Source organism: Coturnix japonica, chromosome 4 (genome assembly GCF_054131305.1).
Source record: "Coturnix japonica strain WE chromosome 4, WE-NBRP24, whole genome shotgun sequence".
NCBI lineage: Eukaryota > Metazoa > Chordata > Aves > Galliformes > Phasianidae > Coturnix > Coturnix japonica.
In genome coordinates, this window is record NC_140666.1 from 71,468,981 (window position 1) to 71,757,338 (window position 288,358).

General features: G+C 38.0%; 3 protein-coding genes and 1 long non-coding RNA gene across 15 annotated transcripts; 2 read left to right on the top strand and 2 right to left on the bottom strand.

The window, feature by feature from the left end:
* The first annotated feature begins 1,894 nt into the window (after positions 1-1,894).
* RELL1 (RELT like 1) lies at positions 1,895-20,470 on the top strand. 2 transcript variants are annotated; one of them, XM_015862507.2, is made up of 7 exons: positions 1,895-2,033; positions 9,691-9,918; positions 11,248-11,319; positions 11,995-12,052; positions 14,492-14,731; positions 15,409-15,596; positions 17,851-20,470. In XM_015862507.2, the coding sequence occupies exons 1-6, from the start codon at positions 1,946-1,948 to the stop codon at positions 15,587-15,589; spliced, it is 867 nt and encodes a 288-aa protein (XP_015717993.2). In that variant the 5' UTR covers positions 1,895-1,945; the 3' UTR covers positions 15,590-15,596; positions 17,851-20,470. The 2 variants fall into 2 exon arrangements, 1 of the variants encoding a protein (XP_015717993.2); XR_014945467.1 differs by lacking the exons at positions 11,248-11,319; positions 11,995-12,052.
* Positions 20,471-27,508: 7,038 nt separating this feature from the next.
* On the bottom strand, positions 27,509-70,646 carry PGCKA1 (PDCD10 and GCKIII kinases associated 1). Of its 5 annotated transcripts, none has more exons than XM_085545588.1 (6): positions 70,534-70,646; positions 69,948-70,018; positions 50,016-50,106; positions 47,277-47,331; positions 31,645-31,692; positions 27,509-31,003 (listed from the first exon to the last, which is right to left on the bottom strand). In XM_085545588.1, the coding sequence occupies exons 3-6, from the start codon at positions 50,050-50,052 to the stop codon at positions 30,046-30,048; spliced, it is 1,098 nt and encodes a 365-aa protein (XP_085401714.1). In that variant the 5' UTR covers positions 50,053-50,106; positions 69,948-70,018; positions 70,534-70,646; the 3' UTR covers positions 27,509-30,045. The 5 variants fall into 5 exon arrangements, with proteins under 5 accessions (XP_085401714.1, XP_085401715.1, XP_085401713.1 ...); XM_085545589.1 differs by lacking the exon at positions 70,534-70,646 and adding an exon at positions 70,195-70,297; XM_085545587.1 differs by lacking the exon at positions 70,534-70,646 and having other exon boundaries at positions 69,948-70,174.
* A 4,842-nt stretch (positions 70,647-75,488) lies between these two features.
* On the bottom strand, positions 75,489-126,643 carry NWD2 (NACHT and WD repeat domain containing 2). 7 transcript variants are annotated; one of them, XM_085545592.1, is made up of 8 exons: positions 121,818-122,392; positions 103,877-103,965; positions 99,004-99,120; positions 85,013-85,216; positions 83,670-83,814; positions 82,766-83,355; positions 77,374-81,207; positions 75,489-76,177 (listed from the first exon to the last, which is right to left on the bottom strand). In XM_085545592.1, exons 1-8 carry the CDS (start codon positions 122,254-122,256, stop codon positions 76,169-76,171), a joined length of 5,427 nt encoding a protein of 1,808 aa, XP_085401718.1. In that variant the 5' UTR covers positions 122,257-122,392; the 3' UTR covers positions 75,489-76,168. The 7 variants fall into 7 exon arrangements, with proteins under 7 accessions (XP_085401718.1, XP_015717994.2, XP_015717995.2 ...); XM_015862508.3 differs by lacking the exon at positions 121,818-122,392 and adding an exon at positions 122,533-126,643 and having other exon boundaries at positions 75,489-81,207; XM_015862509.3 differs by having other exon boundaries at positions 75,489-81,207; positions 121,818-122,391.
* A 13,917-nt stretch (positions 126,644-140,560) lies between these two features.
* LOC107313812 (uncharacterized) lies at positions 140,561-147,947 on the top strand. The gene is made up of 3 exons (XR_001555202.3): positions 140,561-145,842; positions 147,048-147,174; positions 147,739-147,947. It is a non-coding gene; the product is annotated as an uncharacterized LOC107313812 (long non-coding RNA).
* Positions 147,948-288,358: the final 140,411 nt, after the last annotated feature.

The following is a 288,358-nucleotide window of genomic DNA, read 5'->3' on the forward strand; positions in this document are numbered from 1 at the left end:
AGAAAGTGAGAGAGGGAGAACCTGAAAGAACGCTTTCCTTTGGATTATCTGCTTGACCCACAAGAGGCATTTTCAATTACAGACATCATGCCATTAAATTATTGAACTTCTTCAGGCTGAACTTTGGATTTGGTACACGAGTCAAACCTGCAAAATATAATGAGCAATGTCTGTTTATGCTGCTTAGGTGCTGTGTTCCACAGTTGTCGGCTTTTTTGGTTGTAGGTTTTTGTTTTGTTTTGTTTTTTAATTAGGCTTTAATATTTTATTAGATTTGTCATAAATGCCTCTGCTGAGTCCTCAGGGCTGCTTATTGCCTTTCCCAGTGCTGATGACGAACAAACAGCAGTCAAATTCAGCTGCAGTTAGAAGCACATATAGCATTCAACCTTGAATTGTGGAAGGAATTGTAAAATCCCTTGAATAGATGCTAAAAATGGGTATCTAAACAATCGATAGTGCTCTGTTCCTAGGCTCAGAAAATGCTTATCTCTGGAAAGGTACTTTTCCCTTGTTACCAAAGAAGGAAAAGAGACAACTATTTTTATTTTTGCTTGTCAACATGTTCATCTCGGATTTTAAATCATCCTGATCTTTTCTTAGGTCTGAAAAAGACTTTTAGACAAATAGTGGCTACAATTCATACCAGGGGTAGAGCTGAATCAAGCGCACAGCAAAAAGGTTACAACTGGTTATTTTCAGAGTTGCAGCTTCCAGTGCAACTCTATCAAGTACACAAAAGGAACCAACCTACTAGTTTTTAAGAACATATTTTTCTGTGTATTTTCTTTACTATAAAAGAAGACTTTGAAGGGAAACTATGAGGTGGGCTGATGGGCCATGAACAAGGAGGGTATGCTGGGTCTAGCTGAGAATAGCTCTAGTCAGTGGCTAATAATGATATTTCTGAACAAACTGCTGGTACCAAATGAACAAATCATTCAAGAATGTGTATGGCTTTATAATAATCCCAACGTTGTATCTTTAAAATGAGTAAGAGCAAGTAAATAAATAATTTAGATCAGAATCATTTACAGTAATGTATCTGGAACTAATGGGAAGATGTAATTGCCCCTGCCTTGATACAAAAAAAACCCAAACAAACAACAAAACACCACTATATGATTCTATAATTCTACTTGTGCTTCTGCCATGGCAGTGGAAAAGTCCATTTACAGATGGCACGGTCGAAACTATTGAGCTGGCTTACCAGGATATAAACCTATGCCCCCACAGACGTGGCCTCTGTGCTGTGCTGTGGCAGTGAGGGTCCTCAGCCAGCCCTTGTGAGAGGCTCTGGGCAGCCCTGGGATCATGGTGCAGCACACGGTGTTTGGGAGCCACTGCAGTGCCACCCCATGTGAAGCAAGTTGAGTGAGAGCAGTCCACCAGTCTCAAGGGCTGCTAAGCCCAATGCTGTGCTCAGAATCATCCCTGTCTTCATCTTGCCTCCCACTGGCTCCTGGCACTGGGCTTCCAGGGGTAAGGCAGTGGGGAGCACTACAGTTGTCAGCTGGGCTTACAAAACCACCCTTTTATTGGCTTGCAACATCATCAGAGCACGGCTGAGGTTGGAAGGGACATACAGCTCTCTCTGGCTCAACCCCAGCTCCAGCCAGGACACCAGGCCAGGTGTATGTTCAAGGGGGAGATTGCACAGCCTCTGGGCACACTGTACCAGCGCTCCATCACCCCCACTAACGCTTCTGCATTGGATGCTAATGCTGGCCAACTTCACTAACATGCCACAGCAGCACCCAAGAACCGCCTCCCACGTTCTCTAACATCAAGCCGACAGCGCCAAGCGGGGCTGAGCGCCGCCTCCCCAGCACCGCCCCGGGCCGCCTCCACGCAGTCTCCGTACGGTCAGGGCGCGTCCCGCCGCCGGTGGGCTGGGCCGGGCTGTGCCGGCGGCAGCGCGGCTGCCAGCGAGGAGGCGGCGGGGATGGCTCCGCCGGCGACCAGCGGGATCCCGCCGGTTGGTCTGTCGCTGGGCCCGACGGCCGCATGGCTGGGGAACCGCTCCGATCTCGGTGGGTGAAACGTCGAGCCGGGGCGCCTCCGCCGACCGCGCCGCTTCTCCCCGGGGGTCGGTCCGCTCTTCGCCACGGGAGCCGGCGGGGCAGGGGCCGGACCGGGCCTGCGACGGGCTGCCGAGGCGAGGGTAGGATAGAGGGGCAGCCTCCTCCTCGCTCTGCCCCAGTTCGACTCCTGCGCTGCCCGGGGCCGAGCAGCGTGGGAGGCAGCGGGGGCTCCGCCAGTCCCCGGCTCGGAGCTCGCTGTGCCGCCCGGAGCGCGGAGCTCCGGCTCCTGTACCGTGCGGCTGTTCGGTGCGGGGTGGGTTAAAAACAAAGCTATGCAGCGAGCAGTACAGGTTCCTGTAACCGTTCTGTAGTTACCTTCACTTTGAGCCCGAGTGGGGGAATGACTCACAGAATATAAATGATTCGAGGAACTGCTTCTGCTTGGCTGTCCGCTGTGAGGTTAAACTTGGCTTTGTGTTTGGGTTTTGGAAACTCGGTTTGCTGTAACCCTTAAGTGCTCCCAGTGCAGCTGACGGACGGAGGAAGTTACTCCTCAGTGACATTTGCTGCATTTATACATAACCCCAGACACTGCAATGCTGGTAACCTGAAAGCTGAATGCCTCCCACTGCCTGCCTTGTCTGAAGTGAGAACTGTCAAACATAAACTCACTGGTAGGCACAGCTCGGCTGCTGCTGTGTCTGTGGGTGCCTCATACCAGCAGCACATTACAGCTGTGCAGCAGGGCATGGCTGAGGGCGTATGGCTCGTGTGAGAGCGAAGCAGTTAGCGCTGCTGTGATTGCTAGCATGAAATTAGGCACAGAATGAATCTTTCTAATACGCCCTTTGTCAATCTGTAATTAGTGCTTAGCATGTGTCAGCTTGGTCCAAAAGGGTTTGAGGTGTCCACCGCCGGCTGCTCTGCTCTGAAAACAAGAGGCGTGGAAGCCTTGTCATCTAACTAATTCCTTCTCTTCAGGAGAGCAGAAAGAAGTAAATATCAGTAGGCACAGCTGAGACCTGTAGAACAGTGATAAATACGTCAGCATTATCAGACTTTTTCTTCTCAAATTCAACCAGTTTCAGTGAAAGAACAGCCAGCCCGGAGTTCAGATCTGTGGTGACCACTAGTGGGCTTTGCAAGGCCTGAATGCATGTGTTTGGTGGCATTGCTTTGATGCTGCTGGCTCTTGTAAATTTCCTAATGGTAAGGATTAGCCTTAAACATCTGGTGTGTCCTACAGGCATCTTTTATTTTTCAGACTAACTTAACCCATAAACAGACTAATGGGTTAAGTGTACTTTGTTAATAGCACAGAATGCATACTTTATTTGAAAGCTGAAATTTGGTGATAGGTGTTCTAGCAGAAATGCAAGCATTGTAATGCTGATTAGCAGCAAAGCACGAGATTCTGATCTGTTCTCTTGGTCTTGTCAGCAGCATCTTCTTGATGGATCCGGTCTTATTGCTCTACATAGTGCAGTTTTTTATACGGGGCTGAGCTGCTGTTGGTATTTGTGTCTTTGTCTTTGAAGTCTTAATAATGCCAGGTGCCTTCGTGATGTGATTGCCCAGACAGACAAGGCAACTTACAAGATTAAGTTTAGTCTTCATCTGGGATTGCATAAACCACAGTGATTTTGAATTACATGCATGCATTATACTCTACTGTTTTTATCTATAGCTTGCTGTTAATAGCACCTGCCTATGCTTAGGAGGTATCTCCTCTCTGAGCCCCTCTTGCCAGCTTTCAGAGATGCCTGTGTATGGCCATTTTTTGTGGGCAGCTTGTTGAAACTGTGTTGATGTAGCATGCGATTGGGAGGGAACTCATCATGGCAGAGACCTGACTCCCAGAGTTTAGAGGAGAAGGCTCACTTTCCAGACCTACTGCAGAATGTACCCTTGGGTATCATTGTAAGTTTTGTGATAACTTCAGTAAGCCAAAGCCTCAGTTTCTGATGTAAGGACTCTATCAGGCTCCAATCTGAGGTACTATGAAAGACTTGAGGGTTTATGGGTTTGAATGGGATGTTGGGTAGTAAGGATGCAGGTGGGTGTTTTAAGACAGGTTATCTCTGGGACTGGCTATGTACATCTTACTATTAGTGACAAGAAAGTAAAGCTAGTTAAAAGTATTTAGAGCTAGTGCTGGGTGGCAGCACTGGCACAGGCTGCCCAGGGGCTGTGGGGTCTCCTCCTTGGAGCTCTTCAGAAGCCACCTGACCACGGGCCTGGGTACCTGCTCTGGTGTCCCTGCTGGAGCTACAGCTGGGCTAGAGGAACCCTGTGAGCCATGTGGCTGATTCTTCCATGTGCTTGTTTGAGGCTCAACTGCTGACAAACCTACTGAACATTTAGAAGTTTGTTCCTAGCAGCTGACCTTAAACAACCGTTAGGGCAATTGGCAGCACTGCTACTAGTCGTCATCTTCTTTTACCACGTGGCTTCCTCTATCTCGTCAGACTTCCTGCTTATTTCACTTCTGTTTGTAGGTTCTGTTTACTACATGAGAGCTAGAAGAGAAGCAGAATTGAGCATGTTGAATGTTTCTCTTAAATGATAGCTTTTTTTTCCCGTTATTCAGTTCGTGGTTATTCCCCAAAGTACCATTCCCTTTAACAATAGATGAAACAGATGTTAGGCAACGGGTTGCCTTCACTTACTCTTTCCTCTGAAAGCACCCTGTTTAACCTGTTCCTTGTCATTGTTTCTATGGTTTCCTCTGGTCTCCTTTATAGATTCCACCTTAGTAGTAAGACAGGGATGTAAACTGTGATTTAAAGCTCTTGTAACTGTTACTCAGAGTGAAACATAGAGACACAGTTTGGGCTTCTCCTGGAGGTAGGAGGTGTCATAGTTTGATGCAGTGTGAGCAAACTTCTGTCAGGGTCAGGAGAAGATGAAACACTGGCTGTGGTTGCAGCTGCTGTTCCCTTGAAAGGTGAGCTGAAGTGGGAACTGCCTGCTCATTTCTCTTCGTGGCATTGCCAGCTTATGTCTTTCATTACACCTGTGAACTGAATGAGAAGTGGTCCAGGCTTTAAAGAAAGAAAAACTAGCAGGAAACACCCAAGCAAGTCACATTTTTGTTTAAGTTATTCTGAAACTTGTGTGATTCCTACTCTACCATGTATAAGCACATGTATGAACAGGGAGAGAACTGCTGAAGATAAGGCTGCTGCTGAGACATTTACAGATGTGCTTAGCTGAGGTGTCTGAGCAAATCCTATGTCTTAACTGAATGCTTCATTTGTCTTATACTGCAGTTGTGTGGGTTGTGCAGAGATCATACTTGATTTCTCTAACCACTCAGTTAACATCAAGGCCAACAGTAGTTTGTGTATATTTAGATAGAAAGCTGTATGTCATCTTCATGCCTGAAAGCAGGAAGTATGATCATGCAACTTTTTGAACTCCAAGGATAAGATAGTAAATATGTATGTAGTTATTTATAGCAGACTGATTACTAGAACAATCAAATTCGTGAAATATAAACAAAGCTCTTTAAAAGGCAAGCCACCAGAAATAAATGGCATAGGCTTAATAGGCAAAATCTGGCATAACAAAATAGGATTCTTTATCAGCAGGGCTGAGAGATTACATAATTGTTTATGGGCTTCTTGCCATAGATTAAACAATACAATAACTGGAATGTGCTTAAAACAATCCATTAGATGTGCATTATACTTTAGTATAATAGATTTAGAAAAATGAAGACAATGCATTATTTTAAAGATGATTTTTATGTTGCCTCTGTAACAACTAAACAGATATAATCTTTATTGCAGAAAAGATTTCCTTTTCAACCATCTGAGTTGTTCTTTAAGCAGTATTAAATCTTTCAGGGGATTTTGCTTTGCTCTTTGAAAAGTTTGAGAACTGCCTTTTTAGATCATTGCTAAAGGCAAAGCTTTGAGCTGACTGGAGCTTCATCAGGGGTGTTGTAACGATCATACTAAGTGAGATCTTCTCGTGCTGCTAAAACCAAGGAGCAAGTAATTCTGAAGCTTGGTATGAGCTGAGTCTTTTAATGTGGCAAATAGATATCAACGAAATAATTGTTCTGACCTTCCATCTGCAAAGAAAGAAAACGGTGTATGAGGGGGACGGGCTGTTGCCTTTGCAGGATCTTTAGCTCTGTGTGGCAAATAGTTGTCTGGGAACAGCTAATCCTGCTCCAGGACAGCAGCATGAAGTGGGATGACCTTGCTGACGTGCTCCAATCTCTGCTTTCTGTGAAACTAGGGCGGAAGAGGTTTGCTACAGAGCAGTTGCTTTGTGTATATGGTCCACTCCAGCCTTGTTATTAGTACAGCCTTCAAGATATCAGTCTTAGATTTTTTTTAATTTTATTTTTTATTTTTTTACTAAACATTATCTTGCTAACATGGAGAGAAGACAGTGTTTAACTTGAATATTAATAGATCGAGCTCAGCCATATAAAAATTGTAATTAAAAAAAGGATGATTTTCTTTTTTTCCTTCATCAGCCAACTCTTTTTTTCCTCATATATTCTATTTCTTAAGGGTTTTGTAATATATTCTTTAGCCATTGCTGAGATGGGAAGATAGAAGAACGCTGTGTCTAAGTAGTGGGGATTAGAACCAGTATAAAAGGAAAGTTCTTGACTGAGGCAGACTGACTTTATATTTTACTTTTTAGTTAAGGCTTCGTTAAGGGCAGAGAAAAGTTTAATGACTGAAGTGTACTTAAGCAAACAAGGTTACATGGGATCTGAATTAGTATCACGGGTATGATCTGTGATTTGTCGTTTAAGCAGCATTTTAAATATACCAAGTGCTGCTCCTAAATGTCTGTATTTGGAGTGCATTTTCGGTTAGTTTTGATACATAGACTGGTAGTGTGCACAGGTGTATGAAAACATCAGGACAGGAGAAAGACCGCAGCAAACTGCTTTCATAAGCTTTGGCTTGAGTCAAGGAAGGCCTGAATTTTCAGTAAAATCTTTGTGAGGCAACACAGTACTTCATGAGAATGGGGTAACTGTTACTATTCTGTTAATAAGCATAACATGCCTCAGGGGAAGAAGAACAGGGATCATAAAATAAGTGATGCAGCTCTGACTAATACATGACATATATTGCTCGTACCCAGGCAAGTCGTTGTCTTGTATTACATTCTAACTGCTGAAGTCTCTGAAGCAGAGCTCTTGACACATGGATGGTGTTTGGTAATGAGTGCTGAGTGCTTATAAGTTGAATACAGCAGCAAGTATTTGATCCAGGCAATCAGTTCCTTTTGGAAAATTTTTGTTTTGCTTCTTGTGAATTTTTATATCTCTGGTCATTTAATGACGCCACCAAGAGCAGTTTCTGTTCTGTGTGAATTACCTATTTACACAAAAAATACCGATTTAATTTTTTACTGCTAAGGAAGATACTTTGACAGCAGACTGTAGCTAAAGGGTTTTCTCACTGGTGTATCAGGCAGCAGCCTGTGAGCAGAAGTGCTCATTGAAATCAAAGAGCAGATTGTAGGTTTGAAAATAAGCAAAAAAGGAAAGAAAGAAACCAAGCAAGCGGTTCCTGCCAGAACAGGATCAGATTTATTTCAGAACTGTACTCAAGCGCTACCGACACAAGAGGAAACGCGTAAAGATGAGTTACTTGACTTCCTTGATATAGCAGTCTGTAAAACCACCGGTAGTGCTGCTTCACTGAAGTGACTGCTTTAAAAAGTAAAGGCTTTCTAGGCCTTGTTTTTCTTCAGTGAGCTCAGTATCTTGTTTAAAGTTTTAAACTGTTTTCAGGGTTTTGGCCTGTCAGGTGCAAAGTCAGTGGGGTAGCAGAGAACTGAGCAGGGAGGTACTCTGAAGAGGCTTTGCATCTGGAGAAGCTGTGAGGAACCACAGCTTGGAGGGCTGGAAGCACTTGCTCTATAAGTTTGAAGCAGGGGTTACCTGCCATGGTTGTGGAGGAAAGTCAGGAGGAAATTTCTTAGGGTGATGCTGCTTTTCTCACAGAGATGTAGAAAACATGAAGAGTCAGATTCATCTTGTGGCCTTTCTAATCTGTCCTCTGACCCATTAGTTATCTTGAGTAGTAATTTGCTGTTGATGTCTTGGAAGTAGCGTGTTGTGGATTTCCTGTTCATTCTTAAAACAAGCCGTATGCATCAAAATGCAAAGCACCTGCCACTTTTCCTTAAATGAGCACTCTTTGTGTTCTGATCTGTTAATACACCTGAGGTTGTGATGTATGTTATTTCAGTTGGATTTCTTAGATTCTGAAACAGCGCAGCCATCAGAATAGTATTTGTAATGGCTTTTCTCCTTCCTGGTAAGTAAATTGGCTGATGAAGTGGGGAACTTTGGATATGTTGAAAGCCAACAAGACCAAACCTGTTTCATTTCAATATATTAAAATGTGAATTAAAAATTCTTGCCAAACAAACATTGAGTTCTGTGATTCTGTTTATCCTTTCTTGGCTTTTACTTCTCTGTCATGTAAAACAATTGCAGTTTTTAAGTGTTAACTTGTTCAGCTCCTCTGTTGCTCAGTTGTCCTGCCCAAGTACAAGTTAAAGCTACTGAAGATTACATCCCTAGGAAGTTTTACATACAGTTATCTGTAGCGTTGATGGCCTTTCTTGAAAAAAAATGGATAGCTTTCTTTTTTGGGTTTGTATGCAAGCCAGGCCATCTGGCTCTGTCCCAAGCAAACATCCTGAGGTTTAATTTTAACATTAGAGTTCATTCAGCCTCCAGAACTATTCAGATGTTTGTTTGCGTTTCCTCTTGCTTTCTGCATTCCCACTGTTTTGTAGCGGATTGACACAGATGGATACTTAATGCTTGTTAAAAATTGTATTACTTATACAGCTGGCACAGTAGAGGTGATTTGGAAGTAATGGTCTGGAGAAGCTGTGAAGAACCACAGTGGTATTCCTGGAGAATCTTAAGTGTGTTTTCCAAAGGGAGGACTCAGATGGCTTTGGGTATTTCTGTTGTGAAAGCTTCAGTATCATGTAATTGATTTTCTGACGATTCTTCAGCCCATTTAACAGCAACATTATGATGACTATATCTGTTTTAATACAAGTAGGTAGAAAATATGCTAAAATACGTTAGAATTTTACTCTACTCATTTTGTTACCATTCTTTCCTACTCTTAAAAAAAAAAAAGAGTAGAATATTTTTGCATGTTTGGAGGTTATTTAAATCTTTATTATGTATAGTGTGTATACATAAACTTCGGAGACTTTGAAGGAATTCTGAGTATGCAAACACGTATTTAGATTTAGCTGAGCGGTTGAACTTAGTTGGAATCTGTTGTATTCTTCTAATCCCATTGCCAAGAAAATTTCAAGGTTTTTTTTTAAGTCTGATCCTTTTGTCAGTGCTAAATCCTGTGCTTTCATACTAGGAAACAATCCATGCTTTTTATCTATTTTGCATGAAGTTATGACTTCAGGAATAGCATGGAGTTCCCCTCACTGGTGAGAAGGAGCATTTGTGGTATTTAGCTTTTCTCGCCCTCACCTCATGCTGAGATTGGCTAGAATACCATTTGTTCTACCCCATCATACTGAAGAAATATCATGTGGTTGTTCTTTGTACGTGACTGAATATTTGTAATCGTTTTATGGAGAGAAGATACTGACCGTTACAGGCATAAACTCTGTTTGTTCCATTATGTAGGTGATGTACAGGCCTTGGCAAGCCATGATTTACCGACAACTACTGTGACAACTGGCAATAATAACAAGCCTGAGCACCTAGAGTATGTTGCCTTTGTATTGGTGCCTGTGTTCTTCATCATGGGTCTCTTGGGGATCCTCATCTGTCACATCCTTAAGAAAAAAGGGTATCGTTGTACAACAGAGGCTGAAGAGGTAGAGGAAGAGGAAAAGCCTGATGAAAAAATAGGTAATCAACATGTCTAAAAAACTATTTCTACTTATTTCTAAGCATTGCAGCCAATATGGAGCTGACTTTTTGTGAGAATTCTGTCGTTCTTCTGTCTAGATTAGATATCATATAATATTAAGAGAAGTAGTTTTATTACCATTGTGTCTGTTGGTTTTTAGTCTTTGTTAGTCAAATCTTCACCAATTTTCCAACTTCCCACATGAGTCCTTTAAAACAGACTAAGAGCTCATGGAGGGATCAAAGTATCCAGCATATTTTTTTGTGGCTGTGTACTGAAGTCACCAGATCCCTTTTGTGCATTCTGTCTGCTGCTGAGAGCAAGTACTGAACATCAGGGGGTGGTGAAAAGCTGCTGCTTAAAGCCTTAAGTCTAAGGTTTGTGTTCAGCAACTTTGTTTTTATTCTTGTTGCACTGTCTTTTTTCATCTCCCTTCTCATTTATAAAACTGAGCCTTTGGGTGGACTGTCTATGTTCTCTTTTATGTAATGCGTGCTGCTTATATATATATATTTTTTCTTAAAGATACCTTTGTTCTGTTTTTTATGTTTGTACTCCTGTTTTGCGATTCCTTATTCCCATCTTCCCCCGCTCTCTTTTTCACCCCAGTGAAGAATGTTATATGCAGCGTTTGGCTGGGTAAATAGAAAGGTTGGGTCCCTTGTAAATACTTCGGGCCTCTTCCTTTCTCTACATAGATTGATAGCACCTAAGTATGTTCATAATAAGTGCAAATTACAGTGCCTCTGTGGTAACCTGGAGTCATGTGCTGCAGTTATGATCTGTCATTGTGTTCTTAAGCAATCAAAGCCCAGGGCATGTACTCAAACAGTGTATCTGTTCAATCTGATGGTTCGAGGGAGGAGTAACAGCAAGGTGAATGGCAGTGAGAGGGGGCAGCTTCCAGGTCTTCTGGGGAGGCAGGTGTTTAAGTTGCTTTCCAGAGCTGTAGGCGTTGGGGTGAAGAAGATGAAAGGTGGGGTAAAGAGCGAACTTACTGCTTAGAGGCAATTTTGAGGCCTAACCTGTGAAACTTGCCTCCATCCTCTGAAGATGAGTATTTTTCTTTTGAAAGATAGCCCTAATGTCTACTAAGTAATCTAAGTTTTCTCTCCAAAGTGACAGTAGATCCTGCCAGTTTCTTTCTGTATTGTCTTCAGATGTTCTTTCTTTTTTTTCTTTTTTTCTTTCATTCTCTTTTTTTGTTTTAATTGGAGGTGGGGTGGTGTAGTGTAGTGTAGTTTATTTTTTAAAATAACATTTCTTTTTTTTTGTTTGTTTGTTGTGAAAGGCCAAAATATTGACAAAATATTTATTTCATTGCACAGAACTGAATGAAACTGCGCATGAGAATAGTGACACTGTAGGACAAATTATTAACTACATTATGAAAAACGAAGGTATAGTATGGTGAAATTGAAGTTATGAGCCTTTGTGGTGGTGTCTGATGAGTATGTGTATATTTGTACGTATTCAGAAGTATGGCATGTCTGTATGTTTTTGTTGAATAGCCTTTTTGTACCTGTATTCTTTGAGACTGCCTCCAGGAGGCAATAATTCCAAGCAAAGTGGAGTCATTTTTTTATTACTTCTGAATGAAGCCTAAAACTCAGGAGGGGTTTCCTTTCATTGCTGGTTTCTTCTTTTCCTGTAATGACTGCTAGGGCTTAGTGCTAATGTGTCTTTCATCATGGCTGGGTTTTGTTCTTTTTGGTGCTTTTTCTCTTAAATGACTCTGAGGTGATGATAGTCCTGTGACCAAATGAATATTTTTAAATGTTTCAGTGATCTGGTGTAGGAGGACTATGCAGGTGGCTGCTATATTGCTTGTACTGGGGGAAAGCTTGTTGTGCAATATGAGCAGTAATGTTAGTAGCTTATATTAAGAAAATCCCATAGAATTGTATAAACGTTTTTGCATGATTCTCTCTTGTGCCTTTTTACTGATACAGGTAATGCAGCCATCTTTCTTCTAGTAGGAAGTTGTAGTTCTAAGCAAACCTTTAGATTTGTTGTTTGTTTTTCTAAAGTTAGAGCTGTGCATTTTTGAAGAATTCTATTTATTCTCATTACAGCAAATGCTGATGTGTTAAAGGCCATGGTAGCAGATAGCAGTGTCTTTGAACCCGAAAGGTAATTGCTCAACTTTTTAATGTGTGTTTCCTGAGGCAACTAAAAATGTACCCTTTCAAAGGGTTTTATTTCCTGTGCACTTTGAAGACTACATCACTTCCTTGAGTTGTCAGCCAAGAGGATAATAGCTTGATTTCTTTGTTGTGCCTTTGAGTTCGCTACATTTTAGCGTAAGCCTCATGATAATATCTTGCTCTTCTGGTTATATGTTCTGGGCCTGTCAAAATGATTTATTGCTTTCTTGAGCTAAAGATTTACAGAGGCTTCAAATAGCTTGTTTACTTTAGGATGCAATTACTTATAAGTTGGTTTAATCCAAACTTGGTGTTCTGAAAGACCAAAGGCAGTGCTTGTTTCATTTGTATGGTTGCTAACTTGCAACAGTGTCTCTTTCAATGTCTTCTTCTGTTTCACTCTTTTTGTATTGTAATTTTGGTAACATACATTGTCTGGCCTCCCTCTTGGGCTTTCTTCCCCTGTACACCTGTTTGAAACTTCACATAGGGAAAGTTGTTTGCTCCTTGAATGGCAAACATACCATTTAATTAAACATGCTTATACCTGTATCTGAGTACCTTTAAACTGTATCTATATTACCACACTCTCCTTATGTTGCTGTTCAAGGAAGAGGAAATGGATATTGAAGTAGTGAAGCAGGAGTGTATAGTTTTAGTGGAACATATAATTTAACATGCAACCATTTATCTCCTATTTTAATGATGAGAGGCTTGGTTATTGAAGAAACTCATTTCAAGTTTAACAAAATGAACTCTTGAACATAGAGATTATTTTGGAGCTATTTTTAGTTACCAGGGTACATCAGAAGTATTCGGTAGGATTTTAACTCAGACATCTTGTGTCGTTATGTGCACTTTGAGAGTTTGACTGCTGTTTCAGTGAATTAATATATAAAAATGGGAAGGGACTATGGTCTTTTGAGGCTACCAAAAGATATGGTGGATTGTTCTTGCATTACTTCTGACAGATGCTTCTAAAGCTTTAGTAGCTTGAGTGCAAATCCCCTGCACTCGTTTGTATGATCAGTGCACTGTGAAACACATCCCAGTGACAGAAATAAACACGGTGAAGTTAAATCTGCACTTCTGCTATTTAAAGCCATTACTTCTTGTCTTTACTTCAAACACGTTAAATGGATTTTATTTCCTTTTTAAGTTTCTGTTATTTGTTTGAAGACAACTAAACGCCTCCTGACAATATATTTGTTCTGAAAATAAACATCTAAATAGCTCCAGACTTTCCATAACAAATTTTGTTTCTTTGTTCTCCATTGGAGTTTTTCTGGTTTGTTAGATTTTTTTCTAGAAATAACCTTCCTAAAACTGGACGAAACATTCTGACTAAGGCATGATTAAAGCTTAATAATGCAACTTTATTAGGTGAAAAAAAATATATATTTTAAAGTACCTACATCCTAATGATTCATGTTCAGCTTGTGTTTTTTACCTTCTGAGTAATGTGTGGCTGCCTCTGTATTTTTAATATTTACTTCTGCTAAAGTGCTGAAATTTATGTTGTCTCTATTGTGATACATCCAGTATTTTTCATAAGATTTCTGTGTGTGTGTGTTTCTCACACACAGCTTCTCACTATCATCCTCATTTCTTGGCTTGTCCTCTACAGACACTATAGGTAACCTAAAATTTCACAGATACTTTAGATAGTCTTCTCTTCCATTATTTAAAGAACTGTTTAAAACACAGAATATGATCTGGACCAGAATGACTGCCTTGAAAGTGTCCTTTCAGTTTTACAGTAATCTGATTAAAAACTTTCTGGTATGTCCTTTTTCAGGAGTGTTCTGCCTTAAGTTGTAGTCACTTTACCTGTAACGCACTGAGCTCTGTCTTGCTTTATGAGAATATGTTGCTTGACAGTGGAGTAACACTGAAGTCCAAAAAAGTCTTTGCTTTTTGTCTGTCCTGCCTGTTTTCCTGTTTTAGAAGAAATGAAGGTTAATTTCATGGGTTACTCTCAATATGCTTTTTCTTTTTTTTTTTTTTTAAGGGTCCTTTAAAAAGCAGCTTTCTGAAGCTCAGGCTGAATGATATGTTAATCCTGTTTCATGACAGACATTTAGTTTTGCCTCAACACAATGTCGTTGATTTCTTAAAAATAATGGAACAAGTCCACTTTAACTATTTTTCTCAATTTTAACCTGATTTTTTTCCCCCCCATTTCCTTGTACTTTCTGTCAGTTACATTAACTACATGATTGCAGGTCCATTCATTCATAGAAGTGATTTTTGAACTGTGAAAATGTGGTATTAGAGGGAGCATTAATTCACGTATTCTCACAAATAAACCATCCTTCTGAAAAGTAGTTATTCATTAGATGCAACTGAAGGCTTTACTGTTTATTTTCCTTTTAAGAAACAGGATTTAACAGTATACTCTGCATTTCCTTTATACTTCCTCCAGCCCCATGTCTCCTAACAGTCCTGGAAGTCCAACAAGTCCAGGGTCTCCTTTGTCACCTGGCGCTGCTCCACTTAAACACAACTGCAAAGGCCATCACTTACATACTGTTGGAGGAGTAATAGAGAAGGATGTTTGTTCTCGCTGTAGCCACAAACGATGGCATCATATAAAACCAGCTCACAAATCCAAGGAGCACAGGAGAAGTCGCCTTGGGGAGGTTACAGTACTTTCTGTGGGAAGGTAAGATTTAATGTCACCTCATTTTATTCATTTCTTAGAGACTCTATAGTGGCTCACATGGGATCAGCTACCCGTTAATTTTACTCTATTTCTAGAACTACTGATTGATTTTTTCTTTTTTTAATATTATTATTTTTAAATCCCACTATTAGTAAACTAAATTTATTTCTAGATGAAGTGAACAGGACTTTCTAGAACCCTGTGAGTGAGTAGGCATCCACTGTGGCTGTAAACTCAAAGCTATAGTTCAGCTGACACAGCCTAAATGTAATATGGATTGCATATGAATAAATTCCCTTTTTTCTTAATTTGTTAATTCTGGATTCAGCTTGAGGTACAGAAATAACTTCATTACGTTTCCAGTTATTTTTAATTCCCATCTTACACAGTAGCTGTCTTAGAAAAATTACAGGTCTGGTACAATAGAATCTGTGGGTTGTTTTGAAAACCAAGTCCCTGAGAAAGTGTGATTCAGCATCAGCGAACGTTTAAGGTCTGCATGGGTAATAAAAAGGAAGATTGCTCTGAAGTGAACTTGAGTCTGTGTGGGTGTGTGCTCCTACTTCATGGTCTTGGGATTCTCTTGTCTAAAAGTGCATGTGTATCCGTGTTGGCTACACAATGATCTTGCTAATGTCTGGGGACATGCAACTGAATCTCACTTCTGGTCACCTCAGGTTTAGAGTCACAAAAGTGGAGCACAAATCTAATTCCAAAGAACGGAAAAGCTTGATGTCTGTTACTGGGGTGGAGGGCCTCAATGGTGACATGCCTGCCACGCCTGTGAAACAGGAAGCAAAAGAAGCACCTGCCACACCTGTGAAAGAGGGGAAGCAAGAAAGGAGAAGCTCGGAGTGAACTGCAGGTATGGCACTAGGAACTAGTGAAAGTGAAACAGACTGGGGCAACCAGTAAGGAGGAAAAAAAGTGGTGAATGTGTCTGTTCTGTGTGAAAACTTATCAGGCAGTTTTGAAAGTTTCTGTAAAAAAAAAAAAAAAGAATTTTGCAAAAAATTGTATTTGATCATTCAGTTAATGATAAATTGGTAAAGCCTGAAATATATTCTGAGTTTTTTTTATCTAATTTTTTTATTTAGACCTTAAAATTTGGGCAGCTGCAGGAATAAAAGCTACTCCATGAAGGCATGTCCAAGATCTGCACATAATTTTTCACAGTAAATGAACAATTCAGTTCTTAGTGGCAATGTGCTGGTTTCCCAAAAGAAACAAATACTGTTGACTGCTATTCACTGGAATAATTGCAGTGCTTCTTCTCTGATCCTGCGTGTCAGCTGGCTGCTTATTAGGTATTTCTCTGATAGATCAGGGAGGCTTTGGCTAATAAGAATGGAGATGCATAAAAATGCTCATATCACAGTGACCTGTGGTAGGCTGTTAATCCAAGAGGATGGGGATTCTATTGAGGCTTTACAATTTATAACCTCTTCTCTTGCTGACTGTATCAGTATTTTCATGTCCAGCTGGATGGAGTTCTGTGGTCTTTCTAGTATTTCCAATGGGAGTTCAAACTGTTACTAATGCATTCTTTGACTTATGAGAAGAGAATATGTCTTTTGACATGGAAAAATAGCAGGAAAAGGGCAAATGTGAAAATAGTTCATTCCAGTGTGTTTGTGATTTGAAGTTTTCATCATCTAGAAAAGCTTTGTAATTGTTTTGTAATTTATCCTATCCCAAATTAATGAAAGCTGTTCCCCAAGTTTGAACTATTACTACTTTAATCTAAAAATAAGCTGTTCTTTAGAGAGAGAATAGTATAGTTATTAAAAAAAAGTGTCCATCTATGGCATATTTTTATTGTAGAACATCTCTTAGGAATTAAGATGCTGCCCTTTATGAAAACAAATATTCTGATGGCAGAGGAATGACTCAGAAATGACACTTGTAATGGCCTCTGCAGTCCAACAAATCTATTTTTTAAACTTGGGAAACTATCCAGGTCTGTTTGCTCTGTACTGTGAGGGGGGGAAAAAGCAAAACATAACCAAAAAACCTCAGCTTTGGCCTGAAAGCTTAATATTTCTGTTCTCTAGATGAGTTTTTGTCCACTGCCATGATAGCCTGTTCTCAAGTAAGCAGATGCTAGTTAGACTTTTCTTTCAATTTCTTGTTTCAGGCTTCTAATAAAGTATTATAGCATATAATATATAATATAGTATTATAGTATATATAGTATTAATATATATTATAGTATTAATTTATTGACATTGAATGGACAAGCAATGTTTAGGACTTCCGTTCCTGTAGCTAATAAACGTATGATTAAAAAGCACATTGTTTTAGAGGACACAACTCAGATCTTCAGATGTAGAAGAAGAAGGGAGGCACAAATGTGCATGTAAGTGCTGCTGGAAGAAGGTTTGTTCCAGCTTTTTGGAGGCACTAGATTAGTCCTTGGTGCTTTAAACAGCTATAGCAGCGTTCTGTGTAGGATGAAATCTCTGAGTTGAGCAATACTTTCATGCTGCTGGGTGCTTATGTTCATTGCTACTCTTGAGTTCTTGCTTCCCCTAAGCTGACATGTTCTTAGTATTTTCTTGAAATGACCTCTTCAGTGTTTCAGCTTATCCTTCCACCTTGCTGCCTGCATCTTTTATACTTATAATGTCTTCTGTCTATCTCTGAGGTCCATGGTCTTGAGCAGATTCCATTTCATCATTTCAGTTTACTTAAAATGTTTTTAGTGGCACATGAAAAAGGAGTAAATATGGAACAGATACTTGAAGTCAAGTTATTCGAGTTAAGCTGTTGGAGTTCCTTGGCAAGCTACTAAGAAAACAAGACCTTATGTTACTGCTGTGCTGCGGCTTTGTGATGTTTGTTATTTCTGGTATTCCTTTCTACCTTTTGTGCACTTTACGCTGATGTGATTTATTGGTTTGATGGTGGTTTTGTCCATCCTTTTTGTGATTACCGGCTGAATTTTTAGCTCTTCTCATTTCTTATTCTAAAGCTTGTAACGCAAAACCACCACACTAAGTAATTCAAGCTTTATTTATTTTTTTCTACTTCAGAACATCTGTTTTTAATTGATGAGCCCGTTCTGTAACTAATTTTTTTCCTGGACTTATCTGTGAAATTACTTTCTTGTTTTGCAGGTGGAACTTCTAAAAGAAGTTTGTCAAGTAGCACTTTGGAGAAAACAGAGAACTCCCAAGAAATGCGTTCTTATTTAAGGAAATGTGTTTATGGCACTGTAGCATTTTACAAGTTTTGTGATGGCATCCGTGCAAGGTTAAATACTTACTGATTTTTATTGGTCACAAAATACTATGATTTACACATACGTACTGTTTCTCAGTGTGGACCTCGTACCAAAAATTGAGCATCTTCAAAAGAAAAGACATGTTTAAGGTTTTGGACAGGGAAGGTATAAAACCTTACCAGAAAATTTTTTTCTTCATACTTAGACAAGTATTTTCTTTTAATGAGTTCATTATTACATGTAGTCTGATTGCTCTGTGGATAAACTGTGTTCATCCCTCCGGTCCATCTGGATTTTTTCTCTCTGTTCTTCCCTTCCGGGGCTCACAAGTACTCTCTGAAGATGAAAATCAGGCTGCAGAAGATGAGAATACTCTTTCAATCTAAATTCTAGTAGCGAAGCAAAACACACAAGGAAATAAACGTTTCCAGTCAGATCTGCATGTGTGCAGACATGTAGAAGTATGTAAGCCTTCTGATGCTTTCACAGTACAAAGTGGCTTAGCTATACACAAATGTTAAAGGATACTGTTGTCCTTATTCCCATTACCTTAATAACTATTTATCATTAGGCTAAAGAGTGTCTTCTATGCACTTGAATGAGCTTTGGAAAAGTCACTTTAAGACCATTTGTTCTCCAGTTTTCTTGTAACTACTTAGTCGTATTTGCAGATGGCCTAACAGCTTTGCCTTTCTCTTTTGTTTTTACCCACAGGTTCCTTATTAAGCTAAGGCAACATATTTGAACCGCTAGATAAAAGATATGGAATATTTGTCATTAAAAATTAATGGAGTATGTACTGAAGTACTTCAGAGTGGCTTCAGAGGGTAGCAGTTCTCACTGGCATCGAAAGCCATTGTTTCACTGCCTTAATATTTCGAGTGTGATCTACTGCTTAAAACTACCAGAGACGGTTTTGCGATGTTATTTTTATGTCTACTTATTATGACCTTTGCAATAGCATCATTTTATTTTGGTGAGGCAGGGAAAAGGGACCTTTGCAATACTTCAGCAAATTTTGCTATGTGAAAGAAACTGAAAAATAACATTTTCTCCAAGTGCCTAAGAATATAAGCTGTAGGGTAAGACAGCGTAGTAGAGATTATGCATGTTCTGAGAACTATACATTAATTTAATCTAATTTATGAACTCTGAAGATCAGTGCTTCTTTTGAAATTGATTTGTTTTAAATTGCTTTCAGTCCTTTTTGTCCAAGAGTTCTGAACTGTGTTTCTCTTTCAAATCTGAGAATCTTCATCAACTTATGTGATGTTAACAATCAATGTGTACAGATATTAAAAATAAGTGTTCATTTTTTTAACCATATTAGCTACTCCCACATGTTCTCGTGTCAGAGAACTTTGAGTTTATTTGATGGTTGCTGGGAAGTATGTGTTGTGACTGCTTTCCTTTGTCTTCTATCAATTAGATGTCGATAAACCCAAATAGAGAACAGCTTGGGTTGGAGGGGGTCTTAAAGATAATCTAGTTCTGCCTCCCCCTGCCCCCCCTGCCCTTGGGTGGGTTTACTGCTTGCTTGGTCTGAATGTTTCTCACAGACACCATATTTGGTAGGGGGGAGGAACAAACAAACAAACCAACAAACAAACCCAACCAAGTTCCTGAAAAGAAATGATGGTTTATTGTGCCTTTTAAAATTAATATTTTTTAGAGAGAACTGCTCATTCTTGAGTACCTCAAATAACTCTGACCAGGACTGGTACTTGAGTGTTTAGCATCCTTGCTGTCATTAATAAAGTATGGTTTATGAAATCTCTTTGCTATTTAACAAACTATGACACTCGCCTTATAGGCATATACTTGATTCTTTTTTTTCCTTCTTCAAACTTGATTTCAATAAAAAGCTATTTATTCTAGAAGAGTTTAATTAGTGTCGGTTATAGTAGTTAACTTTCAATTTCCAAGAGATTGTAGAGCTACGAATATGAAATGTTATTGGAAAAAGGGAGTACTGGGCAAAGCAGAGCGGTTTTAAACAGTTCTCAAAAAGAAGATGCACAGTTACAGACTGTCTCAAAAGCTTTAAAAAAAAAAAGCTTTTAATGTTCTGGTATTGTGTTTCAATACACGGTGGGCAAGTATTGCGAGGTAACACGCTGAAAGAATTCAAAAGAAGCTTAAACAAAAATATCCTATTTTTTTACTTAATTTAAAAGTACTTCCTATTTTGATTCCATTTGAATTATGTAGAATACAATTGAAATGTGTTGGGTATGTAAAGCATTGTTTGCCTGCATACATACTTACATAAGGTATTGTAAGACCTCGTATGTGCAAGAACTGAATTTGTACATTGCTTCTCCAGTAGGAAGATTTAGAAGTGGTGCCTGTTTTTATTGCCTTTAACACTACACTTTGCAGTTTTGTAGTGATATGGACATTGCCATATTAGTCAGCCTTTCTTAAATTTGCATATCAGATGTATTTTTAACAAAGTAGTTTATATACAACTTTTGTACTACCAAGCAGATAATAAAACATTGATTCTTAAACTCACTTGTGATTTCTTTAAGCCTGCATCGTTGTGTGGAACTTAACTGTTACACATTCTGAGCTTCTAATGTGTGATGCTAAACTCTTTGCACTGTGAGCTTTTGTTCCTGGAGGTAATGAGGTCAGGCTGCTCTGTGATGTTCTTCCTTACTATTTTCTTGGCAAACAATATACTTGTTCTGTATTTTATCTTGGAAAGAAGACAATATAAGCTTTACTCTGAGCAGGTATCTGACTGAAGACCTTTTGCCTTTAATGCATCAGGACCATTAACTTTTTATTCTATGTGACGTTGAGCTTTTAGAAAATATGCAACATTCTCATTATTCTCAATTGTTTTTTGTGAGGTATGGAAAGAAAAAAATACAAATGACAGGAAGCTCTTTGTGGTTGCTTCCTCTGTGTCTCTCAGTGATATTACAATGCTTAATTTGTTACATTATGTTCTCACAGATGACTGCAATCTGCAAATGGCATTACAGTGAGTTTTGCTGTATGAATAGGTGAAGGAAGCTCAAAGCAAGATGTTGTGGCTAGGGAGATGTAATTATCAGCGTACCATCCTGTTTGCATTTTTTCTGTTCTTTATTTCAGTGTTTCCGAGCTGCATCACACAAGGTCTGTTTTGAGATCTGGGCTCGCTGAGTTTTAGAAGTTTACGTGCAGCTGTGGTTTACAATCAGAACTAGGAAAAATAAGAAAGAGAAACATTCTTCCAGGCCTCTATTTTCTCAGAGAATTTAGACAGTGCTACTAGAAAAGTAATGGAATTTGAGCACACATTTAGATTCTCATTTCCAGGTATTTACATAACAAAATAACCATAGCGTAATATTCTATGTCCTGTTTTTTTTCCATTGCGTGGTTTTCCACACTCAGCTCCTTGACATTTTTACTGCTTTGCCGTAACAATTTCAGGTTATCTTTCATTGAAAACTGAATACAAATCCAACTGTCATAACAATTGTGCAATACATATGCTTCTATGAGCCGTATGCATATGTTGAATAAATAAGGGTTTCTGTTTTGAGACGTTAAAATTGAACTGGCATCAATCAGTCCTCAAAAGAAATGTGATTTTTTTTTTCTTCACTGAAGGAAACTCTTATTTCCCCCCAACACATTGCTTTGTTTTATTATGTGAGTTGTTATGCTAAAACTCCTCAGTCTACCTCATGTTGCTCTAGAAAACAGATGAGGGAACTACTTACATTTAATAATACCTGATTTTATTGGTAAAGAGCACACCTGCAATGTATCTTTGAAACAGGGTAAGCACAAAAGAGGTTTTCTCCTTTCTGATTCTTTGTCACCAGCACTCAGTTTAGAAGCATGCTGTAGTGTACCTGGCGGCTCTTTGCTCTTTTCTTTCTGATTTTTTTCTTTCTGAATTCTTTCCTTGTTATTCACAAGTACAGAAACCCTGACCAAATTGGAACTTCATATGATTCTTGTACTGCCTGTTTGTGTCACATGCGGAAAGACAACGATGCTTCATGCAGATGGTATAATTTAAAGAAGAAAAAACAGCACCAGTGCCTTCCTGCTTGCTTGAAGTCTATGGGTAGTTGTTTCATCTGGGCAGTTTCTGTACAAGTTAACCCAGGCTGTTCCCACTGTGCTGGTGAATGTGTGGGCTCCCCTATGTCTGCTGGGGAGATGGGGTGAGCTGCCTGCTGAAATCATGCTGGCAGACAGAAGGGAGAGGTTGAAGGGGAAGCCAAGTTGTATGATAAGAAAAGTCTGTCAGAAAGTGTTCTTTTCCCTCCTCCTCCAGTAAATTGAGCTTGTACTTACTGTGTGCTGATACAAAACAATGTGGGAAACAGCTTATTCTAGTGTGGTACTGCTAGTGTCTCCTAGGATGGAACGTGAGCATCTGCTGCTTCTAAGGAGTTAAATTTCCTGGATGTTTAATGGATGTCGAATGCTCCCAGCTGTGCCCTGCAGGTGGCTCCCAGTGCTAATGAGCCTGTACCCATCTAAACCACTGTTCTGTGCGCTTTGGAGCAGCTCAATCCTTCTCCTTGCTGGGCATATGATACTACTGCTAATGAACAAACAAGAAAACAGAAGTGCAGATCGTTTTGTTTTGTTTTTGTTTTTTTCCCTTTACTTTTGGGGCACATATTATAAGGTACCACTGCTCTGTTTCCTACTGCAGTCTGACCTCACCTCTTGCTCTGGACAAACTGTTTTTTCCCCCATTGCCTACGAGCACCACCTGTAACAAAGCACACTTGATTTCTGAACAACCATTTACAGAGCTACAAAGCTCCCAGGTGGCCTAAGGACTGCATTAAGGCATCTGGTTAAGGAAATTAATTAAAGAATGTGTCAGGCTGGAGCAAGGAGGGAAAACTGAGTAATATGAGATGGGAGTAGCTCCTTCTGGTTGTCAGAGAAAGAAAGAGGGGAGAGAGCCCAGGCCTGCAGCACTGGAAGATGGCGGGAGCATGCTAGGAGGCATAATGGTAAGGCGTGAGCAACTTGTGGGTTGTTTTGGAGCTCAGGGCATGGTCTGCTGTGTTTTGCTGTGAATTTGGGTTTGAAATGCCAAGTTACTTGTGCTGGGGATGGACCTTAGTCTGGGGTCAACAGGTGCTTGTTTGTGGGCAGTGCTGGGCTGCCAGTCCCTGGGAACGCAGCTGGGCCTGTTTTGCTCGTCTCTGCATCTGCAGAGTATGACTGTCATATCTTAACACAAATGGCTCTTTTAAAATTGAAATTCATCTCTCTGCTCAGTGTGGATAAGTTGCTCTATACTCGGGTAAGGTGGCATATAATACTTTGAAATTGTCTTTAAAGCCTAGTGTGGATATTTAACTACCGACCTTTTCGTATCCCATCTTACAGTCGTAGTAATGAGCCTTGGAAAGCAGCAATTGTAGGAGGATGTTTAAATATCCATCCCGTGCTGCACTTTCTACTTTTACTACGCGTGTGGGTGTACGGAGGTGTACGGTGCTCCCTGCGTTTGGTGTAGAGCAGCTGGAATGTATTCGTGGCAGCAGAGGGAGCTGTTGACGCTTTTATGGGTTATTCAAGAAAACTTAGAGCGCGCCCCAAAGTGTTTTAAAAACACCGAAAAGCCCCAGTTTAACCAGAGGTACCTCGCTCATTGCATTTCTCTACCCGGGGGCTGGGCGGCGGGGTCTCCTGTGCCCCACAGCCGGCAGGGCGCTGTGCTGGGGTTGGGGCTGCCCCTTTCCTGCCTTGTCCCCATCCCGTCCTCGCAGGGGGGGGGGGGGGGGGGGGGGCACGGCAGAACCCAGCCCCACCTCTGTGCCCTTCCCGGAGCCGGGAAGTGGCTGCTGCAATTACTGAGAGGAACAACGCAAACCTCTCCTCAAGCCAAATTTTTAATCAAAGCAATGAGAGGGAACAGGACATGTGCGGCTCGCGTCAAAACAATAGCTGTGCGCATCAGCTCCTAATTAACACACAGGCATGACTCTGGAAAAGCAATTCGCAATTAGGGTGGAATATGTGTATTTATTTTTATTTTGATTAACGTTGGGTTTTTTTCTTTTCTTCTTTTTGAAGCTGCTTTTACTAGTCGGGTTTCATACGCAAGTTTCAATAAACAGGAGATTAATAGGTAGGAATTAACAATAACTGAAATGAGATGGCGTCATTGTTCTGGGAAAATGCACTGAATGCTTCATGCATTAACCTTTGTGTTACTTGTACCCAGCAAACTGAAATTCATTGGGTTAATAGTGTACAGTACTTCCTTCATTCTGGTGATGGGTACTGGGGGAGGGATGGAGAAACCTGTGCTGGTTTTGGCCACAGCAAAGCCTTTTCGTATAGCAGACCTTGTGCTGGAAATGCCAACAATTGCTTAGATCTGAAGATTATTCTGAAGAAAGTAAAGCTTTACTTAAGTATCAGCTGCTAGACAAGAGATGGAAACAACCTATAGAGATAATTCCAGGAGACTATCACCCTAATCTCTGCAGTTTGTTATCAAACGCTTACATTATATTTTCATCTTGCTGATACATTCATGTTTGTCCTATTGCTCATAGTCATACTGTGTCTGTTGTGTACATTCATCTCCTTTAGAGTAAGCCTCCTTAACCTACTGGCTACCACATGGTGCAGCTTGGATTGTTAAGTGTTAAGGGATGCAGTGTGTGTGATCACAGATCACTGCAAATCTGTCCAGCCTTGAGGCTGAGGGCGTTGCCTTGCTTGTGCTTCTGCACCCTCATGGAATGAAGCTAATCTCTGGCTCAGAGTAAATAGCAGCGAGCACAATGAGCAAACAAGTTAAACCACAGCCTTCGTGTGACATGGTTTCATTGTGGGGTTGGTTCAGTGCTTTTTCTTAAGTTATCTGTCACCTGACGTAATAACGGGATTCTGTATTTCCTGAAAGACTTGTTTGGTTGGTTGTTTTTCTCCCTGTTGGTAGTGTACAGAACTGAACTGTGAAGTATATAAAAAAGCAGGCATGTTGTTTGGTCTGCAGCCATTTCAGTTGAAATTCAGGGCCAGAAACTGTTTAGCTTCCACACGGTTTTGTTTGTGAGGATGGTTGTGAGATGACTGCTTATGGACGTCAGCAACTGGGTTAAAAACAAAGTCAAGATAATCTTCATCTGTCTTGATTCACTGAAAGAATCTTGTAGGCTGAGTAAAGTTGTCCATGGGGATATTGCTCATCTCTGACTGGAAGGTGATAGGAGGATGAGGGAGGGGGGAAAGGGGCTCAGGCAGTGAGTTGGTCACAGCCTAAGAGAAGGGGTGGGCAGGTTACTGAATAATGATCTGCTCTGAAGCTGCAATAAACCATTCTAACAAACAAAATCTTTAGTAAAAATGTGACTGTTTATGATGAGAAGAAGCTCAAAGCAACTGGAACAGTGCTCAGTCAGTAGCGGCTGACACAAGTAGTATTATCTATAGGTGTTGGCTGAATATTTCTGTTTATCTTACTGGTTCAATTCTAGTTCTCTTCTAAAGTTTGGGGAGTCACTGTGAAGGTTCAAAGTGAATGAAGATTTTAAAATGAATTTCCCTGAGATCCCAAATGAAATCCTTAGTGGAGACAGAGTCCTTAAGGCTGAGCTGCCTGACTTTGGATGTGTGTGTGAAATTTGGGAAGCCTGTCCAGGGGAGGGGCTGGGGACTTTCTACTTTGTTTTCATGATGGCAAGGAAGCGAAAAATAGAATAAAATTATTTTCCAAGGGCAGTTCTAGTTGGAAAGGCCAGTGAGAATTCTTTATCTGCGACCAACAGTCTTAAACACTGTATGAGATATAGATGTACAAAAACCTGGTACACTGTCTGAAGCAACTCTGTTGATAATGCTTTCTTTAAGAATAAATTGGTTCCCATGTAGACTGACTTTGATAAACTTACTTTCTTGTGTTCTTAGCATGCTAAGTTCTACTGCGTTTAATTTTGGAGGGATGTCACAATTCAAGATAAATAATCCATTGAGAGAAATCATTTCAGTGTAATTAAAATGCTCAACTTAAGCATTTGAATAAATGTATGAAATACCATAGAAATAGGCTGTTATAAATGTTCATATATTCTATTCTTGTTTAGCCCAATGTGATTTATTGGCAAGAATTAATCTTGTGGAAAATTAAATCACATTTAGAAAATTAAAACTGTGAATGCAACATGAGGGAAATATTAATTTTCATTTTTTTTAAAAGTCTGTGTTTCATGAATTTACATGATAAAAATTATATTTTTAGATTACTTTAAAGCATCTTTTAGCAAATAATGACTTTCTATTTCTGGATTTTAATTTTTAATGGAGAGTCTCCATAGCAACACTTGCCCAGTCAATTGCTTTTGTTCTTTAAAAGAAAAAAAAAAGTGTGGAATTTATCTATTTCCAGGTTCCTACTTTCTTGTTACGATTTTGTTTGCTGAACTGAAGAATTCTGCATTGACGTATCTTGGTTTTTATTGTTGCTTTGTAAATAAATGTGCCCTTTAATATTTAGCTGGGGATAAAATCAGTTAATTTCCTTGAGTTAGGTGGACTGGGACATCTTCCTTCCCTGTTGTTCATATTTGGGATCCATTGGGTCTGAATTTTTTCTTTGGGTAATTACCCAATGCTGACCCACTGCTAAAAGAGAACATTCTAAGCTTACTCATATTCTACATCTCTTTGCTTATATACAGAAAAACTATGATTTCCCTTTAAGCTGCGTTACTATCTTTAGTGAATAACCAGTAAAATATGAGCTTCCAAGATGAAATATTTTTCATAGAATTTCCAGCTTTTGCAATAGTTTTCCATATTGTTGTCTGTTCTTCATTTCTACACAAATGTCTTCACACTTACTTGTATAGAAATGCATCAAATATAGAAACGTTACCAACAGGTGTTGGCCGACTTGCTCTCATTCTTTTTGCTACAAGAGAAAACAGACACACTTAGGTTCTACTTCATAAATGAATCTACAAAACATTGGTTTGGATATGGTGTCTTGGACCACACCAATATGTGATGTAACTGATGGTCGGCGCATGTACATGCATAGAATCATAGAATGGTGTGGGTTGGGAGGGACTTCAAAGTTCATCCAGTTTCAACCGACCCACTCGATCAGGCTGCCCAATGCCCTATCCTGCCTCCATGGTTTTAGATAGGAGGTAAGGGAAATCTGAATGGTGATGATACCTCATTCTTGTTTCAGAAAAGTTTTTGCATGCTGCAGGTTTGAGGTTATGCAGGTACCTGACTTGAGAAAGATAAGAACTGACTTTGATTTGTGCTGGAAGTCCTAAGCTTAGAGAAATGGAAAACTTGTTTTTATCTTGCAGTATTTGGATAAAAGGAGGAAATCTGCATTTAAACAAATTCTTTAAGTATTTGTACTTTGCTTGAAGCTCACCTCTTGTTTTGGTCCTCACATGTGTGTTAATGGCATTCAGTGTATATTGCTGGCAAATACATAGTTGATGTTTATTATGTATCTAATGAAGGATTTACCTTTTTATTTTAAGTAACTGTTGTATAGTCGAATTCTATGAAGTACAAAATCCACCAGATAATTTTTCATAAGTTTAAAAAATTTATTGAGCACTTAACAGGCTCAGAAACCACAACATTTCAGTACAAAATTCAAGTGTTTCCTATTACAGCTGTTAATATCTGCCTTTTGATGAAATGACAGCACTGAGTGGGTCTCTAACTCCTTTGCTTTCCACAAGGAATCCAACAAAAGTAACTCAGTTGTCTGAAGATCAGAGAGATAGTAAAAGTACCAGGAATGCAGGTCTGATATTCTGAGGTCTTATGCTTAATTCAACTTGTAAGCTCAATCTTTCCTCCTGTAAGCTTAGGGACTGCACTCAAGTCAGAGATGTGACCTAACTGGCTCTCACTGGTCATGTATAAGCAACACATCTTGCTGGGGAGCTTGAAGACACAACCTCTTTGCAAACTGTCTTGTTAAGGGAAATGATGTAGGCTTGGAGAATTTATTAGAGTTCAGAGATCTCAGTCTGTGGTTTCAAGATGGTTTTAATCTATCTGGTAGGAATTAATTTTGATCCCTCTTCAGCATTTCTGTTACTGTGAGCATGGTTCTTGTGCTCATCAAACCACCTGACTTTCCCACTCTTGACTTTGCCTCGGCTTCTGCTGCTTTAATGATCTAAACTGACTGATTAGACCTATCAGTCTCACCTCAGTGCCAGGGAATGTTATGGAATGGATAATATCAGGAGTCATCATGGATAAATTAAAGCTCAACTGTGGGATCAGGCCCAATCAGCATGGATTCATGAATGGTAGATCCTGTTTGACAAACCTGGCTTTGTGCTAAGATGAGGTGACCCACTTAGTGGATGAAGGTAAGGCTGTCAGTGTGGTCTGCCTGGACTTCAGTAAAACCTTTGACCCTGTCACCCACAACATTCTCATGGAGAAGCTGGCTGCCCACTGTTTGGATGGGCATGTACTCCTGCTGGGTGAAACACTGGCTGGATGGCCAAGCCCAGAGTTATGGTAATAGAGTTAAATCTAGTTGGCAGCCAGTCACGAGTGGTGTCCCCTGGGGTTTGGTACTGGGGCCACTTCTATTTAACACCTTTACTAATGATTTGATGAGGGGATTGACTGTACCCTCAGTGAGTTTGAAGATGGTACCAAGTTGGGAGGTAGTGTTGATCTGCCAGAGGGTGGAAAGGCACTACAGAGGGACTTGGATAGGCTGGATCGATGGACAAAGGCAAACTATATCAGTTTCAGTAGAGCCAAGTGTTGGGTCCTGTATTTTGGTCACAACAACCCTGGGTCAACCCTACAGGCTTTGGGAGGAGTGACTGGAAAGCTGCTTGACAGAAAGACACCCTGGTGTACTGATGGACAGTCAGCTGAATATGAGCCAGCAGTTTGCCCAGCTGGCCAAGAGGGCCAATGGCATCCTGGCTTGTATCAGGAATGGTGTGGTGAGCAGGAATAGGGAAGTTATCCTGCCCCTGTACTTGGCATTGGTGAGGCCTCACCTCGAGTACTGTGTTCAGTTTTGGACACCTCAGTCCAGGAAGGGTATGGAGGTGCTGGAGCAGGCCCAAAAAAGGGCAACAAGGCTTGTGAAGGGCTTGGAAATATGCTCTATGAGGAGACACTGAAGGAACTGGGGCTATTTAGTCTGAGGAAAAGGAGGCTGAGGGGAGACCTTATTGCTCTCTTCCAATATCTGAAAGGTGATTGCAGTGAGAGCCAGTTTGGTCTGTTCTCAGTGGTGATAAGATGAGGGGAAATGGCCTTAAGTTGTGCCAGGGTAGGATTTAGGTTGGATATCAGGAAAAGCTACTTTACAGAAAGGGATGTGAAGCACAGGAATAGGCTCTCCAGGGAGGTGGTTGAGTCATCATCCCTGGATGTGTTTAAAAACCATTTGGATGTGGTGCTCAGGGACATGATTTAGTGGTGGGTCTAGTGTTAGGGTAGTGTGATTAGGTTGTGGTTGGACTTATCTTGAAGGTCTTTTCCAGCCTGAGCAATTCTATGATTCTATGAAAGCAGGTCACTGGGGTATCAGATCAAGTCCAGGCAAGGTGTAACAGAAAAGGTGTAATTATCCTCAACCCACCTGCACACGAACTAAAGCATGAGCCAAGCTGCTTTCCTCCTCTCATACTGTGTTATAGAGCTGTGCATCAGTTTTATTGTATGTCCTAACGTGAAAATCTGTGATTTCTAACTCCATGTCTTCTATAGTTCAGTTTTAAATAATGGAATTTTTCTGAACCTGGAACATGCAGTGTGTGCAGACCCTCCTGAGAGTCAAAACTGAGGGAAATGTCTGTGTGAGACCAGGTGAGAGGTGGATATACAACAGAATATCCTGTGTGTAAAGAATGATGCTTTGCCCTCCTGGTTGGTCCTGTACAGAAAAACATACGTGCTTCAGGCAGTGGAAATTAGAAGGCTGTATAAAACAGTTGAAGGGACAGAGATTTAGTCCCAATCTTTTCATATATGTGATTTGTAACAGCTGTCCACGTGAACATCGCATGCATTCATACAGATCCAGAAAATGATCTGGATCCCACCCAGTGTATCAGAAAGAGACCTTTGTCTAGTATGCATCATCCTCTTCTAGGTCTTCACCTGCAGTTGCAGCTTCCAGTGCAGCCAGAGCTGCTGCTACTTCTGCATCTTCCTCCTCAGTTTCTCCACTGATGTCTGTGTGGCTCTGATGTGTGGGTGCCTGTGATGCTGTGGGTGCAGCTGTAGAAGCAATGCCATTGGGAATGTCCTCACTCAAGCCTGCAGAGTCAGTGTTAAAAGGCTCGATACTGCTTTCCTCTGCATGCAAAGATGGGGTTACATGAAGGTCTTGACCCTGCATTGCTGAATGCTTAGTCATTTGGTCTGGATGTGCATAGTTGACTGAAATGCTATCTTTCTCAACATAGTTCCTGATTTGGTTGCCATTTTGGCAATAATCTATATCTGGCAGTTTTATGGCATCGTTATTTTGTGTGTCCAATACTGCACTTCCTTTGAGAAAGTTACTATCTTCTATAGACCAGGGTTTCACACCTTGAATACTGTTCATCTGACTGCAGTCTGCCTTCCTGTGACTGCCTGCTCCTAGGTCAAGCTCTTGGCCACACTCATTCGGTTTGGATTGGAAGTCTTTAGTATTGACTGAAGAAGGCTCTGCAGGCTGGCTGGAGGTGCTCTGTTCACTGGCTTCTTTCACTGAGTTTGTGCTGGGGCTGAGAATGGGGTGTACACCAGCATGAGAGCTGCTGCCATTGACTGCAACATCAAGCTTTGCAACACACTTCACAAGGCTGTCATCTTGAAAAGCATCGTCTCTGTGGTTCCAGAGGGTCTCCCCTGTGCTATTTACCTGATTTTTAGTTCCTGTTCCTTTTAGCTCATCCTTCTGCGGTTCTTTTTTCTGTTCTTTAATTTCACAGTTCTTTTTGATTTTGAATTTATTGCTTCTTTGCTCTTCTTGTTTGTAGCTGTTTCCTTCATGAGTGCATCCAGGTGATTGTAACTCTTCTGGATCAAAAATGTAGCTGGAATAAAAGAAGTTTGTAGAAGAAATGTTAAGCTATTAATAGTAGTACTTAAAAAATGACTATGCTTCGTTTTTAAGCTTGAGTTTTTAAGAAACTGGTGTCACTGAGGTTTACCTGAGGTCCTGAGAATGACCTAAACTGAGTGGGAATGTTGGATTATGCTGTAGTCTCCTTAGAGTGGCGAAGAACTAACCCCTATAGTGAGGTTCACCTGAAGCCCAGGAAGATATCAGAGGACCTTCTGCTTGTTGCATGTTTCTAGCTTTGCTTATTTTCTTCCTTTGGATGGGTGGGTTAAGCAATAGGTAGTCATCAGACTGTTAATTGCTGTGCGCTCATGTAGTTGCCAAAATGGGGTAGCTTATGGTACCTATGTAAGGGAAATCTTTTTGGTTAAGATGAGTTTTCAGTCCAACACAGTATTTCTGTGGCTTGGGAATTATAGAAATGGACCTCAAATGCAATAAACCAAAAGGACATTCGTGAGAAGGCAGAGTATCTGTGCTCTGGTGTGACTTTAAAGATGCCCAAACTCTGGGAAAGCTCCAGTCTCCAACTAATCTTATCAGTAGGTGTGGAGGAGCACAGAAATATTTTAATGTTTTTCTTTTATTCAGTTTAAACATCTTTTATTGTACCTTTGTATCATTTTGCAGCACCTGCACCCCATCTGGATTTTCTTTAATCTGAAAAGAGAGAAAAGGAAAGAAAGGGGGAAGGAAAATGAGTGAAGTGTTTTGAAACTAATGCATGAGTAATTATATGGAAAATTACACTAGTTTAGGAGGGTTTTATTACTCCAAAAGAAATACACCTACACAAGGATGGATGCAGTACAGTTCAAGCTCCTTGTAGTTTTCTATATTGCACTGATAGTGGACTGCAGTTGGAGAATAATCTGAGGAAGAATTTAAGAGCTCTTAAGCAGAAATTGTGTTCTTCCAGAATGTTTTTCTAGTCTGCAGCCGTTTTATGATTTGGAGATTCCTAAGACAAACTATTAATGTTTTGTATTGGCAGCTGGCATCTGTGGCATCCTTTAGTTAGCAGCTCCACAGATTAGCCTTGTCTGTGTGATGGATCCCCTGCTTTTGTGTCATTCAGTCATGTCTCTTACTAGCAGGGCTCAGTGCTCTCTGGTCTGTGCTGGAGCAGACAGGAGCAATGTGCTCTGGGGTGGCTGCAGTACAGGTAGTACAGGTCCTGCACTGCCACCTTCAGGTCCTGTGCTCCGTCTGACCAATCTTCGTCTGTTGGCATATGATGCGTACTGACACTACTTCGTGCCTTAGGTCGTCCTTGTCATTGTTCGCTGGAGATTAGTGTTTTGACATCCTTTGTGAATTAAGGGTGGGAACCACGGTGCCGAGTTCTCACAATGTGGGGAGCTGCTGAGTTGGCTCCATGAGAGCTACTGGGCACTGAGATAACCGTGTTGAACTCTATTAATCCCCTGGTTAGATGCAGAGATGTTGCTGGGATTGGCACTTAGTTATGTGCAGTGTTGTGTGCCTGTATTTTATGACAATACATTCCTCAGGCTTTGACTGGAGCTACCAAACTGCTTGAATCTTGCTACATCTCAGTATAACACCAACTTTCTGTGGATGTGTGTCATTGCCTGATCTGGTGAGATGCTGAGAGCCACCTGCTTTGTGTTCATGTATCAGTCTATGGGAAGTCCATGGGAAGAAACATTTTGTTAATTTGGACACTCAAGAATTTTTGTGTTCTAAACCTAAATGAAGGAACAGACATGAACTACCCCAAATCGGTAGGGAAGTTATTCTTGATTTTACAGGTTTGGGCTACCTTAATTTGAGTTAATCGAGTCAGGACACTTGTTAGTTGTTGTTGTCTGTTGTCATTCAAACTTTTATCTCTTCATGACCTACAATTTTGCATGCTTTTGCCGCAGCCTAAGGACAGCAGCTTGCTTCCCATGAGACAGATTGATAACACAAGGTCAGGGTATTTTTTAGAGTCAGCTATTCACAGAACAGCTAAGGAAAATATTATTGATTTATTCATACCAGGCATGGTCTGTACTGCCCACCAGTGATCATGCTGGCAAGAATTATAATGCACTCTATGCTGTTAGCTTATTGTTCTCCATTTTCCCCTTCTAAATATGACTTCCTTTGCTGCTAGCACTGTGCGCAGTGCCTCACATCCATCCCCATGTTTCTGAAGCCTCTAAGAGCTTGCAGTCATTCAGCAGCTGGCTCCGACCTGCTCCTGCCTCTGCCTTCACTCTTTGTGCCTCATCTGTCTTAGAGCAGAAGTTGCTGTAAGGGTGAGGCAGATTGCTGCAGCTCAGTGCCTGTCAGGGCAGCCTGTGCTGAGCTGCTCTGCTGCCTCTGAGTGGTGCTGCTCCTCCCTCTTCCTTAAATGCATTCTCCCTTCTTACACCTCTGCTGGTTTCTTGCTGTGTGCCATTGTCCTCCACAATAATATCATAGCAGGAATCCCAATGCAGTATTTTGTGCCCAGAGAGCCTGCAAGAACTGGCTGATGTGGCCATGAATACTGACCCTCTTTGCGCGCAGATCTTCTACAATATGAAGGAATTTGGGCAAGTTTGATGTGGTATGAGGCTTGTTTGAGCCAGCTCATGTAGCCTTTTCTGGACAAAACAGAATTCTTCATTTGCTTTGATGGTTCTGAATGATGAACTAGTTAGCCCAGGCATGTCTGGCCTGCCCTGTACCCTGTGCTATTACGGAAGCAGCTTTGCAACTGTCACTCAGCAGCAACCAGACAGTGGGTGGACCATGAACTCCATCTGAGCTGAAGTTTGGGCACGGGGTGCAGTGCAGTGCCAGCTCAAATTATAGCAAGTAAATTCACGGACTGTGATATAGTGGCTGAATGCAGTGCTGTGAACAGTGAAAAATATGCAGCCTCACTTTCTGTCTTGAAGAAGGATTGATTCATTGATTGATACATTGATTGATCATTCATTGATACATGTTGAACATTGATGCATGTGAGCACAGTAAGGCAGTGGGAGGTGCATTTCAGCAGTGGTGATAACAACTGTGGGTCACCTCCACTGGTACAGGTTTTTACAAGTTTGCCATGCTGGCTTTTGTTCCTCACTGGTGAGAATAGATAGTTAAGGGTGGTGACTGTGTTGAATAACAGTGTTCTGTAGCTGAGGATTTGCTCTATCAGACAGTGTTCTTGTGCTCACTCTGTGTTGTAGTTCCCATGGAAATAAAAAGGAGGCATTACTTCTGGAGCGACCTACATATATGTGATCCAAGACAATTCCTCTTTATTCCTTCCGGCCCAGGCAAGCCAAAACATCGAATACCTATGAGTTATCCCTTCTTTAGATTAAGAATGATTTGAAGTTAATTCAATTGAGCTAATCTATGTGTTGACACTTGTTTTGGTTTGAACTGCCTATTTAGTTTTAGCTTAAACATTCTTCTAAAAAAAAAGAACAAAAATTGCTTAAAATTGACCAACCCTTGCGAATCTTGGCCTTCAAGTCTGAGTGGCTGCCATGCGTTAGGTAAGTCACAGTGACTGTGTGATTAGTCCATGGGAAAGGCAACGTCTGTTAAGCCTCTTTCTATAGAGGCTAAGCTGCTGCTATCCTTCGTGCTTGCCACTGGCTTTGGGTATGCAAATATTATTTCAGCTCTGGTAAATTGTGATGACTTCAGTTGCTGTCAGTTGGCAGGTGAAACCATTGGAACGCTCATGCAGGCCTGAGTGCTTGGCTTTAAAGTGTCTGGGTTTGGTGAAACCAGTCCAAGTCTGCCCATAGCCTGGTTCTGAGGGCAGATCCTGCTTCGAGCTGGCTGGGTCACTGCACATCAGGCTGCTTCTGCTTAATCTGCTCTGACAAGTTTCCTACTGTGTGCCCATATTTATAACACTGTGTGATTTTTAAAAGGAACTTGCTTGTATAGGTTTTAACTACTGGGAAGTGCTAATTGATGTCCTTCATTTGGTTGTGAAGACGTTTGTTATCTTCACAGAAAGCAATTACGATTGGAAATGACCATTGTTATTTTCATAAGAAGCACTTTACTGTTTGTGTTTTTTAATTACAGATACTGTTTGCATGATCTCCACAGCTATTGCATTTATGCTTTTCAGCTGATTAGTTACAACTAAATTCATTCACTGGCATGCATAAGATATGACACATCAAAATATTTTACACAGTATTGTCTTAAGAATTATTTGACATCCCTGTAGTAGGAATATATTTTTTACACTGTTACTGTCTGAGTAATGTTGGTTTTTTCTCCTCCTCGTCCTTTCCTTCTGTGTATACATAGGTTGCTCTGAAAGTAATGCCTCCTATGTATTTTCATGGAAGCTACAACATGCAAAGAGAAGAGTAACACTCTTTGATAGGACAAATTCTGAGTTATAAAACACTATTTTTAATATTTCTGTGAACTGCAAATGATCCAGGAGAATCCTGGATTTCATTGATGATAACTTTCAGGTTCAGCTATTAGACAGACTGACCAGAGGTGAAGCATTGCCGGACCTGGAACTCACCAGTGTGGAGGAGATCACTAAAGATACTAAGACCAGAGGCAGCCTGGGCTGCAGCGACCAGGCTCTGGTTGAGTTTGTGATCCTGAGTTACATAGGCCTGGCAAAGTGTGAAGTCAGGAGCCTGAACTTCTGGTTGTTTAAGGAACTGTTGGATGAGATCTCCCGGGAAGATGTTAGGGTTAGTAGGTTGGAGCCTGATGATCTTTGAGTTCCATTCCAACTCAAGCCATTCTATGAACACGGTCATTACTATTAGCTATACATCCTTACTAGTGGAGAACAACAGTCTGCATGCTGCACTTGTAAGAATCTGTACCAGTGGACATGACCCATGTATATTAATATTTAAAGCCAAACCTGGGAAAGAATTCTGAGGAACAAATTGGTTTCATAGCATGAAAAGATGTGCTTTAGTCCTACTTATTTTGTTTTGTGTAACTTGTTCTAAAGACTTCCATACTGTGTTCATAGTTCCACTAACAAGTAATAATATTAAGAGGCTCCTGTCTGGAGCAGTTTAAATCAAGGAGATGATATGCAGATTGGCAACAAAAACCCAAAAGGGTTAGAGAGAGCTCAGACAACAGATAATTCTAAGTTATCTCTGTCCGAGTTTGGAAAGACATCTAGAATAAGTCATTGCATTCTTTTATGTTGTTCAAATTGTTCAGATTATTGTAGCGTGAAGGAGTACTCTAGCCTCATGGTTTGCAGATTTAGTGCCAGTACTTGCTTCTGTTAATGTAAAAATATTTTTTCCCCTTTTTCTTCAGTGGAAGAGATGGAAGAGGCTCAGCCTTTTCCCCAGCCACACCTGCTGACCTTGAACTGACCATACAAAAGATACTGTAGTTGTATTTTCTTGGCAGTGCCTTAAATCAATGTTCACAGAGACCAGGAAGACCTGATGTTGAGAGTGACTTTTTTGCTTTGAGGTACAATGATATGGGAATACAACTTCTTTAAATCAGTTGGGAAAAATGCTTCTCTGGCTATTAAGGAGGCTGTAACTGAGTTTAATTAGGGGAGAGCAGATTGCCAATTGTCAGACAAGTACGTGCTGAGAAATAGGAGGATATTAAATGTTTTGCTGGTGGCAACTCCTCTGAGAGTGAAAAGGGGCTTTTCTTCATGTGAGACCTTGCTGTGGATGACAAGAATGTATGATGTCTGACTCCACAAATGCGACTTGTAATGCAAGCTTACAGTGTGCTTTAAGAGAAGTATGATTTGCTTTATCAGATTTGAGAAACACAACGTATCTGATTTTAAATTATGTAGTAACACAGCTTCTATTGTCTGTTCAAACTGTACCTGTGCTATGAATAAACTAAAGACAAATGATAATGTCATGTAAAGGGAAGGGCAAACATTTCAGAGAGATAAAAACTGGTTGACAGCCTGTCTCGGTATTCCTAGAAGTTTACATGGAAACAGAAAAATGGCCAATCTCAATTTCGGTTTATGGAGTGTTATATTTTGATTCTGTCTTTATGTATACACCCATACACATGTATGATCTCTTCAGGACGGAGGCAGAAAGGTGAGGAGAGCGAGCACTATATTGTTGTTTTTTTTCTAGTAAGTCACAAATGTGTATATCGTGGCTTGGTGACTTTTGATCTGAGTCATTCATCTTAAGTCAGTTTTCTTTGATTATTTTTTTCTTCCTTGCACTCTGATTCTTTATAAGCTTTTGCTGTTTCTTTGACTTCTCACTCTCCTCTTTCCTTTTCCACTCTAAATTACTAAGTAATGTGCTTTAACCTATGTGTGTTATCTGGGCTGCTAAAGCTGAATTCTGCATCTCCCAGTGGCCTGGAATGCCTTTTTCTGCTCTCATTTCAAGGTAGAGACACTTTTCAGACTAGACCCTGCTAGTCTGGTATAGAGTGAGAATAACCTCAGACATCTGTGGCATTTGACAGGCTTCTCCCCATTTGGGTGGTGTGGTTTGCCTTCTGTGCTGAGGAGGCATTCTCATCTCAGCAGATTTCAGAGGCTGTCCTCAGTGTGTGCCAAGGGCTGAGAAAGGATCAGGTGCATTGATGTGTGGAGGAGGGAAGTGCAATTTGTTACTGAGGGGAGGAGGCAGCAGAACAATTGGTCTGGATAACTGATAACATTAAAAAAAGCATGGAAAGATCACAGCACAGATGGTAAAGCAGAGAAGAACTTTAATTAGGAATTTAGGGAACTAGTAAACATACACTAGAAAAAACACCCTCCTGTCGTAGAGGAAGAGAAAGATAACAGAGAGAAGGTTATTAAGGAAGAAGGAGTAGGGACACAGCTACTTTAGCAAATCTGTGTGCAGGTTAATAGCATCTGGGAGAGGAGTATTTTGCTTTCCATAAAGTACAGAGAACTCTTCAAATCTGTTTTTATCCAGAACTCTCTGTTCTGAGGACAGACTGTTTCCAAAGAGAGAGAGAATTGTTCTGGGCCCAGAATCCCCTTGTCCTAGGGGTTCTCCAGATCACCTCTGAACCTGTATCTGAAAGTTATAGCCTAAGTTAGTTGGAATTGACCCATTACTATACAGGTGACAACAACAACAAAAAAATAAAAATGTGAAAAATAAAACCATGTAGCATGTCTGATGTCTTTTAGAGAGCATCTGGATTCATTGGCATCTCATGTCTTAGTGCAGTTACTATGAAGGCAACAATGTGATATCTGCAGTAAGGTCCCTGCGGTAAGACCAGTACTTAAAAGCTGAACTGAAGTTTCTACTTTCCTTTCCTCTGACTGATTCTTAGTCTGGTAATTTGTATTAAAAGTGCTTCAGGGAGCAAATCAACTGTTGCATAGCATCTAAAATAAACAAACTGACCTGGGGAGGCATCATAATGTGCTCCCTTACAGAAAATGGTCCCACCTGATGAGTTGGCTTTGCCTGTTAACTTTTCTTTATCTGAATTGATTTCAGGCTTCTTGTTCACACTTTCTTTAACTTTAATACAGAAGTGTCAACCCCAGTAGGAATACATGTCTGTTCCATCCCAGTTACACAGTCCCTGCTGTCTGCATGGCTCTGCAAGGAAGGGAAAGTTGCAACTGCTTCTGTGGGTGCAGCTTGTTTTATCTCCCTGTTTTGAGAGTGGCAGACACTGTGTTTCAGGGCAAGGAATGTCAGCGTTTGCCAGGAAGAGCCTTGTGCTATCCTGCCAGCACAAGGTTATTGCCAAGGTTATACCTGCCCATCCTACCTTGCTCCTCCCTCTCAAATGTGCTCTTCTCATTACTTGACAAACAAATCTGTGGAGCTGCTCAGGTCTACCAGATCCTTTTGTCCTCTGATGAGGCCTCATTTACCCACTGGACTATTTGCATCTATCTCCAATACAGCTAACTGAAGATAAGTTGTCAGAGGGGATCTGCTGAAGACTCTCATAAAACTTCTTTAGCCACAGTGGTAGTTTAGGGTAGTCAGCCTTAGTTATGTATCCCCACTGGTACTCTCTGCTTGCCCCTTTTCAAACCAATTCCTTGTTTTTCATCAGTAAATATCACCATTGCTTGAATGCAAATTATCCTTCTTACACATTATAATATAAGGAAAAAAAAAAAAAAAGAAGTATTAACAGTGTAACAGAACTGTAGCTGTTGAGAAGAATATTTACATATTTTTCAAAGATTATTCTGTTAGAATTGAAAGGGAGGGAATTGTGTGACACAGATGAGTCTCTTTCTTCTCCTTGGCTAAACTAAATAGAACTCAACTGTTTTCTGCTGTTCAGTGCAGTGGCCTGATTCCTTTTGTTTCTGTGGCGAAACTTTGGGTGATATTACATGCTAATACTGCACATAGCCAACAGCTTTACTTCAGTGATGGGGTAACTTGTATTCATTATGCTGTTTAGGGCATGAGGTTTAGGGTTGTTTCTGTTTGAGTGTAGGGACTTAAGGTTACTATTCTTATTCCCAATGGAGTCATGAAAGTGGTTTAAACTTGTAGGTTGTTTTTTTTTAATGTATGTTTTGAGTGCTAGGAAGTTTGCAAGAATAATAATTGACAAAAACTTGCACTTAGTGTCCTCATCCTGAGATCACATTAGCAGTAGACATTACTGTGTATGCAAAATAGTGCAAACTGTCTATTATATCCTTGGACTATTCATAACAGCATTCAAGGGAGAGTGCAATCTTCTAGCTGAGGGGTACAGTTGCAGTTCTGGTATTTCCCAAAACTGATAATTATCTCTGTATGTCCTAATACCAGCACAATTTACTGTATGGTTGACAAAGGCAACACATGCCAGTTGCTCCATGCCAGTGTAAATACCTTAGCTGGAATGGGGAGAGTCCGATTTGATGTAAATGCAACATGCACCACTTTCTTTCTTTACTGCCACTCACTTCCCATGCCTCCCATCTTCTTGTTGTGTTTTCATCAGGTCCTGATATTTCTACCCACACCTTGCTCCCTCACGTTCTTTGTTTTGTTCAGGCAGCTGTTTTGCATCAAACTTGAGATGTAGTGGCAGGCAGACCTTCAGGTAGATGTAGTGGTAGGAAGACCTTCCAGCCTGAATGCTGCCAGCACAATGTGAGCACACCTGCATTTGCTTGCAGGTGTTCTGGCTGAAGGGGAAAGTACTGAAAACTAGATGCTATCAGTTTTACAAAGGTGTTTTGTTTTGGGTTGTAACTATTGGCTATTGCCTAAGCAGATCTTCCACGAAGTGTGATATTATGCATAGCTATGTTAGGTCCTGCTACCTCCTCCCCAGAATGTCCTTGTAGCCAAATCAGCAAGGTCGGACAGGTCTTTTGCTTGCTCTAGTGGCTTTCTGATGCTGCTGGTCAGTGTGTCAAGTGCCTTGTTTTTGCTTCATAGATGTTGCCCTTACGCTTCATAGTGACAGCTTTCTCTACTCTCCCACATGCTTCTTATGGAAGAGATGTGCCCAACCTGGCATGCAAAGCCATTCTGCTCCCTTGATGGTGCTGAGCACCCGGCTTTAAGCCTGTCTTAATGCTTCCTCACTTTCCAGCATGTTATCCTGGCCTATGTTTGATAAAGGCTGCAATGCTGGAGGACTCAAGCTGCAGGCAGCAGCAGTGCTTGGCCCTGGGATGCATCCCTTGGCATCCTGCTCTTCATCTTGAAGCAGTGGGCTCTGCTGCTGCTGTCCTTTGAGAGGCATAGGAAACTTTTAACATGGGGTTGGATCATTCTTTTTTCCACCCTGCCAGCGTTTCTTACTTTAAAGCCATTCTTGTTCTATTTGTTCACTGACTAATCTCTGTGGTAGCTATAGGGCTTTTTCTTTAAACATCTCTGAAAAGGTGGAGCTCTCTGTGAGGCCCCTATTACTGTGGTTTAGAGCCCATGCTGCCTATGGAGCACGACTTAGAGGTGATCTCTGTGTGTTCTTTTTCCTGTTATCTTCTTTTCAATTGATTTTAAATATTTATAAGGCCTTAAGGGAAATGTGTGCTCTCTTACTAGTTCCTCATCACTCACACCATTTGGTCACAGAGCATTTCCCTACCCATTATTTACCATACAAAATGTTTGTTTTATTTTCAATGATTAAAAAGAAGAGTTGGGTAAAGGGCAAAACTCTCACAACCATTAGCCAGTTTGCACAAAGGAAAAACAAATATAGCTTGCAGCATAAAAACATTCATTTCCTCCTCAGCCCAGCTTATTTGCTATATCTGTTTTTCCCAAGCTTACATCACTCTGATGATGTTTAAGCTACTGACATTTATATTTCCAGTCCTTTAAAGTTGTTAATTCTATATATCATAATAATTTGTTCTGTTGAGATACCTAAAACCCCAAATTGTGTTCAGGACCATATTGTGAAGGCACAGACATAGAAATGCATTGTTTCTCAAGGAATGTATGGTGGGAATATGTGTCAAGGTAACGAAAAAAGGGTGTGATAAGCAGATGGTTGTGTACGTGTGAAAGAAGCAATCAGCAGAGAAACTATATTTGATTCAGTAATTGTGTTAAACTTGGCGGTGCAGAGATCTGTGTTTGGGGACACAGCTGGAGTCTCAAAATAGCTGTAGCCAATTTTATGCAACTAAGAGTCTCACTGAAGTGTCTCTTTGCAACTTTGTACTTTGGAGAATGAATTCGTGGATTTCATCCCTTGGTCTGAAAATCCCTGTTGTATTTGATGTCTTTTTAAATCGCTGAAAATAGAAGTAGACTTAGAAACAGGTACGGAGCCTTCTGTGCAGCACGCTGCCCAGGCTGTGACTTTGATAGCTGTGAGACATGGCTTTGAGGCAGAGGGTTAAATGGGACCAGGGCTGCTAATTTATTAATTTAAGAAGCAATTTACTAACCCTTTGGATACTATGTCATCTCTGTTTCCTTGGTGGTTTTGACTGGAGGTTGTAGTGGCTGCTATGTTTTAGATTGAGCGTGATGCTCTGAGACTATGTGAGATGTGGCCTTAATCCTCCTGCCAGGATTTGTAGCCTCAGTAGCCCTGTAATGTTTCAGTTCACAGGAATTTTGATAGAGCTGCATCCTAAAGCAAAGGATTCACAAGGTCTCTGTTGGTGGGAATCCAGTTGGGGCGCTTTTACTGTGGGCTTGCATGCACGTGAACACTTGATTAAAACCTTTTGCCTCTTGGACTCCCTGTTTTATCATGTATTTGGCTGAGCAGCCTTTTCTCATGCCTAATACAAATAGTCTGCTTACTTTATGGTTCCTAGATGGATTCAGCAGGAGATATTTTCTGACACCTGTCAAGATGACATGAGTTCTGCCTACAGCCATCAGAACATCTTTAGTTAGCCAGAAAGACACTAGCGGGCTAGTGACACTAGTCCAGAAGGGACTGTGGGTTTCAGCTTTGGGTTTCGGTATTTGCAGTTCATCAAAGTACCACCAAGGTACTGGAATGAGCCCAAACAGTCATGAAGTTGAAATACTAAATCCAGTACCAATGCACTACTTAAAAAGCTCTTGGCTTGTGTAATATCCAATACACAGACCTCGGCTCAGTGAACTCGGAGTCTGAATGAGCTCAGAGGATAGGCTGTTTTTTATCTGTTAGCTAAAGAATCTAGGCTTCCTAGAGTAGCAGTGATATGGGTATAAACGGCATGGGCAGTTGATCTGTGGCTTTCCTTCTTGAGGACATAAATACTTTATAGGCCTTGTAGATTTGATGGAGCAAGTCTTTCAGGAGAAAAATATGACTCATTTTCCCCATTCATTCACTCTTATAGGCCAGCTCAAATTCAATTAGAATAAGCAGATTGTCATTGTCATGCCCTTAATCCTTACGCTAAATTACATGGCAGGTACTTGGATTGTAAAGAGAGGTATGGGTATAGATGAACAAGCAGGTCATAAACTGGGAACACAGCCATGGCAGTCTAGATTTTTGTGTTCTAGACCTATGGAACCGATTTTCTTTAATTACTAGTAAAACTGTCTTATTTCTTCCTATGTCTGAAAACACAGCTACTGAAGTTCTGGTTATGAAATTCAAGTGGTTGTTTATCTTCTGCCTTGGGGACTTCTCGAGGGACCAGTCGGAAGCCATAGTACAAAGAATTTGGTTAGATGAAGGAGGAAAAGTGCACGGCAATTGATGTATGCCATCAGTGTCCCAGTTCCATTTTTTAAAGTTTATTTTAGAAAACAAGGGAGCTTATAAAAATGTTGCAGTAAAAATAAAACATTGTAATTTAGAAACTTTGTTCTGTGTTCACACCATCTGAGTGTTATCTGTTAAAAACTGGGTTTTATTTTATTTTATATTTTTTTTGCTCGTAAACATTTCTGAACTATTTGAATATATACCAAAATACGTCTCTGTTCCCTATCTTCTTGTATAGTTTCTATTCTGTACCTTCACAGAAGGCTTCTTCCTGGTTCTTGCTAGAAATATAGCTTCAGATATTATCTAATGAAGTCCTTGGTGCACTGTACAAAGTGTTCTCCCCACTGTATCATCTGGAGGATTGAGCACCTGAAATCTGAACTGTTCTGTCTTCATTCATGATATTCTGTAACTTCTTCCCTGCCCTAAACATCCTGCAGACCATGAGTCTGTTACACTACATCCATGTCCTGTGGTGCACCCGTGAAGTGATCATATGCTGAAAGCAGTGGAGACCTTTTGGTTTCCCTCAAAGGATATTTTGATGAGTCTCTCAATTTAGTAATTTAAGACTAGTTATCATTTTCATTGGAAACTCTGGAGTTTTTACGTGTCCTTGTTCTTTGGACTTTTTCTTTTTTAGCTGATGTATGTACTGTATCTCCTGGCATAGAAGCTGCACACTGTTCAAAATTTGATGATTTTCTCCCCTAGTAGGTCCATCAGACCTATTTTATAAATATGAAGCAAATGATCTAAATTAAAGGTCTCTTGTGATAACTTTCTTACAGATGCTCCTAGTGCTGCATACGTTGCTGCAGAAGTTATCAGCCTCTGGGTTAAAGATGAAGTGAAGAAGAAAGGTTTAATAATGTTACAGGACTTGAGACGTTTAGGTCTCAAAGAGTAGACAGTGTAGGAGCATGGTGCTTGATTCAATATATTAAAAGTTGTGGTGATTTATATGAGCACTGAGAAAATTCCACAGTTGCTATGAGATGTCAGCTGCATTTGTTGAAGACAGCAATAGTTAAAAGACACAGCTGATGAAAGGTAAGATTTAGCTGAAATTGAGAAAAGGCAGGTGCTGAGATTGGAAAGGTACTTTTAAGGAAAACAACAGCATGTCAGGGTCTGAACTTCTATTCAGCCCCTGACAGACTTTCACAGCTTGCTCTGAAAGTAATGCCTCCTATTTACTTCGACAGAAATAACAGTAGATACAAAGAGTACAGTAACACTATTTGATGGGGCAAATTCTCAGCTACAATACACTACTTTTCAACATAGCCACCGTCATTAGTGATACATTTTTACCACCAGTTCCTTAGATACTCAACAGTTCAGGATCTGTGTAGCGGTGTGAATACAAAACAGATTCTCTCCTGGCTGTTTTATAACCATGATGTTACTTTGGTTTTCTGCACCTCACCAGAGGGGACATGGAGAATGCAAATAAGAACAGAATCTGCCTTTCAGAATATTTATTTCTTCTGGGTCTGAAGGAACCAGAAATTGCACATGTCAATTTTCTTTGTGGTACTGACAGGAAAGCAAACAAATCCTTTCACTTGAATTTAATGTCAGCACAACTGGCTGTGGAGCTGTTATTTTCTCTTCTGGCTCAGAAATCACTTTCCTTAGCCTTTCATTTGCAGAGTCAGCTGAAGACTTGGAGCTTGTTTAAATACAGAATATTTTCTAGATGTGGGTTGATTCTTAATAAATATTTTCTTTCTCTCTTTTGAACCTTCTGGAATAATTTCATTTTTAACGTGTCAGTTACATGTATGCTGAGATCAATGAAAAATTCTGCTGTGGAGAATGGAAAATACCGGGCAGTGAATGTCAAGGCTACATCCTACTGCCACAGGATGAAGTTTAGGGGAAAAAGTAGGCAAACCAGGCCACTATCTAGCTTTATGCAGTGGATGCTGTCATGTAGCTGCCACTAGCTTGCAGCATAGCAACACACTTTACACCAAGATTAATCAAGCTCTTGTGTCTTAGGTTTCATCTTTTGTCTGCTGGAGGCTGTTGCCTCTATCTGCCCGTGAGTTCCATGCTGCAGCAAAAACCAGGGAACAGCATACACAACAATCTTCAACAATAATCTGGGGGCTATCAGTAGAAGAACCTTTGATAATAAATGTAAGGCTCTGAAACTTTAGGTGATCTGGGGAACACTGTTCACAGAGGAAGAGATAGTAGAGTCCTCATGTTTTGAATTTCTCCCTTCCTCTCCCCCTTCCTCTCCCCCTTCCTCTCCCCCTTCCTCTCCCCCTTCCTCTCCCCCTTCCTCTCCCCCTTCCTCTCCCCCTTCCTCTCCCCCTTCCTCTCCCCCTTCCTCTCCCCCTTCCTCTCCCCCTTCCTCTCCCCCTTCCTCTCCCCCTTCCTCTCCCCCTTCCTCTCCCCCTTCCTCTCCCCCTTCCTCTCCCCCTTCCTCTCCCCCTTCCTCTCCCCCTTCCTCTCCCCCTTCCTCTCCCCCTTCCTCTCCCCCTTCCTCTCCCCCTTCCTCTCCCCCTTCCTCTCCCCCTTCCTCTCCCCCTTCCTCTCCCCCTTCCTCTCCCCCTTCCTCTCCCCCTTCCTCTCCCCCTTCCTCTCCCCCTTCCTCTCCCCCTTCCTCTCCCCCTTCCTCTCCCCCTTCCTCTCCCCCTTCCTCTCCCCCTTCCTCTCCCCCTTCCTCTCCCCCTTCCTCTCCCCCTTCCTCTCCCCCTTCCTCTCCCCCTTCCTCTCCCCCTTCCTCTCCCCCTTCCTCTCCCCCTTCCTCTCCCCCTTCCTCTCCCCCTTCCTCTCCCCCTTCCTCTCCCCCTTCCTCTCCCCCTTCCTCTCCCCCCCTTTTTTTTTTTTAAAAAGTTAAAAGTCAAATAGAATAAAACTTATGAAAGTAACAACTAAATGTAAGTGCACTTGCATATGAGTTAAGCTGTACCAACAGAACTGACATCCTGGCTTATTGAAAGCTTTCTGTTTGTTTGCAAAGCAATTTTGTGGATAGACAAACTGCTTTTTTTTTTTTTTTTATTTTAAATTTTATTTCTCTCTCACTCTTTTTTTTTTTTTTTTTTCCTCCCCATTGAATTTCTGGCAAAGGAGATAAAGAGATGCTGCTGGAATTTAGCAGGCCCTTATCCTTTAAGTATGTAATAGTTTTTTAGCTAAGGGAGCAATATTTTGGAAGTAGGCTCAGATGTCTGTGCAGATTGCTTCAAATAGCTATTGCATATATGCCTTTAGGCAGGATTAAGGCCAGGTAGGATATGTGATCTCAGCTGTGGTATTCAATTGTAGCTTTATGTCCTCAAAATCATTTTGTCCTGAATATTTCAAATACTTTTGGTTTGTTTACATCATCCCAAATATTGCTAGTGGCAGGCATTGAAGCGGTGGTGTACTTCTTCAGCATATCACCCTCTCTTAATACCAAGAAAATTGGATAAAGCCCTAAGCAGTTAGCGTGACTCAGTAATTCTAATCTAGTAAAACAAAAAAAAAAAAAAAAAAAAAAAAGAAAAAGAAGGAAAAAAAAGGAAACAGAAAAACAAAAACAAAAAACCCAACAACAACAAAAACAACACAGAAAAACAATAAATGGATGGTGGAACTTGCATTAAATTGTCAGGATATTAGGTTTGATCATTTAATGAAACAACCTGCAGCTTTTAGATCAGACACACAGTTAGAAATGTGCTTTCCTTTCCCTCTTCAGACAAATAAATTCTCTTGTTTTCCAATTCTCTTTTCCCCAGTACCTCTTCCCCCCCCATTTTGCACTTATTCTTCCCATCACCTTTTAACTTCCTTTCCACATTTTCTTCTTTTGTCATTTTACCCTTGTTAATTGATTTAGAATGAATCAACTTCATGTTCCTCTATCTCTTTTTTACAGTATTCAACTTATTCTAAACTTGAGAGTAGAAACGGGCAAGCTTTTATTTATTACAACCAAAATGTTAGGGATTGGAAAGAAACACAGTTCAGAACCTGTTCTGTCACTAGTGCTCGTAGCCATTAAACATCATTGGAAGACAAGGTACTGCACAGTGAAAGTGAATCCTGTGATACTGCCAGTTGTGGAATGCTGAGGTTGTGATAGTGAATGTCTAGATAGTCTTAAACCTACACTAGGAGTGCAAAAAACGTTTTACCTTTCAGGCTGTACTCCATCGACTGCTTGAAAGATCTGGTTTAAATGTCTTGATCCTGCAATAGTAAAGCAACAGTTTGTGAGTGATTTCTTCATGTGTCTGCGCAAGTATATTAATCTGAAGTGCAGGTTGTCTACTGCAAACTGTGTGGAAATATAACATCCTCCTCTTCATTCTGTAGTAATTTCTTAGTTTAGACAATGTTCAAACAAATCACTTGAGTAACACAACTCATCCCCTTGAGCTGGGCTGGAATGCTAACCTGCTTAACGTGAGCGTGAGCATGCTGGCTACAGTGGATTAGGGCTCATGTGAAATGTTTACGCGTTAAACAATAAAACAAGAAATTCTTCAAATATTATGGGATTACTTTTTCCTTTGCTGGCAGCCAGGATATTTATAGAATCTGCCAAAACATCAATGTATGCTTGTCAGAACTTTCTCCTCTGTTTTTTTATGAACTTTGAATTTAAGAAATGCCTCTGGCATTGTACCTAGCATTCAGGGTACCTGGTGAAGCTACTGATCTTGCAGATATGTGTGCTCCAGGCAAAATGGAAAATCCAGTGAGTTGTTTTCTATTAAGAATTTAGAGATAAATTCTCAAGGTAATGATGTAGTTAGAACTGAAACACTGTAGATGCTTTTTCTCCTTAAAAAAATATTAATATTTTCTGCATTTCTTGTAGGGATGGAATGTGGCCATATGTGCATGTGGATCTTCATGCACACCAACCTGTAATAAACATTAACTGTCAAGTCAGGGTCACACCTGTGAAATGGTAAATGCGTTTTCCTGTTGACCCCAGAACTTGTGCCTCATACCTTCTTTCTTTCTTAGCATCTCTCTGCTTGGGTATCTATAACTTGCAGATTATATTGCAGGCTTTGATTCCAAAGGTGGTCTTGCTCTACCAAGAAAAGCCTTGCAAGGCTTGTCTTGTAAATGCAACTTCTTTAAAGGCCTTGAGATCCCTTTCAGCAGAACTCTTTCAGCATCTAAGCATCTAGTTGAATCTTGAATTCAGCAGCTACAGGTAATGCGTCTGCTGGGGATTGTCAAGGCAACCTAATGGCCATTATTGTATATTTTGTGTACACTTTCCTTACAATTATACAGATCAGATTTGTGGTTGAACTCTGAGAAGCTCTCATAAAATTTCACTGCTTGCTTTCAATTTTTAGAGTACCCTCAGCTGTAGTGGTACTTAAACAGTCCCTGTTAGAATACAAAGTCGAGAAGAAAACAATACATAGCATTTGACCCACAGGTGATATGTAGAACGTTCTCTTAAATTTTTATTTATTTATTTATTTTTAAAGACTGACATATGACTGAAAACCAAAAGCATTCTGCTGAATTCAGCAGCTTGTGATTTAGGACCAAAATGAGGTGGCCCTGAGATCTGGTGTGAGTCATTGCTAAGGAGAGCCTGGGATCCTTTGATTCATTTCCCTGCTCTGTTGCCTTACAGCAAGTCACTTAACTTGTCTTGTATGCTACCATTCCACATCCTTCTCAGAGCCTAATGTTTGTGCAGCACTTTGGAGATTTATAGCCCTATTCAATCTTATTATAGTGTTGCAAAAGGTTGAGAGTGTTTCTGTGCATCTGTTAATGGTGCTGTTTGCACTTTAAGTAGACTAAGAATAAAGCTTATGAAGAATGAATCATTGTGCATTCCTGTCTTTAAGCAGCTTTTTATTGGGGGTCTTCTTGTATCTCTTTTTAACTTAATTATATTCTTATTTGCTACAGCTGTCATTATTTATTACAAAGAGGGTTTTTTCATTTAATTTTTTTTCCGATTTCTGATTTTTCTTACAGCATAGTTTTGACTAGCTGCCCTTATTTGCTTTGTGTATGCCATGTCCTAAATGAAATTAAAATGAAAAACAAGATCTTGCCATATGTTGAAAGGCTGCTAACAAAAGCAAAAGATGCATCCTGTACAATGCATTCTTGTCCCCGCTGAATTACTTCTGTCTGTTGAACAGATTCCGAAATAGTAGGTTAATTATAGGGTTTTCATTAGTTTGTATTTGAGTTTTCTAAAATTCCCTGGAAGTAAAAAGCAAAAAAGGAGAGCTGACAAAAGTCGTAGCTGTTGGTAAGTTGTAAGCTTAAGTATTTCAATCATGTCAAAAGATAACTGATTTCGTTGTTTTGTGATGTATGTCACTGGATTTTGATCCAAAGGTAAGAGTTTTTGTCTGTTTACTTTAAGGAAAAGCAGTGAATTGCTGGAACTGTTTGCCTGTAATATTAAAATAAGTGCTGAAATCTCAGCATCAAAATGCTGTCTGTTTAACAGAATATGCACAGAAGCTGGATTTCAAGTGAATTGCTCATTTTCTCTGCGTCAGACAGGCTCAGACATAAATCAGTTTATGTTTGTACTTAAAAATATTTTCTTTTTGTTGTACTTGGTGCTTTATTCTCTTTTACTTGGTGATAGCTTGGAAAGTTGCTCTTATTCCTTCAAATTATACTCAGGCATCTTGACTAAACACTCCTTTTACCATCATCTTTGCTTAGCAACGTCCCTTTTGGGATATTCTTGGATACTTGTCTAGTGTGTACAACAGTGTTCATAAATCAAGGATTGTCACCATCTCCTGCTTTTTTATGCTGTTTAATACTTTTCATGTTATTGTTCTTGAGACAGTCTTCCATGCCTGTTCCCTTCAATGTAGGACACAACAAGAAGTGACCCAAGACTCTGGAACATAGCTTACCATATTGGTGCAGATTGTTCGAATACGTGAATAGCATCTATGTTCTTGTCATGGATCCAAGCAGCAAGAAGTTTTCACATTCCAGAATAACCTGGAATTTAAACAAGATCGTTAGGATTTGAGTACTTGCATTGTACATGCTTCTATGTGCATTTTCAATTTCATTTAGTTGCTGAAAAACATCCTATCTGGAAGCCATAATATCAAAATCTATGGGCAATACCCTAAACCTATTTTGGCATGGCCCCTGGGTGAAGTTAAGTGTATTCTCTTTGCTGAACAAAACCTTTTAGACACTGTGAGCAGATATTCCCAGATTTACCTTCTAGTTCTAATCAGCTGTCTACAGTGGTTTTAATATATGTCCTAAGATTTGCATTCCTCTCTCAGTTTCCTTTTATACTCTAATGGCTTAGGCCCTGCCCCATACATGCTTTGGTGGTTTTGTTCAAGTACTTTCTCTGCTGCAAATTGTGTAGTACAATAGCATTTTTGGGATCTTTTTAATCAGTTCTACTGATTAAATCATCTCAATTCAAATTTAGTAGAACAAACCTCTGATTTACATATGTTCTTAGTGTTTCTGCTCATGTGTTCCATGACAATTATTTACATATGGTTGTATTAATGTGCTGTGTCCTAAAGGAAAGCTGAAATGGATTTTGTATCAGGGATAGTGTATAAAATGTGGGCCCGCATTTGTTGATGATAAAACCACGGCTGATCTTGCTACACATGTAATTGAAGCCTCTAAGAGTCCATTGCAAGGTAATGAAGGGGAGAAATTTTGTGAAATCAAAGATTAATTTGAAAATCCCAAATTGACTCTGAGCATTAACAGAAATCAGAATAATCTCTCAACTCTGAAACTGTACACTTGTCTCCTAAGCTCTATAGGGATAAAGAAAACAGTAGTTCTTGGCCTACTGGGAAAATTGAGGAGGAAGAGAAGTGAATAGTCAGTTTCCTTTATGAAAAGTGCTTAAAAAGCAAAATCAGATTGAGTTTAGTTATTCTTCCAATTTTTTTAAATTCAAAGAGATCCTCAAGGCTTTTTATATATTTATACAAACACTGTTTCCTGAATTCTTTCATTATGCTTTTTGTAAATATAACTTGTCACTGAAAACATGAAGTGCGTAAACAAGCAAGACACCATGCGTCGATAGCATTTAAATAAACACTGTTTAATAATTCTTTGAAATCTATTGGAGCTCCTTGATCTGTGGGGAGCCTGAGTAGTAATGGAAAAGTTATGTCTTGATCCATAGATGAAAACAGGCTGTTGTCATCCAGAAGAGTGCTGTGACGTCACCATTTCATGGGTGCATGGGCTGAACTTCCACTTGCCAGCTTTATGAATTGAATTTTGCTCATTTTGCTATAAATTAAGAGGTCATAGAATGCTGGGTTTGTTTTGTTTTGTTTTGTTTGAATGGTGAGAAGCAATATACTCAAGCCCACATGGAGATTTCTGCAGAATTATCACTTTTTTATTAGCTGAGAGGCTTAGGATGCTGCTGTCTGTTTAATTGACCTTGTGGTCTGTTATCATGTGCTCACCAGTGACTGGATGCAGGTTTTTAGCCACAGCTATCTTTTAGTGAATACATTTATACCACTCGTGAAAAAAGGTATTTTTATGTTTTATTTGTTCCACTAATTTTGAAGTTTATGCCAGCTACTGTCAGTTTCTTCCTGGCAAATAATGATTATGAGCTGTTTTATGCGGTGCTATCTGTGCTCTTACCAGGCTTCTACCGAATCACAAATTGCAACAAAATAAATTGAATTTGTTTTATGAAGTTTTGTACAGACTCATAAAATATGTGGTTGGAAAAGGGTCCGGAGCTCATGTGACCCAACCTTTAGCTCAGTAGAAGTCAATAGAGGTCTAGAGCTTGTTGCAAGAATGTGCAGTGCCTAGGTTGAGCTCATTAATGCAGGGAAAGCTTTGATCTTTATTGGCAATGTCTGCAACAGCAACATATGCTGGGCAGGTAATAGTGTCAATACACTCTTCCTATGTTTGTGTAGTTCTTTATTAGCAAAAATGTCAGACGTCTAGGGTGAAAGTTCAGCATCCAAAGATTTCCATTTATGTAACAATTTCCTATTCTTAGGCTGGGTATTAAATGTGTTTTGATTGCCTACCTGCAGATTTCAACTCAAAAAGTTAGCAATCTGTATTTTATTTAAAGAATGTGGAAGAAAACATGAACATGATGTCTTGTTGGGTACTGGTATTTGTATGTATTGTACATGCTGTGACAATATTCTTCTAGAAGGTTCTAATCTATTTATTCTATTGCTGGCAATTTGTCTGCGTCTGTTGTTAATGAGATTTTTTTCTTCTCCATTATTACAATAGATTACACTGTTTCTCAGATACTGTGTTTTTTCTCAATATTTTTATTGTCAAGAGGAGAAAGGTAATGAATAGGCAAGCAAACCTACATAAGTGAGACCTTTCAGAGCTTCATCCCACAAGTTGCTTGAGCACAGAGATGTTCATAGAATCATAGAATCACCAAGGTAGGAAAAGACCTAAAAGATCATCCAGTCCAACCGTTCACCTATTACTAATAGCTCCCACTAAACCATGTCCCTCAACACAACATCCAGGTGCCCAATTCCTGCAGACAGTTTTCAGCCAGCAATGAGAAACCATGACAGCCTGACAGACAACTCACTGTATAGAGCACTTTCCTTTGTCTTTCTTTGTAGAAGCCAAGGACATTCAGCTTCTTATTTGATCAGAATCTCAGAAACCAACCTGCCTAGATACTTAAAAATTAATTAGGGGTGGTAAGAGCAAAACCAGCTTCTGGTTCCTGCAGCTGTCAGTGCCCATAAATCAGCTGTTTTTCCTTTTGAAACAGGACAAGAGCATGAATTTAATTAATGGGTTTGACTCACTCTGGAAACAAACAGTAGAGAAACAGCCCTCTCCACACCTTTCACAGATGCTGTAAACACAGAAATGTTATTGTGTATTTACTCAGGAGTATTTCCAGCATCATTGTTCTAGATACAGTTGAATGCCTCGGGCAGGTGGCAAGTCAGTGACTGCAGCAAATCCTTGTTCTTTGGACACCCAGCTCAGAGCTGTGAAGGAGCAGCAGGTTGGAAGAGTCCCCATCTTAGTTCCACCCCAGTTCTGCTCAACCAAAAGCATTAACAATGGTTGCTACAGAGTACTGTAGGGGAAAGCAGAAAGAGTGCGTTTTGTCCATTTCACATGGTTGGAAATTTAAATATAATATTAAAAACAATTAAATAGATTTATCCTGCCACTTTGCTAAACAAACAGAAAAGCTTTAGTTGTCCTTGCAGTGGATCATCAGGAATGTCTGACTGTGTTGTTTGTTTTTCCTTCTCTTATGTGTGAAGAGACACAGAAACTGTCAATCTTGATCAAACTCGTACTCAGTCCCGTAGTGAGCATCAGATCCCTTAGAAGTTGTGAAAGTGCCTGTTAGGGAGCTGCTACTGTGCAACATTTACATCCATCCAACATGGCTTCTGTCTCTTGAGTTAGAAGAATTAGCGTCTTCTAAAACTTTACACTTCTTAAAACTTCTGTCTCATTTCATATTATTCATAGTTGTAGCATTACAAAGTGTCAACTTTCATGGAAACCTTATTATATTCTTCTTTCTCTCAGTAATAAACTGCCTGGGCTGGTTATGCCAGGAAAATAATTTTATTTGCTCCATTTTGAATTAGTCCCCTTTTTGATCTGATCAAATGTTCCCTGGTATTTGTATTATATAACTCTAAATTACATAAAGGGATTATGTATTATCCCTTTAGTCTACAGTGAAGTGTATGTTTTCATTGCCTCTGTTTAGGCACAGGGAGAATTTTGGACAATGTATGCAGCTTTTATTTGTTTTTTGGGTTTTTTTTGGTTTTTTTTTCTGAAAAAATAGTTATTCAGAGCTTATTATTTGAACTCTTCTATATGGATTGGTATTTTGGTTAGTGCAGATGTTTCTGAGGGGCTGAGTTAATCTCATGGCAAATAAATTTGGAAAACAGTGGTGCTATATTCAAATACTGAAGGATAAACCTGAAAATAGTGAAAATGGTTGAATGTTGCCCTTTGTTCCCTGTGTTGACTACAGGTGCGAGAGTGGCCCGTAAGCTGCAGGAGCAGAATTCCATGCACTCTGCTGTGATTACCTGAACCCTGTATGATTGTCCCAGCACTATCAGTTCAAGTTGTTTTTCCTCTCTTTCTTTTTTGGCTTGACAGGGCCTGCCTGGGATTGAAGAATTGGGTATCCAAGTTTCAGAATAATGTTACTAAGACCCGTGATGAATGTATTTATGAATATTTATATAGAACTTAGGATTCAGAGTGAGTGTTGAGTGCAATCTGCTGTGCAACATAATGAGGCAAATCCTGAAACCTTTCTTCCTTTCTCTGACATTCTCATACTTTGAAAAGATCCACAGTCCTTGGCTTTTAAACGCTCTTGTCAAAACAAGAACATTCATAAACAAGTTCCAGTCAAAAAAAATGCAACTTCACTGCTCCATTCAAACACACAACTGTCCTGTGCAGACACCAACACTGGTAATTCTGGGAAAAGTTAAAGAATGCTGAACACCAGGTGACTCGGATGCTATGACTTTGTTATAAGAGTGCATTTTTTCATCTTGCTGTAGAATAAATATTTTATCTTTCTCATCTATATATATAACAGCTCCAACCAAAAGACATGAGCCATTTCTTAAGTTAACGTTAATGCTATACCTGGCAGCAGCACAACTACTGTGTAAAATCATCAGCCCAATTTCATCAGCACAGCTGTTTGTAAAGGCTATGTTGCATGCTCTGGGATATTACACAGGGATGACTGATAAAGTAAATCATCTTCTCTGCTGTTGGCCTCATCTCGTTATTGGATTAAGGCTGTTTTCAGAGTAGGGGAAGGTGGAAGAGGCTGTTTCTTGTATTTCTTTTTAACTAAGTTCACAGCAGGTATTAACGTGAACTGAATCTTATTGCAGCTTAACCTCCATATTGCATGTTCTGCCATGAATCCACAGCTCTTAGAACCTGTTTTTTTGTAAGCAGTATTCCCAGACACCCAGTCACCTCCCAGCCTATTTTCAGGCAGTGTTGATGAAGCGGCATCTAATTTAGTGACAGAAATTACAAAGGTTTCTGAAATGGCAACGTACTGTCATAAGCTCTGCAAAGAGCAATGGGGAGCCTCTTGTAGAAATGGAATTTCCCTCTATTCACATTTTTTCAGGATGTGGAAATGGATGACAATAAATCCTGGGCTATAATTTAGACAGTGAAAAGATTGCAAACTGACTCTATAAGCAGAAAAATCCCTTAAGTAAACACATTATATCTATAATCCTGTCAGTCAGGGATTATAGATTCAGTCAAAAACTAACTTATATAAATGGCTTAGTAATAAAGATTGTACTAATAGAGGTAAGGAACATACTGTGCTGAAGGCTAAGAAAATTGGGGAACCTCAATGAATGGTATTTCCTGTATAAGCTGATGTCTTAGCAAAATATTCTGAGCTACACACAATTCTTCTAGTACAATATTTGAGATAACTGTCACAGTGTAGATTTGTGGTTGAAAGCATCCCAGTGTGCTCAGCAGTCATTCACATATTTGGGTAACACGTAGCCTTTAAGGCCCAAACTTCAGTGTGTGACTTGTTCGCTGCAGCTCCCAGTTGTGTCAGTATCACACTGATGTAGCTAAGGGATGACTCGATGTGCAGTAGAGGCTCTTCAACTGACATTTTAAATATACACTGTGATCAAACACAGGTGTGGGTGCAAACTTTCCTGATCACTTTTGTTATATGTATATTTATATTCCTGTGGTGACTGTGTGGAAAGCCCTACATGACCAAAGTTAGTTTTTCTTGTTTTTTTTTTTTTTTTAAGCACACACTCTTCCAGATAGAAATCCAAGCTGTCACTGAAGGCCAGAAAGGGCCATTGCCAAAGCATTGCCAAAGCTCTGCCCTCTTCTGCTTTCCAGGTAGGCAGAATGCTGCATAAAACAGACCAGGACAAGCCTGCAGCAGAGCTGTTCTCCTGGGTGAGAAATCTAGGTGGTCTTGATAAACCCTAATGTGCACATAATAGCCTAAAAGGCAGATAAAATGCTGTTGAAGGTAACTTCAGGTCCATTTGCAAATTTTATCTTTAATTATAGCAATATTTTCATCCTCCAGCCAAATAAAAGCCTTGGAGGGTCCACCAGCAGTGAATCCTCCAAGCAAAGCAGGAAATAACAAGGATGAGGATTCTGAAAACATTTCCCTAGTGTGGTCTCTAAAGCCCTTTCAAAGTGGGTAGTGAAGGTGTTTTTCAAACTACTGCAATTCAATTAGGCTGACCTAATTCTTACTTTATTGTGCTACAGAATTCCACAGTGATACCGCTCAACTTTCTTAAGGTCACGTTGTGGCCCAGTTGAGACTTGGGCTACAGCACCACAGACTGTGGGAGCTTAAATACAGAAACTGCTGCTTGAATGGGTATCTTGTGTGCATCTTCCTCTGAGTGAAGAAAACTAAAAATGTTGTAGCCCAGAGCAAATGCTACTGGCTGTGACTGATGAAATTTATGCATGTTTTTAATTAAACAAAGTGGAAGCTACAGGCCCATTCTTCTATATCTTGTACCACTACCTTTGTGCTGAGTGCTCAGTGACTTATAAAATGGCACATAGTCTCACTGAGTGCCTATTGCTTAGTTGTGTGTATCACATCCCACGGCTTGTAGAATTGCTTATGTGTTTAAAGCACTTCTGTCTTGAAATAGAAATCCTTACTGGGCATTTCTTCAGCAGCATCTGTTTTCCTTATTTATCTTAATTAGAAACTGCTTTAAAATTCATTGACGACATCAACATTTGGATAAGATTATGGTGTAATGGTTCAGTGTTCCATGTCTGTGAAATACATAATACTTTTTGAATCACAAAATTACCTTTTCTTGCAACCTATTCCTTAATTTAAATTAATCCTATGAGAACAACTGTTCAAGCATCTATTTAAGACTGAAGCTTTGTTTGCCCACAGAAATGACACTGTTGTGAAGCAAGACTAAATTAATCAGAGTAAACCAATTTAAATCAGCACATCATTCTTATGTAGAAAATTTCTTCAGTTTAACTCTGCCAGCACATCATCACGCTTTGGTTATAGCTGTGTGTAGTATGCTTTCATCATTCTTTCCATGAGCTTCTCTGAGCAATGGGTTTGCCGAAGCGCATTGGAAGGCTGTCTGGTCCCTTAGTTTTTATGCTCCTTGTCAGGCTGCCTGATTTTCAAAGACATGAATTTCTGTGCTGGCTTGGAGCAGGGTACTAGTAAGAAGAGATGGGTGAAGTGACAAGAAAGTGTCTGAGTTTCTGATAGAGACCCAGATAGCCGGCCAGATTCTATCAAGTCCTGCCTTGTTCATGTCAGAATAACACCAGAATTCATTTCAGCTAGGATGGAATGGCAAATCTGCATTAAAATGTAGCCACTGCTTTCCTAACCCTCCTGCTGTCTGATGAAGTTTCAGACTACACAGCTCATAGTGAAAAGGTTAAAAAAGGGTCTGAGAAATATGACATTTTTGTCTATTAGAAAAAATAAGGTTTTTTTCACCCTACACTATCTGTATTCCTACCTCTTGAAATCCTTTAAATGTGTCAGTCTATCTTTTTTTAAATTTTCTGTGTGACAAAGCTTTCTACGCCAGAAGTGACATACGAAGACTTGCAGTGTAGCTTCCTGTCTCAGCTAAATTTCTGCAATGCTGAGCTGCTGTCATGAGACAGCTCTACTCCCACAAATTTCTTTGAGTTCTGCTGCATGTGTGAGAAAGAAAAATAAGGAAAGGTAAAATTTGCAATGGATAAGAGCACCCACTGGGAAACAAACAAACAACGAACAGAAAAAAATAAAGCAACAGTCTTCTGTGGCTTACTCTGAGGTCATGAGATGAGAGGAATCTGTGGAGCAGAAGCCTCTACACCTACTGAAACCATTGCACCACAGTAAGAGGCTGGCACGAGGGTGCCTGAGTGGTGTCCCCTAGGCATGGCCTCTGATTGCCACCAGCAGCTGCAGAAGGTTTTCCCTGAGAGATGAGAGGATGCAGAGGAAGCACTTCACTACTTTCTCTCTTTCTTCCTCAAGGTCTTTCCTTATTCAGGTTGCAATTAATAGTGAGAAAACAACAAGGGAGTTTGCAAAACAATCTGCTGTTTGATTTGTAACACAGGCACTGTTTTGACACTGTCTTAAAACCAGAGAAGAGAGGGAGTGGAAACCCATCATTATGATTGCAGCTCCTGTGAAGAAGCTGATTGCAGGTAGTGTTTTACAAAAGAAACAAAGCTTGGTTAGTTCAAACTACTTTGAATGATCCATGATAATATATTTTTGTTGATTGTTTTTTATTTTTCTGGTAGTAGAAAGTTATTCTGACATGAAAGAAATGTGGAAACTGGGGGACTCAGGCAAAATGTACTTCCTCCGGCAAAGCATAAGGAAACTTTCCGTCTCTAAGGAGAAGGAAACAGGTGGCAAACATTAATACTGGGGTAATTAGCAGTTATAGGTTGGGTGGAGCAATACTCATTGAGAACAGCTTTGTGATTAGGAGGTCTGACTAACGTCTGGCAGCCTATATGAGGCCCTGCCTTGGGTTCCTGCACTCTGTTGCCCCTGCTGCAATAGTTGGTTCTCTTGGAGGAGGACCTGCTGTGCAGCCAAACAATTTGCAATGATCTTGCAGTGCTGGTTAGGCGCCTAAGACACACATGTGCACCTTATATGATAACATCCTGAAGTTAACTGTTGCTTAGGATTTCAAATACTCATGGTTAAAGGGCCTCCTAAATCCAAAGAGATTAAAATTCAGAGCTTTTACTGCTCAGGGTGGCATAATCTTTACTGTTAGAGAAGCTGGGGCTGGGTGTTCTTCTGTACTGCTCCTGAAACAGGCAGATGCTCTAGCATGAAATCTTGGTCAAGTCTAGCGTGTGGAACTTTTTATTTAATCTGTAAATATTTAATGAGAGTATGTCTTATAGGTGACAGCCAAAGTAAGGTGGCCTTATCGCTTACAGTGCCTGCAGATGCTTCTGTAACACAAACAAGGAAATACTGTAAAAAAAAACAAAACACAACACAATGCATAGCCACCTCTCTTGTTAATGAGCTGATCTGCAAAGTACCTATAGCCTCTTTAAAAGGGGAAATCCTGTATGACAATGGTGCAACCTACTTCCTTGAACACTGTGGGCAGGGAGGGGTCCTAGCCCTAGGGGCAATAGGAGTTGGTAAGTTGTGCCTGGTGAGTGACACCTTGGGCTGGTCTTTGGGCAGCTCACCTGACTGCTTTAGAGAAGGTCATTCATGGAAAGTTTTGTGGCAATCAATTGCAATCTTTACTTCTGCAAGGGGATCTTCAAGTCTCCTGGAAAGCAAAAGAAATGCCTAGGGAAAGGAGAAAGTTCAAGCACCCCTTTGTTAGCAGGGCTTTCATAAGGGCTCATTGGCTCAAGTGCTGCCTTTTCTTTGTTTTGCATTTTGTTGGAGTAAAACCCCTGGTTTTTTTTTTGTTTTTTTTTTTGTTTTTTTTTTTTTCACTGGGAGAAAAATGTATTGACTCAGTGAATAAATGGATTTCTCAAATCAGGTTTTTCCAGGTTTTATAGAATCATAGAATGACAAGGCTGGAAAGGACCTTACAAGATCATCTAATCCAACTGTCCTCCCATTGCCCTTGCTACCACAAGCCACTAAACTATATCTTGGAGCTCCTTATTCAGACACATCTTGAACACTACCAGACAGTAACTCCTCCACCTCCCAGCATTCCATTTGCAGCCATTCCAGCACCTGACCACTCTGAGACAAAAAGTTTTTTCTGATGTCTCATCTAAACCTCCTCTGGTACAACTTATGGTCATTTCCTCGGGTCCTGTTTGTTGCCTGGGAGAAGAGGCCAAGTCCCTCCTTGTCACAACCTCCCTTCAGGAAGTTGTAGAGTGCAATGAGGTCTCCCCTGTACATCCTCTTCTCCAGACTAAATAATCCCAGCTCCCTGAGCCGCTCCTCATAAATCTTGTGCTCCAGACCCCTCACCAGTTTCATTGCCCTTCTCTGGACATGTTCCAGGGCCTTGATGTCTTTCTTGTAGTGAGGAGCCCAGAACTGAACACAGTACCTGAGGTGCAGCCTCACAAGAGCTGAGCACAGGGGATGATTAACTCTCCTCAAGCTCCTGTTGGCCACACTATTTCTAATGCAGGCCAGGATGCTGTTGGCCCATGTTCACCTGTGCATCAGCTAACATCCCCAGTTTCCTCTTCACAGTCATCCAGCCACTCAGCCTCCAAGCCTATAGCACAGCATAGGGTTATTGTGGCTGAAGTGCAGGACCCAGCACTTGGCCTTGTTGATCCTCATCCCACTAACCTCAGCCCAGCGATCCAGTCTATCCAGATCCCTCTGAAGGGCCTCCCTACCCTCAGGCAGATCAACACCACCTCCCGACTTGGTGTCACCTGCAAACTTACTGAGGGTACACTCAATTCCCTCACCTAGGTCATCAATGACAGTATTAAGCAAGATGGGCCCCAGTACCGATCCCTGGGGGACACCACCTGTAATGGGTCCCCAGCTGGACTTAACTCCATTAACCACTTGTTAACTCCCCAGCTGTTAAGTCTTGTTAAGTCCCCAGCTGGACTTAACTCCATTAACCACCTGTTGGGCATGACCCTCTAGCCAGTTCGTTACCCAAAGGACAGTATACCTGTCCAGGCCATAGGCAGTCAGTTTCCCCAGGAGAATACTGTGAGGGACAGTGTCAAAGGCTTTGCTGAAGTCTAGGTAGACTACATCAACAGTCTTTCCTTCATCTACCAGTCTGGTCACCCAGTTGTAGAAGGAGATAAGATTGGTCAAGCATGACCTGCCTTTCATGAACCATGATAATCTTGCCTTTGATGATCTTGCCTTTGTTTCTCCATGAGTGTATTATCTTTCTTTTTATTTTTCTTCTTAATCTTGCCTTATGATAATACTGCCTTTGTTTCTACCTGAGTGTGTTATTTTTCACACAAGAGGAAAGTAGTGAAATGTCTCTCTGTGTGGGAAGCTGGCATAAGAAGAGGGTGAAGGTAGTTCTGCAAACAGGCTTGTTTCACATACTGCCCTAGAGAAATATGGCAGGTTTTTGGAGACTGGGCTCCATGTGGTAGGTGGGAGGGGATTTCTGTGTTACTGATTAATTCCAAATTGTGTGGGATTTTCTTGGCATAAATGAATGAGGTCTTCAACAGTTTAAGCTTAATTTTCCTTCTGTCAAATGAGCTGTAAGAGATACGTAATGAGGAATATTTGAGGATGGAGGACTCTTGAATGTTCAGGGCTTGATGGAGTTAACCTTTCCATTAGTCAGGGAAAGGGAGCCCAGCTTTCTCTGAGTGGTAGTATATTTACTCACCCAGTTTATATTGCAAAGTTTCCAGCAGCCTTATTCAAGAAACTGTATATCTTTTGGAGCACAAAGGGCTGTTTTTTGATATCTTCAGGTGTTATGCTTCTTACCAGGGATACCATGGAGATGAGGAAAACCAAAGCAACCAACATAAAGTACAAATCCTGCATGTTAATAATAGTCTCACACAGACTGAGAAACAGAAGGCCAAACCTCAAAAACAGGTGGTTCCTTATGGACTCAGTTGTTGGGTTTGGAATTTTGTGTGGGTTTTTTAGGTGAGCTATTGAGCTGCATTAGCGTTGCACTGTGCAGTGAGCCCTGTGGACAGAAGTCTATTGTGGGCTATAGGAATGTGAGATACTGTAACAGGCTAGAAACAATCTGTTTTACCAAACAAAGAAATCTCAGTCTATGATTAATGTAGTTTCATGTCGAGAGTACAACATACAAATCTAGGCTCATTCATGGCATGATAGTGAACAATGCATGCCCTGTAGCAGCGGAGCATACCACTACTGGATTATCTGCACTAAAAGGACTTTAGAGAAGTTCCGCCAGGTTTACTTTATTCTAACAAACGCTCATTTAATGCAGCTGTTACAGCAGTGCAAACTGCAGATTTGCAATGAGCAGTGCTTCTGGGGCTCAACTCAGATACAGGCCTTATGAAATAATTTTCTGCAGATTTGTCTTTTTGCATCAAGCTGAAATGATTCAGAAAATGGAAAATAATTTCATAAGATTAGGAGAATCAATGATTTACAGGCTCAGAACTGTGAGGCAAAGGCAACTTAACGGGTTTGTCAGCTTAACAGGCTAAGGCAATTTAACAATTTTGGGGGAAAACATGAAACTGTAGCTCCTTGAAAGCCAAAGGTAAAAGCATTTTTGTTGGTTTCATTGTTTGAAAGGAAATTAACTTAGATACAGGAAAACATGCCATTTCATGTGGCTGGCAGACTGGAAAATCTTCAGGGAAAATCTCACAACAGTATCTTCAGACTGGAATGTAAACAGAAAGAGAAGACACTGAAACCTGTTTAAAAATAGCTTGAGCTTGCAAGAGTTACAACCTTGGATTTTTACTGCTAACCTAAAACTGATCCTACAGAGGGGAGTAGGTATGACCCACAAAGCATGTGCTATAATTTTACTGCTCAGCCAAAATGGGTTTTTAATTGTCAAGTCTGAAAGAGGGAGCCATGAATTAACAACTTAATTCTTCTGCTCAAAAGAAAACCAGTAAGTCTGAGAATCAGAAGACTTTGCTTAGGGTACAGGGATAAGACATGTGCAGAAGAACGGAGAGGGAGAAATAAAGCCTGGAGAATAATGTGCAAACAAGAAAGTGGCAAAAATTATTTGCTCCTCTTGACAACAAAAACAAAACAATAACAACAACAAAGAACTCAAACTCTCCTTATTCAATTATTCTGTTATTCAGTTTCTTTCCTTGGGCTGTTCCCCCTACATCGATCTGCTCCTATATATAAGGATCAGTTTTTTCACCTTATTTTTCCTAAGCATTTCACTTCACAGAAAGAACCATCAGCAAAGAGCAGAAGAGCAGAGGACTGTTTGGGTCAAAGCTACAAATCACTGTGAAAATCGATAACAAAACTTTTAAAATAGGAAGATACAGAAAACACTACAACTACTTAAAGCTGCACTCAGTAAAAACCTCTGGTACAATACCTTAATAAAGACCCTGTCACGGAGTGTAACTTTTTTCTCTTACACGAGTTCTTTTTGACTCAAAGGGTTTTCTTTTAAATATAACACTTAGATTAATGTGTAAAGCACAGAGATAATTTAATCTAGAGCTGTTTAGAGAGCCAGTGAACTTTTCCATTTAGTTATTTTCAACCAGTTTCCTTAGCAGGCATTGAGTGATGATGCGTGGCTAAGGGAATGATCAGTCACAGTGGCTTTGTGAATAGGAGCAGAGTTTTATGTTGTGATTACAGCAATTATTTCTCATCATGAGGCAGGTCCAAAGTATTGACCATTGCATTAGGAAGGTGCTAATGTGACAGTGATACAGAAATGGTGAATGAAATACAGATGAATTTCTGCAGCATTATTGAATTGATAATCCTGACTGCATTTACTACCTGTTTCAGTCTCAAGCTGAACAGTACTTGAAAGCTATAGGAAAGTATTAATTCCACTGAAAGACTTTCTGGAATCGGGTCAGTATAGTAATTCTTTCATTTATAATTTCTTTCTTCCTTTTGTTTTCATGTAATTATTGGGAAGAAAATGGGTTGAATTCATCAGAATTATCAATGTAGATTGCATAGTTAAGACTGACTTGTGGGACTCTGCATTTGCAGCTGAATGCTTAAGGCTCACAGCACACTGACATTTCCAGCAAGACTCCTTATTCCAGAGAGTTTATCTGAGGCTAGGTACAGTGCATCTCAGGTAGCTCCATCATAAAGCAAATGTCTGCTGCCTGTATGTAATAACTTATCTACCTGACATATTTCCTCATGACAGGAGATTTATTGTCAGTGTGCTAGGATTTAAAGGGTTAGTCTCTGGAGACAGATTTGGCTCTTAGAGAATTCAGGAGACTTAATTTCAAATTCTACCTCTTGTCCAGAGCACAGGGCTGATTTACCTCCTTGCTTCCCAACCCAGTCTTTGTCACTTGCAAGATGTGGATATCAGCATGTGTACTGAGCTAAAAATGCTCAGTCGCTCTCCAGTAAAGCTTTATTTGGAAGGATGGCAGAGAAGTGAAAAAGAACTAATGGTTCAGGCTGACTGATAAGTGGTGGTATTGGCATGAAAGCAGCCCATTTTCGTTTCCCTAGCTCGCACTCTTTGCTGTTTTCTTAAGTGGTCTTTGAGCTTTTTGATCATCTGTGCATTAGCAAATCTGTCTGTTTATATGTGAGTGGATGGAAATGTTTTTATGGTAGGTAATGAATTGGATAATTGCACCAAGCATTAGTGTTTAATGTATATCTGTAAATATGGACTAGCCTTTAGCAATCTGAGCATATTCATCCAGTGCAATGGAAAACATTTGCAAGTGATTTTAATTTAAAAAGAGATGTTAAGAACAGAAATGGGACATTGTACATGGTTGTAACTTCTCAGGCCCCTGGAGGCCTTCAGTTTAGGACTGATCATGATAGCTTCTGTTTCATTTACATTGCAAATGAAATCTTAGGTTATTTTTCTTCATTATGTTGTCTGGCAGTTGAATCAGTATCTTTGCTGCACAGACGTGGCCTGTTCAGTGGAGACGTGCATGCATTCAGATAACAGAAGTACAGGGCTGATATCAAGCCCTGCAACATCTGCTGAATTCACATGGGGAAAGGGAATATGAACACAAATACACAAAGGGCACAGCTACTGCGATGGTAAATATTATTTTTTCCATGCCACACCCAAGCCAAAAATAGAGACAGAAAGGGCCTTAACAAAGCTTTATTCAGGTTTCTGGAAGTGGAAAGTTTTTTTCCACTGATCTCTAAGTGAACAGGGCTGCCAGCTTGCTTCAAAAATCTGACACTGCCAAAGCCTTACACTTGTTTTACTGCAAGTAGATTGGAAGAATACTTTTGCTGTGAGCAGATCAGAAGAGTAGCTCCTCATGAACAACCAGTGTTAAAATCACATAGAGAAGATTGCTGTCAGGCTTGAATGCTGTAAGAAATGTAAGAGCTGCTTAACATTTTTTAGGGGAGAAGAAACTGTAGGTCCTGTAGAGCAGTACAGATTTGCTGGTTGGCCCTGGGGTGGCTGCAGCCCAGACCTGGGAGCTGCAGAAGGTGAAGGGGAGAAAAGTGTTAGGCTGCTGCATCAGGACGTGGGCCCCTTGTTCTGTGTCCTGCACTGTTGCACAAGGTTCAGGTGCTGAGTAAGGCTGATAATGCTGGGCACTCCCAAATCTAATAAAAGTGTTGCAAGAAGCTGTGGGATGAAGGGGGAAGTGAGAGCTGTAAATACAACCACAGCAATAAATTTAACCATTGCAATAAATCCTGGGGGAGAATAGCTTTTCAGAGAAGGAAAGGACATACTGCCAGGCAAATCCCTGAATCTGTGGGAATGTGGTTCCATATAGCTCATTTGGTACACTCCTTCTGCTCCTGCCTTAAAGCAGCCTCCAGAGACTCCACATCAGAGTTGACATTATGGACATTAATGCCAACCTATCTGGGCAAAGTGTCTTCACACCCAAACGCATCTGTCCTCAGCAGGGAGTGTAGTCAAAAGTGAAATAATCTTTTTCTATGTAGTCTGGAGATCTTCTGTCCTTGGGCAGAGCTGAGCTGCTGTGGCACTGAAATTTATGCTGGTAGCAAAGCGCTGGGCAGATTTGTGGCAGCACCAGCACAGCCTACACCAGGTCACATATTCTGCTCCTGGCCTGTGTATGAGGATTTGGTACTATTCCCACTGTTGTCAGTATGGAAGGGTCCTGGAGGAGGTTCCAGGTTGAAAGGTTTTTCAGTCACTTGGAGTACATTTCCTGCTTCACATTGGATGCTCTCTTCTACTCATCTCTTGCACAAAAGCAGATTGTCTGCTATAGCAAAGCATTCGCCTTCTTCTCATTAAATCCAAAAGTTAACTGCTTTTTAATAACAATGCACAGCTTTCTTTCATAGCTGGGGAATGACTTAAAGTGGAGCCAGGCCCATTTGGTTTCACCAGAAAAAAAGTAAGCCCCAAGGAGATGGCTTGTTCCTTGCTTTCCCAAATGGAAAAATAACTTATGTGAATTAATAATAGACTATTTGACCACAAATATTTTTCTAACCAGAAAGCATCTGTGGCTTTGCAGCCAACATCTGTGGTTAAAGTGAAGAATTGGAAATTAAATAAACTTTTGTAGAAACTGCAGACAAAAACGTCACACAAAAAAGGAACCTTAGGTCTTTTTTTTTTTCTTTTTTCTTTTTTTTCTTTTTCCCAGCTTCCTGCTGTAACTGATTAAATGTTTAGTTTCCAAACTATGTACTCAGCTCTTAATAAAACTGTAAAGTTCCTCCATATGTCCGAGCAAAAGTGACTTAGAGGGAAGATCGAGGAAAAATTGCTGTTTTTCCCCCCTTTCCAATAATACTTTTGACCTTTCTACCAAAAGTTATTTTGTCCATTTGATATCAAACTTTCAATAAGTAAAACTATGTCACTTGTTGTACCTATTTTCCATAGCAATATGTCCAGTTTGCTGGAATTCGTGCTCCTTAGCTTTGCAAAACCCAGCCATGTCCATGCATCATTGCTTGCACTTCTTTTGGTGGAAGAATGAGGCACAGTGTGCTGTCAGGTGGCAGATGAACAGGTTTTGGAAGAGGAATTTTAAGTTCCAAGCAAATATTTATTATCTGATGACATCACCTTTCAGTGGGTTGCATATGTCAAGTCTTGTCCTCACCACGTCACTTGTGAAACGATGGTTGTGTGAGATGTTGACAAGACTGAGATTGTGTTTAACTAGATACTGTGCAAACACAGAAAAAGGCCTCCCCTTCCTGAAAAACGTGAATGAAGGCTTTCCTGAGGTGGTAGAACAGCACGGAGTCAAAGCAGACTCTGGTCTCCTGTGCAGGCCCTGCTTGCCCTGAGGTCTCCTGTTGGCTGGGGCACTGGGCACCCTGTTCCATGACCAGACACTTCCTCTCTTCTGTCTGTCTTTCTTTTTCTGCACAGGACTGTCACACAGAGACCATGCAGGCCTTCTCTATCACTTGCCTGTGTGGTCTCCTTCCCTGTTATATTTTATATGCCTCAGATCCTGTACTTGGTTTTCTGCTCAGTGGGAAGGAAAGCATCACACTCTTGCCTATATGAAGAACCTTGGTTGAAAGCAGATACTTCCTTAAGTGTTTCCTTGAGATGTGATAAAAACAACCATGTGGCTAATGAAGAGCCTTAGCACTCAAAAATATTTCCTTTGCATGGTGATCACTTTCTACCTGGCTTTCCAAGGAAGCCACAGATGCATTCAGTCACAGCTTTTGCTCTGTCTTCCTGCCTACCTAGAGCTGCAAGAAAATGAGCAGGTTCACGATTTGCAGTATAAGCCTTAAATCTGATACAGGTTTCCTGAGATTCACAAGCATTTTGGAAAAGCCAGGTTAACCTTTAATCAATATTTTGCTTAGCTCTGGTTTTGGGAGAACAGAAAACAATTCCAGACTCATGGAAGCATTTTAATTTTTATGTTTCCTTGGTTTTTCCCAAAGACTGAAGATAAAAATTCTGTCTTGGATTTGCATGAATCTCGGTTTCAAAGAATATCTTTTCTAGCGTACTCTTGTACGTCTTTGACTTGTGTGTCCTTCCTGTGAACAATACTACATTTGGATGTTGTGTTGAGGGACATAGTTCAGTGGGAGCTATTGGTAATAGGTGAATGGTTGGACTGGATGATCTTTTAGGTCTTTTCCAACCTTGGTGATTCTGTGATTCTGTGATTTGATTCTATGTTGAAGTGACAGAGCAAGCTAATAGGTTGGGTTATACCATTAGAAAAACAAAACAAAACAAATGCAATAATTAAAACAGTGTAAATTACTGTAAAGATTGTAAGATTTTTGGTATAATGAACATCTGAACTGCTAGCATGCTTGGAGTAAACTCTTCTATATGCCTCTCTTTGGAAATGAGCTACTTCTCGCCCTCATTAAGTATCTGTTTGCTCAGAGTGACTTTAGCATTTCTTGTGTCTTTCACCCTACAAAGACATGTTATTTAATCAGTGTTCACAGATTTGCCTGCTCCTAAGTGCTGGCTTTCATAACCCACCCAATTTGTACAAACATTTGGTAGAAGAGTCTGGCCTTGGCAGGCTGCTCCCCACAGGTCAGTTGGGTGCAATGCTCACCTTAGCAGAAAGCTTGTGTAACAGAATGCCTGTGTATTTGGGGGTCTGCTGTGTTTCTCTTATGTTTAGATTTTGCTTACCAAATAAGCCCCTTATCTACAAGAGTTACTGAATAGATAAATGTGTATGTATTTTTGTAAATAATTTAAATTCAGAGGTCAGTTATAGTAAATTTAAAACAGTTGTTTTAAAACATGGTTGTTTCTTTCTACATCTTCATCTTCTTAGTGAACTCCTCTGCTGGGAGGTGAGCAGTACCCATAGCTGGTAAAAGACTCGGTGTCTCAGGCTGGACCTACATCAGGTTGAGATGGCCACCCTGGAAGTGAGCAATTGTTTTTTAAGCTCTAGTGATAAACTTGTTGGAGCTCCAACTTCCTTGGGTTTATTTTAAGTACTGGTAATGATAAAGCAAAGAAAGTTGAGAGCTTATCTATATGTAGCAAGGTGTCATAGTTATTGTTATTCTTCACTTCTTTTTAGTATACTCTAGTGTTATGTGCAAAGAGGAAAAAGGTTTTCTAGAATAAAGTGAAGAAAATGTACATTGCCTGCAATTACCACCTGCTATCCTAGGAGTAAAACTATAAACACCACTTACTCCTTTTATGCAGTGAGAATCCCCAGGGGGTGGAAATCTAAAGGTGCACTGAGATCTTCTAGTAAATATAGGTTTTGTAGCTCTGCAGCTACAGGTAAATGGTGGTTTTTATCGTCTACAACTAAATTCCTATAAAGGGGTAAAAATGGTGAGTATGTATTGCCCCATGTGAAAATAATTACAGTTTAGAGAAAAACTGTGATGAAGAAGATCTTTGTGAACAAAGTGCTGATGCCGCATCCTGGACAAATCCTTCAGCAAAATGAAAAAAAAAATGAACTGCAATATTGCCAGCAATTGTCAGTGAAACTTTATCACTTAATGGATATGCCCTCATACAATTTAACTTCTCAATTAACTGACTGCCTTTCCTTCTACTCCCTGTTTTTGTTTTTAATAATTATTATTTTTTTCTCCTTTTATAGAGCACTGAAATACCCTCCCCATCTGCATTTCATTTGCATTTGTAAGATATTTTTTCCTTTTAAATGCATCAAATTGAAGGAAGGGAAATCAGAAATCATGAAAGTTCAGCAAGAAAGCCACATCCATTAAAATATACTTTCATCAGAGTGACTGAAACAATGTGCAGTTCATGGTATAAGTAAAGTCAGAAGAGCTCTAAATCCCTTCAGTTCAGATGTCAGACACATTAACTCCCCTTTTACCTTGCATACTCTAACACAACAGTCTAAATAGCTAAGAAATCTTTTAAAATATCAGTTTTTCTATAGTTACATTTCGTTTAAGAGCATTGTTTTGTTTGGATTTCTGCTGAGCCAACCGAGCATATAAACAAAACTGATTTTACAAAAGGTGAAACAGGTGAGATCTGATATTTTCCAGATAAAAGTTAGCTTATTTTGAGAGCTAAAGTTAAGAAAGAGTGTACACAACATGTCCTACAAACAGTTTCTCTTGAAAGCACAGTGTTGTAAGTTAAAGGAACAAGAACTTTTCCTACCTGTAGCTTTTGTCCTGATCAGGAAGTGTTGCTTTTTTCTGATTACAATCTTCCATGGCTTAGCTCGGCTCCTGCATTTGAATGTTAAATATGTAAGAATGCCTTGTTTAGCTTGGGAGTTTGCATGACCTCTTAATGAGACACTGTAGTTAGTGTCATTGGGTATTAAGTCGTCATGTGACTGCAGATGAAAATAAAATCCTTTAAAGTTTGCATTTAATACTTCCTAGAATCTGTAACCCTTTACCTGCAAGCTGGAGAAAACCTGACAGACCTCACTGCTTTCTAGCCGGGTTAGAAAAGGAATGGGAGGGATTGCAAGTGCCGAATAGTTCTCCACTGGGACACCCGCTCACCACAACCACAACAAAGTCCAAGTCTGTCAGTGTGTTAACACTGTTATTTGCATATTCTTAAAATTAAATCTTCTCATGCCACAGGCAGTGCTGAACAGCTCTGGTAAAAATCTCCTCTGTTGTATCAGAGTATTACTGAGCATAGAAATTGAGTCCCACTGTTCCGGGTGATGCTCTGCAGAGGAGCTCTGCTTTAAGGTAGGTGTTTGCAGGCACCCCCTAATACTTACTGGTGAAAGTTGCTGACTTCCCTGGAATCACTTTGGTTTGGGTGTGGTGTTTCCAAATGCGCTATGAAAGATGTTCTGCTGCTGCAACCCAGTTATGAGAGTGTTCCCTGTGCGGGAGGAGAGAACTGACTTAAGCAATATCTGCTGGCAGCTGTGTCAGGTGTTTCCCAGCTGTAATCTTTAACGTGAGTAGATGTGTAAGTGGAAACTTAAAGAAGAAAAAAAAGTCCTGGAAAGAACTGGCACTGACATTACGTTAGGATGGGGGTTCCAAAGCAGTACAAGCAGAGGTAGCCCACTTGAGAACACTTTGGAAATATTTTGCTAAATTCTCTGTTTGTTTATGGTTATATGAAGCCTGGCTGCTGTACTGGTAGAGGTATTGTTCTCACTCCCAGTGACTGTTCACTTAGAGTGGCCCTCTGACTGGTTGGAGCTTGCACCCCTGTCTTCCCAGTGGAAGAGGCATGCTGAGTACTGCTTGCCTTACTCATGCAAAATAGCCTCTTAAAATCTCACTTTATCAGTGAGCGGGGTTTGCCTTGTGTTTCCCCTTCTAGACGCTATGGTGAGGACAGTGTTGCTCTGCCAGATTCATGTCAGGGGTGGGCTGGGGCTGCCGTGTAGGTGGTGGGGCAGCAGGAGCACTGGCTGTGCCACCTGGCCACATGCAGAGCAATGAAGCTGCCTGCAACACCACTGCCCAGCAACAAAGTCGTAAAAGCTTCTTTGGATCTGCTTATTTGAAGCAGAGAACTGTGCTGTAATGTAAAGGCAAACATTATCCGCAGCTTGTGAGTCCAGCAAAGCTCTGCAAAGCTCTGTGGCAGACTTTTTTGATTTTCTTTTTTTAATTTGTCTAAATTATATTCTACTTATTTATTTTTGCTTACATGCTCTTAGCATTGGCTGAAAATAATCTCCTGTTCCTGAAATCTGACTTTTTCTATAGGCATGTGCAAGCTGTTAGAATCTCTTTGAGCTGATAATTTGGTCAGGTTTTTACAGATGTGTCTTGGATGGAGTGTCACACCACAAGTAGGATAATATTTTTTCCAAAGGAAAAGTAGTTGAGATATTCAGCCAGCAGAAACCCTATTTTCCCTCTAATCTCACTGTAGACTGTTTTGGTGGTGTTTTTATTAATTAATTAATTTGTTTGTTTGTTTCTATTTTTCTTTTTTCATTTTGGAGGATATTCCTGTTGAGATAACACTCTGCCTTGACAAATTGCAGCCCAAGAGGTTAACATCGTAAGTTAGATACCATCAGCAAAGTGGTCTTACAGTGGGAAATTCTGGGCACTTACTTAAGAGGCAATTCAATAATGGAGACAGATGACAACAGGCTGGTATGTTTCTTTCAAGATCTTCTGTTTTCATCTGTGCTTTGGTGTGTCTGTTTTTTTTGTTTCATCCCCTGCCTTGCAAATGTTGTGTATTTCACTTCAAGTCTGTTGACTGGAACTCTTTTAGTCCTGAAGCTTTCCAGCATACAAAGAACACCACAAAATTCACATGGAATCAGGTGATGACATTATCTCTTTTGTATGCTGTGGTAAATGAAAGAGCTGTGCTGGTGCAGCAGTGTTATGTAGTGAAAGCCATGCCAACAGGAACATGTGGATGTGCCCTAAATTTGCCTTCATGTATTCCCTGCTGAGGCTGGAGATGGAATCCCTGTGCTGCAGACAGGTCAGGTGCTGCAAGTGGTGGAGGCTGCAGTCATTTGGAGGCTTTGCTGGGTGGGATGGAATATCCAGATGCTTCTTGAACACTGTCAGGGATGGTGACTCCAGTGATGGAGAAGAATGGTTGTGTGAACTGCTCCTCCTGGAGAAGTACCTGGCAAAGTGCCTCATTCTATGATCCTTAGAAGGATCATAGAATATTCTGATCTGAAATGGACCCAAAAATATTATCTACTCCTGGCTCCACACAGAACACCCCAAAATTCAGTCTCCATGTCTGAGAGTACTGTCCAAACACTTTGTGAACTCCAGCAACTTGGGGCCGTGACCACTGCCCTGGGGAGACTGTTCCATGCTGCTCCTTCTTTAGTACAGAACCTTTTCCTAATCCCCAGTCTAACCCTCCCCTGACACAGTTCCATTAATTCCCTTGGGTCTGTTGCTCCCCTCAGCCTCCTCTTCTCTGGTCTGAACAAAACAAGAGACCTCAGCTGCTTCTCACACACCTTGCCTTCCAGACCTTCCAGCATCCTTGTTAACTTCTTTCAGCCTTTGAGTTTTGAGAATTGACATTGTGATTTAGGCCCACACTGTGATCATCAGTGGCTTTGTAAAAGTCTCCAGACTACCTCCAAAATGCCAGGAGTGGTGTTTGGTGACCAGGCTGGAAAGGCAAACCAAGGGAAATAATGTAGTCCATTGCTCTTCCTGCATCAAGGTGGAGCTCCACAAAGAAATGTTGAGTAATATCTTTAACAGGGTGTAATAATTTTAAAGTAGGTCATATTTGTAACATAAATGTATAAAATGACTTTTAATAACAAGTCCTTGACAGCTATCCTGAGGTCCTACTTCACATTTTGACATTTACGGGTCATATTTGTGAATATGTTAAAAATGTGCGAAAAAATAAAATGCCCTTGATTTTATAATTGAAGAAATAGGGATACATAACAAAATTTCTGTCATTTTGAACTTTTAATATTTACTGTAAAACACTGAGTAGTTTTATGTAGCAAAGTTTTGGTAGCATGGAGGACTGTGGTGTGGCCTCTGTAAGAGCCCAGAAGCTGTCTCATGTTACCTAAGAGTCAAATCCATCTAGGGTGGATATATTATATCTTTTAGTCCCTTATGAAAAAAAGAAAACAATGTGTCACAAAGACACATAAGCATCACATCAGTCAACTTGCCTTGAAAAACTTTCAATGTAATTTTTTGACAGTCACAGTGAATTCTCAGGACTTTAAACTGATCTAGGGCTGAAATAGTCCTTCCCCTGTTTCCTTGTATGACCATTATTATAGTGGCAGATATTTGTTTCAGTCTCCCTTTGCCACTTGAGAACACTTCTGTCACTACAGGTTTCTGAGCAGGACTTGCTTATGCAGCATAATATAATCAGTGCAGGAGAAACACTGAAAACTGAAAGCCTTCTGAATGCCTTTTCCAAGCTACCTGTTAACTCACATTTGATGTTATCTGCTAGTAGCGTGAAAAAATTTAAATGGCCACAGGCCGTATGAAATGAAGTCACGGGCCGTGCATTCCCCAGTTGTGGTGCAAAGGAAATGACTGATAAAAATGTTTTTTTCTAGCTGACCTCTGGCTTACCTTTGCCAGCCAAAGAATTTCCGGCTATTTCCCCCCTAAAGCTTTCTTGCAGCTATGGCCTATTCCTAGAGCCTCATGTGTCAGAAAATATGGACCTTCATCTGATCCTGTTTATTGATGCACTTTAGATAAAGAATGAATGAAAGCTTTGTTCTGGATATGCAAATAGTGCTCCTTAAGAGAAAGTAAATTGCCCTGTTCCTCTGAAGAAATAGAATAGCACTTTGTATTTGGGTCTCTCATTATTAGAGAAACTGTTTACTTTCTATACAATAGTATGGGAGTGCTTGCAGTCATATTTGTGAGGGCTGTGGAGCACCCAGTCTTGCAGCAGCCGGTATTTGGACACCCTGCAGCCTGATAGTGTTCAGAAACATCTACTGTGATAGCTCAGTGTTCATCTGACACCTGAGAAATAGACTCAGAAAGGTGGAAAGCTGAGTACAGATACACTGAGGTAGATTCAAAGTGTAAAGAGGAACAGGATCTAAACAGAATTCTCAGTGAGATTATAGACCCAATACTAGGCAAAAGGACTTAATTAAAGTAAGAGTCATGTGTATGTTTGTCTTTCTTACTGGTTTACAATTAAGAGAAATAGGAGTGCTGCTCCACTCTTGATCCCTGGTTAGAACATGTGAGACTTGAGACTAAGGTTCAAAAAATGAAGGGAACACTTGTTCTGTTTATATACATCATTAACTTTCTAGTGCCACCCAGCTGCTTCAACAAAGGCCCAAATCCCCTGTTTGACCTGAGCTGAGGGAAAGACTGCTCTCACTGGCAGGTTGACCATCTGTTATGTTGGGGACTGTCTCCAGCCCCAAGATGCTGTGCTACCATGCAAAAGTGGTGAGGCAGAAAACAAGAGGAGCAAGTCTGGGTACACCACTAATAAACCACTCAGCTGAAGTGATGCTGACTGTGTTCTTGTACTGCTTCTCAACAAAGAATGTTTCTCTGTTTCTGTTTTGTTCTGTTTCTATGTTATGTTCAGCTGTTACCCAATGTTGGTCACTCTGCTGGCAGATAAGAGATGTATTTTCACTCTTTCAAGATCACAAAGGAATTGGCTTTCTGACATGCAGGTTATTCACAAGGACATCAAGACTGGCATGAGTGAGTCATGCCCTGTTTTTGAAAGAAGATGGAAGGAAGGTTGCTTACCTTCAGAACAGGAACCTTGGAGAAGTGGATTGCAGAACCACTTGCAGTTCCACAGCTCTTCAGAGGAGGGGGATTTCAAACACTCCCTACTTTCCTGGGCTTTCTACTAGATAGGTTACACATATTTTCTGTCTGTTGAGTTACATGCAGGCAGAATGTAATCTAGTCATAAGGAGAGCCTAAGCATGCTTTGCAAATTTCAGTGGCTTTTTAATGTTTGATTTAGTTAACTTTAATGAGAAAAATACTGGAATTCTCCTTACATAGCCCTTAAATAATCATTAGAATACAGGCTAATGGGAGCTGCAAATATCTACAACTATGTCTCTCTACTAGCGTGAAATTTGCTGCTGTGGAGATGGCCGACATACACTCTGTACAGCATTAAAGTCTTGAGATATAGCGTGAGCTGAGACTACAGTACTCTAAAATGCATTATCCTACTGGAGCTTTCCCTCAGATTAAAACTGCAAACACATACGAGTCTGTGTCCTTAGTTTATTAGTACAAACAATGCATACACAAGACTGTATATTGTTTGAAGACTGCAATAGATTTCTAATTTAACAACTCTGTAACAAAATTTAACTAAATTTGACATTTATGAAAATATAAATCTCTGATTCAGTAGGTTTTTCCCAACAATACAAAGTTTACATAAAAACATTCAATATGATCTATTAGTTGCAAACAAGTTAGGAAAAATCATTCAAGTCACTTAATATACTATATTGGCTTGTACATAGAACATTCACACACTACATTAAGTTCCAGCTTAGCATTCATTTCTTGGAAATATGTGGCATGAAGTTCTCATTTTAAAAATGAAACTGTTTTGCTTGAACCATGTGAAAAATTTTCCTTGGATGTGCCATCTTTAAGGTACGTAAGGAGGGAGATGTCTTCCTATGTGTTCAGATGATGTCCAGCATTTCTTTCACTTGGATGAAACAGAATTATTTTTTTTAAGCATTTGTTGTTATTTCACAATTTCTGCCTTGAAACTGATAAAACTGTACAAAAGGCTCGGAACGGTTCTAAAGCGGAAAGTGAAGCTTGTAGGTAAGAAAAAAACATTACAAATTGGAACAATAAAGAACCTTTGGGCAGCATTTGCATTTAGTGAAGAATTAGCACATATACAAGCGGTCCCAGAGTGTTTGGTCATCTGATCTGTATTTAACATGGGAAAGAACAGAAATGATAGTAAGGCAAATGTTTTTAAGATTAAAACATGGCATGTCTGAAAACTTTCTGTCAAGAGTACTTTGGGAACACAGGAGATACTTTAGACTTTCTTACATCAAAACAGGCAGCCATCTTTTAACATATTCATATGTTCAATTGTTTATCTGCAATGCCCTTTGTCTTTGAAAAAGTTAGTTTTAATGACTAACACACACTATGAAGACATATAACTTCCTCTAACCAAAAACGAAGACCCAACTCTATATTCCTTTTATTATGATCTACGTTTAATAACTTTTTTTTTTTTTTTTAATATATATCACAATACAGAAACCTGAAATCTCTGCATGCAGTTAAAAAAAGAAATCTATTAGTCCTTTCACTGAGGTGAACAAGTGTCTATCAGCTCACATATTGTCACATTTGCAGCTGAGTGGTACCTATGCCTTTCAACCCTAAATCAATCCCAATTAAAAGAAATTAAAAAATATTTTTAAAATGATGATGGAATGTATCAAGTGTTCCAGGTTGGCAGGTGACATCTTGTCATTGCACCATCAAGCAAGAAAAATACGTTTTTGCAAGTGGATATAAAGTTGGCTGTTAGCTATAGATTCAGCTCTGACCACTTATAGGCGACTTAGTTTATAAACAGTGGTCTGCCTCTTCTTTCTGATCACATGGAACTTTAGCTCTAGTCAAAGCTGTTTGTCAGTTGCAGATAAGATCAGTGAACATTTGTAATAGCATAACAATTTTCAAAGTATTGCTAGAAATTGTTAATCAAGGCCCTGGTGAAATCTTGGACTGAACCTTGTATTCCATAATTAAAAAAAACCCTGCAGCCCGTTGCTTAAATATTTGCTTCATGTTCCCTCCCAACGCCCTCCCCCCCCCCCTTTTTTTTTGTGTGTGTGTGTGTGTTTGTGTATGTAAATATAAGAATATCTGTAAAGGAAGAAATAGCTGGTCTGCCCTCTGCTGTTAATGTCTTCCAAGAAATGCACTGATTTTTACTTGAATTCAGAAGACAAATCTATGTATGTATACTATTACTCGGGTAAACTAGTCCGGACAGATTCTCAGTTGTCAGAAGCAAAACTGTGTCCTCTGCAGTCTATGGCTGAGCACACCCTTTCATAGCAATAGTTGTGTTTTTTGGTTGGTGTTGCTTCACTCACCTCAGGCTCTATAACTGTAATGGGGCTATCCCTGGCAAACACTTCAGTTGATTCCCTCCATATGCAGTCTGCAGTCACTTTGAAGCTATAATTGTGACATTTTGGTCTAATCACTTGTGTCGTGTTGTTGAAAATCTGACGGCTGTTTGAAGTAGCAATTTTGATTTTCAATGCTGCGTCGACTCGATCCACTACAGTGTAAGTGCCTATACTTCCGTCATCAAATCCAATAATAATATTTAAATGTCTCTGTGAGAGTGTAAGGAAAGTGGGAGTCTTATAAAGAGAACAGGCACCAATGTTTTTGCCGTCCGCTAGCCTCATTACAATTAAACTAGAGATTGCACCATTGTCATCATCTTCATTGAGAAAACAGATGTACACAAGATAGCGGCCATCACGAGACAGCCTTTGCCGCCAGATAACACCTGGAGCGTGAACTACACGAAGTTTTCCACTGTGTAGATCAAGCACATTGATGTTCTCATCACCACGGGTTATAATTCCTAACTTGCCGTTTGGGGACATTTCAAAGTCTTCCAGATTTTTCAAGAAATTGGTAGGCAGTTGTACACGTCTGCAGATGACTTCCTCTGTTAAGCTCCAGATGTTCACAGTTTCAGTAGATGTTATAAATACTATAATATCTGGGCAGTCCGGTATCAGTTTGACATCTACAATGCTTGCACCGTCATCACAGCAAAACTTCTTGGTTATACTGCCTGTCCAGAGACTCACTGCCAACACTTTATTCTTTGCCATTCCGACCACAAATGTATTTGCGGTTGTTATAAATGCATTCTGTAAGGCAACTAAAATATTGCAAACCCTATGTCCTGTGGCCAGTCGCCAAACTCTGGATGCATTTTGCTCACAGAGGGAGACTACAAACTGATCATTATGAGTTATCATTAGCTCAGAGATTTTTTGCCCATTAATGCGAAAGATGTTTTCGCCACTAACAGTGTGCCATACATACTGGCTGCATTTATCATCTGATGTAATCATTATTTCTCCAGAAGAGGTCAGCACACAGTTTTCAACAATACCTTCGTGCTTGAATATAGCTTCAATATATCCAGTGCTGAAGTTCCACTTGTGGACAGAATCTGATCCATCCAATGTGTATATTAATTCACCTCTGGCTGGCAACACCAGTCTTTGGATAGGTTTGCCAGATTTGTCAATATTGGACATAGCAGTTATGATGTCTATATCCCAGATAGAAAGGACACCACTGGTAGATAAAGATAGCAGCATGTTATGATGATTTGATTTAATTAGCCTGACTATAGTTCCTGAGATTTCCTGTAAGCTTGCCATACACTGTCCTGTGTCTCTTCTCCAAACAAAAATGGCTGAGGTATTTTCCATTGAAGCAATTATACAGTTGCCATTTTTGGACAACACAGCAGATATAAAGCGCTCGTTGTGTTTAGCTCTGAACTTTTCAGCTACCTTCCACACATGAGTGTCAAGAAGCTCAATGCTGAGAGCCTTACAAATTAAAATTGCACTTTGGTCTTCAGAAAGCTCTATGCTGACAACTTCACTGTCATCTCTCCTGCAGTCAAAGTCATCTGTAAGCTGGGGATTTGTGATCTCCTCTGTATTCCAAACAGAGAGGCTGCCTTCACTGTCCACCATCACCATTTCTTGGGCCTTGTCCAGAATGAGAAGGAATTTCACAAATCCACTAGAAAATTCAGAGGTCACAGTGGCCAGCTTTTCTCCACTGCCTAAGTGAAAAATGGTTGTTGTGTTCAAATACTGTCCACAGAAGGCATAAACTCCATCTGGAGAACACTGCACACAGGTTACCTCGTACCAGCAGTGGAAGTGATAGAGAGGCCAGCCATAAAGAAGGTCTATTACAGTGACATCTTTGCTGGCTTCCAGCCACGCAAGTGCATGGTTGACTGATAATGTAAACCCATTTATAAAACTGGAAGCCCCCCCTAATCCACAATGTTTTGACCCTTTAATTTCCATTTCAGACAAAAGACAGGAATTTATATTATCATATATCAAAAGAGTGTTGTTTGTTGTAGCCACTACAAGATACCTCTCATCACTAGTAAGTTTCATCCCTATGATAACAGATGGAGAGGTTGTAATCTGCCTCAGTAGCTGGCGAGTCTCTACATCCCAAGTGCTGATGGAGCCATTTTCCAAAGCAGCGATGATTGTACTGGGATTAAAAGTAGGCAGAATTTCAGTGACATGCATGCAGCTGGATGACAGTGGCAGGCGCTCAGGGCTGTAAGTTACATCCATGGAAGAATGCAAGGGGACGATAGAGCAGTACTTGGGCCCATCCTTGTCGCATTCTAAGAGGAGATGTCTGAGTTTAGGCAGTGAACTTACTACTGGCAGAAGCCTCTGCTGCAACTCAGCAGAGAGTGAGCCTGGGTATTTTACTACTTTGAACTTGATACTGCGTAGGGTACTGGCCAGAAATTTCAGTTCTTTTTCCTGTGAGTAGGTGTAAGCCAGTTCTATGTCAGAAAGTGCTTTATCAAACTGCCCTATTCTAATCATGGTGTACAGCCAGCTGAAGTTCATAATGACTCCATACAGCATATCATCTGTTCTTCCACATCTTGTCAAGTGATGAATAAGCTCTGTCATTTTTCTGTGATTGATAAAAAAGATGTCAGGCTCTAAGGGATTACACTGAAAAACCCACGGCTGATCAGGTGCCTGCCTGTCAAAAGCAATCTGATCCATGCAGTGCTTTTCTTCCTCATTCAGGCCTCTACTATCACGGTCAGGGCAACTGTTCAAATACTGGTCATTGCTGTAAAAAGGTTTTCTTCGTCCACCTGACCAAACACCAAGAAAATATTCCGCCATGACTGTGTGCATTTCCTGCAAGTCTTCTTCATTGTTCAGATACAATTTCTGTGCAATTAGGTGCAAGTGTCTGTTTGCCCAAAGAAGAAGGGTAACATTTTTCACTTGTCGCTCTATTAAGTATCCCTGCAAACCCTCCTTAAGCCTTGCAATGTATACATACGGAATTCTCAGGGTATTACTTTCTGGGATACTCTCCCTTACTTCATACATAACACTGTTGTCAAGGGCCAAAATATCTTCCAGTTCCATTTCACTCAGGCCAGATTTGGACATAGTGATGTAGCCAAGTGCTCTTGACAGTAGCCGTGATCCACATTTACTTTCCAGTGACCAAAACAGCTGTTCTATGCTTTCATGTACAGTGACACAGAGGGAAGACTCATCCACGTCTTTGTGAGATCTCCAGTTCTTGACCTCTCTGAAGGTTAAGTTCACAAACATAGGCAGTGTGCATTTGGAGAATGCTTCATTGACATAGATTTGTTGCCCTGATGTTACTTTTCTTTTAACTCGCAGCAGTTGATGTTTCAGTACTTGGCTACACATCTTTCTGTCTCTTGCAATCAATTCAATGTAGTTGTCTTCTTCATGAATAAGGCACCTCAGTTTTTGCAGGATCCCATATTTGTTTGGCAGTGTTGACAAAATTATCCGTACAGAACGGGGAAGGTGAATGGGAAGCCACCAAAGCTTCCTAGCATCATCATTATCTGTTAGCTGTTCTAGGGCATCGAATATTATCACCAGTGGCCTGTGGAATGAAGACTCATTCAAGAGATTTATGAACAAATCCCGGAGGTCATGAATCTTTTTTGGGTAACTTTGCACGAGGCAACGATAATTGACTGCTAATTGTTCACAAATGCTTTGAAGTATATTCTTCAGATCTATGCTTGTTTCAGTGGATCCCAAAAATCTTATAATTACCACAGGGTCAGAATCAGGTCCCATCTCTTCTTGCAGCCAGGAATAGGCCTGGAATACAGAGCAGTATTTAGTTAGGATCTAAACAAAGCACAGTAACAGAGTTTATATACAGTAATAGCCTACATATGAATAAACATTTCTAAACGTGAGTGGTTGAATGGAAATGCTCTCAATAGTAGAGCCTCAGGTTGCTTTTGATTTCAGTGCACTGGAGGAAATTTTTATCTTATGTCATCTTTGGGTATCCCGGCTAATATCCTAAAACACTCAGACCCAAATCTGTAAGAGGTTTAAATCTATGGGGATCTGAACAGAATTTAGTCCATAAATCCCAGGGTGCTCTTTGCAAAATCCATGTCTCACTTCTAGAAATCAGTAGGTAGACTGGCTGGGCAGACCAGTTTGGCACCTAAGCTTGTTTAATATTAATTCCCAGCTGAGTATAAATACATTCCCTGGCAATTTTGTTGGACAGGGATGGGAATATAGTATTAAACATTCTTAGCTGGTTACTTTAATTCCTGGCCCAACGGAGTGCACTCTCTCTTGGTGTGCCTGTGGCTCTTTTATGCTGCCACAATAGGTAAACAGTATTTCTTGATATTTTTTTGGTTATCATACTATAAGCAAGTGAGGAATGTGGCTCTAAATCCTCTCAGTCTGTGTAGGCTAACTCGCTCAGTTCTCTCATATGCTAATTCTTTTCACTCCACTTGAAGTTATTACAGAATATTTTAAGAGAAAAATGTAACCAAAGCCTCTGGGTGAACTTATGTACTGAAATGAGATTTTGAACTGCAAATCCCTATTTTATGTAGGCAACAAATGTGAATCTATAGGAAATCACATTTGAGAAAGGCAGGATTTTAAACATTATTGTTCCTTTGTCTATTTCCTTCTGGTTGATATGGCTGTTTCCCAACCGACTGTGCCAGATTCTCTGGGCACCCTCTAGGGGACTTAAAGTTGTGACTTTCAGCTGGAGTATTAGGCTTAAAGATGCTAGCTTGTGGTTTTTTTTTTGTTTGTTTTGGGTGTTTTTTTTTCGGGTTTGTTTTTGTTTTTTTTTTTTTTTTTGTTTGTTTGTTTTCTTTCTGCATCTGGTTCTGTGTTGCTCAGTGTTTCCCCTCAGGTCTCTGTAGTACTCAGCTCAGTGGCTGAAGAAGTATGTCAGATAAAAAAGGTATTTTTGCTGATTATTACAGATAGTTGTAGTTAGTATATCAGGCTAATTCTGGAGTACTTTCTGATGAGAATGTTAAACAAGATAGCATATCTTGGAAAAGCGTGTTGTATCTGTGAATAACATTAAAAACAGCATATGATGTTTAGACGGTTCCAGGTTCATTGGACTTTAGTGGAACCAAAGGGAAAGAGATCATTCTAAAATACATGTTTTTAACCCTACCTGCCTTTTGAAAGCTCTATGTCTTTTTAAATTCATTTGAGTATATGACATAGACATGTTGTTATTAAAAGGCAGTCCTTTTCTGAACTTATATACAATAATATGCAGTACGTGTATTTTATAATCTTTATTTTACTAAGCTGGCCTATACACACTTATGATCCTGGCATCACCATTCTATGTAAGGCATTTATTTACCTTCTTTGCCACTTCGGCTAATAAAAGAGTTTTCCCTGTGCATGGTCCTCCGTATATGACAAGAGGGTTAATGTGTCCTATTTTGCTAGGTAGAACATACTTGTGAACTATGTTTAATGCCTCACATCTGTATTCATAAAAAGTGGAGTATGTTTTACATAGTGATGAATGCTGAAGAACTTCATCATACAGCAAGTCTGTCTCGGTGTCAAAATTCTGCTGCACTGTTGCCTGGATTATATCGATCATGTCTTCATAGAACTGTTTACCAAGTCCTTCAATGTAATGATTCTCCACTTCTTGGGAGTACCCCAGTTTCATGTCACAGTGAGTGACGGATGTGTACACTCTCAGATTGGAGGATGCAACGATGGTAGGAATGAATTCATCCCTGAGCTTGATCAGTTTCTCATGAGCTTCAGGATCTCGTAGAAACTTCCCAGCTGAATGTACCACATCCATGTATTTTCCCATCTCTGGAATTTTAACAAAACGCTCAATGTTGGCAATTTTCCGAATGTAGCAAACACACTTCTTTAGGAAAGCTGGTGTTTGTTTACCCAAGGCAAAGTCAAGTTCATCTTCAATAGCTGAGGATGAAAAGAGAACACAGAGTCCCTGTTATCTTTTCTTTTTAAACAGTTTAAGATCCTGCCCTCCTCCACCCTCCCTCCCCAACATGCAGACTCTTTAATGATAGTGTCTGTTTTCTGTAAGAAGCAGAAAAAGCACAGAAAAATTGCTGGGTACTTTCAGAAAGGCTTCAGCCTCAAGCAAGCATAATGAGCATTTTTTTCCACCTCAATCATGTGAGAAATGCCAACAGAAATATATATTTCCATGTTTGTGGAAAGTTTGGTAGAAAAGGTAATACATGAACATACAGAAATAGTCTGAATTTTACCAGAGGAAAGATATCTCTTTGCTTGGCTGTGTTTCATTTTTCCTTTTTCATACAGCAACTTCACAGCAGTCTTAAAAATCTTCTTTATTTCTTCTGATATATCTTGCCATTTGTTCTCATTCATAGAGTTTGAAGAAGGTTCCATCTTTAAAAAATATCCACAGTTAAACATTAGGCTACAATACACACATTTACAACTTCAGAAAGTAAAGGCCCACTGCTCAAGGTCATAAATAATATGGTAACAGAGATGCACATCTGCTAAAAATAAATGAACAAGTTCACCTTTTTATACTGTAGATGATCATGATGTAAATTCCACTTTAGGGTAATAAAATTTATCTATTTGAATAGTTTCTGAATTCCTTCTGTTGGAAGGTGATGAAGTATTCTCCAAGAATAAGACCGAGGAAACCTTTGTCTATAAAGTATTTTGAGATGCAAGCCTGAAATAATGACTTTAAAGAAGCAGTAATACTTCTAAAAATTATTTTTCATATTAATGACAAGTATTAATAATTAAAACTTGGATTTCAAAATTGAAAATGAGTTTCCCAGTACCTACAGCACTTCATATTTGAAAAAAAAAAATGGGATTTTATCTGACATTGCTTTAGTCCATACATTGCTATAGTAACAGTAACCCTGGTACCATTGAGCCTGTGAGATAAATTCATTATTGCCTTTAGAGGGTATCTGTCAGATACCACAGTGGTGTTTTCTGTAACACAGCTGGCAGTTGCTGTTGTGTTACAGCAGGTGACATGTTGAAGGGGTGCCTTGTTTTCCTGGAAGCAGGAGGGTGCAACAGAAAAAAGAGTGGCCCTGAGGGCTATGTTCCTTAGCAACTTTCTTGACGTGTTTGGAACAGTTTGTCTTTTACTACTTTCCCTGTGTTTATGTGATGTAACTCTGTGTTAGCTTTAAGTTACAAACATCCTTCAGTAACTCCTGTTTCTCACTAGATTGAAAAAAAGGTAAGAACTTTTAATAACAAATAGAAGTTGAGCTTTATTCAAAAGGATATTGCAGTAAATATGCAATATATAGCAACATAATACTGTATTCAACTCACTAAACATTTCTGTGTTAATGTCTTTTTAATGTAGGAGGGTAGAATTGAACCCTGGGTAGCACATAATTTTTAGTGTCACCAATTAACGACAAATGAATGTTTGAAAAATGATAATTAATGGTGTTGGAAAATCTTCCATTAGAATGCAATTATTAAGTTAAAAGTATGGGAGGTGCTGAGGGCTTGCATTAGGCACTTGTGTCACTCATTCTTGCAGAGCTTTTTCCACTGATGGAGAGAAATTTTCAAGGAGGTGAATGTGACTTACTGTATTCTGGTAGCTCTTCAGCATTTCAGATTTTGGCCTGAGGTAATATGCTGGTGGCACTGCGTTCTCATCTCTGCAGTACCACTCTTCTATAATTCTGGTCTCTAGCTTGGCCTCCAAGGCAGCATCCAGGATCATTTCAAATTCAGCTGACTCCACTTCCCCTGGGATGCGAATGTTCCCATACTTCTCTCCCAGCAGGCCCTGTGTATTTGTGGGAAATAGGGATTACATTTTTCTTCTCAGTGATGTGAAAGCCCTCCACAGCATCTGAATTTCACAAACATCAGTATTGTAATAGTTTCACAACTTTGAAATTAACAGAAAGGAAACCACAGAATGTAAGATAAATTAAATTGAGATTATTGTGCTGGGCTCCATCCCACTATGATCACCTGGTAGATTTTCAAGCAGATGTATTATCCTTCTTAACATTAACTGATAGTAAAAATACAAAGGCATTCAAAAGATGTAATTAAAAAACACCCAACATATTTTCTTATCACAGTTTTGAGTCATGTATTATTGATTTCCATTGGTGGACTTTAATCAGAAATGTAAAATCAGATGTAGGAGGAATCCTTTTCTGTGGACTACAGGATAAGAATGTACCTCTTGGCTTTATTCTTAGCTTTCACTGTAATGGAGCAAAAGATTTGATGTTCTGTTTGATGAAAGTTCACATGGGTTTGGGTACATCTCACATGAATGTTATTAAAAATGCAGCTTCTACTAGAAATGCCAAGATTGATGTTGTAGAACTCCAAGTTACTTTGCAGTCTTGTATTCTCACACTGCAAAAAATATTCACTGTCCTTGTCCCAGCAGACATACAGGGAATACACAGTGGAGAAAGGGGAAATCGTTTTGACCAGTACCAAAACCCAATTTATTACTTAAGTGCATGAATATGGTATAAATGTAAAGATTTGTGGAGGTCAGTTCTTAAATTGTGTTACCTTCTAGACTGAGACTTAAAATATTGGTTATAATGCTATGAATACATTCTCTATAACTTAGTTTTGTAGTTTTCTGTCTATAGATATTGAATGAACTTTTTGGAAGATAAAGCTATAGGACATTTCTGCATTTTTTCTACAAAATTGTGGCATGTTTTTGACCCTGTGATTTATTCTGCATTCAAATGTTGGCACACAGCAATCAGTGAGAATTCTCACTTTGTTTAAAATAGAATTCAATTTTTTATTTCTTTTCTCATTTAAATATATTCAGTAAAGATTCTGAATTAATGAGAAGAAACACTTAATGTGGAGAGGAACCAACAGTATCAGCATCTTGATTTGAATTGGAAAGATCTATTAGCAAAGTAATGCTAATGCAAATATAGTACTACCCTAAAAATGTAAATGACCTTATTTGTAAATAATAAAAATCTAAGTAATCATTATTTTTAAAGCACTTATCATAACAAGAAGCTGTTCTAAACTTTTTCAGCTGTAACTAAGCCCTGCAAATCAGTAACTGATTATGATGAAGTTTCACTGTTTTTAGAACTGTGATGCTGCTGACATCTGTCTCTGAATCCAGTTGTGTTGGCAGAAGGTACTCAAGCGGCTCATCCTGTTAGTTGCTGTAGCCTCAGATCAGAGACATCAGAGCACTTAATGCAAACACTTCCTAACCTGTTTCAGGCAAAATGTGACCACAGCCTGTATTTTCTAACCTGGCTGACTTTTGCCTGGAGCAGATTAGGGAGAGCACACGTGAAGTGCAGTGCTGGCTCTGATGGCAAGTGGTTGGTCTGACAGCCCTGTAATTTAGGAATTCTGAAGCTGCAGAGGTTAAACACAATATAATATTATTTTCCTCTTATCAGATGAGGTTAATTACTCTAAGGTGCTGAACTTGTACATTCAGAGTAATGCAGAAATCTCATAAACTTCTCTTAGTGGAGCTTTGCTATGCAAATTTTTAAATTACCTTAAATAGCAATTCATGAGGCTACACTTTTTCTAAATTTAAGTCTAATGGGATGTCCAAGCAAAGCTCAATAGCTGGGCCATTCATTAGTGGTATTAAAATGTCAATATTAAAAAGTCCTGTTTTATTGCACTGCATTTCATTTAAACTTATTTTGGAGTTTTTTTTTTTTTTTTTTTTGCTTTTCTGGTACAGTTCATGCTGTTCTCATTCCACTGTATGAGAGGTGAGAAAAGAAAAGCACTACCTTAAAATTTAAACACAGATTTTCTTCCTTAGCTGTTATTGCCACAGATATATATTCAAGGAACGACTCATTGTGTTGAGGGACATAGTTTAGAGGGAGCTATTATAGGTGAATAGTTAGACTGGATGATCTTTTAGGTCTTTTCCAACCTTGGTGATTCTGTGATTCTATGATTCTACATAAGCAATCCTATATAAGAGATCATCTTCCTAACCACTTCAGAAAAAAAAAAGGGGGTGGGGGTGGGGATTTTAACATGAACACAATAGAATCATAGAATCCTTAGAGCTGGCAGGGATCTTTACAGGTCATCTTGTCCAACTCCCTTGCAATGAGCAGGGACACCCACAGCTCAATCAGGTTGCTCAGATCCTGGTCCAGCCTTGACTTGAATGTCTCTAGGGATGGGGCAACCTGTTCCTGTACCTTACTACCCTCACTGTAGAAGACTTTTTCCTTATATCCAAACGAAATCATTTCTCCTTATTCTATCACCACATGCCCTTCTAAGGAGTCTGTCCCCTTCTTTCTTGTAGCTCCCCTTTGGACACCGGCTTCCTGGAGCCTTCCCTTCTTCAGGCTGAACAGCCCCACCTCCCTCAGCCTGTCCTTATAGGAGAGCTGCTCTGTCCTTTGGATCATTTTTTGTGGTCCTTTGGATGCACTCTAGCAGATCCATGTCTCTCCTGTACTGAGGTCTCCACATGTGGATGCAGTACTCTAATTGAGGCCTCACCAGCACAAAGTAGAGGGGCAGGATCACATCCCTCACCCTGCTGGCCACCCTTCTTTTGATGCAGCCCAGGATATAATTGGCTTTCTGGGCTGCAAGGGCACATTGCTGGCTCATGCCCACCTTACCATCCACCAATACCCCCAAGTCCTGTAATACTGGAATCCCTGTGGATGATTTTGTCATGTGCTTTTAAATAAAATGGAGGCCTATGCAAATATTTTTTGAAAGACATTGCATTTTCTAATTGAATGGTCTTCTGTAGTTGTGCTCACTGCATGGCTGGAAATCACAGGTGGGATTTTCATAGAAGTTTTTCATGAGCTGCATGAATTAGTCACATTCAGAACACACCTCTGAAGCTTTGCTTTCTACTGAGAAAACGATGAACATGCCAAGCTCCTGGGGAAAAGTTCTTCACTTAAACATATTTTGCTTGATTTATAGTATGATTTCAATCAACTGTGATTTCTGGTTTAAAAACAAAACAAAACAAAACAAAACAAAAACCATAACTAAGAACAAAAGTAGAACAACAAAAAAAAAGTAGAACAAAAGTATGTGTTCACTGAAATCTTAATGAAATTTGTTTGTTATGCTACATAATAGCCTTTGAGTGGGTGCATTGCATGCACAGGCTGTGAGAACAGCATCTTCCATTCTTGCATATGGTGAGGATTCTATGTATCTCCTTCTAGGCTGTTTCCAAGGAAAAGCCATCTCTTCTCTACTCTTCTGGATCTCTGTCTGTTTGCATATTGTGCTAGGGTTCCACGAAAACATCCAAAACTTTAGATGCCTAAATAAGAGACTCAGAATGGCGCACCTTCCTCCAGTGGCTTCAGTGTCCAAGGTGCAGTTATGCTAGAGGCAGGCAGCAGCCTCTGGAAGTGTCTGTCCCTCTCTGCTTATTCACTATACATTTAAGTAGGAAAACAAGAACAACAGAATTTAAAGAAAATAAAGTTTCTCAAGGTCTTCATGTTTCATCATGCTAAATGAAAGTAAGAATATTGTCATTTATGTCCTGTATGAAAAATAACACAGTACTCTGCAGTAATAACCTAAAACTTCAATTTGCAATAATGACATTGGGACAATTTGATGATTATTATAGGAAATTAATTTTTAAAAGCAAGTGTAATGTTTATGCTATATTCAGTACTAGGAAACAGTGTTATATACAGACCTGTGAATTTAAATTTCCCACCTGATAAGTCATTTTCATTTAATAGTAAAATAACAAATTAAAGATTCATTAGATTGAAGATGATTGAACTGTTTAAAGCTACCAGGCTGATAAATGTATAAAACCCTCAACAACTAATTGTATCAGAGAGAGCTTGGCAACGGAACAACCTCAGCAGTAGTCTTTTTAGCTTTGTTGTGCCTGAGGCTGAAATTAAAGGAAAATTATTAAAGGCAAATTAAAGAATTCTTGTTTAGGTCCGGATGGAAAACATTTTCCTTCTACTCTGGGTATGGGAAGATATTAAAATTATAGATACAAACCCAGTGATGACCAAAAGGAGAAAACTAACAAGATTTGAATTGGATCTTGATTGTTTGCCAACACAGAAAGCTGCAGGTTCATTGAAAATACAGATATGTAGTTGGTGAATGACCAAATCCAATGCCTTTGTCACAGGCAGGGTTGCCAGCCACTAGATTAGGCTGCCCAGAATCCCATCCAACATGACCTCGAATGTCTCCTGGAACTGGGCATCCACAGCTTCTCTGGACCACTTGTTCCAGCACCTCATCAGTCTCTGTAAAAAATGTCTTCCTAACATCTAACCTGAATCTACCATCTTTTAGGTTAAAGCCATGCCTCCTTGTCCTATCCCTATCAGACTGTGTAAAAAGTTGGTTCCTGTCTGGCTTGTAAGTTCCCTTCAAGTACTGGAAGGCTGCAGTGAGATCTCCCTAAAGCCTTCACTTCTCCAAGCTAAACAAGCGCAACTCCCTCCAACGTCCTTTACAGGAGAGGTGCTCCATCCCTTTTATCCTCTTTGGAGCCCTCCTCTGGACCCTCCCCAAAAGCTCAACATCATTTCCGTACTGGGGGCCTCAGGCTTGGACAGTAGTTCAAATAGGGCCTTGCAAGGGCAGAGTAGAGCGAGACAATCACTTCCCTCTCCCAGCTCACCACTCCTATTCTGATGCAGCCCAGGACACTGTTGGCCTTCTGGGCAGGAAGAGCACACTGCTGAATCATGCCCAGCTTTTTGACCACTGGCATTCCTGAGACCTTCTCTGAAGGACTGCTCTCAATGAATTCTTCACCTAGTCTATACTCATAGTTGGGATCGCCTCCACCCAAGTACAAAACCTTGCACCTGGCTTTGTCAAGTCTCATTATGTTCTGATGTGTCCACTTTTCAAGTGTATCCAGGTCTCTCTGGATGTCATCACCACAAGCTGTGGTGTGGGACCATGTCAGAGCCCTTGCACAAGTCCAGGTAGATGACATCAGTTGCTTTTCCTTTGTCCACTGATGCCATCACTACATCATACACGGCCACTAGATTGGTCAGGTATGATATGCTGTTGGTGAAGTCATGCTGGCTGTCTCTGATCACCTGCTCATTCTTCATGTGCCTTAATATGTCTTCCAGGAGAAATCTGTTCTCTGATATCTACAAGCACATACGTTAGGCTTACTGGCCTGTAGTTCCCCAGGTCTTCCTTTTTTACTTCTCAAATATAGGAGTGATATTCAACAATAAGTGGTCCTACCTATGCTGATACATTTGCATGTGTGAACTGGAGATAAAATCACTGCAAATAGCCAAGTCCTCTCAAACTCAAAACAAGAATGCTAATGGCTCAACAATAGTGAATCATTTAAACTGCAAAGAGAAAAGTATATTTATCTAAACTTATTTTCAGTGCGCTAATGTGAAAAATAAACATGATTTCAGTGAAAATCTCAGTGCAGTACACATGTTAACTTCTTGTTAGTCTAATCTGCAAGCAATTAAATGAAACTAAACTGATTTGAACAAATGAAGCTTAGGTGAAGAAGGCATTTTATCTAAACCAAATTTTAGGAAGTTGAAGATACAGAGTAGCTGGTAGCTAAAAGATATTCTAAAAATAGATGCCTCCACTTTTTTTTTCCTGATAGCTGTAATGTGATACAGTGTACCTTCTGATACATGCACAGAGAGAATATTCTTCAAATTCATAAATACAGAAGTAAAAAGTAGGGAGAGAAAAAAGAATTAAAAAAAGCTGTGATTTCTAGCATGCATTTGCCTTCAGAACAGCAATTTTCTTCTAATACTGGCCATTGTGAGGCAGTGCAACTTAGTGAGCAGAAGATCAGAGTTGGTGCAGACCTCTTAAATATCAGCCCTTTGTTCCACTTTTTGCTTCATCTCAGTTTGGGCACATGTAACTTCCTGATGCTTTTACCACTGCCTTGGATTGCCTACCTATAAAACGAGGCTATTGACAACTGGCAGAAAAGGCATTTATGTTCTGACTACTAATATATAACGGATCTTATGTTTCAGCAGGGAATGGGACTTTTTCAAATTTGTTTTTTTTTCCAGGAGGAAAATAATGCCTTCTGAACAGTAACAAATATTTTCATTTGACTTTTTTCTTTACCTGGTGCAAATAATTGTGTCTCTGCCTCCAATAACTTGGCTGAAATTCATAGGTAAATATATTTGTTTTTATAACTACGGCTGCCTGCAGAAAGCATGAAAGAAGAAATATTTTTTTTTTTCATTTTGAAATGATTGTCATGGAAGTATAATAAAGACATTTCTGTGCTGAGAAAAAGATACATTTATTTTTTTTTCAGTCTGCCTGGATGTGTATTTATGCTCCTTGGCTTGAGAAACAGCACTTTGGCTCACTGAGGCATGCTCTAATTTCTCTCTTCTTTTTCCCTGGAGGCTTTACAGAAGTACAAGGAGATGGTGGTGTTGGCAAGGCTATGGGCATTTCAGAAACTTTATAAAGGTATTGGTTTCAGTTCCATGAAGAACAAAAAGGGTTCGTTGTACAGTCAGTACAAAAACTGACTGTAACTGGAGCTGAAAGGATGGAGTACAAGTGCTGAAGTCTTTTGCTGTGAGTAATGTTTCTGATAAGAGGTATGAGAATGATGGTGGTGTTACTTATAAAGAGGGCAGCTGTAACAAAGTGAACCATTTCCTTTGGCTCTGAACTTCAACCACAGTACAGTATTTCTAAGTTTCAGAGCCTTCTCCTAGTGGTGGAGAGATAGATAGAAAATGACTCTGAAGGATTTCTCAGGACATGATGAGTAGGAACTAACAGTCTATCATGCAGGATGAATGTGCTTCCTCCAAGAAATTCATGACCTACTTCCCTGATACACCTTGCTTCATCAGAGCTTTTCTTTTTTTCTGGAGATAAAAATATCAACAATCTACTTCCTCCAAAATCTCCCTTCTGTCTTTTATGTGATTATATACATTTAGTCCATGTAGTTGCCTTTTCTTTCACCGTCATTGCTGGGTCTTCAATCTCCCTGACTACGTGCGGAGGTGAGAAAAACAGCAAAACAGCAAAAGAGAATAAAATAAGGAGAGAGTATGTGAATAGAGTAGAGGAAGTACTGTAGAAGATTTTGCCTACCTGTGTACATTTGAGCTGCTCACTCACTCAAATTCTCCTTCACACAAATGATCAAATGATTCATTCTCCCTTTGCCTCCCCCCCCCCCCCACCCCCCCCTTTTTTTTTTCAATTGAGTGTAAGACTTCTTAATGGACTTGTACATTTTCCCTCTCACATAAACCACAAGATCTTGCAGGTAACTTTTAATGAAAGCACAAATTCCTGTTAATTTTCAGATAGGTCTCATTGCAGTTTCTAACAGAGTGGGCTGGGTAGAGAAACAGACTACAAGGGTTAGTTCTAATAAAGGGTTTCAGCAAACACCCCCAGAATGGGGGTATCCTTGGGGATAACCTTGCCTGTGGAAATGTCTACCCTTCCTACAGTGTGTGAGATAAGTACCTTTTCTGGAAGATCCACCTTGTCTTCAAGAGAAGAGCATGGTGGTGTAAACTTGCTTTTTTCTGTAAAATAATCACAACACTCACCCAAGCAGGGAAGAACCATGAAAGGATTTAACATCTTGTCTTGCATCTCTTAGGTGAAGAACAGGTAACAGAGAAATGCTTCCCCTGCCAGTGCTGCTTACTGTGCCTCTCTGAGCATCCAGAGATACAAGCATACAGAAGATACCCTGAGCCTAGCAGTGTAGCTAGCTGGGAGGACATGACATTGATTTCTGGACAACAATCATCAAGAATTAAAAACTAGAGCTCTCTTATTGCCCTCTATTATGCTTTGTACCAAAGAAAATATACTTTCTTCTGCTGGGTTCATGTACCCACATGCCTTCTAAGAGATGGGACCTTATTTTTATATTCAAGGAAATATAGTTGCGCTAATATCTATAACAAGGGATGCTTCATTTCTAAATTCCTATTTTGGTATGGTATTTAGGATAAGTGATGAGCCAAAGAGCTTAGACAGAGGTAATTTTGAGCAAGACAAAAAGAGATGAATTAGGCATCTAAGGGATTAACACAGAGGCATGTAGTCACCTCCAAAGCTGCAGCAATTGAGGGGTCTTTAGGGTTGCATGTTGGGCACATGAACTCTTATTTGGAGTATTTCAGAGAATGGATTTAATGCAGAAGAACTGATTGGAAGACCTATATCTTTATGCTATTCAGTAACACAATTAAGCCATGTTTCTCAGTAACATACATAGCCACTATAATGGTATTAGAAATTGTTAATTAATGAGTATTATCAGAAGCAGAGACCACTGATGGGATAACAGAGTTTTTAATAACCTCCTCTGACTTTAGAAAACTTAAAGTGTATTTTTTTTTGCTGTTTTTTCTTTTTTTTTCTTTCCTTCTTAGAGAGTTGTGTTCATTGAGTCTGCAGATGAAAACCTAATTTTGTAATTAAATGTCATGAAAATGCTTTCACATCTTGCATAAATAATACCCTTCCCAGGAGCCTGATATGGTGACTGTGCAGTGTGTTGTAAAGCAGATAAACACTATTAATAAAACTATATAGCAGAGATAAAAAACAAGCGAAGGCCCACAGGATACTTTTTTAGTCTAAGGGACACTAGTTCTAGTTCTCTAGTGAGTTAACTTCATGTCTTCTCTAGTACTAATTTTAATCAGACCTGAAATAAATGGTAAGTGTACATGCAATAAATGCCAAATACAGCCTGCAGGTAACAGGTCAGTTAGTCAAAATGTTAAGAATTTGGTAGCATGAAAATGAATGAAAGACAGCAAAGGACAGGACACTTCCCCCAGTAAACATTCCATTTTGCCCGTGCCATGCAATGAAATGACAGAGAGGTAGAGTATATGCTCAGCAAAAGGCTGTGGCAGGCAATGCCCTGTTGTTCCAGCCATGAGTAGCACAAGCATTTTGTACAAACTTTAAAAGAAGTTTTAAGCATTAAAATAGTTTTTCTACTTCACTAAATTAACAAATAAAATAATGTGTCATTTCCTCATAATAATTGTGGTCCCTATAGCATCATAAGCAAGTGCTTTCTGATTTATTTTTTCCAGGTTGAATAGGATAAAAAAAAGTGTGATATCTTTCAATTATGAAAGAAGGAAGCATATGATATTTAACTGCTACATGGCATACTAACAGAACTTCACTGAAAGCAAGTGTTTTAAGAGAAGAGCAAAAATGGCATATGAGCATACCTGCAGCACCATGAATATCACCGATATTTTCTGTTATTTTGCTTTTATAAATTAGTAACGTTCCTTGAAGAAAAATAACATGCACTTTGATTATCTTTAAGAAAATAACTAGCTACTGATTCCTGGATTTGAGAATCTTCAGACTGAGAAGTGAACTTGTTACTAGGTGGGTAGGTGTTTGTTTCTGGATATGTCACTGCTGAAGAGACTCTATTTGAGAGAAGAGTATATGCTAGATGCAAGCAAGAGCATTAAGTGCTTAAGTGAACTTATCAACTGCCTGCTATATGCTGTAAAGTTTGCTGTTTGTTTACTCAGAAGTAAGATTATAAACTTTAGGATTAATTTTTTCCTCTCTCACTTGTAAGAAATAGCTGATGTTGGCTTTCTCAGACACAGTTTCATTTGTAGAGCAGACCTTTACATCTGCTTGATTAAAATACTACCAGAGAACACGATACAGTAAAACTCTTGAGGCTCAAGAGAAACTAAATCTTATAAATCTCAGGCAGCCTATTTCCTCCTCTACATATTATATGCAGAATGAAGCAAATCTGAGTTTAAACAAATCTTGTTCTCACTAATATGGTCATTCATATTGGATTCAGTACCTAACCTTTCCGGAAGCCCGCACCAAAAAGTCAATTTATGTCCAGAAAAAGAAACACAGAGATTTAGCACAAATCACATCTTCTGGAGGCTTAAAATGCAAGCTATTTAAGGACTAGATCAAGAAAGAAATGAAAACCATGCAGTTTTGATGGTGCATGCAAAAGCTGCTTGATGAATCTTGTAGCTATTTTCACTGGGTTATGTTTGAAAAACGGGTGGGCATTTTTAGATCCTAGATTTTACATTCAGAGAATTAGAAATGAATCACAGGAAAATATATTCCCGACCCTAAGGCAGATCAAGGAACTCATTTACAATAGCTTAATCAGATAACATTATCCTGTGCTTGGTATCAGTCTATGAGTATGTGTGCTGTTCAGAGATAAACATCACATTAAGGGCCATATACCCTTTGCCTGCTGCATGAATGAAGACCAAGGCTCCCCAAGAGAGGAAAGTTACATATACATTTAATTACTGTTTCTATTTTGAAGAGTTTTAAAAAATACACCGAGCTCTCCCTTGACACTGAGAAATTTTCTACCTGTTGATTGTCCCAGAACAGAATTAGTGTCTTCAGACCTCAGCTTAATGACAAGATTAATGCCAGGAAGTCCTATGGAGACACTGATGATATGATGTATGATTCCACTTATGTTAGTGGGAATTACTATTTGAATGGCTTCAAATCAGATGCTGAGTGAGAAGAAAATTCATAGTTTGATATTTCTCCCTTGGAATAGATTTTACTAGGAGAAATGGGCTGTTGTGCCCATGGCCAGTTTCAGCTATTTCTCCTCATTACCCGTAATCTAGATCTGCTTCCTTGTGGAAAATTAAATTCTTGAGAGTTCCTAACTTCTGTTGAATTCCTGTGTGCTTAGCATTCCTCCTAAACGGACTGTTTTAATATAGACACATTTTGCTGACTTTACCCTCTCTAACTTTAAATGTGAGGCTGTTTTCCCAGGATAGAAAAAAACAAAATGTAATTAAGGTATTCCAGAGCCTGTATGTATTCAGTTTTCCAATTAGGAATAAATCCTAAGGTAGACAGTACAACTGAACTGGGAGTTGAGGAGATTCAGGAGAACTGAAGTAATACAATTTGGATTTTTCTTTGAGTTAGAATGCACTTAGAATTAATTATCAAGCAAAGAAAAACATGTAGCAGTGCACTTCACAAATTGATTAAAGTACGTGTTATACTGAGGGAACAAAAAGATCCAGAGATGTAGACAACATTTCACTCCTTGATTTCATCTTAGTTCCAGGGTTATTTGAGGACATGACAGACATTGTAAATTTTTAATATTAAGCAGAAATTCCAGTGGAATTTCAATTTTATTAGGCTAGGAGTTTCTTAATGGCTTATGAATGCTGAATTAACCATAAGCTGTCAATAATTTTAGAGGGTTAAAGTAAATTACAGTGTCAGGTAGTACAGAGTAGGTAGAAAACGAAGAAGTAGAATGAGGTCTTCTCTTCTTTGGACCACGTGATTTGAATGACAGCTGGGGAGACTCTCTTAGATTTGTACCTGCTGTAGCTTCAAGCTTAGTCTGGATCCAGATAAGTATTTATGTTCTTAATTTCTAGACATTTGCCAAATCTACTCAGTGTTTTCTAATATTTGATTTAGTTATTATCCTTAAGCAATAGTAGTCATAAGTCTGCTCCATAAATCTGCTCCTCATCCTTACTGTTAGTCAATTCCAAATTACACTGAAGTTGTCATTTTATTTTTTTGGTATAAATGTGTCCAAAGGAAACATAAAGTAATGAGAATCTGTCTGGAACCATTTTTATGCTTATTATGTGTCTAGGTTGTGTGCCTCCTTGTACTGTTAGAAGTATGCTGACCCTAAGAGACACAGAAGACTTTACTAAAAGAAGTAAAATAGAACGTATATCATTAATATAAGACAGAAGAAGATATCCTGGGGATAAGCAAACTAAATATGAAATTTCTTAATCATTAAGAATTTTGTTTATCTGTATAATTTTGATACCTGCAGAGAGCTGGCCTTTCATCTGACCAGGCAAAAGAATGTTTTGTTCTTGACAGAATCAGTACCTTTTTTTATATAAATACCTGCCAAAGCTTGTCCTTTCCTAATTACACATCCAGAACATGCTTGATAGGCTTGTTGCAGTCAGGGCTGAAGATGACCTTTGTTGGTTGATTTAAACACGAATGAATAGTATTTAGAGATTAGAGATATTTAACTGAAGACTTATCCTAACATTTCCACAGTCCTACAGATATGCATAGAAGAATGATTTTATACATCCCTCATTTAATTTCATCTTGAGAAAGCTGATAATAATAATAATGGAAGTATTTACCTTCCAGAGAAGTAATCTTGATCACAGCAAATTCTAGATATTGTCATCATATTTGTATATTCCTTTCACAAAGTACCTCTCTCATAAAAAATAAACCCACATTCTTCCTAAATCATTTTGTATTTTGCTTCATACTTTAATGGAATGTTTTAAATGTGCAGTTCATACCACTCAGTTGCCAAACTCATTAGAGAAATTCCTTGTCTAGGTCTTATTCAGAAAGCTTAAGATAAACAGCCTTACTCTTCATAGATAATGAGGATATGCTGCTCTTAAACAGCTTTATCAAAGTTTTTCTTTGCATTGAAGACTAATGCAGACAGTGTACAATGCATTTAACTACTTTTAAAATATTTTTCAAGTGATCTGTGATGAACTGAAAACATGGCATGAATCTTTCCAAGCACAGGAGAGAGAAAAGAAATATCACACTATTTTCAATTATATAGTTAATATAAAACCAGTGACAACAAAATCTATTGTAGATGATTCATTGGGAAGGGGAAAAATATACCTAGCAGCACTGTATGTAGTCTACTCCCAGTGCCTTTCAGTTATTTATCCCAATGCATGATTTCATAAATTCAAATTGCTTCATCTGAAGAACACTGACTGTTGAGCTTGATATAGAACAACAGGTCCGTTTATTGAAAGATAGCTCTGACATTAAAAGAAATGGGTAAAGATTTATAAAGCACTTCTGTACAAGCATTGTGGTCTCTCTTGTAGGTTCAACAGAAAAAGACAGTGAAGATGTATCTGTTCTGTCAGCTTTACTGACTCTTTAAGAATCTTAAAGGCAATGTTCTGGCAACAATAAAGAGAAGGCAGTGAGCGGGAAAAATCAAAGTATCAGAGCCTCCTCAGGTTGTCTCTGACCTCTAGTCTTTTCACGCACTAATATATGGCATGCTAACTTGGGCTTACCACACAAAGCAGCAAAACGCGTATCAGAGCAGATAGCTCTCGCCTGCTGCTGTGCTTTTATACTTAAGTTCTTCTATGCCAGCCAATAATGCATGTCTGAAAAGTGCCAAGAATTAATTAGTGGTGGCCTTCTTACACAAGCAGTCCATCTCCTGTTGAAGTGGTAGAACAATCGCATCTTGTGGTTTCTAAATACATCTTGCCATAGGGACTGCTCATGAAAGATCTTTCCTTTCTCTCTGCTCTCAGTGAATAATTTGTTATTTGACAGCTCTGTGTGGGGAAACCTTTGGCTACAGTATACCACATGTACAGCCAGGAATATAAAATACTTCAGAAAGAAGAAAAGAATATATTTGTTACTGAAACATGCATGTTAGCATCATTAATAGTATATTATTGTTGTAAAGGAAAACATTATTTTTATACCCACAACAAAACATGGACCTGCAGAACTTTTCAAGCAATCTTCTAACAGCTTCATGCGAGTCTTCTGCAGCTCAGGACTGTCCCATTCATCTGCCTTGACTCCCCAGTATAAATCTATAACCTGGAAAAAAAGTACAAAAATATTGTTAATCTAGAATTTGCTCTTTCTACCTATCAAATTAAAAATTAACTTTGACGGCATGCTGTGTGCTGCTAAGCACTGTTCTGCAGTGCTGTGAAAAGCAATGAGATCTACACCCAGTCCTTCAACAATGGCAATCTGAGCTGCTATTTTCCCTCACAGACTTTTTTCTGTATCAATTGTAAGTACTGGACTGTAAGTACTTGGACTGGGACTGTCTCCCATTTTATATGCATATTTTTTGTGCAGAGATTTGCATGACAAGATCTTGATTTGATGTAATCTTTATTTTCTAGTAGATTGCATATAATGGATAGGTAAGAAATAACGACAAAAGCACTGATAAAATGCTGGCTCCCTGGAAATTAATGGAAGTTTTGCTGTAGATCTCATTGAATATTATGACTTGACACCCTGTGTCACTTGTAGCCACAGGATATAAAATCATCCTGTGCACATGGCTCAAAAGAAAGAATATGTGCAGTTCTGTAATATCATACTTCCTTTGTTGGCTGGCCTTTGTTACTCTGGGAGAAAAGATTGTACAGATATGCAATAGCAGACAGCTTGCTGTTCAGCCTTTCATTTACAGTTGCAGACTTGGTTTTGTGATGGTAATGGATTGCAAACAAACTCTTAGAAGAAACTGGAATATAGATGCTAAATGTATTTCAAGAAATTCAGGGACAAAGTATGATTTCTCTACACATTTTAACTAAAAGGCTGAATCCTTAATGTGGGCAATTGAATTTAAAAGAATAGGGATTGTATGCGTACATTTCTTACTATTGGAATAACAATTATGACACGTGCTACTATATTCTAATTTAAGCTACAGTTAACATGTAACTTGAACAAAAGAGTCCAAATTGGCAGTTTTAATGAACACAATCAAAATTGTATTAGACATGAATGTATCCCAATGTTAGCTATTATATTGTTTGTATCATGGGAGCACTCTGCTCTTGCTGTCAGAAACACAAAACTGACTGTTGCCTAAAAAGATCATAAAATCAATCTGAAGGTGTAATATAAGAATTAATAGTAAACTGCTGTACAAGTAGAAGTCTGGTTAATAAGCTTGGGAAATTTCTTCAAACAACAAGTGACAAAACTTAAGAAGCCGTCATCCTAGAACTACTTATGCTGATGTTTAACTTTATTACTAATATTCTTGTTGGTTATTTCAGGCAGAAAAGTTTGGGACCTGTTGATGGTGTTTGCTAGAGTAGGAGCCATGTTGTCAAACACAGCAGGTAATTCACTGTCTGACTGATGATGAATGAAACAGCCCAAGGTATGAATGAAGCTTGAACTGGCAAGAAAATATTTTTAGCAAGTTCTGTTCCAAAACTTTGTTGGAAAAAAAGTCTTCTGTTTATAAAGCTGCTTCTGAAACAGCTTTCCTATCTCCCACATTTTCACTGATTTCTGTCCTTTTCTCTTCTAGTCTCATTAGGAAAAAGTGTTCCCTGCTTTCTCCCACTCATCTGTTATTTATCTATATGACTTCATTACTGAACTTCGCATTGCATTCAGCTGTCTTATTGCTTGAATGATATATGATAGAGCTCAAGTATTCTAGTCATAAAATCAGAGCATCTTAGCATACTGTTTGAAGCATTTGAATTAGTGGTTGAATGAATTTATTGTACTGAAATATAAAGGAAATGTCTATTTTAATTAACCGTTCAGATATCAGATAGCACTGTAAATGTGAGGAGGAAATTATCTGATTTTGTAGTGGCTTGGCACCCGCCTTCCATATGTTGCCAGTTATAGATTATTTTTATTGAGTAACTTAATTTTGGTGTGTAGTATCATAATGTGTGTTATAATTTTGTCTTACAAGAAGATGTATTTTAGCCATGAGACTGCTGAAGGCACCAGCAGTTTCAAAAGGATGAGCTCATTGGTTATCACTTATGCTACCTAAAATAAACAGGATTTACAAAATGAAAGAAATGAAACAGGACAACAGCTGTGTCTCATGTTGAACTATTTTTTTTACTCACACTTGAAGAAACTGCTTGACCTCTCTCTGACTTTCAGTAGGGCTGTCACAATGAGATGACAGCTGGTTAAACAAGGTGGGCTGATTCTGTTCTGGATTACCTTCACACTAGTCACTTAATGGTGACTTTTCATTGATGATTCATTGTTTCCTTTTGCTTATTTTAGCTTCTGATCTACTGAATTGACAGTGTCATGGATTTTTCTAATTACATGGAGTAATTTTAACTCTCTCACTTCCTACTGCTTAAAAAGGCCAATATATATATATATATATATTTCACTCATGCAAAGATTCTATTTTCTTCCTAACAAGTGTCACACAGTGAAAATTATTTGAAACAGTCCTTTTTCCCCAAGAAAAAAAGAATATTTTGTCCCTTAACTATTGTTAGTTATCCTCCAAAAATTTTATATTACAACTGCTTTCTTTAACCACTCTGTATCCCTCCACTTCCCCCAGATATTATATTCCAGGTATAAAATACCATGCCTCCTGGAAGCAGGCTTCACAACTTTGCTTCTGTCTTAACCAATACCTGTTTTTCAGCAATATTTGCTGACTCAATGGAAAAGGAAAGCATGCTGAACTGTAAAATCCATAGAATGATTTAACTCATCAAGTTCTGCTTCCACATGCATGGTAGCCATGTTCCCCAACAGCTCCCAACAACGTTAGGATTCTTGACAGACCTCAGGTTTTGCAAGGCATGAAACATTTATCAGTGGAACCAGATGACTCAATGGAAAGTGGAAAAATGAATGTCCTGGAACGTATTTCACTTAGGTCATGATTTGTCACGCAGAGGGTGTCTCAGGACAGCCTATATTTTAACATCGTTGTGGCAGTTTAACGTGAAGCTGCTCATGTTTGTTCAGTACAGGATCAGTTAACAGGATGGAAAGTTACGTGTTATGCTCTGTGGAGGGAGATACAAGTTTATCACTTTATCTGAAAAGTACATATTACTTTATGGGCACCACTGCAGTAAAATCTGCAGGCTGGACTTTGCATACTGAGGTAAGAAATACAGTGTATCAGGAGTGGAAAAGGCAGAAATGACCCTCTCCCTTGGTAACCTTGTGTTCAAGTTTTCCTACTTCCCTTCCTCAGCAGTGTGGTAACTTCCTAGCTGTTTCCAGAAACGTATCAGTGGAGCTGTCTCTTACACCTCATATTACATATGGATTCTCCTGATGTTGAAACTGTAAGATAAAACAACTGATTCTGTGAATACTGTCTAGAGTAAACTCAGTTATTCCTCCCCTAAAGGCTACGTTACAATCCATCTGAAGACAGGCATGTTTTTTTTTGGTTTTTTTTTTGATACAAAGAATTCAACAGACTATGATTTATTTGGAGGAGACATTTTCCTCCTGTCAGACAAGTCTCCTCAAAAATGACTCCAAAATTAAGATACTGAGAGAGTTTTTATTGGCATTTTCTGTGATTATCATGCAGTGGTAGCAAGAAAAAAATGTTTCCTCATTTTAGTATCTTTTGATATTCCTTGTGTATACCACTGCAGCTGGGGCTTCCCAGTCAGCTGATGAACTAAGATCTTCAAAGTAAGTTCTTTCATAGCCTTAATCAGGAATCTCTGTTATTTACTACTATGCAGACTCAACAACTTCATTGTGACTCAGGGAATTAAGACCAAACACCCTAATTCAGGAACTTGTTATTTTGATTAAAAGCCAGCTGAATGTATGAATAACACTGTGAGGGACAGGATGCTGTCTAAAAGGCATTAGCTTGCTGACAAGTGAGCTAAACTCTGGAGAGCTGAGTTTTGGGGGTCATTTAGATGGGATGGTAATATTAGTATGTGAGAAAGGCTTGAAGATTTATGATCAGATTTTTTAAAAAACTGAACATTTTTACGACATTGTGAGTTATATTTGTTACTCTTAAAAGAGAGCTCATTGCAGGCCAGCTGACATAAATGGGTCCAATTAACTTTACTGGACTATGAATTTGGCTATACCTGACTTAAATCTACCAGTGATTTTACTGTGGAGCCAAATTCAGGCACTTTAAATCAAATGCATCTGTATTATTTACTAATTGGATCTATCCAAAGATGTCTATGGGTCTTCCATTACACAAAGTAAAACCTGAATGGACTGAAGCAATAGGAATTTTATGGTTGACACCAAAGGAAGCAAATTCTACAGGACATAATCAAAATATGAATTTTGTTGAGATGTTCCCCATTCAATTCAGTTTTTAATCAGTGTTTCAGTATTCACCTTGTTATTTTCCACGTGATAGTGGAAAACGAATCCATAGGTAGATATAACAACTATAAAACAACACAGATGGTGCAATGCAATGCTGATGATGTGAAACAGAAAATATTTTGCAGGGGTGACATTAACCTCAGTATACAGAGCACAGTAACTCAGCTCTGATATTATTTATTCTTGAGTACAGAGGTGGTTTGATTAAATTCCTGATGTGAAGGTGCCACTTTGTTCCCATACTGCTTTTTCCACCAGTGAGTTTTTTCATCTGTTCAGGATTTACCTCAATATGCCTGTAAAATAATTCAAGTGCATTGGTGCAATACAATTAACGTACAAAATACACTTTTCTGTAATTTTATATTTTAATAGTAGTAAGGCAACAATTACAGCATTTAAAAATATTATCCATTCTAAATACAGTGAATTGCAAGAAATTGTGTTCAACTTAACACAAAGATTCAATAAAACTTACCTGAAATTCCAGCCCATAGTTTTCCCTGCAGAATTCTCTCAGCTTAGGATACACATGCTCTCTTAGGGCACTCCTTTCTGCTATGGTATCTGTGTTGGAAAAAAAGATGTTACAATATTTAAATGAACTTTCTTCTTCTAGTCAGAGATACAGACTTATTACATAAAAAGAGCCCTCATAGACACATACTTGTAGTGGAAATCTAGTACTGGGATTTGATTTCCCGTCTCTATGTTGTACTTTGTTCTTTTTCACACAAATGACTTTGTGTGTACAATGGTAGCCCCTATAGTCATCTTCATATTGCAGTGTGTATTTCAGAATAGTGCAGCTGAATTAATTTTGCCATTCAACAGTAAGAATTTCTTTACCAGTTTGACTTCTATTTAATTCTTACAAAGATAAATTATACTAATTAGAAACACTGCAGAGCAAAGAAATACACACAAAAAAATGTATTTAGAAATAAATTAAAAGCATTAATTAATGGCATTGTGTCAAATGCTATCACTTTCTTCAACAACTTCATTTTGATAGCACTATAAAAGGAGGAAGGAAATGACAACATCTTATTTATGGTATCTTTGGATCCTGGTGATTCCTGCTACCGCACTAAATGTACAGCTCTGACATCTTCATCCTACTCTCACCATGCAAAACAATGGTTTTTTTGATAACAAATTACAATACAGTAACTAGATGTAAGAATTAAGTTACTTTGAACATGTTCATATGAGGCACATAAGAAGCATACTGCCAAATTTGAAATAAATTTTAGTACAGAGAACTTGTACAGATAATAAATTTTATTGTCTCTCCAAATAAGATTAAGATATGTGATGGATTATGTAGGTCTACATTGTGACCAGTGTTGAGTAAATTAAGACACAAATGGATGACACTGTTGCGAAGTTATTTGCAAAAATAAAGCACAACTGTTGTTAAACAGTGTTACATTATGAATGATGGAGAACATCTACTGCAGTTAAGGTGACATTTGTACAACAGCAGTGATACAAAATAATAGGTTAAATCTGCAGTGCAAAGCTTCTGTGCCTCCAACCTGAATGCTGCAAATAGGACAGGCCTTCTGAGCTGCTTGAGGAGGAGTATGGCCCCACTCCCTCTCATCATGCTACCCTCTTGGCAAGTTTTTTTCTCCTTGGCACTGGAGAGGCCACACCAGGAGTGCTGTGTTTTCTGGGCACACAAATCAGGAGGATGAGCAAGAAATTGGAGAGGCTACTAAGATGGTCAAGAGCACAAAGCCTGCAAGTGGCTACTGAGGGATCTGAACTTGATTGGTTGTGCAAAGTGGAAATAACCTTGGTCTACAACTACAATGATGTAGTTTAAAGATAGTGGAACCAAGTATTACAGCTTGGGAAGTTCATGTGGGCATAAGGAGAAGCTTTTTATTCTGCAGGTGGGTGGTAAATCACTGCAGTCAGCTGCCCAGGGAGGCTGGAAATCCCTGTCCAGGAGTTTTAAAGTCTCAACTGGACAAGCCCATTGTTGGCCAGGTCAATGTTGGCAGCACTTCCAGAGCCCTGATGGCCTCATGAGTCCCTCTTGCTACCGGCAATCTAGTCCCTCAGAAGAACCCATAGGTCTGGCTTCATCATCCAGTGTACAGTGCTTGGGAAGATTTCTGCTACTGTTTGTACCAGAACAGGCAAAACTATAGAGCAAAATAGCTGGTGCTAAGGATCATGCAGTACATGTTTGGGGGCATTTTACTCCTCACTGAGTTAAATCCTTATGATTATTTGGAGTGCATCAGGTTCTAGAGTTTGCTTCATTTGACATATTTCACATATTTTTTTCTTCCTCTAATAGCCACTGAGGCCCTCTGATCAACCATTGATACAAGATAATAGATTTTAATTTCCCCAGGCAGATCTACCAAAACTCAGTGTTGTATCAAAACAATTAGGAACACTGAGCTAAAACAAAATGATTCTTGCCTCTGTATAAACTGAAATTAGTCACAACTATACTTTCATTAATAAGGAAGCACCAACTCACAGGTATGATATGTCCTTACTTAAGTGATCGGTATTAGAGCAGATAGATCATATGTACTAGGGAACTAAAGTAGGCTAAGATGCAGGAAAAGAAAAAATAAAATTACCGAGAAAAGGCAAGAATTAAAAGTGAACATTATTGGCCAATAGATGGGAAATAAATCGCCTGAGGTGTACAGCAGGCAAGATTGCATTCTGCTGCTTTCCAGCTGTGCCCACAGGACACCCTGCAGAGCCCCACTGACTCCACTTTCAGGATGTGGCGTTGCTCCCTGTGGCATTACTTGTAGAAGCTTGCTCCGAAATGAAACAACACATTGCAAGAGCAGTGTAATGTTTCTAATGCCTTATAAATCAATCAGAAAGAGACAAAACCTTCCTTCAACTAGAATTGTACTCTGGGCAAGAAACTCAGCATACCCATCATGCATTTTTATTCCTACCTCCAAGTTTAATGGAATGTGATTATCTTACTGAAGTTTGAATGTGTTGACTACATTAATGGAATTGAAGAATTCCTGTATTCATAATGATTTGTGAAAATTTGATGAAACTGAATTACATCTAGTTAAGATGAACTGCAGTAATTAGTATGGATGGCAGATAAGCTACTTTAATTAAATAAAATCTAATCTGATTTACTCTGACAGCAAATCTGTGAAGCTGGCAGTTTCCAACAAGGATGTCACAGAGTCAAATTCCGCCTTCCAGGATGCTGCAGTCGATGAACAGATTAGCTGCATGACATTCTGCTAGCAGACAACATGAGCTGTGAGAGAAGCTTTATGCACCTTCTAATTCTGATTCTTTGAAATCCAAATGATTGCCTACAACAAACCATAGGAAGTCTGTATTTGCAAAAATGTAAGGAAAGTTTTTTTTTTTGTTTTTTTTTTTTTTTTAAAAAGACCCTAAGCCCATCTCCAGTGTTTAATAAAAAATGGCATTGTCTTATGTGAGACAGTAACTAGGTGAACCCATACCTTTCCTACAAGCTTTTGCCAATTCAATGAGCCAATTCCCAGCCACATCGTCCTGCCCAGCCCTACATCTTGCCCTAGTGCAGCCTTAACCTTTTGTTTGTCTTTGTAGTTAGAAATCCATCTTTTCTTGACAACTCTAAGGCAGAGGACAGGCTCTTCCCGACTTGCCACATGGACACTGAGTGAAATACCCTGGCTGGCTCCAGCAGGCTCAGGCCTATTGGAAACCCTCAGAAACCAGTCACTTGGATAAGGCATGCTGCCAGAGCCTCCCCCCCCCACCCCCAGGCTCTCACTGCATTCTCAGCACACATCTGAGGACTGCACTGAATTAGCACGCACGCTTTTACAGCCTCTCTGCCAAGTAGTAGGCAATCACTGTTTAAGCACGACTGTGTGTGTGAGGTGTGATTTCTGAAGGCTTCTAGCTCAGTCAAATCACTGCCAGTTTTCATTAGAGTACTCCAGGGTGCTGCTTCTCACTGTGAACTATTTCCATGCCAAAGCTTGACCTTCAAACACAAGCTGTTTTCCTATTAAACTCGCTTCCCTTATTTTCAGTAGGGAAAGTACATATTATATTCTCATGTTAGTAAATAGATGATGAGTATGTACAAACAGTCACCAAACATTAATCTCTGGGATAAAATATGTCATGGGAAACAGCCCGGTTGAAAATTTCAAAATATACATGCAAACAAATGGAAAGAGTTAACACTGAAACCCTGTGGAAATCACGCTTTTCCAGTTTCTCTGCCCTCAGCCTGCATGCTACCCAACCTCTGCCCTCACTGGTGGCTGCAGTGGTGGAGTCATTCCCCAGCTGCATTTCCAAGCAATGGAAATGTTGCTTCAAAGCATGGGCTGCAGTCACACTTTTATTTGATCAAGGCTTGACACAGCTCTGTGAGAAGGCTGCTCAGCACCATCTTGTTATTGTGTGCTTGCATGGTATTGTTTCACCTCTGGTCACCCAGGGAACTCCCTGTGTACAAAGAAGCAGCAGCTCTTGTGTCCCTTCTCTGTGCTCTATGTCCCAGTGCGTCACAGTGTGTTGGTACAGAAGAAGCTCATCAGGAGTCCCGGCCTCACCTCTTTCACAGCCTGCTTCTTTGCTTGCTTTGCTCATAGCGTAATCATGACATATAGGTTTACTTTAACACAATTTTTGTGCATTTCTGGAAGTCTAGGACCCTGAATGAGTAGTGGACAAATTAAACTAGTTTTGAATGCATATCTACTTAGAGATCTACCTATCTGCTTCTCTTAAGTATCCTAAATGCTTATATTTGCCAGGTCGGTGGGATAGATTTTTGCCATGGGAACTTTTAAATGCATTACAGTACTAAAAATGCCAGTATTGTATAACCTTTGTCTATAACTGCACTGAATATCCATGAATTATCTAAAGATATTATGCAAATAAGGTTAAAAATTACCTACCAGCAATCGTAAGGAAGTGGCTGCCAAACTTCTTAATGTTAGTATGCTCCTGTCACATCCAACTACTCAACTGAATTATTCGTTTTACACTGCCCTTTTTTTTTTTTTTTTTTTTTTTTTTTAAACTAATACTGCACAATAGCATTGCATATTACCCCTGTAACTAAAAGCTCTGAATATCAATGGTTAACAAATGTCCCTAAATATTGTGGAAAACTTGTCTCTGAAAATAATACCATAATAATAAGTCATTTGCATTTCTATAGTGCCTTTCATCTGAAAATCTCAGAGCACTTTGCAAACAATGAGTTTGAATCATGTAGCTGCTACAGAGGTAAAAACGACTTGAGTTTCCCAGCATCCCGACTTCCTACAAAATTAACTCTAAAAGCTGTTGGCATTTCCTTCCCTTGGGATTTCTATGCATGGAGAGCATTACAATGTGCATTCCAAGCTACCCAGGGCTCTTTTTAGATAGACTGTGAAAGGAAATGGACTGGTTTAGGTTATCTCTTTCAAAGAGCCCTTTCTGAACACCACTGCCAACCCTCAGTTCTCTACCTTCAGGTCTTCAAAAAAGGGGAAAGAGCCACTTGGCATGCTGAAGGCCTTTACTTAATCAACCTAATAACCACAATGGCCTGTAACTCTCTAGGTGCTGAATATAAAAACACTACTGCAATGGGGAACACAGCTACTTGTCTTAATCCCAGGCTCCCAGTATGCGCAGAATGTGTATGAGTGCTGGACCACAGAGGGGCCCTCAGTTCCTTCTCAGTGCTCTGGCCACCAGGTATACTTTATAACAACACTGGTGGCACCTCCCCTTCCTCAGCTGTCTTGATTCATAAAAAATAAACAGAAATACAACAGCTGGTTGAGTATTTGAGACCAAAGGAAAGGCTACCTGGATTAAACTCAGTCGAAGTATTGAAAAATAACATTGAAATATCAAGTAATCCTGAAGCGTGTCCCTCAATTGCAACAAAAAGACTGAATACAACTACCAAATTGTGATCCACATCAGAACATCTGACCAAGTACTTTTTCCCAACAAAAAATATAACTACCTGAGACAGAATTCAAAGTGTAGGGCATAAGTGGAAGCCTGGAACTCATAGCTGCTCCTTTGTTTTAGTCCCAAATTGAACATTGTCTCATTATAACTGAGATGCAATTTTAAATACATTTATTTGAAGTGTTTCCTACTTTCAGTTCTGTAAGATGACGAATTAAAGACAACATATATAGAACACATACATACTTCTTAGTAATTTTTTTTGTTTGTTTTAAATACAGTTTTCAATAGTCAGCTACATTTCTGACATCTTACAAAACACCCCACTTCTTGACTGCTGATGTGGTCAACCACTGCCACCTATTGGCTTAACAAAAACACCCACCCGTCAATTTATAAATGTTAAAAGAAGAGGCAATTAGTAAAATCAAAGCAGTCGGGACTCACGTTATAATGTGGAAGCTAGGGGAAATATCAGAGTGGAACTGGAGTTACAGAAAGGAAAAGCTGTATCCAAATACTAGGAGCATTTCAACAGAAATACTCACTATTCACACAGGATATTGTTCCCAATTTCAAACAAATGTTGTTTCTAAGAGTTCTGATTTTTGTTTTGTGTATATTATGCCTTCACTGAAACAAATTAGGAGTCTGATCAAGAGGCTGGTGAGGTTAGTCGAAAGGTCTGTTATTCCTGGAGGATCTTAAATGAAGTCCTACACTTGTGGCATGAGTTGAAATCCAGCACCTGATAATGTCTTGCTGACTTCCAGGGAATTTATATTAAACCATTCAGTCCTTTAAAAATGGTAAATAAGTACCACATGCTCATGAAATTCGATGGGTAAGGTATTGGTGAGAACTCAGAAGCAGAATTTAATCTCATAACGCATCCTTATATCCAACCTCACATTACACCCTGGGGACACAGCTGCCCTTCTGTGTTCTTCAGGAGAAAAAAAAGAGGTTGCCCTGTAACTGTGCAGATGGGTTCTAGTTTGTAGATTGGGTGCCTTGCATCCGTTGGCTCTGCTGTGTGGTAAACAGTGCAAACGCAAATATATTTGCTTGCAGATACTAATAAACAGTGTGAAGTTCAGCCGCACTGTGGCTTGAAGGTAGAATCTCTAAGGAAGGAGACCACAGCATTCTGCACACAGCACAAGTGGAAGAATTCAACAAAATCTAATTCTTTCATTTAATAATGCAAACTAGGAAAGCTCTTGAAAACATGACAATTTACAAGCAATTACTGTCATACAATTAAATGATGTGACAGGAGAAACTGAAGACACAGCACATTTAGAGACACCAAAATTAAGTCGGAAAAATTCCTCTGCAGAACACCAAAGCTTATTACAACCAAGCACTGGGAAACAGCAAAGCTTGCAAGGACCAAAATTTGCAACTATAATAAAAATTAATGTGAGAGAAAAACTTCTTCTGAAATCTAAAAAAGGACCTCTGAGTGAGCTGTGCAAAACTACAGAGCAGAAACAATGGACCAGCACAGTAACAAAGACATGCAAAAGTCCTAATTCACTGTAACGTAAAATATGTGGAATTACCTAAAAAAAAAAATAAATTAAAAAAGATGTATAATAGTGGAGACTGTTCAGTAGTTAATTTAAGCTGTGCGTATGTTGGAAGCTTTACAGTTTCTTTCTGACATCCCTAGATCAGAGGAAGACAGCTGGGGCACTAACTGAAGTGCGTGAGGTTGGGACACAGTGGCAATCAATGCAACGTCGGATGCCACAGACAGTCAGACTCCCATCTGAGCTACAGTTCCAAGTACTGGGAGCAAACAAAGCAGTGCACTGCAGGCTTGGAGAAGGCATGAGACAGAGGAGAGCCATAAAAAAAAAACAGTGAAAGCAGGAGCCTCAGCTGCTTCATGGCACGGGCCAAAGCAGACCCCTAAAACACACCTCATTTTGAAGAAATTCCTATAGCTACCCCTGCCTGACTTTGCATCTGGCAGCACTGAGAAGCAATAGCCAAGCTCAGCAAGCCCTGTCAGCCTTTGGTAAAGCTGCATCTTCTCCAAACTTTAAGTTCATCATCCACAAAGTTGTAAATCTGGACAAAAAGGGATGAGGCTTGGGTCAAAACAGGACAGCTGAAATCAGGGATAAAAGCTGAAAAATGTAATTATATAGGCTTAAAGAGAAACAGGTGCTGATGCTTACTGCCAGGAATGTAAGGACGAAGCAATACAACAGAAGTTTTCTTTGTAACTGTTTCTTCCTTAGCACTAACCAGGGAAAACTATTAAATAACATCTCAACACAGTAAGAGCAGCACTTGGCTGCAGCAGAAGCAGTTATCAAAGAAGAAACTAAAGAATGCTTCCTGCAAGAGAGAGCAGCTGTAAGAGGGCACAAAGCCCAGAGCAATGGGACTGGCAGAGGGGGGAGGCCAGAAGCCCAGTAATGCCATGTCTAAAAAGGAGGATGTGACTGATTTCTCCTCCAGCTGGTTCTCGTGCTCATGAGCAATGCTGCTGGACAGCTGTGCAAGGAGACAGGGGGCAAGGCCAGGTAGTTCCCAAATGGACTCATTCTTAGGGATTGTGTGATGCCTGGGGGGAAGCAGTGAGTGACACACACAGGAGAAGGTACTTACAGCACCTCCCTTTTGCCTTCCCAGTCCTCATAATTCATCTACGTGTTATTTTTCAAGAAGATTATATAAGATAGTTGGAAGGGCCATTTAAAATAATTTTTCAAATGCATCTGTTTTTATGATCCAAATATTTTTGTGATGACTTGATTTTACCATATTTTGTTTTTGCCATGATTTTATTAATTATTTTTGTTTTGATAATCACATTAAATTGATGATATATTAAGGTAACAGTAACTCTTTAGTTAAAGAATTCTGAGGAGTTAGTAATTGAACGTACACCAATCACTTGCTTCTCTTGAGAAACAGATGTAATCAAAACAACTAAGTTCAATTTCTCCTAAATCAGTACCTTTCACAAGTGCTATACAAAATAATAACAGTTGCAAAACATCCAGATCTGGCATACCAGGTTAATTACTCAGTCACTGAGCAACAGACTGCCTTTCCAACCAGTGCTTTCAAGACACGTTAACAACCCTTCCCAACACTTTGCTTATAGTTTGAAAGTAATTACATTAAGGATTATTCTTATGAAGCAGAATGTGAAAGTACTCAAAGTGTCTATTTCACTCTGTTCCTTTCTGTAGTAAGGCAAAGGGATGTGAAGAAGGCACAGGGGCAGTTTTATCTCAGTGCGTATAAGCTGATGCATTCGATCACTGCACTGCTATGGGGATTTTGTGCTCCCACTATGTCACTGCAGCTGCCCTGCAGCAGGAATGTCAGCAGCATATCCTGTGCATCATATAATGCAAATTCAAGTTTTCTATTAGGCCCCTTTGTGTCAAAATGATGTGATCATAAATATTATGTTTCCCATACAGAAAACAACCCCATTAACTAACAATCTGTGCAGAAGCTTGTAGAAAGACAAATGAAGGCTCTGCAATACAAAAGTCCTTTGAAACGCACAGCACAACTATTGCAAATGGACAAGTTTGGAAAGAAACCCAGCATTTAACATTCAGATACACACCGACCTATTAACACGGCGTATTCTGACAGGGGAAATTTGATGGATGGTTCCCCATGAGCCGCAATGACCTTTAAGGGAAGATAACGATCTTTTATGATGCTGTACTCTCAACAGCAGTATAGAAGGTGGTTGAAAGGATGGGCTCAGCTTCATTTCCATTTCTAGCACTGCCAGACACTATCAGTCTTTCTGACTGCCTGTGAAGGCGTTTGTCCCTTGGTTGCAGAACAGACAAAAACGTGCACGATTCTTCCTTTACCTTTTGCACCTACAGACGATTAAACACAATTGAGCCCACAATGGGGGATCTCATCTCTTTTATTTGAAATGATTTTGAATTTGCATAATGACTATGAGAAACTAACTGTGGTATTAATACTAGAATAATACACCAGCGGTGCAAGCACTCAGTGGAATAATATTGCATTATACATGCTTGATCACAGAAAGAATAAAACAAACAAAACGATTAAAACAGGTGGCATGTAAGGAGATTGGTTTTAGTTCTGTTTTCTAAAGAAGAGAAGAATACGTGATGATCTGTGTGTCTTTTACATGTGTCTTCCATTGCCTTTAGAAATATGTAACTCACTGACGGACATTAGAGAGATCTGACAAAATGATACTAATCTCAAATATAATAAAGATCCTGCATGAGAGCAGATCACCAGGTGAATAAAATAAATCCTGTAAATAACTCTCCTACTTCCAAGCATAAATGAATTAATCAAAGGAAAAGCTCTAACATCAACTGCTAGACACTATGAACACCTCTAGTGAGGGAAAGCTTTACCCAAAACATGCTGTCCTTGCAGGATGTACATCCATGGTAAATCAACCTTTATGAGAGTTGACTACTTCCTTTTATTTAGTTTATTATCTAATTCAGTTAATTATCCAGCTTAGTTAATTATTCATATTTTGCTTGGATGCACAGACCAGCTTCCTTACACGGTAAAAACCAGATTTGAGAAGTCTATGAATAATGACATTCACCAGTGCAAATGAATGAAACTCACTCTAAGCAAGGAAATGCTCAGATAATTTTTTTTTAATCTTTGATTTTTTTAATTGACTAATGGGCCTATTTCGTGTCTGTACATTGCTGTAAGCATTACCAGGAGTGCTGTGCGAGCTCTGTGTGGCAGTACTCTGCAAGTCCATCTTCCTGTGTATTTTCTTAACCAGTGCAGAGAGAGTGGAGCTGTCACGATAAGTCAGACCATCTTCATTGAGGAATGGCACAGGTATATCTGAGCCTGCTTCAGGCTTCACCATAGATCCAAAGGCCACAAGAGGTCCCTTCCAGCCTCCTCTCTTTTATTTGCAAAACAATAAATAGCTGCCTAGCAAAAGAACTGCCTGAGGTCCCTTGAACCTCTGTTAGGGTACTGTGATTGCATACCTGGTTTAAATGACCTGACATTTAACTCGACTGCACTTAGACTGCTTAACTCTTTACAGTCCCACAGTGTATCTGACTTGTATTTCAGAGTAAATTATCATACAGATTTTGCCGATGTCTTGTTAAAACAAATTAGGGGTCATATAAACAGGAATTCAACAGCATTGCAGTAATCTTCATCACTTTGGTCTAATCCATCAAAAATACATTAAATAAATCAAGACCATTCCCAAACAATAATGTGGTTTAATCGTTTTCTTAGTATTTACTGGTAACTGAAAAGGAATCTGAGAACTTAAAAGAAAGCCAACACTTACTGCTCATAGATCTCAGCATCTGAGCTATTTTAAATATTATATGGTGGAAAATGAAGGAGAAAAATAGGTGTTCTCTTGAGAAAAAATAATTTAGTTTAGTCTGAACAGTATAGACCATTCCACAGGAATCCAAATTGTGATTATTAAACAAGAACATGTTTATCCGCTGTCTTCTAGAATCCTTGAGACCTTTATGAAACTGTAGTAGATAAGAAAACATAGAAAGATAAAGTCCTTCATTCATTCTAAGCAAAGCACCTATAAAGCATTTCCTTATTTATTTCTTAGTATGGCTATTTTTACAATCCCGTGGAAATAGGAACATTCAAATAACTCTGTCTTCACAATTTATCTTGCTTCCCATAGACAAGAGTGGACAACAATGGATGATGTACAGCAATGTTTTTGGAAAAAGGTACCTGTTACACAGATATTTCCACTGTTATATTTTTAGGTCTTTTTGTCTTAATATGCACGGTCATGTTCATACAAAATTCCCAGTGACATGAGTAGGATCAGGCATTTCTGTGAGCAATAGTCTGTTTCAAAACGTTCCATCTTTCAAAGGCTTTTGCAGACACCAAGACTAGTGACTGATTAGTGAAGCAATTAGACAAATTCCTGGAAGCAAAGGATCTCACGGATTGTTGAACACAAAGATGTAATGTTTGTCATTTTGTCCTTGTTGTGATCTCATTTTCTTCTGTTGTGCATCTGAAAGTGTCAGTAAGAATACTGGGCTCCTTTAGGCTAAGTCACTGTGTCAGATCTTAGTGCACTTGCCTCTTGTTTATGTTAGAGTACCTCAAGTGCATAACTCTACAGATGTGCATAACCCCTCTCAGCTCAAAGTATTAAATCCTCATGGTTATTTGATGGTTCTCAATCTTAAAAGTGATTTTAATCTAATAAAATTCAGTCAGTGAGATCAGTCAGACAATGTTAGGGCTCCTGTTATGTTCACTATAAAGTGCCTATGTTGCATAGTCAGGCATCTGTCTCGTACAAAACAAATAAATACTACCAGATAATACATACTGAAACCACTATACTAAATAGACTTTTTGGAGAGTTTGTGCAAGCCATTTATTTTGCCATTAATTTTAAATTTGTGCTTCCATGTGACTCTGAATTTTGATTCCATACTTTCATACAGTACATGCTGTTGCTTCTAGGAAATGCAAGTGCTTTGTAATGACACAAACACACCAAAGGGTGCAGCCTTCAATGCCTGGCCCATAGGGAGCACTACACTGAGGAGCTACAACTGGGAGTCATCCATTCTCATTTCATCTTAATGTTCGGTAAAGTGTCACTCATTATAGTCTTTATATAATAATTTTATAAATAACATGGCTATACATGCACTGCATGGCTATGTGTCTCAATTCCTGGTTCAGGAAAGGCAACAGAGAACCTGAGGAGAAAGATGGAGATTTACATTTCATGGTTGAGCTTATGAAGGTACCCGACTGCTCAGATAGTGAGATGGACTCTATTAAGAAGCAACTTGACTGTTAACCAAACCACAGGTACACACCACTGTACTGATCACTGCAGCTATGCTACCCCAAGCAAACACTAAAAGCAGGCTGTACAACCTCACTTGCCAGGCAACTTGAAATCTCATCTCTTCAGTCCCAGTGGCTGATACATAGCAACAGCATGGCTCTGGATTAAATCAGTGTGGAAATCCTGCCATGTCCTAGTCTTTCTTGCTTGATAGATCTAGTCTGCAAAGAAGACTTTTTCTCAAGATCTGGATCTCATAAAGAATGACTGCAGGTTGTTCAGGCATGTCCGTGCAGAAGTGTCTCACTTCTGGAAATGGGCCTTAGGAGATGGATGTTCATAGAGGAATTTCAAGAGCAGGTCAGAGAAAGATGTGGCTGGGGCAATGAGATGTCCTAAGAGATCATGCAGTACATCTCAGTGCTCAGACAGCAGCACATGCACAAACCCAGCGGGAGCTGGGGGTCCCCCCAGCTTACCTTGCCAAGCTCCCAGCTAGTGGCATGTTAGTCCTACTCCTCTCTTTTGGCTAAAAGAATTGGAGCTAAGAGCCTCTCTTTTACACAGAACCTAACTGACTAAGATTAGGCCAGTGGAGTTTTTTAGTGTTGCACTGGAAGAACCATATTTTAATTTGAGGTTTCCAATCTATCAATTTTTATCATTCTTTAATTAAAACTTCAGAAAGGGAATAAAGCAGCTGTTCTGAAACATGCTCCCTATATTAAAAGCCACCGGATTTTTCTTTTGCTGAGAGATGCTCCAGGCCCTTCACCATCTTTGTGGCCCTCCTCTGGACTCTCTCCAGCAGTTCCCTATGCTTTTTGTACTGGGGAGCCCAGAGCTGGATACAGTACTCCAGGTGAGACCTGACCAGGGCAGAGTAGAGGGGGAGGATCACCTCCCGTGACCTGCTGGCCGTGCTCCTTTCCATGCACCCCAGGATCCCATTGGCCTTCTTGGCCACCAGGGCACACTGTTGGCTCATTATTGCTATCACAAAATACTCTTTCAGTGAATGAAAAATTCATATAAATTTAATTTGTTTCACTTGAAAAAAACTCCTGTCATATCTTGAACTAGAAGTGTAGAGCTGGGGAAGACACCATGATGTAGCCTGCACATCCCTAACTCTTTACAAGTTTACTTCTGGATAAAATTGAAACCTCCATGTAATGCTCTTGCTTCTACAATAGCATTTAACAAAACCTAGGCTGATCTTCAGTGATGCTAGAACTACAGCTTTGGGTGTCGTCTTTGAAACGTACATACTCAGAAGAAGATCTAGCAGCAAGTTTGAAAACTATCTGTGCTACTTAGAAGGAAAATTACTGGGTTTTTCATAATTTTACTTATTTTTAAAGATGAAAACAACCCATCAAACTAAATAGCTTGATGTTTTTCTAAAAGAGAAACAACCAAACAACAGAAGAAAAAACACAGAAAACTCCTTTGATCTCAGTTTTGTTCTCCAAATGCAGATCCTACCTGGTGAGCATGTGAATGAACGTTTTTGTGTATGAATTAAGCAAAAGATCTCAGTGTTTTGCCTTGCACATTTGGTATATTTGGAGCAAATCTTCAGCCCACTCCTTGAGCTACATAAGCCAGTAACTCACAAAAAGAATAGGGGGCTGTGAAAAGCAGATCTTTTCATACAGTTTATCAAGTTTAACTAGTCAGCAGAAACTTTAATCCAACTCAGTCTCCATCCTAGCCCCAAATGGCTGTTTCCTCTAACATGAACAAAAACTTGAGGTTCTTATTAAAAATTGTCTGCTTCTGGTTCAGATCTACCTGCCTTGACCACAAAAAAAAATAAATGTTACAGCCTACATGATGTTTAGTCCTACATCCTCAGGGAGTCAGATCTTACTTTCTATTCAACTATGCTTACAACAAAGGTGGTTCTGTGGCACAGGAAGAAAGAAAAGTTGGCATAGAAGCTGAAACACTGAAAACAGCAAGCTTTGTTCCAAGCTTAATGGACTGTGGGTATCTCTGACCTTTGGGCCTCTTTAAGTAAAACATCAAATCAAGGCCCCCACCAAGACCAGATGCTTGAACCACGCTGAGTTACTCAACTTTGTTTCCAATTTTTGAAGGCTTTTTTTCTCAAGTGTAGCCTGGTTTATAGCTTTTAAACACCACAGTGATGTGTGTCACGTAAATCCATAAATAGGTACAAAGTTAGGTAACTAGAACTAACACTTAGCATGAAAAAAGTCCTGGAGTTATTTGTCTCCACATCTCCGCAACACCTCCCTTGCAATTTTATACACTTGAACATCTGTGTTTTTCTTTAGCTCAGGCATAAATTCCACCCAGATTATATAAAATTGTCATTATAAAGAGACCTTCATGCAACAAATCCAAGGAAGGACACCATATGGTATTTTTGGGTTGGACAAAATGGACCATCATTAGTGAAGCATTATTCTGACTTTTGAGTGTTAACATTAACATTGTCTGAGTTATATTTATCTTAAGCAAAACAAGTTTTGGGGTAAAAATAATATATGCTTCGAATATGCAAAGAATCAAAGCTGTACCTTTTTCTTATTATATACAGCAATTAGATTGCAACTAAAGCAATCACAGTTCTTAATCTGTGATGAGTTAAGCAACCTCATGTTCAGTAGCAGTGAATGCAATGCAAACACTGTTTTAGATTTTCTTTCATATGTACATCAACACCTAAAAATACATGGAATTCCTGCAAAGCAGCCCATAGCAAATAAGTTCAAAAAATAACATAAATAAAAATTGCTAAGAGTCATTTCTGCAATCTTTAATTACAGGAATAATCCTTGTCTAATCAAACTAACTGTGGGTAAGAATTTTGCCTTCTGTGTCACAAGAAGTGGGCACAAAACATTTGTTTTTTTCAACTGAGTGTTTCAAATTCATACAATGCTCTGGACTAAGAATGTCAATGGAAAATAAGCTAAGATGAGCAACTGTGTAATAAGTCAAGAAATCTCAAACTCTTTCAACACTGTAACACAAGTAAATATCACTAAGAAGGATCTTCTAAGTCTTCTAAGTCTACCTTTTGTTAGAATAAGATCTAAATTTTAAATTCCTACATGTATACATTGAATTTGATAGTTAAGTTATTAATCATGCCAAGACTAATGTTAATGGGGAAACTGTTTTTGAGAGAAAGCACTGAAGATCAGTAGGTACTTGAATTACCAAAGCTTGTACACAAGTAAATAGGCAGAAATTCAGCATGAGTAATTTCTTGGATCCTGGGCTAATTTCAGAGTCCAAAAAAGCTACAGCAATTTACTGTTATTCTTCCAACTTCATGATTAATTTTACTATCTGAAAGTTTAAATGGCCATTGGAAGAATAGAGCTCATGAAGTGCACAGCCCTTTTGTATTGAAAAGGATTTTTAAAACAAAGTTTGTTCATGATTTCAGCACAATTGCTTCTGTTGATATAGCAGATATGTATTGAAAAAGCAGAAAAAAAGGAATACTCTGCTGGAACTTAGGAAGTATTCAGAGGTGCTGCACAGGCAAGAGTCAGATGAAACAATGGTTGGAGAAGCAAGCATCCCTACCCTGTGAAGTGCTGGATGCAGGTTCAGCCTACTTCTTTCAGGTCAGAGTGGCTCACACCCTCTGTCAGGACATACTCAGATGCTATGTGAAGTATGATCAGTCAGTCCTCAGTGGAACAGCTGAACAGACTGTGTGTAGGAGCTGGCTTTGCACACATCCCTCTTCAATGCCTTCATTTGTTCCTGCTGCATGACATGAAAAGCACCTTCTCCATCATTTTCCAAATCCCCAACTCCAGTTAAGCAATCATTTTCAGCCAGGACTTTTACTATGTTGTATCACCACATAAATTGCTGAATGAAATAGTGAACTTTGCAACTCAAATAATTTTCTGCTTAAAGTAATGACAAGAGGCACTGGAATGATCCAAATCCATACAGTGTTGATGTCACTGTTCAGTATAACAGGGCCGTATGGAATTTTGTACCTGTTGTATGCTTGTACATGAGCTTTGCGTTACTGGCAGGGATCTATACAGGCACTACTGAGTCACAAACTGACGTTAGCTGTTTGCTATTGCAGTCCACAGATTCCTACAGGAAGCAGCAGAAGCAGTTCTTAGAATCAGGCGAACATAACTTGCCTCCCTTATCACTTGGAAGCAAGCAAAATACCCTGAGACAAGTGATGAATGGTTGAAAGAAAAATCTGCGACCTCTCTTAGACAAAACATGCATTTAAAATATGCCTGGTTGCTTGGATCTACTTAAATAAGAAACAAGACATTTATGTTCAAATAATAAAAGAGCTTTAACGCTTCTAAAGATTCCATCATCTTCAGTGATTAATGAACACCAGCCTGATGATGTTAATTGATAGATGAAAACAGTGTGAGAGGAAAAAGCGGTTTCACTTATCTACAAAATTCAATCCAGAAAGCAAGAGGCTGTAAAACGAAGCAGTTCTGTTCCTGTTACTCATGCTCACTGTTGCTGCTTAGTGTTCTTTTTAGGGATTTCTGTTCAGGAAATTTTACAAATAACCATTTTTCCTATCTACGTAATACACATAAATTTAAGTCCTGATACAGTATGCCCTTAAAAAAAAAAGAAAGAAGCAAAGACATCATATCAAGCCCTGATTTTCCCCACTTTCCATGCATCACATTGCTGCAATTCAAGAGAACTATGTTAAGTCTGTGCCTGTGAGGTTGCAACAAGGAGTTTCCCAGAGAGCTGCAGCAGCACTGCTCCCTGGGTCCTTGCTGAGCAATGGCCAGAGCAGGGGAGCAGCCTGGGGAGGCTGCAGGACAGCCAGGCAGGCAGGCCCTGGGTATGCACACAGCACTGCAGCCAGGACTGAAACCTGCTGAGTGGTTTGCTCAGTAGGAAGGGTTTCACCTTTTTTGTTTTCCCCAGAATATTTGTATTTTGAATTCTTTAAGACTATTTCTTTTTTTCTTTTCCCTCCGAATAGCAGTTGTATTTCTAAGGACTTTAGTAGATGATATGCAATTCCCATCATATACATTTGCTTGTTTATCAATAGCCTTTTTGTAAGGTGACATGCAGTGAGCAATGCAGTGTCAGTGCTACCACTGAGAGCCACAGCTGCTCCCGGTGACTGGGAGCCTCTGAACGCTCACTGACCAGCTCACTTGTTCACCAAAAGCAGAAAGCACTGAAATTCCTCTCCCACACCACGGAAAGCAGGAGTAAAGCTGCAGATAACATTTTGCCACTGAGAAGTGATGATCACTGTGGCCACGCCATACCATAATCCTTCCTCTTATAGTTTTATGAAGGCTGAATTTTTGGAATAACAATACAGGAGTAAAATCCCGCAGATGTACGGCTTACATCTCTCACTTCTAGCAGGAGTTTAGTGGCTGTTTTTAGCTGAACAACCACACAGCCAGCGCAGCAAGCTGCCCTACTGCTAAATGCCACTCACGTCAAACACGGAGGCATCGGTGCTCCCACAGTGGAGGCAATGCTGGCAGAAAGCCATTCCCAATGAGTAACAAATCTCCAGATTCATGCCAGTTTTCTTTCAGAGACAACTAAGCATCTCTTAGATTATCACTAAGTCTATCTTTGCTTAGCTTGCACCAACCAGAATCCCGGCGCCTTCTGTAAGGAACGGGGCTGAGGGACCCAGGCACGGGGTGATCCCGATAGCGCTGTGCCCGCTGTCGTCTGGTGGGCACCGCTGCCCGCATCACAGAGGTGCTGGTGCCATGGCAATCGCACTTCAGAACCCGAACGGGTTCTGTCGTTGCTGGCATGGCTCCTACAGGCATCCTGGGCAGAGACAGCGCTGTTGGGTTTGGGAGGTGATGGGGTGACAGAGCCGCGCGTTCTGCGGGCTCGCTTGTACAGGTGGGGAACGTCAGAGGTGTGAACATTTCACTTATTACTTCCTTGCACCGTGTAAGAACACGCTTCAAAACTTCTGTTTTGCGAGTGCGAACGGCACTACCGACACACGCAAATCCCTTGTACGAAAGGGTGATTTTAACAAGGGGTTTGAAGCAGCAGGACGGATAACTCATTCCGATACGGAACGACGGCGTTACACTACAACCGCAGAGCTGATCTCGCACGCACGGCCCGGCCGGGCGCACAGCATCGCGCCGCTCGCTTTAAGCCACGCGATCCGCCGGACTCTCGGCTATCGGCCGGCCCGGGGCGCCCCACCGAGCACCGTCCCACCCTCCCCGGCAACGGGAAGCCGCCCCCCGCCGCCCCCCTCCCGAAGCCGGCCCCGGGGAGCCGCGAGGAGGCGGCCCCGGGCGGCAGGGGGAGCCGCGGCGGGGCCCGGCCGTTACCTTCGGGGTTGGCGCTGATGAAGACGCGGACGCTCCGGCCGCCGGGCACCAGGTGTGCGGGCAGTGCCGCCAGGTTACCGGCGATGGCCGCCCTGCGCAGCGCCGCGTCCCGCGGGCACGTCGCCCTGCCGCCCGCCCCGGCCGCCCACATGGCTCCGCCGCCCGCCGGGCCCCGGCTCAGGGCAACCCCCGGGCCGCGCCGCGGAGCTGCGGCTCTCCGGCAGCGCCCATGCGGCCACTACGAGCGGCGCCGGGGCCGGAGGGCGAGGGAAGAAAGTTTGCGGCGGCGGCGGGACGCGGCCCCTCCTCGGGGTCTCCTCGGTGCCCAAAGCGGGGACGTCTGCGGGCGGGCTGCCGGCGTCTCCCCTGCGCCGAGCGCTTCACGGCCCCGGCATCGGGTTCTTATAGGAGAGCAGGCGCATCCTTCTGGCACGGAAGAGTTCAGAGCGCTGCTTGTGTCTTCTGTAGTCGCCCGCACGGGAGCCCCGGCTGCTCAGGTACAAAAAAGAGACGCTCTCTCTGCTTGTTTCTTTCTTTCCCGTGCTTTAATCAGTTATTTATTTGGCGGCATCAATGCGGAGCCCCGGCCCGAGGCAGGAAATAGGGCGGTGCGGAGTGGCGGCGGGCGGTCCCCGCGCAGCTTCGGTCCGGGCGTCCCGCGGGCTGCGGCAGCTCCCCTGGAGCCGCCCGGGGCTGGGCTGGGCTGGGCTGGGCAGCGGCGGCCGCGGGGCTCTGAAACCGCCCCGGGAGGGGCGGGCGGCGAGGGGAGGGGCTGGGCGTAATGCGTGTAGAGCAGCGTGCGGGGTGCCCGACCAGCGCTGGGTTCGGAGCGAAGCTCTCCATCCCCGTCCTTCAGTGCCGCACGGGCATCCCCGCTGCCGGGCGGGCTCCCCTCGGCCCTGACTGCTGAAAGGCACGCAGGGCAGTTCGCGTGTGGGTTCCGTGCGCGTTTGCACCCAAGTACAAGGGGAGATTTTCTAGTAGTTCGGCACTCTGTAAATTTCGGGGCGCTTTTAACCAAACGTGGCATTCCTGTACGCAGTGTGAGTTTAGCTGGGCAGGGAGAGGGATTCTGTGCAAAGGGGAGAAGTGTCAGCTTGTACTGTTGCCTGCAGCAGAATATCACAGGAACTGTCTCGGTGCCCAGTGCTAGAAAATGCCCCTTTCCATCAAAAAGGACATTCCTGGGGGATTTGGTAGTGCTCAGTAAGGAGCCTTCCCTGGTGAGCATGCATGTATTTCCCCTCTGTGGGTTGCCTGATGCTCTATGTGAATCAGGCCAGAAGGTTTGCTGTAATTCAGTTAACAAACTGGACAGTCACGATATGCACGTCTCTGGGAGATGAGGCTCTGTGTGCCATTGCCTGCATAACTCCTGGTGCTGCAGGCACCTTGCAGGGTGTGGTGTGCCGATATAATCAGATGTGCCCTGTGCCACTAGCAGGGTATTTAACAAGTTGAAAACTTGAGTTTTCATCCTATGTATTCTTTTGGAGTGCTGTCTTCGGCAGCACTGCCAGCAGCATGGGCTCTTACCTGAATGCTCTTGGATGAAGTGAGATTGGGGCTGTCACTTCCTGCTGCCATCTGCAGCCACCGTGTGCAGCTCCAGCAGCAGGATCTCCATGCTGCACGGGACCCTACAGCCCACAGCCTCACTGTACAGCTCAGTACCTGCGCTGATCCGCATTGCCACTCTGGGCTGCAGCTGGCAGTGCCTTCGTGCATGACTCAGCTGCAGCAGCCGGAGCTGTGCTGTGGAGGCTGAGGCCAATGGTGCCCCAAAGCAACAATCTCAGCAGCTGCGGGCTGCCTGCACCGGGGTCAGCACCCTGAGCATGGCACTCAGGTTTCATTTCTTTAATTCAACAGATAGAACATCAAGAAATGTCACGTACATTCACATACACATCGCAAAGAGGATGCTGCTGTGTTTGCTATAAGAGCAAACATCATCAAAAATATCTTACGAAATTTCATATTGAATAACAGATTTTGTAAATTCCGTTTCTCGGTAAAATATTCCTCTGTATAAGCCAGATTTTGGCATCAGTGTTTGTGTTGGAGTCCCGGAGTGTCTGTGTGGATTTTTCATGCTCAAAGAAGGTAGATTTAGCTTAGACATAAGGAAAAAATCTTTTACAGTGGGCATATGAGGCACTGGAACAGGTTGCCTAGAGATGTGGTTGATGCTTCATCTCTGGGGCCAGGCTGGATCAGGCCCTGGGCAACCTGATCTAGCTGTGGTGTCCCTGTTCATTGCAGGGGAATTGGTCTAGATGGCCTTCAGAGGTCCCTTCCAGCTCTAAGGATTTTATGTTTCTGTGTTGCCTGAGCGTGGGTTCACATCCTGATTGCAAAGTACTGCCTGCAGTGACCTTACAGGACAGGTGCCTCTGCCATCAATAGGGTAACGGAGGATGTTCTGAATGCAGTAGGACAGATGTGTAACCCTGAGGGTGCCTTTGTATAAACAACTCTGAGTAGGGGCTTAGTCCTGAAAAAATGTAGGTCATAAGAGTAACCAGAAAATCTCTCCTATGTTACATCACAGTTTCTTGGTTACCACTCTGGCCTCATTTACTCCAAGTTCAGATAAAACAAAACTGCAGAGTATATCCCTTGGTGAAACAACTGAGAATAATCAAGCTGTGATTTGCTGATGGCCTGATCCTGCACTAATTCCCACCAAACCTTTCTTCTTGAGATGTCTTGCTTCCATCAGTGTGACACTGGGTGTGCAAATACAGCTTGGTCCCAGCCCACGGATATCAATAAAAATGTACAGAGTTGTTAGGCTTTGCCTCACATCTGTTGGCACTAAAGTTGGAAAAGACCTCTAAGATCACCAAACCCAACCATCAGCCCATCCCCACTGTGCCCACCAACCCACCGAGGGACACTCAGTGCCACATCTACGTGTTTCTTGAACACCTTCATGGATGGTGACTCCACCATCTCCCTGGGCAGCCTGTTCCAATGCCTCACCACTCTTTCAGAGAAGTTTTTCCTAACACACAACTCCCAAATGAATAAGGGTTTACTGTTTACAACGGGCTGTCTGAGGCATTGTGCTTTTCTGAGATCAGTTATGTATGGAAACAAACACCATGGTCAGCCCCAGCAGTCTACAGAGGTGGGAGGCGACCAGGGCGATAGACTATAGGCAGTGCTGTGGTGGAGACATGCTGATGAGATGCAAAGTTGTTCTGTCTGCAATCTAAATTTATGTTTTTATGCATATGTGCCCCAGTACAGGCTGTGAGGTGTTGAACAGTGCTCAGCAGTGGTATAGTTATGGAAATTAGTGGAGCTCAGCAGTTCTGAAGTGAAGCAGCTAACACTTTAGGAGGCCCCATACTGTGTGTGTAATGGGGCCACAATATCTGAGAGTTTATACCATCTTCTGAGTGCCCATGCTATCTTAGGTCCACTGAGGCCAGGGGCAGCATGTTCCTGCTGTCTGTTCCTCAGAACACCACTTATTTGCAGCCCTTGGAGGGCTGAAGTTTCAGACTAAGTCAGCAAGCTGGCCAGCATATTTCCTATTTGCAGAAGCTAAGGGACTTCTGCATGCAGCTACCTCCTACCCACAGCTAAGCAGTATCTGTGGTTTCCTATCAGGCTCTCCCACTTCTTGGAGTGGGTGGAGGAGGCAGTTGCCCAGAACGACTGACAAAAGGAGGCAATAAAATCACCTTTTAAGCAAGAAGGAACCCTGGTAGTTGTGCACCTGTTTAATGTTCTCCACCTACTACTGGTGTTCAGGCCAAGCAAGTTCCTCTCTGCAGGAGCCATGGCTGCTGTTCTGCTGGTTGAACATCGCAGGTGCTCCTGTCCATGCTTCAGCTTGCTGCTGCTGCTGGAAATGTGTGGAGGATCTCACTGTGTTCTGCTCTGTTCCTTTTCGTTGACAATGATGTACTGCTTATGCAGGGTGGGGGGGTGGATTGGCAGGAGAGCAGGGGCAGATGTGCTGAGATGAGAGAGAGAGCTCACGGAATTCATGCTTCACTAAAAAAAACCCTGTTATTATTATCCTTGCAAATTAGGAATGACAGGCTGCCTAGGCTTACTGGGTTTATATTTACATCAAGAAACTGATTGCAAGAAATAAGATATATCCTAGCAAATCTTACACTGTACTGGGTTCCTATAAGGACCTTTTACAGCCATTTCAAGGCTTAGTTAACTTAATTTGGACTTCCCTATTCTACTCTGTTCATAGTACTGGAAATATTTGTTTTGTTCCATTTTTTCCTATTGCTGTTTGTGCTCTGACACCTCTATGACTTCTGGCTGCACTTCTTCCCCGCTGGCTTATAGGTTGTTGTGTCTGGCTTTGTCAACAGGTAAAACATAGAGTCACACAACGTGAGACTCACAGTGTGACAGCAGGGAAGCTGTAAGGAATGGTGCTTACTTTACTCTCCTGCTCAGCGTAAGAGAACCTTGGATCTGCAGAATAGAGCTGTAAGGGGCAGATTGTCCCACCCAGGCCTTCTGGAATGTTCTTAAACTTTCTCTGAAACAGCTTGATGTCTGCATCCAAAGAATATGCTGAACTACACAGGCCTTGATATCGTTAAAGGAGAACAAGTTCATGAGTTTTTAGTCCAAGAATAAATTTCTCCTATTGGTGAGTCTGTAATGAAATTCTGGTAACATATTCACGTTCTCTGTGCCATTTAGTAAGAACAAGTTTTGTTTTTCCATTTGTCTGTTTGGTACTTCAAATGTGCAATGTGGAATATGTCTTATAAAAGTATTTCTGCTCAGGTGAGGTAGCTCCCCTCTTGGTTTCCCTAAGGGAAGCAACTCTCTCTTCCTGAGAATAAATTTGGATTTGAGGAGTATTTGCATAAAGCTTTATCCACCTGAAGCTTAAAGGGTACAAAGTAGTGACTACTCTAAAGAGGATATGGAGTGTGTTGTACAAAGATGTGCATCCAGCATTTGATTTCTTCTTGAAAGTCTTCAGACACACATGCATCAAGGTACAAAAGAAGCTATCCTGAACTTAGGCAGAAACTGGGCATGAGCTGTGGATGCTGCTGAAGGCAGTGGGAGTTTTGCCACTGACTCAACTGAATGGTTATACAATCTCAAAACTTGGAGGATTCAGGGTGAGCATTTCCTGCCATTCTTTCTTAAAACAGACTTTAGCTTGAGTAGAAGCAGTCATTTTTGGAAATATTATAATGGATGGTGGATTTAAGATTCCTGCATGACAATAACTATTAGAAAGAAAATAGGAGGAGCCCAGAGATTGTCATATGAAAAGCATGAAGTGGAGACTAGGAGAAAGTCAGTTATGAAGATGGGATTTGTACCAGAAGTGGGACTTGCCAATGGAAATGCTCAGGAACTTCAGTTATATCTAAAATTCTGTATGTGGGACTTAAGGCTTGTCTTGGGAATCAGAAAGGAGCTTTTGATTACGGTAGTGCAGAATGTTCTTCCTTCTGATGCTTTAGATGAAACTGTTGTGTCCCACAACAACTCCTTTATTTTTCTCACAGCAGATTTTCCTTTGTATTTCCTCGGATGCCATTGCTGTACCACTAGTGGATCTGTCTGTGCTCTGTGATGTTTAAGTCTTCAAACCTTGTCGCTTCTGTAAATGCTCCAAATACAGAGGCATAAAAACAGTCCCGGTTTTCAGGAGCTTCCGAGCGGTACAACTATATGCTTGTACAGAGTAATTTATATTTCAAGGAAAAGGGGATGAAAATACAAAATAAATGAGAAAATGTTGTTTTTGTGTGTATGTAAGCATGGAGATACTTCGTTCTCACCTCCGTGTCTCAGTCTTACTTGCCAGCTGGCATTGGCATAAGGACTTCCACTTCATCCTAAAAGCACTGTGCCTCCAGGAGTCTGCCTTTGTCCTTGTATGGATGGTGGTCTGGATGAGAGAGAGCTTTTCTGCTTTTTGAGCATGCTTTCTGCTTCTTGAGGTTTGGTACAAATTCTCTTTGCAGCCTAGAAACGCAAACATAGCCTTTTCTCTTAAAATGTTGCAAGTGGCTATACCACATCTTTATTTTTATCTCTTATGTCACACTTGACTGAAAGATTCTTTACAGCTAAAATAACGATGAAGGCATGGAAATTATTTTTGTCTTACTTTCTACTGGAAGCTTAAAAGAAACCTCTTTTCTCATGCAGAATTCTCATAGATGGATGTACTCACCCCAGGGATGCATACGTACACATGCGCACACACGCACACTCGAAGACACACAAGGACATAACATACTGCTGAATCCACACCGGGAATATTCCATATCAAGGTTACATAGTTAGACATTCAACTTTGTCCGTATTGCTTTAAATTTCACCTTGTTGCACATGTAAGTAGCAGCCTTTAGTTAACCGACCAGGTACTCTGTTTTACCACTGTGATTCAACAGTGCTGAATAGAGACGTTCACTTCATGAGCAGCGTTCAGCTGCTGGTCAGTGTGTTCAGTGCATCCTTGCTACTCACTTTTTAGCCTCTGCAGGTAGGTGCAGTCTTTTTCTCCTGAGCTTTTCCTATATATTTTCTCAAGAGAGTAAGTACATAAGCCTTCCAGAATGTGAACTCATTTTCCTAACGCCCAAGCCAGAGAAAGTTTCATTACTGAAGCTTACTTGTTAATACCAAAAATATCTGTTAATCTTGGATGCCCTTTCTGAGATACCAAGGACTGCATCTTTTTCCTAAGTAATTGGTATTAGACACCAAGAACAAGAAGCAGTTTCTATCACTGTCAGTGGTAGCTGGGAGTTGTTTTGCTTATGTATGTTTTAAGCTCCAGACTTTCAAGTCAGGTGCCTATCAAATGCAGAGCCTACAATTAACGATCAACCACAAAAAGTCTAAAGGATTTAATTAGCAGCCTAGAGAGTTGATAGTGGAAGCCAGGATAGAAGGTACTTCCCTCCTCCCTCCAGAGCAATGTTCACTTTCTTATCCATAAGATGAGATCTCTTTAATTCCTTGCCTCACTGCTGCACCTCCTAACCTTAGCTAAAAATATGTCATGGTCCTTTGACAACAGTTTTGTTCTATGGCCCCGGGTCATCCTTAAAGGTGATTCATTGTTACAATGAGATAGGCATGCATTTTTAATTTCTTATTCAATGCACTGTCCTTGCTCAAAATGGACACCAGAGCAGGGTGCCCAGACCCATGTCCATGTGTCTTTTAAAGATCTCCAGGGGTCCCACAGCCTATGGGCAGCCTGTGCCAGTGCTCCATCACCCACACAGCACAGAAGTGATCCTGGTGTTCAGAAGGAACCTCCTGTGCTCCACCTTATGCCCATTGCCCCTTGTTCTCATTGCTTTTATCAACCACTCTTGGCTTTTCTGTCCCTTTGCTGTCTTGGGGATGTTGCTTTGTTCCCCTTCTCCTCTGGCCCCCATCACTCCTTTCCATCCCTTCTACTTGCCTTGCAGGAGGTGGTGGTGTGGCTACTGCCTGCACTTCTCCCAAGTGTTTCTTAGCTTTGGCCTTCAAAATATATGTCCTGGTAGTGGTGGCAGGCACTAAAGGTGAAGCTCCATGTGGTGTGAATGTTTGAGATATATCAAATGGCAGCTGGCTTTAGAAAATGCTGATGGTAGCAAAGAACATACACATTGCACTCTGAGGGATTGAAATCCAAAGAAAAGCCAGAAAGTAAAGGAGGAATAGAAGATGTTTCTCCGTGAGTCTGTCTAAGTGTCTGTGCCATTGTTTTTGCATAGGTTGTTGTGGAAAGTAGTTCTGTACTTATCTGTACAGCAGCAATTAGGGGGAGGCTGAATGGAGTGAGCACGTACATGTCTGCAGTGGGTTAAGAGAGGCCATATGCTGTGCAGTGTTTTCATGAGTGCTTTCCTCTTCTAAGTGAACTGCATCTGCTGCACATGTAGTAATTAAATTCAAAATAGAAGAGTCAAAATATTCCTGCTGCAAGCTTGTTGATGAATAAGGCCTAACAATCTGATTATATACGTGTATATATTTATTTGTGCACATGAAAAATAAAATCACTACTCTGATTTGTTTTTGCTAGTAGGAAATAGACCCATTTATACTCAATTGTTAATGTGATTTATTGACATAGCAAGTTTATTTTAGACATATGAAGATCCAGGGGAATGCAATTCTATTAGCAATGTTAATTTGTCTTCTCAGTGCTAGAAAGAAAAAAAAAAAAACAAAAAACTCGCAAAGCTTGTTTTTATTTATTTATTTATTTATTTATTTATTTATTTTATCTGCGGGGGTTCTGAAAGAGTAGCTGTCACTTTTTTTAGCCTTAGTTAATATTTGCCATCATTTTCTTGATGCTACAGCTATGCTGGGGGAAAGGAAGCTCTCCACCTGCTCCAAGTCCAGAGTGCTTAATCTTGAAGACAAACACTGAGAGGAAAAGAGAGTTACTCTATATGAATCTAGTTGCTGTGCTACAGAAATGATGGCAGTGGATTTCTGTCTCTAGTCTACTGTAGCTAATACTGATTTCTGTAAATTGATGGAGCATGCAGTACCCTAATACCAAATGCCATCATAGACATGTTTTGCAACCATTACCATGCCACAGTGGCACAGTGAGTGCTGTGCTCTGAAGTGTTATGAAGGCCCTCAGGCATCCTGAATGTAAAAACATTCTCTGAAGAATTATGGAGACAACTATCATCATCCGAGGGGGAATTCTAATTTGAAATAATCTTTATCCTCAAATGAAATCTGTCATTTGGGTCACTGCTGCTGTGGAATGATTATTTTTTCTCCTACGTAAGCAAGAATAGTTGAGACCTATTCTTAGCAGTTAATCATATCTCGTAAGCTATTTAATAAGCTCAGTAAGCCTGCTTCTTGAATTCTATATTGCTCATTATAAGATGGGGCTTTGAGAAACCTCTTGGAAGGTGCCCCAGTCTCAGAGGGTTGGAACAAGTAAAGGTTCCTTCAGCCTAAACCATTCTATGATAATATTTGGATTATAAAGAAGGGCACCAGAATCTGCTTTTTCACCAGTGTAGAAACCAAGAGAGAAAAAAAAAATTATCAGAGTTCCCAGCTGCATGCCTATGGGTGTATCAAAGGCTGCTGTCAGGGTGGGATCGTGTACCAGCTCCTCTTAATACACTGCTTTTGGGGCTGGGTAAAGCAGCAGCATGTAGCAGACAAGTGCTCCAACAATCACAACCTGCTTCCTCAAGCACACCAATCCCTCTTCCAATTTTTCATGTTTGCTGTGAGCAGGTAAGTGCAATTTAATGTGCAGTTTAACAATACCGTTTTCTCATGCCTGAGCTGCCCGGTGGGTGCAGTCACTCCTTGTTTAGGTTTCCTGCAGGAGACTTTTGGCAGCTCGTCTTCCGGGAGACACTGTTTTTTTCTGTTTGTCTTGGTGCCAGCTTAAACATGTTGGATGCCTTTGAATCTTTTATAAAGGAGATTCTCTAAGTAAAAGCTTTGCTTTAAGGTGCCCAGCTACCCACAAAAACCTAACAACAATAAATTCCCTCCTGTACAGCGATAGAGCTGTTCTTCCACTTGGAACATGCAAACTTGCTGCACTGGTTTTCCTTTGGCCCTCTCCTGTTGGTAGGAGGGAGGCTGGAGATGTTCAAGCACTTTGAGGGCATACATGGGAGCTGAACCCTAAATTTCCAAATCCTAATGGCAATGATAGAAACTCAAGAAAAGAATGAAAAGAGGTTGGAGCCTTTCATTACACCCCCAATTCTTTTTTTTTCTTTTTCTTTGTGAAAGCACATAAAAATCACACAAACTTGGGAAAAGTGCCTTCCTCTGAGAACATGAGCAATCCCATTGATCTCAACGAGAGACAGAGCACAGCTGGAACTGAGATGAAGCTGTCAGCTTCCTGCTAGGTTGTGTCTAGCTGGCACAGATGCAGTTAAACAACTTGCTAAATCTGCATTAGAAAGACATTTCCCTGTGGGTCAGGTGGTGTAGGATGGTTGGTTCTTTTGTTGGCTACCCACTGTTATGGGTGCTGCAAGCAGTCATTGAACAACATATTCACTCCACAGATTCTTATACCTGCTATAGTTTTTATGGCTTTGCAGTTCTGTGTGGAGCATTCAGGCTGCAGTTTGTTAATAGAGTTTGTTGAAAAAATACGGCATGTAATAATGAAGTAAAAAGTAAAATGAATTTCCTTTCTGGGGTTCTTTAGCCCAAACACACATTATGTTACTCTTAAGCTCACTGATTAAATGATCTGATGAATGAGGCATGGTGAAGGGGTCTGGAGGCTTGGATTTAGTTTGCAGGTCTAGCTGAGTTTTCCTGTGCAAAGACTAAGCAGAGAAATTTAAGGCTTTAACTCCAGGTGATGATCCATCTTTAGCTGCTACTTAATCCTTTAAATCATAATTGCTAATTTAGGTCACTCGGCTGTATGGTTTCTGAGAGTTGAATTCTTAGGAAAATAATTCTGCCTGGGGATGTTTAGAAGCTGAGGTGTCAAGGGTGGTGCTGAGGACTGAGTGGTGTTAGCAGTAAGTTTACATCTGTTATTTTCTTGTCTGTGAGCTGTAAGGGAGCTAAAATCCAGGTTGTTGTGACTCCTCACCTCATGGGGAGGATTGAAGTAAGACAGGGAGGGCAAGGTAGGCTTGAGCACCAGTCTGGGTGGAACTTTGTCACCTTTGACTCCTTCTGTTGGTCCTTACAGATCTCAGTAGTTGGAATCTTTAAGAAGGAAGAATTAAACTAAGTAACTTGAAATAATCTAAGTTATGAAGTCAGACTTTGGCCAGAACAGTGTACTTAAATCTACTACTTTTGAGATAATTGGTTTTAATACTCTTTTAACACAGCTGCATCAGACCATGTTTAGATTTTCACTAGGAAAATAGCATTTCAATCCCCATGCGGTTTCTCAATTCACCCTGTGTTATTGAATCCACCAGAGCAGATTGGCACTGCAAATTACTATCCCCCCCACTTCCCCCTGGGGGCAGTTTACTCTGTAGTGGTACCCTGAGGAATCGTGTCTCTTATGTAAGTGTTGAATTTTTCATGGCACTGCTTCCCAGGGCAGTGTGTTTGTATTAACTGTACCTTTCTGTACTTTTTGTTTTCAGATATAAACCAGCTTTTTGGCTCAGACCTTTTCCTCTGAAGATGTGTTTCCTGTACAAAACACTGTGGGCCCAGCCCAGGTGCTGAGGTTGTTGGCCTTGCTGCTCCATCAGACTTTGGGGAGCTGCTTGGTAAGTAATGTGGGCATGACATGGTGGTATTGTGGGAAGCCAAAGGTTTCCCAGAGGGGTTTCCTGCATTTAGAAATGAATTAAACTTTCAGCCTTTGTATTAAGGATGTCACAGAGGTCACCTGCTGGTCTCCAGAGGAAACATGCAGCTGAACTCTGCAGAAAATAGAGGATCAATGGCCAGATACTCTGCTGACCACATAACTGTCTGTGCCTTCGGACTACCATGATGTCACAACTACTTGACAATGGTGAAATCTCACAATGTTAAGTTACAGATGTAGGTAGGTATTGCAGTCAAAGGCATGATGCTGTTTAATTCTGTACTCTTTATAGCATTTTGCAACAATATGGAAAGAGGTGGCAGCTCACAACTAACACATTTCAGTGTCTTGTAGTGTTTCTGGTAAGAACTGAAATGATCAATGGAGACGTTCTTTTCTCTTCATCATGGAAATTTAATTTTATGATTACTCCGGATAAACGGGATTAGGTTTAATCAGCTCTAGTTTTCTAAAGTGTGAGTTATTTTGCTGTCAGGCTTGTGCTGTAATTGAATTAATGACTCAGTAGATACTTACATTGATATCTTTTTGTCCCACCTGCATCACTTTCCCTTGTGACAAACAGCCAAGTGATGTTTAACAAATCAGTGGATACTTAAGAACAGAGTTGCCTTTTCATTTATGGATTAACTCTTACAAGCCAGAAATGGCAGCAGGCAATCCTAAGGTACAGTGGGTGCACCTGTGTTAGTGATGCAGTTTTGGCTTACTGCTTACTGGCGTTCTGTGGGGTCTGGGAATGCAGGAACTGGATTCCTTTTGGGTGATATTAAGGTGAATGGCGAGATGTGGCATTTGAACCGTGGAGATAGACTGGAGATAATCTGAACTAAAATACAAAAAACTCCAGATCTGTGCTGTTTGTATCAAATCCTCTGCATCAACACCGTTACTTTGCAGATTTAATTTTGGTCCACACTACAAAAATGACAGGATTTTTCTGCCGATAATTTCCAGAAAGCAGAGAGCAGAAAATATCCCTCAGCTATAGACCGACACAGATACCTCAGAGTTCATGTCTTTTTTTCGACAGTCAGAAAAGAAGAAGCATTCTTATGCTGATTATTGAAATTGTACATGTTCCAGTGCAGCAAAGCAAATATATTTAAAGCCATGAATGACAGACATTTCTCAGGTAATTTATGATATTATACTCATGTAAGTATTTTAGCAAGTATGTAATAATATTTAATAATATGTGATAACATGTGTGTTATGATACTTGGTGATAATAAACATAACATTTTACGTGTATAAATATGAATGTACTGCAGAGCATAAGGTCAATATTAGACCCTATGAAAGGCAAATTCTTTTTCCTGGAAAGTTTTTCACAGCATTTTCTATTACACTCTGTTTCCATAGAATAAAATGCAGACAAAGCAACATCTGTACATTTTGTTTTTCATGAAACAAAAGAGACTGAGTTCCTTTGGTCCAAACCAACTTTATGTTGACTTCAAAATATTTTGGCTGTATTGGTCCAGCTCCTTTGAGTCTTAGCATGTCTTACTTCTGTCATCTAGGGCTGACTTTTGCATTTGGCAGGATGTGCTGCAACTCAAGGAGTGTTTTCATTACACTTAGTCAAACAGCTGTTTCTTTATAGGATGTTATTTTATCTGAAATTCTCTTTTCTTGGACACTACAGAAAAGCATCAGAGTGAGACATACTGTGAACTTGTTTTTTTTGAGTGACTGGGTCAGGCATGTGGCAATAGATTTTCTAAGTGCAAAACAGTGTGCAGTGAATAGAAGCAGTTTGATATGATTTTCTGCTTGTAGTGGCTTTTCAGTCTCTAAAAAGCAAAACTGAGAGTTTATATTAAGGGAGAAGCTCAAGTGTTTTTCTGTTTCCTTAGTTGATATGGACTTTATCTTTCTTTTAAAGGAAGTGCCCTTATGATTTATTGTGCCTTTCAGTACAGTGAAGTATTCAGTTGTGCCTGCAGTTTCCAGAGGAGCACACGGCTAAGGAAAAGGAAGATCCTGTGAGGATGACAAGCTGAGGGAAGTCCAAGTGTTCAGGAAAAAGAGAGTATGGGCCTGGAATGTCCTTATGGTCTCCTCAGAAAGAATGCTACCAGGAGGATCCTGACTGTGGTGTAAAGAAGTCAGTTAGGAGAAGTAAAGGAGAGAGTGCATAAGAATATATAGTGCTAAGAGCGTTCCTGCGGAATAATAATGTAGGTTGGTTTTATCACTGATAGAAATAGCTTCCTATTGATTTAGGAAGCTAAGTCTCCAATAATACGTTGAGAACGTTGCCCTTTTTCAGTGATATTCTCCTAGAGATGGCGGCAGGGACTCCAAAGCTTTGGTAGAGGCTACCAAACCTTGACAGGACAGGAGAAAGGAGGTCCTGAAATATGGACTTACTCGGATCAGCCAATTTGCTCTGTCTGCCTAGAATGTTATTTTTACTTGGAAAGTGGGAAAGCATTTTTGAAGACAGTGTAAAGCCAGGAAAAATACAGCTGTCATTTATTTGTCAGGAAAAAACAGGAAATTTCTATTTTTATTCTTAGGCAATTTTTTCACTTTCCTTCTTTTAAAAATACAATGACAGTAAATGATTAATAGATGCAGTCCACAGTGCTGCCAGCAAGAAGCCAACCTGAGTGTAGGGAAAGCTTAAATAATTGAAGGGAAAAAATGACAGAGGCAGCCATTAGTTCCTCTTGATAAGAAAGGCTTCATAGCCTGGCTATTTGCCCAAATAAAAGGGAAAATTTACCATTAGAGTAGGGCAGTCTGTAGATTTAGTGATGGACTTCCCTTGGGGGAAGAAGAAACGTCAGGGCTCAGTGTTCCTAAACTGATAGAAAATGATGCAAAACCTCCTCCTTTTTAGTTGCATTACAGCACTTACAGCACAACCAGCTTGTCAGAAATAACTGGGCAGGATTCCAGAAACAAAACTGAACACCATATAGGAGTGTGAATCATGTAGCACTGGCTAGTTGCCTTCAGAGGGTGACTCTATTCCATAGACATCCCAGTGGTCATGGGAGACCTCACATTCTTACAAAATGGTCAGCTGAGCAAATCAGATTGGCAAAAGTTGAGTAGATAACAAACTGCAGTCTTCTTGGAGAGGGCAATGAAAGACAAGTACTCAAAATAAACGAATGATTTTCAAAGAGCGGGTTTTAGTTTATTAGCTGAACTGTCTATTCTGAAGTTCTGTGTTGTGGTTATTAGTGGACGATAGTGTTTCATATTCTCATCAGGGGAATAAGAGAGGATCCTTTCCTATGAACTGCAGACTACTGTTTCATATGACATGTTTCATAACGTAGTTTCCTTTAATTTCCATGCAAAACTTAACAAGTACCAGAAGACAGGCTGTCCTGAAAAATCTGTTAAGGCTGACTTGTCTTCTACTGAAGAAATTTCCCAGGGCCTAATTAGTCATTTTGCACAGACAATATCAATAAGGCAGTTGCTGAATGGTGGTGTTTAACTGATTATGTAAAATGAGATGGTGGTAAAAGAAGCCAAGCTCTTGGTTATGTGTGGTTGTTAGAACTTACAGAAGTGACATAGGGCCCATCATTTTCTCCCACATCTACAGCCACAACAAAACTCGCACTGCTCATCATTGGAACCCACTTGGAGCTGATGTACCACACAAAGTATTTCTGGGATGTTTGGATATTGAACTCAGTGTTTGCTGAGCTCAGGGATCTCCACATGCCCATGACTGCACTAGATACTAGGTATGGCTGTACAAGAAGAGCATCACATTGCAACACGAAATTCTGAGTTGGAGCGTAATTGGAATTTGAGCTGAATATCGATTTTCATGTAGAAATGAAAAGCACAGCTTAGAACGAGTCTTTTAGGTTGCTTTTGACTCTTGGCAGGCACAATATTAAATAACAATGACTGCTGATTAGGAAGCAGAGAAAGATGGAAGCGGTAGCTACATCCAGCCCTTGACAACATCACTTCTTGGACAATGATATCTAAAGCTTTTAGATAATGAGAGTAATGGCTATATCCTGTGCAATGAAAGAGCAGCATGTTGACTACCGCTGCCTAACAGCAAAGCTTTCTTTCCACTGAGGCATTCTGGGAAAAGCCATGGTGGCATATGTATAGGGAGTAATCATTCAGCAAAGTAAATCTGAGTGTGCAGACTGTTGCAGAATTTCTTGAAGAATTTGTGCCTGCTAACAATCTTGTCCTTTTGATAAGGTCTTAGTGCAAGTTTTAGGATGCTGCTTACACTAAGTGATGGTCGTCTCTCTGTGTAACTTTAATGAGAGGGGGCTGCTATTGCTCAGTATTGCTTTGACTTACTGCTTCTGAAGGATTGTGCAGAATCTTTTTAATGAGACCCAGCTGTGCTGGCCAGTTGGATGATTGGAAACTGGAAAGATTTAGGAAAAGGTTTTTTTTTTTGTTTTTTTGTTTTTTGTTTTGTTTTTTTTTTTTCAAATATATCCCTCACCATAATTCAAAGGATCTCCCTAAGAAAATTATTTTCCTCTAATATTTTTCACTGTGTCTGTCCTTCACAGGTGGCAGTGAGCTGGCACCTTTTGATACTGAGATTCTCACTCCTAAGCCGTTTAATTAAGGCAATGATGTTGTGTGGAGTATAAGAATTGGAATTCACCCATAATTCTTTTGCATCCAGTAACTCCTGAAAGTTTTGGAAAAAAAAAAAAAATGACATGGCATAGAATAAAGTAAGAATAAGCCAGGCATGAGCTTATTCTTACTATCCTGCTGAAGAGGGTATTGTTGCAAAGCTTATTTCTACACTAGAATCCAGCTTTCACCATTGTGTAACAAGTAGCTCTCCACAACCAAATTTGTGTGTGTGCTGGACGTATTCCAGAAAGTACTGAAACAATATCAGGGAGAGTAGTAGAGGCTAATGACCTTCCTTTCCAAGGTTGGTGTTTTTGTTTTACATGAAGGAGCCATGAATGTATTTTGGATTTGTTTTGTAGAGGCGTCACAGTCAGTTCTAGTGACAATAATACTTGGAACAAAGGCTGAAGAGAGAAATTGGAGTTAGTGGGCTTCATCTGAGAGCAGAAAACACTAATGATTCTTTGGATGTCAATAAGAAGAAAGACGCCAAAGAGAGAAAAAGCAGCATTAATGTTACAAAGTCAAGCAAGAGAAAGTTATAGAGGATAAAAGAGGCTGTGGCAGGACAAAGATAGCTGAATGCACAGGAATAGGAGGATCTCCATGATTGAGACATGCATGTATCTAAATTCTAAACAACTCTCACATATGAATGAAAGTCAAGGATCTATTCTGCCTACTGTATCAATAACAATATTTCCTGGAGGCATTTTGCATGCAAAAACTTGGGATGCTGCAGCTGCTGCTTCACAGTAACGGTCAGTGTCAGATGTAGAGAGGTTGTGTCCTAATCCCATCGTTTCCCATCTGGTAACACTGGTTTTCCCTTCCCTGATTAACAACCTTGCAGAAGAAGGTGGTGGCTGTCAGATATGGGAGCGGTGCCTAAGGGAAGGACCCAAGGGGTGTTTTACGAGGGAGTGTGAAGAAGAGCAGGGCTCCTGCCAAAGAGCACTTTGGGGATGAAGGAGCTACTGGAGAAAAGGCAAGATCTGAGGCTACCCAGGTACTAAAGAGGGGTTACCTTTGGTCCTCACAAAGGGTAAGCTGGAAGCTGTCTGCTTCTTCTTGTCTGAAGCAAAGCTCATATATCTGCTGTGATCTTTCAGAGGAAGTGGCATATAATTATTTCTTTTGGGTATCAATTTTTTGTGTGTGTGCGTGTGTGTATATTTAAGCTGTTGACAGTTCTGATGTAAAAGCTAGTAAAGCTAAATTATAGAAATGAGGCTTAGTTTTTATTTATCATATAACACATTGTAAATCTGCAGTGATTCTGAGTGAGACTGGGGGTAAAAAACAGTGTTTTGTTATGCGTGCAACCTGTTTTGATTTCTATGTTTGTCATGTTTCTCTTCCAATCCTGATTTTTCTTCCCACAGTTTTAATATTCTTGGGCTGGATGAATTACTTCTAAACATAGGAATGCTGAAAAGTACAAGAACTAGCTCTAAGGCTACTTAGTTATTGCAGTGTGCAAAGATGTTTTCCATTAATACTCTACTGTATTAACAAAATATTCTGAAGTTGATTTATTGCATCTGCTGGACTTTCTGCATTTCTCAGTAGATATTTTCCGGAGCTGCCATGACTTCTGGTTGCCTGCTGTGAGAAACTGGTACCAGCCAGCTCACTTAAGCTGATGAAAAAGTCTGAGTTAGAGGTAGGTACTGCCAGATCTCAAGTTCCAGACTAATATTTTAAAACTGTATTAATTTAAGTGCTAAGCTGGAAATTTTCCATGCATTTTTATTTATTTATTTTTTTTAAACATCAATGTATTTTGATAATTAAATACTCTAGTTATACCTTGAAATGTATTCTGTGCATCCCAAATCCCTGATAGATTTTTGTTGGCTGAATTCACTGAGCTGCTGTCTAAAATCCCAGGTTTTGTGGTTTTACCTGGAGGCAGGGATTTGAGATTCCCAGCTTCACTACAGAGCTGGAGTCCTGGGCTTATTCATCCAAAGATCCACACTGATGACTTGGAGCTTCAACTGTGGGAGACTCCCAGGAATGAGCACATCTTGATCATCGAGGATTCTTGGTTCTACTGGCTTCCATGTCCCTCATTGCTTTGTTAGGACTCAGCCAGAACTTGTCAAACCAGAGGTAATTTTGATAAAACAGCTTGCATTCTACAAATTGATGTTTTCTGACAAGCATTCATCAGAATGTTTCCAGTGAGTTTAATTGCTGAGTTACAGGAGCCATAATATTTCACTAAGTGTTCCTCCAACAATAGGATATATTTGGGTCAAACTACAGCATGCATCTTCAGTGCTAAATTAATATCCTCACTGCTATTGTTAGTTCAGGCAGCTCATAGCTAGCTGAAACACAAAGAAGCTAATATTAAAAATTACCGAGCAGTGGCTAAAGCAGCCACTGAATTGGTAATATGTCATGTAATTATGTTGATTACTTGAGGAGGCACTTTCACCATCTATTCAAGCTACATATTTTACATATATATAGAAAGCCATTGCACTATGACTTTGGTCTGATTTACTTGGCTTTGTCTTGTCAGAATCAGATGCAAGTTTTATGAGAAAAGCAACCTTGAAATGTCCAACAGAAATATTCAGAATGTGCTGGTATTCAGAATACAGATTATGTATAGGGAGGATCCTCAATTGAATTAATTATAAATGATGTAGACAATGACTCAAACATGTATTTCCTTGAAACACCTAAAATCAGACTTTTAGTACTTTTATAGGTTTTCCAAGGAATTCAGATGAAGTTCCATATTGTGTTATCACTGCCATATAGTTTATCTTTGCTTCACCCATCTGAACACCACAAATTGTTGGTGACAATGTCCATAGCTCCTGCTCTGATTCCACACTAGATAATTTTAAAACAGAGATAGCAGTGTTTCAGAATTGCCTCCTGTCGAAGTGATTCTGCTGTGGGAGCATAGCCTGACATAATAGCATAGCTAGTTTGCTATATTGTTAGAAGGATAAGATTTTAAACACCTGTTCAGATATGAATGATACATTTACTTCTCATATCTCTACATTGAAAACTCATTTTGCTCCAGAGATAGAAATAGTTCTTCCTGCTAAATCCCTGAACACTTTCATTTTCATCCAGGAACCTGCTGACCTCTCAGAAGCAACCAGTACCTCCCAAACTCTAATCAGCTGGTTCCAGGTGGAACAAGTTCATGCATTGGAGCAAGTTTTTTGGAGAAGGTGGTTGTACTAAAACTACATACGTACCCTGCTTGCTACTCTGTAAAACAGCACCGAATATATCAGTGTTTGAAGCAGATACCTACCGAATAATTAAAGCCTGCCTGTGCAGAGAAAAAAGTTATTCAGACTTTTTACAGGAAGTGTGCTATTCTTGTCAAGAAGTTATGAAATAAGATGGAAAAGATTTATTAAGTACCCAGAGGGAAATTCACAAATATGCTGAAGGCCAAATGCTGCATGAAGATCAAGCTGTTAGTTTGAACTTGGTTTGAACTAAGTTTCTCTACTTATGTCATATTTTTTGCTGTGCGTTTGGTCGACTCCCAAGTCCAGTGTGCAGGTAATGCCATGTACTCCAGCAGATACATGTGAATTTGGAGTTTTATATAAAATCATAGACTGTCCCAAATTGGAAAGGTCATGCAAGGAACATCAAATTCAACTCTTGGGTCTGCTTAGGACCACACAAAAATCAGACCATGTATCTGAGAGCATTGTCCAGATGCTTCCTGAACTCTGACAGCTCAGTGCCTGGTATCCAACCTGATCCTTCCCTGTAAAAGCTTCATGCCATTTTCTTGAGGTCTTTTGCTGGACAGCAGAGAGAGTACATCAGTGCCTGCCTCTCTGCTCCCTCTCATGAGGAAGCCATAGCTATATCAGCCCACTGATCAGCTAGCTCTTCTGGCCCCATCTTCACAGTGATGTTTGAATACCAAGGCCTATACCACTGATGCAGACAAGGTAACTGCCTGTATCTTGTAATAGTCTATTGATGCCTAACAGATAAAGTGCCCGTTGTGCTGAAGATGGAGCTTGTAGCTATTCTGTTTTTATTTCATTACAACTAATATAAAAGGAAAGAAAATAAATACAAGCTACCTGTAAGCCAGTACTCTTGGTGCATGCCCAGGTAGTTCAGTGACACTTAACTATGCTGGCTGAAGCAGGAGGTCAGATCTGATGTTGTAAGGGTTAAAGAGTAAGGTTTGCTAAGTCATGCCTACAAATGAATTCAACAGAAGTGGTTAGCAATAATGAAAAAAATGGGCTTGATTGGCAGTCTCTCTAATGCTTCTGGAATAACTGAACAGACCCTTGTGCCAGCTCAAGGATTGATGGGCATAGGATTTCTATCCTGTGCACGGTCATGTGATTTTCCTTAGTTCATGGTCAGTAGGCAAATTGTGGGGAAGAGTGTATAATGCTAGTGAAAGTGTGTTTCTTGAACTTGTGTTAGAATAAGCTCTGCATGTAACAGGCCATTCTGAGTCATCTACAAATAATATGAAAATGCTTGCTAAGAGTTTTAGTCAGTCTGTTGAAGTAATTTATACTCTGTGGTCCAGAAATGTAAGGAGCTACAAGAACATTTAATTTTCCTAAGAGCGTATTTCCGGATATAATATACAAGTTTTCACATTGAAGCTCAAGTTTTTTTTTCTTCTATATTTTAGATCAGTTTTGAGTGCCAATTTTGTTTAAAAGTCAGAAAGCTCTTCAGAAGACAAGCTAACTCAACAACATTTTTGCTATTGTTAAGCTAAATCATACTCTGCAGACTTTCTGTGAATAATTAACTCTAGAACTTACTGTGCTGCTTAAATGAGGCCTGTACTAGAAAGCAAAATTATTTGCACTATGAGCAGGTTAATTCATTTTCTATGCTGCAATGCACAAAGAGAATAATTCTTCAATGTCATTTTAGCAACAATTTTTTGTATGTCCATATGCCTCTTCTAAGATGGAGCTGGTAATCCATCCCATTAAAGATTTAAATACTTCTTTGATGCTAAAACATTTTTCTTAATTCCATAAATATCTGGTGGCACTTATTCTAAATTGAAGTTAGATGTACTGTTTAATATGACATAGTGAGTTCTGAACTCGCAGCCAATGAGAAATGTCAAACCCTGCCTTTTTCTAAGCAATTAATTTGAGAAATGTTCTTTAGTACAATGTGTAAACTATTAAAATACCTGTCAACATTGCAGAGGCCCAGCATAATTTTTTCATTTCTATAGACTGGTCTTTCAGTGATAAGGGATAACTTCTAAGATTTTATTTCAGAAACTTCTAGCAGAGCTAATCCCAGCAAAACATTGAATGTAGTGCTATGCAGTTCTAGAACTTATCTGAGCATTTATCTCATTTCTGTCTTGTCCCAAATCCTCAACTATACTGACCTCTGCAAGGGCTCAATCTTTAGGATTACCTGAAAGTGGATTAAAGATAAACCAGTAACTGAATTTCCACTTAGCCAACATGTAGCACTCAACCAACCTTCTTTTGAGAGGTTCTCATTAATTTCAGTGGAATATCTCATTTCTTTCTCTTCCCAAAAGTAGATTAAGCCTTGTTCTTCTCTGTTACTTCATTATCCCAAAGTAAGGGGAAGATGATGGGCAAACTACTTCTTTCAGATTTCTTGGGATGTTATTTGTCCAGCCACCAGAGGGTACTTGCATCTCAAGCCTCTTAAGATAAAATACAATGTCAACAGAAGTAGTATCATTGTGGTAACTGTATTTACATACTAATGAATGCAGAGTGCTCTTGCTTCATGGTAAAATTGAAGCTACATTTATTTTAACTTAATTTGATCTGCTCGTTATTGGTCAGACTAATAAATGTATCAGCTCTTCATCAAACAGAAATGTAGCAGAAATGAATTTAATTGCATTTCAATGCACTGATTTTGTATTTATATGAGTTTACCTGGATCAGAAATTCATGGATTATGTCACTGTCTAACTGCTGTCCTGTGTAAGGTGTAAGGACAAATTGGATTAAGGTAATGTATGTAAAATACAAGACAAATGTTATTTCAAATACAGGTTGATGTTTATTGAGGCACTGCAGAGTCACCATTAGATTTAATTCAATATAAAGGACTTTATAGAAGCAGCAGCAGCAGCAGCAACTTCTGTAGTGCTGCTATTGCTGCTTTGGGGATTTTTGTCAATGTTACAAAACTTTTAGGAAATCTTCAGAACTTTTGCCAAGGAAAATACTGGAGCTTGCAACTTATAATGTTGAGAAGATGAAAACAAATAGGAATTGGCAACTTTTTACAAAGCAATCTTGTACTTCAGCTGAAAAAGAGTACTGATATATTTCAGTATGTGCTGTATAAAAGTAATGTTAACTTATAATCTATTATATGTTAGGTATTATGGAAAGCAAATTGAAGGGGAGTTTACCAATGACTTCCTGTTAAAGATTAGATCAGATAAAGAGAATATTTCAGATGTATCCATTTGACGTGCTATGAATACAAAACCTATGGAGGCTGTTCTAATGTTATTCACTGTATCATCTGTTTAGAATACAGGACATCACCTCAACAAGTATTACCATTGGTCGGTTCTAGATACGCTTTCACATGGAGATTCATGAAGCTCATACCTTCTGGAAATACTGTAATTTTGGTCTTCATGGAAGTTTCGAGATAAGCTTTTTTTTTTTTCTTTTTCTTTTCTTTCTTTTTTTTTTTTTTTTTTTTATTTTTTTTTTTTTCTAGTGACAGTAAAACATTTGATAACATAAATGTGAACTCAATATGGCATGACTTTTTCCAGCAGACAAAACAACTTTTGTGCTATTTAATTCAACAAGAGGTCACAGCCTTCCCTGTAGACTTATTTTCTGATGCAGGTTGACCAGATGTGTGTTTGACATTGATACACATGTGCAATGGTCTAGAGATGTATCTTCAGGCTGTGCCAATGCTGCTGGTATTGTATACTGTTGATCTGATAGTAGAGCTGGAAGAAGGTAAAACATGAAAAAATAACTTGTGACCTTTGTTACAAATTGAAAGAATTGCCCCAAAGAGTCCTTGTTTTGAAGAAGACTGAACACTATTTGACTTTTTACTGCCAGTCTCAGCTGAAATCAGGATTAGAACATCTGTCCTGTCTCTAGCTGGAAATTCTGGACAACAGAACAACTGGATGCATTCATGTATACTAAACATTAAAGACTGATATATGTGCTCTTTCGTTGTTAGATATTCATTATTTTTAATACAATTAAAGTGGTCTGTAAATACATCATGCAATGATTTCCTGTCAGATTTTGTTCTGGAGGAGTGATGGAAACTGAGCAGCTGTAATGGATTGTCAGCACAGCATTTGAATGCCAGCCAGCTGACAAAAGTGTCCAAATATACTTCTCTCTGATGACAAAATGGTTAAGTATTGGTGATAATAGTTGTTTCCTTTGGGGAAATCTAAGATAAAATCTATGTTTAGGTAGGTTTTTTGTAGATTAGTTTTCTAAGAGTGAGAAATCTAACTTAAAGGAACCATTTGGGCTGTTGTTTTTGATGAGAGAACATCTCAGAAAATATACCCTCAGGCTGTATGGCCCTACCTGAGAGAGTGGAGTATATGTGACTTGAGTAGCTGCTTAAACAGCTTCTCCCTGTGTTTTGTCAAAAGAAATCTGGATAGCTTGTTTAGATTAGATCTGAATGTGAAGAATTGAAGTGAGAGGACACAAATTTTTTTGACTTTAAATTGTATTTGAACGTAGGCATGAATTTTCATGATTCTAATATCTTCTGGAAATGAGATACATGTGAACAAAATCTTCCTGCTGATTTTGTGTAGAGAGTTTTATTTACAGCTGGTTAGCTGAGAAGGGTCATAAACACAGTACAGCAAAGCAAGCAGCCATACCACCTGCAAGGACAGCAAGAACAACAGGATGCTCTGTGATGGTGAGAAACTAGCCATGGTTTTGTGAACTCAGCAAGGGAGTAACTTTCAGGATGATAACAACAAGTTGCAAAGATACTTGGGGATGGTATGTAATTGGGAACCAATGATGAGCTCCGCTTTTGCAATATGTATGAGCTAATTATCCGTATTAGAAATGTACACGCAGCCAAGGAATAAACGAGATTAGCTGACCATATGTCAATGACAAGTGTGGTCGTTTTGCTTTTCTCCCACTGTTCTACAACAATTTTGTTGCCTCCCACTTGTATCAGGGGGAGATGGTGGGAAAAAGTATGTCCAAATTTTTGAGGGCATTTTGCACCTTTGAGATGATGGTGTTCTGCTATTTCATGAAGAGTCTGTAAACTTTATAGCTAACAGATATTTCTAGAACATGATTGAGGCCAGAGAGTATCTGAGGCAGAACTATCTCTTGTGAGATTTCGATTCCTTATCTTTCGCCTAGTGAAGTACGTCACAATTTGATTTTAAATTTCTCTGCCTGTGAGGGGGAACACTGATAGGAACTGGAGTGAGATGTGGTGTTTTAATCTCTGTGTGTTTTAATCTCCCATATGCTTTTTGATGGCAAATTAATAATTTCCATGATCATTTACATTATTAAAATTCTGGAAAAACATGTTGATAAATGATTTCTGTTTTTCATAACAGTTCTTGACATCTGAATAATTCCTATGTTAACTGTAGCAGAAAAATCACATAAGAAGCAATAGAAGCACAGAGGAGTTGGCAGTGATAAACCAGACACAGTGACTGCAGTGATGTCTGTGTGCATGCTGTAAGTGTCTCATTAGATCTTAACACTCGTCCTGTTTCTATGACCTCCAGTGACATTGCTCATAGCACATTATTAGTTTTTATGTTACTGTGGTGAAATGTATGTCCTCAGAAAAGTTATTTAAAACACAGCATGCAGCTTCCAGTTTTTAATCTATTCTTAGACTATTTAAGTCATTCCTCAGTTTGAGCACTAGCAGTATCAAGGAAAGTAAATGCATTTTATTTCTGGTTGGGATGTTCCTCACTGTAGTTTTCTTATTTCTAAGAATAAGGTCTGCAGTATATGTTTGTTTAGCAAATTATGGAGGATGTTTACAGTGTTCTTAGTCTTATTTGTGCACTTCAGAGGCTTCTCATTATGGCTGGAGTCAATGTACAGATGTCCTTGGCTATTCAAATAAATGAATATCTAGGCTGGAATAGTCTGCACGTGGATGAAAAAGAGAGGAAGGTTAAAAGCTAAGTGAGACTGCTCAAAAGATTTACAATCAGCTGTGAAAGATGTTTCCCTGCACTAAAGCTAATCAAGACAGTGAATTTTCATGTTTGTCTTGTATTACAGAGGAAATTGAATCAGACCACTCCGGGGGATTCCTTTATTATTTGCTATTCACACACTGGCACCCACACTTCCTCAGCTGCTGGCAATAAGATAACGTCAATGCGCATATGGTAACGAGGCTTCCTGCAAGGAAGTAAGAAGCAACATTTCCCAACAACCCCCAAATGGATGTTATCTAATAAAAAGAGTTCCAGCGCTTCAATATCAAATGTGTTCCTTCCCTTTCAGTAGGGTGATCCAGTTTTGTCAGCTACAAGGGACAGATTTGGATTTTAGAATGCTCTGTGGGCTGTGTTTGGTTCTTATTGCTGAGAGTGGGGGGAGTAACACAAAGAGCTGACTTGCACTGCTGGGATGTGGATGGAGCCGTATGTGTAACTAGGGGCAAGAGGTGAAGGCTTCCCTCATGTCACACTTTGCTGTGAGGTCTACCATGACTTGTGACAAACTGGGAGGCATTTGTGTCCAAACCAAGCTCATGGGGCAAGATGCCTTACTTGTCCTTGGGTATGAGTGAGCAAGTCAAGGCTGCTAGCTGGACAGACCATGGTTATTAGGACCATGCATGTTTAAATCAAGGAGAACTAAAAATCATACACAATGCTGTATCCTTCTTTAGATGTACCCTGTTTTCTACTGTTGTCTTTTTTTTTTTTTTTTTTAAATTGGAAAAGTACATAAATTAACAAGATATCTTTATAAGAACCTTGCTCTGAAGGAAGAGAGTACAAAACCATAATTCATCTACAGTTAAATCTGTCTTGGGTCATCTAACTTAAAAGTTATTCTTGGTTTGGATTAACTTGACCCAGTACTATAACATCATGTTTTGGTTGTTAAGACTTATTCCATCAATTCTTTTCTAGAACCTCAAGTTTAATAAATTACATGCCAATCATTCAATTTTCAGGAGCTACAAAAAGTTTAAATCAGCAAAAGATTAGTCAGTGATTTCTGGCACATGGGAACCTCACAGATTAACTCTCCTGTTTAAATTAGATGACGGATAGATAATTAGGCCTTTTTTTTTTTTTTTTTTTTTTTTCCTCCTGAAAAAAAGAATGTGAAATTCTGTTTTATTAAATATTTTTCAGATTACATCAAACTACAGTTTCCTTAGATCATCTAAGAACAGGGAAAAAAACCCACAAGCACCTCCCCCCACCACCCCCAAAAACCCACCCCAAAACAGACAAAGAAATAAGATGCAACTTAATCATAGGTAGTTACTTAATGCAAGCATTTTTAAAATAAGCAATGTCATTAGCCTTCCCCACTGTAAATTGCCTAACAGAAGTTGGCAGAGTTTCATTAGAACACATGAAGTCCTTGCTGCCCCACACAGATGTTCCCAGGTGTACCTGGGGACATGAGGCCCTCTCCAGGTGGGTAGTTGAGATAGCACTTGAGCTTAGGAGCAACGAGGGGAAGGCTTTACTGCTGCTTCGATGGCTTGCTGAGCATTGCATTGTGTTCTTTGACTCTCCTGTAGCATCAAAGATAAAGTTTGCTGTCTCTTTTTTGAAGGGACAGCAGCTTCCATCTGCTTCTTACATGTGCAGTGAAGAAGAAAATGGTAAGCATGTGCTTACTTACTGATCTCTTCTGCACCTGGGGAAAATAGAGAAGTAGACAAGAGTTCCTTGGTAGGGACTGTGTATTTCTTCCTGAGGAAACCTCTAGAAGTCCCCCATCTTTTTAATTTTCTAAGGCTCCTGAAGATATGGTCATGTTTGTGTTGCTAGTGTATGCATCATAATGTTCTGGTAAATGACGCTGTGTGACTTTGCCCCCCTCCTCCCCACCTTCTCCCTCAGACAGTCTGCTTCATGTGAGGCCTTGCTCAGGCAGACAATGAGTACAGTACTGATAAAAATACAACTCTCTTGAAGACAGATAAGAACTACAAATCTGTTTCAAGCTGGGTGCTGAAAGGCCTGATGGCAGTCTGATGGTTCAACACCTGGTTCAACAGCTGAGGTCCATTAGAACAGGTGCTGAAACGACCAGTATGACTCAACCAGCTTACATCATAAATAGGGAGCAGGCCCAGAGGCCCCTGGGTTCTCCTGCAGGGCAGTTATCTGTATGATGGGGTCTCCCCTTGAGTATGGCTCTTGAAGTTATGCCTGATGCAGAAGTCCCGTATGCTTTGGTACTGTGTGATGCTTTGCTGATACAGGTCTTTGGTAAGTAACTAAAAGTCAGTTGAGTTTTATTAGCTTTACTATGATTATATTATATCTTGTTTGTGCTTATTTGGTCTCTTAAACTAATGATTAAGTCTGCCTGGAAGTGGTCTCAACCACATCTGGATTCTTTACGTCTGTTGAGATTAGAAAGCAAATGGGGTTTGCTTTAAGCCTTATGCCTTGGGGGAGGGGAGGTCTCCTGCATAAGTGTCTTTAAGCCTGTTCTTTATGTGGTGAGTAACCATATGTACCTTGCTATCTTGAATGTTGTTAATTTGCTGTCTTATTTATGGATAAGCCTTCTGGGGTTACTGTTATATCAACAAATGTATTACAAGTGAATTTTTCTTTCTGAAAAGAGAAGTATGTTGTGGTTGTCCCTACTTCTTGGAGACTTAACAGTATTGAGGGGAATGAGCCAACAGTATGTCAGTGATTAAAAGAATATCTGACTCTCAGATAAACTGAGAGGCAGTACTTTACTGCATAAAGTGTGGTTAGGGAGATAAGTAGTAGAGTGTGCAGCTCAGTGAGGAAAAGAAGCTGTAGATTGGTGGTAAAGGAGGTATTGTCTACTGGATCCTGATGAGAGATTTTTCTGGAGAGAGAGAAGAGGAAGTAGGCTAGTGTGGTGGCTTAAAATAGTGTTTGTGGACAAATATTTAATCATCTCCAACTTGAGAGAAGTTCTCTTTGTAATGATGATTTTCTGTAGGAAAACAAGGGTCTTCTATGAAGAGAGTATTTGTTTTGTGGGTTAAGTAGCTGCTTTTAGTAAAAATAGCCACCAGCTGTGTATCAGATATGCACCTGTGTTGCTAGAGGTATTGCTCTTGTTCAGACAGCTGAGTTTGTTAATGTGAGTGAATCTGTGATGAAGTGGGCACTTTGGTCTAAGAAATATGTTTGTTTTTAATAATACCTGGAGGTGTAATAGTGTAGTCATATGTAAATAGGCTCTTTTGTTTCATATGTTTGTTTCATATTTCTCATATGCTTTTTTTATATGCATAAAGTACTCTCCCTTAATGATCTTAAATTGTGGAGGTATTGGACAATATCCTTTTATGTATATCAGCCTGTGCTCTTAATTTGCTGGAGTTGCTTTGAGATGACCTTGAATGTCACCAATACTTCCCATAAGAATGGTTTATATTTAAATAAATTTGGCTATGTGGTATGTTCACAGCTTCTTTGCATGCCACAAAGGTTCTTCAGCAGGGGGAGGACAGGCAGAAGGCAGGCTTGCTTGGCTTTTAAGCTGATGTTTAGTGAGCAGTAAGTTGTACTAAATTAGCCAGTTGTCTCCCTTGTGACCAAGAAGCGTTTGCTTACTTCTCTCTCTAGTTCTCCCAATTCAACATATTTAACTTTATTCTCCATTGAAGCTCAGATTTCCTCTGAAGCAGGTGTAGTAAGCCCTTCTCTAGTGTAGATGCTGTGCTTGTCCTGTTTCCTCTGTGAAACTCATGGCTGCATTTTGGAACAATCAGCAGAAATAATGATTTAAAGGTTATGAAAGATAACAGCAACTCTCTGGGGGGTGGCCTCTGTTCTTGTATGGTGAAGGTGCTTCATTGTGAGATAACTGTGAGCCTGAATGAAACAATTACTGTTCTGTGCAGGGAAATCTCTTTAAATTCATCCTTAGTGGAAGCTTGGCAAAGGCTTAATGGTATCTGTGGAAATATAATAGAAGTGCTAATGTTCATGGTATCAATTATGAATGTTAAAGTCGCAAGTAGAACTTCTAGCTCCACCAAACAAATCCTTGGTTGCTTGTGTGGTCTATGAATGCCCATCTCTTTCTTATGTCTTTTCTATATCTGTGGGATAGCTGGTATGGCTCACAGGTGTCTGAAGTGAGGAATAATTAACTTTCTAGCTGTAATAGCTTTCCTGTTTCTGACATATGCTTTTGATGTAACAGGATGGTGGGGGAACTGTTTTGCAACAAGTGTGTTAAAATTAGCCAGGTAGTGATGCAATGGAGTGTTGTCCCCAGATGATTGAAAATGCCTAAGCAGAAGATAGAACAAATGTTTTCACAGTGAGAGGAGGAGAAAGATTACTGTTTAGCTGTCATTGTGTTTGCAAGGATCACTTCACACTAAAGCTGCATTGCATTAAACTGCATTTTGCAATTTCACTGGCAATGTAAACACTTGTCAACTTCTGTGCAACATTTTTCCTTGGAGTTGTGAAGTGCTCAAGTGCTGATTATGAAAGTTTATTCCGAATATCTTTTTTTAGAATAAATGAGTAAAATTCAGTATGTTAAGGAATACGGTGATAATGTTCTCTAGTGTTTTGTTATCTAGTTATGATATGCATTAAAATGAATGCTGAAATATTATTTGTCAGTTTTCAGGGGAACTATACTGTTTTGGAAGGTAATATAAAAAGATAGGGGGAAGACTTGATACGCTATTAAATTGTTTGTGTTTTTTTTTTTGTAAACATCTTTGTGTGGTTTTCAGACTTCATTGATGTTTTAGAACTTTTGCCATAGAACTATATAGGATTTGTAGAAGGGGGAAACTTTAGACATTTTTATTTAATTGCTTTATGGGGAACGGTTTAGTTCTTTCATGCATGCCTCTTCTATCTTTTCACTTCTCTGTTTCAATGGAACCAATGACTTTAGAGTGTATTTCAGGCAGTGTGGATTAATTGGAATAAAAATGGTTTGAAGACTTCAATGAGACCAAGCTCAAGAACCTAAAATTATCTGTTGTCAGTAACGATGGAGTTATGTCTTACAATTGCTTTGAAGGTACTTGATATGCTCATTTTTGTGTAGTAAACAGTCTTGGGGCTTGTCCTGGCTGGAGAAATGGATGCTCTGCTGTCTGTTTTCTCATGAGATCTGTTGAGGGTCATGTTCTCCAGTCAGGTTTCTGTATTAATTAAGACAAGCACGTTTAGCAAGCTTCAAAAGCCAGAAGTGGTTCGCCTTCACCTCTTCTTCCCCTCCATCGTGGTCACTGACCATCATCTGACATCACAAGAGCTGTGTGCCTCTTTCTTCTGTGATGTGAGCTGTGACTGCTTGAGGGGCTCAGGTGGAAACATTCTTTTTGTGCTTCTGAAGCCAGACTGGAGTGGATTGGGTAGGACCATGAAGTTTTGGGATATCTATTTGAAAGCTAATGCTTATTTTCTCTAAGACAGTTTAGTTTATAATGAGATTTTGGTTTTTATTACAAGTAATTGAGTGATCAGGATGTATTAGTCTCGTCAAGTTGTTGCTGTAAGCTAATGGTCTGTCTTCAGCTTTTGTTTCTCTGGCCCAGGTTTCCAGCTGAGCTGATTGATGTAGTTCTTCCTAAGCTGACACAGATTTGAGTAAAACTAAAAAAGCCTTTCGTACCTATTCATCTTCCTATTCTTATGAAATACCTTACTTATTACCCTCAATTGATAATTATGGATCTGAAATGAAGCTGCTAGTCATACCAGATTTGAACAGACAGGATGTTGTTTGCAGGGTGTTTGAAGAAGCCTCCAGGGTGGGTGGGAGCTGGGGTTTGGTTGGGGGCAAAGAAGCATTCAAAGATGAAGGTATTGTTTTGATTTCTCTTGCTTCAAGGCTGAGTGCTGTAATGACCATTGATTGGTGTATTTGAGGGGTATGAAGTCCATAGTTTATTTTTTTTTTCTTATAAAGCTGAAAAGTACCAGATTACCTTTGGCTGCTGTGAATAGTCTGAATGTATTTATAGAAGTTCTTTTGGGAACATTGAGGAAGATGCACAGTTTATCTGTATTCACACAAAGATGTATGATATAGAAAAGACTCTTTAATCCTCAGAGCTTATATGCTGCTGTGGAGGCTCTGTTGTGCAGGTGATGCAATGATACATTCATGTCAGACTTAAGGATTCCCCAAATGTTTACAGCCATAATATTTCAAAGCATTCCTGAAACCTGTTAATGAAGAAAACTGGAATAGGTCACAATGACGCTGACCTTTGTAGAAAACTCAAATTTGATTTGAAGAGGAGCCTTAAGGCTTTCTCCAGCCTGTCAAATTTGACCTTTTATCAGTGTCTGTCTTGTTTTGAGCACAGATCTTCACTTATCTCCATATTCATGTCAAACAAATGTTCCCAATGTCAGTTACCAAGTCAGGTATTCAGGATGCAATAGCAAATGCTTTCTGGTAAATGGAAAGCATTTTTCACAAGCTACAATTACTCATTACAGGGTGAAATCTCATTTTAGCATAACGCCTGTTGGGTATCATATAAGTGATGAGCAATGTATGTTTTGGGATGAGTAGTTTTAAATATAGCTTCAGGAGTTGAATAAGCAGTTTTAACTTTAATTCTTGCTGTGGGCCTGAGCCATGAAATACTACTACATACCTCTGTATTTCTGTAAGACTGCTTTTATGGGGCCAGATGGCAGCCTAAGAAATGTGGTGTAGCTATGGGAGAAAACAGGCCCTCATTGCAAGCAGCCAGTCGTAAACATTTAAGGACCACATTAGTCTTAATATAAATGCAAATAAATCTGGAGTAACCAACTAGTGTTGATAGGTATACTTCTGCTGGCTCCAGTATATTAACTTTTGCTCAGCAAGGAATTGGGTGGAAGTAGTCTTTATCTTTTTAGTTCTTTAAATTTTAAAGATTTTGTGCTTGCTGCAGTAAAGTTGGTGTGTTTATGTTTATGTCTTGACTTGGTGCAGCTGGTGTTGTGGCAAAATCAGTAGAGGAAATCCACTGACTTTTGAATGCTTTTGCATTTGATCTAAGAATTATGTCTGGAAAGTTATCACTCCTGGATGGATAAATGGATGCTTATTGTGTATGTAAGCATGCTGGTGTTTTAAATCAGAAATGAAACTACCATTTATGTTAGCTCAAACAGAAATAATCTATACTTTATATTTAAGAGCTACTTATATTTTTAAGAAAATATAAAAGAAGCTTGCAAGTAGCTATCATGTATTTCAACTGGTCTTATGTTCTGTTATTGTGCAAGTTCTGTGCTCTGTTGATTTCACTAATTCTATCAAACACTCTTGTCCTTGCTATGACTTACTGTGCAGTGTCTTGAGAAGCAAACCCAGTGTTTGGATTAAGAGATGCTTTCTGTCACTGTTAAGTACAAAAATATATTTTAAATTGTTTTTGCGTGTTTATTGTTCTTGATGGTTCTTGCTGAATGACATCAAGGTTCCTCTCTGCTCTTCTTCAGGGATTCAAAATGGAACAGTGTGAACAGAGAATTAGACTTACCATTCTGTTGACTTTCCTGAAACAGCTGAAGTTTGCGGAGACAGCTCTCCTTTGCCAGTTGAAATTACTCAGGGCTCTAAAGCTTATACTTTTCTTCTAAGCGTGGGAAACAGATGTTGAGAACTTTTTTATGCTTGCTTTTTAATTATTCTGTCTCTTGGAAAACATGCTGATTTTAGTCCTGGATGTGTTATGAATGAATTAATTTCTGTGCTATGTGTGGTAGTCCACTAACTATAAGGGTGCAAATCCTGAATCTTAAAGCTGTGCACTGAAAGCTGCTGGCCAGGGAGCCCGGTACACAAGCAGGTTGTGTTCTTTGATGTGCTAAAGCTGCCAGAAGATTAATAGAGGATTCTTTCATCTGTAGGAAAATGTATGAGCTTATGAGACAGCTTTTGAAAGGAAGGATTACTGCATCAAATCCATCTTTAGAACTGAAGACAGGCAAGCAGGTGTGGCCTGCCAGTTGCAAATGGATACCTCTTTGTGAGAAACATACTGAGAACAAGAACAGATTTGAGGCAATGACTGTGGCATGCACGATGCTGCCAGGCCCTCCAAATAAGTTCAGGGAGATCTCTATAAGTGGACCTTTGTGAAGTCTTAGAAAATAAATTTATATGTCTCTTAATCTATATGAGAGCTGAAGTAGACTTCTGAAGAGTCCTTGTATATCTTGCTTAGATTAATGTGTAAATCCCTGAGCTCATGGTCCTAGTTAGCTGGAACAGATATGAGAATGCATTGTTCCTCACATTATATTTAAAAGAAAGCACGGCTCTCACAATGGAACTTGTACTACCTGTAATGTTTTGAAAGCTGTGCTACCTTTGTGCTACTAATGGCTTGTTCTCAGCTAGCTGCTGTGCAGACTGCAGATTCAGGGTATAGCTGCATTGTCTGTTTCTGTCTAAAAAGTGACACAAGTGTATTGCATGTGGCTTGTGTGTGTATTGAATGCAAGGTCAATATGCGATGACCTGTGGAGCTGAGAAGGAGGGAGGAAATAGGAAGTGAAACTAATGCTTTATATCAGGGGTGTCCAATTTTCTGGCTTGCCTGGGCTGTACTGAGTGAAGAATTGTCTTGGGCTGCATGTAAATAGGTAATTGATACAAGTAATAAAACTTTTATATTTGTAATATTTCCTATTAAAGCATGAAAAAGAGACTAACAGAAATTTAAAGAGGTGGGTTGGATGTGTGTGCTTTATATGTTGAAAAATTTTCTGTTTAGACAAGGGATACCATGCTTTGAACAGGAGATCGATCATAAGGTCACTTGCTTGGATTTGTGGGTGTGTCTACCTAGGGATGAAGCATAAAGGAGGAAGCCATGGATGTAGTCTTGCAAAGAATTCCACAGTAATGGAAATGAATGTAGAACCTGTGAAACTGAATGTGGTAGGCATCCACAATGCCCAGTGCTTATTTAACTGATGATATCCAACTCAATAATTGGACAAGAAAACATACTGGACTGCAAGTCTTAACTCTGGAGATCAGTAGTAATGAAAGCACTTAATCTCTATGGCATGTGTTATCATTTTGCTAACACTTTTAGTTCCGGAGTTAAGTTAAAGGAGTTTTGATGAATACATTGCTACAACAGCTTTCCAAGATGAAATTGTGACCGCAGTAGATTTGAGTGCAACTGCACAAAAGGAGAGCTATATTAATCCTCCTTATGAGATGAAAAGCCTTATGTAAAATGGAACGCTTATTTTTGAAAGTGCTAATTAGTTCCAATTCTTCATGAGAAGCAGTTGCTTGTCTCTTCCAGTATATCATCATTAAATTGATAAGAAATACTTTTGCAGTGAAATGAACAGACTTGCAGTTGTCTAACTTGTGGTTGCTCTCTATGTATGCTGAAGTGCAACTTATTATTTTTTTAAATAAATACCAAAACCCAAAGGACTGGGTAAAAAGAATTGTAGCTTGAGAGCAAATAGTCATTTGAAAGCTACTAATAACACAACCAGATTAACAGTACTATGCTTGCAAGCAGATGAAGAATCAATTGGCAGGCTAGCCTCTTGTTCTTGCCAGTGCATGTACAAAACTACATTAAAACTGCCATATTAATCCTCAGTCTTACAGTAAAAATAACATTGTAAACATTAAACAGGTTGTGTGGAAAAATGCAGAATTTATTTTGCTGGTGATATATTTTATATGTAGAAGCATCTGAGCAGCCTGGTTGTGTTTATTTTTATGCTCAAGTTGGATGAGGCGACATTTGAATTGCAATTTTAGAATGGCTTCCAAGAGTCTTAACCTCCTGATATTTTCTTCAGCTTTTGAAAGAATAAAGGAAATGACAACCTAAAGTAGGGATGCTTTTGTTCTAGGAATGAAGCTGTTTCAGGACAAAGTCCAGTGGCTGCCATGTCAGTTTTCAGGAAAGACATTTGAATAATGTCATTAGCCAGCAGGGACAGGGAGTTGATTGTCCCTCTCTACTCTGCCCTTGAGAGACCTGACTTGGAGTACTGTGCTCAGGTTTGGGGACCTCAATATAAGAAAAACAGAGAACTGCTGGAGAGGGTCCAGAAGAGGGCCACAGAGGGCTGGAACCTCTCCCTTAGGAAGACAGGCTGAGGTAGCTGGGCTTGTTCAGTCTGGAAAAGAGAAGGCTGCAAGGTGACCTCATTGCAGACTTCCAGTACCTGAAGGGAGCCTGTAAACAGAAGGGGAGTCAACTCTTTGAAAGGGCAGATAACAGCAGGAGAAAGGGAAATGGTTTTAAGTTGAAGTAGGGAAGAATTAGGCTGGATATTGGGGGAAGCTCTTTACAATGAGAGTAGTGAGGTGCTAGAACAGGCTGCCCAGAGAGTCTGTGGATGCCCTGTCCCTGCAGGTGTTCATGCCAGGTTGGATGGGACCCTGAGCAACTGGTCTAGTATTAATCATGGAGGTTGGTGACCCTGCCTGTGGTGGGGGGTTTGGATCTTCATGATCCTTGAGGTCCCTTCCAACCTGGGCTTTTCTGTGTGGTTCTGTGAAAGCTTTTCCTGTTATTCTGTATACTAAATTTTCTTTATGTGAAGTGTGAAAGATTTACACAGTCCACTGGAAGGTATGTAGGGAATGATGGTTTATTTCTTCACTGGGAACTTTACCACTTCTTATTCCCTTTCTGTTTTTCTGAATGTACAGTTTGCTTTGCATGCGTAGTCTTTTCTGTTTAAGTAACTTCGTGTTGGGTTCTGCTCATACGTCATATATGCTCAAAGCACTGATGGAAGATATCTGCTCTGGAGTGTTTCTGAAAAAAATGAAAGAGAACTTTCAAAGGACTGAAGAATATCTATGCCATATATTAAAGCTCACTTCACATGCTAAACTGAATCAAGGACTTCACTTCTCATGGGAGCTGTTGACAGCTCTAACTTAACCTGATCTATGAAAAATAGTTTCTTACCTGCTGAAGAGACCATCTTTAAACTGTGAATGGTGAGGAGAGCTGGGTAAAATGAAGTAGTTACCATTCTGTAATACTACTGAATAAAGAACATAGAGATCACGAGCCAGTATCTTCATCTGTTTGCACTCAGCTGTCGTTTAATTCGAAGCTGAAGTGGATATTTGTCACTGTTGCCTCAATAAGTTTGCAGTCCATTTGCGCAGGTGGAGGTGGTACATGAGTTGTCATTTTACAGGAGTAAATCTAAACCACGTTTCACCATGATAATTCTGGAATTCCTCTATGCAACACTGACAGTTTACCCACACAATTATTGTTAAGTTGTTCTTAATAGTTAAAAGTCTCCCTTCAGGAGAGATTTTCTGTGAAATGAATTTGTTTGAATAGAACCTAATCTAGAAGAAATAGGTACACAAGGCCAAGTAAGGGTTAATTACAGACATTCAAGGATGTTTTAAAGAAAATACAAAAATTGAGATTTCCTGGTACTTCTCTGTAGCCCCTGTGAATCAGGATTTCACCTCGCTCAAGAACTGCATGTATCCATATATGCTTCAAAATCTATTTCTGGTTTTAAGGTACTTTCTACATCCTACCTCACTAATTGGAGTGGTTGGAGAGAGCACACTGGAGGTTTGAAGGGCATTCATGACTTCTCTTTAGAAGAGACAAAAGAATTTTTGAAGGTGGTTTGTTGGTGAGCTGCTTTCAAGTTCTTTGCCACTCAAAGGGTTATTTGAGAGCTTCCTCAGTGCTTGGCAGTTTTATTCTCAGTGAAATAAAAAACACTTGACTGATTTACCTTAAGAGGTGCATATTACATGCTGCATACTTGAAACTACTGAGACTTGCACCGTGGGTGGGGGGGAACCAATACCTTGTTCACTATTATTGCAAGTTATTGTTAGGAGAAAGCTGTCGGTTAAGATAGTAAAAGATTATCTAAATGGTTTGCATTTATAACTAATGATGGGGAGGAGGGGAGTGAAGTCTTGCGTGTGTTATCTTGGACAGATGTTAAAAGCTACAATATTTGGTTAGAATATTTGAATTATGTTAACCATAAGATTTCTGTATTAAATATTTATTGTCAATTTATGGTTATGGAAACATTTGTCAGAAGAAACCTAGATAGATTGTCTTGTCTGGATGCTTGCTTAGAGCTGGGCTATTGCCAATGTCAGGTTGGGGCAGCTGTAGCTTTGCTTAACAAAGTCTTAACAGTTTTCAAGACTGAAAAGCTCTGTGATCCACTGGAGCAGCCTGTCCCACTGTTGCACTACTGCCAACCTAGCATCTGTGTAGTGCTCAGACTGAAATTCACAAGTGGCAATTGATTCAGGTGATTTATGGTAATTCCATCTAATTAGTTTGGTCACCAAATGTGGTGTTCTTTTAGCTTACCTTCTAAAGCTGTATACTAGAATTGAAAGATGCTTCAACAAATGCTAATGTGTAGCTATGCGACAACTTCTTATCCCCAGACAGAAAACATACTTTTTTCATTTATCTTCCTTGAAAGATATTAATATTTTAATTTCTATAGAAACTGTAATCAAGTTTGAAGACATCAGTATAACTTTAAGAGCCTGATCTTGTGAATTTCTATATCTGTGAAGTAACATACCAGGAAGGGCAGAGATGTATTTCATCTTAATGCTAGACTACTCAGGCTTTCTTTTTTACTCAGTTAAAGAGGATTTTCAAGGGAAAATAGATCAGCAATATAAATATAACCTAGCTCAAGTAAAATTAACAGTTTTTTAGTCATCAGAAATACCTAAATTTTTTTATTCTTCGTGTTGCTGCCAACATCATTTCCAGAAAACAAATGGGGATGGGGAAATGGCCAATGTTTTAAAGGTACTGTGCGCCCTTACATTTTGACCTTTTTAACTGAAAAATAAATAAATAAATATACATTATATATATATATATATAAATATATACAATATATATATATATATAGTGTCTACACAACATTTAGAAGTAGTGGAGAAGTGCCTTCAATGAATCAATTTCAATGGAAGATTCACAGAAACAGTTATAAAGACATTGGCTTCATGGCTTAAAAGGAAGGGAAACATATTTTAAAAAGTATTCAGGTTTGGAGCATAACTACAGAACAGAGATCTAAATTTAGCACAGTGATCTGTAATGATGCCTTCTGCTTCTCAGTAGGGCTACTCATCCCAAGTGTTATGCTGCTGTGAAGCATCTGTAACTCTAAGGTAATCTAAGCACAGTCACACAGAACTCTACAGAAGGCAGTGCATCACTTTATGTAGATATCTATGCTGAAATGTGATGTTATCCTTTTCCAGGTACTAACATTTAGGCTACAAGTGTTAGTAAAAAAGCAGAATAGCAGCTTCATGGTTTCTTCTCGTAAACCAAACAAGTGTCTTGCACTGGGGTTAGCCTGGAACATACTATTTATATTTATTTATTCTTGAAATGCTCCAAGGACTAAATGTGACTTTACCCTTTGTTCTTAGAGATATCCACAGTAACTAACTGTTTTTACTACTATGCATAATATAGGAAATATGGAGTTGTCTGTAACATGAAAACCATTGGAGAGTGCTACACAGACTCCATCAGAATTATTTTGGGTACTGCTAAGCTAAACTTAATTCTGTTTTATCTGTTATGTATGTACTGAAGTCTTTAGCATAGTGACAATTGGAGTAGCACTGGATAGAATAAATTCATTGCTCTATGCAATCACCTGTAATAGAACTGTGATCAGTGAATCTGCTACACTGATGTAGAACATTTGATCCTGGCCCCTGTCCATAAGCTAAATATCTGTAAAATAAACAGATCTGTGTGTTTGTAACATTTTCCTTCATAAAGAAGTCATGTGTTTTCCCCCTAAGGGTAAATTGTTAGATGTGTGCTTAGATTAATTCAAAATGAAATTGCTGAAATGAGAAAAGGACTCTCATTAGATGCAGGATGCTCTAAAACTAAAAATGGCAGAGGTTGGTAGTGGTAGGAGCGGGGGGCTGGAAGTTTTTAAAAATCTGACCTGAAAATAGAATGAAATTAATGGTTGCTTTAATGGCCTAACAATTTGAATCTGCTCAGGTTTGGAGATGCTCAGAATAATCCCTCTAAGATTAGACTCAGAATCATTAGGATTAAAATTATACTTTCATAATTATCTTATAAGAGAAGAACATTCACTTTAAAATGAGAAATGAGCAAAGATATTACCTAAGCTTTCAAAGGTGTTTGCATGAGTTGGTTACGATAATTTCATTCTATGTTTGAATGCTTAATCTGTATAAATGCTTTCTGTAATGTTTAACCTGTTCCTGTTTTTTCTCCCCTGTTTCACTGTGCTTGGTTAAACCACATCAGGAATGACAAAGGCTATTCATGTGGATGCTACTGTAGGAATAGAATAATAATTATGGAAAAAAAGGGCTCAGGTAGTTGGCTAGAGGACTTAAAGTAGAAGCATTTACATGGAGTAACTTAGTAATCGCATTATGGTTCTCCTAGTCTCCAAAGTCCAAAAAATTCCCAAGTAATTCCTCAAATTTGAGAAAATGCTTCTATAATTTTTCTCTTCTGAAATTTGTAGTTCTGAGTGATCCAAGCTTGGAGAGAAATCTTTTAACAGAAAAATGAATCTGATAAATATTCCTGAACCACAATTCAGAGTAAATGGATTGAGGAGATAGAGTTGTAAATTTTTAAAAGGTACAGCCCTAGATAACTTCTTTGGAATCTCTGATTACTGATAGTAATCATACCTCAGTTTTGTGCTCTATCAACTGAAATTTCATTCTCAACATGAGCAGAAAGCAGTGGTAAAACTTTATTCCTCTTTCTACTTTAGGAGATTAGAGAATGTGAATTAAAATGCTTTGTGCTTTGGAACTCATTGTGACATTATAACTATGTCCTTGTTTTAATAATATATATCATCATAGCCCTGAGTCATATATTGCTGAGAAGGGTACAGAAAAGGCGTAGAGTGCTGAGCTTGAGTTCTTTAATACTAACTTACGTACACATGCAAATCTGAAATAGTTAAAGTTAATATTGGATCATTTCATCAGTGTTATTAAATGTAATGCACTAGCCCTGCCAACAATCAAGTCATGACATTAATCTGTCCAGAAGAGGACTAAAACTTATGCTCTAAAAGAGTGGATTCCTATGAGTTGATGTTCTTCAGAAGTGCGGTTTCCTTAGTGATGTTGGATCTTTCCAGGTTTTAGATAACAGTATCATCCTAAGTGTTTCCATAACTATTCTTCTAAATTTTGTTTCATCCTTGAAAAGTATAACAACACCAGAAGTGGAATATTGGTTATTGTAAATACAAGTGCTAGTTTCTCCCTTTCTATCTGTCTCTCTGGGAGCAGCTGTGTACCTTGGGGAGGCATCTACTAGTAGGAATAATTCAGCAGAATATCAGCTAAGGACAAGTAGAGAACAGATGGTTTGATTCATTGTATATAGGAGCAAAGTGAATGCTTTTAAATATTTTCTTGTTTTCATGAGATTTAATTATGACAGCTGCTCAGAAGGCTCTTTTGAAGTAGACAGGTCAGGGAATTACCCCAAAATTCTGAATTCAAATTCTCTTTTTCTTTTTGTTATATTTGACTTATACTCCTTTTCTGGGCATATATGGGCTATTCTTTTCAGTGTGAGAAGTGATTAGTATTTTAAACTACAACAATATCTCGTTAAAATCATTGCATGTCTTTTGAATTCACTGATAATGTTAACAAGTTTATCTTGCCAATTATGACTCAATCTTTGCTATATTTTAGGAAGTTTTGAGCAGGGTGGCTTCTGGTTTTTTGTTCTGTCAACTCAAGTGAACCAAAATAGAGCAAGACTGCAGGAGAAGTGCTTGTAGGAAGTCTGAGATTGATCTAAAGAGATGACACTTCCAACTTCTGCACTTCTCCCAGTTGCTGTCTGGTATGCAGCTGCAGTATGGAGTGTGTGTGAAGTACAGCTTCTGGATTTCTGGAGAGCAAGTGCTCACCCTTTTTTCCACACTGTGTGCCTGAGGACCTGTTTCTATTCTCCTCTCTTCTGGCCATCATACTTCTACAGCTTCGTTCAGTTTGGAGGAATTCTACTACAGCTAATACTTTTTCAGCCTGCCAAAATGCTTTATTGTAAAAGCAACCTCAACATTTGTTCAAAAGTATTAGAACATGAGTATGCAGCTGTTATGTGCTGAGGGCCTCTTATCTGAAAGGGGTCATCATTATGTGCCTATCTCATGGAGATCAAACAAGAATTAAAATATTAACACTCCCTACAAGGCATTTTTAACTTATGCTGTAGAGTAGCGTGTTGGCACTATCAACATCACTATCAATAAGGATATTGTGAAAGTTATTATGAAGAAATTTAAAAAAAACAAACCCTATGGCCTGATTTCAGCATGTGCCTATTCCTTGCACATGCTTATTTTCAAAGGATTATATATGATACTGTAAGTTTTCAGGACTGCTCACCGTTAAAGAAAATAAATTGGTGTATTGGTGTCTGTCCAGGTGAATTCTGAGTCTTTCCAGAAGCAGTTTCCCCAACCTCTCTGGGCATTCTGTTCCAGCATTTGCATGCTGTCAGTTGTGAAGTTAATGTACCTAAACAGTGTTAAAAGTATATACCATATTTAAATACCATGAACTACTTCTGCACTTTGAGGTTTGCACTTTGAATAACTTCATCTCACAGAACCAATACTATATGTCAAGATGAATTTTTATCATGACTTAGAGCCCTTAGGACTTAAGAGCAGCTCCTGTAATCTTTGTTTTTCTTTATTTACTTGAATTCTTGATTCTCCACTTATGATTGGTTGATTAGTTTAATCAGGTTGTGTTCTTTAATATGCAATATTCTTGCACAATTTTCTTAAGCCATGCACACATTAAATTTTAATTCACTTATACAGGTCCATTTTCTTCCATATTTTTCAGTTTTTCATCTCATTTATTAATATGTCATTTGCTTTATAACAAATGTTAAGAACACTGCTAGTCAATTGTTTCATAAAACGTTTTATACCGGCTTATCTGATTGATTCATTTGACTGTTCTCTGACGTGAGACATTTTTTCCCCCATAATTAGCCAGTAAATTGTGAATGCATTCTCAGAACTGAGGCATTCTTAGGAGTTACCTTGATCATTGGTTCTTTTATAAAAAGTTTTGCTGTAATTAACTGCTGGTGTAAAAGGTATCTTATTTTAAATAAGAGTAAATAAATATTTGAAATATGAGTCTATTCTAGGTGAAACTTCCTAAACAAGCCTATTTGCATCAGCTCTAGCATTTGCCAGACTGAAAAACCTTTGGACTAGTAGTCTGTCTTTCATTTTGAAAGTGCAGATTTGTGTATTAAAAAAGCAACCTGTGAAACAAATTCTATGCATATAAGACTTATAGAAATAAGGAGGGGAGTAAGAGCGGGAGGCACTACAAAGAAAATGAGTAGATTTTTCTGAACCTAGAATTTCTAAATGAAGCTACTACAGAATGAAAAAGGGAAAGCAGTTCATTAGAGCAGAACTGTAGAACATGAATTTAGATCTTGGAATTTTCATAGCTGTGACCACAAATGATTAATGATTGAGAAGGATCATGTGAAACATCTGACAGAAAGGTCAAGCTGACACATACTACAATCATTATATCAGTAATTGTATTGCTTGCTCTGCTTTCTATGATGAGATGACTGATGATCATCATCTTGAGATCCTTGGAATACTACTATATACCGTAACATGGGAAATGCTATGGAAAGGTAAGAGATCAAGTGCTGTAAAGAGTATGAGGGAGGAGGGGATGACATAGTAAGAAAGATGCTACCTTTGCTGAAGTTGCAAGCATCACATAGATTCTTGTAAAATACGTTGCTTTAGGAGATTGGTGCAGTCTAGCTACCAATATACAGACAAGAAAGGCATATTTTCTGATCCTGTGAAGACAGCGTACATTCTGACATGAGTCTGCTTTGCAGCTCTTAATTCATGCCTGCATTTTGAACATCCTGTGTGTTCTCATCAGTTGGGGGACAGAGGGGAGCAAATCCTGCCTGCTTCAAACGTATGTAGTATGAGTCCCATTAATAGGATTGGCTCTGAAATTGAGTTGAAGGTAAAAACAGAAATTCTTGGGTAGGAATACTCACGTTGTTGTATTTGTGCTCTGCAAACCTTTTTAAAGTGGAGTACAAGGCAGTAGGGAAGCTGTGTTGGGTGATGCCAGGTGCTCTTGCCACAAAAGCTAAAAGACCACTAAAAAGCTTTTTGAAGTTCATAACTCATTTACACACTATAAAGCTGAGAATACACTTTTCTTGTGGTTTTTGGATTGAGCCTTGTATATTTGTTGTAACAGATCAAAAGCCGTTTGAATGTACACAGCAGGGATAACATTTCCTATAGAAGAGATCCACTGTGACATGAAGCAGCATTCGTTTGTGTCATGTGAGCTGTGGCAGTAGTTGTCTGACAACTTCTTGCTTTGTTGTTTTCTTTCCTGGTATCCCAGCACTTACAGGATGTGACTGCAGGCATGTGATAGAGATTTTGCTGTCTGTTGCCATTAGCAATGTTATACAATGTCTTTGTACAAATGTGCCATCTGTAGCTTTCATGATTTTTGCCATGACCTATCAGAGTTGCTAAGCACTATCTTCCAGTAGGTGTGTAACTGGAGGCCTCAGACACTGTAGGGAAAATAAACAAAATATAGGTAACGATATTAACAAACTTGAATATTTCAGGTACCACTTACCGTGGAATCTTGGTCTGTGTTCAGTGCCCTCACCTCAAGGTGCTGTTACCTTGTCAGAATAGAAGTCTAGCAATTGTTCGTTGATGTGCAGCTCACTCTTTTTGCCACAGACAAGGGTAATCTAACCACCTCCCCAGACTCAGGCCATGTATAACAATTTCTTAGTCACAGTTGTAGAGCTTAACTGTTTTCTGTGGATAAATATTTTGCTAGAAAATCTCCTCAGGATTATGGCCCTATCACTTGACTTTTGAGGTGTTCTAGACCTAGTCAGGAAGAGGGTCAATGGGTAAACAGTTTGCCTGACATCTTGCCCCTCACTATACTACTATGGGGGTTCTTATGTATTGAAAACTCTTCCATTTTAATGATATGCCTTCCACATATCCATGAGAAAGAGTGTATCATACTCAACTAAATGCTTGGGTACACCTAAATGGTCTGTATAGCTATGAAATGAAGACAGCCACACCTTGCATAGTTTTTTGATTTGGAATAAGTCTCTTCTGAGTATCTGTGGAAATGAGATTTAATTTATATATGTGCAATGTGATTTTTTTTTTTTAATTTTTTGTCTTAAAATCATTTATTTGGACTACAGTGCCTGGTCTGTGGCGTTTGTTTTTGTTCAGTTGCAGAGGGCTGTTCATCCAGGAAGAAGGAGTAGTGGTGTGCCTATGGGGCAGCTACTTCTCTACCTCTCTAGAGAGTTAGTGAGAGGACTTCTTGCTAGGGTTAAAATGGCCATTAGTGTCCAATTAATTTAAATTAAGGAAATTACAGAAGAGTGCTAGAACTTTCAAGAAAAAAACAACAAACTTTATATTAACTAGTAGACATTAATTTTAACATAATAAAGCTTCCTACATTAAGATGATCTCAAGTTGTTGCTCAAAGTATTGCTTCAAATTTGTTTCTCTGAAGTGCTGCAGTGACAGCAGGCACTGAATTTGCTGTGGCAAGGAAATCTGTTCTGGATTGCTATATAAGGTTAGCTCTTGGTGTTGGTTGTGGGAGTGGGCTGTGTGCATTTACAATGCAAATTAGAAGGAACTTCTTTCATGTTGCTGTAAGTAGGCATACGTAGCTTCACACTGCAAGACTGAGGAAACATAACTTACTGTCTGCACATTGTAGTCCAATAGTCTTGTACTTCTCATTGATCAGCTCAGCATTTACCAAAATATGTTTTTCCATGTCAAATTAAATTAGGTGCTCCCAAACTCATTGCCTACCCTTTATTGAAAGGAACTGTTAGTATCTTAGACCATTTATGAGTCTGCTTCTGAAAAACACCCACCTCTGCAGCTGGGGAGTCTCATTTCTCTTGTATTCTTTCTTACATAATAGATGCTTGTCATTTATTAGACTTTATTCATTTTTGCTCAGTACCTATTAAAAAAAAAATAAATGACTTTAAGTGCATATTGCATCTTTATCTATCTTAACAGATGTGGGGAACTGTCTTGACTTGGAGAACTTTCAGTACCAGTGTTATGAGTGAGCTCTGTAATGCTTTGTAACTAATTCATAAATCAGTTTTGAGAAAGAATAAGCAGCCTGACAGAAGTATGTCATTTAGGGAGACTTATGTATTGGCAAAGTAGTGTCTGCACAGAAGAGAGGAAATGTATCATTCGCAGAGGGCATGAAGAAGCAGCAGTGATTTGAGAACTACAAGGAGGAACTTTTGGCAGAGGAGAAACAGGGGCATACTTATAAATTTTCACTTTAGATCTTCAGCGTTTGCTCACATAAGTATCAGGCTTGAAGGGATGTAACTTTTATTTAAGATTGACCAAAAATAGGTCTTGGGAGGAATTTGAATGAGAATACGTATGTGGGAGGGGGATGGCATACTGGAGTGAGAAGGCTTTTTCTTTGCAGAGTGGGCAGTGTGGAGGAAGTGTGGAAAAAGTAGCAGGAGAAGGCGGCAAAGAGGCATTTCTGAATAAGTGGTTGTGACAGAAGGCAAGGTCCAAGAAATGATTTATGATGATAAACCTTTAGAAATGGATCTACTCTGATATGGTGATGTGGAAAAAAGTACTGTAGAAGATGAACAAATAAGGGATGTAGTTTGATCAAAGAAATGGATTAAGTGTTTATTAAAGATATCAAAAAGCAGTGTTATGAGTACTGAGATAGAGTTGTAAAGCTTAGAGTCTGAATGAATGCTAATTACCATTGGACAAATAAAGTGTTAGTGTGTGTCAGTACAGGTTAGGTGCTGACCTGCTGGACTCCTCCTGAGGAGAAGGACCTGAGCATCCTTGTGGACAACAGTTTGACCATGAATCAATAGTGTGCTTTTATGGCTAATGGTATCTTGGGATGCATTTAAAAATGTGTGGCCAGCAGGATGAGGGAGGTTATCTTTCCCCTCTGCTGTACCTTGGTGATGCTTCTCCCAGAACACTGCATCCAGTTCTGGGCTCCCATTTAAAGACAGGCGGCTTCTAGAGAGAGTCCAGTGGTGGGGGTGGGCACAATGATGATGAGGGGCCTGGAGCATCACTCTTTTGAGGAAAGTCTGAGAGGTCTGGGACTTTTCAGCCTGGAGAGGACTAAGAGGTGGTGTCTCAGCTTCATTTTTAGCTATCTTAAGAGTGGGTGTCAAGTAGATGGATCTAGACCTTTTTTTCCAGTGACACCCAGCAACAGGAAAAGGGCAAAAGGACACAAACTGGAACACAGGAAGTTCCAAATGAGTGTAAGAAAAAACTTCTTTATTTCAGGAGGTGACTAGTATGGGAATAGGCTGCTCAGAGAGGTTAGACTCTCCTTACCTGGAGATATTTAAAACCCACCTCAATGCTTTTATGTGAAATCTGCTAAAGCAGGTTCCTGACTACAGTGGGTTGGGCTAGATGATCACCAGGGGGTCCTTCCTACTCTTTAGATTCTGTGTTTCTGGGATAGTACTTTGGTGAAAATTTACTGAATGCCATATAATAAAAAGTACAAGGCTCTGATTTGCTGCAACAGTGAATAGCAGGTGAACAGATGGCTTACAAAAAAGGAATGAAAAAATGCTGAAGGTGCTGATGTGAGATGGATAGGAGGTCTGTTTTGTTTGTACTGAGATCTTGGTGGCTATCAGTCATTCAAGATAGGTGCTGGTTGAAAGAAAGGCTTATGAACTAATAGGTGTGAGAGCATCAAAAATCTGATGAGTAAAGCAGACAGAGAAGTGTCAAATGAAAACACAAGAGGTGAGAAACATCAGAACTGTGATTTCTTAGGACAGAGCTTTAGCAAAAGCTGAATATCAAATACTTTGGTATCCAGCAGCCACTGTCGTATACCTCACCCCTTTAATACCTTGGTTCTTCACTCTTCTTTTTTGACTCCTTCATTCTAAGTATGAGAGAGATGGTATTGTGTTTCAAAATAAAGACCTTGTTTTTGTTCCAGTTTAATTATAATTGAAAGCTAAACTCCCATAGTTGAAACACTGAAGACCTAAAAATCACACTGGAGTTTCTGGTTTTAAAAAGAAACAAATAAATCAATCTGTAGGCAACTTCGGGACTGGAGACCTCATAGGCTGAGATTTTTTGTAAGATTATGGTAAAGTTCTAATTCAGGTTTTGCAGTGCTAAGGCTCGTCCATAGATAGCCCATCCAGTGGACTAACAAAGTTGCTCTAAACAGGAGTCTAGGTCTTCCTCAGGCATCTGTACCATAACTGTGCTGCTGTCTGTGCTTGTGATGGGTCACAAGGGGTTTATACAATCTATCACTGAATCACTGGCATTTAACTGGATTCTTCTTCCTAAGGCTTAAGCTGGGGACACAGAAGTTTATTTTGTTGCTATCTGGACCTTCCCTTTCTATTTGAACTTCATATCAGAAACATCAGTTAGATGTGTTACCTTGGTCTCAAAACAGTCAATCATCTCAAAGTACTTCTAAAGTGTTGAAGGAGTATGACATAGAAGTGCTGTCTATCAGAGCTTTGTTTGATATTAATGGTTGCAAGATATTTGCTTAAGGCAAACCTGGCTGTGACTTATCCAGAAATAAAAACTGAAGGTTTCCTGGAAGATGAAAGTCCATGAACATACCACAGCCATTGTTCCTTTTTTTTTTTTTTTTTTAAATTTTTCTTACCTAATTATCTGTTTTTACAATTCAAGTCTTAAACACATCTTTTCCTTTGTTTTGCTTTTAAATATCCTTGAAGAGCAGCCTACCACTCTAACTGCTTCCTTGAATTAGGTATTTCTGCAATTTGCATACATGTATCTTTATGTTTATCTGATTCAATTTCTTGACATAAATAAACCTGATGCAATTTTAAATATGGTTTAAATGGAAAGGGGCTGAAGACAGTCAAACTTGGAAAGCATATCTATCTCTCTTTTCTGGGAAAACAACCAAAGGCTTTTAGCAAACCTTAAGAGATGCCTTTTATAAGATTACATACTGTAATATTCCATTAAGGAAACATTTTTAAATGGTGTTAGGAAATCATTAAATCTTATTAGACAATTTCATTTGGACTTTTGTGTTTATGGGTTTTCAAAGTGAACTTAGAGATAGCTGAAAGAGTTGCATAGCAGTGCAAAGATCTGGTGCTGGTGCTGCCCTGACTTGTGTCTGAAGGGACACTTGAAACCAGCTGAGGAGCAGGAAGGACCTGCTGCTGTGCATCCCTCAAACGTATGAATTGTCCCTGTGTCTGAGTTCTTGGACTCTTCACAGGTAATGAATTTATGCATTGTGCTTTATATTCCTGTGAAACTAAACAATAAGGGATACCCTCAGCACCAGCTTTGTACACGTACTTCAGTCATATGTAGCCCTTCCTCATTTGTAGGCATTACTGATGGAAGAGAGAAACCTGAAACATCTATTCTGCCTGAGTATGGCAACATGATGCTTTGTCAAATGGCACCTGAGAGTGCTGTGATACAGACATACGAGTTTTGAATTCAACAGCATTCAATGTCATGCTCCAGGAAAGCCACTCAACAGATGGTAAATTAAAACAAATTCTGTCCCCTAACAAGCTGGAATGGATTTGAATCACTGGCCTGGATTTTTTTTTTATTAAAAAAATGTCAATTATTCAGGCTGAATTTGCATTTTGTCATACCACAGTCTGCATTTCTGTGCAGAACCCATATTAGCTCTGAGGTAACCAACACACAGAACAGCTTTTTATGTTTGCCATGACTGGGATCATCAAACAAATTAGTTGCAGCATTTGCTGAGCAACTTAACTACTTCTGATACTTTATTTTTGTATAATTTTGTGGAGATTCAAAATGCATACTGTAAAAGCCTAGCATCGGAGAGAATGGAACTTGCCCTTCTACATGATAATACTGACCTATTCTGCCCTTGTGAAGCCCCAGCTGGAAAACTGTGTCCAAGTCTGGGGCCCAAACACAAGAAGGACATGGGGCTTCTGGAGAGGGTCCAGAGGAAGGCCATGAAAGTGATACAGAGGGGCTTCAGCATCTCTCATGCGAAGGTAGGCTGAAGGAATTGGGCTTGTTCAGTCTGGAACAAGAAGGCTGTTGGGAGACCTCCTTATGGCCTTCCAATATTTAAAGGAAGTTCGTAAACATAAGGGAAATCAACGTTTTGCATAGGTAGATAATGATAGGGGCCAGGGGAATGGCTTTAAACTAAAGGAAGGGAGGTTTAGATGAGTCAGGGGAAAGTTTTTCACTGAGAGAGTGGTGAGGTGCTGGAACAGGTTGCCCAGAGATGTTGTGGATGCCCCATCCCTGGAGGTGTTTAAAGCTGGATTGGGTGGAACCCTTGGCAGCCTGATCTAGTACTTGATAAGTGGCTGGCAATCCTTCTGTGACAGGGGAATTGGAACTTTATGATCCCTGAGGTCCCTTCCAACCCAAGTCATTCTGTGAAATAACTAGTTTGTTTGACCTGAATGTTTGTCCATGCTTAAAGTTTACTATAATTAATGGGTTATCTGTATAACCATCACTGTGAGTCATAGGGGGCTGATGTCTTTCATTGCTGTTTAAGTGCTTAAGCTTTAGTTCTGTACTCTCTTTAGTAAGGGTGTCAATTGTTCCCTTGTGCAGAGGAAGGTTCTACACAGTACTTTGGCTTGCTTTTTTTTTTTTTTTTTTCCCCTGAAAAGTTCAGTGGTGAATATTCAGGTAGAAGATCAAAATACCTGTTATTGATGGATGCTTAATCTGTCTGCCTTAAAAACTACATCTTGAAATGAAGGGAAAACTTGTAAAGGCAGAAGTTTGTACCTGGAACACCAGATCTCTCAGGCACTGCTGAACAGCTGCTGTGAGACACTGAGTGGGCTATGGTGCCATGCAGTGACCTATAAGAAGGGGAAAAGATGCAAATAACAATGAACTTAGTTCTTCTCATCAGCACTGAGGTTGATGTCTTGTTTCCAGGCCATGTGGAGATGTTTGTTTTATGTATGCAAACAAATATTAAATGCGGAAGGGAATGTGAAAAGTTGTACAAAGAAATAAAAATGTTCAGAGTGTGATCAGCAACTTAATAAAAAGGAATCATAATTAAGTACAGCATCACGTTTAGGTGTTGCAGCTAAATGAAGAAATTATTTTACTAACCAGGATTTAATTAGAAATTATAACATGATGTCACGGTTTCTTGGACAACAGTAGACACTGGTATGGACAAACCCAATAGCCTCATAAATTTTAGATGGCTGTCTCTGATAAATGTTTTCTGCTCTTAGCATGTTTTAATTTGATATTTCAGCAGCAAAACTGTGCATTACAGAGATTCATGGTAGCTAGAAAAAGCTGTTTATCTTGAAGATTCCCTTACTTTAGAGCATAGACATTTTAAAACAGTTCTAAATCCCAAATCCCTCAATCATATTTTGAATTGCGAAAAACTGACATGGCTCTCCCATCAGTTGAAGTGGAGTTAATTTAAAACAGACAAGGATTCCAGTCTTGAGTTTGTAATAACCTTCTGCTTCATTGTGCTTTAGGGACAAAGGCCTTTATTTACAGTAACAGACTGTAACTAGAAGAATGAATGGAGTAATAAAGTGCTTTATTTATACTTATTTCATTGAAAAGAACTAAGAAAAATGACTAACTCACTGTGGACACACAGAAACCAGTGCAAAATACTGAAAATTGTTTGTCTACTGTTGAGCAAAATAAGTGAAACATCCAATACTTTGGCAGCAGACAAATCAGTCTTCAGAGATGGTGAAGAATTGGGTTGCTCAGTGTATTATAACTTATACTGCAACTTATTGTGAGTTTTGGTGAATGATAGAAATAAGTCCAGTACATTTATTGTCAGGGGGTGGGGGAAACAAAAATCTCAATTGCATATTTTGGCTAAAAAAGCATTTTTTGAAACAGAAGTTGGTTGGCAAACCAGTAGAAGTAAATTGCAGATACAGCTAAATCTGTCTGTGGTTTTACCTTTTAAATCTCCATATTTTCAAAGCTCCCATCTCATTGCTATTTGAATTACTGAAAGATAATTTTTACAGAATGTAAATCTTCTTAGAGAAAAACAGTACTTATGTTTTTGGAAATATCTCAATCCTTGTCTTTGGATCTATAGAAAAATCTTCAGGTTAAAGAGAAATAGCAAGCACTCTTAAAATATGGTTACATTTCTTCCTAACTCCTCCACAATTTTTGCTTTATCTAGAACTGAAGTGAGGAGTTGGAGACAAAATAAGAATGATAGAAAACTCATAGAATTACCCAGGTTGGAAAAGACCTTGAAGATCATCTAGATCATCTAGATGGTCGTCCTGTCACTTGTCACCAGTGAGATGAGACTTGCCTCACTCTCACTGTAAGCACCTTTCAGGTACTGGATGAGGGCAATAAGGTCTCCTCTCAGCCTCCTTTTCACAAGGCTAAAGAGCCCCAGCTTCCTTAGCCTCTCCTCGTAGGGGAGAGCACATTTTTTATTATGAGCACATTTTGTTATATTTGATCTAAATTCTGATCTCCGCTGGAGAGGCCTTATTTCCAATAAGGGGATGAGACTGGGGAGGAGGGAAGCCAAGAAAGAATGAGAGAGGTTATTCTTAAAAGTAAACAGATTCAAAGGAAAGAATTTTCTCTGAACTGATGTGCAGATGTTTTAATTTTAGTAATGCAGGTATTGCAAGTGTATTAGTTACTCAGTACGTATATTTTATCTGAATGTAAACAATGCTACTAGAGAAGAAAAACTGCCTGTGAAGATGCATCAGCTACTCTGACAACATGCAGCAATAGAAGCTCTTCAAGATTTTTTTAATATTTGAAAATTTTCTAATATTTCAGTGGAAAAAAGGAGTAAAATATCATCCTTAATAAGTTCATTTCTTGTTTTGGTAAACATCGATACTCACTTTCCTCTGTTGCTGTGAATTCCGATTCAGACTTGTGGCCATAGAAACTCCTGTAATTATTTTTCACAAAACCACTCATTTTACAAGGAAAATGATGCCTGTGGAGAAATATGCAATGAGAAGTACATTGCTGCTGCCATCTGAATTTTGACTCTTGCAAATACTTCTCTTGTCTAAACCTGAAGAATTGGATGTGGAATTAGGAAAGGTCATGCTATCTACTTAGGAACTTGCATTACACCATAGGCATCTGAAAATAGAAATATTTGTCCAATGTTTTAAAGAAGATATCAAGGAGGGTTGGGGGGAGTGGTGTAAGATAACTAAATATGTCTTATCTCTCACTTCTGTGATTTTATTTTTCTTCAGGAAGTTTAACTTATGTTTGGGTACCAGAGCAATGTACTTGAGTCTTAGACAGCAAAGAGAAGTGGCTCTCATAAAGAGACAATAAGAAATGGAAAGAAATACCAAATTAAATCAATAGGGATTTGATTTCAGTAACTTCTTCCACTCTTACTGCCAGCTGCAGTAATCCTGAGAATTTTTGAGTCACATTGTGCTGAAAACATCATCAGAGAGAAAAATTGGAGCTGCTACTGACTCAGTTCTTGGATGCAATGGAGTTGCCGGTCCATGACTAAGCCTCTAGTTGAGGCTGAGAAAAAGCTCAGAGCTACTAGAGTACAGATGAGATCAGTAAGGCACTGCCAAAGCAAAATGATGACTGCACCTGCAAGGGTCTTTCCTAAAGGATTTATTGTGAGAGGTGAGTTTCTTTGTGTGCTGAGAGGTGAAAAAAGAAGGTTTGGAGCTGGGCGGACGAATGGCTTGTAGAGTGAATAAACAACTCACAGTGGTTCACAGATGCTAGGGCTTATTTAAGAACAAATAAAATAAGACTCTTTGCCCTACTTGACCACCTCTCAGATGAGCTCATTTTCCCTGTGCATGTTCCCTGCGTCTTGGTCCTACCTTAGGAGGTCAGGCAGGCAGTTGAGCTTGTCTATCCCTGATGTGCAGCTGCTCACCATTATGTGGTTACCAGTCTTGGATGCTACTAACCTCAAGTGCCCCTGGCACAGGGGAATAAGATTTGTGATCAGCCACTTCTTATGGAAAGTACAGGATCTTGTTTCAGGGCTGGCTTCAACAATATAAAGGAATTGTTCTTCAGCTTACTTTGTTTTCTTGAATGTCAAGAATGGTTTTCTAGATTAAACTGTTTTCGCATCTTTTTGAGGCAAGAAGTTATGCTTTAGATAAATGTCTGAAAAATTGCAAGCTGGGAGAGTTTAGTTCTTCTAGCAGAGTGTCCCATCATCTATGCTGCAAGGGAATAAAAAATCTGGCTGGAGTTAGAGTTCAAGCAGATCTGATACTGTTTTTGCTTTGAGATCAGACTTATGATAGAAAGCGCTACAAGAGTTCTTGTTTTAAAAATTAAGTTCTATTCTTATACAGGTTGAGGCTGATATTCAAAAGCACTAAATTTACATGTAATTAGCATAACTCTCTTAGTGGGAATTTGTCCTTTGTGACAAAGATGTCACTATCAGAGATATTTTCTTTGACTTGCACTCTCTTCAAATGCTGTTTTATTCTGCCAGGTCAAACTGGTGGGTATCAAACAGAAGTTTTGTCTCCCCAGGCGTTATCAGGTGTAATTCTATGAGCAAATAAAATTGTCAAGATCTCTTTGCTTGTTTAATTTCTCTATTTGAGTGCTGTATGGAGAGCCCAGAGCATCATGTTCTCCAGGTGTAGTGACTTCCTAAAATCGATTGTGCTTATGAGAAGTATGTTATGATACCATGTACGACTGACTCAGTGCTTATGAAAAGCATATGGAAATGAATATTAGTTTCTTTTGTAAATGAACTGAATACTATTTGAAAAACTGACCACTTCAGCAGAGAGCCCAGATCTTCCTGCTGTCCTGGTATGGATTCAGACACACAGTCCTAAGGGCTAAAAATTATTTGCGTACTGAACAGGCATGTTCTATGTAACAGTAGTATTGATTTTTATTATTATTATTTTTTTAATATATATATATATATTTTCCATATGTATATACATATTTTCCATATATATATTTAATATATATATTTTCCAATGTGATTTGGTTTGGGAAGAGAATGATCAAAAAGAACACATAAAAGAAATGCATTTTATTAGACTTAGAAAATTATTATTTTAACTAAAACCAGTTACAGAAGGATACAAACGTGGAAGATTCTACATTCGCTTACCTCCAGGTCTCTGGACAATGGGGCACTAATAAATGCTGTGAAATTATTGGTAGAATTAAACAAAACTGTTCAGGAAAAATCTATTTGGGGTGAAAAGCTGGGCTATTTAATTAAAATACTGTAGGAAGGAGCAGGAATTTCTCATTTTATTTAGTCTTGGAGTTCTGATAATGATTTGGACTTCTGTTCAGGGACCAGGGCTTGGTTGTGACAGGGTGTCTGAAGACGTGAATAGGGGCAGGTGGAAGGTAGCAATAAGAGCTTCTAAGGACCTTGCATGCCTGGAAAGTAAAAATAGTGCTGAATTGGTGGAAGATATCAGTAGTCTGAGAAGCTTAAAAATTTTGTTATTGAAAAAAAATCCATTTTAATTATAGTTGGCAGGAATCTATTTCAATAATGGATTTGAATATTTCTCTGTTCCATTTTAAAACAACCTAGGTCCATGTAAGGCTTTCAGTTCCAATTGTGACCACTTGTGTAATTAGACAATCAGAAAGGAAAGCTTTCTAATTGACCCTAGAAATTCAAAGTGCTTCTTGAAGAAGCTTTTAGGAACAAGTATAAATAGGGAGGTATCTTTTTCTATAATTAAGCACTGAATACTATTTGTGCAAATGAGATTCAGTAATCTGGTCAGTTCTGTAATTTTATTGAGGACACAGTCTACTTATTTTCCTCTCCCTACCCTCCCTGAACAATTAAAACTAAGCAAACAACAACAACAAAACCCCAAGCCCCAGTGAATAAAATACACTGTGTGTAGTCTGAAGGCAGAATTTAAAACAATTATGGAAGTTCTTGCTCCTGTAATAGGAGTCTCATTTCCTAGAACACAACAGTTAAAAGTGCAGCTTTTCAGAATGCTTCTTTTATTTATTTATTTATTTTCCATTGCCAGTATCTGTCTACCTGGTTCAGTATCTAGAAAGGAAGTAAGAGTTGAACTTAACCTTCAAATCTCAGCATGTTGCTTTATTAGTTGTTCTGGGTCTTACTGTGTAAATGATTATGTTTATACTTTCTGAGTTTTTTGTTTTTTTTTTTTTTTTTAGAAATGAGCCTTACTGTATTTTTCTTAGGGTGATACTGCCAGGTGGAACACCTTGCAGCTAGAGATATGGCAGTCTTCCATTTTCCAGCTGCAATGTGTCTGGCTGATCAGGCATTCTGCTGATTCTCTGTGAATCTGACCCAAATCAGGATTTTTAAAGCAAAGCATTGTGTAAGTGCTAGTCTTGCACTGCAAGTGGTAGCCTTCTCTATGTTTTTGTTTTGCCCAGCTTCCACTGTCTCTTGGCTTTAAAAGTAGGTTATTGGCAGCAGTCGTTACAGCCTTACTGGCACAGTAGTTCTTACTGGCAGGTCTTGGACAACTGTGTCCTTACTTTTTTCAGGAGGCTACCAGCTGAGGTGCAAAATCTCTTTGAACTGAGTTCTTGTAGCCTTGAGAGTGCTAACCTATTGATTTGTTCAGCACACAATGGATAGTCTCATAATAAGACTTGTGCAAGGTTATTATATTTTTATCTGTATTTACTGTCTACAAACCTTAAATATTGTTCTCCCTCTTCCCCTTTTTATTTTTTTTTTCTCTATAGGTGTAAGCTGGACTGCTTGACCTGCAAACAGTCACTTGCAGGGGTATGATATAAGCAAATCTGTTTGCATGTCATTGTTTCACCTCATCAATATTTTCTCAATTGAGAAAATGAAAATTAGAGGAAGTTCCGGATTTGTTTCTTCATCATTGCATTAATGAACTCAGGTTATTGGAAAAAAATACTGTTCAAATTTGTATTCAGTTTTCTCAACAGAACATTATAGATCTCCTGGTTATTTCCGGATTGTCATTACTAGGAACAGAGTTTATTTATTGTCACTAATGTTAACTGTGGATAGAAGTACTGCATGAAGTCTGCAGTTTTACAAACCTCTCTTTAGGAGGTACGTAGAGATACTGAAAATCAATATAGCTTCCTTTTCACAGTAATTTAAAAATCCATTTTATTTTTAAACTCATCCTTCAGGGTATTTCATCCTTGTTTCCAAGCTGAGAATTCTTTGTGTAGAGGATCAGTCCAATACAAGTGAATACTTCGAATACTGTTGAAGTTTACAGCAAGCTTTGAGACAAAGGTGTAGAAATAATCTCTTGCAACCTCATTTACCGTACCTTTCATGGAAGTGTAATATGAACACTTGGGTATGCTTCAAAGTGTAAATTGATCCAGTATACAGAAGTACTGAAGTGGTTAAAAATAAAAATTCAGATTAAATCTCTACTTCCAACAAAGGGCAAATGAAATAAACATGTTAGACAAAGGAAATGCAGTAGTTATTGGAAAGATATCTGGCTAGGAATAAAACTGAACTTCTGAAATCTTTAACTCATCACAATGAAAAGTACAGTCAGTGTTATACTCAAATATTAAATGTTTTCTTTATTCCTTTCACTTCCCTGTGTTGAGCTGAAGATGTTAGAATTCATAGTCTGGATTTTCAGATGGCTGATCACATTAATCTGATCTTCTGTGCCCTTAAAGAAACAACTGAATGGGAAGGACTGGGGGTTCCACACTTACAGTTTTGAACAGTCATTCTGCTTTACATTTAATTACAATTTCTAGCGTATTGTAGGTGCCTGGATAAGAAATTACCTGATGTTTAAATCTGCTAATAAAACATATATGGAGTCTAAAACAACTCAGTTTATATAGAAAATTTTCAGTGCAGCTGCACTTCCATAATTATTGCTGTGTGACTCAATTTGAAGATAGCTTTGGAGTCTCATTGAACAATAACTGTTAGGGTTTGTTGTGGTTTTTGGTGTTGCATCTTGATTCTGCTTTAATCACAGAATGACTGGAGTTGGAAGGGTAGCTGAACATCATCTGGCCCAGCCATTTAGAGCAGTTTTCCCAGGACCACACCCCTTTGTTTGCCTGGGTCCTTTTTCTTCAAGTAATCTTTGCTTTCCTCAGTTCCAAGACACCTCTCCCACTGACCACTATGGAAGCCTGAGACTGAACTCCAAATGAGTTTCAGTCCCAAATGTCAGCTTCTTCAGCACTCATGGGTGCATCTCAGCAGGTCCCACACATTTATAATACAGCCAGTTTGCTGAAGTATTTTCTGTCCTGATCCTCTATGACAAAAAATAATTGGTTTTTTGTCCCCATGGTCTTTAAGCCTTGTTTCTTTGGTGGCTGGTCATGTCTTGAGATTGAGGCAAAGAAAAGCATTGTGTCTCTTGCCTTCCAAACTTTTCCATGACACCAGGACCTCTGATGTACCTACAGAAGCCCTTCTTGTTGTTTCTGATATTCCATGCCAAAATCAACCTGAAATGGATTTTCTTTCAATTCGAGAGTGAGTAGTAAACTTTTGACCCCCTTTAATAAAGGACCTGCCCTGCTTATATCACTTGCAAGAAACCTTCATATTTCGTTAGATACATTTACTTCTTTGTAGCAGTACCAGAACTAACATCTGCTTTATTGCTCACTGCAGACACAAGCTGTGATTATGAGGGGAAAAAATGTATTAAGAGCTTTTAGTCAAATGAACCCCTTTGACTGATATTGACTTAAATAGCACATGGAATCCATAAATACATTAATAAGATATGTTTCTCCAAAGAGGTAAACAAAGGTAAACATGTAGAAATATAATTTATTAAGCTGAAAAAAATAATGATGATTTGCTGGTCAACACTGTTAAAAATGGGTAGTATCTGAATAAGAAAAGGTGGTCGCTGTGCATTTCTGATACAGTTCTTGTAAATATGATTCCCACAATTTTGAAATGAGTGACCTCTTCAGTGTCTTAATATGGTATGTACTATTACCTGCTGCAAAAGGAGTTCTATTTGTCATGGTATTTTATTACTAAAACACACTGTAAACTGTTGTCTATGACAACACAAGCTTTAGTGTTTGCTACAGTCTGGAAAAGACTGTTCTTGCATGCATCTTTCCTAAGAAGTGTGTGAAGTATCTTCTGATAGGAGGTTTGAAGACTTACCTATTTGCTTCTTGTAGTGAATCAAGAAAGGATTTAGAAAAATACTGTAACTAAGCATAACTCTAGACAGAGTTGATGATCCCAATTTTTTTCTTCTCTCACATGATCATTAGAAGTGCAAGAACTCATAATTTAGTGAGAGAGGAAATAAAAAGTGAGGGAGAAAATACTGATATACAGTGCTATTTCTCACCACCTGCTGACTGATACCCAGATATTTTTCAAGCAGTAGCTGAATTCTGTTGTTCAGCTGTATGATATGGAATATCCCTTTTGCCATTTGGGGTCAGCTGTCCCTGTTTTGTCCTCTATTTTCTCCCAGATTCCTCTGTGGCAGTGTGAGAAGCCTACACCTTAGCTCAGTGTAAACAACGCTCAGCACAAACTAAAACGTTGTGTTACCAGTGTTATTCTCATCCTAAATCCAAAACACAACAACAACATACCAGCTACCAGGAAGAAAACTAACTCCAGCCAAAAGCCTGACATTCTTGAATTATATCCCATCTGCAAAAGAAAGAGCTTCTGAAAAGCAACTATATTCTAGAAAGATTGCAACATAAGGTTCAGAAGACTTCTAATTCTGTAATTAAATGAAACACTTATATACTGAACTCATTCTGTTTACCATACCCATTTATAAACTAGTCTCTAGTAACTGAAACTTCTGTGAGTTAATTTCTTTAACAGTGCTGTATGCACAACCGTGTTTATAGTTCTTTGATATACAAGAGATGTTATCACAAACTAGAATCAATGTTGTCTGTTAAATTGTATTCCTCAGGTTTATTTTTGTTGTTGGTTTTTTAATGCTAACTAAGGTCTGGGATTAACTGACTTGTGAATTAGGAAAAGATTCAGTTCAAGAGTGGTCAAAATGCTGGAACCGAGTGTGTCTACAAACTGAACATGTTGAAAACTCAGTGTCGTATTTGTTTTTATCTACAAAATTGAACTAATCACTCCAGCAGTTGCAGGATTCTTGCTGGATTGCAAACTTTAATACATGAAAGAGTCATCCTGGGTGACTTGGTGCAGTTTTAAGTGATAAAGATGTGGAAAAAAGAAAAGTAAGAAAAAACTGAGTTCAATTGTTATATGACAACCTGTGTTTCATCTACAGTAAATTGCGCGTTATTTTATTTTACATTCTAAAAAATAGCTGATTTAGGATGGTAACGCATTGAACTTTGTGTGGTGAATATATATATTTGTCCATTTTGCCATCAGGTAATGTGCCTTACAATGGTAGATATAACTTAATAAATTTTGTAACTCTGTACAGACATTTCATGCACCCAGATAAAGAGGTGCTGAGAAACAATCTATAGAAATGATATTATTCTGGAGTAGCTTGAAATTTTACAGTTGTTCAGGAATTTAAAATTAATAATTTGAAGTATAATTAGAATTTCAGTAGAACCAGATAAGGATCATGCATATGACAAGTGACATAAATACTATGCTCTGCTTTGCAGTCCTCACTGCTTTGTGAGCTGGCTTCTACAAAAGAAAGGATACGTGTGAGGGGATCATAGGGCCCTAATACGCATCCCAGTTTTCTCGGAGGCTTTGAAGAACTCCATGAAATGAGTCTACCATACAAAAAGAGTCCTAAAACCTAAGTGATGTTCAGGGATGATTGAACTTTCATGCAGCATCCATTGAGATTTCACTGCAGTTTTCTGACAACTTTCTTTTAGTCTGGGGAAAAGGAGGCTGAGAGGAGACCTTATTGCCCTCATCCAGTACCTGAAAGGTGCTTACAGTGAGAGTGAGGCAAGTCTCTTCTCACTGGTGACAGGTGACAGGATGAGGGGTAAAGGCCTCAAGTTGCTCCAGGTTCGATATTAGGAAGCACTTCTTTACAGTAAAGGGTAATTAAACACTGGAATAGGCTCCCCAGGGAGGTGATTGAATCACCAACCCTGGATGTGTTTAAGAGCCGTTTGAATGTGGTGCTCAGGGATATAATTTAGCAGAGGGTTGTTAGAGTTAGGGTACTAAGGTTAGGTTGCAGCTGGACTTGATGATCTTCAAGGTCTTTTCCAACCCAGTTAATTCTATGATTCTATAATTTAACTGGTTTAACCTTCTCATCAGCGTGCTGGGAATGTCTGGCCTGAGAATAAAACTTTTTTGTGTGTATGCTTGTTCCAATTTTCATGTGAGCAACCAGTGTTATTTATTCATCTATGTCTGTATAGATGGTCTCAATAACACACACATCAAAGTATTGTTTGTCTGAATTTCAAGTAGAATCACAGAATCATCAAGGTGGCAAAAGACCTAAAAGATCATCCATTCCAACCGTTCACCTATTACCAGTAGCTCCCAGTAAACCATGTCTCTCAACACAACATCCAGTTGCTCCTTGAACACCCCCAGGGTTGGTGACTGCATCACCTCCCTGGGTAGTCCATTTATTTCTTAAGTACTTAAGGAAAACAGTATTAATACATAGCTGGGAAAATATTTTGCTAAGGAGCCACGTTACAGAAGCTTACAAGTGGGAAGTTTCCAATCCTTAATTAAGAAGACTCCCTTTGTTAAACAAAAATAAGTAGCAACAGATCTACTTAATGTTGGTAATATCTGTTTTTATCAGCTGTATGTTCAACAGGCATCAGAATATTGCTCTTTAGCATAGAATGGGTTGAACTGAAAGGTACCATAAAGATCACCTATTTCCAACTTGCTGCCATGAGCAGGGACACTTCACTCTATGTTAGGCTGTCCAAAACCCGAACTAGACTTATCTTTAATACTTTCCAAGATGAGGCATCCACAGCTGCTTTAGGCTTTCTTGTGCTGGAAACCCCAGAGCTGAACACAGTAATGCAGGTGGGACCTGAGCAGAGCAGAAGGAGAGGATCACCTCCATGCACCTGCTAGTTATGTTTCTTTTGATGCACGACAGGAATGGCAACTCATGAGTGGGATTTGTTTCCAGTAGGATATGGAAATGGTTGAAATGCAAACTCTTGACTGTTTTCTCTTATTACTGTAACTTTTCTAAACTTTTCTATAATTTGACATGGTGCTTTCATGGCAGAATAAAGTGATGTGTTTTGACAGTTCACAAAAATATAGGGCGCTTTGGTCCAACTGACCTGGTTGCAGTCTGTAATGCTCTGTTTTGCTTTTTAGATATTCAAGTTCACTGTATTTTGCTTTAAAATGTACTTAATTTTTTTTTTTTTTTGTGTGTGTGTGTGCGAACATTGCTGCTGGTAGTATGCAATCATTATTTTGAGGCTAGGAAAGTCTCGTGAGAAAGACTTTTAACTGATTTGCATAGCAAAAGTCTAATGGATTGCAGTGAGGTTCATGTGTTTTGCTAGTGTCCTTGAAAATGTATATATCAGTCATTTCATTCTAAGGTATCTTTTAAATCCTGCAAGAGTGCAAGATTTTTTTTTTATTTTTATTTTTTTGGCTGAAACAGCTTGAGTTAAGCGGGGTGCAATAATTCTTTTAAGTCCATGAACCTGTTAGAATATAGTGATGGAATAAATTCCTCTGCTAATATTTATGAAGAGAGATTTTCTGCATGAGTTGAGACTGTTCAAAAACATTTTTCTGGTAACAAGCAAACTAATTGTGAGCAGAGGAAATTAACGGCTCTACTCTTGGAGTAAGACACTAATAATTATGAAAGAATCTAGATTAAAAATGAGGCAATCATTGAAAGAGTCTTACATCCCAAAGTACTTTCATAAGTACTCACAATGTATAATAAGTATTTGCAGTAATTTGGGTAGATATTTCTGTATATTTTTGGAGATGGGTGAATAAAAAAACAGAATAGTGTAGTAATTATAATTCTAGTGGAGTTAGAAAAATAATCTACTTCTGAATTCCTTTTTGTTTGGTTTTAAATCCTGTGACAGTGTCCTAACCACTCTTTTGATTGATAACCAAGAATATTCTGCTATATTTGGAAATGTTTACTTTACCTTGGTCAAATGGATGTTTTTTACACTCCTTGGGTAATAATTCATATAGTTTAAACCGATACTTGCTGAACTAGTACTTCTTGTTTGTACATAGCCTGGGCTGTCTAGAAACAAATCCTTTTCAGTCTAGAAGCCAAAGAGAAGACTGCTACAAGCAGAGGCTAAAGGCCTCTTTTCACATGATCTGCAGACTGGTAATGAAGATGTCGCTCCCATCCAAGAGATGTGTCTAGTCAATTGGACTCAGGAGATTCTGCGCAGGTGCACACCTTCCTGTTGTTGTATCAGGATTGCCCTCCTGTGGTGAATGTTCAAACACTACCAGCTTATTATTACTAGTCTGTGGCTACAAATCCTTTTTCCAGGTTGAGAACTGGCTTGCAATCAATGTTTGTTGGGTTGTTGTGCAAGTCAAATATTATGAAGCAGATGCATATTGTTAAGCCGTGAATAAATGCAATTAAATTGAAGAATGAAATCACTCTCTCGGGGTTAAGGAATTGTGGATGCTTTCTTGTTAAGTATACTTGCAACACTTGCGTGTGTATATGTAATATATGATCAGAAAATAGACTTTATTTCAAGATAGATTCAAAGAAACAAAGTAGTCTTATCCACTATGGTTGAAATTTTAATTAGCCTACAGTGTGGGATCATTTATGCAAGACTTTATTTGCGTGACTAAGTTATGTATCAATTGCATAGTATTATAAGAATGTGAAATTGTGCATTTCAGAGCTTTTTGAAGATTAAAGGAACAAATGTTGGGTAGCCTAGCTTAATTTTTTTCATGTTGGTGTAGTAAATCTGCAATTCTACATGTGATTTATGATACAGTGCTTTTGTTTTTCATGATCTCCCTCCTATTGTCCCTTGATCCACCTGCTTTTCCCATTGCAGGTATATATTTATATTAGGGATTTTAATCTTTTTTGTTGCATTGAAAGGATTTCAAATTCAGAAATTGTGAATGTACTAGAGATAAAGGAAACAAAAGCATACTAAACAACTAAGCTTCAAAATAATTGTGATTGTCATCTGTATTACCATCAAAATAATGTTTGTGTTGTTTAGCTCCTCAGTGTTTATTTAGTTCCTCAGTTCTGATAGTAGAGACAGTGAGATAGGTAGATAAATAATGGAGGGTGAGATGGAGGCATATGAATTCTTTGTCTATTGCATGTTGTCAGTAACCCTTGGCCCAATTCAGGCACTTGTTCTGACTCTGCCATGCCCTTGCTGCTGTGCTATCAAGGTGATGGCTCTTCCCCACGGCCTGGCACAGCCCTGGGCATGCTCCCACCTCTGAACAACAACCAAACGATTTGCCATTGAAGTTTGTTTGGTTATAAACAGGACAAAGAGCAATGTGAATATAGAAAGCTGTCACCTGATGTGTAGAAAACAGATGTTGGAACAGTTGGGAACATGATCTTGTCCTGGGTTGAATGAAGCACTGGAGCCTTGAAGTCATTTATATTAGCAATGCATTTTGTCTTTAAGCTACACTATTTATTGATCTTTAAACAGACAGTTTTAACCTGAGTTAGACAACATATCTATTCATCTTTTTCTGTCTTCCAGCAACTGCATTGAAAACTACCATTCACTTAATTTTTGAAAACTGCATGAGGAGCTAGATCTTTGTTTAAAGTCACAAGTGATTAGCTACTAATAAATGCTGCCTTTAAAATTATATTTAACTGAAAGTCATCTTGAGTGCTGAAGAGTGGTGAGCACGCTCAGTCACCTTGACAGATGTTTCATATGTTTCATGTGATCATTCCTGTAACATCATAACCTCATCAAAATCGCAATAAATACATGGTGGGTAAGACTGGGGAAGACTATGGATGTCTTCCTGTATTCATTGTTGTTTCTCCTTGTAATTTTCTTCCTCTTTTATAGTGTCTGTTTGTCTGTGCTGAGTAGTGGGGATGTTTAGGAGATTCAGACAAGTGTATTAATATGTTCACCTAGGGCTGCACAAATTTCTTGAGTGTATCTAACTGGGAGCATTTTCTGAGGTTTGGCTAGCTACTAATTCTATATGTGTTGGTCAAAACATACAAGGTCATAGAATCAGGTTATTTCCAACAACTTACTATGATAGTCATCTAGCGTAGCTGTCAAACCATCAACACCATGCCCACTAAACCCCATCCCTCAAGGTAAGAGATAATATACATGAATTTAAGAATACAAGGTAGAACCACTGCATTGGATTTTTGAAGGGCTAGAATAGAAACAGGCAAACAAACAACAAAATTAAAGAAGGAATACATTTTTTTTCTTGAAAATAATGGAATTTGGGGACTACTGATTGAGTTCTAACTTCATGGCAGAAAGGTGAGTTAGTCTTACAGAGAACCAAAAACTCTATGAGAAGATCTACCTCTGAAGCTGCAAAAACAAGCTAGTAATAGATGTTCTTTGAAGCACTATTTCCAGATTACAATGCTGAAGTGTTGCAACACACTAATAATAGAATGTTTTTGAAGTTGTTTATTTCAAAGTTGCTTAAAATCTGTCTTGGGGATTTAGGAATAGAAAATGAATGAGTTCCTTATCTCCAGCATAGGACAAAAGGCTTATTAGATTATTAAACGTGTTTTTTCCCCATAGTTTTCTTAAATGTGAGCAGCTGGCTCTTGCATTTTAAGCTTCAGCCCGATTATAAAAAATAAATAAATAAATAAAATAGAATTGGAAATCATGCTATTAAAAATATATAATCAGTAGGTTATAAATTTTTATCACTCACTATTGTTAATTAACCTTTAAACGCTGATCATGGAGAGAAGTCCTGGGGTTTGGTTTCTGTGGGAACACTTTTTAGTAGTAATGAGCACCTGAGGATTCTTTTCTCTCCCAGAGTGAACATGACATTTCAATTCTCAAAGATGCGTGTATGATGCCAGCACCTTTCAGCTTTCAGCATGGCAAGAAAGCATGATATTTTCCATATACATGCAGAAAGGGCAGTAATTTTCTTCTACAGTGCTTACTTCCTGCTTAGGTTGGATGTGATCCCAAATTTTCTGCTCTTGTATTCAAGAATTAGTCCCATGAATAGCACTTATTTTCGGAAGTATTGCTAGGAACCTTTTGATGACATTTTGCCTTCAGTAGGAGCCACAATGAAAACTTGTAACAATGACTTCACCTTTGTTTCTGTCTATTTAACTCTATATGATTGCTTTATTTAAAATATTTTAAAACACATTTTTTCCTCTTTCAAACAATTTTAATTGAACTAAAATAAACATTAGAAATAATGGTGAATGAATACTTTTCAGGGTGTTAATTTAAATGGCTTCAGATGGTGGGGAAAGATCATTGGGACTATTCTACTGTGCTTTATCTGGCTAGGCATGAACTTGACCTATATATGAAAAAGAAAAAAAGTTTTCAGAATGAAGGGACTTAGAGGAGAATGTTCATAACTTTTAAAATGTACTCTGTGTGTGAGAAGACACTTTGCTAGCAAATTTCCTGCTGCTGTGCACAGCTCCAGATGTGATGGCTATGAAGGCAGTTCATTGTGCAGCATGTCTATCAGTATTACATGCCTCTGCTAATTTAGTGTTTTGGCAGGAATAATTTTGGTATTTGGGGAATTGGATTGGGTGATATAAACAACATTTTTCTGAAGCTTTCATAAAGAAAAGTGTCTCTTCTCACATTTGGACTTGCAATCTTTGCGTACTGGAACACTTTCAGATTTCCAAAGGAACTTCTAAATACAAATTCAGATTAATAACTACAAATATTAATAAGCTTATTTTATGATCTTTTTGGGTGACTCTTGAGGGGAAGATGGTAGAAAATAGATACATGTGACAAGGATCAAAGATTTTTCATTTGGAAGCCTTTGAAAACCTTTTCTTCACCAAAGGTGGTGTAATGGTTTTCAGTTGCTGATTGGAGGCTAATAAAAACACTAATTAGTTTTCCATTTGCATGTCTGTACACCCATATGTGTCCTGTAGAGTAAGCATTTTCTTAACACATTTCCACGCCAGAAACTATTTTACAGTGTATTTCAGATCCTTCTTAAGTAGAATCTTGAGTTCTTGCCTGAAACTACCTTGTAAATGTAATTGGTAAAGTTGATAGTAGTGATGTGATTTTTCCTTTCAGCTCTTTTAAGTTATGATTAGAATAATTCAGCTGCTTCCGGTATTATAGAATGCTTGCAAAATTATTGAATTAGTGAGAACTTTGTGGTTCCATCTGCAGTTGCAGTGCTAAACCTCCCAGGTTAAAAAAAAAAAAAAAAGTCCCTTAAGGTCTCAATTGCATAGACAATAACCTTTCCTTGTCTCTAAATTGTAGCAGCCTTGGTTTATATGTTTTCATCTACTAAACTGCCACTTTCAGTAGGGGGTGGGAAATTGCTAGAAAGCTAGAAGTGCTGCAAGTCTCCTTATTGATTTGATTTTGTTTCCCTAACTGTAAAGTTATCAAGGATGTGTTTCCCTTTTCTCCCTTGGAAGCAAAAGGAAAAAGAAAGTTAATTCTTCTTTGAATAAGAAGAGGGGAAAGTTATTTCTAAATTTCTAAATTATTTCTTCCCTCACAGTAAGAACTTTTATTCTGAGCATGTCTCACCTGTCTACCAGCTGGTGTGATACGATGGTATGTGTGTGGTTGGTTTTGAGCTTTCTCTTGAAGGCTTTGTGTGATTTTTGTTACCACAGCTTGAAGTACTACTACAGTAGCAGTTTTAAAGTAGTCAAATGAGACCAGCCATCTGTGCTACTAAAATCTTCATCCTGGTAACATGTGTGAAGTTCTCACACCTTTATTTTCATTCTACTAGGAAACAGAAGTATATAATGTTTTTAACAGTATTAGATAAATAGCATTTTTCTCTTATTTAGAGGTTTACAGGTACATGAATTGGACTTTCATTAGTACTGCTGGCTGTAGGTTCGTAAACAGTCTTAGGTTCCAAGGTGGTAGTTCTACAATAGTCACTGAGGAGGAGGGAAAAAAACATCCCACCACTGGGAACCATGGGGTTTTGAGTTGGATATACAACATGACAAATACTATGATGGCTACCTAAATGTCATTTTAAAATAGGCTGGTTCTTTGTTGTTTCATAAATAGATCTGGTAGAGATGGTTGCATTTGTGTTGTACTCCAAAACAGATAGGGCATGTATATATACAAGTCTGAAATATATATATGAAAAAAAAAAAAGAAAGAAATATATATGTATATGAGAAAGCTCCAGGTACATAAATAACATACTCTGAGGTCTGACAATATTTAACAAATTTGTGAAAATCTGTTCTAGAGAAACTTAATTTTTCATCTTAGAACTGCAGCTGAGGTGCTTGGGTTCTGTATTATGAATATAGAACTGTCATTGTTAAGTACATGCTATCATACTCAGTAGCGTCTTCCTTTAGAAGTTTGACAGTTTCAAAAAGAATTGACTTTCAGTTTTGTAACATTTCAAGCCCATTTATAGAATAAATTTCCACAATTTACAAGCTCAGAACTCCTTTAACTTACATCAAAGAACTTTGGCTTATGTCTGTAAATTACTGTGGCCACTGTGCTGCAAAATGAATGAGAGAACCAAGTGTTGTGCTCATATATCTGTATTTTGAATTTTTAAAGTTATGCTTGAATTCTGTGGAGTTAGCTGTTTCTACTATAAGCAACCCATTTGGAAGAAGATGAAGCTGAGTTAATCAACTTAATGGTAGAGTTATCCTGACATTCAATCTGAGAGAAATTGAAAATGATCACTTTCTTACTAGGCTGATTATCATAATGGTTATCAAATGGATTTAATGTTGAATAGTCTTGATTGGCTTGCAGTTGCTTCAAACAGTGACGTTAATCTGACTTAACTACATTTTTATTCTGTACAGCTTGTTAGCCACATCAGATTAATGTAGCTAGGACAAGGTAGAAAAGAAAAAAATTGCTTGCATGTTTTTATGATTTGGAACACTGCTATTAGAGAGTTTACAGCATCTGATAGAGGGGAGAGTCAACCCTGAGAATACCTTAGGAAAATATCCCAGATACATTTTGTTCTATAATTCTTTTTTTTTTTTTTTTTTTCTTCATGAAATGAATGATTAAAAAGAAACGACTGAAATCTAGCTGTCAAAAGAAAAAAGAAATCAAGTGACCGACCTGAAAATCAAGATAACAAAGGAATTTCACTTTATTCAGTCCTAAGTAGCTGGGCTTAGATTTTCTCTTTCTGAAGATTCACACCGCATTTCTTTCTACTTTATGTGAGCAGCTTGTAAAATTGCTAGTCTTATAACAAGTGACACAATTCATCTCTTTTTCAGTGGAAATGGAAAAGATAGGGTCTGTGTTACATTAGGAAAGAAAGAGATTAATCACAACTGACTAGAGAAAGGCTTAAGAGATTCTGAAGGTCCAGTTAGCTTTCACATAATGATCTGTCTTTAGGAGTAGATAAAGATAGGATGTTAAGGAGAATATCGGCCCATCTGACCACAGTAAAGGAATGTGAAGCAAGCACTGAGAGCCAACTGAAACCATATTTGTTTAAGGTGGGACAAATTGAGGAATGTGAAATTATAGCTGTGAATACAGAGCCATTGAAGACAAAATGTTTGGGTTTGCCTTGGCTTTCCACGTAAACTGATGTTCATCATAAAACTCTTAATAAAAGAATTGATTGCATTCCTGACAGCTTGATTTTACAATAGCTGTTCAACACTAAACATATATATGTATTTAACTGTTCTCAGCAATGAAATTTCTAAATTCTTATGTTTGGGACACTTGTGTGTGATAGTTTGCTCATTGGAGTTATTTTTAAATGCAATGTATGTTTAATATATTTGTAATTGACTATTATGCACTGAAAAAAAATATTCTAGAGGACTTTCAAGTTGCATTGCTTCATAGTTGTTTGGTTGCCCCTGGAAATAACATGGGGAGAGCTGTTGTTGGGAGAACTCAGGAGAAACTGGGGTCTGAGGAGTTTTATCCTTTCAGTCCTACTGAAGGTGGAAATACACTGAGAGGTATCTGTGTATTCACATGACCTGTTTCAGTATTACAGACTCTTTATTAGCCAAGTCTATTAAATGCACTTTTCCCAATGGCAATAAGAAGACCTTCCAATAAACCTGTGTAACCTAGTTTATCTTGTAGATCAGAGTGTGATGCTGAGATCTCATGAGGAGAGATGTGCCACTTTCTTGCTATTCTGGGAAGCACTAACTGGAGCATTTTACTAGTTTGTAACACAAACATGCTAACATTTATACCACTTCCTAAAATTATTCTCTTAATGAATTTAATGTTGTGGGTGGCCTACTTAGATGGGCTTTTTTCTTTTGTTCTTTTGTCACAGGATTTCTTTTTCCACTCTACATTTTTCTCTATCTGTTATGCTTGGTTTTCTTCCTCTTTCTCTTAGGATATGCATTTAGATTACATTGTTGTATGTCTCTGATCATGTAGGAAATAGAATGAACAGCATGGAAAGACTATGTGGGTGAGAGCACTGCATTAAAGGGTCACAAGGGATTTCAAGGATTTGACTATTTCTATTAACACTAGAATAAGTATTAAGTACTGTGCAGCCACATAAATGAAAATTCTGTGACTTATCTAAAATGACTCATTGTTTGATTGTAGCCTAATTCTGATTTTTCTAAATATAAGTAAATGTTTTATCAATATTCATGAAGTGCTTTTGCACATAGGTTAACAGAGGGATTAGGTTGTACTGCACCGAGTATTGTGCTTTGAGTGTTCTTCTCAATGTGCTGATACACTGTACTTCAGAGTATAAAGAAATTAACAGAATGCCACAAGAGGCTTAGTTGGACAAGTTGCTGAAGATGCAAAATTATTTCAATTCATTTATAGTGAGTTAATGTAAGTACAAGTATTACAAATTTAAATGAACTGGTAAGACTGTGAGTACAATAGGAACTCCTGAGAAAGCAGATAAGGATGTTATTGGTACTTTGTTCATCGGATGTCATGTGTCTTTTCAGTGACTTATTTCAGAGTATTCAGATTGGGCACACTGTACTGTTGAACTAATCAGAATACTGCATGATGTTGAATTATAGCAAAAACTAATTGACATATAAACATAATGCATGAATCAAAACTAAGAACAGTAAGTCAGAACATAAGCAGTGATTAAAACTATTCAAAAGTAATTCATTCTTTTCATAAGTATCCAGAAAACTGAGGAATTGTAACCTTTGTCCATTTTTTCTTGCTGTAAGATGGATCTTATCTACCCTATTTCCAGAAATGCTTAAAGGGAGGACAGGCAAGTTAGTAGAGGTAAAATACAATGGAAGTTTATTATGCTTTGTCCAATTTAGAGTTTTAGACAGTTGTGTCTGGTAATGGTATCACTCTGTTGATACTGTTTTGCTCCTATTTTGAATCTTGATAGTCAAAGGTAGGAACTGATAGGTAGGTGATACAGTATTTGAGTGTACTGGGTTAAAAAAAAAAAAAAAAGAAAAAGGAAGGAAAGAAATAGAGATGATCTTGTTATGCCCAATTGCAGCAGGTCTGAGACAAAAGTGTAACATGTTACTCCCTGTAGCCAGACTTTTAAATAGATTGGGTACACTCCAATAATTTAAATGAATCTTTAGCATGACTCATGGCCAGACTGAGCTTTGCCATTTTCTCTGCAGGGAATTCCTCCTATGTGAAGGTGACACTTTGTGGCCTGTATATATTTTTTAGATGTCACATGTTTTCTTGCCAGCTCATCATTTTAATAGGAAGATGGTAGTACTTTATTACCACTTCCTATGTTTTAAGTAAGATAATCATATCTTGCCTTGCAAAATACATATAAGATGGAAAACTACTGAAGTAATAAAATTTTCCTACAGTTAAATCTAAATTGAGGTACTGTATAATTGGAAGTGTCCAGGAGATTAAATAGTGAAATGCTATCTTCTATTCAGAAGAGAGTTTCCTAATTAGTGTTGTTTCATATTACAATTACTTCTGTGCATTTTTTTTTGCCTGAATTAGATATAAGAATTTTGAGATTAGAATTGTCTTGTATTCATCTCATTACCAATAGAATAATCCAGAATTCTGTTTGTTTGTTTGTTTTGACTGCATCAAAAAAGAAAGAAAGAATGAACAGCTAGTTTTGGGCCAGTTTGGAGGGAAAACTTTGTATTGCTCTGCTAAAATTAAAAGCTGTTTATCTTTCAAATATCTGCTTAAAAACAAAAAATGACAAAAACTTTTTTAAAGAGCTAAAGAAGTTTCCTGAGTATGCTCCTCACTTTTAAATTAACTAAATAGATTTCAGTTCTCAGTGTGAATTAGATTTTATTTGTTAAGTTTTTCTATCTTATGTATTGCTTAGTTAACTGAGAATGGTTTGAATATGAATAGAATGGCATCAGAAGTGCAACTCCATCATTAACAGCGAAGAGAAGTTACTAAATCACAGAGCACTGCACTACTATTGCGAGCTCTCTGTGGTGCAGAAAGTCTCTCTAAGGCTGTGAGACCCACAGTTTACAACTGCCTTTCCTGTCCTGATTTAGGTTAAATAAAGCATAAAGAAACTGACATTTCAAACTGTTTTCTTAGTAGATGTAAAATGCTGTAGCTCCTTTACTTTCAGATGCTGCTAAAAGGAATACAATGTTGATATTCATGCCAGAATCCCAATCACAAGATCTTTAGTTTAAAGCAATCTACCAGCTATACTACTTATTAAAGCCTCTATCATTCCTTAGCTAGCGATGCTCTCTATAACAGTCACTTTGGTGGTGGTGACTACAATACTTGGGAATCCATTTGGACAACGGATAAGAATCATTTCCTAAATAGCACAAAGGTATATGAAGACTGAATTAATCTTTTGATTTTAAAGTTACATAGAACCATAAAATGCAATCACAGAATGGCTCAAGTAAGAAGAGACCTCAAAGAACACCTATGTCCCCCTTTTAAAGAGCAGGAGGGCACAATCTAAACATTTTCTCAAAGACTAATGTGTGCAACTCATGGAACTTTTTAAAATTAATAGCTTAGTATGGATGTCTTGGCAAGTCATTTGCACACGCATAGTGCTGTGTGCAGGTGAGAACAACAAGAGATGCACAAGATAACATTCGCAGAATGCACTGAGGCACAAGATTTGAACTCACTTCTAGATGCAATCTAAACATGTTAATTCAGCTGAATAACTCACAGCTAATGAGTCTTAAGTAATCATGGCTTGTTAATTCAGGTGCAGGCTCATGGAATGCAGGTGGATTGCACGTGGATCTAGACAGGCTTGTGTCCTGTTACCTCCAGGAATCTTGCATTGCTTGCACTGAAGCTGCAGGAGAGGACACTCAGCTGCCACTGCAGTTGTCAGGGCATGTTCCAAAGATATAGGGAGGTAACAAAGGATTACTTTGGTGGCCCTGCCAGGCAGGGGGGGTGGAACTTCATGATCCTTGAGGTCCCTTCCAATCCGGGTCATTATGTATGATTACTTCTTATGTGAAAGCAGAGAGCCTGATGTAAGCAGGTTCTTCTGAACAATAATTTAATGTGAACAAAATACCACTATATCCTTAAACACCATATCTTAGCTTACAGATGCCTCCTTGTTTTGCTTTGCTTTGTTTTTAACATCTAATATGACCTTTCTTTTAAACCAATTTCTAGGTATTTATTCTTTTGGAAAACAGTCAAAGAAATTACTCCAAGCATATCTTTACCAAGGTGATGCAACAGAATTTTTATTCAGTTTCAGTTTTATTCAGTAATTTTAACTTTTAATTTCTAATACCATACAGAAGATATTCTTATATCAGAAATAAAAACAAGATGAAACTGAATTAGTGCATGCTTAAACATGAAGTAATTTCCTATGTGATTGTTTTTGATCTACAGCAAATATTTGTACTTGAATATAATTTTGTAGCAGCAAATTAATATGTGTCTAACCTGATGTAGATTTCCTCATTGAAAATTTTTAATGTTAGCTAGAAGAGACACTGAAAACCTCCACATGTATACAGGATATATTTTATACATATATACAGTATGTTTCATTCTATGAATTTAAGCCAAAGGAAACAAATTGATGTGGACAAGTTAAATGGTGTACTTGCAGAAAATGCAGATTTTCTGTCAAGATTATTAGGTTTAACCATGAGCTTGGTCTTTCTAAATTAATCTGTGAGAAAACTTAGGTAACTGTTACAGTTACTTGGTAGGTTCACCTAATGCATATGCTACTGCTGAAAATACAGCACATATACCATGTATCATGCTTGGACTTTAATACATTTTATTAGGATGTGCTTTTCTTCCCATTGGCTAAAACAGAAAAATCTTTCAGTGATCACACAGCCATTCATCAAGTCATGCAAGAGGGTAACTTGCCCTTTAGAAAGTTCTCTCTCTCTGTTGATAATGGAAGTAAGCCAAACAATTACCTTGATCAACTATTCCCTTCAGCTGCAGAGAGAGGACAGTTTATTCATTCTTTAAAACCTGGGAAATGTTTTTTTATATTAAGGAGTTATAATATGCCACATTTGTGTTCAACAGATGGAAAGGGTAAATCATTAAGAAATTAAATACTGAAATTAAATTCCTGGTGAAGATGTCCATAATTATACTCCTACTGTCTTCATTTAGGGCAATACTTTTAAAAACATGCTATTAAAACATATTCTAGTTACTCACAAAAATATTTAGTGTATTTATGGATCTTATTAATCCGGCTTTACACAAAGCATCTGTTTCTGATACAAGCTGCTCAGAAATAAATTTATTTATTATTGTTAAAGAAAATGCCCTTTTAGATGGAAAATTACACTGAAAAGATTTTTGAAACAGCTTATTAACAGCAGACCAAGGTGGCAGCTTTAAAAGACTGGGGCAAACCAAGTTAACTGATTTAAATCTGTGTTTAGGACCTGACATGTAAACTTCTTAGTATGTTTTGTTGATGTTGATGGGAGGAGGGGAAAGTGATGATATTGAACAGCTTTAAAAATGAAGTGATATGCTTAATTGTTTAGGAAAGGATTTATGTGCCTAATTTTTAAGGTCCTGAGTGTGCAACCATTGGGCTATATGCACTGTGGGAACTGCAGTTCTCAACTGCTTTGGGGAGCTGTTCTCAGCATTCTGTTCAAGACGTCTATATTTTTCTTCTCAGTTTGCTATAATATTTTCTTCGTTTTTCAAACTGTTCTGCATAAATGCCTACTATAAAACAGATGGCTGCATTTCAGTGGTAGATGAAGTGCTGCCTTATATATCTAATTTGTAACCCTAAGTGAACAGAAGCTATTTATTCAAATCACTGATTTTCCTGAAAGCAGCTCAAATCAGTTCAGTAACAGACTTTATGTAATGGTACATGGCCTGAACTAAAATGGAAAGTTCTTAGTTTTGTTTTCTGGTGGAGAGGAGGAGGTGACACCCACTGAAGTAGCGTACCCTTTGCATAATCTTCTGTTGGAGTCGAGGGATGACATGTTTCTGTGAACATTCTTCAGGCTTTATGGCCTGTTTTTTAGTGGCCATGCTTTCACTTTCTTCAGAATGTAATCCGACTATTTGTCCCACTGTTGACATGAAAAATCACATTGTGTACGTGACTTACCAACATAATATCTTTTTTGAAGTATCTCCTTCTTAAAAGGTGTTCAAACTAGTCAAAGCTCAAGTGGTACTGAAAAATTGTGGGAGAGAAAGGTTAGTACACTTGGAGATTTAAAAAAAATATATGTATTTCTCAAGTAAGTTCACTTTATTTCAGCTTTGGGCAGGGTAATGTAGTCTGTAGTGCTGAGAGACTGCAAGTTCATTATACAAAACCTGTGGCATAACATAAAAAACACCAGTGGGCTAACTTCATACTAGTAGTAACAGACCACTATCCAATATGGGTACAACTTATGTAAAATTTGGTGGCTTTAAATTCCTTTAATTCACCATTAGAAATGCAAATAAATATGATTTGTGCAAACGCTGCAAAATTATAGCTTGACCCAATTTTATATTTGTCGGTTCTACCTAAGTCATAAAGTGGTTAATTACCAGCTTTTATTTCCATTTAAAAACACTTAGCTGAATGCTGGAGTGGCAGCTCACCTGCTGATCAGAATACATATGGAACAAGAACATCTTAGTAAGATCCATTAAGAACTAGGAAATTGCCGGAGTTAGGAAGAAGTGAGTAAGGAATATGTCCTCAGAATGACAGTTCCTGTGTCGTATTTCATCAAGAGCAAATTGAATTTAAGGAAGTAGACTATAGAAGTAAATGGGAAAAAATGGAGTAATAAGAACTCATATATTTCTAATACATTTAAATTTAGATGCATGCAGCTGGAGTTAGGCAGAAATGAAGAAACCTTTTAAAGCATCATTCAGTTCCTTGTGTTCTTGTTTGCTTTTTCCCCATCCCCTTTAACCTGAAGAGGTAATTTCTCTTTATTTGAGGAGGAGAAAGAGGTTTGCCTGTTTTACCTGAAATGTTCCGGTAGTTTGCATAAATGTTCAGTCAAACTGGATGCTAATCAATATTTGTGATATTTGCTGGAACTTCTACGTGATTTTAGAAAATATTAATGTCAGCTGAAGAAAAGCAGCTGCTTTCAGCACTCTGATATATCGCTGTTTTCACATCATTAAAAAAAAAAATCTTTGTAGCTCATAGCTTCTTTCATCCCTGAGGGAAGTATATCTCAAGTGTTGTTGGAGACAACGGTTACAAAAGTGAGAGTTAGCACCAAGCAGCTGTCACTTTAACTTCCTAAGTCTTTTTATTCTGAAGAAAGCAATATTATTTTATAAATAATAACTTGGATCAGATTTAGGATTGCTTCTAACAATATGTCTCAAAATTACATCAGATTTTACATAGTTACATAGTAGTGTATTCAGTGCTGTTAGACTAAAATCCTGGGGGCCAAAGATTCATCTTAGACTTTCTATTATATTGCTCTGATAGATTTTCATCTGCTCTTCAAAATAAATTAAGGAGTAAAAACTGAAGAATTGTTTTTGGTTTTGGTATAGATTATTAGATGTGTTCCTTTGGTTCTCTTTCATTCTGTGTTTCCCAACCAGCAGGATGTCCCTACTGACAATGAACAGCAAATTTCAAAGAATGATTTAACAAAACATAAATTAACTTTGTTGTTGTTTTTTTTATTTTTTATTTATCCATTGTTACTGTAACTGATGTTTCTGATGGTTCTAAGCAATCTAGCTTAGTATGTCATGCAATTGACTTTCATGATGGTTTTCCAGGAAACAGCTAAAATGGTCTTTGGAAATGTCATAATTCCTTGCACACTGGACTGTTCCAAATTCCTTCTTTTCAGACTTCTAAACCAATAAGTCATCTTAGCAGGGGTCGGACTACATTCACTATTAACTGCATGTGACAGTGTAAGTAATATCGTAAGTTACATCTGATATGCATGCTTTTCTATAAACCAAAGCCTAATAATAACTGAAATTTAAAAAGATGATTCTGCTTTGGATGAGTAATAACTTATTACTCTTCCATAGACTCATTGGAAAGAGGAAAAATATGCTCTAGTGATACAGGAATAATTCTTTTGTCAAGATTAAAATTGTTTTCTTGAGATGTTCTACTGTTCTAATTGCATCTACTTGGAAGAAGGTATATTGGTGAAGACTTTGTCTCCTGGCATGGCCTTTCTTATGGTCTTCAAGCATATGAAAGGATGCTTTACTGAAACATTATAGTTGTTTTCCATGTTTAGGAGAAACATGGAAAGAAAATGCACTGAGAACTCAGACTGCTTGCTGTAGAAAGAATAAAGTAGGGAAATCAGATGCATGTATGCTCATAGGGCGAGTGATTTCAGATGCTGCATTGACAAGATAGATTGTCCTTACAGTTTAGTGCCTGGCTAGAAAAATAGGAGAATAATACTTAAACATAAACTTAGTTTTTTGACGATGTGTCATTTGTTTTTAAGAAGTAAACAATATGCAGCCTATAGACAGTTTTAAGCAAACAAATAATTAATAAACTATGGGAAATGTAGGTTCTTATCTGTCTTTCACAGATGTAACCGTAAGGTTTACTTCTTTCTATATATACGTATGATTTTTCTCTGCCTAGTGTTAGGAAAGCTGTCAGTTATCCCCAAGTTACAGACTCAACATTGTTTGAAATGTTTCCTTTATTGTTCATGTCTTTTTCATGTTTTTCCTCAAATGCCTTACAGTTTATGGCAAATGTATCTTCTTTCTTACAGAGTACTTAATATGCACAATTAATATGGCTACAGAGTAATTAATATAAGCCCTACCAAGGCTTTGTATGGCTGAGGGATATTCATTTAGTTGATTCATAGCTCCTTTCATTGTGCTTCCTCAAGGAAAAAGCACAGACAAGAAGTAGAAACAGAAATATAGATGCAGCTAGAAACAGAGAGATAGGGAGAGAATTTTACTTGTGATTGTTTAAAAATCTCACAGTAAAATAGAGGGTATTCAGACTTAATTCCCACTGTTCTCCCCTCCCATCACCACCCCCCTTTTCTTTTTCCTCACTTGAAACAATTATTGGTGTACTATGTTTTTAAAATCTGGGGGATTTTGTGTGAATGTATAACTGTGTGGGTGGGGAAGAAAGGAAGAGTGATTATATTTAATTTTTACTTTAAATATTATGTATTTACCACTCCTTTCTAATGGACCTTCAATTCCAAATTAGTAATGTTACATAGCAGGATCAATGTCAAGTCTCACAAGTTTATTTTGTCTTTATTGCTCTGTTCTTTTTATATAACTCTATGAGACCATAGAAGGATGTAAAACTGCAGCAGATAAAAGAGGGGGCCTTGCACTGATTATCATAACTTGATAATCAAGGAACTGATAGCATGAGTTTAAGTGGTACTTGATGTGTCACTGTGTAATTTCAATTATTCATGCTATCATGGGAAGCATATTACTGTGTCTGTTGCTGCTGCTTGTACATTGTCACAGCTCTGCTCCTGATATGGCTGTATGACGTTTCTAGGAGGTGAATTTCCTTCAATAATATCAGCCAAGCCTCAAAGAGCAGATAGCTAGGGGTTATATTCAAGCTAAGAAAAATACTACCAACTTTGAGTTACCATTTGAAGACTTCATAATGAGAGCTTATTAAAGTATGGCTTCTCAAAATCCTGTGCACACTGAGCTGGTGAACTCTGTTGTGTTGTACTTAGAACATGATGATGAGAGAACAGATGTTTTTGCAATATTGCATCTGATGACCTCTGTTGGCTGTACAGATCTGAGCATTTGATTTATCTTGGTAATAATTCCATGCTCGATTCCCAACAGTTAATCTGTTGATCCTGGAAAAACTAATAAGCAAGCATAAATTGATATATACGAATTAGCTGACAGCATTCAAATCCATAAGGATAAGGCCCTGTTTGAATTTAGCACAGTGTATGTTAGGAATTTGGGAGCCTGATCCATTTCTGGACAAGTTATAGACAGCTACTTATCTCAAAGTGGCCTTACTCTCCCCTTCCATTCATTTATTCAAATGAATTATGGGGAAAAGAGAGGTTTCTCAGTCCAATTGAGTAAGGGACAAGGGCTAAGAATAATTCTATTTCTATTCCTTCACGTTTTATCAATCCATCTTTTCTCATGCAATGATGTTACAATGGATTTACTGAATTTGAATGTTTTTCAAGTTAAAGAAAGATTTCCTTGTGCATTATTTCTTTTATGTTCAACCTGATTTCTTACTATTATCCTTCAGCTTAGTCTCTTAAAGTTATAGTGAATTCTTATCTGGCCCTCTCTCTCATTCTGTTTACTTTTCTTCTATAATGATGTGTTCTATTTCTGGCTTTTTTGAAAGCCTAAATGGTCTTGGTCAAGAGTTTATTACACAGTATTTGATTAAACTTGAAGCATTCATTTTAAGCTATTTGAAATACAGACTGTCCTTTGTGCACAACCAAAAGATTGCAAAAAAACCAAACCAAACCAAGCAAACAAAAATCCCAAAAAAAAAACCAAACACCCGAAACTCATCTACCCATCTTCTACCTAGTATTTACTGTTACTATGTGTTTCCCTGGATAAAACAGCCCATAGGCATTTTAGTTACCATCATCTGAAAAATTTTAAAGGAAGTGGTGGTATAAGTCATATGGGCAATTTTCTTCAGTGAAAACTGAATGACTGAGTTCTTTGTGTAAATTGTGATTTCATGTATTAACTGTGTTTCCTTAAGGAACCAGACAAAGGAGCTATATCAGCCTCTACAGGATTGAAATAACTATGGAATAACTTCCAACTCAGACTGTCCTATGAGTCTATGAAATCATCTATGATCCAATTAAAATTTTTAGTCTCCAATTTCATCTATTCTAGAATAGGAAAAAAAAAAAAAAAAAGTAGCAAAAAATGTGTCAAAAAGCTAATTATGCCAAAACCTCTAGTAACTGCCAGCTTATCTGTTTAGATGAATATGAAGCAGTATGCAAATTGTTCAATGGTTACCTTATAATATAATGTACCTGTAGGTTAGTGTCTGCAAATCAACTATTTCCGAATTAATTTTAAGTGTAAACAGAGTATTTGCATAAAAGCAGTACTGTTGCTCTCTGGATAGAGAAGAATGTTGCAAGTGACTGACAGGAAGTGTTGCTTTTGATTAAAGAAGATGGCAGAAAATATTTCTATTATTTGATATGAAAAATGCTTCACAATCTGGGGTTAATGAGAAACTCTGTTGAGACAGACAACTTTTATGGAAACAAAAGTAGTACTTTTGCTTAAATGTGTAAATAGATAGTGGTTGAAATGCTTTTGAGATCTCATCCTTAACTGCTATGTATAAAATTTTAGTGAATTTCATCTACCTGCATTGTGAAAATTAGAGGCTGATTTGAATTATTTTAGCTAAATTCTCTAGTTACCAAGATTGCTTTCAAGATCTTGCATAGCAAATGCTAATCTACTGTTTATTAATTTCCCCCCCCCCCCCAAACTGAGTAGCCCTCTGCAGTCTGTTCTAGGTGACCCTGCTAAGATGTGTTTGGATCAGAAAACCTCCAGAGGTCCTTTTCAAACTCAACTATTCTATGACAGTTCTGTGATCTGAATTTTAAAAACTTTCATTTTGTCACTGTAACTGCCAATAACTTTGGCAAAGAGCATTCTCTCTGGGTCAGGAACATGCAGTCTGAAGCATCACTGTGAGTACTGACAGCAAATGTTTTTCTCAGTCCTAATAAAAATCTGTACCATCTTCATCCCTTGTTGCCCAAGGAACAATCAGAAATGTTTTGTTTACTCTTCTTTCTTTGGGGAAAAATGGTGGTTCTGTTTACCTGTAGTTTAACAGCCCATTTTTTATGGAATTAAATGAAATTCTGAAATTAAATGATTTTTTGCTGCATTAATATGATGCAGTACCTTGGCGAGGTTATGAATATGTATGCTGTCCTTTTCTAGCAGGTTTCTGGAAGTTTTGTCAAGGAAACTTGTACAAGATTGGTTCTTCTTACCAGGTGAATGTTCACAGTTACTAAGGTTTGTTCCTGGAGCTGTTGACAGTGAAATAAACTGAGAACATATACAACAAATGTTGTTCATAGGCTGTGGATCTAGGCCAGTTAATGATTGAAATGAAGAAAAATAAATAGCTTATTGTGTGTCAGTTTGAGGACAGCAGTATGTATCCTTTCTAGTGGGGAAAAAAAGACAAGCCAGGCAGTTAACATGAGGGAAAGCTGGAGGTAAAAATAATACACCTTGATAATAAGTAGGGCATGCTTGGTGCTGTGTTGGCATGGTTACATAGCTCCTGGGTTAGAGCTGACTTGCATCTGATGGGCTTAAAGACTGGACAGAAAAGGTAGAAGTCTTTCTATACCCCTCTTTGTGGACTTGTTCTTTATTATTTGGCTGTCACTGAGGCCTAAGGGTGGTAGATCTTCATAACATTCAGCAGATAACTGTATACTCACTGTGGCTTCTGGGGATGTAATTTTTTTTTCTTATTTCAGTTCTAGATGGTCCCACTACGTATATTATTGAAATCTGAAGCTGGTTTGTATTTTGCTAGAACTAATTTTTACATCAAAACAATCAAACAACAAAGAAACAAGAAAACATCAGAAAAAAACACCAAACAGAGATGAGGGAATGGAAGCTATGAGAATTAGGAGCAAAGAATTGGTAAATGAAAATGTTGTGGCTTAGCCTTTAGTGTGATTATAATTTACATTACATGTGAAGGTTTAAGAAGTAAAATTTTTTCCTCCTTCCTCCTTCCTCCTTCCTCCTTCCTCCTTCCTCCTTCCTCCTTCCTCCTTCCTCCTTCCTCCTTCCCTCTCTTACACTTAACAGTATACAGTTCTTTCTCCCACCCCTATAGCAATTGTAGGGAAAACTGGAATTACTTCTTATTTTTCAGAGCAGTGGTGTTTTCTGGCCTGCTTTTCCTGAGCAGTAATCTAGGTGAGTGCATCCTAGATTGAGTAGTAACTTAAAATCCTTGGGGGCAGATCAATTCAGAAGTGTAGTCTAATATACAAATATGATTCATAAACTCTGAGTTCAGGACTCAGATAGCAAGTAGTAGAAGTCTATTCTGAAGGAAAATTTTACATTCTTCCTTTCTTACAGGAAGATTTTGCCTCCCATCTGTACCTTTTAATGTGTGTTAGTGTGGTGCAATTGTCTGATTATGTGGTACAACAACCTCTGCCATAGAGCTCTAACTGAACTGAATCTGGATAACCTTGAGTGGAGTTGAATCTGTTGGATTTGAGTCCCTTGTGTAAAGAGCACATAGGCGGTAGATCAGCACAGATCTCCAGATGCAGTAGGATTATAGTATACAAATAACAGATTTTGTTCATATTCAGCAATCCGATGCACTTTGTATGGTTTCCAGAGATGAGTAAGGGAAGTTAAAGCATATTTTTGGAGTGGGGCTAGCTTTGTTGTTATCTTTTATTGGTGGTTTGTAGGGCTGATAAGGAAAATCTTTCACTAACCTTACTGTAATGAGATCATGCTTTTTTTTTCCTTCCTTGCTACTGCAGCAATGCTTCTGGTCAGAACACTTCAAATAACTTTAACTCTCATAGTAAAATGTCAGTGGCCCTTCTGTTTTCATTATGGAAAGCACTTTAACTTCGTGTCAAACCACCTGCATTGTTCTGTGATTGCAGACAGATATCGATTGTGTGCATTTAGTAATTCCTCTGAGATGCACTGCATGTTAGTGCTGTAAGTAGCTGTGGTCTATGGTGGTTCTTTTTTTTTTTTTTTTTTTTGTTTTTAATTAAAATGTGATGCTGGTCTAGAATATCTTTTGAAACATATTGTGTTCTCTTGAATTTTTTCCTCTTGATGAGTTGGCTACGGAATTCTTTTTCTCACAGCTTGTCACCTGTTAAAGTCATTGAAGTGCATAACGATGAGCTAGTCAGTGGTTCCTTTTGTGTTTTACTTGTCTAGTTCTTTTGTTAACAAACTCTAAGGCAAATGCAGTGTTTGAGGTAGGCTGAGCCTTACTTGTTTCCACTGACTTATTTTCTGCTATTGTAAGGATAACAACTAAGCTCCTTCCTCTGTAAATATTTTCAGTGATTTGCAATTGATCCTTCTATAGGAGAACAGATGTTGCCTTCCTGACATATAAAACTTTACTCCATGTTTTTCTTTCTGTAAACATAGATAATCCTTTTATTTTAGGAGGAAAAAAATAGTAATCCCTACTCTCCAGTTTAAACATTTTTAAGTCCAGTTCCCTGCTGATGAATTTTGCAGGTTTCTCCTCATGGGTTTCACACAGGCAACCGAAATCAGAGTGCAGTACAGTGGGTGTTCAGCAAGTTCATCACCCTTCTCAGAGACAAAAAAGCACAGTCCAGTCCTCAGTTCCATAATGAGATGATCTCATTGATGGTATGCTATGTTGATTTTTGAGTAAATAGTGGTGCAATTGGAATGAAGTCTTTGTATTAATTAGTTGCAATAGATAATTGTGTTTTTGTCTTTTCTTGCTTAAATTATGTGAATATAACAGTCTCCCTCAGGTCAGAACATATGGAAGGAAAATGAGGTAGTAACCTCTGACACATCACACTTTTCATATTGTTTTGACTTTCAGTTTAAAATTGTTGTGATTATACTTTTTAAAAGGATTTTTATACTTTTTAAAATGATGCTGCTTATTACTGACAGGCCTACTGCTGTCACCTATGCTCAAGGTGGAGATTCTTTTCCGAATCTGTTAGTAGGTATAGGGTGATGTTTTTTGGTCTTGGTCTTGGTCTTGCAAAGGCTCTTGAACTACACTCATCAAAATACAGTAGCAGTGAAGATACTTCCATAAGCTATGTACAGAAATCATAGTGTAAGCTGCAATCACATTTAGCCATGTAAAAATTTATAGAACAGTGAAATAATAATAGTGTAATTATCATCTATAATTATTATGAAATTACATTTAGCTGTACAAATCTACCTCAGCTGCTACCCTATTACCTGAGTTTTCAGTGTGGGAGTAGAAGGCTTCCACCACTGACTATCATTACTATTTTTACAAAAGCATTTCATGGGACAAGGGAGAAATTAATCCTGCTGATTACGAAATTGATTAGAAGGTCTAATCAACCTCCAAGTGCATCCATGAACAATACGATGAAATAATTAATGTCAGGAGGTGGCCAGCTCCTCTGAGCAGTCTTATTTCATAATACATTGGCCTTTAAAGTTCCTCAGAAGTTTTATTGGAAGAGTTTGGTTACTGTTTACAGCAGTGGCAGAAGTCTGAGAAACAGATACTTTTCTGATGAGTTCCATGTAATTAAATTTTACAGTCTTAGCATGTTATCTTTGGGTCTTTCCTTTATGAAGGTGATAGCTAATCAGTTGCTGTATTTCACAGCTCTTTACTAAGCGAAAACCTTCTCATAGAGTGCATGATTTTTTAAAATTTTTTTTTCACTAAATGCCAGCTTTTGATTAGTAGCCCATGTTGACAATTGCTGTCTTTTCAAACTCTCACATCAGCCTTCAAAGAGTTAATTTAATCAAAAGTGGAATAATACAAATAAGCCACAGCTATTGCTAGAAGAAATATAGCAACAATAAGCACTAAGTGTACAATAAATTACCTTATATTACTTGATGTATTGTGATTATAGACTTGATGCAGCTGCTAACAGTGCAGTCTATTGGATTTTTTCCCACAGTTTAGCTATAATAAATGTACCAATATAAGAAACATAAGAAATATTAGTGTGTGTGTATATATATATATATATACACATATATGTATATCCCTTCACTTGCACCCGCTGCCTTACATCTACTTTTGCCTTATGCTTTGTTTTTTAGTCTTTATTTTCTTCCTTTTACCATTCATTAGGTAATTTCGTTTTTCTCAGCATCGTCTGATTATTCAAGACTTCAGGCTGAGATAGATACCAATTTATTGTACTTCTTAATTTCAGTTGTGAGCTCTGGTGCTTGATACTGATTAGTTACAGCCCAGAATAAGTCAGAATAATGTTTTTAGCAGGTTCTTTGTATTTTATGTTTTAAGTTTTATTCTTGTCCCTATTGCCTAAGGCACTGGGAACAGAGTGACAAACAGGTGGTAGAGCTCCATTAATGAGGTACCTTGGTTTCTCATAAAGGAGAGCAATCATCCTTCTCTTATTCCCCTAGGACATTAAATTAAAGTTGACAATGCGTGCATAACTGCTGTTGTTGCCTGGTGACTGGGCTTAGCCTACAGTCCCCTTAATTGCATCTACAACATCAAGCTTATAAAATAACTTGATTGAGTCTGCTGAAGATGTAGCCAGACTAGTTTGAAACCATGTAGGTACAAAAGGAATGTGTACTGTAACTTGTCTATTTTGCTGAACATGAATACATGAGTTTCCTCCACATTCAAATAAAATATATTTTCCTTCCTGTTAATCTGACTGGGCATGGAGAGAGATTCTTTATCAGGGAGTGTAGTGATAGCACAAGCAAAAAGGCCTTTGAGCTATAAGATAGGAAATATAGGTTATGTATCACCAGGAAACTTAAAGGTCAGTGAGGTTCTGGAACAAGTTGCCTGTGGATAGGGGAGAGAATTGGAAAAAAAAATTGTAGAACTTATGGGTTGAGATAAAAACTATCTACTAAGATAGAGAAAAGGAAGCGGGAAAAAAAAAAAGGGGGGGGGGGGGGGTGGTCATATTTCTGAAAATTACATATATAAATGTGTGTATGTGTATAACAAATCATGCACAAGCAATTGCTCACAAACTGATGCCCAGCTATTATCCAAACAGTGGCAGCTCATCTGATGAGCTCCCCCTTTTTTAGATATTTCTTCTGCATGATGTCACATGGCATGGGAAATCCCTTTGTCCAGATTAGGTCAGCTGTCCTGGTTCTGTCCTAAGTTCCTTATGCCCCTTCAGCCTCCTTTGCTGGCAGGACAATAGGAGAAGCTAGGAAAATAGATAGGTCCTTTGCTCTTCACAGCACTGCTCGACAGCAACTAGAAACACTAGTTTTTTATCAACATTGTTTTTCTCTTAAAGCCAAAACATAGCATCATACTAGACACTATGAAGAAAATGAACTATGCCCCAGCTAAAACTAAAATGCTGTACTGTCACTGTACATATTTCCTATTCACGTACCTAAAGATACAGACTTTCTCATCTAATACTTATAACAACAAAACCAGCCCTCTCAATATTGATAAAGTGATACTAGTATCTTGGTTAAGTCATCTTGGACTTCCGTGTACAAAATTTTATTTACTTCACCTTTTCAGCTATGTGTGTTGCAAATTTCCCTTAGTTGTGACTTTTTTAGCCTTTTTTAATTGGAAAAGTTTAAACCAGAATGGAATTTATCTGCTCACATCTAACGCATACAAAGTGGAATCTAAAATATCTTTTCTGGCTTTATTGGAAGGAACAAAATTATGCATGGCAAAAACTTGTGTTGCTGAATTAATGAAAGGGCTTTTGCAAGCTGTTTTTTCCTTATATTCCATAAGCTATTAAAACCTAATATCGCATATATATATTTCCTTGTTTTGTTTTATTTTTTGGAAGGCTAAATCAAAATGTAGAAATTCCCTTTCCACTTCCACTATGACATGGTTCTTTCCTTTGTAAGGAAATGCAGAGAGGAAATTAACTCAATCTCTTTCTGAATGTGATCAGGTAGCCTCTTCCTCAACAGTTTGCTTTTTGTACTGCAGAGGTGGAAGAATGAGAATTCAGCAGCAAACAGAAGAAATGTGTTAACATTTAGAGGTCTCACACTTCATATCATATCAACAGAAGAAACTGAAAAACAGCCCATACAACAACAGTGACCTTTCTTACCAGCCATAAAAGCTATCATTGCCCTTAGTGGCTGAGAAGAACAGGGCATGATCTGTGTGCACTACTGCTTTCAGCTATGGTAGAAACCATTCACCGTATCTTCTTAGTGAGAACTTTGGAGCTTCTAGATAAGCACAAAAGGGGAAAAAGAAAAGGATGCTCACCCACTGCTTTGTGAAGGAATATCATCATCTGGGTAGTTGAAGAGTTATCTCACTTTTGACATTAGAAAACAAATGTATTTGGAAGTGGTGCTTGTTCCTTATTACAATACTAGGAAGAATAACTGCAACATTTTAACAAATTGGTTGAAAAGGTGAACTCTGAAGGAAGATGAAGGGTTTTTTGGGTGTTTGGAAGAATTGTGGTAGTAAGGTAGCAATACTGGCTCTCTGCTTTTCTTTGTGGTTCTCCTTCAGGCAAGAGGTGGGTATGTATGGCCTGTCTCTGAGAAAATGATACACAGCGTATGTGTTCTAGTTCTTCTAAATGCTATGGAAAAGGCAATGTGAGGGATATCAAGAGATATAACCACCTGTAGGGTATTTAACAAGCTTTCTGAAGGAAATACAAGTGGTCTTAGTTGTCTGAGAGCCTATATCTTAGGTTGTGCCTAACAGTGCTTATGGTAGTTTAGTAAGCAGGATCCCTCTCTTTGATGAGACAGTGAGGGACAGTCCTAAATGCCAGGTGCAACTTGTTGAGAGTAAGTCATTCATGGTGAGCACTCTTGGTTTTTTAATGGTGACATTTTATCTGATCTTGGTGTTTTCTGTTTATTTCTTTTAAAGTGATGTTGCAGGAAGCTTTGAAGAACTAAATAGAACTACCCTTCTTACATTTGTAGTACTTACTTTTACAGAAATGTATAGATACTTGTGTCAGCCTTATCCTTTGATTTTCTTCAACATATATATACTGTTGCACATTTGCATGCATTTGAAATACCCACTACACATAACATCTTCGTTTATCTTTTTAGTTCCTTACTGCCACTCTGCAGAGTTATTGTTCTCTAGGATATTCTAAACAGTGTATTTAAATGAAAAGTAGTAATCTCAACTGGCAGACTTTTGAAGAGAGGGATTGAAATGTGGAAACATAGATACTCATTTGTATATTTGCTGTTTTTAGGCTGGTTATGCTGATTGTACATTGGCTGAATCATTTACTAAATATTGCTAAAAGTTGTCTTTTAGCTAGGTTTTGCAACCTGGTTGTAGTCATAAAAATACAGAGAAAGTAACAGTGTCTTTGGTATAAAACGTGTTTTCAACTGCTGTGGGAGCTTTGTTGTTATTAATCAGTCTTTGTCTCTTGTCTCTTCATTCAGTGGAATATATTTTCAGCTGTACTCGCCCACAGAATGCCTCTGCAACCATGGTTCTAGAGAGTGCAAGTCAAAGTTCATAGAGTTCCTTTGCTTGTAGATGTGAACAATGTATTAATTTCATTTTACGCTTATATCCAGATTGTGTTCCTTATTGAAAAATCAACCCTGTAGGTCCATCATTGCTGATAATGGATAAAATTAAGGTTTCCCTAGTATAGGAGTATTTACATAAAGCTATAGGAATGTGTAATGGCTTAGTGTATTAACTTTCTCACTGTTTTCAAATCTATTTAAAAACCGGGTATTTTTTCCTCCGCAAGTAATACAAGAATTCAGAACAGTTCAGTTCTTTTAAAATAATATTTAGAACCCAGAGGTCTTGTTTCTTTAAGAATGTTCTGCCCTTAGATTAAACAACAACAACAAAAACAATCCTAACTTCTGAATATTTTATTTTCCTAAAATATCTTTGAATAATTACTTAATAGTACTTCCTGGAAAATTACCACTGATGAGGAGAAAATAGCTTCTGTAAATATAGTTAACTGTGAGATTTATAATTAAAATTATATCAAATTTCTTTTTTCACAGCTTAAATTGAGAAATTTGACATATCTGCTGTCATCCAGTTTGATACAATCACCAAAGTTAGACACCTTTCAACTTAGTATTAATTTATATTATCAGGATTTTTGTCACAGGCCTGAAGGTTTTTTTTTTCTCAGCAATTTTATGCTTTCATTAAACAAATGTGAAACAAAAATTCAGATCAGACAAATCCATTCAATGAAAAATAGAAATTCACTCAGAAGACTCCACAGTCCAGGATTTGTATGGATATTGTATGGAAAGCTCCTTTCAGCTTTCCATTATTCCTAATTTGAAGATGACCTTCACAGATTTAATCATAGACTTGGAACAAAAAAGAAGGTACTTGCAAGAAAACTGACAGAGAAATGCAGCATGGCCCATAATCTGTAAGAATATCCTGCTCTGCTTGTCAGAATTGTGCTCTAAGCACTTCTGTGAGAGTCTGATGAAACTTGACAAGTATAATTCTGGAAGGAGACTAGAATTTTTGCCTTTATTTTTAGACTGTACAGTATTTTGGATGTTATTTTTACAGAAATTATTGTTCATTGCAGCTATTTACTTCCTGTGTATTTGAGATCCTGCAATTAAGAAATGAATTTTCTGACAAAAAATAGAGCAGGCGAAATATTTGCCCCGACTCTCGTATTCAACAACAAGAATGACACAGCTTCTTCTTGAATTTGACCTTTGTAGCTAACAGAGAAGCAGTCGTGTTTCATTTCAACTTCTGTTTTTTAAAGCAAATATTTTCTTTTCTCATTTTGAAATGATAGATTTATTTTGAAGCGTGTCTATGATTTGATAAACCCAATAGAACAGAAGACCAAGTTCCATACATTTCACATTATAAAAATAACTTCATACTTCACCCAACATGTTTTTCTGTTTAGCTGAGGAGTAAATAATGTTTTCTGAGCCTTCAAGATACACCTTTCATGTATGTATATTTTTTATTGTTTAAGAATAAACAATGCTGCAACAGGCATTCACCTGAAATATAAAAAGGGAAGATTTTTAACATCTTAGATAATTTTATTTATAGCTTTATTCTATAGTAGTTTTTGAAATCCCTAAATTTAATGGTAAATATCTTTCATTCCTTTCTACCTGATATATATGATATATAGATATATATGCTATTTTGCTACATTCCACTGGGACAGACTGTCCCATTAGAATGTAGCAAAATTATATCTATTTGCATCTCTTGTATTACTAAGGAGAAAGAACAAGGAATGACAGTATTAATTGCTTGACTTGGTGAAGCTGCCCTATTCAATGAATGTTAATGTTAGGAAAATATTTATAAAATCAAGGAATTAATTTCAATTGTTTTGGTTATATGAACTGCCTCAAAGTAGTATAAATTTAAACCAGCTAAAAACCAAGGACCCAAGAATATCTGTCATGCTTATTATGCACTTTAATCTCCCAACTTTCATGTTTCAGTGTAGTAAAAGCTGAGCAGTATACGTGCAGAAAATATACTGAGAAAAAGATAACACAACAGATCTAATGTAGCAGAAAAGTCACTGAGAAAGAATAATGTTATCTTATGGATTACCCGGTAGAAAAATATAATCAGTAAATACAGGGCAAATAATAGAGGCACTTTAATTGAACATTTTACAATAAAGTATTTTTAGTCCCAAACCGAGGTGCAAGAATTTTATTCTTTCAACTTTTAAATGGCACAAACCAATGTGAATTAAATCTGAGACACATTTTGTGGTGTCTGTTGTGCTGTGCGTCATCACAACACTTAAAATAGTCTAAAAGCACCAAAGGCATAAAATTCTAGCAGCAACCAGGATGCTGAAGATTAACTCTTTTCCAGTACTACGAGTGGAAGAATTGTCAATAACTTGCAAGAAGTTGAAGTTTCAGTGCCACTTTTTATTATTGGGATTATATTGTGCAGGAATCCTTGTGATTTTCTTTTCCTACTGACACAAGTTGGGGTTTTTACCTTGCCTTATTTCAGACATGCTTATTCAGTGTCCTGGATTGTTGCTTCATTCCTTTAGCTCCTTGCTCAGTTACATGGCATCAGCATGGACATAACTGGGACACAAAAGTAATTAAAGAGGGCTTGGAAATTTAAAGGGGCACGAATAGAGTGCATTCCACTTCAATTTTCCACCTGAGAAAGACTCTCCTATTTCTTTAAGTAGAAGATGCTGACTTGAAAGCCAAATTAAGTGCCTTAGCTCAGGCCTTTTTGCCTGAGGGCAGCAATAGCTTATCCATTGACTTCACTGACAAGAATGTCACATGCACCTTTCTGCTTGTACTATTTTGTTCTTTCAAGAAGACTGTTTTGGAGGTTTATCTTTCTGTGCTCCAGAAGCCATTTAGGCTACTTGATGCAAAGGGTGTTGCACAGTCTGAAATGGGTCTGTAATCAGAGATTCTGTTCTGCATAAACAAAAAAGGACACAGCGGGGTTTGTTGTAGAATGTATCATCTCATCAGTGTAGATAATTCCTGTGTCCAGTGACTTAAAGGAGGTAGGCTGCCTTGCTTGGGCTTCTTTGTCACTTTTGAAGGACTATATTATAGCTAGGTCTTTAGGAAAAGAAAACAAGTAGACTTGGCAGAGAAATTTGGATTCATTTGCTTCTCTTAGATACCTTTATTTACTCTTTTTAGAAGAGGTACAATAGAAACTATTGGGATGGTCAGTAAAGGAGGGTTTTTTAAGATTTTTTTTAATTGATTATTGCAATTATCTTATAAAAACTATTTTTATTATTATGCTTTAATAAGGAAAGATAGATCTTTTGTGTTTTCTTACCACTTCAGTATTCATTACTCCTTTTGTTAGTCCTGCCTCACGTGCAGTATAGAGCTGCTTCCTTTTCTGTTGCACATCCCTTGTAATCTGGACCAGGCCAAAAGCCAGTTAGTTGTTCTGGCTCCAGCAGCTATTGGTAATACTTGTGTAGGACAAAAATATGAGATAATGGTTTTTAACACACCATTCCATATGGTAATTATTGTATTAAAAATGTTAAATATTGATGAACCTTGAGCTATGATTGTGGAATTTCATTGGATAATGGAAATTCATTCTAACTCAGGTGCTTTCTCACTGCAAAGTAGATAACACCCAGTTCTACTGGCGTTTGAATGGTGTATGTGCTTGATTATAAAACACGTTTAATAAAATATTAGGGCATCAGTTTTAACCCTGTACACTAGGTCCAAAGTACTAGTGTACTTGATTATTAGCAGCATTAATTTATATCTGGTCAAGATAAAAGCTGAGAAAATATGAATCTTCATAAGGAGCCTTAAGGGCAGACAGAAGTAACATGTTTCTTCATTGTGCTGGTTGCCTTTTCTACATACTTCATGAGATGAAAAAGTAGAATTAATAAAAGAATGAGTCAAGTGTCTCTTGAGTGAGTCATGTTTACAATTCGACGTGTCTTTCTGTATAACAACTTAAAATATGAGAGAGATGTTGATGGTAGGTTTTACATAATAAGAATGATAGTCTAAGATTGCCAGAATATCTTGGAAAGTTACAGTGTTTGGAAACAGAAGATTTTCTGATATTTCACTGTACTGAAAACTCTTCTGAGAAGTTTTGTTCCCTGCAAATATTTCTGCTATTGATTCTTTATCCCTGCTTCCTTGCAGATTTTCTTAACCTCTATTTTGTTTGAAATCTGATATTGATTCCACAACACATGTACGTTTTCTGAATAAGAGCACTTCTCATTTCTTTGTGAAGGAATATTATTTTGCTTTCATTTCTGTGCTATTTTATTTTATTTTTGTTAAAAACAGCATTTAGTTGTCTTTTCTAAAACTATACGTAAAAGCATCTCAATGAGAAAATAGCTGGGAGAGAAGGCGTAATTGTCAAGTGAAATTATGACATGAACCATAGATTTGCCTATGTGAGCTGCAATGTCTGTGAATTAGACCCTCTCAGGGATGAATGGAATCTGCTTGCAGTGAAGTGAGGGGCTAGGTAGGTACACTGCTACCATGTCGTTATGTGGCAGAAGGAAGTATGAGCCACAATAAATAGCGACAGCTCAATGGCCACAATTTCTTGACTGCCTGAGTATCCCCTCACAATAATGCACTTTGTACAATTTGTACTTGCTACTCTGTTATCATCTTTATCCCAGTGTCCCAAAATGAGTTGTCAAGATCAATAGAACCAATGTATCAAATTTTGTTGTAACTTAAATGTACGTTCTGAGTATCTTATCTAGGAAACTCAGTAATGTCTTGATTTTTATAGGTTGGGTACACATGTATTTTGATGATTTATGAGGTCTAAAATTAGGCAGCAAAAACTACTAGATGTATTTTAACCTATAGGATTTTAGAATCTGTGAAATCAGTAAGCTTACAAAAATGATGTATTTTAAGCCACTACATATGTAGAATCTCTTTCCTATCAAGCCAACAGAGGTGTGTTATTTTCGCCTATTTAACTTTCCTGAGAATTTTTGCTTTGCCGTAGAGAATTAGTCATGTAGATGAAATGGTTTGTAATAGAAGCTGAAGAAGATGCTGCAATTAATGGCAGTCATGTAAGGCATGAAAAGAAGCTGGGGAGAAAAATTTGGACTGCTTTTTGTAGAGAACAGTTTGGATATGGGTAAAATAAGATGAGATATCAATATTTTATGTGATTGTAGCTCTGCAAAGAGTAATTACTTAACTTTTATTACCTCAGCTAAGTGATTAGTCTGTGGAACTTACCTCAGTGTTCTCAAGAGCTAAAAAATAGAGCCTTGATTTTAATCTTTCTTTGTGGAAGCTGGTAATGCAATCCTTTACAACTGTCAAGCCAAGTTTTTCAAGGCATTTTCACCCTTAGGGCATGATTTTTCTAATCTATATCATAGGTTGACTTTAGGAAGGGATTACTATGTTACTATAAATACCCCTTTCTCTGCCCATTAATGGAGTGTACATCTCTGTATTAAAGATGCATATCTACTACTGGCCATTACTGGAGGTATTCTTGCTCATTATACCAATCAAGGGGAATATCCTCAAGGATGATGGTTCTCTTTCTTCTATGCTTTAAGGCCATTTAGCATGTTAAAAATAGCAGAAATTTCCTGTTTGTGAGAAGTATGATGGATCTTTGCGTGACCGGGATGCACTGCTGGGATACTTCTGGCTTCTGTGAATTTGTGCAATTTGTTTTGTTAATATTAGTGAAGTCATCTCAATCAGGCAATGTGGAAGCCCTTATGTCTGGAAATCCCCGCAAAAAATGGTGTGACAAGTATTACTAGTTGCAAATGTTTGCTGCTTACGGAAGATGATCATGAACTGTGGAGTCTACAATTGTGCTTGTCAACTATTACAGGCTAGTTAATTTCATATTTTCATGCCTCGTTGCAGAAAACTTCAATCTCCGTGTTTTTTTCTATTATTTCTTTTTCTATTTTTGTTTTTAATTTCTGGTAAGAAAATCAGTTTTGATCAGTCAGCTTGGATTTCTGTACTTATAAATGTGAAGTTAAGTCTTCTCTGAAGTCCTGCTTAAGTATCCTAAGTAATTACTAACACTGAACATGAAGTAATATTTACAAATATTTGTGCTTTTGTTTCAATTTCTTGCATTTATGGTGACAGAATACTTCTTGTTTTTCCCTACTTTTTATTGGTGCATTAGTTCAGCACAATATTATGTATGCATTTTAATCTATTTCTGTTTTTATGTCCTAGTCCAACCTTCATTTCTTTTTTCACTCTCAAATTCTAGTATGTTTCTTTTTTTTTTTTTCCCTTTTTTTTTTTTTTTTTTTTTTTTTTACCTACAATGATAAATACTGATGTGTAGAAGTTAGTTCTGACCTCTTACATCAGCCTATAGGCCCTCTAGGGATTTACCATGCTGTCTCCAGCTTTGATATCTACTTGCAAATCATTCATAGGTGGTCTTAAGTTTCTGTGCAAAATTCCTTTTAGTCTACTTCTCCATTGCTACTGCTTTATGATTTTATACTTATTTCTTTATCACCCTTTTTTTTCAATCCTCTTTCTTACATGACTTTTTCTCCATCACTTTGTACCCAAGTCTGAGAAAGATGACTATATATATGTTATTTTCATGTGTTTCTAGCAGACATTTCTCCTGGTATTTTGTTTTGTTTTCTGTTTCTACTTCTTGTTTTAGCGATCAACTACATCAGCCTTTTTTTTCCCTTTTTTCTAGCTTTACTGTTCTTTTGAAACTCCTAACTATTAACAAGAACACGCGACCTTTATCTCTGGCTGAAAACATTCAATACAAACAAGCAGAAATTTGCTACATCTGCAAACCACTATTTAGTGTCTAAACCCTGTACAATCCTGCACTTTAACTTTTGGGTACATACTCTTGTGCTGATATATTCAGGAGCCCGAGAACTATCAGCTATCTGAAGTAAACTTTTCTATAAAGTTCTGAAACCACTAGCTAATTCAGAACAAAGGTTTATTCACTCAAAGTTGCTGCAGCACAGGGAAATAATATTCTCTTCTATTCACTTGAGTACTTTTTGAAGGTTGGATCTACCCTGTTCCTCAAGATATGTCTGCTTTTTGCAGAATATACTTTGAGAATGGATTCATCATAATCTCAGAAATGTTCAACTGTTTAGAGTCTATTTTATCCAGATGTCTCAAATTCTTGTTTATGGCAAAAAGTTTTATATGTCCATTTTTTGGCAACAGTAGAAGTGGTGACTTGTATATGCTCTTCCAGAGAAAGAGTGCTCTAAATAGGAATCAAGTTAGAGGATAATGAGGAGTTGGCTATTATAACTCAAACTGTGTGTGTATCTGGTGAGGAGGATTTACAGAGTGGGGTGTGCTGTAATTTCTTTGGTGTGTATAAACTCAAAGAGTTTTAAGAAATGCCAATCAAAGCTGAATTCTTGCTGCTAAGTGATAAAAGCTCAGTGTGATTTTCCAACTGCTAATGCTTTCTTGTACCAGCTGGAACTTAACTTTATGCAATAAATAGGACTTCAGCATGTTTAAGGGCTTATTTTTTTTTTTTTTTCTTCTTCTTTTATTTTTCTTTTTGTTTGTTTTTTTCTTTTTTTGTTTGTTTTTGGCTTAGGCTTGACCTATAGCGAATGCTTCCTTTTATAGGATAAGAATATTGTAGTCCATGTTTTTAGGCTGGTGTAGAAATTCTGGTGGGAAAAAGAATCTTAATTCTACACATTATTCAATGTTTTCATTTCTAAGATAAATCAAGACACAATTTCTGCTGGTGGGTAAAATCCTGTAAATCTTAAACTCTTGGGTCTGCAGTAAAAGCAGTAAAAGTTTGTACAATTTGACTTGATTTGTAGGACTCTGATTCCTGCACGTGGATCCTTATTTCCACATTTGTTTCTCTTTTATAAAGTAGTGGTCCTACTGTTGTATTCTGGCATATTAATACTAATTCTTGTTTTACTTCTTTAAATGTATTGTGTACAGAGAAGTTGTACCTGATGGCTGATAAATCTATTGCCTCTTTGAAGGTGCTCTATACTCTTTGAAGCATTGTTTTCTAAATATCAGCAAACACTTCAATGTTTTGGGAAAGATCTGGCATACAAAATATTTTAAAACTGTTGGAGTACTGTTCTTGCCCCATCTTTAATTGTGTAATGATTCACAAAGGACTGAAGAAAAAATGCTAATGCATTTGATGACAAGATTGGCTAATTATATTAACAAGGATTTAATGTAAGTAAAGAGAATATAAAAGCCTATCCATTTACTAGTATTAAACAAGTTTTACAGTAATATAGACACAAATTACATATAAAGTATTTATTCCATTGGCTGCACAGAACTACCCCATACCTGACTTTAGAATTCTCAAACTCCTCATTTTCACAGTGATTCTTTGCAGTGCCAAATACCACTGCATATTAATAGCGGATATTGTTACCTTCCAATATTACACTTACCACACAGTTTCTTTCCATACATAGTAATTAAAAATATATATTAAAAATATATATGTTGCAGATGGGATGAAATAACAAAGAAAATATAGCAACAAAAATATTTTTACAATTTTTTCCTGAATAGCTGAAGTCTGTGTGCAGTAATTTCTCTCAGATAACAAAGGCTGAGACATAATATCATTCAATTCATATGATTTAAATTTTCTTTTTAAAATTAGCTGATAATTGCATTTTTGGCTTAGGAAACACATTTTGTTAAATATGACTGCCTTTAATTTGACTTTTGATACACATAACAACCATAACAACCAAGAAAAAACAAATGGTACAAGAATGACAGAAATATATTTATCCTGTGAGTCCTGTGAGTGACACATAATTTTGCCTACTCTTAAGCTTAGCTTTTATGCTGTTGCATTTTGTCCCCAGTTTTTCCATATGGAGGAATTTAGTGACACACCTCTTCATACACATCTCCATTTCAGACATCATTTTGCCAGACTGCTCCTCTGCTGCTCATAAAAGTAGTCGCATGGCAGTAAAATGTAACAGAATATTGGCAGGAAAATTCATCCTCTGTGATCATACAACAAATATCTGCCTCTGATGTTTCTGGCCAACATAACAAAATAGGAGGCATTACTTTCAGAGCAGCCCCTCATACTTCAGGGCTCTGTCACATGTAATAAAAACCATTCTCACACTGTACTGTTGGAAATAATAAATCTCCGTATTACAGGTTCTATCATGGCAATGTATGAAGACTTTGATAATTGTAGTTGTAAAGATTTTTTTGTATAGCTGCTGATAAACAAAACAGAAGATCATCGAGAATTGTTTGAATTGAAAATGACCCTTAAAGGTCATCCAACTCCCCTGCAATGAACACAGACAGCTAGATCTGGTTGCTCAGAGCCCCATTCAGCCTGACAACCTGTTCAGTGTAGAATAGAGGGGCAGAATCATCTCTCTCACCCTTTTGATCACACTTCTTTTTTTTGCAGCTCAGGAAACTGTTGACTTTCTGGGCTATGAGGGCATGTTGTTGGCCAAAATTCAGTTTGCCACCAACCTGTACCCCTAGGTCCTTTTAATCATGGCTATGCCTTTTCCTTACACCACTAGCTCGCACTGGTAGCAGAGGTTGCCATGCCCCTGGTATGACACCTTGTATTTGGAGTTGCTGAATGTTATGAAGTTCACACGGGCCCACTGCTTGAGCCTGTCTAAGCCTCTTTGAATGGTACTCCATTCATCAGGACAAAACATGAGTCCAAAAAAGGCAAAGATGAAGAATTATTTCCTCAATATTTTTTTCTGAAATTTGGGCAGAGAGAAATATTCTGCCAACTGCTTTGTCTGGGCTGATGAGCATTTATCCAAGTATGGAAGGTCTTGTATTAATCAGGTAGAATAGAGTCAGAGACCCTGGTCCTTGTCTGTTTGGAGTATAACCACTGGATTTTAGGGCTGGACTGCAGACTTATGCAGTAATTTCAGTAGGAGATGATACTGCAGGGGGGATGAGGTCTAAATCACCACTGTGCTGGGCCAGGGAGCCAAGAAATCAATGCAGTCAGTACCTACAGCCTCTGTACAGTCATCATGCTGGAGACTGGGGTTTTGTCATGATAGATATAAATATCATTTGGAAGCTCACCTTTTGTCCCCCAGAATGGTGTAAACTTTTTTTTTTTTTTTTTTTTAACTGGAAAAAGTTATAGATGATGTAATTAAAATTGAGGAAAGTTCCTTTTGGCATGCATTACTTTACTGGTGGAATAGTCTCCCTGGTTTGAAAGTCTTTCATTTCTTTCTTCCTGGTAACCTTTCTACAGACCCAGAATGTATTTTACAGGAAATGACAGTGGCTGTAGACAGAACCTGAGCCTGTGGTAGGAAGCAGAGCTTTTGTCTGTTTCATTCTCCCTCAACTCTTGTATTGCTGTATGCAAGTATATAGATTGGCTGAAGGGAGACAGTCATTTGGGTACTTCATGGCAAGGGGTAGAGAGAGAGCAGGGCAAATCCTTCTCAGTTTGCCAAGAATAGGAAAGGGCCAAGTCCCAGAGCAGTGAATTTTGGACTCAGTTGAGGGAATTTGCTTTTTAAGTCTACATTCCATAAAGAATTGATCACCAGAACTGCAGTTTACATGGTGGAGGAAAAGTCAGAGGTACAGATGTGTAGGGGAACAATAAACATGAAGCACATCTGAACAGCAGAGATCTGCCCTGCTCTATAACTACCAGTCTCTGTGTCTTTCCCTGTGTCTTGTGGATGTCAGAGTGCTTTCTGAATTTAATTTCTTTATGCTTGGGCCATACCTGGTAGACAGGCAGGTATTGGGGGTGTGTTTAGGATCATCTCTCTGGGCTATAGCCCGTTGTCCTGTGTGCTAACAAGTACGGTGCTATGCTTCACTCTGGTGCCTCACAGGGGGCTGTGCTGGGCTTAGTCTTAAACAGCTCTTCTCTAGGTAGCTTTTATTTCCTTAGAGAAATGCCAGTTGAGGAGTTAGTTCTTTTTTATGGAGTAAAGCAAGTGGCTACTGTGTGAGAGTTATTTATGTCATCCATTGTATCCTATTCTACTTACTGACAGCATACTGTCACTGATACATTTGTAGAAGTAGGACACTCTAAAATTGTGAAGCTATGCTTACTGTCTGTTGAGTGGCTAGCATTCAGACTGTATTTCAGAAACTACAATTTTCTGCTTCTAGTGACTTCTGCTGTTCTACTTCTCATACAATGTTTTACCAAGACTGCTAAAAAATAAGCTGAATGTGGTACATGCTTTGAGCCACAGTACAACTATACAGCTTTCCAGGAGGCCTACTGTATTGTGAAACTTTTGCATCTGATCTAAGTCTTCACGCACCGACTCTGAGAAGCCTTGAGATATTAAGAATGTTAACATCAACTCAATCTAAGTATCTTTCACCTTTTATTTTAGCAACTTCAAATTGTTATTTGTATGACGTTCTTTAAATTCATGTCTCAGATGGCTCCATTTCATACTGGAGTATAAATAGAATCGATCATGATCAAATTAGTCCACATCTTTTACTATGCTTTCAACAAAATAAAGGCTTCTGACATATTTGGTAGGGGAAATGAGTTTTGTTGTAAATTAATTCTTCCACAGTTTTTCATTACCAAAATAGTGTTATTGGTTGCTCTTCAGCAAGTGACCAAGCATAGCAGACTTGTTCACCATTTTAGCTTCTGGCTAACCACTTGACATATTTTATAGATATCTGTGATAACTGCTATCTCAAGCCTCTTGCTGCTCTTTGTCAGTAGTGGAAAAAATCTGTAATTAATATAAATAAAGACAAGATGAATTAACTAAGATATAGCATGTACAGAACTATAAATAGTTGTGAAAAAAAAATCTGAGTAGGGGAATTTGGGTCACTGAGCCAGCTTTACAGCCCATTGTGCTTCAGTGCAGAGAGGAGTGTGTTCAAGAAAGACTGAAGTGAGCATATCCTGTTCAGTGTCACATAAGCCAAGGTAACTAGTAATATGAGGTTAAGGTTCATCCCCTTGATTCATGAGCTGTGAGTACTCTGTCCTGATCTGGATTCCCAGAGAGAGAAGTATTTTAACATAGTGTGGTGCACATCTACCAGATGGCACCTAGATAAATAAAGTGTGTACTGTGCAGGGGGAAACAGGGAGAGAGGGCTTGTTCAGTTGTAAGGGAACTAAACATGGATCTTACTGCTGTTGTCAGCTGACAGGATGCTAGAGAGGATGGAACTGGACTTTTCCTGGGGGTTCATAGTAAAAGGCAAGTGGACACATGTTGCAACAACAGAAAATCCAGTTTGGTATTAATGATATGTATATGGTCGTGTATATATAATTTTCCATAAGAGTGGTCAAATTTTGGAACAGATTGCTCAGAGAGACTGTGGAGCACCTTGAAGACATTCAAAACTCAAATAGACAAGTCCCTGAAGAAACTAATTGAAGTGGAACTGATATGAATCAGGGGCAGGAGCGGCTGATCTCCCGAGGTCCCATCTGGTCTTAACTGTTCTAGGATTCTAAGAATCACAGAATGCAATAGGATAACATTTGCAAACATTTCTAAATAATGCTAAAAAATGTGCTAAATTAAGAGAAAGCTACCACAAATGCTCAACCCCTTAGGCTCTTCTAAAAGACAGAAATACAGTTGTTTTCAGAGTGCTCAAACATATATATGATGTCATATAGATAAGATTCAGTGAGACAAGAATTCAAAAGATGCAAATGGATGCCATGAAATGTGAATCAGGCTATTTTTTTTCAGTAAGATTTACTTTTTTTTTTTTTTTTTCTAGAAGAATCAGAACAGGCTTAGTAGTTCAAGATGATTACACTAATTATTGATTAAACGGGAAACTGCATGATTGCTTTACCACAGAACATGATTAATTTGATATTAGTGATTGAATACCACTACATATCTGCAGAAAGATAAAAATGGATGCATTTAATATAAGTGGTGTAATTTCTGAATTGATTAACACTGAGTTTTTGTGGTGCTGTAGCTATACACAGAAATGTAGTTGTAAATAAAGTCATTTGTTGATCATAGAATCATAGTATGATTTGAGTTGGAAGGGACATTTAAGATCATTTAGTTCCAATCTCCCTGCTATAGACAAGGACATCTCCTACTAGACTGAGTTGCTCAAAGCCTCATCCAGCCTGGCCTTGGATGTCTCCAGGGAGGGGGCATCTACAACCTCACTGAGCAACCTGTTCCAGTGTCTCTCTACCCTCACAGTAAAAAATTTCTTCCTATTATCTAGTCTATTTATTCCCTGAGAATGAACTTCTTCCCTGACCCTGTTCCAATGGGGACGTTTTCACTATCAGCTCTGAACTGCTGGGGAGGAAGGAAGTCATAATTTCTCCCAGCTGAATTAAGTCTTGCCTTACTTGCAGCCAAGAAGTTTCCTCATATATATATGCATATAAAGGCAACAGTAAAAGGCAGGATTAGGAGATCTGGGAGAAATATGGAGACACTGTCCAAATGTGAATTGAGTTAGGAAAAGCTAAAGCCTACCTGGAGTTAAATCTAGCAAGGGACATAGAAGAGCAACAGGAGAGTATATGGGGAAATGTGTGCCCTCTGATAATTGGACTGGGGCAACCAAGTGGCAAAGATTATGGAAATGTCTTCAGTGTACTCACTGTCTTCTCTGCCTTGGTCCTGCCTTCTGGAATTGTAGATTCCTGAATCCAATGGGAAAACACACAGCAAGGAAGATTTGCTCTGAATGGGAGAAGATCAATTTAGAGAATATCTAAGTAGATTGATCATACATAATTTAATGGGCTGCACTCACCAGTGCTGTGTGAGCTGATTGATCTCACTAAGAGGCCATTGTAGACTGTTTTTGAAAGATTGTGGTGACTGTGAGAGGTTTCTGAGGGCTGGAAGAAAGCAAATGTCAGCTTTCTATGGTCAGGTGACTCGCTTAGAGGATGGTCTGATAAAAACAGTTGAATAAACTAAAATACAAATGCTAAATGGCATTTGCTTAAAGGCAAATTAAGAAATAAAAATCATTTTATTAATTTTTATTAAAAAAAATAATAAAAAACACCTTTGAATGAAATGAAGTGATTTTGTGGGCCACTATGGAATGAAAAATAATTACCACTTCATTCTTTGCCTCTTAAATGTAAATTATCTTTCCAAGAAGTTTTCTTTTATGTTAGATTTGCTCAAGTTGCAATTTTGATTCTGATACCTGTTAAAGTGATTCCATTCAGCTGATACTTTATGAATGGTGATGAACCTTTACTGCCTGAGATATCTTGTAATAGATACTAAATTTGTATGTGTATATACATATATATGACATATAAAACCTGTGTTTTAAAATTATGTATTTGTTTGTGAACTGTTAAATTTTTGTTCGATCAAAAAGGTGGAATGAACTATCATGTGTAAAAGCTCTGGGTTATCAATCTTCTATATTTGCTGTAACTGCAATAAATCTCTTGGCAGTCAGCAAATCAACTTGATTGTAACCATTTTGTTTCATGATATGAAAGATATGGATAATAACATAGATAGTTTTCTAGAATCTCAGCTGTTGTATCATTAAACTGAACACTTAATGTTCCATGTTAAGTGGAAGGAAGGTTACTGTATTTGTAACTGACTATACATTATATAAGTACGTTGAGAATATTGTATTTGCTCATAGCATTTGTAATATTCAGCAGAAATTATAATAGATAGTCCAGTGGGGAATTAGTGCAGTTAGGGAATGTTTCAGCTGAAAATCTCCCAATACCATGAGATTTTAATGAAGATAGGAACAACTGAGGACTTTTAACTGTGTTTCTTTTATCCTTGGATAGTGGTACTGGGAATCACTAGATGACCTTGACTAGCAAATAAAAGGAAAAAAAGAGTACACTTCAAATTATACCACAGGAGGTATTGTGTGAGGTTGGAAGTAACTTCATTCGCAGATCTAGGTCTTTCGGGACATCATCTATCCAAAATAATTATTATATTTATGAACATAACATTTTAGCATTTATTCAGGTTTTTTTTGTTTTTTTTTTTTTTTAAATCATAAAATCATAGAAACAATGAAGTTGGAAAAGATCATCTACTCCAACTCTCAGCCCGTCAACACCATGCTCATTAAACCATGTCCCCAAGTGCCACATACACACATTTCTTGAACAACGCAGCAGACAGTGGCTCTAGCACATCTCCCTGGGCAGCTTCTTCCAATGCCTTACCACTCTTTCTGAGAATAAAGTTTACCTAATATTCAACCTGAACCTTGCCCATGAACAAAGGCTTTAAGCACTAGCAGAAGTTTCTTGCTGAAACTGTAAATGCCTATGGGCATTTGGGTTGTCTTTGTGGTTCAGAAAAGACTGAGACAATGGAGGACTGCAGTTTTAGTTTTGAGAGTGAATTTTTCTTTTTTTTTTTTTGGCTCTGTTCCTGAGTCCCTAACCCCATTATATGCTACATTTGTCTGTGAAAAATGCAACTATTTAATGAATACACTCAAAGAAATGAATTGAAAAACCTAAATTATTCACTGAAGATTTTTAAAGCCTTACTAAATCTGAGGTTAACATCAATTTCTGATCAGGCATGTTATGAAGTATCTATTGTTGAGTACTGATAAGGTGCAAGAAATTGGCTTTATAATTACTGCACTTTAACCTATGAATATGGTTAACAGCTGGGCATTTTTCACTTTCTGTGAGGTTGACTAGGCGTGCCAACTGAACGATTTGCTTTGTAAGTTATGTGGAATTAAGGCTTTAAATTTAGTGAGGATTTGTAGGCGTTTAGAAAAAGAAGTGTTCAGGCTCTTTTGTAGTGGTTCAAGCTGAAACAATGCTCTTGTACTCCCGGTAGCTCTTCTGTTGTTTTTCAGTGAAAATGTTGATGACCAGGGTTTGCATTTTTTGCCTTGGTCCTGTAGGAGAATTCTCCCTGCTCCTGGTGAAGTGAGCAGAGTAGAAGTTTGCCTGCTTTACAAAAAGTAGTTTTAAAGTCTATGTAATTTGTCAGCTGATTTCTAAAGAATGACTTCTTTCTTCTTCCTGCCTCCCCCCCCTCCATTTCCCCAAGTGGATCCAATCTCAGATTTTTATCTCATATAAGAACTTCATAGTTGTTCATTTGTATAGTATTTAAGCTTGTGGGACAACTGTAAGCATCTGTAAGTAAAAGTTGTATTGAACGTATAAACGGAGTCGTGCATGCAAAGAATTTGGAATTCTATCACTTTAGATCTAAATTAGATGTGAGTATAAAGAATTAATTTTTCAGTTCATGGGATTTTGTTTTCCTTTCTTATGAAACTTAATTTCAAACCAAATTTGTTCCTAGCCTACTTCAACATATCCATTCACATAAACTGTGCAAAGTCTGATAATTTAATCAAGGGAATGTGAGCATTTACTCTTGTAAATTGTTGAAATTTGTACTCTTAAATATGAGGAGCAGAAATGTGGCTAGATGTATTCTGTTAAATGCTCTGAAAGGATGGATTGATCTCTGCACTGACAAGCTATTTTATCTTTTCTTTGTCAGCTGTATTTTTAGGTTTTCTTCTTTCAGTGGAAAAAAAAAAAACAAAACAAAAAAAACCAAAAAAACAAAAAAAACCAAAAAAAATCCCCACCAAAACAGCATTTTGACCTTTAATATCTGTCAACATTTTACTTGATAGATTTTGAATGATGGCTTCTGAAGAAAACTATTGTTGAGATATCAACAAAAATATCTCATCTGTTGCCAAAAAATTTGGTAACTGTTTAAGGAAAGCTTTACTTGATAATTTTGCTGATCTTTTATTTTGTTTATACTCACTGCTATACTATGCGTACTTATTACTGTAGAATTAGATGTGTAAGATGAACATTAAGGGTGCTTTACCTGATAAAAGGGGTTCTCAGTTTACTCTCTGACAAGCTATGGGTGCTCTTGTGATACTTCATCTTCAAACATCCTTCTCTTAACATCTGTGAATTAAAAATGCATGCTACTGTTGGTTGTGCAGCTAGTCCTTCTCCAGATCCTATGTCAATAGCACAGTGTCACAAATTTGTGATGTCACTTTCTCCTTTGTTTTTAATGGCTGAATCCTGCTGGTGATGTAGGTCTGTAATGGCTCTAGGTACAAAAGGGAATAGAAAGGAAAGGCAGTTATTCAGTAGATTATGGCCGTGGTACAAAAAAAAAAAAAAAAAAAATTGCTTCCAGGTCACTGAAGATACTATTCTCTACAGGTAACTTGACAATTCAGTCTGAGAGAGAAGTTTTTACATATTACTCTTCTAAAATACCATTAGTTTTAGAAACAATTTTCCAAGTTAATCCTTCCTCCATTTCCACTTAATTTGGTGTTTTATGTTTAGAACTTAATAGAATTTTTAACCAGTGCTTATTACTCATCTTTTCATTGTCATTTTGAATAATTAATTGTCTCACTGTAATGTTTGATTGTGGATGCTGTTTATAAGTTTGTGCAATTGACATTGTGTAGAAGGCTGATTTTCGGGATGACAGTGATATTCTTGTAGGTGCTGTTGAGTGCTGCACATGTTGAGTTTATTTAGGTGAGGCTGTTTTGTTCTAAACAAGATACTTGCCTCTGTTAGAGAATTACAGAATTAAACCCTGAGCCTTCATTAGCAATTCTACTTACAGGCTGAATATAAGAAATGCTTTGGAATTCATCTGAGTTGGAGGGCTTCAACTGGGGAAAAGGCATAAATAAATTCAGATTACACTGCAGTCAAAGTGGTAATCTACACTGGATGGTGCTCTGCTACTCTGTTGCATGTTAGTGTTATGTCTGTGGGATGTTGTTGCTGTTTGTTTTTTTTTTTTTTGGTGGAGAAGTAAAATATTGAATATAGTAATAACAATGACAAAACAACTTAAATAGCAACCACCAAATGCTAATCTTATAAATGCAGAATGAAAAGCCATAGTGTTCCAAAAATGCGAATTATAGCTATGTTGATTGTATAATATGCTGAACTGCACATTAAAGAAAAAAAGAAAAATTAGAATGAAGGAAATAATGAAATTTACCAGTGATCTCACAACATAAACTTCTCCTAAAAACACACATTGAGAATTTTCACAAGAAAAAAGCATTGACCATACAACAAGTTATTTAATATTTATAATTTGCAGTTATGGTGAAGTCTTAGATAATCTCATCACTCGGAAAAGAGAAACTGGGAGTAGCTGACAGTTGAAGCTAATGAGTTAAGCTGAGGGACAATGATAAATGACTATCTCATTATGAGAGGCTGTATCTGTCAGACAGAAACAGAGATCACAGCTTTTTGCTGTTTTCTTATTTAGTAGAATTAAACTCATAGATTCAAGGCATTTTTGAAGGAGCCTAAAAACAGTAATACAACTAAATAATAGTATAGTAAAGCAATAATATTGTTGAAGAGAAACATAAGGGAGTTGTTAGTACTCTCATTGCCACGAATTTGTCTTTCTGAAATATGAAAAGAACAGTGATTGCTGAATTCAAAGTATCACCCAAAGCTTTGAGTGATAGTTAATCTCTAAAGTTAATTGGATTCTTGCTGAGTGCATCAGTTGCTTGTAATATGTTTGGTTTTTTTTTTTTTTGTTTTTTGTTTTTTAAAGTGATGTACATCAACAGTCACTAAATGGGCTCCTGCTACACTTGCACATGAATTTGCACCATTGCTTTCTCTTTCCCTCTGAGTCACTATCATTAAATTATCTATTTTTTTTCTGGGACTGTGAAGAATGGCATGTGTAAAAACAGAATTAACCAGGCATATGTAGTAAATATTGTTACAAACTAAGAAGAAAGCAGCTTTGTTATCCTGATCTGCTCCTGATTGCAGCCACTAAGATCTTGGCTCCATGTTGCTTGAAAAAGCTGGAGTCAGAATAGCACCTCTTCCACGATGTTCCACTAGAGTCCATTCAAAATTCTTGTGCTCAGTTTGAATATGAATTTTATATATGTGCAAATTTTATGATGAAAATGATTTCTGTTTCAGGTGTAACACTATTTTTTTTATTTGCTTATAGCTTCATTCTACTTTGTAGCATATTCTTTCATATTTGGACTGTCCTTAAACACACAGACTAAGTCACATCTTAGTCTGTCCTTTATTTTGACAGGTATATGGCTTTCCACTCTTTTTATTAGAGAGTATATTTAGAACTTGTAATTTCAGTGCTTTCTAGTGACACTGTAGATTGGCATGTTATTACTGGTTATGGCATGTTATTACCAGTTATTCAGACAGTTCAGTGACACAAAATTCACCTACAAGTAGCTTTGGGAGATACTCTGCACATAAGCTGGAAGGCTGATAAATATACCTTGTTGTTGTTAAATGATTGTTTAAAGCATTTTGAAAAACTTTTAGAACAGTAGTAGAACAACAAGAAAAAAACAAACGCCAGAAATACAAACAACCCTTAAATAAACTCCAAGCCCAACGATAGCAAACATCAGCCTGGACAGATGCAGATTTTAAACTGCAAGCTACAGTGGCTCTATTTGTATCTGAAATTTTCATGCACAAATACCTGTATACCTGTTATTCATCTTGTCTGTCTGACGTGACTACTACATGTGTTCAGATTTCACTGCCTAATAGCCTTAAGATTTTGTCTGGGTGACCAAGCTAACAAAAAAATAACACCATCAATCTATTAAGTTCAACTGATCTCCCTGTAGGAATTCCATTCTTGTTAGTCTCAGTATTGTAAATAATTTATCAAATGATTTGTTTTAATCATTGCCTTGCATTCTTTCCAGTCTTTGTTGAATTCAGAAAGTAATCCATCAGACATTTGATCATGTGTGTAATTGTCTAGCATTGTGCTATAAGGATTTTGGCTGTTTTACCACAGAGGAAAAATGCAGAGGTATAGACCAATGGAAGTAAAAGGATGTGGCCGCCAGCTTTATCTTCCATTCTCTTTCACTTGGAATTGCAGTTTTGTTCCTCATTTGGATACAAATGTATCTCAGGGCTGGGTATCGTTTTGCTACAGCACAGCACAGGCTGCTTTGTGTCTATAACGGACCTGCAGAGATCAAGGACTTCTTTTCCGCTAAGCAAATGTTTCTCTGTTGAAATTGGTACCCCATCTTCATTTTTCCAGTTTGTATGAATTAATAATTATTTTTGATGCTTCCTTCTTTCTATATCAAATACTTTGCACAAATTCAAAGGTGAATTTTGCTGGTAAGGAAGAAGGAGACTGTGACAGCAGGGTAGGGTTGCTGATCCACTGAACAGGATTGGGAATAATGTACTGTTCCACTTCCTCTATGCTCTTTGAGGGAAAAAGAAAATTTAGCAGTTCTATATAACACTTCCTGTGTGATAATTTATAAAAATAGGGTAAAAATGGAGTGGGAATTCAATCTTTAATCTGTATCTTAGCTTGAATTTTGTGAAGACTTTATAGTAGTCTAGAGCTTCTAGTATAGTTTCACTCTTGATTTTTATTTTTTATTAATATTTCTAAACTCAGAGACAAGGCCATATTAGATTTTTTGGAAATTGAATTTGTATGAGCCCAGACTTCAGAAAGCTATGTATTTAATGCAATTTCCAGACGGCCTGTTTGACTGTGAGCCAAAGACACTGTGCTTTGTGTACAACAAAGAGAAAGTTGAAAAGGAATCTGTGGCCAAATCACGCAGTTCACTTTTATAGTCTAAGAAAAGCAAATCAAGCAAATAAAAAATCCAATAAACCAAACTTTGAAAAACAACAGGAGAAAACTTGTTTATGTGAACTTTCTGCTTTAGTTCCTAAGATGGGCCAATTCACATTTATTGCAATATCTCTGCAAAAACTACCAAATAATGCAGTATTTTCCCTGCCAGATACAGTTTCTGGGATTTAATCTCTGGGCTGTTTTAAAAACAGTGTTTAAGTTGGTTGAAAAAAATAGGGGGTGTTGAAAGAAAATTTCCATTGGTATTTATAATTCTTAATAAATTCAGATATTTATATTCATGGCTCATAGATGCTACTTTGATTTAGAGAAGAATGAAAAAAGAAAAAATAGGAGCAGTTCTGGAGGAGATGCAGCATATTTTTCACTTGTTTACTATCATATGACAAACAGTTTTGCCTGGAAAATTTGAATGCAATCTCTAGACGTATTGGGGTTGCATATGTAGAAACCTTTAAACTAGGCAATGGGACAGGTGAAAGTATGGACACAGCCTAAAAAGAAGAGTTCAAAATGAAATGGCTCAGTTTGAAGAGTATAAAAGTTGCTAAAGGTGTAAGAAACAAGAATCAGGCATTATGATATAAAAGCTGTACCTGTCAGATAACATAAAGTGAGCATTTTTTGTTCTTTGGTGGGTAGAGGGGGAGGTCTATTAAAAAAAATACATATATTCTATGCTCTTCTTTTGTCTTTATCTTTCATGTTTTCTCCTGGTTTTCTCTGAAGATTTGCTTTAATGCTTTCTCTGTGTAACTTTCTTTCTGGATTTCTCTTCTCTGCACATTTTCTTTTTTTTTTTTTTTTTTCTTTCTTTTTTCTTTTTCTTTGTCTTTTTTTTTTTTGGTCTCTCACTCAGACCCTTTCAGGATTTACCAAGCTTGGCACTATTCCAGTTGGCCTGCCTAAGGGAGAAGGGTTATGAAAACTCATTTGCTATGAGGGGGTGGAGTTTGCCAAAGTACCTATTTAACTTAAGGGACAAATAGGTGGCTTGCTGCCAGTCCTAAATGTGTACTTAAGCAATTGTCCTAGTCAAAGCTAGGGTATACAGAAACTTCATGATTAGGTGAAAGCTCCCTGGAGGCATCCAAGGCCAAGTTGAATGGAGTCCTTGGCAGCTTGATCTAGTAGGAGGTGTTCTTCCCACAGCTGGGAGATTGGAACCAGATGAAACATAGTCATTCTGTGTTTCATTTCCTATTCTTATCATGCCCTCAATATCCTAATATTCTCAAGTTATGGCTTAGTTAGCAACGAAACTTAAATCCTTAATTAGGTGGTTATGAAGTTAGTATCTGATATAAAAGGCTTATTATAATCCTATGAAAAAAAAACAAAACAAAAAACAACACAAAAAACAAACAAAAAAACCAACCCCAAAGCAAAACACCTCTTTCTCCTTGAGGATGCTCTTTACCTCTGCATATGAGTGAATTAGTGACGAACAGTCAAGGAGTATTTCTTGAATGGAATTGTCTGAATGTGTCCAGACGTTATGATGAGTTACACAGCCTTAAGTTATTGACTCTGAGAATGATAGAAGCAGGCAAATAAGATACTATCACTGCATATAACACAGAGAAAAACAACCCCTCTCATTGATAATGGTTACAAGTGCAAATTTCTTCTGCGCAGTACATAAGCTGGCATTTAAATTTGCAGTAGTGACACATCTCATTATGAAAAGATGATTGCAGTGGGGGAGAGGAAAACAAACAGAATATTCATATAATATTGAAAAGCACTCAGTTATAGTGAAATATTTAACTTTACCTTAGGAATATGTTCTGACATAGACCACAGGTCTTCGGAATCTAATAGGTGTATGGTAAATCAGACTTGTATGAAAAGCTCACATGCTGTGCATACAAGGAGTGTGTACATTTGGCCTCTGTGCCTAAAGAAATGACCTCAGAAATATTAGTTTGTGAATGCCAGAGTTTCTCAGTCTCCCAAAATAAGCAAATAGGAGAAATCTGTTCCTCAGAAAAATGAGTGAAGGTAACAGAAAGTCAGAGCACTGGAGCAAGCTGTCCAAAGAGACTGTCTAGAGAAGGACACTAAAACCTACCTGGATGCTTTTCTGTGTAACCTACTCTAGAAAATGTGCTTTAGCAGGGTGTTGGTCTAGGTGATCTCCAGGGCTCCCTTCCAATTCTGTGAATTTGTGCTTTTGTACTTTACTCAGTGTCAGCTCTTTGTCAGGAGGCAAGATTTAGTCTCCATTCATCCATGCTAAATAGATTTTTGTTGTTGAAATAAAAGTATTTTATATTTTAACATCAGTTAAAATTATGCTTTCATTTGTGGCAGACAGCCTAAATTTTTTCACATGTGTCTATGCAGTGTTATTGCTTATCATATAATGGATTCATACGGTGTTTATCTGGAGAGCAAGTAGGCAGACTTTGAGGTCAACCTTACTTTTAAAAATGTTTGTGATATCACCTCAGGTTGTCAACAGAAATTGGATTTTGCAATGGAATTAAATGTTGGGTTAGGCTGTTGACAAACTCATCTGCAAACACTACATTTACTTATGTTCTATTATTCTGGTATTGCTTGTTTGAAGTTTTTGATCCTTCAGTGGCATAAGGGACAAATGCAGTAGAACTGACCTCTAGGAAACCTTCATTTTGTGAGTATCTGTGTGTTCATGCACAAGAAGAATATGCACAAAAGAAAACTGTTAATTCTTCGCAAAAATCCCATTAGTGATCCAGGAGAGATGCTTTTCAAAAGTGCCAGAGAATATGAGGTAACTGTAACAAATTTGATATACTTGGTAATTGTGTACTTTATAGTAAAATACTTTTATAAATCTCTCTATATGTTGTATTCTTATTATTGATTCTTCATGTTGTTAATTATCCGCAGGTCAAAGAGTTTGCCAGAAATATTTTTTTGTAATGGATTTTGGCTATTTTGAAATTATTGCATAGACCTGTATGAAGATATCTAACATCTTTAAAATACCTTAATATGTTGCTCTGCTGAAGTGGAAATTAAATATGTTGATGAGCACTTCCCTTAAGTAAATCTGTGTAACTTCAGTACATTTATAAAAGATGAAATAGCTTTCATACATTATGAAGAATACATTTCTATTGAAAAGAGCAGCGTGTTATGACCGTGAAATTGTTTGAGGAGGCCATCATGAAAACAAGACCTCACTTTCTCGGAGCCCCAGATCTGAGGCTATCTGGCTTAGGATTTTACAAGTATGACTTAAACAATCCTGCACAGATGGCTCTCAGCATCTTGTAGTGCAAGGTGCAAGTTACAATTAATATCTAGAGTTGACAAATTTGGCATGTCACTGTTGGAATCTATGCAAATAGTTATTAAATGTTTAATTATCAAGAGCCCTGTGAACATCATTAATTTGCCTACCTGTAATTTTGTGTCATTTTGACTGTATCACAGTTAACACTTGAAATTGTGCCTAAAAAAAGAAATAAGTGCTAGATTTTATAATGGATCCTCTTGCAATGACTTGAGTTTTTTTCTGGAGTGAGGAAATTACTATGACCAAGAGTTACCAACCCAAGTCGATGGAGTGTAGTTTGGAGTTATTTTGGGTCTGGTTCTCTATTAACTTCTTAGAATGTTCAAATGTCCCTTTACATACCTATAGAATTATTAAAAATAATTATAAAAGGTGTATCATTTAGGAGTGATGCAGATTTTTCTGTTAAAACTTGTTTCCATCTTCTGTGAGGTGGAGATGTTGCAAAGATCTTATGAGTTTGTTTGCTTACTTGTTTCTAGAAGCAGTTTACTGAAATATTGCTCTATAACAAAAATATATGGATAAGAAATGTGGATTTTTTTTTTCCACCCAAAACATTTTGTCCTTCTCCTTCCTGAAGAACAGACCACAAAATTTCATTCAAAAAAACGGAGAAAAGCACAATTCATGTAGTAGCTACATTATGTGGAGCTTGCACTACTAAGATCAAAGTGTAAATTCATGTTTTCATGTGGTAACCACAGGTTTCCAGTGGAAATCTGGGTTTTCAATGAAACTTGACACATTTAAGCAACTTCTTAAAGGTTTGTCAAGACTTCAGGGGCTATAACGTCCTGTGAAGTAGTGTCTGCAAATTACTATAGACTATCTTCTGTACCAAGCTACGAAGTCTTTAAATAGTTCAGATTGAGTCTTACATTAATTTCTAGCAGTATATTTTGGCATTATGGATTTTGATAGGTAAAGACAAACATTACTCATGCTTTTCTTAGTATCTAACAATTCAAGAATATATTTATATTTAGGCATATGTTTAATTTCTGTGTCTGTGAGAAATGTTTTTGTGGAGCCTAAACATAAAAATCTTGTTTATATATTTTGTTGTTTTACTTCTCTGTGAGTTTGCTGGTTTTGTTTTTGTTTTCATATAGATTCACTGACCCAAGTTGTTTCCTAAATAATCTTGTCAGTAACTGCAGGATTCAAATTACACATAATCAATTTTCTTTAAAATTCAGCATCTGAAAAAGTAGCTGTTGGGATGGTTTCAGTAGTCAGTGCATGGGTTTCCTTTCCACTTCTTTAGAGATTTATTTACATTAAAATTATTTAATATTCAAAGCATATTTGTCAGCATATTTGAATATTCACTGCAATTGAGTGTGTAACAGCTGACAGTTTTCATTATTATGTGATTAATAAAAATGGAAAATGTACTGAAGAAAGGATGTACTTTTGGTTAATTTTAAGAAGGCTGCAACAGTGGACTTGATGCAAATACCTTCTTTCACCTAAAGGAGCTGTTCTTTGCCATTCCCCGAATCAGCAGCGTAGCGCTTGTATGCCTTCATTTCTGAGGAGGGAAGGTGAAAGACAGCTTGACTGCAATATTATGCTTCTGTGAGTTATGTCAGAAGAAGAGCAGGGACTTACCTCTAATTTGTCAGGAGGATTCTCTATCTTTGGGGCAGAAACAGGGAAAAGGAGAATGGATGTTGTAACCCCATGGCCCTACATCCTCCCCCCCCAGACACCATCTGCATGCAGACTTTTTTTTTTTTTGTCCATTTTATTTGAAGCTCATGTGATTTTGTCAATTAACAGAGGAATAATATTATGAATAAAACTATGATTAGCTGTTTCTAATCCCAAGATTTTATTAAAATTATTGTCATATGGAAAAAAATAAATGAACTAATTTGCAAGATAAATTTGCCTGCATTAGCTTATTATTCTGATATTTTAGGTCTTCTAAGTGAAGTGGATTTTAAGAGCCAGCAACTACAAATGTGTCTATGACTTTATCTAGTTCTTAGATAGATAAGTAAATAGTAGAGTGTAAAATCTGAGAATATCCTGAAAGATATTTTTGCAGCACAACTAAAAGGGACAAAATTCTTTCCTAACCATAGCAGACATGAGAGTATAGCAGCATTCAGTATTTGGAAAGATGAACACAAAAATAAAGAAACCAGTTGCCTGCTGTATCTGGCAAAAGGAATTTGTTGGTGAGTGCCAGTGTTTCTAGAAGCACCAGCAAGTTACTGGAAAATCCTCCACATACTCATATACCATGCAAGCAAAATCTGAAACAAACATAAATATGTGAAAGTTTTAATTAGGACAGCAGTCATTTCCTTGTGCAATAAATAATCTGAAACACTGTTGGAGGACATAGCATGCAAATAGCATTTGCATTAAGGTAGGTTCTTGATCTGAAAACAGAAAAATCCTCAAACAAAAAAGAAATGCTTTGAATATGCTGATACACAAGTCGATCCACAGAGGTGTTAGGACTTGCCTCAATTTAAACGGAACTTTTGTCCTTGTATTTAATGGGATGAGGACTCCTTGAATAAAGAGTACTACTGAAATCTTGTTATGCTACAATCTGGCAGTCAGCATCACACTGTCATTTGGTTACCACATCCAGTTCCTGGCCCCCCTGAACTGAGGGGAGGAATCAGAAAACAACATAGTAGAAGCTATGGGCTAAGGTAAAAACAAACAACTAAAAGAAAAAATATTTATGAAGATCATGAAAGTTGGTACTTCAGAAAATTAGTACAGTTACCAAAAAAGGTAATAAGAGCTTGTGCTAATAGTAATGTAGAAATCATGTAGTTCTGTAAAGCACATAGGTACGCGCTTAGTGTTAGACATATAGATCATCTTAGTGAATTTAGAATTATTTGTTCAGATTCTAAGTCTGGGTTAGGAACCTTATTTTTAGAAGTTCCTATTTACTTAAAATAAAAAAAAAAGTTTAAAAAAAAAGAGGAAAAAAACCCAAAAATCTACCTTTAAGGTTTTTGTTGCAGTAAGCATGTTTATATCAAGAATATTACTGTATTAAATTAAGACCTACTAATAGCTTATGTGATGAAAAGAAGTTGAATTTTCTCTTTAATTATAGTTTCATAATTATGATGTGTACATGAATGGAATATGAATGATACATTTTAGAGTTTTTCAGATATTTATATACACAGATAAAACTTGAGCTTTTTTTTTCCAGTCTGAACAGTCCCAGCTCTCTCAGCCTTTCCCTTCTTGAAGGATGCTCCAGTCCCTTTATCACATTCAGATTCCTTTGATGAGCTTTCTCCGGTAGCTCCATGTCTTGTACTTTTATATTTTTCCCAGTATGGGTACTCTCTATAATAACTCAATTGGGCAATTTTGCTTATTGAGAACTGCTGCCAGGTGAAAGCTCAACTGTTGACTAAGTTCATTGTTACTAGCTAGATAAGACTATGATACCTAATACATCTGTGTATATGTACATTATAGAATGTAATATCTTAAAGAAACACTTGAGTTAGCTGTGCTATTGAAAGGAAACCTTAGCAATATTGTCTCAGTTTCAGTAATTAACTTGCATTTTAGATTTTGCATTTTCAGTATCACTGTAATGCCTATTGTTAGCTGTCAGGAAGAATATCAGAGTATTTCAGCTCAAAGGTGGCTGCTTTGCCTTCCAGATTTTCTGTGCTTATCTGAACTAATCTTCTATTCCTTTGAAGTGTGCCTGTTTCTCATATTAGTTCAAATTATGAATTATTTTAGTGTCAAGAGTTACCAGTATGAATGTATTAAGTTATTTAAATCTTGCTAAGCATCTTAACAGGAGGATGGCTGAAGAATCCTTCTGCACTAACACTCTCAATTATTACTTGGTCATGAAAGCACAGAAAGAAGTCTCTTTATATCAACTGAGAAAACTCTGGGAAGTACAGGGTGACTATATGTTGTTGATTCTGATGACAGCTTTAAATGTAGTCCCCTCCTGTAGGCAAAAGAGAGAAACAAACACTAAACAGTACCCTCCCTAAAAAACTAACAACAAAAAAATCCACAGCAAAATAATTCTGGCTAATAAGTGTTCCAGTTATTGCTTGCACACAGATAAAAAATAAACTATGTAATTTCATGTGTTCCTCAGTTTCAAAGTCACTAACGCAAAAATGAATCAGGATTTGAAAAGTAGCTTCTACTCTGAAATGAAAATGTTAGAGCAGAGACTGAGTGGCCTTAAAATAATGCACTTCCAGTGTCACAGTATGCTATTAAATTTCATTTCTGAAATAGATGTAAAACCGGTAGCTATAAATTCTTTCTTATTAAAGGAGATTAATTTGCTAATTAATCCTCAGTTTTATGTGTATTTAAAATAAGTAAGAAAATAAGACTTGCTGTATTCATTTAAATTAATATTTATTTATCTGTTTTATAGAACTGAGTACAATGCAGTATGTGGGCCAGTTTCTACAGCAAAGCACTGAGGCATTATATAAAATGAAATAGTCACCTCATCCAGTACTCTGTATAATGTGTAAAACAAAAACACTGGTTATAAAAGGGGTACTTTAACTTGAATTACATATACAAAAGTTCAAATCATTAATATATATCTATTTATTGTTTTGGAAGCAATAGCAGTAATTAGAAAGCAATTATAAGTCCATTCAGGTGAAAGACAATTTACACTGAAATAGCATGATACAAATTGAGAACTGTTTAAGAACATTTAATTAGATTAGACCCACAAGTCCCCAGTGCCATTATCAGAGTCATTCTGTTTAAAAAAAAAGAAACTTGATCATAGGGAATATCACAGAGTCATAGAATCATTGAGTATCTTGGATTGGAAGTGATCTTAAAGATCATCCAGTTCCAACAACCATGTCATGATCAGGGAGACCTCACGGCCAGGTAAGGTTGTCCAGAGTTCTGTCCAACTTGGCCTTGAATACTTCCAGAGATGGGACATCTACGCTTTGGACACCATGCTCCAGTGCCTTGCAAAATAAATGTTACTTACAAAAACAAATCCCAGAGAATAGGGAGAAGAAAAGACTGAAGAAGGGTAATTTCACAGGAACAGTTATTATTATAAGCTAATACTTTTACGTAGAAGGTAGAAACTCACAGTCTCACAGTCTCATGTGGGTTGGAAGGGACCTTAGAGATCATCGAGTCCAGCCCCTGGGATTTGAGTCTCCTGTGTAACAGAGCTGCACTTCTACCACTTGCGCCACAGGTTGGATTCGAACCCAGGCCTCCGGTGTTGCAAGCGGCATTCCTACCGCTGCGCCACCGGACTGGAAGGGAAAGGGAAAAAAATTACTGACCAGTATTATGCTTTATGAAGTATCAGTAATCTACCCATTTTGTTCCACTGATACTTGGAAGTTGTGGGAATATTCACAATATATGCAGAACTTTTCAATATCATTACTATCATTACTCTTCTGCATTTTTTATGGGGCCCAGATACTCTCTTAAGTCTTCATGACAAGAAAGGAACTTTTTTTTTTTTTTTTTTTTTTTTTTTCAGATGAAATTGTTACAAACATAAAAACATTATTTTAAACATAAAAAATTGTTATAAACATAAAAAATCTAGATATGTTTTAATTAGGAGGATTTCTTTTTTCCTGTTTTCTTGGGAAAAGCAAATTTCTTGAGGACTTTTAGTGTAGCTTTTACTTCTTTTTATCAGAAATATGGAGAGATAGACGGGAAAGTACAGTTGTTAAATGCTTTAGAAAAGGTAAACAGAAGAGAAGAATTGTTGTTAGTAAAAGTTGTGATTGGATAGATTGAATTTGAGATGATGAGTCTGGTTCTAAAATGTAAGGAGGAAGGAAGAACTCAAAGCGAAAGTAATAACTCTAATGATCATTCTTACAAAGCTAAAGCGGAACTTCAGGAGTAATGATGAAAGGAAGCCATCTTAATACTTGTGTTGTATCCCATGTGGCCGGAATAGGAATTGTTCTGCACCTTAAAAAAGAAATTTGAGGTTTTATCCCTAATGATCTTTTTGTTTGGGAGGAGGAGCTGGAGGTGGTTTGTGTTATAAAGGTCCCCATACTTTCTTCTAGCTAAATCCAAGGCCTTTTTCTTATCATCATGTAGAGGTTTAATAAACCACTGAAATGCCGTATGTCATTTGAGTAGCTTTGAAATTCACAATCATTCTGATTCATATTCTTCTCCAAATGGTCCTGATTCCTGCCCATTTTCATAGAAAATAGTGGGGCACATCATATTATCCCAGTTACAATACATTTGTTCTCAGGCTTTCTATAGAGAGATTTCTATGCCAGTATTTTTCCTTCCATAGCACAAAATCTGGGGATGTGCACTATATGCTCTCTCTCATGATGATTTCTGAAAGGTTACTTTCAAAGCTTTTATCAGTGTTTGTCTGATGAAAGCAATCACCAGTAGAAGTGTTTGCTTTATATGTGTTGTATCTGATTCTCCTGCATTACTTACCTCAAACTTCTGAGGTGTTCTAATGAGACTTTCTGAAGTGAAGATGATGAAAGTCTTAAGAAGTAGGAATGTAAAACACCCATCTCTAGCTAGTTAGAAACCCGCTCAGGAGAAAGTTTTGTCTGCTGGTTTCATTAAGGAACATGACCTATGTTTTCATCAGTGAGTATTATATCAAAAGTGGGGAAACTAGTTGTTAATTGAGAGCTTCTCGCCCTCTTTTTTTTTTTTTTTTTTTTTTTTTAACTCCCCCAAATCAAATGCTAGTGCTTTGATTTTCTAGGCTTGTTGCAAATCAAATAAGATAAATAAATAAAATTTCTGCGTCTGCTTGTACACTGTATTCAGTCTTTACAGTTGATTGCACTGTCAACTTTGTAAATAAGGCAAATATTGTTGTTGGCATAAATTGGTATTTTCTTATTGAGAAAAAAAATCCTGCTATGTTAAGGTTTTCTGGTAGTTCAGATAAGAAGCATGAGCAAAATAACACTGTTTGATAGAGCAAATTGTCAGCTACAAAAAACTTTTTTTCAACGTACCAGCATTAGCTATGCATTTTTGCCAGCATGGGACAATAGCCTACATGCCATGCTTGTAAAAATCTGCACCAGTGGGGGCTGACCCACTGTCACCACAGCTGAAACTTACCACCCAGATTACCACTGTGCTCACAGACACTTTTTGCTTTCCAATTCTTTTCTGCATGGAGGAACCCAGTTTCACACCTTTGCTTCATACACGCTTCCACGTCAGATGCCATTTTGTCAGATTGTCCCTCTGCTGCTATCTGTCATACAGCAACAAAATGTAACAGAATATTGGAAGGAAGGTTCAGCATCTACTGCCATACCACAGATGTTTGCCTCTGATGATCTGGGCCAACATAATAAAATAGAAAACATTGCTTTTGGAGCATGCTTTGTAAATGTAGCTATTAGATGAGGCAGGCCACTTAGGCTAAAAGGTGTTGTCAGAAATAACTGTCTATTGTCTTTTATTTATTAAGCTGGCTGTCAGTGTCTGAGAGCCCTTGCTCCCTGTCAGATAGTATGCCCATGAGTTCACAGGTTAAAGTGCTTCTACTATGGGGGCTTTTGTTTGGCTGAAACAAGCATCACTTTACAGACCTTTCCAAATTACTCCCCGACTTTCTGGATTATTTTTGTTTTCAAGTTGTTCCCTCTTTCTCTACTGATTAGGTGGGAGAAGAAGTAAGAATGTTACAGGAGTGAAAGAAGACTGTTTACGTGTGGGGCAAGGAGGCAAAAGCTAGAACTGCAGAACTGTGGTAGAGGTAGGGATAGAACTGACAAAATAGAAAGAAGATAGAGAGTCAGGAAGGTCCCAGAGTAGGTTATCTGGATCCTGAGCTATCAGACATTTTTGCTGTAAAACAAAATTGTTTATCTATTCCTTATTTGCTGTTTGTGTGACATTCTGAATGCTTTTCTCTGGGGAAGAGTTCTCCTAACATCTTAAATGGATTGATTTTAAAAGCAATATTGCTTTCTAGCTACAGCTGGATAACTCTTCTTGACACGTTTACCTTGGTAAACAAGCTTTTTGAGTCCTGAGAATATTTCCCTGAAGAGCAGAGAAAAGCTGAGGATGTTCCCTGAAGATTGCTTTGATTAAAGTCAACTTGCTTTCAGTTATCTGTCTTCATTTACAAATTAGTCAGGGAGCATATTTTTTTATATTGTTACCTACCCCTCAAGATTGGGACTTCAGATATTGTTTCCAGCTGCTGCCTGTGATAACTTTAATATTAGCAAGATATTCGGGTGTACTTGTTAAAATATAAGTAGTCCTGATGAAAGATATAATATTGCCTCAAACATAAAGCACAGTGGAGTAGGAGTAACTGGTAATAAGACTTATTAGTATTTAGTTCCAATATCCTCACAGCAAGAAAACATAGATAGAACTGATGACTGTCCTTAGAAGAGTGAGGCTCACCCATGAAGTGCCTCATGGAGGAGGTAGGTGTTTTGTTTATCTTCCTCAGAGAATAAAGGAAACCATAGCTACAACATCTATGCTGATTTTTGCTATTCTTCCCTATTTGCCTGATTGATGTACAGCTCACTGAGTTTTCAATTGCAGAGCTATCTGATTCAGTAGTCTAGAATAAGAAAATGCTTCTGCCCTGGAGATCTGTCTGCTTGCATAAGATGAGTCCTCTGGAGATTGTGATACATGCTACCCCATAGTGAGCAGTGGAAGAAAACCTTGAAGGCTTTATGCACACAGAGATGATTTTGGAATGTTTTCTTGTTTTATTTTACTTGATATCAAAACAAGGCCTGTAAAGGGAGATGGATAGTTAAATTGTGACATAATAGGAAAGGGCAGTGTAGAAAGGAAGACAGAGTGGGGCAGAGGAAATCTAGATCTAGTGTTTTGTGGACGATCCTTTCAGTAGTAGTTTAGAATCAGTTTGTTCACTCTGGTTTTGTGCAGCTAGTTTAATTCCGGTTCTTATCCCTGTTCTGCTTTGCTTGGTAGAGGTAATAGAACAGTTCTAGCTTTACTAAGGGAGTGGTACAGGAATGAATGTCTCTGACAGGGCAAGGACATGAAAGAGGAACTGTTAAAGTAGTGGCACCTCTAAGGAGACCAAGCCATTCTAGGCTGAGAACTAGGAAGGGAGTGTTTTGGATGGACAGTCAGCACTGAGTAGAGCATCCACTCTGTAGAAAGAGGGGTGGTAATATCCGAACAGCATTACACCCACGAAATTTCGTCTATCCTTTTTTTTAAAGGAATCAGCTCTCCAGTTTCTATTCTGCTGACATACTACTCCTTTAAATAAATAAAAATAATTCTTCTTGGGAGGCTATATGCTTACTTGTTATGAAACCAAAACAAAAAACAAAAACACCAAAAAATCCCAAAACAACCCACTTTCATCTTCTAGATGTTTTCTTTCGTATCTCTTAGCATTCAGATTGTTGGATGTGAGCCTCATTATCTGCTACTAGTTTTGCTTTGCATGTTAGTTTGGCTTTGCATGCCAAAGCTAATGTTCTCAGTGTGATTACATCGTTTGTTGTAGAAGGGTTAATGTCATGTTTTAGGTTGTATTTGTTGGCTTTGAAGTAAACACTTGATGACCATATGAATCAGTTATTTGCATACGTAACTGTCCAGGTATCTCCATTTGCAGTAATATAACAGAAAACAAAGTAACGCTTATAAGCCAACAAATGGACAGACCCTAACCAGCGTCTTCTGCATGTATAATGGCAGAGGGGAGTGTTGCCACATGGGCCCAGAGAAGTGAAGAGATATTTTGGCTGATGTTGGGTAAAAGGGTTCAGACAGGAGGAAGCTTTGCAAATCTGGTCAGGAAATTGTGGTTTTTCTCTATCTAATAAATGGGCTTTTAAACTAAGTGTTAATTCAAATCATTGTAACTTGATGTGAAATAGACAATATAGATGCCAGGTACACAATCTCATTTTTCATTTGTCTTCAACTATTATGCTTACAAATGTATGAGAGCTAAAATTTTGTGCTTCAAACAGAATATAACAGCACTGGTATTTTGGCATGCATTCTTTTGATCTCTTCTATGAGCAAACTTGCCTAGCAGTGATGTGCAAAATAGAAAACTGTTGTAGTTAAGCAAGCATTTGTTATTTTACCTGTGTAAGTGCTTCTCAGTGTCACAGTTCTAACTGTGTCTTGACTGGGAGACATGAAACTGATGAAGAACTGCTGGGAGGAAATGCCAGGGAGACTGCAGGCATCTCTTCCTTTTCTGCTACTATTGGCTGAAGGGAGAGAGGGAAACTGAACAACTCTGTTCTTCTTTTATTTTATGGATTTCCCAAGCTATTTTTTTCCCTGTAGTTTGGAATAAATTTTGCATTACTGTGAATGTTATGAGCTATGGCATTGCACCATAATACAAAGCTTTACAGCCTCAGGACACTCATGTAAGCTCAATAGTTTTTGCAAGTGAGACTGCCAGAGTAAATGTTAAATATCTGCCTCTCCACTGTTGACCCATATGAGAACAGGCTCATATGTTGTTTATATGGCAACTGTGCAATAGCCAGAGTAATCTGGGCAATCCATCTGCAATACATTTTGTTTTTCTGCTTCAGCAGGTTACTCAGCATAGCCTACCCTTGTGCAAGGCCCACTGAAGAAAGGGTGTTAGACTGTGTTACAGAACTTGGAAATAAAGGTTAGTGTAGCCTGGATCACAATGTCATATATCACCACAGCAGCCCTCCGTATTCTGGCAAGAGCCTGCTTCTGTATGTATTATAGGCTTTGCTTTAAACATTTGTGCCTATGTCCTGTAAGTGTACATATGTGTCAATTATTAAGCTGCCTTTTGAACTGCATTTGTCCAAGTGAGATAACTTGTATGAAGTTGAGCCTATCAGAGGAGCCTTTTAAAATGTAGGATTTTATTTAGGATGCTCAAGAATAATCTTGTCTGGTAGCCCTCTCTGTTCCTCAGGCCACTGAATGCTTTTCATTCAAGCTGTGTTTGGAATGCATAGCTGGCACCTAGCGGTATTACATTTGCCCCACACTGATCACTGTGTTCCTTGGTGTCTAAGGTAGCACAGGGACTTTCCTTGGAAGGTTTGTATTAATGTAGGTTAATATATGCTATGTGAAGGTGCAAGATGGCTTCACATGAAGCCAACTTGTGAGTCCACACCACAGCAAGGTTAATTATCACCCAGTCACAGCGTCCAGAGCTGTAGAGAGGGCTTCTGTAGTGGGTGTTGAATGAGGGCTGCATATCACAGAGTTATATTGAAATTTGTCAGTAAACTGTAATTCTGTCATCAGACTAGCCTAATGCTTCCATGTATATGCTTCCTCATGGTAAACTCAGGTGAGTAAAACTGATCCTCTATAATACATACTGAACTACATAAAAACACAAATTTTCTCAACACGTTAACAGCAGTGCCAAAAAGATAAATTTTTGAGGGTTATAAGCTCAGCTAATGCATTCAAAACAGTAACTTAGTTGACAAACAAACAAACAAAACAACAACAAAACAAACCCAAATATCTAGGAAAAAGCAGATGAACTATCAGGAAGCGAAGGTATTTTACATCTGTTGCCTGTGTAAGAGCTGTTTCCAGTACCTTCCTTAGTAGATACTTCTGCTCCTGTTTTGGCATAATAGACTTTATGGAATTACAGAATCACAGAATCACAGAATTATCACGGTTGGAAAAGACTTAGAAGATCATCTAGTCCAACCATTACCAATACTTCCCGGAATTAGATTATGTTCTTAAAACAAAAGAACAATCTCTGTTTTGCCTTCATTTATACTACTGGAAAGAAAATAATCAGAACAAAAGCAGTTCTGTATTTATGTCTTGAATAACTTATCTGTTTAATGGGAGCAACCTGTTGGTCATAAAGATCCTTGTTCAACAGATTCTGATATTCTAAACAATTTCTATGTGATAAAATTGTCTCATTAAAAATAAGTAGCTCAGTCATAAAAAAACTATTTTGCTATTGTATTTTTTCTGTTTGTAGTTTTTCCAAGAGCTGAATTGTAAGCCTTCAAACTCAAATAAATGCAACCACTTATATATTTTACCAGTTTTAAGAGTTTCCTTACGTTTCACTAGGAAAGCTGCTCGTAATTTAATACATGAACACTCAAGATCTTTTGTAATATCTAGACAAAAATCTCTATCAGAATAATAGATAGGTTACTTTGAGGTGATCATTCATGTCTTCTGTAATATTCTCAAGGTACCTCTTGCTTCCTGCTGGAAATGGATACAAAAGAGAATGTATTTCAGGGGGATATCTGAAAATTTTAGTCCAAGCCAAAATGTCTGAAAGGTTCTTTTGCCTTTTAATATGAATGTAAGCATATTATCTGAACAACACAATGCATACATTCATGTTGATTGGACATATTACAATTTAAAGCAAGTAAAATATCTACTTAAATCTCAGGCTTTAAATGTCTAATGCTTTTGCCATAAGATCAACCTGTGTAGGTAGGCTAGTTAGGGAACAATTAAGGTAAATGATATTCTCCAGTTCCTTCTCTGGGATGCCTGCTTTCTGTAACTACCTACTAATGAACCCCAAGAGAATTCCAGAAGATCAGAGAAACAAAATGTAACCCAATTTATTTTCTTTCTTTCACAAGCAATATAATAGGAAACTTTCTGTTCTGGAGTTCCATAAAATTTTGACTGGAAAACTCCTGTTTTTAGAGCTCTTGGGGAAGAAAGGTGGGGGGGGGTTGCGGGGGGATGGGGGGAAGGAGTCTATAACATGTAGAACATGTAGGAGAGGGCTACGTTTGGAGGTGGGTTACTGGACTCATTCTGTGACAAGGGATAAGAATAAACAGTATGAAAATGACATTTGCATGAATTCCTTTAGACTCTTTGAGTCAGCGTTAAACACAGCCTTAATAAATAAATATCCAAAGGAATGATGATATGCATGAACCTAGGGCACACAGTCCCAAAAGTACAAAAATACATTAAAAGATCAAACCTAGAAATGATAATTTTTCTTTTAAATGGTTAACTTCCTTGAATCCTCTGAAATATTACAGTAAAGTTTTGCCCTCAGAAAAACATAAAAAAATCACAATTTTTACAAGTGAAGGATACAATCTGAGTCTTTTCAACGCTTCTGTCAGGCTGCTTTGTGGAAACTCAGAGCTCTGCTTTCAGCTCCCACTATTTGTATCACAGCTCCTGGAACATCCAAGTTACTGTTCATAAACAAGAAGCTAACTTGACTCAAGAATAGGATCTTGAGAAGAGGGAAGTGTCTATGTCTGGTGTGCAGCTGCTTTGTCAATCAGACACGCGAGGTTTGAGTGCTGAAACCCCACTCCTTTCTTGGAGATTGTCTGTGATATTTCATATCTTTCTTGTCTAAGATGTTCAGCTTGTGAGTATCCTTTCAGCTACCTCTGCTCTTATGATCTCCAAGGGGAGCTGAATGCCTGGAAAAATACTTCTGGATTTCATTTCACTATAAGCTTCCAGGAAGTTATACGTGGCAAAGTTGAAAAGAGAATAAAAATGCATTTATTTCTTGTGCAAAGTTTATTCTAGGAAGTAAGATCATAATTAAACAAATGTAATTCAGAACTGTTTTACATGATCACAGTTTTTATTCAGACATGGGATTAGCTAAGAATTGTAAGGTACAATAGGCAAAGGTGGTCAGGCGTCTGCAGCTTTTTCAAGAAATGTAATCAGTGTGCATATGTTTTAGAGATAATTTTCTGTATATATGTCTTCTGGATATGAAGGGAATTTCTGGCATAGTTTTCCAGTAGATACTCTGCTACTGGTGAACTTATAAACATACATTGACTGACAGAATACCCTAAAACAATGTCTCCTGGGCAGGACTTCTTATGCAAGAAAGTGACGTGACATCAGAATCTTGGGAGGAAGTCAGCAGAAAGGGACAAAGTTCATTACTGGTAACAGTGCAATATATCTCCAGATAGAAGAGACCAAAATAGCTTGATTTTTTTTTTTTTCTTTTCATTTTTTTATGGTTTTGAAGCGGCATTCTTAATATGTGCTGCAGCTACCCAGGCCTGGAGGTTAGGTTGTCTCATCTTATACTGTCAATGAAGAGAGAGAGGTTCCCCTAGGCAGCAGCAGCCTTGTTTTTAATCCCAGGATATGTCTCTGGGGAACCGTACTGCTTTCCACTGACAATAAATGAAGAGTTATAGAGACCAAACATATAAATTAATTGGCCAAATCGAACACTGAGATGATAGATATCTTCCTCCTTGTCTCAGCTTCTACACAGAAAGGCTGCATACAGTTTTTTGATCAGGAGCTGACTGAACCTGTGTGTCAGGAGTTGGGCAGTGACTATGTTGACTCATCAAGAACTCTGACTTTTTAACCTTAAATGACATGGCCTGAAGAGAAGATGGAGATTAAAGCTACAGTATTCAAAGGCTAACATGGGTACTTTAGGAGAAAATGTAAAATAACTCTCTACTTTCATAGTTTCGTGCGGGTTGGAAGGGACCTTAGAGATCATCGAGTCCAGCCCCCGGAATTCGAGCCTCTGTGTAGCAGAGCGGCACTTCTACCACTTGTGCCACAGGGGGGATTCGAACTCCGGGCCCCAGTGTTGCAAGGCGGCGTCTTTAACCACTGCGCCACCGGGGCACACACTTTCCTCACACTCACTGGCGAAATGCTTTTTAAAATTATTTCCTGTAATCAGAGCTTGCGTACTAAAATGCGTGCTTTGTAAATTATACGGAGATAGGTGTAGACCAATTCTACAGAGAACTTGACTAGAGCAAATTCAAGAAACTTAAATAAGTATGTCTAAATTTTACATGTGTGCTGTGGTCTTGCCCCATACTGAGGAATGGTTGTTGACCTCTTGATGTTATCTTTAGCCCACTGATTTTATGAAATGTATGATATTTTAATATCCAGCACCAGGTATTAAAGCATCTGCATTTGGATCATGAAGAATTAATAGAGGATTTAACAAAGAAAATCAAACATCTAAGTCTGGTTTACTTCTGAAAATCTTGGCTGAATAGCAGTGGAAGGCTTCAAATAGTTGTGGATTATCATTGTTGCTTTTTTGGTATGAAAGATCAGACTTTCAAAAGCTTCAGTATTATGAGTAATATTTATATGGTCTACTATTTTAGTTTGTTCTCCCTGAGCTAAATGCTTTCTCCATTCTCTGTACAGATATTTATTTTAATTATAATTCTTTTTGACTAATCATGCTTAAGGGGTTCTTTAAGTGTTTTCTACCATAAGAAAACACAAGTAATATGTGCAAAACTGTCTGACTTAATTGTTAGGTGTGTTTGGAGTAGGCATTGAAACATGGCACTAATGTAAAACTAAATCATTTTCTAATTCTGCTAACATAAAAAGACCAAATCTTTCTCTATATTTGTGCTATTTATAGAAAAAGACCTGGGATTGGTCTGATTTGTTTGTGTAAAAATTGCTCAGGATGGTGCAAGATGTGTTGCAGAGAGCTTGGGAAGACAATAGAAAGAATCAGGCTTCTAGTTCTCCTTGACTGCCACAGAATCTGCAGTGAAATCACTGAAAAATCGTATGACAGCAGAACAAACACTATTTGTTGCCTCAGGTTTGTTTGAAGATGCTGATTTCTAAAATGCTCTGTATTCCTGCTGCCTCTGAGCCCTGAAGAATGAAGAGTGTGACTCAGCCCATGTCCTCCATATGGGGAGCAGCTCCAAACAGAATGTTTTAATTCATTCACATTTCTTTTACTGTTTCTTCCAGATTTAACAAACCATGCTGAACATTAACTTTTAAAACAAATATATTGATTGCATGGTGGCACAGTCTTCCTTTCTACACTTTTGTGGTTGTAGAACCCCAAGCTTGATTCAGTTCCTCAGAGTGTTTTTGATGTACAGTGAAGACAAACTTCAGTGTTTGAAGATGCCTTCTAGTTTTCAGTACCCATGCTAGCATGTGAGTAGGGAATGAGCACACTGACAGATGGGCCTATTAATCTTTCAATAAAGTCTTCAGATAGTATTGTCATCTGTACTTTGCTTGATAAAGTACAAGGGCAAAGAGTTGGAAAAGAGAATAAAAGAAGCAGTGTTAAGTTCTGTGATGTTGTAGCTATAATAAGACCAAGAAAATATATAAAATGAATTACCAGGCTATGAGGAAATACTAATAAAAGAAAGAAAAAAAAGAATGGTGCTTTAACTTTCAAAATAATTTATCGTCTTTTCAAGTGTCCTCTTTTTTTTTTTTTCTTTTTTTTTTCTTTTTTTTTTTTTTCTTGTGATGTATTTTCAGAGTAATGTAGCTACCCTTCATGTGAGAATTCAATCACAGAACACATAAAGAACAAGTCACGTGTTTCCCAGTGATGAATATTCTGTCTTGGAAAAAGAGTACTAAATATTTTCAATTTTTAGCAAAGCTGAAACCATTGTCACAGGATGTAAGAAGTATCGTGATCTTGGTAAAGTTACTTCTCATGAATAATGTGCTTTGAGAACGAGTCCACAAAGAATGCAGAATATGTATTGGAAGTAACTTCTCACATACTAACCTTGATCAAATCAGAAGCAATTAAGTTCACAGAGAATGCTTTACATCACAGTGTTACAAACCCCAGAGCAACTTAATGTTCCTGGATTTTCTACCAAGCAGTTGGTTGCAAATTATCCCAGTTTCCTAATGCAATCTAAATAGTTATTCAGTACTCAAGTAGGATTCCCTTTCTACTTCTCTAGGAGGAACATCATCTGGGATGAGTCCAACTTATTTTACAAAAAATGATGGATGTTTGAGGTCAAGTTTAAAATGCATGCTAGGTTTAGCACTATTGACAGAACTGTACTCAGCAGTAAACTACTGTGGTTGTTCTCTTTTAAGCCTAATGTAAAATATGTTAGTAGTAATTAAAAAGCATAATCTTCTGTACCCACACAAAAATTCACCGTAGCCGAATATCAAACAGGAAAATGAAAGCTGTTCAATTGCACATAAATAAAAAAAAAAAGGTAAATCCATTAAAGGTATAACAGATTAAAGAACCTGCAGAAGCCCACACATGAGCTTTGGGAACAGAGTAGGCTAATTTGCTTGCTTTCTAATGCTCCTCTCAATATGGGTAGGTGTTCATCTTCCCTACAGAAGCAGGTGCATGCTTCCAATTATGTTTGTCAGTATTTCCCCACAGGATACTTACTGTCTTATTATGGCTAATTTTGGGTTACTGGAAACGACTGCAGGGCTTCAGAATCTTACACTAAGATAGCTATGCTTTTTTTAGACATTTATCCCCATGACATAACTTCTTACGTATTTGTGAGACACAAGTTATGTGCAGAAACCTCCTAAAGTGGCTCCTCCTTTGACTTTTTGGATGTCAATGGAAGGAAACTGAACAGAGTGAAAATCATTTCTGGTAACAGTGCTCTTTTGAAAAAATTTCCTAGAAGCTACTGAAGATGACTTTTTTTTTTTTTTTTTTTTTTCTGCACATCAAGATGATCACAAATATTTCATTTAGGGGTTGGGTTGTTTTGATTTTTTAAAAAATATATATATTTTTATATTGTCCATTTAACAAGTATATACAGGCACAATTAATATAAAAATATAAGATTTATTACCTTTTTCATGATTATGATACTATGTTTGTTTCATTTCTGTGCTACTAGGGAATTTCTACTTAAAAAGGTCAACAGCAAAATTCGGTTAGCGCTTCTGTTTTTCTGTTGAACGTTATCCTGCTTTATAGCATACATTTATTTGACTGATTAATTGCTTTTTACATATTTGAGATACAATATTTTTTTCAGTGAGTGTTCTATGTTGAAGGATATATAATGAATCTGCAGCAGTATTGTGACTGTGTGTTATAATGGCAGAGAGAATAAAGGAACTTCAGCTCAATTACCTTCTTTTATCTTATAAGCAAGGAGATAGGAATTACTGTAAGGAATTGTGCCATGTGTTGCTTTAATCCAGCTAAAGTATGGACAGGATGAATTATCTGTGTAGTACTACGCTCTTTCCTTTTCTTTGCTATTAAGACTGTCTACAAAATTACATTACACTTGGTTTCTGTTAGACGATTGCACTCAGGAGAAATTATCTTTCTGTAAGTGCTGCCACTTTTATTTTCTCTAGATATTTAGGATTTTCTGCTTGAGTGCATTATGGATAATGTTTAATGATATTATTTTTAGTCAGGCATTGCAAAAGTTTGCCCAAAGAGGATGTGAAATCTCTGCCCATGGAGATATTAAAAATGCAATAGGAGAAGACAATGGATCATCTGCTTTAAGATGGTAGTGTTTGAACAGGTGACCGGACAGGATGGTTTCCAAAGGCCCCTAAAGATTTAAAATATCCTGATTATTTTATCAAGGCAATAGAATTTATTATCCAATGAATTTGTAATACACATAAACAAGATTTTATCAGGTACTTTCTTATATCAAAGTTAAAGTAACTTTTGACAACTCTAGGACGCTGAAAAGGGAGTGAAAGACATGAAATCGGTGAGAATTATTCTTATCCAGTAAGGAAGTATTTATTTATTTATTTATTTACTCGGTGATGTTTCATTAAAATAGAAACAAAGATGACATTACCATTTCTCAAGTCTCTTTGAAAATATGTGGTCTTGTGACTATTTTGCACTCACGCTCATCATACTGGACTTTAATATGTCAATAGATGTGCATCCACCCAGGAAATTATCATTTTCAATAAGAAGCAGAGCAGCAAATGGATTTTCGTGCATGGAAAAATAATGTAATAAACTGAGCAAGGACATGGATTGATAAATTATATGGTCTTGGAAGAGAAAAAATACAATTTGTTTAAATTTCTGAACCTTCAGTAGAGCTATAAAAGAGGAACACTTACTACTCCCAGTAATAAAATAAGAAGCAGAGGCTCATCAGGTAAATACATTTACAAATCTGAAGCTTCACATAGCTTTTAAGAATTTTCATATAGACAATTTTATTGTTTGTTGTCAAATACTGGAAATAATTAGGAAATATTATGTGTGTTTATTTCTTCTTTTTTTTTTTTTTTCAATTTCTTCTTCTTCTTCTTCTTCTTCTTTTTTTTTTTTTTTTTTTTTAGTAGTACACTGCAGTTTCCATAGACACTTGAAGTGGTGGGAAGAAAGAAAATGATGTTTAGTTCTTCTAAAACTTCTATGTTCTTTGATTTCTAACAGAAGTAAATGAAAAATTCATAGCTAAAATCAAAAGTTACAGCTATTGATGACTAAAAAGAAATTAACACTGTTAGTGAAAAGTAATCCATATGAACAAATAAATTCTGTTAGAATCAGAATATTATAATTAATGAGTCTACTACTAGTAATCAGAATAATTCTCATTATATAATTAAAAATACTTAACATGTTCATATTTGAGATTTTCTTTTGGAAAACTTTTTTAGCTTACTTATGCGGCTTTTTCTATCCCTTTTGATGTTGCAGTTCACTGTTCTTTCTTTGACAAATTCTGTTGGAACAATGGTTGTATATAGCTACATCTTAGAGTTTGAATTTCCACTGACTGTTAAGTAAATAATATACATGCGCTTGCAACCCAGAAGGCCAACCCTATCCTGGGATGCACTAAGAGAAGTAAGTGTAACCAGCAGGTTGAGGGAGGTGGTTCTGCCCATCTGCTCTGCTCTTGTGAGACCCCACCTGGAGTATTGCACCCAGTTCTGGGGCCCCCAACACAAGAAGGACATCGAACTTCTGGAACTGTTCCAGAGGATGAAAAGAACAAAGGTAATCCGAGAGCACCTCTACTATAGGGACAGGCTGAGAGAGCTGGGACAATCATACTGCTTAATCAGTCACATTCCTGTTCTGCCTACAAGATATCAATCCATGCATTTGGGGCACTAGAAATAATTAACTGCTTGACAGAGCATATATTGTTTGAATGCAGCTTTTAATGGCTTTACCAAACTAATAATTATAATGGAAGCAGGAAGCTTAGGCGTTATTTTAAAAACTTGTTCTCTATTTACTTTAACTTAATTTGAATGATCCAGGCTGTATCACATCCTCCATAAATAAATAAAAAAGAAATAAAACATAATTTATGTACAAGAAAGTGACAACTATTTACAGAATTACGGATTATTCTGTAACTAGAGGGAGAAAAATGGGTAATAAAATTTGGATTTTTTAGTAGTAAAAAAACAGCAAACCAAATAAAATAGTTTAACTTAATAAAATGAACACATGGCATGCTCATAATTTTTCAAAAATTGGAACAGAGGTAATGTTTTAAAGAAGATATCCTAAGAAGATCTAATTATGTATGTCCACTTATGTGTTGAAGAAAACACACAGTAAATAACTATCTATTAAGTTAAACACAGAAGAAAAACCAAGAAGGTAAAAAGTGCCAGTGTGAAACGTGTGGTGCTCTTTCGCAGGTGCAAAGCAATTGCGTTGAAGGAGGGTAATAAAGATGTTGAAAATTAAGAGAAGTCATGCCAGCATTTATCTTGAAACAAATGAATAAGACATTAGTCTAGATAATTTGAAGTCAGTAATTCTCTGCTGAATTCATTCAGTATTACGTTATCTTACAAACGCAAAAGAGCTTAGGCTGGAGTTTTAAAGACCAACCAGTTCCAGTCCCTGTGCCATAAAAAGGACTGCCACCCACCAGATTAGACTGCCCAGGACCCCATCCAAGCCTTGAATGCTTCTGGAGCATCTACAGCTTCTCTGGGCAACATGTTCCAGTGCCTCACCACCCTCTGATGGAAAAATTTCCTTTTGATATCTAACCTAAATCTCGCCTCTTTTAGTTTAAAGTCATTCACCCTATCCTGTCATTATCGTACCACGTAACATATCACACTCCCTCGTGCTTATAAGTTCCCTTTAAATGCTGGAAGGTCACAATGAGGTCTCCATGTTGTCTTCTCCAGGCTGAAGAAGCCAGACACCCCCAACCGTTCTTCATAGGAGATGTGCTCCAGCCCTTTGATCACTCTTTGACTCTCCTTTGCTCCTGTCTATGCTATATCCTGCTTCAAAAAGAAGAATGAAAGACATAATCTAAAGCTGAGTATCTTCAAAATGAAGTATTTTTACTACTATGTCATTTCCTCTAATGTGAAATACTCTGAAGAACAATTTTGAACACAGATGAAAATTAATGACGCTGGTTTTTCCATGAATTTTGCCCATCTTTCTGATTTCATATCATTCCTTTTTTCCCCATCTTTTGTAGTTTTGCATGTGCTATTTCTGTTTTTAGATTTTTATTCCAAATATTTTATTTTTTCTTAAAATTGTTTGACTTCCTGATGCATATTTCACTATTTAGTTTCATGCACATTGTGCTCTTCAATGGGATTTATATAATCACGTAACTGAATGATTTCAGAAAATTGCTACTATGTTTCAGATCTTATATATTTTTATTATTTTTTCTTCCTTGCCATGATAGCAAGCTACTCTTTTTCAGTTTAGCTTATTTAGTTAGAAGTAATAGGCCAAGTCCAATTAGTATATGTTGTTTGTGAGCTAGGAAAGGGGATTTGTGTTCACTTCAATTTCTGACAGAGGAGTTTACCTCACATGCCTGATGCAGATTTTGAGAAGCTTGTCTGTCATGGACCAGTTCTTTCTGTGCTCCAGGCATGAAGAAGGCTTCAGGTTCAGATGCATACTTCCCGCAAAATGGCTGCTGTGTCCAATTGTCATTCAGTCTCTATCATATGGTCAGCAGCTCTGCTGCCACGTTCACTGAATACTGCATGTTGCTTTAAAGGCAATCATTTTAAGTGCCCTACAATACATTGTTGTTGGAAATGCTCTGAAACACATAGAAAAGAGAGGTGTGACAGACACGATGCATGAACATCTCTCTGTCTTGTTTATTCTGGGAAGCAAGAGGCGTTACAGTAGGAGTGATAAATGTGGAAGAAACAACAGCGTTGCTTGTACTATCTGAAAAGTCTAGCACGCATACCCGCAGCAATGCCTATTACCCACTCAGGAGAGATTTGTACCTGGATTTTCACTTACTATGCAAGGTTTGGGTGGTGTGGTCTTAGCATGAGTTCTGGACAAGCGGGAACATGAGCATTTGTTGTTAAGCCTTATTTTTCAAGAGTTTTCTACAGTGGCTGTGTTTCATGCTATGAAATGTTTCTAACTTTAAACTTTTATGTCAGATAATGCAGTGTTTTTGTTGTTATTAGGGACTGATTCAAACCCCAATGTTGTGCTAGCCTACGCTGTGCACAGATTGCTAGGTGGCACATGGCAGTGCTTCTAATTAAAACATCAGCTGGTGTTTCAACGGATAGTATGCTTATTCTTTTTAAGTACAGGCCTGTTTTTTTCCCTACTTCATTTCACACTGTATTGTATTAGCAATGTGGTGTTTGAAAGAATAGCAACAGAACCTACCAATAAACAGTGTCACCTGAGTTGGTGCAGCTGTTGTCCCAGAGCTGACAGTTTGATCCCTTCTTTTCTTAGGCCTAAGAATAGGAGGTTGAATTCGTGTAATCAGTTTCTAGTATCCTCAATTTATTTGGAGGAGTACCATAATTTCATTTTGATTTCCTCATAGGAGTTTAACATAAATTCTCAGCCATAAATGATGAGTGTATGTTGGTTCATCTTATTTGAACTCTATCCTCAAGTCATGATTTTTTTCTGGCGTTAAAAGTATGAGGTAAAGCATTTTGCACTGAAGTGTCTACTGATATTCCAAAGGCGATGTAGCACAAAACATTGTTAGGGAAAGGGTGTTTTATGCTGATGAACTTCAGGTGAACTCTTTCGCTTGCTTAAATATTTACTGAATTTCATAAAATGGATTGGTGATTAATACTGGCTCAGCTTTCCTTTCTTTTCTTTTCTTTTCTTTTCTTTTCTTTTCTTTTCTTTTCTTTTCTTTTCTTTTCTTTTCTTTTCTTTTCTTTTCTTTTCTTTTCTTTTCTTTTCTTTTCTTTTCTTTTCTTTTCTTTTCTTTTCTTTTCTTTTCTTTTCTTTTCTTTTCTTTTCTTTTCTTTTCTTTTCTTTTCCTTTCCTTTCCTTTTCCTTTTCCTTTTCCTTTTCCTTTTCCTTTTCCTTTTCCTTTTCCTTTTCCTTTTCCTTTTCCTTTCCTTTCCTTTTTTTTTTTTTTTTTTTTTTTTTCCTGTAGAGTTGAATATTCTCTACTACATCAGGACCTCTCTATGCATTCACACATGTCTTTCAGCAACCTTTTATTCAATCAATACTTTAGATAAAGATTGATAGAAATGCACATGGAAGAGCAGTTTCATTTTTGTACTCTAACAAAAACAGTTGAACTGAGACACGTCAATTTGCTTCACCTGAGCCTAGGTACAATGCAATAAACATATTTAGAGGGTGAAATATTACAGGTAGGAAGACCCATGAAATAAAGGGCAACTAATCTTAAATGGGGAAATATTGTTTTTGATGGTGTGGAAATTGTTCTCTGAAAGCAGGCACATCATTTCTTTTTGCAGTTTCCAATAGGTCTATTTCATAGATATGAGTACTCCTAGAATATTTTTGGACTCAGATAGAATAAAGACTTAAATTTGTGTCCCGAAATAGGATAAAGAAAATAATTTGCCTTCTTATCTGAATGAAAAAATGTATTTACTAAAGAATTTACCACATGTCTGGGATGAGAAAAGTTTACTGTGTGGGATCTAACTGAATGATCATTTTCTTAGTCTGCCTGCAAATGGAATTTAATTTTGAATGTATTTTACCCCCAAATACTCCTCATTTCATTTCACTTTAAGTAAATCAGTCTGGCAGCATCAGACACATTTCAGTGATTTTGGTTATCTATTAAACTAAAATGATAGGAAGTGATAAGCCAAAACAAAACAAGATGAAAAAATCAACCAAAGAACAACCAACCAAAAATATAAATAGATCATCAAAGTTCAAGTAAAACATGTTCACAGTGGAATCCAAGGTATATATGTATATATTTTACATTTTAAACTATGGTTTTTCTCAAATTCTTGTGCTATCTACTATAGGAATGATGAAGAAATTGCGTGTTTATCACTGAACAAGAATTTATTTGAGGGAAGTACAGAGCCCTGCTCCTGGAGAGGAACAACCCCATGTACCAGCAGGCCATGGGTCAAAAGGCTGGACAGCAATTTTGCAAAAATGGTCTTGGTGGTTCTGGTGAACACCAAGTTGAACACGATCCAGACCTGGGCTTATGCCACAAAGACTAATGATACCCTGGGCTGCTTAGGAAGGGGTGTTGCCAGCCGAACAGGAGAAGTGATCCTTCCCCTTTATTCAGCAGAGCTGAGGCTAAACTTGAGTGCTGCGAACAGTTCTTGGCTCTCCAGTACATGGACATACTGGAAGAGAATGTCCAGGGAAGGGTGATGGAGATGATGAAGGGACTAGAGCATCTCTCCTGAGACTGAGAGAAGATAGGCTAGAAAAGAGGAAGATCAGAGGGGATCTTTTCTGTATGTATATAAGTACCTGAAGACAGGATGTTATTTACAGCCAGGCTCCTTCAATTGCTTACAAACAAATGTAAAATTGTCATCATAAAAGAAATTAGACTGAATATCTACCAGCAGCATTTTACCTAGATTGAGACCAGCTCTTTCTTTAACATTTTTTCTTCTAACTTCTAGTAAGCAAAACATACTATTTTGTTTTTCCTTGGAGGCTTTGAATGATCTAAATTTTTAAATGACAAAAATCAAGTCTCATTCAAATAGGCTTTGTTGTAACTTTCTTAACATGTGGCCATAAGAAGATAGCTATTTGAAGCTGCTTCTGAAGATGTTCACTGTATTGTAGCTGACTGTGCTACTCCTGAAAAAACTGAAAAAGGAACAGTGAATATGTAGAGTCAAATCTGAGAAATGATTTCTGTGAAAAATACGCACAGAGTGGATTTTCTATCACTAACCATTGAGCAGTTGGTAATCTTGATTACTGTAGCATAGCTTAATACATTTCTTAAGGGCAAAAATGACCTCTCTTCTGCTTTCTTGAGCAAGCTGCCATTTTAATTACCTCTTTCAGCCCTCCAAATTTTTTCTTGCTTAATCTGTGTCCATGATTTTAATCAACCATCTGTCATCAGTGATGCTTTACCTTGTGTTTTAGCTCTGAGGTTCTTTGCAACTGAAAAGGAGGAAAAACTCTTAAAAGAGTATATGAATATATGAAATAATAATGAGTACATAGCTATAATTTTGGAGAATACTTGAGTAGATAAATTCTGTAGAAATCATGGTTGTTTACTGAAAATTAGTATTAGTTATTGAAATTTTTCATAATCAGCCTTTATTTCTGCTTTTAGAAAATACTGGGAAGATATAAAGATATAATGAAAATAAACAATTTAATATTAAGAGTTGTGGGGTTTTTTTTTGTTTTTGTTTTTTGTTTGTTTTTTTTTTAATACAATCAGGATTAAAATCCTTTGGCTGAGAATGTTTTAGTAGAAGGAAGATCCAGGGACAGAGTTTTAGTATTTATTAATGCACTTAGAGCATCAAAAGGCATGCTAACTGTAGCATACAACATCTCTCTTTATTTTATATGGTGGAAGTTCTTATACCTCATGTATTCTCCTGTACTGTAATTTCAGGCAATAGATGATACTAGCTATAAGGGCCATTGCCACATCCAATTATATTTTAATTACAAAACAAGTTTTATTGCTATTAGGCAATATACTCTACACAGTGGTGTCTGATAGGATAGCTAACACTTTAAATGTGTTGCTAAAGTTATGATGGTGGCTTTTTATCAATGAGCAACTCTAAAGAAGAAAACATGAAATAGCAGTTTTGTTGTTTCATTTCTCATGTATGTACTTTGAACTTTTTCAAAAGGGATAAAGACAGTTTAGCTTAAATATTGCTCCTCTTTCTACATTCCAAAAATTCAACTGTTGTGATGATAAATAATATGAGTTACTGATTGAGCAAGTGTTCATGTATTAAAACAACAACATGAAAAATGTAGATATAGTTACAACTAGATTCATAGGAGACATAAATCCAGTTTTCCTTACGAAAACTATTGAACAATATGGTGCTTCTACTGAAATTAAGAAAGGATTTTCACTTTTTTACAGTGTAAAACTGCAATTTCTTTTGCTTAGGTGAAGTAAAAGAATAACGATAATATAAGTATCTTGATCTAAAGTTGAATTGGCTGGTTATAGTAACATAGGATTAAATTACTTTGATATATACAATAATGAGGATTATGAAATTCTTATCTGTTACATGAATTACAAGTTATTTTTCTGATTTAGGATTAAATACAGATTCAAGAGTTTAAGGGTCTCCACGTCTGAGATGACTGATCAGTATAATTAATCTGTGTGATGACTGCCTCAGACAAGACACTCTGGAAATGTTACTGGATATACCAAATAAAGATAATGATGAGTGTTGGAGAAATAGCCAGCTGCAGAATCAGTAAATTTTGCAGAAGCTGAGAAACTACAGAATGGCTTAGAGCAGAGCACTGTACATCTGCCAAGTGATGGACTGATACAAGAGCAGACTTAGCTAATTAGTAAAGCTTACTTCCTTTCCATCTGGAGATTTAACTCTAGTGTGTGTGCACAGGCTGAACTTCATTACTCAGGAAGTGAACTAGGAATGCCTATGATTCTTTGACAGCATTCCTATAAGGTGAGCCAAAATGGTTTCATTTTAACTAGACAAAAAGTAACAACTCTTTTTTGAATCAAGTGATTCAGGGTTGTTTTTGTCTATTTCACATATGCTGAATTAATAAACATGTGAAAATGCAGATCTGTAAGTCATAGTAAATCATTACAGTTCACATATATTTCAACTGTTTCTAATAACAGAACATGATTCAAGAATATCAGAGTTCTGAGTGGCTCCTCTATCAATGGTGATTCTAATATCTATCTGAAATTGTGATGCTTGAAATCATCATTACCAGTCTATTTCTAGCCAGACTGTAAATTTTAGGAGTTACTGCAGAGTAACATAAATGTGTGGTTGTTTTATTTATTATTTTTTTAATTGTTTGTTTTCTGGATGTGTAAGGGGAAACATTTCCATTTGGCAGGTTTAAGTATTTGCTTCATACCTAGCTTACCATGGGATCCAAAACAGAACACTTTCTGTTTAGGGTTCAGGCTCCCAGAAACCATATATAGAGGAGAGAGGTTACAGCATTTCTTATCAAGCAATTCAGAGAGATCTGTAGAAGATCAAATCCAACTCCCAGAGGGGGTCTCAGACCTGTGTGTTTCATCTTCAGTATGATGTTTACCATCAAATGCTGAAACACATGCCAAGGAGAGAGAGTTAAGGCAAAGTGCTGAATAATATCCACAAGATAAAATGGAAGCTCAGGTTCCTGCAGAACTAATTCTTAATTCTATATAATTTTTTTTTCAACTAACACTATTTGTTAATTAAAATATAAACAATTACTAAAAGTTTGGAAATCAAGCCTCATCTATCTTTTTTTTTTTAAATTTTAAAATTTTTTTTATTTTCCTGTTTTTAAATAAAATCCTGTGACACATCCCATTAAGCTCAGGTTCATTGATTAGAGCACTCCCCACCAATGAGAGCCATGTTTAAATCCAAAAAGGAAAAAGATTATAATTATTATTTCCACAGTTTATACATACAAAACACTAATTCACATGTGATCTGTACAACAGCTTCTACTGATGTACTACATTTCAGAAGTGCAGAGTAATTTTAAGTTGAAGTTTGAATTGATGTGAAAATAAAGGGGCATAACAAGAGAACACTAGGAAAGGATGGAATAAGAATTGTGGATGCTTCATAGTCATCTGAGAGAGAAAATGCAAGGCTTTTCAAACCTTCTGTATCGAGAAAATTGTGTTATACTTAGAAAACTTAGGTTTTCCCATTTTTGGTTGTTGAAGTTTCAAAATTAGAATGGCTGTTGTCAAAAGATGAAACTGTGAGAGAAGCGCAACATTTTACAGCTCTGTCTTCCACAGGAATATCAATCTGAATATCAATTCAGTAACTCACTAATGGGTTTCCCTTTAAGTGCATGGTCAGAACAGTGAGAACTGCATTTTGATGGTCTGGCAATAAAAATGACAAAAATAAAATTGAAGCACAGAAAATAATATTTCTGGACCAAAGCTAAAAAAATAAGAAAAAAATAAAAGCAAAGTCTAAAAGCTCAGTGTTATACAAGCCAATGAATGATGTAATTAAGAATAGAGGGAAAGAAATTGGATTAATGTAAACTTACATTGTAAAGTTACAGAATACACTTTCTCTGACATTGTACTTTCTGAACATAGTACTTTCTCCTTGAGGAACAGAAAATTCTGAATTTAATGAGAGCAGTCTTTGTTACTGAAGTCTTTGGTCAAAAAAATTAGTTTGTGGTTGCCCAGTCTGTTTTGGTACCCTGTGAAAGAATGTGTTTTTGCTTTTATTCATTTCTCTCTCTGACTTCACTTCCCTTCAAAGTCCAAGGACATAACTTTCCGATTCCAGGCACTTTAACTAGCATAAAAATAATTTTAGTTCTCCCCCCACTTTTATTTGCCCGGGAATATCCTTTATGATGGGAAGTTAGACATAGTTCTTGTGATAAAAACTGAGTTGAATTTTTCGTGCGAAGTGGTTTTTTTTTGCAAGTTGTATTCACATGGGTAGATATTTACTCACACAAATATTCCTGGATCGTTTCCCCTTGCCACCTAATTGAATCTGATATTTTTTTCCCTGTACCTTTTCTTCCCCTTTCAAATACTGCAGAAAATGCTATTCCTTCTTAATTTTTTTTTTTCTCAACAGCCTTTCATAGCCTTTCACCTTTCACTTACTACCTGTTCCTTTTTTTTCATTCTGCTATTTTTACATCCTGTCCAAAAGTTGTCTCTGTCACCAATCCATTCTTTGTTCCCAAAACAATCCTGTCCAACAGTAATTCTGCCACTGCTGTTCAAAAATAGGTTCTGAGCTGGTTCACAAGGTCACTCCTAATTCTGGAGCTTTATAGTGCATCTATGACAGTCAGAAATACACATTTGATCAGTATGTATTCTTTCCAGGCTTATTGAAGGTACACACTGTGGTGGTTTTCCTTAATATTGTTTTATTTATCATCTGCTGCAAATCTATCTTCCATGTTACAGACAATTAAGAGCTCTGATACATGACTCATTTATTTCTGGAAATGTTTCTTCAGTGTATACAGATGGTGTTTATAGAGACAGCGTAAGGGTGACCTGTTCAAGAACAGGAGATCTACAATGTCAAAGACTTGTCATAGATATTGTTCTCTTCTGAACAGAAGAAATGTCCTTACTAATCTGGTTTAAGGTGTTTGTATTCATAAGGCTTGAAGACAGAGGCCATTTGCTACTCTTTTGTCTGCTCTAACACATAACTCATCCTCTATCTGGAGTGTAGAATTCTCTTTTGTCAATACTTCTTACCTCAGCTGTTGTCATGGCAACAAGTCGCATCTTTGATGATATTCAGCTCTAGTACAATATGGACATGGAATGAAGCAGTATAGTGCTGAAATTTTAACTGCACCTAGCATCTTTTTTGTCAACTTTTGTCAAAAAAATTGAACATGCTTTCCTCCTGCATATAGGCAGGCCATGGAAACTGAGGTGTACCTTGCTTGTAGAAGCAACAAAGGTCTTTGTGTGTGTAAAACAAACAAAAAATCACATTGATTACTGTAAGAAATGAATATTTGCCATAGAAAATCACTATAGCTAAATATTCACATTTCACTGCATTCATGTGATTCAGCACATAAGAATTTCTAAGACTTCTCTCACTTATGCATTATTCTGCTTTTTATCCTTGGTGGTAAGCCTCTATTCTTTGCTGTCATGTTTATATATAATGCTGGTATACTTAATGACCAGGTTAGTAAAGTGAAATAATGTTAGAAAAATGAGTAAGAGTGCAATACAACACACTTCCCTTATACTTTAGAAATTAAAATGTACTGTTTAGCTCATGGTTCTATGCTTCTTGTGCATGTTTTACTGAGCAGGCTTTTTGACAGACCACTGTTTATAAGCAGGAATAAATTTCAGAGAAATGTTTACCCTTCAGAAAATCAGTCCCAGCATACATCAGAGAACAGTGATTGTATCACTGCTGAACTTTGGATTGTCTAGGGTTTGTCAGAGGAGTCAGAAAAATATTCTGCTGGTTCAAAGTTCATTGCATTTGATTATCACTTGTGAAAATGCAGATACATCATATACTGTCTCAATCACTACAAATACAAATTTTGCAAATATAGGTTTTTGAAAATTTTAAAAGCTAATTGAAGGGGATAAAAAGCATGCTTATGAAAACTTTTTGCTTTTGCTAGTATTCTGTTCATAATATAAGGGAACCGCAAGTTGATCAAATTGTGAGTTTATGCTATTTAACATTCTACTAAGTTCATAAATTAATAGTATGAAATCCAAGACAGATTAATGTTTAATATCGAGAAAAAACAGCAACTTCCCTATGTGATTTATTCAGTATAGTCCAAGTAGAATTACTTTTCTTTGTGAAGTTGGACAACAAATCTTCTCAAGACACTGGCTGAGTCAATAGCCCAAAAGAGATTCCAGTCTTCTTTTCTACACTGCCTCCTCTTCCCTTCCTGCTTCAAGCTGCAGATCTCCTTGTATCCCTTGTACTGACTTCTCTGATTGTGCAGTAAATCAGATAAGCTATTCACTTTGTAGTTAATTACCTTGTAAGCTGGTGAATAATCAACATTTTTCCTGAAACAAATCTAGAAGCAAGAGCATATGAGAATGGTGAAAGGAGAGGAACAGAACCTGCTCTTTCAGTGAGAACAGGCCATTACTCCACCTAAACTGAAATATCTGATATAAATTCTAATGACACCTGCTGCCACTTAGAATCTGGGAGAAGAAAATAAAAATCTGCCTTGAAGGAGTATATCACTGATTTTGAAAAAAAAAACCACAACCCACAGTGATTTAGAGATTCTTCCTGGAGAGTTAAATAATAATAAAAAATAACTAACCATAAAAGGGAGGACTAGGCAGAGTTTTACTGCCTTTCTGCAGAGCTTCCTGCTATTAACTATACAGTCTGTACCTAATAAAGCTAAAACCATTTGTGACATTTCATTTTTGAACAGCAGCCAAATAGGGAGATGTCCAGGATATTATTAAGATGCAGAAAGATTTGGAAGTGACCCTGAGCAAGTTTATTTAAAAAAATGTGCAAGAATCAGTGATAAGTCTGGTTTGGAGAAATGGATTAGACTGAGAGAAAATGTTCAGATGAGATGAGGAAGGGAATGACAGAATGGTTAAACTTTGCTTTGCCCAGTTATTATTTTAGTGAAATTATGGCTAAAATGCCACAAATTTCAGGTTATTATTTATGCAAGTTGAATTATATCAGACAAAGATTTCCCCCAAGAATGTGGGGGAAAATTTGTGCCTAACTGACAAGATAGTGGAAGTAGTTGCTTAACTAAAAATGCTGATCAAATATCTTTAAGGTATAGAATGCAGGTCTGAAACTGGCGTCACTTCATATTTCATGTTTTTTCTAAAATCTTACATTTGATCCTATTTGTTGTTGTTTCATAGTTTCATAGTTTCGTGCGGGTTGGAAGGGACCTTAGAGATCATCTAGTCCAGCCCCCGGGATTCGAGCCTCTGTGTAGCAGAGCGGCACTTCTACCACTTGCGCCACAGGGGGGATTCGAACTCCGGGCCCCAGTGTTGCAAGGCGGCGTCTTTAACCACTGCGCCACCGGGGCACACTTGTTGTTGTTTATGTTGTTGATTCTGTGGCTAGAACGTCGGTAGTTTACAATGGAACTGTAATTATTTTCCAGTTGTGGTTGGGGATGTATCATTGTCCAATTTGAGCAGTTGTAAATATTTGTAAATATTGGGAAGGCAGTAGCAATTGTCTGTAATGCTACTATAATTATACATAGCCATTTCCAACCACAGAGGCAACGCTTGAGAAGATCAGCTCTATCAGGAAGAAAAGCTAATCTTTCTTTCATTTAATTTCATGTATTTTTCCTGTTCTGAAGTTTTCTACTGGGATTAAGCTATTTGCCTTTTCATTTTAAGAACAATTTTTATGTTCTGGAAGTTTTTTATGTTAAGCAGTTGAATTTCTCCTTGGAGATGTTTTGTGACTGAGAAGTACCAAATCATACCAAAAGAACCTCTCTGTAAGCTTTAAAAGTTTAAATTTCCATTACAGGTGGTAGGAAAGTCACATATTCCCCATATCCTTTAAAATGAGGTAGATAGCTAGAAATAATGTAAACTTATTGTCATTAAAAATATGTATATATACATATATATATATATATATATATATTCATTTTCTAAACTGCTGATGTATATAGTACACGGAACCACAGTCCTGGTTCTCTGTGTTCTTGATGTAAGACATAGATATCAAAAGACTTCATTTATTAATCACTGTCACTTTTTGCCATATCTCTCTCTGCCATCTTTCAGTACTCTTTTACTTTCACTAAAAGTCATGAGATGTCTTCTATCTCCTGCTGCTTGGGTCTTCATTACCAATGGAATGAACAAGGCAGAGTTTGTTACAGATATGTGTCTTGCATTCAGATTCTTAGAAGCATCTTACATACGACTGAAATTCTTTATGTTTAGGACTCTCAGAATGTGTGTCCATTTGTGCAGAATTTGTGATGTAAAACAAAAGTCATTTCATGCTATTCTTGTCCTTGCAGACTTACTCTCTTTCCCACTAAAATACTATCTATCCAGACTACTATTCTTTGCCCAGTTTGGTTAGAATTTCCAACAGGTTTGAAGGAGACTGAGGCAACCAATGAACAAATGGGTGAATATTCCCACTTTCCTGCATATATAAATGTGGATTAAATATAAGCCTTGCTTCCTTAAGAAAACAGGCTGAAAAACAAAAATGAAGCTATTTAGTTATTTGTGAAATGGGAACCATGGTTACCCTTTAGTTACTGCTGTCCACAAAGTATTTTTTCCTGATTAAAATTATTAGATTTGCTGTGTCAATTAGCCTAGAAGCTATGCAGACTTCAAGGTTATTGCCACTGTTAAGCAATGGGATTTTGGCCAAGATATTTTAACAGTGACTGATTAGTAATCCTGCCTCTGCAATAAATCTCTCAATTTCTTTAATTAAGTGAAAAGGTAACATCTTCTAATGGAACATATAATATTGCTGCCTACCACTGGATATTCTAATTATACTTGATCTTACAGATAATGGTAAGATGTGAGGAAAGAACACACTGCCTTTGAGTATAGAATTGCTGAAATTATTCAGTGATTTGTTTGGTATTTACTTCTCAGACTAATCAATATGAGTGCAACACAGTCCTGGACTAGTACAGCTTTACTGAGTATAGAGATGTCTGAGGAACTCAGGGAGAAGCTGGAGATCTCTTCCATTTCTCCCCATCCACTCACGTAGGCAGATGCTCATGCTTCTCAGAGTATGACCTCACAGACTAAGTACTGACATGAGTAACTGTCCTGGGTCTTTAACAGGACAGTCTGAAGATTCTCACGGGGCCCAAGTGTTGCTCTTGTTCTCCAAGAGACGTGAGGAAAGCTTCTGATCACTGATATGATCACATACTAAGTAATCATGACTTTCACGAACAAGGCCTTTCAGACTATAGCATCTGCTTAAAAGCCATCTGTTGAAACTACATTACAGGCAGCTAAACCTCCTGGATAATTGAACACAATGGGTGTAACACTGATACAAAGGTCAGTTTCTGCACTGTCCTTAGAAGACTGACAAATAAACTGGACTGCCAAATGGACTGAGGTGGCACCACCTGTATTTTTGTGTGTGTCATTAAGCCTTTCTAGAAAGGCATAACTAGTCAGAATGGTGTTGAGAGCTTGTAAATGCTGTAAATCAAAATCAGATGCATTGTGAAAAATTATGCTGCTTATACTTACTCATGTGACAAAAAGAAAAGAGAAGAAATAATATACATAGATATCTGTAAAATCATTCTGACGCTGGCAGACAAATTAACAGCATTAGCAGAATATTGACAGACATTTTTGGTCATGATAGATTTATGAAGGTTTTTCTATATTCTTTTCTGAATTACGTACTTAAAGTCTACTTATGTTCCATTGTAATTGTGAGTGTAATTTCTAATTGTATTTCTTAGCAACCAAAACATAGCTAGATACAAATGAGACCAACAATAATTACACCATCCAAAAAGTCTGTGATTCAGAGTACTTGTTGAAGAGGATTACTGCAACTGTGATTTAATTTTCAATTCCATGAAATGATAGGGATTTTTATATCATCAGATATGGATATCAGTGAAGTAGATTTTATTGAGACAAAACAAGTAGTCAAGTGTCTGATTTTTCTTACTCTCTTGCCCCACAAAACTTTTACCTTGTCTAACCTTTCCACAAAATTTAATGTTGTTTTATAGCTTGTAAGGTAGAAAAGACTTCACAATCCAATGCAGTATTCCCTACAGTTTCATTTGCCGTTTCTGTGTTTCCTTGGCACTACTTGAAGGCTTGCTTTTTGCTGTTTCACATTTTAACTCTGCAGTATCTGGTAGTCCATGCGGGCTCCAGCAGTGGCAAATCAGCTTTTTTTTTTCTTTCAGTGAGAAGTGAAATTGCAAAATTGTATATTCTTGAAAAATTTGAAACAATGTGATTTTCTTTGGTGAACACCCCGCTTCTGATTCACCCCATGATGCTGTTGGCTTTCAGGGCTGCGAGTGCATACTGGTGGCTCATGTTAAGTTTTTCATCTACCGATGATGTTTTTACATCATTATGGTGGGGCTGCTAAGAAAGAATTCTTCTCCCAGTCTGTACACATATGTGGAATTGGCCTGGTTGAAGTACAGTACTTTGCACTTTGCCCTGAACTTCATTAGGTTCACATGGGCATCGTGAGATTAATGGATAATATTGTAGAATGATATTAATAACAGAGGGAGTTACTGCCGCAGTTGTAAATCTGGATGAAAAGGAATACACTGAAGCATTTTGTCAAGAGCACATTTTTCTAAAGAAAATTGAAGCATCTTGTGGTACTGAATTAATGTGAACACCATTTTTGACAAGTGTGTGTCAAAATGAATTTTTACCTTTTTATTTCATTTCAGTAGTGTCAAAATATTTTGTATCAAATCATTTATTTTTCACTCTTTTTGCCTTGCCTACTGAGACTACTTATGGGTATACTGTGTCTGTGAGCTCCTTCCTGGACTATCACCTGTGGGTTCTACAGAGGGAAATTCTTTACTATGAAAGTGGTGAAGTGCTGGAACAGGCTGCCCAGAGAGATTGTGGATGCCCCGTTCCTGGAAGTGTTCAAGGCCAGGTTGGATGGGACCCTGGGCTGTCTGGTCTAGTATTAAGTGTGGAGGTTGGTGGCCCTGCCTGCAGCAGGGGGCTTGGAGCTTCATGATCCTTGATGTCCCTTCCAATCCAAACCATTCTATGATTCTGTGATTCTCTCATTAGGGCTAGCTTTCTAGAACAGGTAGAATACATGATTATAACTCTTCTAGTCCTCATTGTCTGATTAAGATGAGAAGGACTTTGTATTTTTTGTGTTTAGTAAGGAAAAGTAACAATTTTTGGATATCAGTCCTTACTATATTCAGATATTTCTGAGTGGATATGCACAAATCATTGTCTTGACATAGACCTCTTTTCTGTGTTTGAAATGCTCTGTTTGCAAGAGTGCAATATAGTTAGTGCTAGAATACACATTTCCTTGGTAGCATAATTACAGAGACACAGAATAACATCTTATATATTTATGTTCTGTTTATTAATCCAAAAGTACATTGGATGCATATAGCCTGGGGCTCACCTATTGCAAAACTTATCTGAGATTTGACATATTGGAAAATTATCTTAGCTTAATACCATAGCATTGCAACAGCTTCCATCTAACTTTTCACAGAGAAAGAGATTTCCCTCCTGAATACTGTGATTCTTTTATCTGAACATTCCCTGCTATTTTCCTCTTGGCCAAGATCCTTAACAGTTCAGTGGTCTTTCTAGCCTTGAGAAATGATTTGGTGAAAGATATTTTTTTACTGACTGGTTCACCAATTATTTTGTTCAAGGACTTCTACTATTCTGACTGAAGAGATCTTACATTAGTTTTGTTTCCTACTTGTTATTGCTATCAGCCACTTTGATTTAATTCCAACCAGCCAACCAAACTAAGTCAAATGGATCAAGTGAGATACATTAGCCCTTACTCAGTAAACAAGGATAAAACCCAATTTCCAAAATTACAACTTTATATCATATTGAGGAGGGTTATAAGAACATATTTTCATATCTCAAATTTATTTATGAAACTGCATTTCAGCAGACTACATAAAATGAGAATTTCACATGCAGAGAAACATTTTATCTAAGATTTTCACTCCTGCATTTATGCCATCTTTGTTTAGATTTCATCATCTTCCCCCTCCAGTTGTTTCCAACGAAGTCCTTCAAGATTAGGTCAGAAAAAGGAACTGTAAAATGGGTAAAGGTAGAAGTAAAGATGATAGTCTGTTCTGTCAGGAGCAAAGGACCACAGTATAATTCAAATCACTTAGCAGTGTCCCATCTCTACAGTTATTGCAGTCATTAACTAGGAGTACAGAAAAATAAAGAAAATGGAAAAATGACTTTTAAAGCAATCAGTTCTTTCTATAGTTCACTGACCTGATATGTGGGAGGGTTTTATTCTCAAGTATCACCATGTGGTATAATTAACTTCTGAAAAAAAAAAAAACTTAAAATGGAGAAGTAGAATATGTAACAACTTCCTTCGATAAGTATGTTTAGGCAGAATTGATGTGGTAAGTAGTACTTTGTCTGAGTAATAAAATGTATGCTGTAATGATGCATGGGAAAATTACTGTGAAGCTGGAGAGAGGAAACTACCTGAAAAGTTACTAAGTAAACAGCTGAATAAAGTATGGATGGCAATAGACATATAAAGTCAGTGCTGAGATATGGAAAGTAGAGAGAAATTTTTCTTGAAGGTATACTTTTGAACAGGTAATATTTAATATTTTTTCTGCATTATGTTGATATGAAAACTGAGGGAAGAAGGTACAAAACCCTCATGTGCTGTATCCAGGCATCCATTTTATTGGCCCCTTCATCAGCTCCTTATGTTTTCTATTCCAAGTAAGGTGCTTGTAAATCTCATTGTGTGATATAGTAGGGAATAAACTCCCCAGTATTAATAGTTCTGAGAAATAGTTTTGAGTTTTGTTGAACAAATTTGTTGTTTTTGGAGATGCATCAAATGCACAATCTGCTCATAAACTGAATTAACCCTCTATCTCTGTTATCAGTCAACATTCTTTGTAGCTAATCTCCATCATTTCTGCTCCTATCATCCTCTGGAGAATGAGTGATGAATTAGACTTTGAAAGAGTGGTCTTGGTAAAAGTAATGTTTTTAAAGGTTAAAAATTCATTCAGTGATTTATTTGTTTTAACTTAACGTGTTTCATTGCTTGGATTTCTTTCATCTTTGTGTCTCTTTCACCTGTGGGAAACCCAGTGAGAAAGAAATATGTGAAAAAATAAGTTTACAGCTAGAAAAACATACAAATCCCTCCTGCTTCACTTCAAAATGAAAGATGAATTAAATAATATGATACTTTTCTGAACAGACAAGAATACTCTGGCTCTTAGATGTAATCATTTTGATTTTGCAGGGAGACATAAATTCTTTCTTTCTTTTTTTTTTTTTTAATGACCAAATATAGTAATTAAGGTATCTGCTGCTGAGATGCCTTGCCTCTCACATAATTTCTCCTCTATTCCTTTCACAAATTAATGTAACTTAAGGTAAGCAAAACAGAGTTTAATAACTACTCTGATGATCGGCACCCCCCCCCCCCCCCCTTTTTTTTTTCTTTCAATTAGCAATTAGTGAACTGCAAAAGAAGGATTCTTACCAGACCATTACATGTTTTGTGTGCTGCAATTCAAGGAGGAAATATTTTCACATTTTTATATTTTTTAATTGGAATGTAAAAGTAAATATAAGGGATTTTGTTTTTAGTGCTCATTGCTATGATGCATCATGTATTTGTCAATTTTTTTACAATAAATAATCGCAGAAGAATTCACTTGGTATATTCAAAATAATATGGTAGATACAGATTTTTACATTTTGTGCTCATTGTCTGATAAGAACTGATAGGTAGTAATAATTTTCATATTACTACAGCTGTAACTGACTTGCCATCTCTACTATATGATTTCTCATTAGATAGCCTACAGCTAAACACTGTGTCTTTTCCTTCATTCTTTCATTTCATTTTACTTATCTATTAATTTCACTAATATTTACCAGGAATAAATTTGACTTCTTTTTTAAACAGTCTGAAGTGGCAGACAGAAAAATGTACATTTATATGTATTCATGAAAATATCAATAATTAATCATGAGCACCCTATTCATTTCTTAATGCCTTGTTATGATAGATTGTACTGGGATATTTAGATTGGATATAAAAAAGAAAAACTACAGTAAAGTTAGTGAAGCACTGGAAGAGGTTGCCCAGATATGTGGTGGATGCCTTGTCTGTGGAGACATTCAAAGTCAGTATTTACAGATCTCTGATCAACTTGGTCTAGCTGCAAATGTCCTTGTTCTTTGGAGGGGGCTTGGATTAGGTGATCTCAAAGGGTTCATTTCAACTCAAACAATTCTATGATTCTGAATATATGAACACCTGTACATGAAGTAGGACTGAAAGTTGATTCATTCTTGATAGGTGAATGAGGCTTAATTTGGTAATGATATTTACAAGGTTTTTCATTAGTAGAAAAGACAGAGCTGAAGGAGTTCAAGTTCATCATACTCACTATATAGATTAATTCTGGAAGGTAAGGAAAGCATATCAGATATCATTGCCAAAAATTACTGCAGGAGAATAAGGAAAGCAAAATGAGCAGTCTTTCTATGAACAATAAGATCTCTTGCTACTCTAAAAGTTATACTGGACATTCAAAGTAGTCCTCTGCAGTAAAGAAGGTTTTTCAAAGACCAAAAACCTAAGAATAAGCTCTACGTTTCATAACTTATTATCTCCTACAATTCATTGCACTTAAATTTAGATATCACTGAGGTAGTGATCTCAAGCTTCGGGAACTCTGAACCCAGGGGAAAATCAGACAAATTTAACATAATGACTCATTTGCGTTTTATTTTTTTAAACGTTTATAGATCTGTATTTGAAGACAGATGAGATAGCCTAAAGCTGAAGCTTCAACATTCCTATTTTAGCTATTACAAGACATGCAAAGCTAAATATTAGGGGGAGATAAAGATTAGTCGAAAATCTCAGCATTTTATGACCTTTCTTAAAAAAAGAAAAAAGAAAAGAAAGCAACAAAAAACAAACTAGTGAGAATAACACTGCATAATTTTCTAATCTGTTTCACAGATTTTCTATTAATAGGTGTGTAAGTGTACAGTAAAAACAATTGTTTCATATAGCAGCATCTGGTGGATCTGAACATGTCTGCATTTCGTTATGCGCCTATAAAAACAGAAAGAAGGAAAAGTGTCTTTAAATCCAAATCTAGGCCTCTGTTGTGGCAGAGTAGCATTTCTAGCAGTAAAGTTTTTGAGAATGTTTTTAAAGAGCTGAAGGATGGAAATTCAGGAATTTTCTGTTGTCAGAGAGTATGCCATCTCTCCTTGGTGGAACTGAAACTGCATGAAAAGCACAGTAAAGAGGAAGGATGAAGTTTTTGTTTTCACCTGTGGATACAAAAATTGGCATTTATTTTTCTGAAGCTACGAAAACTGTCAGAGATTTAGTGCTTATTTCACTGGGCTGTGGTACCGAGAAGACAGTGCTCTGAACAGTGTGTTAAAATGTTCCTTATGACAGCAGTGGTGCAATATTGCAGAAGAAAAGTTGACTATAGGAACTGAAAAAGTAATGAAGAAAAAATCAATCTGGAATTATTTTTATTTTTTTTTTTTTCATAGAGTTCCAAAGAATGAGTTGTTTTATACAAACACATACACACTCACACACACACACACACACACACACACACATATATATGATATATGCATATATCATATAAAGGATTTCTTTTATCAAACAAGTATACATTTTTTTTTCATTAGAGGCATTAATGAAAGAGTGTTAGTGCTTGAGGTCTTTGCATTGCTTATTTTCTGTTTTCACCTTCTATTTTAGATGAATCAGTGATTCTTTCTAACTTTATTATGTTTATCTGAACAGGAAGTAGATTAGTAAATTTAGCATGGTGACTCATGCTTTTGGGACTCCTGAGATATTTATGCTTCGAGATGGACAAATAGCCAAGAGCTTGAATTAAAATAAAACACCGAATTCACCCTTACTGAATGTTGGGAATTCATATTAACTCTTTATCACCATTTTCTTTTCAACAAATTAGAATAGCAGCTCTCTCAAGTATCACTTCATAATTGTTTTACAGGGTATGATTAATAATAAGAGATATTTGATGAAATATATGTTGTGATAGGACATGGGGAAATGGTTTCAAATGGAAAGAGGGAAGATTTAGATTGGATATAAGAAAAAAGGGTTCTATTTTTTCTTCTTTCCTGTATGATAATGTTAGTGAAGCTCCAAAACCAGTTGCCTGGAGAGGTGGTGTATGCCCTGTCCCTGGAGAGATTTCAAGGTCAGGATACATGGAGCTACATGCTCTATCTGAGCAACGTGATCTACCTGCAGGTGTTCTTGTTCACTGAAGGGGAGGTGGACTAGATAATGGTCTTTTCTAACTCAAATGATTCTATGATACTAAGAAATGCCAAAGATTGTGTTGAACTCCAAGGACGTATTCACAAAGAAGCATCAAAGTGAGTGCTTTACTTACTCATGTTCTAAGTGAGCTCATGCAAAATGCTACATACATAAACAAAACCTCTTTTCCTTCAGCACAATTGATTAGTCATTATGAACCATCAAAGGAAAAAATAACTGGTAGTTACTTCATAGTAAATTCTGATTTTAAAAAGTTGGATATTTAGTAATATCAGTAAGAACTTTACTGATATCAATAACATTTTTCCCCCCACAAAATCATACTTGAAATTTATTTTTGTTTTAAAAAAAGAAGAAAGATTTAGTACTTCATTTTCTTCATGGATGAAATACTGAAAAGCAATGATAAAAATACACTGTCCAATGAACTGAACAAACTGTTAGTAGTATGTGTATCTGGCAAATGAACATGCAGAGTGCTGAAGCAAATTTTGAGAAGGGCTTGGTCCTTTTCACTGATGTGTAATATGACTATGTAGCATAAAATGCTATATAAAAGCTCCAAAACTTTCCAAAACCTGGCCAGTGTTTGTGTATCATAAAATTTTTCATATTATTTACAACAAGTGAAAACATCTAGTAGGTATTTCAGGGGTTGTTCTCAAAGGGGCAGTCATCAGTATCTGAGGATGATTAGCCCTAGAAGGAAGAATGAAATTATTGCAGCTTGCTTAGATTTAGGCTTTTAAATCTAATTCAAATCTAATTTCAGTTGCAGCAGGCAATCTGCTGTTCCTTTGCCTGAGATTCATGTGAGCAGAAGCTAATCAGGTGGCAGTCCAGTTTTGGAGTAGTATCCTTTCTTTCATTTTAATTCACTCACCACTGTGTCTGGTATTAGGCTGGAGTTAGAGGTCTAGAATCAAACTTTTGAGAACTAGAAACTGTTTATGAATGGATGCAAGCTGTGTTACTAACCATATGGGACTTCAAGACCTAGCCAAGATGATTGTGTAGCTATAGGTAATTCCAAGGAGTAAGAGTAAATGAGAAAAGGAAAATTGATGCCTGAAGACTGTAATAGTTTCGGAGACTTATATAACTGTGTTCAATCCAAGTATAAGATCCCACTGTTCTATTCTACATAAGCTTGAAAAAGCTGAAAAAAATCAAGACAGAACTGCAATCCCCATTCTTGTCTATTTATTTATTTATTTTGAGGTCTGGCAACTGCAGCGCTACTGCAAATTAAACATGATCTTTAATCGATTGAAACTTAGGCTGCAGATCAGTCTTTGTTTTACTTACGCATGTTTAAATAATAGCATCCTACAAGAGAAAGGAGAAGGTAGTTCAAATGAAATTGTTATTTAGCTAACTTTATGTAAACACTCTCACAAATATCAAATATAAACTGGACTCCATGGAAAATTATGAATGGTTCTAGGATCAGTATGAGATTTCTACCCCTTTTTTTGTGGAATCTGTAAGTATCTGGTAGACATATCTAAGAAATAAAAGTAAAGTAGTAGTAAATATCTAAGTTTAAACCCAGATGAAATTCAGATTACTAAACCCAGAACATCTGAGCATTCAAATACTAGATGTTCATCCCAGGAGTAGATTCTGAGCCCGGATTTTGTTCTGGCCATTTAGATTACAGATCTTGTCTAACACACACACAAGGATGGAGCCTGAGAGCATCCCTGTGCATTACCTTCTGACCTGCTCTACATGGGTCCCAGTCCCTGTGGTCTGTTTATCCACGTGCATTCCAGAGGAAGGCTCTGTTAGGGCTCTGAAACCCAATCTAAGGACAAAACATAAAGCAGTTAGGATTAGTATCTATAATCTTGGAGGGAATTCATTTCTGGAAAATACAGTTCTAACTGCTGAGAGGGCATTGTGAAATTAATACAAATAAAAGTGCATTCATTTCCTTCTAATCTGTTCTCACAAATAAAATGAGGAGATTGCACATGCATTCCTTCATCAGAGTGGACAGCAGAATTTTTTCAGCTTGAAAATGGCATGGACCTTCAGCTGGTTGGAGAAACATAAGTATAGGTATTTATTCTACTGCATGAATAGAATAAATTTGAAAGTTGCAAACTACTTAAATAATATATAATATAATAAAAATATTATATTTTATAATTCAACAACAAATTGTTTGAATAATAATAATTGTTGGTTTTGTGCTCAGCATTTCATTCACTATAGTTTTCACAGGTTTATGGTAGACATGCTTAAAATTTTGAGTATTAAATTATGATATTTAGTATCAGACCTTGCTCTATTGTCTTTAGTAATAGTAACTAAGTTAAATGATCATGATGAAGAAAGTAGTTCATAAATATTGCAATAGCAAATGTGACTGAGGAAATGGTGTGCAGTTTCAAAGCTATTACATTCATTGATTGTAATGACAGTAGAGCTGCTGGAGGTTATATTTTTAAAATTAGACTGGAATTCAGAAATAGAATACTAACTCCCTGGTTTGCGTCAGATTCTGTTATTTATTTCAGCTACAAAAGATATTGGGAAAAGTAGACATTAGTTCATGTGAGATTTAAATCCATGATTTTTAAGAGCAATCTATCTAGAAATAGTTCACATTAATTGAGTTTATTGAATTTATAATGCTCCAGATAATACATCCTGAGGAACAGGGTGAAGCATTTATAGAACTGTGACGTAAAAAGGTGTGTATAGTGGTTTCTATTTATACTTCTGAGCCATTCTGCTCCTCCCATTGTACCAGCAATCCATGCCAAATTTTCAAACTGCATCATGAACTGATTTCCAAAGACCTCCTTTTCTTGAGGCAGACCTTCTTGCTCCAGTGACAGGGTGGAAAAAAGAGAGATTTACCTTTATTGTACTAATACTGTTACTATGGATATCTTCCCAGAGATCAACAACCTCTCTCTGTTCATTAGAATCACTACTAATGCACTGTAATCATTTGGTATTTCATAGCATCCTTGTATTTTCCTGGAAGTACCAAAAGTTTGATGATCTAATGAATCACTTATGTAAGCACTGTGCCACTTTCCTTTGTGTTTATTTATTTTTGCTTCCTCTTTCAGTTTCCATTTTTCTGTGTACAAATTTATATGTATAAAGTTCATTTCAAGGTTTTATTTAGCTTTATCTAGCTTTGTCATCTACTGTTTGTAATGTACATCCTGTGTTCTTTTGTATTTGTCTTTAATTTTTAGTGGTAAGGCAACTTAGTAGGCAAGAATATAGTGCATGTTTTGAATTCTGTAAACCTAAGTTAGATTAATAACAAGTGCATAATAGTTGGAAAAATACATTCCTACTAGAATAAGACTTCTTTAAGACATTCTTAGTAAGATCCTAGCACTTCCACTATTTTCTGTTCCCTTTTACAGTACTTCTCAAAGCTAACTGTAGTTAACTTCAGTGATTATAATAGAGATAGTAAGCTACAACAGACATTATGAGAATGCCAACCTCTTAGGAAAGTATACTGTAGTTCCTATTATTGAGCAGTTCTGTGTTCCACAGTATCTGAGTGACACAAGCACACAGGAGAGAGTGTCCAGTGAAGGGAGATGGAGATGACAAAGGGCTTGGAACACCTTTCCTCTGAGAAAAGTCTAGGAGAGCTGGGGCTGTTCAGCCTGGAAAAGAAACAGCTCAAGAGGGATTTTACTGGTCTACGTAAACACCTGAAGGGAGGGTGTAAAGAGAATGGAGCCAGGTTCTTTTTGGTGTTACCCACTTAAAAGGCAAGGGACAATGTCCAGAAAATGAAGTACATGAGTGTAACTCTGAATGTCAGGAAGCCCTTCTGTGCTTCACAGGTGACGGAGCACTGGTATAGGCTGACCAGAGGCTGTGGAGTGTCTGTCTTGGAAGTCTTCAGAAGCTCTGTGTGTCCTTGCTTGAGCTGTGGTAAGCAAGCTCATACATACATAGATGCCCCTGACAAACTCAGCCATTCCATGGTTTTATGTCCCCTGAATTGTCATGTAAAATGGTATGTTAATTTTATATCACTATACGTGTTTCAAAATGCAAGATCTAAACACAGAGGTTATTTAAGTAATATGTGCACAATGATCTCAGATGTTCTGATTCTGAGCTTAGGCCTTATGAGGAGAGGCTGAGGGAGTAGAGGTTGTTCAGTCTGGAGAAGTATAGAATGCTCATGGGAGATATTATTGATTTCTATAACTACCTGAAAGGAGGTTGGAATGGGCTGGGGGTCTAGTGATAGGATTAGAGGGAATGTCTCCAAGTTGCACAAGGGGGGATTCATGTTGGATGTTTGGAAATACTACTCCTCTGTGAGAGTGGTCAGGTGCTGGAATGGGCTGCCCAAGGAGGTGGGGGAGCCACCAATCCTGGAGGTGTTAAAGAACATTCTGCTGAGGGACGTGTATTAGTGAGAACTATTGGTGATAGATGGACACTTGGGCTGGATGATCCTGTAGGTCTTTTCCAACCTTGGTGATTCTGTGATTCATTTTTCTAGTTTTAGTGGTTTATAGTTATAAAAAACTTTGCTTTAATAGAGTAAAAGTCTCAGAAATTCAGAGTTCAATGCATCCTCTGACTATATCAGTAGAATTTAGCCTGGCATTTTCCTTCCTTTGGCACTGTGAATATTGCTGTATTTTCACACTACTTCCCTTCAACAAGCTGTTCATAGTGGGCACATATTTATTTAATGAAATCGTACAGCTGTAGCTGAGAAGCATTCTGAATAACAATGAGTCTTTTATACTGAATATGACTTAATTTAGAAAATGTTGCCGTTTCAAGATGGCACATTCATTAAACTACACAATTGGTCAATGTCCTTATGCTTTGGAAAATACTGTTTTTTGAAGTTACATCACTTGATTATCTAATAATCTGTCATATACTCTGTTTTGTATTGCAACAGTGTCAAAGAACACATTTTAGGAACTAAAAAATTAAGCCAGTATTCTGGCATTAGCTCCAATGAATAGGTGAGATTTCTGTTTGGTACTCTCCTGAGTAGCAAAAGTAACAGAACTTATGGATGAATATACAAGATTCTTTCCTTGGATAAGTTTGCCTTTTCTGTAAGTTGAAAGTCATCTTTCATGCTATCTGAAATCTTTTACTGTGTAAGATGGGGAAATGCCATGATATCAGCAAACAGTGAGCTAGAATCAAAATACTAGAAATAGGTAGTAATAATTTGAAAATCACCTCTCTTATAGGAGAGAAAATTCATCTGCTCTTATAGGAGGAGCAATTAGTAAATCACTCCTCAGTTTTTATCCCCTCTGGCAGCTACTAGAAAATATCTAATCTTAAAGAGGGCTCATCCTCTATATAGAAGAGGACTTCTGCATTGGGTGCCTGAACTCAGCTAGCAAACCGAGTGTGTTATAGCAGCAAAAGTAATCAGTCTTTATTTTCATCATGTACAACAGACTTCATTGTTAGACTAATTCTGATAATTTGTCTTCTATGCAAAAGTCAGGAATGTAAATTTAAGTAGCATTCTCTGCATAGTACTAATCATAGAATCATTGTTCTAACTAGTTCTGGCCTTTTGATCTCTGAACAGCTTCATGGGGGAGAATATAGCTGAGGCATTAGATAACCCTCAGAGACAGATAAACTGACAGCTCTGCTTAGCATTAGTCTATATGTAAAAGAAGCATTTTCTTTTCATTATTCAAACCCTCACCGGGTGTTTTGAGAATAGACTGGAATAAAATAGTAATTTTAAATTGGGAATATTTCAATAATAGAATGATATAGTAGAAAATAATTCTTTGAAATATATTTCAGGAAAAAAATAATCTGTATCATGTTAAAAAAAAGCAACTCTGATAGAAGCACACAAAAATTAATGTAATTGAAATTTTTTAAAGAAACAAAGTTTATTAAAAAAAAAAAAAAGCTGATTATCTGCAAGATGTGTATGAGTGATATGATTTATTTAACATTGTCTCTAGTTGCATTTGTGATTTAGGTTTCACATAATGAACATTTTTATTTCAGTGAAAACAACCAGGCACATAAATTGAACTTCCTAGAATTACTGTGGAATTTCAGCAACAGATGCATTTTAAAACTACAAAACAAATGTTTGAAATGGTGTTTTTATACCTGATACTGGTTTTAGGTAGTGATGTGGACTGTATAATCTTTCCTGTTCCCTTTAAACTCTCTTATAAGAAGTTTCTATTGTTTTTATGATTTTCTGAGAGTATGTGACATTTACTTACCTTTGGTATTACACAGAGCCAGATCAACAAATAATGACTTTGCTAAAGGTTAGATGAAAAAAAAAAAAAATCTCTCTCACAAATGTAGAGCCTGATAATCCTTTTTAATTGCTTCCATGTGCTGCAGACATGTAACCACCATAGTGCTCTTGAGGATCGCACAGAAAAGTTGTCAAAGAACTGTGCAGACATTGGCAGTATGGGCATACAAGCAATTGCAGCATGGTAGAGATGTATTTGAGGAAGCTTTAAGTTAGTTTAAATGGGCTATTATGTAGTAGTTCCTCTCAAGCCTCCCTTCTGAAGTACTTACAGTCTCCACTGGAGGAGGAAAGAAAAATTCTGATATTACTGCATGATGTGGGAATGTGTTTTGACTAAAGGTTACATTGACCAGTGAAGAACCATGGGCAGAATTACATTCCAAGTACCATTTCTTTGCAGAAATGCCTGTCCCAGTGCTCAGGTGCTGCCCAATACAACAGAGTGATGCTGACCTTTTCTCTGAAGCACTGTTTTTACAGTAAGATAGACTGAAATTTAATAGTTCTGCGCATTATTCTTCTGTACTATGGCTGAGTGATGGCAGGTTGGCAATGAGCCAGCATTGTGCCCTGGTGGCCAAGAAGGCCAATGGGATCCTGGGATGCATTAAAAGGAGCATAGCCAACAGCTGATCCTCCCCCCCTATTCTGCCCTCATCAAGTATATACATACAGTATTGAGAATTGCTGTAGTGCTATGTTTTACTGGTCAGCTAATATTTAAGGGCTAAAAATGCACTATAAAGTTTGTCTTTATTTATCCTTCCTTTTCCTGTTTCTGAAATGAAATCTCTCCTGAATTTAAAGGAAACACTATCCCTTATCTTTTGAGAGTGATGCTATCTGCTCTTTAACAGTCCCCTTAATTTCCCATTTATTTCCATTTTCACAACTGAGTATAGAGGACCTATATAAAGGAAAATGCTTCTTAAGATTTCCCTTCAGATTTTCGCAGGAATGAATTTCAGATATGATCCACTTGCATACATATATTTCCTCTATGAATGACAAGTTTGTGCAATTCTTTTCTAAAATGCTGTAGATTCTCCCTGAACTCCGATTTTACAGTCATTCCCACAGAGCTGTAGACAGACAACTGTTAGGTAACTTCAGGAGAGCTATTTGGAGCACACATTTTCCCTCTGGATGGCCAGGTACAATGAGTGACAACGTTATCCAGAAGATTAATCAATCATGTTAATGAGTGGATTTATCATTATTATTTTTTCAGATTTTTGAAATTTCTCATAATTGAGCAATTTTTTTCTTGATATGTGAGAGCACCTAGAAGACTAGAAATTCTTTGAAAATTAAATTCTCTCCTGGGTGGTCTAACACATAATGAACTTACAAGCTTCCAGGCTTAATGGGCTTTCCTTCCAGCTTGCCAGCTCTAATTAAAGGCAGAATCTGTTTCACTATGTTATTCTATTAACTTGCATAATATCACCCACATTTGCATAAGCCTGTCAAAACTTATATTCAGACCTGCTTGGACTCCTGAATGAAGCAGGACATTTCCATTCTTTCTCTTTTGGCCATCATGATCTTCTGAATTAATTGTTCAGACTCTTTACTTCTGGAGCTGTGAATCTGACAGGTAGAGCATTTATAATTAACAGGATATTTTGCTTGTGACTGTGTCACACTGCTACATTTCTTGCATAGTAGATAAGAGCAAGGGAGGCTATTAAAATAACTAGTACTATATAATGACAGGTATGTTTGAAGAAGAATATCAACAAAATATTTAGTATTACATATTCACAAACTCACAAAATAACACCATGAGTATACACAATTCTTACTTCATTTACAGCTGGTAGTTATTAGTATCTCTAGTCATGGATATGACATAGATAATAAAAAAATGATATGGATTGATAAGTAGCTAGTATAACTACTTCCATTATAAAGTCTTAGAAAATATATCAGCTTTTTATTCAAACATAAAATTTTGTAAAAAATGTGAAACAATTTACTATGCTTTCCTAGTATATATTTGTTTTATTTGCTTCTACAATTAAAATATTTATTAGGAGGAAAAACAGCAGACTGTATTACTCTAATTCTGTACATTTAAAATACTGTGAATCGCTTTATGAGTCATACACTTTATTGATAGATTCTTTGTAGTGAAATGGGATGCTTATCCATGTAAAAAGACTCTATAGATACGTTTGAGGCAAATGCTGTAACATATTGTATCAAATGCAAATTGCACTGCAATTTTTCAGGTAGACAAAATGCAACAATCCGCTTTGTTTTAGGTAGAGCCATACAGTGACAGCCTCAATTTGTTCCTACTTCTTTGTATTATTTTCGTGGTACATTAATGGATTTAGCTTCACAACACCATGAGATGTGGTAGAGTGATTAATTTCATTCTACAAAAGCAGATATGAGATACCATAAAACGTAAAATCCAAATGAAAGTACACTGAAAAGGAAAATATATGGTCAGTTTCAGTCAGCCTTGGATCACACTCAGGCCTGTATATGAATACTGGAAAGACCTTATATTTGTCAAAGAGCCTCGTAAAAATTATTCAATTATGACAGGGCAGTAGGATCAATACAAGTGATGCATGCCATGGATTGGAATACCAAGAAAAGTAACCAAGAAAAAATGAAATCCTCAGCTGTTCTCTCATGAAATAAGACAATTATGGTTTTCTAATTGAATAGTAAATTATTTAAGTTGTGATTACAATAGAATTACTGTGCCTGAAGTCTCCATCTGTGTATTGATTGATAGTACATTAATGCTGCAGGTATTTTCATATATTAATATCAATAAACAATTTCAGTGGATGCATCTCTACATGTATTATGACAGTAGGTTACACTCAGGAGAACTGTCTTCTCAAACCAGACTCATGTAAGATTGCTGATAGAAAACTGCAGGGTTAGAACAGAATTTGTGCACAGAATACTTCACACTGATGTCTGGAACTGTAAATAATGATGTATTATAAAAATACTAATAGATCTTAGATTGTATGATTTAGCTCTTAGAGGGTTCATTGTGGACTTCTATACTGGGGATGCCACTGAGAAAATTCTAAATTTGGAGTCATTTTAAATTATCTTTGACATGTTTACTTTATCCACTTTGATATAAGTTACTTTGAGCTTTGGTATACACAGCTTCGGCTTCTGCCAGGATGAAAATGCTCCCTGAAGCTCATTACAATTATACGTATCAGTGAAGACTAAAGCAACATCCATGGTAGAAAACATGTTATAAATTCCTTAATGTGGCAAGTCAAATGAAATGAAACCTTCAGCTCAGCATTTCATTATGAGCTGTTACTCAAATTATTCAGTAAAGAAAAATATTTCAATAATTTTTTCTCTTAGGTTGGAACAAAAAATGCTTTGGTGTTCAACTATTTGAGATTTCATGGTTCTAATGGACACATTTGGACAATTGTAATAACCTCATTGTATTGTTTAAAAAAAAAAAAACACACAAAAAAACCCCAAAAAACCAGAACTTGGCATTTCAGTTTTCCTTTCTGACCTGTTCTTTATGTTATTGCCCATATGATTTTTGAAATGAGAGCTGTCTCTTGGACACAAAGTCCTTCCAAAGCAGTAGAATCTCAGAAGCAACTGCTCACCACCTGCCTCTGGCACTCAGAGCATGCTTATAGATGTCATTGCTTGTATATGGTTATGTTCTTTAGATGCAGAATTCTTTAGTCCTACTAAGCAAAATATTTTGTAGACAAAGTTCTTGCTTTCCAGACCAGACTCAATTTTCTGTCCTCTAATGAGTGAATTTGATGCATCTTTTAAATTTAAAGATTAGGCCAAATAGTTCTGCTTTCATTTGTATTTGTTAAGCAATCAAAACTGGGGGTTGGAACTACATGATCCTTGAGGTCCCTTCCAACCTGGGTCATTCTGTGATTCTGTGAAAATTATTCTAGGAATCAGATATATCAAAAAGACACAAACCCTTCCTGAGGGAAATAAGTGTAAGAGGACTGAAGAAAGAACTACTGACAAGACAAGAACAGAACATTTATGTTCTAATACAAAATAAATCACCATGAATTCTAATACTAAAAGTCAGAAATTTATTTCAGACTTTTTAGTAGATTATAGGTCAAGATTTTATAAACTGACCCTTCTAAGAAGACATTTCAGTTCTTATCTGCTCCAAGTCAAACTTCTAAACAAATGTTGAGTTACAAAAGATTATATAAAATTATGTCAACTATGAGCAGAAATTCAGCTGCATCTCATAAGTTATTCTGACATGACCTTCTCACAGGTTTTCAGTTCACATATTACCTTTCTCATCTTTTTTTTTTTCTTCCCCCAAAATATACTATTTACTTTCCTTTTCCCCCATGAAATAAACGTTGCGTATGCTGATATCATATTTGAAAACTTGTGTGGCCTTCCCTCAAATGTGTATACCTTAATTATTTAGATTAAATTCCTCAAGCAATGGCGATTAATAATATCAGAGTGAATAAAAGTGTGGAAGACTGCTTAGAGCATCTCAAAATGGATTATCACTAGGTATTACTGCTGGGAAGGAAGTGCCAGATACAGCGCTAGGGCATTTTTGTCTTTGAATGTGTTTCTGTTCTGGCCAGACTCCTCTAAGCACACAGTTCCCAGGTTGCCTTGTGCTACATTACTCCACTGGCTTTTTCTGTATCGAACATTGATCTCTCCTTACCTATAACTTCAAATGTTCTCTAACATTCATAATGACAGATGTGCATGAATTCAGCAGCGTCCGTATGTCCTTCCTCTCTCTTGGCAGTGCTCCCTTGTGTTCCTCCTCTCTCTTGGCACAGCACTTCTTCTAAGAGTTAGCATTCCTTTCACTTTTCTGTTTGTGTTTCCAACTTTCTCATCATTAATATATGTTTGTTGTCCAGATTCTGTCATGCCCTATTAATCATCCACCTAAAATTACTAGCTACATTTATTTTGTTGTTGTTAGATCAGTTTTTTTTTTCTCTCACATGCTCTTACACTGTCACTTTGTGTTTGAAAAATGCTTGCTGTTTTTTGATTATTTCAACAAAATATTTTTATGTACTTCCATCAATTGCAAGGTATGCAAATACTAACAAAATAAATGATAAAATTCTATCAGACTTCATTTGCATGTATTTAAAACTGGAGGAAAATTCAGTTGAAAATCAATAATTGCAGATTTAATATCCTTCAGAATTATTCTGCCTGATGAAAAGTCAGAATGTAATGAATGAGAATAGCTTGATTTGTTTCTCTGCTTTTGTTTTCAGTCTGAAATTTGCTTTTTCACTGTACTGCGTGTAGATCTTTGTCCACTTAGAAAATATCACTCTTTTCATGTGAATAAAAGCAATCAAATTCAAAGAGGTGAATGATCTAATTTTCCTAAGAATCTGTAGTTAAGTTAGTATGCTTTTTAGTTCTTAGCTTGATCCTGATCTGGAGTTTCCTTTTTTTTTTGTATCTTCTTCGAATTCAGTAGTAAAATTTCAAAATCTGCACCTTATTAAACTTATTGTAAGTATAAATAATTATAAATTAATGGGTGAAATAGGTGCATGTTAATAATTGTGTATCTGTTTTATGTAATCTTATTCATCTTCATCTATAGTTGAAGAGACAAAATTTCTTTCAGAATTCAATCAAAGCATGCTGAAAATACATATCGTAAGACATACTTTTATCCAGAAACTATCAAAGTCAAACGTGGAAGACAATGGTAACTGCTTTTTGAATTATAAGAAAATTTTAAGTTGCAGCCAAGGATGTCTTAATGCCACGATTCAGCTTTTATCCCTGGTAAGAAACACAGAAAGACTTAGAAATATTTTTTTTTCTTTCAATTCCCATTATTCAGCTAAACTGGAACACAGTATAGTATACAAAAGGAGTACATCTGTAACCTTTGACATTTGTTCTGAAAAAAAAAAATAATAGAGAGGAATCCTCCCTGCTCATTTATTTACTCATTTACTATTCAAAGAACATTTTTTATGATCTAAATTCAATTCAGATCACTACTATAAGTCCACAGTGTTATGCTTTCCTCAGGAATATAATCCTCTCCTGTCTACCTGAATGTCCTTTTCATATGCATGAGTGCTCACAACTTAATACAGCAACAAATTAATAGTCTGCACTATTGCAATGCCTTTTCGAAGAGGAAGTCAAGAGGTATGAGTCATTTTAATATTGATTCAGGGATTGGGACTGCCAAGTTACTACCAATAAGGTAATTTTCTAAATCAAGCACTCATAGCCTAAAATTATTGCTGTCTCTACATAGCAAAACATCACTTTTAAAAGATAGAAGAAAATTAATTAGAAATCCACCGATCTTTTAAGATCATAGCAGAGCTCT

Coding starts and splice junctions, on each gene's coding strand:
- RELL1 (XM_015862507.2), top strand. CDS start 1,946: ATGGCTCCGCCGGCGACCAGCGGGATCCCGCCGGTTGGTCTGTCGCTG. Junction 2,034..9,690: donor GGGGAACCGCTCCGATCTCG/GTGGGTGAAACG, acceptor TCCATTATGTAG/GTGATGTACAGGCCTTGGCA. Junction 11,320..11,994: donor CTACATTATGAAAAACGAAG/GTATAGTATGGT, acceptor TTCTCATTACAG/CAAATGCTGATGTGTTAAAG.
- PGCKA1 (XM_085545588.1), bottom strand. CDS start 50,052: ATGCTATTCACGTATTCGAACAATCTGCACCAATATG. Junction 31,693..47,276: donor GATGGAGTACAGCCTGAAAG/GTAAAACGTTTT, acceptor CTCTCTTTTCAG/ATTAAAGAAAATCCAGATGG. Junction 31,004..31,644: donor TGCTGCAAAATGATACAAAG/GTACAATAAAAG, acceptor CTTTTATTCCAG/CTACATTTTTGATCCAGAAG.
- NWD2 (XM_015862509.3), bottom strand. CDS start 122,256: ATGAGTTATCCGTCCTGCTGCTTCAAACCCCTTGTTAAAATCACCCTT. Junction 103,966..121,817: donor CAGAAGGCGCCGGGATTCTG/GTTGGTGCAAGC, acceptor TTTCCAACACAG/ATACCATAGCAGAAAGGAGT. Junction 99,121..103,876: donor ACTATGGGCTGGAATTTCAG/GTAAGTTTTATT, acceptor CTTTTTTTCCAG/GTTATAGATTTATACTGGGG.